At 41.6% G+C, this 288,358-nt stretch overlaps 1 protein-coding gene and 1 pseudogene across 2 annotated transcripts; both read right to left on the reverse strand.

Moving 5' to 3' along the window:
* Positions 1-11,498: 11,498 nt before the first annotated feature.
* LOC123647947 lies at positions 11,499-13,112 on the reverse strand (annotated as a pseudogene). Its single transcript, XR_006738442.1, has one exon. The product of XR_006738442.1 is annotated as an uncharacterized LOC123647947 (transcript).
* Positions 13,113-13,716: 604 nt separating this feature from the next.
* SEMA6A (semaphorin 6A) lies at positions 13,717-135,024 on the reverse strand. The gene is made up of 20 exons (XM_045565606.1): positions 134,396-135,024; positions 72,474-72,611; positions 70,145-70,262; positions 65,862-65,922; positions 64,794-64,856; positions 63,961-64,062; positions 58,550-58,640; positions 55,345-55,464; positions 54,566-54,654; positions 53,497-53,714; positions 49,435-49,566; positions 47,146-47,301; positions 45,525-45,701; positions 45,013-45,153; positions 44,841-44,921; positions 42,561-42,619; positions 40,100-40,120; positions 39,909-39,959; positions 34,604-34,768; positions 13,717-15,786 (listed from the first exon to the last, which is right to left on the reverse strand). Exons 2-20 carry the CDS (start codon positions 72,571-72,573, stop codon positions 14,588-14,590), a joined length of 3,144 nt encoding a protein of 1,047 aa, XP_045421562.1. The 5' UTR covers positions 72,574-72,611; positions 134,396-135,024; the 3' UTR covers positions 13,717-14,587.
* Positions 135,025-288,358: the final 153,334 nt, after the last annotated feature.

Here is a 288,358-nt window from a genome sequence, read left to right on the forward strand (position 1 = left end):
CTTCCTGGGCAACCCCTCACAAGTGTCCCATCTAAAAAGGTGGTTATTAAATGTGCTTCAGTGACCCTAAAGACCCTCACACCAATGCTCTTCCTCAAAGATCCCAAACCAGAAACAATGGTATTGTTTTCAGCTTGAAGAGGTTTCCTCCCAGAATGTCCTATTTGCCCAGACTCCATGGGCGTGAAGAGCTGGGGGAAGTCCACCGTCGGCACCTGTCCTCTCAGCCAGCTGCCTTCTCCTCGGGAGGAGGGTGAGGAATTATGTGTGAGGCTTTAGCCCCTTCCCACACTCACCCACCCACAAAAAGGCCCCAAACTTCTTTAAAACAACATTTTGCTTTTCATCCCAAATTTTGGAGTAAGTGAAACTTGAAGCTTTGATGCCTTATTTATTTTAAAATCAAGTTTAACTCCTTCCCACACAGCCCAGATGTTCCTTTATTTTTCCTATTTTGATTTCCTCTTGACATGAGTAATGAATGATGGAACTTAGGGCCTGTAGAGATGTCACTGCAAATAACATCAGGCTCTTAAAACGTTCCTGACCCACAGATTCCCCCAACACTTCACCCCGAGCATCTCTGCCCCCTCTAGACCCTGGTGGTCTTGCCTCTGAACTTGGGAAAGGTGCAAGCCGGCTAATTTGGGGACCGTTCTGTCAGCTCACATATGCCAGCACATCACAGAGACATGAAGAGCCAAAATATAAAGAAAGCTAAAATAAATGATATTTAAAGATGTTGAAACAGATTAATTTAGATGTGGCTTGGAAAAGAGTGGGCTGGATTATTTTTTTTTCATAATTTCTTTGTTAAGCTTTGGGGATTTTTTTTTTAATGGTAGAGAGAGCAAAATGTTCAAATTCTATTTCTTTAATTTCTTATTTCAAATTGCTCCAGAGGGTAATGAAGGCTCAACTTGGCTCAAATATTTTTCCTTTGTGTAGAGTGGGCACTCAATTAACAAACAAGAGGACATTCGGGCTGCCGGGTACGAGAGCTTGTTCAACTTTCTAGGTTTCCACTGCAGGGAGAGGGGGAGGCAGATATTAAACACTGTTCAAAAAAAAAAATTAAATAAGTAAAGAGGAGCCCTGGTCCTTGAACTACCTCTAAGAGATATCGTATTACATTTTTTTTCAGTGTTTCCTAGGAAACCAGCTCAGGGTAAAAATGTATTCTTTGTCTTCTGCTCTTTGCAAAATTGTTTGAACCATCATATCTCATAAAAGGTTGCTTCACAGGCAATTTGAACAGCATTAAAAAAAAGCTTAATCTGCAGTTTGCTGCACGAATGAAGGCGATACACCTTTATCAGAGGTTGAATGCTTCAGATTATATTTGCTGAAAATGGATAAGATTGTGCCATTATTTCTGAAGCATCTGTGAAATCAAATCTTGTTGTCTTTTTCCCCTCCAAATCATGAGTCTTTTCCCCCTACACACTCAAGTTGCATTAAAAAAAAGTCTCCTAAAATAGTTTTAAGAGATTCTTATCAGCACTTACACAGCAGAGCATTAATAAGAGAGAAATAAACCTCTCTCTCTCTCTCTCTCTCTCTCTCCATCTTTCTCTCTCGGTCAAGGTCTGTTTGCATGTGCTTAGTCGCCAGAGCTGATGTGTTTGTGTGTCCCCATCCCCATCACCCAGCTTACAATCCTCCGATGCTCACTTTGCTATCTTGGGTCATCTCTGATTTATATTCCACTAGCATTGCATGTTCAGTTGTTATTGTGCTTTTGCAAAAATGACTGAGATTCTTGAATGTGTGCTGTGGTGTGGTTTTGGAGAAGGTCAAGGGTTTAGGGCATTGAAAGTTTTTTGTTTTGTTTTACACACTTGAAATTTCAGCTACTAACTTTATCTCATACATTTTAACTTTAGAAAACAGGACCAGCACCTCGGCAGTATTGACGTGGGTGTGCACATGTGGAATATCTGTGCGCCCGGCTGCACCTTGTCACTGTGCACTGTTGGAAGAATGTTGCTAAGGGATCAGTCTGACTCCCATCCCCTGTGTCATTAATCACTCAGGCTACTACAGTGTCGGCTGTCTCTTGGTTTCTGATAGGCACTCCTATCCCACCTCATCTAATAAGACAAGATGATTAAAAGTACTGGCTATGGGGTCACTCAAATCACCAATTACTAGCTTGGTGAGTATGGCAAAGTTCTTTAATTTCTTTGTGCTTCAGTTGCCTTATCTGTCAAAGGGAATAACAAAGGGTATCTACCTGGTAGGATTTTTGTGAGGATTAAATAAGCTAATGCCCCAGAAACACAGCCCAGTGCCTAACACCTGGCGAGTGTGTAATTTATGATACAACTATTATGACAACTATGGCAACCACTAGCAGTAATTTGGTGTCTGTGGCACATGGAGACTCAACTCTTACTATGTTATGTCTGATAATGATAACTCCATTTAACAAATAATGTATTGTACCCTTCAACTTACCAGGCTCACTGTAGACTATGGGCTTATAGAGGTGAAAAAGATACAGTTCCTGCCCTTGATATGCTTACAGTTTAATGCAGAAGCAAAGCTTTCCAGTGCATTTTGGTAGGTACCAGAAAACTGTATGCACAGGGTGCTCTGGGAGGGAAGAGAAGAGCACATCACTGCCTGGGAGCTCAGGGAAGTCTTGGTGGAGGCGGGATGTCTAAACCAGGTGTTGATGTAGCATGTGCAGTGGTTAATTACTATGTTTATTACTATTAATATATATAATATGTTATATATATTCACCTGTGCAATAAGATTTATATGTTCTCATGTGTACAGAGTGTGGCCAACTGCTAATTTCCTGCAAATTTATTCTCCCTTATTGTTCAAAATTTTAAAAAATTGTTTAAATATTTAATTGAAAAATAAAGATTGAATATAATCAAGGTGTATAATGTAATGATTTGATAGACATATACATGTGTAATGGCTGCCACAATCAAATTAATTAACATACCATCACCACCCATGGTATACCTTAAATCCCCAGAACTTGTTCATCCTGTAACTGAAAGTTTATAGCCTTGGACCAACATCTCCCCATTTCCCACCCTCTCAGCCTCTGGCTACTGACCATTCTGCCCTCTACTTTTATGAGCTCAACTTTTTTAGATTCCACATACAGTGAGATCATGCAGTTGTGTCTGGCTCATTTCGATTGGCATCATCTCCCCCAGGTTCATCCATGTTGCAAGTGACAGGATTTTCTTCTTTTTTATGGCCAGATAATATTCCATTGTATACATGTACCACGATTTCTTTATCCATTCATCCATTACTGGCCACTTGGGTTATTTCCCAATCTTGGCTATCATGAATAATGCTGCAATGAACATGGGGGGGGGTGCAGATAAATTGTCATCAAACTGATTTCATTTCATTTGAATATATACCTAGAAGTAGGATTTCTGGATCATATGGTAGTTGTATTTTTAATTTTTTGAGGAACCTCAATACTGTTTTCCAAAATGGCTGTACCAATTTACAATCCCAGCAACAGTGTACAAGGGTTCCTTTTTCCACACCCTCACCAACACTTGTTATCTCTTGTCTTTTTCATAATAGCCACCCTAACAGGTGTGGGGTGATACCTCATTGTGGTTTTGACTTGCATTTCTCTGATGATTAGTGGTGTTTAGCACCATTTCATATACATGTTGCCCATCTGTATGTCTTCCTTGAAAATGCCTATTCAGGTCCTTTGCCCATATTTTAAACAGGTTATTTGGTTTTTTGTGTTTTTTTTTTTTTTCTATTGAGTTTTGTGAATTTCCTGTATATTTGGATATTAAACACTTATCAGATATATAGTTGCAAATATTTTCCCCCATTCCATAGGCTGCCTTTTCATTCTGTTGATTGCTTCCTTTGCTGTGCAAAAGTCTATTAGTTTGTTGTGGTCCCACTTGCCTATTTTTGCTTTTGTTGCCTTAGCTTTTAGTGTCCTATCAGAAAAATCATTGCTCCTCATTGCCAATTGAGGAGCTTTTTCCCTACATTTTCTTCTGGGAGTGTTACAGTTTCAGACCTTATATTTACATCTTTAATCTCCCTCCTTTTTAAAAATAATACAGACTCCTGAGTTTAAGCGGAGCACAAGTCCTTGAAGTCTGCATTTTTCCGGTCTTGCTGCTCACTGCAGCCCTGGGTTATGTTTCTGCCTGTGGGATGTGAGCTAGCATTCTGTGCAACCTCGAAGATTAGCCCTCAAAAGTGACAGGGCATGCTTTTGCACACACTCCCTCTTTTGTCCTTCCTACTGACTAAGACATTGGCACAATTAGAAGAGCTTCTTGAATCTGATGATGGAAGCCAGGCACTAAAGATGAAAGAGCCATCCCGCCGATTTTGGACCATGTGCTTCTGGGTTGTGGCATGAGAACGAAATTAATTTCTTTTTTTTCCGCCTCCATGTTCTCAGGTTAGTTTTTTCAGAAGTTAAGTCAATACCTTAATAGAGTATAGTCTCGTGCAATGAATGAGGAATCGGAACACCTGCTTTTTGCCCCTAGATCTACCACAAATGAGCAGTGCAATTTTGAGCAACCTCTCATGTCTTGATTTATTCTTCTCCAAGAGGAGGGTGTTGAACTAGATCTTTCAGCACCATGAGATGTATAATCACATATTTGGTATAATGGTTTCCAGTTGAAACAAAGTAGAGCATTTCCCTTGAAAGGAATGTCACGAACTCTTGGGACAGGAAATAGGGATAGGCTTGGGAATGAGTAAGTGACACTCCTACCCAGGCCATCTGCAGCTAAGAATGCAAACACTGGGCCCGGATGGGACAGCACTGCAGATGTGCTTGGGGAAAATGGATGTGAATGTATCAGCTCAAAAAGCATGTCGCCAAGCATATAGGCACGCCAAGGCCACCATGTATCATGTACTAGTGTCCACGAGTATAAGACTCACGGATGGAAGGCAGCGAGTGAGTTCACATTGTGTTCCCTGCAGTGCACGTGGGCCTCATTCTTGAGGCCAGAAAGTCCTGCCCGGAGGCAAGAGTTGGGGCCAAGGAGTCAGGAAGAGCAGGTGGCAGGGGAGGCAGAACCCGGTGAGGACACGACCAGTTCTCCCCAGACCACCTGTCTAGGAGTGGGCAAGGAGGACAGCAGTACCATGTCTGGAGTCCCCCCAGGTCTCAGTGTGGGCATCAGGTGGCTGAGATGGCCTCACCTGTGAAAAGGAGCCAGAATTCTGTCAGGACAAGCAGGGCTTTTGTTTAACCAGGTCCATCTGTCTGCTTTTGTTGACAGATAAGGAATATTTAGGGAAGAGAAAAAAGAGATATTTTTGTTATCAGCAGGATGGAGACTCAAAATCATTTAATTTAAAGATTTAGAGGGCTGGGTTCTCATTTTGTACACCGTGTTGGACAAGAAGGATGTAGTGGGGTATCATGTTTTGCAAGCACCAGTGAAACATTCACCTTTTGAAAACATTTGACTTTTACACAGTCCTATGAGGTAGACAGGACAAGCATCATTAAGTCCATTTTGCAGATGGGGAAAATGAGCTGCCAAGAGTTTGAATGACGGCCCCGAATGGTGACCCACAAATGGTGGGGCCAGCGCAGACCACAGACTCACAATGTGATGCTCGTCCTTCTAAGCTGCTCTGCCTCGTGAGAAGGGAAAACTCCAAGCTGATGAATTAGGAATAACTGTTCCAAAGAGCCTTTAGGGGCTGGCCTTTTTGGCGCTGGTCTTGCCTCACCTTGTCCTCACAACACCAACCCCCAGAGCCAAGCTCTGTCCCTGAGCCCGGATCTGTCTGCTGCTCTGGCCAGGTAATTAGAGAGGATCATTTTGGGTCACTCTTTCCTGCAGACTAAACACTCCCTTTGGTTTCTCGATTAGAAAGCCCGACAGATTGAGTGACAAGGAAAAGTTTTTGATCTTGCTATTGCAGTTACCTAATTAAAATGAGATGCAGATGCTCCAACACCTAGTAATTTTCACCTCACTTACTTTGGCTCCAATTACAGCCCTTCCCTACTGACTTACACTGTTTAAATTACAAAGTCAGAAGGAAATATGACTATTTACCTGTTTCTATTCATACATATAAGTCTAACACATTATCTTTTCTCCCCAAGCATGAAATGTGATCACAGGCCTCCTCTTCACCTTGGAGACAGAGGGGAATAAATCTTTGGTTCTTAAATAAAATTAAACACCAATAAGAATTCAAATCAGCCAACACCTACGTCAACCTTTAACAGATAATTTTGCTCATACACACACACACACACACACACATACACAGAGAGAGAGACAATCTTGGCCCCAGGAAAAGAGGACAAAGGTCTTCAGAACCACTATAGCATTTGGAATCCACACCTAGGAATATATAACTTCCCTCCAAAGTTAACCGGCTAAGGACTCTGACCCTTTAGATCAGGGAAAGTTAATTGTTTCCAAAGTTGTTACCTTTATTGAGTACGTAATTAAGCAAATAGCATTCGTTGCAAGGCAGTTGGAATTACAGACATATTTTATACCAGAGCTACTACAGTTGAGTGCAACCAAGCCTTTCTATTTACTAAGAAACACATTTGTACACTGAGAAAAGGCCTTGTGGACCAGGAACAGGGCCTCAGTTGTTTTCAAACAAACCAAAACCCCAGCAACAACCAAACACAAAGAGAACAGTGGGGTTCTAAGGAGAACACCCATTTTCTTCTCCCTCTGAGTGGACTCTGTTTGAGGTCCTCTGCCACAGGGGCGAGTGGAGGACGCTGGCTTCTGCAGAGTGCCACGTTGGAGCCCCGCCTGGGGACTGGCCAGGCCACGCTGCCCCCAGGGCAGGAGGGAGGCGGGTGCCCACTCAACAGAAGATGGCAGTGCCCTCCCACACCACATGCATTCTCAGCACATTAGCTCCAGGAGGGTGACTCTGTGGCAGTGGCAACATGGAACATGTGGCCGTGACGTGGAGGAGGAGGACCTGCCCCTAGGTGGGGGTGATCTCTGTCTTGTCTCCTGCTGGAAGATTTTTCTAGGCACTCAACCAAATCATCCAACCAGGGGTGAAGTCAGATTGTTCAATTGGTACTCATAGTGCCGATGAGGCCTTGGGGCTGACATGAAAGGCAACAGTGGCTATTTCCCACTGCCTCTTGCTTTCACACTGACTTTACCTGTATCTCCTGTGAAGAGAAGGCCGGGCGAATTCTTCACCCTTCTAGGTCTAGGATGTTTCTTCTTCCCTGCTCCCAATTCATCCCGGGTTCTTGCAAGCTTCTTAAATTTCTTTTGTGATCTCTGTGGCTTGAGCAGGATGAAGCAGCTGCAAAAGCTGAGCCTTTCATCCTTTCTTTCCACGGAGGCAGTCTGTGTCACCGCCCCTGAAGTGGCAGGGTGCTCCTCAAGAAGGGAGGTCACAGAATTTGGCTTCAGATCCCTCTTTTCCTGCTTTGTTGACAGTCCCTAATAACCCCGCTGGCATCAGGGGTCTGCAGACGCAGGAAGGAAGAGATGTGTTCTTTAATGATGGAAAAATATCAGAGCACAATGCCCTCAAAATAGAACGTGTGCACCTCGCCTTTATTTTGGGGACTTTATTGTTGTAGCCATCTCTCCTGGGAAATGCTGTAGGAGGCTCTTCCCCTTCAGTGAAGCGGAGTAATTGTGTAACCCGAGGTGTCCCCAAGAGAGCTCAGGGGATGATGTCAACATGCAGGTTTTTGAAACATGACTACATTTTTATGTCGATCGGTGCTCAATAGATCCCTTCTCTCCAAACTCTAATTTCTGTAAAATGGGGCTAATTACATACGTGCTGCCCACCTCCCTAGGCTCTTATGAGGCTCCAGCAACATAATGGACGAGATTACATCTGCCAATTGTGAAATGCTACAAGTGCAAAATGCCATTATTATTGACAATTGGAAGCCTCACCCCTCTCTGAGGGGTACCATTTCACTTTTCATTTTTAATTAAATAAACTTTAGTCATATTATTGAGATTCACACTTTTGCATTGACATGGGACTAGATGGGCACAATGTTCAGTACTCACACCGGAGAACTGATGCTAAGTTTGGTGAGTCGCCCCTGACCACGTGGTAAGGGCAGCTGTTGTGATACACAGGAAGAAAGAGAGTGATCGGCTCCCCGACTGGTTTTTCATCCTCTCTCTCATCCTAGGAAACTCCTGGGAATCCTGCTTGAGTTTCTCTTGTGTTGGCGTCCTGGCATTTGATATTTTGTCCAATGTCACCCTCATCTGTTTTTTTTTTTCCTTTTTGCTGAAAACTGTCAATGAAAAATGCTTCTGATTTCATGGTTACCTACTTTTCCCCTTCATTAGCTTTCCCTTACTGGGACCATTACTGCAGCCCTTTAGCAGAACTGATGCCTTGCTCTGGAAATGATGCTAATGATTCTCAAGAGAGTCTTCTATCTGAAGGTGATTAGGACGAATAAAAAAGTTGTTAGCCACCCAGCCAGCTGTAAGGGACCCGTGTCGTGTCCAGGTTCCTCTGCAAACATTCTGGTTCCCATGTCTGAAACTGTAGGTGATGGCAGCTCACTTCCGACCAAGGAGTGCTTAGGTGGAGCCCTTATTTTACCAGGAAAAGGGATGAAGCCTTCCCAAAGAGGCCACTCTCGGCAGGCATGGGTTCTGACCTCTGTGACATTTTTGGCTATAGGCCTTAAGAGGAAAAAGCTCCATGATAGCATTTGTGTGTGCACATGTGTGCGTGGATGTGTTTGCAGAGGGGGATGGGAAACCCCTCCCCTTGCCACTCAGCTGCCCTTCTTGATTTGCTCAAATTTCATTTCCATTTACTAGAGGGACAGACATCTGCACATTTTCCTGCCCAGCCGTATTTAATGCACATCGGTTCAGCCCTAACCCTCTGTTGAGGTCAACCGCCCCCTACCTCCAAGCATCCCAGGGGGCTTAGAGCTAAGGATACACAATACTCTAAATGGAATATTGAAGATCCCCATCTGTCTGGCAGTACCAATCAATAAATGTGAGCCCTTCCTTCCCACTTCTGTAGAAGAGACACGTCACCACCTGGTTTTAAGACAAGTGTGAGATGTGGGTTTCTAAGAGTTACTGAGTCTAAGCACCCAGCTGTCACTGTGCCCAGCCAGGAAAGGGATTATGCCCTTAATCATGTTATTTTGTTACTAAAGGCTTCTTTTAAATTCCTCTCCCCCCTTTCCCTCAAGCAAAATGTACCACTGTCTGAAACTGGAGATGCCTTTCTGACACTTCCACTTGCTGAAGGACTTTGGTTGAAAGAGCTTTTGTTCAGGTAGCAAAACTTAGGCACTCTGGTTCTGGGGCGTCTTGTTTGACTTCTGCCAAATCACAAGGCTGAACAATGAGGCCAGTTTGTGTTTGTCAGACATAGCACTTAGGGAAAACAGGTTCAAGGTGTCAGCTCTGGCCCCATGAAACACCTGGCCTGGTGGCTGTATCGGGACAGCTAGTCCTTAGGGACAACAGTCTAAAAACACTCTGCAGAAACCTCCAGCCTTGTAACAATCAAGCCAAGCAAGCAAACAAACAAACATAACAATTAAAAATATGTGTTGTCTTAGGCAATTTTTGTGTCTGAGCAGGGCCATCCCTGGGGCCCCAGGTGCAATACTGGCCACACCTGTGCAGCCTCTGTCACCTCTTCACCAGACCAGAACAAAGCTGACTGCATCAAAAGCCACCAGACTCAGTATCAGGTTGCACTGCAGGGACTGTTTGCTTCAAACTGATGGGATCCAAGATTCCGTCTACTTGCTCATCTGGGCTCAAATGCAGGAATTTGGGGTGCCCGGCTGGGGAAGGGTGGGTGTGTATGAATGAGGGGCTTCCTGTGAGAAAGGACTGAGGGAGAGGGAGATGCTGTCTGGGTCGGGGGTCTTGAGTCTTTCTAGCTAGTATTGTTCTAATGATCTGAATGAATGGGGGTAAGAGCCAGCGGATTTGTCTTCAGAATGACTGCTCTGGCACTAGCTTTGGGTCACGAGCAAATCCCTTCACTCAGTGGACCTCAGTTCGCCCCATTTTTTAAAATGAAAGGGTCAGACTAGCTGTTGGCCATACTCTCCGTTCTACAAGACATTTGGGTACACTTGGGCAGGGCAAACCTGTCAATCACGTAAGATGGAGGCTCTTCTGTCTGGCAAAAGAGGGGCCAATCCTAGAGCTGATTTCAACTGTGCCCTAAAGAATCTTAAACTGGATGTGAGACTTTCACTTGTGTTGCTCCTACCGACTTGGCACCATTTGCCCTGCTTCCTGACAGGCCTGCAGCCTCTCCCTGGACCAATCCAGTTCCCAGGTTGCTGCCAGGTAGCTTTCTAAAGCACAAACACTTGCATCTGTTGCTTCATACACTCCGAAGCAAGGGAGCACTCCACTGCCTGTCACCAAAATCCCAGCACATGGGGACCAGGTCCCTCCATGTCTGTCTCCACCCCCTTTCCCACGCTTGCCCTGCCAGGCTCTCACAGGCCCTGCCCAAGGCATGCTGAGCCTTTTGTTTCCCAAACAGCACATTTGGTGCCTCTGCAGAAATTGTCCCCTCTGCCTGGGCTAATTGTCCATAGAACTCATTCTAAAAGAACCAGCTCAAACATTGCCTTTGACCCTAACCCCTGGGAAGCTTCCTCAGGACTTTGCTTCCACCTCTGAATGGAAGCAGGAACAACACTGGTTAACTTTGTGCCTAACAGTGCCTGGCACAATTGGAAATGACTTATCAAAGGTAACTGGGCTAGGCCAAGAAACCACTATGGGTGTGAACTGAGGCCTCAGCCTTCAGCTTCCCACACTCAAACTGACCTAAAACATTAAAAAATTTATTTCAGAAGGTCAAAAGTAAAATAGCATAGCTGAGCACTTATTTAAATAACTTTTTAAAAAATACCCCAGAGGTGAAAACCTGATCTAGGCATTTCATAGTGCTATTCTGCAAAACAAAAATCAAGTGCTGCATCCCAATATGCCTCCAGTCATGTCCCTGGGTTACAGGAGATAAATGCTAACAAGGAGAAAAATCCCGCACCCTCCACCTGATTAATATGTAAAAAGGCTAAAGTCACATCTGTGCAAGGATCTATTTTTAGTGGACCCTACATACTAAAATCCTAGCCTTGATCTCTTAAACTATCAAGCCTACCATAAATGTTTGATGATGAACAAGCCCATAAAAAGAAAATGCATAAAATGAGTAGAGGGAGCCAATTCGTGCTCTGCCTTTTAATTACCGGTGGCTTCTGCTACAATCCCGCTCCGGGCTGGGTGCAAGCAGAGAAAGACACCAATAATTTGGGCGGGGGTGGCAGGGTGTGGATATTGCAAACAAATACATCTAACTGCATAGTTATCTATGCTTTGGAAACCAGAGAGAGATGGAGGAAGGAGAGAATCATGACCCAGAATGGTCAGGGGGAAGGCTCGGAGGAGAGCAGCTAAAAAAAGGAAAAATTAAGAGGTAAATAAAAGCATTCAGGACACAAAAGATAATGTAACAGTCTGGTTTTATTACTTTTAAGTAATAAAGAGCCTTTTCCTTGCTGTTTTTCTTTTCTTTTCTTTTCTTTCTTTTTTTTCCTTTTTTAAAACATACATTAAGTCGTGAATCAGATGTTAGGGGATGTGGAAATGGAAGAGAATTGGTGACATCACAATATTTTTACAACTTTACAACAAATATAAATCTGAGTTTGTTGCATCTACCAGTGTCTAGCAAGGGTGGAAAGCAAAGGCACACTCAGGTTTATGGACCCTCCCCCCACACACAGTGGGGACAATAAAAGGGGGGATACTTCAATGCAGAAGACCAGCTCAATACAGTGAGCATTTTGGGGTTGACACCGCAGGTGATGGGTCGTGGGACGTACAGATGTGGGACGTAAGTTTTGACGCAGGTCTTCTCAACACAGCAGAGGTGACGGTGCCCACCAACGCGGGACAAAACACGTGGTCCTGCGGACGGCGGGTGCTGCACCGGCAATACTCTTGGGGGTCAGCACTGGGGAGAGGCGAACAGGGTGACATGTACCCACCATCTTCCCGACTTCTGCATTTCTCAAGAAAATTCAAGAAGGAAAACAATATCTCCGTTTCTAGAAAAGAGCTCAGGGTTTCACGGGACAGAGTTCATAGGGAGTGAACATTGATTCCACTAAAACAAAAAAACAAAACAAAAATGTAACAAGAACAAAAACCTACCCTAAACAATAGCAAAACTGCAATGGGCTTTTGGGAGAAAGGGCAGGGCACGCACCCTCAACTATACACCTAGGTCTCCAAGGAACCACTCTGATTATGGAGATACCACTGTTTCACTTCCAACTCAAAACTGTCCTTGTCAGTCTTTTTTTAATTTTTTTTTTTAAAGACAAAACTAAACCCAGAAGATCAAACTGGAAATAAAAAGAGACAAAGAGACCACCAAATATACTGTTTAACTGTTTAAAGAAAAAACAACCAACAACAGCAATTCTCACGGTTTATAGTATGTTGACAATTCTTTTGTTCTTGATAGAGTAAACAAAAGTCCCTTCTTCTGTGTGCTTGAGCAAATGAAAACCAGGGGGAGAAAAACACACACCACCCTCTCGCACCCCCTACAAACAATAACAACAAAAGGGTAAAGAAATTAAAAAAATAAAAATAAAAAATCTTTTGCCCCAGTCAACAGTTTTTGCAGCATCCATTGTGGTTGGCCTTGTACTTGGAGTTACTCATTAATCACAGCAGGGACCGGCCTGCCTGCATCTATTTCCGTGTCATTTTTCTGTGTACACCGCACGTGTGCTGAGCACACGGCTTGGAGACTCCTCCCGGGGCCTGCCCAACCACACACAGCGTGTTCTCCAGCCAGTGGGCACAGCAGAATGAGGACTGGGACCTTCGCCCCTTTCCTGCCGGCTAATGAGGGTATCACCATATTGAAATGATCTAAGGGAAGCGGGGACTCTGGAGGAAGAAAGGGGATTTGCCACCCACAACACTGGGGTCCATGCTTAGCAGCACAGCCGAAGGGTGGTTCGAGTTGGCACGACTAGAAGGCAGCGTGAATTGGAGGGTGTGGGGCCACCCAACTTTCCCAGGCTGCGGCACTACCGTCATCACCGCTGCATTCTTCTTCCATCTGCTGGACTCCAATCTTCCGGAGGGCTAGAGTGGGGGTGGGGGAAGGGAGGGTTAAATAAATATCTGCATTTATTTCAAAAGGGGGGAAAGTTGATCATAACGACAGTTTACAAGTGTACACAACTCAAGGTGTAAGGCACAAATTTACATGTGGAAAACAGGCTATTCACAGATGTAACCCCACGAAAAACCCGTGTGATCAAACCATTAATTTATGCAAGGTAGCAGCCAGCGTATTAATTAGTTCACACCGTTTGTGGATTTTGTTTGCTGTCTCACATGCAAGGTGAAATGAGATGGCGAATCACAAGCTGGTGCCTTCACAGAAAGTGGAAACCACGAACAAAGCCGTGTTGGCACCCACGGGACACAATGTGCCATTCTAAAAACTTCTCTCTTGGTTGCTTTAGAAGTTAGGATCTGGAAGGACTTTTAAAGTAATTAATTTTTTGCATGTTATAGGCCAGAGAGCTGACCAGCAAATTAACTGGTAGATTTAAATAAATATTCCCCTCTTAATGTTTTCCTTTAGCTACAGACCAAACAGTCCAAACACAAAGCTCAGAATTCCAGCTCCAACTTATTTACTCAGTGAATTTATTGTAAAAATAAAGAAACTCAATTATTCCAGTTAATGGGTTTCACGTTAAATAGTTTAACTTTCGATGGGCTTTCAGAAGAGCTGTTCAGAGGATGACATGTGGAAGAGTCCTTTCCTTAAGGAAAAAAGGGGTGAACAATAAATAAAGAGTTACTTGCGTTAACGGTCACGTTATTTCATTAAAAGAGAGGAGGAGCAGAAATCTATGACATAGTTGCCCAACACGGCCTTTGTCTGCTGCTATAACAGAAAGCTGTAACACTGGTGGGCATTTCACAGTATCTGCGCATAGTAAACTTCTGCCATGGTTAAAAGTCTGAGTTAGAATTATCAATGAATTCTTTTTTTTGTCTTTTTTAATTTTCATGACTTTTAAACATGTGTCTGTGTTTTGCAGTTTGGAGCACTAGCCCAGTTTGGCAACGCCCCATGCAGTCATGGACAAAATGTTGCAGTTGCTGTTGACCTCTGTATGTGTGTGTTGTGTGTTTTGTGTGTGTGTGTGTGTGTGTGTGTGTGTGTGTGAATGGGGGCATGGAGTGGGTATGTGCTTTTGGCTCATGTTTGTGATGATAACAGAAGTCTTTTGTGGGTCCGACCTGTTGTGGGGTGTGGGGGAGAGTGAAGGAAGAGGATGGAGGTGAGTCCCCGCGGTTGCAAACCTTCACCAAACCGTATGGCCCAATTGTCGTGAGTACCCCCATGTCCCAGAGGGGAGGACCCGGCGTCCTCAACTCTGCCGCGGGCCATCCTGGTCTGGTGGGTACTCGAGGCAGTTGAGAACCGTGCCGAGCTGAGCGGGCACCTCGCCTTGCCTGCTGGTTCGACACCTGACCCCCTCCCCCTGGGATTATGTACACGCATCGTTAGGCTTCATGGATGTGGAAAGGGGAGCAAAGGAAGGTTTGGGGGGCACGTCCGGCTTTAGGGAGGGCGTACGCTTCAGCCCCGACCTGGTCAGTGAGTTGTAGGCGTTGAGGCTGGGCTGCCTCGAGACAGTCACGGCCTGGCCGGACGGCTGGGAGCTGTGCACCTGGATGGAGTCCACCCTCTGCGGGGCGGGGGGCGGGTTGTCCCCCCTGCCAAAGCTCTGGTTTCTGGAGAGGTGAGAGGAATTGGAGGAGTTAGTATTGTTTCTTTTGAGAGTGGTGGCCTGGTGGCTTCTCGTGAGCGAGTTCGTGGGGTAGCTCCTTTTATAGTCAACCCCGTAGGAGGAGGAGTGGTGCATTTCCAGCCGTTTGCTCAGGCCATTCTGAGACAGGGAGGCTCCCGGAGGGCCCAGGGAGGCCTCCCGCTGTGGGACTTTGGGGGGCAGGCTGTCCAGGTTCTCCACAAGGTTCACCCCGTGGTTGGGACTCTTGCTGCTGAGATGCTCCTTGATGGTCTTATATTCCAGGGTGGCGGCCTGGTCCTCCAGCGCCATCTGGGCCACCTCGCTCATTTTGGGCTGGTCCACGTACTCATGCTGGTAGCCCTGCTGCGTGATGGGAAGGACCACCACGCTGGGGATGTGGCTGGGGGAGGCCCGGAGGGGCAGGTCCGTGGGGATCACAGGGGAGCCCATGGGGGGCATGTCCTTGGTGCAGGCATTGATGAGGTTCTGGTTCCGCTCCCATTCGCGGCTGCCTCGGTTGGGCTTCCGCTTCTGCTGCAGCGTCGGGGTGGACTCGGGCGTGGGCAAGGCCGTGAGGTCCAGATGGTGCTGGTCGGCCTTGATGAGCATCTTGGCCGTGTTGCCGGGAGTGGTGAGCTTGCCGTTGTGCATGAGCGGTGTGAGGATGGCCTCCGGCTTGGGGTCTTTGGACTGGGGGTCCCCAAAGAGGCCACTGAGCTTGGTGACGCTGCTCATGGAGCCCCGGCGCGAGTGCGTGAGCTCCTTGTCCTTGCGCTGCACCACGGCCACGTCTTTGCGCCGGTGATCGCAGACGCAGTATACGATGATGCCCGAGAAGACGGCCCCCATGACAAAAGCCAGGATGACCGCAATGGCCAACAGGGTGACGGGAACGAGCTGGTCGTGGCCTTTGAGGTAACTTTCCCGAATCACTCCTGCAACAGACATTGCAGAGGGCGTTAAGGAACGAAAGCACACCACAAGGCTTATTTTTGTTTGGCATTCACCCTGTTAATTAATAACAGTAATAAGTGACAATAGCACCTCTGCACAACTTGTCTTCAAGGCTCAGCTTGTCAAACATTAACTAATTAATCCTCCACACACACCCCCTTTGAAGTATGCAAATAGACTCATTTGCTGCCTTGTCTTCTGAAAAAGTGCTTTTCACTCTCCCCAGCAGATACTCTCTCTACTCTGCTTCACTCCGTGGAATATGGCAGGATTTGGCTTTCAAAAGTCATTTATCTCACTTTCCCTCTTCGTCCTTTTCAATCCCCCCCTCACAGAACTGGGATAACCAAGGTATTTTGAGTCTGGAGGAAGAGGCAACAATTTTATGCGCGTTAAGTGAACAAATCACACAACACTCCAGGCTTCCAGCCGGGGTCTTTTCTGAAGACCTGTTGTTGGGCACCAGGGCCTCTGTCTGGAGAAAAGTATGTTTGCATTTCAAGCAACTAGAGGGAAGACAGTGTGTGTCATTTCATTTACAGTGAAAGAAAACAGCTAAAATTCACAGATTAGAAATGTTTACGCTGATTTTGCATCACTTCACCAAAAAAACCCACAAAAAACAAAAAAGCAAACAACAGAAAACACCCAAACAAACTCATGCACACTCAATTTCAGGTAAATCTGTTGACTATTTGAATGAAGCTCTCTCCTTACGGGAACTGAAAGAATATTTAGAAACAAGACTATTTGGGGCCATGTAGCGGGTTTGAGAAATGTCAAGTCCCATTATTATGCCTAGAGTTTGTTGTCACAGTGAGACTCTTCAGCGGAGCTAATCTCTTCAATTTAATAAAAATTATGTGACTACACCCGTCCATAATCTTACACTACATTAACCAAGATGCTGTTTCTGAAGAAAGTTGCTCTCCCTGTTCCTGCTTAATCAGCCACCAAGCTGAGCGGCTCTAATCAGATGCAAACGCTGAAGCTTTTATTTTTTAATACCAAGTGAGAATACACATCACAAGTGTCAGATCTTAAGTGCTTGATGCAGTAGCTAAAAAATAAAATCTCAAATACCTCAATTCCTGCCTCTGGAGACTGAAAGAACAGGAATACATTAGAGCACTGCATGGGCTGAGGAAATGTAAACATTGTTCCTATTATGGAAACCATAGCAAGACAGAAAATGTACCTTCTCTGGTCTCCGGAGACACATTTTTCATCTACTAAATCAACTCTTTCTGGAATATGTTTAATGTATTTTACTGGCAGGTATCAGTGGCACAGAATTAGAATGAAATGAAATAAAAATCTCTACCCCTTCCCAAACCCACAACATGCAACCCTTAAACTTCTGTTGAAATGGTTTTTATGTCACAGCCGAGACCTTGAAGAAATGCAGCTTTGTCATGGGGGTTTTTCTGCTAAAATGTTTTGATTACTGAAGTGATGGTTTTAAAACCCAGCAACCTTAGCCTGAAGAGCACATTCTCTCTTTTCTTTCTAAACAGTTCTCCTCCCTCAATTGTGACATCATAGTTAGTTGCTGTGGAAATGATTGTCTTGTGACAAAGGATTGTGACTTCAGGTGGGAATAACAGAGGCAGCAAATATTGCTCAAGAAACAAAAGATTCTGTGATTAAACAAAGACACTTGGTAATGAAGGGCAGTCGAGGCAATTCACCCTAAGGAAAGAGTGTGCAAGATGGTCAGAGTGATTCCAAATATGACATTTTAAAAATATTTCCAGATTTATCTTCATGGGCTTTGAAGGAGTTGAAACTAGAAGCAAAAAAACAGGAGGGAAATTTGGCTATAGCTCATACATTTTATGTGTAGTGCTCCCCAAAACGGTGGGGTGTCTTGCATTCAAATATGTCTTACTACCTCTTCACCAAGGAAATGTGCTAATGAAAATTTCTTCCTTAAATTTGCACTTCCTTGTTGTCATGCTAAAATAGCAACTGATTTTCTCCAATTTTGATTGTGTGTGGGGGTTCTACTGAATATCGTTTTTAAGTGCCTACACACAATCGCACAAAAAATGTACACCTGTGAATAAAATGGGTTTAATTTCCCTCATTGACTTGGTGATTTCGGTTGGAGTCTAACATAGGCTAGATCCCTCTGATGGGGGTGTTGGTAATATTTTCATGGCAATGAGTAGTTCACGGAGCCCTGCCAGGCAACCATATTTAGGGGGACTGTGTCTTCCCAGTAAATGTGTAGTTACAGTAGGAAGCTATCAACAGTCGGCTTTGGCATCCAATTTAGATTGCCCTCTCAGTTGAAAGAGTAAAGCGAGAGTAATTCATTTACTTCATTGGGAAAACTGCAAAATTTTCACGTTTATTCATTGCTTCTTAACTTTACTTTTAGCTCCCAAATATCATTCTTCTTTCACGTCTGAAGGACTGTGGCTATCTTAGACTCAGGGAAACCACCTGCTCTTTCACTGGGAAAAATTCTTTTCTTAGTGGGTGATATTTGGGTTCAGGTTTTTGGTTGTTAACAAGTCAAGCAGGATCTGACCTTTGAGGGAAATGGTGTCTCTGGCAGATTCCCCTCCATCTCCTTTTGTTATGTAAATAGTGCCCTTAAAAATATTTCTGCATCTCTTTATCTTTTAGACATCCGTGGGGACGGAGGGGGCTTCCCTCATCTGCTTGTGTAAATTCTGAAGCATCCAAAGTTAGAAACATATCAGAGGTTAAGTTGAAGAAGATAAGAAGGTAAAAGTTATTTTTGTAAATGCCTTCAAAACGTAAAGCTTTCTGCTTACATCATGAAAAAAGGCAAAGGCACACTGGCAGAGGCGATCCAATCAACTTTGTGGCCTGGCCATTGTGAAGGACCGAACACACCTGACTTGCCAGAGAGGCCCCATGCAAGCAACTAGAGAAGACCTCAAAGAAGCCCGCATTTTCTGGTTGGTGACTTAACATCTCTGGGCCTCAGTGTTTTCACCTGTAACGTGGGGCTAACCAAAGCCAAACAAAATAAGGAATAGGAAAGAACTTAAATGCTATAGTTTGTTAGACAAATCTAAAGGACAGAGAAGTGGTGGGTTACTGGCTCACAGAGGGCTTCTGAGTGACAGTCACGGCTGCTCCACTGGATTCCACGTGATCTCCCAGGGGAGAGAGGAGACCTGTGCTTCCAGCTCCAACCCTTGTGCTGCTAAAGAGGTGAGATGAGATGTTGAAGCAACATAGGGAATATATATTTTTATTTCAGGACTGCCTGCTGGTCCTGAATTTTGAAATCATTCAAACAACAAAAGTGGGAAATGTTGAGCAAAACACCAATTATAGTTAGATTCCCAGTGGAGTAATAATCCTACAGTCAGCTCCTTGAGGGCAGGTACCTTATTTTATTTGCATTTATAACCCTTGCCATCCCCAGGGCTCTTAGCTGGGTGATTGTATAAATGATCGTTGAATGAATGGGTCTTCAATACATTGTAGAGACATTTCTAAAAATGAACTTCTAAACTTGCTGGGTCATCCCTGGAGTGACCATCAACTTGCTTTTGAAGTCACAGAAATAAATTATATCTCCAGTCGTACAAAGATTTTTAATAGTAGCATCCATCAAAGAAAGGAAACGAAATCTATAAAGGTGCTCAGTATCTGTTCAAAAAATAAGTGAAACTATTTCAAAAATGAAAAGAAATTGGTTCTGGGATAATTCCAAATGAGCCAACGAAGGTAAATTGGTTATCCGCAAAAACTGAGTGCTGCAGTGGAAGTGAATAATTAGAAGCAAATGCATCTCTGTAAAGGGCAAAGGGCTGCGGGCTGGAGCCCAGATGAGCATCCACCGCTTCAGATGCTGCGTGGAAGCCCCAGGCAAGGGGAAGGGCTTTGTGCGGTGGTATATTCCCCTCCCCAGGTGTCTCCTCACTGCAGGCCGAACAATCAGAGTTGGCTTCTCCACCCTGAGGTCTTAAAAGTCCTTCCTCTACCAACTCCTGGGTCTTCCGCTCTCACCAAATGAAAACGGGGCATTAGTAATGCAAACAGTATCTGAAAAAATCCTTTGCATTGATTCATTAACCACCAGTTATTTCTCACTAGTCATGAGGTGCTAAATGGTTATTCTTTCCACTTTCCTATTGCAGGAAGCAAGGCACACAATGGCTTTGAGATTTCTCTGAAATCATGCCTTAAATTGGCAGAACTGAGAAAGAATAGGGTCTCCACTGGTTTTTTTTTTTCCCCTGAGGTGCGAGAGTTTTCAGATGCTGGAGGGAGGCCTCAGAGAGGCAGTCTGAAGCTTTTTAGAGGCCAAAGCAATGAAAAGATTATGAAAGACCCTGCCCCCTAGACCCTGCAACATGTGATTCAAAATAAAAGCAACTGTAAACTGTAAAAAAAACAGGAGGTTCAATAGCGTTCTGACTTTTCCTATGATGACCATGTTAATACATTCTGAAATGTCAAACACCAAGTTCATTATTTAAAAATATGGTTTCTAGTAGCCCTGCTCATGAGTACTAGTCTGTACAGGGAGCCAGCACCAGGCTCTGGGACAATTTGCTTTAAAAACGATGCTTTCCCCTAACAGGGTGATTCTCTTAGTGTCTTTATTATCACTCTCCTGGTATAACAATTTTTTTGGCTCCAAGCATCGTGGCTGCCTTCAGCAAACACTAGTGAGCACACTAAAGCACTGTGCCAGGTGTGGAGGGGACAGAGGTGCACGAGGCATAAAGCAGTATGGGAGAAGGCAGGTGCTCGCACACAACTCCATCCAAAGTGCGGGTGTGTCATGAGACATATCACTTCTACTTCAACAGTGGGCAAAAGCTTTACATAGGAGATGGTATTTGAGTTAGGCCTTAAGGATGCACAAGCTTTCAGCTGGAGTGGGGAGAGCAATGAGAACCAAGGCTTGGAGGGAAGGAAAGTGAAGTCTGTATTCGGTAATGGCAAACGGTCTAATTCTTTTCTAGTCACTTAGGCTACAGGCACAAGCCACCCTGCTGCACTTTCACTTGCTTCTGGGCTTTCGTACAGGCTGTTCCCTCTACCTGGAATACTCTTGCCCAGTTTCCCACTCATCAGATCCTATCTTTAGGTCTCAGTTTAAAGAGGGACACCTTCCACAAGTCCTCAAACCAGGTGAGCTCCTCCTTCCACAGGTGTCCCCAGAGCTCTTGGCTTCCTCTATCCTAAAATCATCACTGGGATGATTCTTGCTATACGTCTGTTTTTCTCACCTAGACTGTGCTAGGAGGGAGGAATTCACCACTGAATCCCCAGGCATAAAGGTGCTCAGTGTGTATCTATTAAATAAATAGTAAATGAACACAGGAATGAATGAGTAAAGGAAAAGTAAGGGTTAGAGCTAGAAACACCATTTGGAAGCAGGCTGTGAACAGCCTTGAATGACTGAAAAAGATGTTCAGAAGACCTGTCAGTTTTGGAAGGAAAGTTCTTGGTTAATTTACCCGTAATTGCAAGGGTCTTCTCGCCTGAGAAAGCTTGACTTTCAGCTTTCTCTGCTCCACATTGAATCCACTACTGAAAAACTAAGGGTTTCAAAGAGTCAATATCTTTGCATCAAAAGCACAGCTGGTCTACCTGCATCTATTATTACTGTTTTTAAAATTAAAACTCTCAGTCTTCAAGTATGCTTATATCCCGCGCCTTATACATGTAGCTGGGAGATGTTATCTATCCTATCAAAGTAACAAAATATGAAGCAAAACAGGCACACACAAATCCATAAAATCAATTGCAGCTATTAAGCTAAATAGCAAAGAAGAGCCCTGCCCGCCCCCACCCTAATTATCGCTCCGAGTGTGCAAGACCCAGGCAGCCGCCAGCTCCAAATGGTTAAGTGTGCACTTTCCCCTCTCACCCCGCTCACTGGACTGCCTGTTTCTGGGCTGCTGTGATATGATGGATGTGTCTGTCTCCATAGTGAAGTGATTAATAGGCATCTGTGTAAAGCGAACCGAGTGACCACAAAGACAACAAAGCCACTCTGTGTATTAGAGAAACGTGCAAAGGCAAAAAGGAGGATGGATATTTCCTCCATCGCTGAGCCAGAGAGAGCTCGTGTTGGGTCTGGGAGGTAAGAAGGATGGCAACACACCAAGAAAGGCCCCAGAGTAGGATCCCCTAAAAATAGACTCTTGATTCTGCTTTATAGTAAGATAAGCCTGCAATTTCCTTGAAATCCTCATAACAACTTGAGTGAATGAAATCTAACAACCTGATTTTTCTCGTTTGAACATCTTATTGCAACAAAATGCCAGCCGGGCTCACGGTCCTGCGAGGCAACGTGAATGAATGCACCGACCACGGGTCAGGCATCTCCCCTGCTAACCACATAGCGCTGCCACAATCCCTATAAAGAAGAGAAGACAACAACTAGGGAAAAACCCCAACTGGAGACAATTTATCCTCAGAGCCACACCCCAGCCAATCGAGATGACCACACCGAACGCGAAATGGGAAAACTCCGTGGTTATCTCAGCAGGAAGCAGCCTTCTTCTTGTCTCTCGGCCTAATGGGAACCAGACGGCTTAGGAATAAACCAACGCGCCAGCAGCCATGGCAATGGGCTCAGAGTCTATAACTCAAACTTTCCTTTTCCTTTAATTTTTTTTTCCTGGCAGGCTGAAGATTAGATGCTGGGAGGGCCATGGTTTTTAAGATGTATAAAGTTAAGACTGACCATGCCAAAGTAGAGGCAGCTTCTTGGCCTGGCTGTTTAATATCCTCTGTTCGGAAGCTATTTTAAAACTCTCACATATTGAAATAATGCTTACTGTGGTTGACTGAAGGTGAACCCACTTCCAGTTCTGTCACCTTTGAAGCGATGCATTTTTTTTTGTTGGGATGTCATCATAGGAACAAAAGGGAGCATGAACATGAAACTCAATTGCATTTTTTTTAGAGAAGAAACATCTTCATTTTTCCCTCTGTGCCAGTGTGAGTGCTCAGTTCACTGTCCTTCCGCTGCTCCGCTGCTTTAGACTTGGCACTGCCAACGGGAGCGCTACACCCCGAGCGCGGATTGACGTCTAGACTAAGAGTTAAGATAAGATAATTTATAAAAGCCATGCCCTGGAATGTTGGTCTGTGGTTTCACGTGTTAGAACTCTTACCGTGCCTGTAAAGGTAACGATTATTTTAGATGGGTAAAGATTTAACAGAATTTGCAAGGTGTATTTTCCTGCCTTTTGAGGTTTTCTTTCTAAATAAGTCTGGAAACCCAACATGTAAGTGATTTCTGAAACCAGACAAAGCATTTCCATTTTCCACTTCCTGGTCCCATCTTCTTCCTTTGCTCCCTCACAAGGCATCAAAGCTATAGAATGAGGAAATGGATCTCCTTATAAAATAGTGAAATTTGGGTGATCCTTTGTTTGGATTATTTGGAGTGCTTTGATTTTTCTCTACAAAGCAAAGATAAAACAAATATGAGGAAACAGGTCTGTTTTAATACTCATAAAATTGCCAACTTAAACTTGCTAGAAATATCATTCTTGGGATCTGGATTGCAGATGAGGCTGGATGTTATTAGTTAAGAACATAAACTTTGAGGTCATAAAGACCTGGGTTTGAGTCTTGGTTCTACAGATATTTTAATAACTAGCCATGTGACTTTGGGCACATTACTCAATCTCTCTAAGCCCCAGTAGTGTTGGCTATAAGACGAGCATTGTTGGAAGGATTAAATAAGTTAAATAAACAAATGTACGTATTAATAAAACAGGACACATGTTAATGCTCAATTAATAATGTTAAGAGCAGTGCTTCTAGAATTTCTGACAAGTTGCCTGCCTTATACGGGATCCAAGATAGTCTATTTTTAAGGCAACGTTTTGGTAGGGTACAATTGTGTTACCTAAGAGAAGAAAAATAAGGATTAAAAAATACAACAAAATCGTGGCCAGCGAGCTTAAATGAGACAGCCCATCAGCAACTGGAAAGTGTCGTAAATCAGTGCTACTCAGCATTGGCATCACCTGCAACTTGTTAGAAACACAAATCCTCAGGACCTACCCTGAACTTCCGCATCAGAATATCTGGGTTGGGCCCAGAAACTTGTGTTTTAACAAGGCCTCCAGATCATTCTTATGTTCTCTAAAGCTTGAGAAGCACTCTCCTGAATGACATGAATAATATTCCAGAGAACTCATCTAGGCATTTAGCTTTAAAAGGCCAACCTCAGACACCACTGAAGCAAGGTACTACCAGACTTTCAAGATGATCTGTAATGATAAATAATTGGGCAAAGTCTTCCTTAATGTTCAAAGTATGTTCTCTTTAGTAGGTCTCATGTGTAATTTCTTCGCCACAGTTACCATACTCTGACAAAGAATGCAAATTTTATTTTATTGGAAACACAATCAAATCACCAACACTTTCCTTTGGTACCTGACAGACGTGTGAAAAATGGCCTAAAATATTGTGCTACTACTCTGGAATAGAATCAACCCGATTTGCTAGCACCAAGCCTGCTGGTGAAATGCTTGTGGTCTCTTTATTTTCCCTGGCATGAAGACATGGAGGGTAATTTTTGATGCTACCCATCTCTGTGACAGTGGCCATCAGGTAGCTGTTGGTATCAGAGAGCAGATATGCCCTAGATGGGGTCAGCCCAGTCATGATTGGGTCCCAAGAGCAGAAGAAGCAGAATGTTCAGTGCAGCTCCCCACTGGGTAGAGTAGCTTCCTTTAAAGGCCTGCATCTAATATCACCTTGAAATCGACTCCTTAAACTCAACTCACAGCCATCAAGCAACATTTGAGAATGGTTCAGGGGATGCCAAAATCTTTTTCTCCTACCTCTGCATGACTAGACAAGAGAAAAGAAACTTAGGAAGGCTCTTTTCCTTTATATTCCTGGATTGAAAGGAGGGACCTGAGCTCATGTTTCATTCCTCAAATTAAGGTCCTGCTTTATAATAATAAAAATGCCTAGCACAACAGTGCACTCCACAGAGCTCTGCGCTTGCAGATCTGCTGAGTTGAACTGAATCTGCAAATCCGTAGAATTACATAAGACATTTTAAGTTACATTAAATTTCTGCTGTGTGCTTTTAAATCATGGAGCACACGACCCATCAGCACTTAGGGTATATTTATTACCTTAACAAATACCAGATGATTGTGTCCAGTGTTATCTATTATTTATGAATAACAAGAGGCTGTAAGACTAGAAATGACATGCTTTAATATGTCCAAAAGGTTAGGCATAATGCAGTTTGCTGCCCTATAAATTTCTTGACACCATTTTCTCTCCTAATAAAGCATTGTCAGTGGTTGACGATACCGAACTTCCATTATTTCTATACAGGTCATAATGACTGCCTCTGAGTTCAGTGAAGAAAATGTCATCGCAGATATATGTGTTTGAAAAGGAATGCATCCCTTTAAAAAATATGAAATTTAAAAATAATTGGAGTGGAAAAATTTTTATTACCCGATTAAAAATGAATCTCTTTACAAAGATAGTTCCCAGGCCACAGGCTTATAAGAGCTTAAGAAATATTAATTAAAGATGACAAACCTTCACAGTGCCTGTAATTGGCTTTTTGACACTGATTACCATCAGTGCACCCAGTGTATTTGAATATACCCAACTACATTTCACTTGCTTACTTCAGCGCCTTTCCAAGATTTAAGGTGCTAAGAGATTTACAGAAGATGAGGTTCATGCGGTTCCTGTCAGTCCTCAGAGCAGCCCATACACTTTGCAGGAGTTTACCTCTTACTCACACAGCTCACATCTCCCTGGGACGAGCAAGTGAATGCGGCGGCTTCTCCCTTCCCTCTATATGGCAATGGCAATGGCATGCATTACGCATCCTGGGACAGCCCTGCAGCATTTGAGGCCATTCTCATGTGTAATGTCAAAAAAGGAGACGCTATCCCCAGGAAATTACCTGGTTTCCATTGTTTTGCTCTCTGTAGACCAGTTTGTCTATGGAGCAGTGAGGTTTGGAAAGAAAAACTACTAACAAGCCTTTTTTTTTTTTTTTTTAACTTCATGAAAAAAAAGGCTATCGGAAAAAAAATCTGAGACAAAGCAGATACTATTTTCCCATTATTGCACATGATCCAAACTACAAATCGACTCTTCACAATGTTATTGTTAGGACAAAACAAAATCTAGATGAACACAGTGCAGTTGAACCAATTAAAGAGCAAATTTTTAACTGCTCCAGATGTTCTGTTAATAAGATCACGCCTAACCTAGTCCCTGTAGTCCTTGAAAGTTCCATTAAGCTGTCAGAAAACTTTGTCATTGTGTGTGTTTTTGTACAAAAGATGGGGAAAAAAAGAGACTGAAAGAAAAGGGTGGGGGTGAAATGTCATGTCAAGGATGATGTGGCTTGAAAAGTGGCTACAGAGTAAAGGTAAGAAGCACCTCTAGAAGGTGAACTGATTTTTTTAATACTCTAAGGTTTAAGTTGCTGTTTTAAAAGCAAAAGTTCAAGTCTCTATAATCATAATTTAAGTCCTTCATTTTTTGAGAAGACAGATGTTAGGTGAAAGAAAAAAGAGGTTTAGTGGGTATCTCTAGAAAAGAAAATTCAAATATTGGTGTGCAAATTTAGACAGGCAGGGAGATGAAACAGCTTTCTACATGGCTGACATTTAACTTTTTTTTTCTCTTCTACCCTTTCCACAATAATCTCATCAAGACCTTAGATAAATTCAGCAAGTTGTCAAGAGGATACGAAATTAATTAGATCAAATCTACATCTATGCCTGCACTGCTGAAAGGACAATTGCAGCCTTCCACACGGCTGCTCGGTCCCCACCCCTCGTCCCCACGGGCACACATGGAAACGTCCCCATCTTCCACAGGAGAGCCCAGCACCTGACCTGCTGGCAGGTCATTTTCCTCAGCCCCTCAAAGAAAAGTCAGAGACCGCAAATGGATTCCTTTTCTGGTAGGTGACAAAGAGATATTAACATAGTAAAAATAAACAGTGGCATCCTGGATTATAGTATTTCTGTCTCCTACCCAGCTTGATTTCAAAATCTGTCCTGGATGCAAAGTCTGTCATATGCCATGCACCCCCGTGTTTTAACTAAAGTGACAGAGAAGCCCCAAGTTTAGAGCTCAGCTTGCCTGGGCTTTACCCAGGATAGAGGTCTTTGTTTGGGAAGGAGCATCGTCCAGGAAAATGCCAGTGACGTGTAGTGACAGTTGCTTTAGATCCAAAGCTGATGCAAAAATCCATTTCCCAAATGTTTTGTGTCTATGTAATTAATACCCTAGTATGATAAAATGGTCAACTTACTATACATCTATCACCTATCAATCTCTCTGTCTTCATCTTTCCTTCCCTTGCACCCTCCTCTGCTCTTTCTTCCCACCACCGACCTTCCCATCCTCCACTGCCTGCAGCTAGAACCAAACTCTCTAGCACCTCATTCAGCCTCCAGACCACCGTTTGGACCGCGATTCCCATCCTGGCCCTGCATATGGTTCCCCCCCACCCTCAGCTCCCTGCCTCATTCTCATCACACTCTGTACTTCCACAGCTTGGTGTCTCAGTCAGGCAAGCTTGGAATGTCCTTCTTCCTCTTTCTGCCCCCTGAAATCCAACTTTTCCTTCAAGACTTTGCAAGACTTTTTCCTAACCCCTCCTCCCCCAGAATTAGCTGTCCCTCCCTTTATGCTCCCTCGACACGCCGCCCATCCCTCTTTCCTTGACTTCTCTTACTCTCAACTTCACCCTGCCCTGCCGGTTAGAGAGGAGATCTCTGTGCGTATCTCCTGCTAAACCGTAAGCTGCTTGAGCCAGGTTACGTTGAATTCAAACCAGTATCTGCTGTAACACTCGGCATAGGGTTTACACACAGCACATGTTTGCTGAATGTCTGTTGAACATATGAAGACGGAAACCAAGCAAAGCCTGCTGTTTTGCCTTTCTGTGAGACTAGGGGTATTATTATCATTATTAAACTATGATTTTCTAGTGCTTTCTGGATTCCAGTTCTTCCCCTCCAAAGCCATGAAAATGAGAAATTAAAAAAAAAAAAAGAAAGAAAAGGGCAGCCATATAATTTAAGAAGGAAAAAAAAAATATATATATATATGATTTCTGAGCCTTCCTCACTTAAAAGTGACATTTGAAAGCCTGCTGAGTAATCTTTTCAATTACTCTGTTCCATATTACAAACACATATATATCTTTCAGTGATCATTCTCTGAAATTAAGTATGATTATAAGGATATTTCTCACAGAATAAGATTTTTACTTAATTTCCTCTAATATGAGTTATTCTAGATTTCCAAGAGTTAAAGGGCAAAAGTAATCTAGAGACTAGGTCATATATACTAACTAATAAGTTATTGGCGACCTCTTCAATAGGATTGTCAGGTAGCAAAAAATATACAGGACTCCCAGAACTTCAGATAAACAATATGTTTCAGTTAAAAGTATGTCCTGGGCAATATTTGGGATATAATTACACACTAAAAATTATTCAGTTTCATCTCAATATTTAAACTATTAGTCAGGTTTATCTGCAATTCAAATTTAACTGGGAATCCTGTATTTTGCCTAGCAACCCTACTCTTCCATCCCAAACAATGTGCTTCTAATGACTTCCACAAACATTTTTCAGGCCCACTCTAAACTTTTGGAGATTAAAATAGTTTAACAGAGAGTAATAAAAGTGATACTAAATCTTTATGGGGCAGGTATAGCACAATTTACAAATACATAAAATACTAATGGACTAAATTTTAAGAACTGCATTTTATTTCACATAATCAACAACAGCAGCTTATATACCGCACTTCTCGTGCACTTTGAGGGATAGCTTTCCTTTAAACCTCAAAAAACAGAAATAAATGAATGTTTCTACCTGGTGCAGTTAATTTTTGATTGTTAAATGCCAGTGAGTGTTCCTTGTCCCGCCCCTAGCAGTACGCTCCACGAGACAGAACCCCTTTCTCCAAAGTTTCTTTGAAGACTGCCTTGCTCTACCATCACATTGAAAAATGTTGATGATAACTGCAGGTTTTACTAATGAAAGCAATGCAAATTAGTACGAGCTTATTTTTTTAAAAAATAAAGCTCAGTCTATTAAAAAAAAATCCTAACTTTGCCAACATTCCCACAAAAATTGTAAAGATGCATCCTATACCAAACACCTCTCATTCTCCTCGCCTTCTCTGTCAAGTGATATATTACCGCTATAATATTGGCACTGAAGGGAAGGACTAAAGAAAAGGGACTGGGAAGCTGTTTCAGAGTGCCACGTCCTTGATATGTTCAGCCAGGTTGTCTTCAGGCGTCTGATATCTTTTCCTAAAGTCTGCTGTGCATGGTTTCGTCTGTTCATGAAGACAGTGGTGGTCATAAAGGTTTTTTGGTGTGCTTTCATGTCTATGTGTGCTCCATCTGCCTGGTGGTTTGATGTTTCTTGGACAGGAACTATGTCTATCTCTAATATAGGCTCTAACTCCTTACTGGCAACCAAATTGCACTGCAGAACCAGTAATAAATTCTGCTTGAGACACCTCAGAAATTTTTTTATTTTTTATGGTAATGTTACCAAAGAAATGGCAGAGAAAATTCATCCCAAGTTTAGAAGTCAGGAAGAAAGAAGACGCCTATCTTTCTTCCTTTATCACTGTCATCAGGAATAATTTTCTCTGTCCATAAAATCCCTCACACATGACTTGATAGAAGCCAAAAAATTACCTTCCACATTGGGAGAACCGGAATGCTTTAAAATTTCAAATTTGCTAGACATTAAGCATTTGGAGAGTGTTAAAACACAAGAGTAAGCAGGGGTAGGATCTATTACTAACCACACTCACCTAATATGGGATTTCTCAGTCTGTTAATAAAGAAAGCCTGGCTCTGTGGTGTGGGACTCAGTGTAAGTAAAGTTTGAATGGGAGTAAGGGGGAAGAAAGATCAGGCCAGGGGAACATTTCGTAGCGTAGGAGCCCTTACAGATGTCAGACAAGGAGATGAGAAGTGGAAGTGCTGAAGGTAAACTTTCCCTAGGCTGCAATTTGGGTTATAACGAACTGCAGTCTACACTGGGGTGCTCACTGCTGGTGTGGAGAAAAATCTTGCCAGATGCTTAACAAGCCTAGGATGGCTAATTCCTTTTCAGTATAAATCCATTTTACTTTAAATTCCTACTTATCCAAACTTCCCATCCCCAATCACAAAGCTCAGTAGTTGGAAAAGAAATCAGAAGAGAGATCACATAATTGCAACATTCAAGAGTGATGCTTGCATTCACTTGGTCTTGCAGCGCCCAGCCAACAGAGGGTACAGTAGGTATTGAATCTTGTTTTCCAAGGGTGAGAAGCAATGTTCTTGCTAATGGTTTAATCCTCCCTAGACTTCTTCAATTGCTTCAGGCCAGAGTTACCTAAATTTTAGTCATCCAACTACTAATACTACAATTTTAGTCATGTCAATGAGTCTCACTCACATTATGTACTTAGTATTTTAATATCCCCAATACCTCCTGCATTATTTTTTACTTACTGTATTATTTAAATTACCTTAAAATGTATTTCAAATGGGAACTTTATATTGTTATCATAAATAGAAAAAAAGCACCACTTTTCATAGATAGAAGGTAACCATGAAAATAAAATTAACTTAAAGCAAAACAATGTTAATTCCAGCTAAATCCAGCTGCAAGGCAAACCCCAGTCTAAAGCCTGTTCTCTCTATGGCAAAAAGGGATATGGTAGCAAGTTTAGGGAGCTGTCGATGACAAAGTACCAAACTGAGACTTTTCCCTTGACATAATCAAAAAGACTGAAAGAGCAATAAAAAGGGCATAAATTTCCACCACATGACTCAATATTCTTGAAGGCCACCCTGTCCCTGAGTCAACCTAAATCATCCCAGGTAAAGTACGACTCAGCCCACTTGGAGACAGTACTGCTGAAAGCTGCCGTGCGTTTAAGGAATAAATAATTGAGTGTAACGAGGGTTACTGATAAACTCTGTGATTCATAAAATTCCACTCAGAGAGTTACGCAGCGCAGACAATGCTCATCACCCTTTATAGACCTTATCAATCTTACTGGAATGTTATTTTCCAAACTAAAAATTGCTTACACAAATAACTTCTATATTGATTAAAATATATTCAACATTTACTATACATTTTAAATTATTCATTTAATTTCTAATTTAAATTGTTTCTACATCTTTTTCATGTCTGTAACGAGCATATTTTATAATGTGATAATATCTCACTTTAAAGATTTTCCAAAAGATATAAGTGTACTATAGTTCTGGCTTTTCCAATCAAATGGGAACATCTCTCTATGTATTTATTATTTCATCTATTCTCTGAGAGCTCATAAGAACTCTGTAAAATAAAGTGTGAAGTCAGAGATTTTTCTTTTGTTCAGGATTTATTCTTGTGTCCCAATGGCAGTGGTCAGTGTTTACGTTTTATATTTGTGCTACACAGCCCTCTGGGCAGCTCTGTACATTCATCTTATACTTTTCTTGGAAATCAGGTTTTAAAGTATTGTTACTTTGGGTAAGAGGCATAAGAGTGGCTATTTGTTCTTGGTGTAATTGTTTAACCTAAAAAAGAAAGCTTTTATTTCTTCTGCTGTGGGAAGGGGTGGTGGGGAACAAGCCAGATCTAAAAATAAACTTGATTTTCTCTCCTATTTCTATGTAACTGGAGTCCCTTTGTAACTACCCATTACCACCTCAATAGTTATACGATGAATGAATAATATATATTTTTAAATGTGGCAAAACCAAGAAAGAAGTAGTCAGGGCTGCATCTCATTTATCAACTTGGCGATTAAAGGGCTGGCTCTAGAGGCTCCAGACATCTAGGGACCCAGAGATAAAACAGAGCAGTTGGCTGTGTTTTCACTAATGAATCTAGGGCTTGAAAGATATCAGGCAATTTTCAAGAAAAGCAGCAAGGACAAGAGACATTAGACAAGGCCAGTAGGGTAATGAAGGGCAAGGCCGGTTACTGAGAGAGAAAATGACTTCGTTTTCTATGGTAATGCTTCCGCGCGTCTCGCAGGTCTCTCCTCACGCTTAGTTAGTGTGACCACGCGCACACACAGCGTCGGAAGGCTGCTCGCGGCGTAGAAGGAAAGGGCCTTGGAACATCCCACACAGGGGCAGAGGGCTTGGGTCTGTTATTGTGAAAGGGGGAGGCTAAGAACAATGGCAGCAGAAGGGGGTTAGACTGCAAGGTGAGGAACGGTGTTTTGACAGGATGTGAGGGACGCACAGGATTAAATCAAGACGAAAGACATAGCAAGGAAAAGAAAGAAAAAGGCAGCCAACATACTCTGGAAATGCGGAATTGTTTGGAGGGGGACGTGGACAGAGAACAGGACCAGGGCACTGCGGCCGGCATATCTGCAGGGTGGAGCTGTGGGTTTGTTCTGATCGTTGGCCTCTGTTTCAGGGGCCGAAATAAAAAGGACATTGGACACTTGACTCCTCCTCAGCCAGCCGGTCAGCGGACACATTTTCTGCTTAGCGGGGAAACGGGAGGTATTTTAGAAACAATTCCAGAGTATATTTAGCTCCTAAAGCTGGGGCACACAAATGTCACATTCCCATGAGACAATCGACCCGGTGAAAAGAGCACCATCCAGAGGCCCCCGGAAAGCCCGTGAGACTCTTGCACCCCGGAGGTGCTGCGCACACGGATGTGACATCATGAAGGCACCAACGTCAGGGAATGGAAAGCAGCGAGGGCATCACAGATTGGTTCAAGTTAAAGGACGTCATAAAGAGTCAGAAAAGGAACAAGACTTTTCCAACGGAGTAACGCCATCACCAAGTCAGCACACAGCGCGTGGCGAAACGAAACGAAAGCTTAAAACAAATCATGAACATTAAACAGAAAAATAATTCAGAGCAAAATGGAAATTAAAATCATAAAAACCATGATAAAAGAAACATTCAGCTACATCTTTTTTAAAAAAAAATTTCCGCACAACAACTCATTGGCATTGCCCCATCAAACACACAACCAGCTGTCAAAAATCAAACTCGAATTTGACAGGACAAGGCAAGGAGCTCATAGCACAAGAACAGTGATCATGTTAAACACCCATGCAATCACCTCTGCCACCATTGTTTGACAATATGTAGACTGCTTCCAGCTTTGCCAATATTCCTAATAAGCCCCAAGAGAGTGAACAATGCCGAATTTTAAAATGATGTGTCAAAGTGTTAATTGGACTCTTGGAGAACCTCCATTCCTTGGGGGAGTGAACGATGGGAGAAAATTCACACTACCCCTCTCTAAGTGAAGCGAAGAGAAAATGACTGCAACCAACAGCTAGATACGCGGTTGGCACATTTGAATGCTTTACTGGAAAGGCTGTTTGTTTTTTCAGAAAATCGCAATGGGCAAAAACAAAGTGGTTTCTACTAAGTTGTCTCTTCCTGAGAACACAGCCAAGACTAACACATCTGAGGTCTGGAGCCACACATAACAAATAATGGCACATGCTGGGGCTTGCGAGCAGCCGGGAGGGTTTCTCCCGTAGCTGGTGCTTTCTCGGGAGAGTAAGAGCAGGGACCCCTCGAGCTGAAAGAGGCTGATGAGACAACACTCTTTTTTTTTTTTTTTAAAGATTTTGGGCAGGGCATATTAATAAGAGGAAGTCTACAGAAGAATAATAAAACCAGTGGAGGGGACATGCTCAAGAACAAGATCAAAGGGGCTGCATCTTTACATTTCGGCTTGGCAAGGAGAGCAGCAGAACGCATGGCACTCTCAGGAACGGGAAGCAAAAAAGAGGATGAAAATTTAGCAGGCGCGTCTGCCCAGAAAACATTCCGTAACAGTAAAGACGGAAATATGTATGCAGAGCAGTCTGGGGGAGGGCTCGACAGACACCCTCTTCCAAGGGTCGCGGGGGCGGCTCTGCCCTCCAAACGCAAACCCCCGCTTGGATGAAACCCTTGAAAACATATAGAAGTAAACAATTCTGAATGGGGGGAAACAGCTCAGCAACATAACTGGGCTTTTCAGTCTCTGATTTACAAGACTGTTTTTTGGACAAGTAAAGGCCTCTTTGGTTGCAGCTGCAACTAAAGTAGGATGTGTTACCAGAAGCAGCAAATGGCGAGAAAAGAGATGACATTTCCTGTCTGTAGTTAAGCAAAGAAAGCAAAGGAGAATTTAGGACAGTTCACAGTAGAGTCCCTTTCATTTCGTGTGGCTTCCTTTCCATTTTAAATGCATAGCAATTCTGTTTGATTAAATAACATATTTTTGTTTTAGCTGTTGTCCTCTAAGGGCAGTTACAGTACATCTGAGGACCACAGCTCTATTCAAATTCAGCACCATGCGAAAGTGAGAGATGCTACCAGCCAGAAAAGACTTTGCCTTGCAATTTCTCAATTCACCGATTAACGGGGCCTTTACTTCAATTGCATTCACTTGCCAAAGCCCAAACTGCATTCCGTCACATTATGGTGGGAAAAGAGGGTCCAAGAAATCACAGAATGAGACTAAGAAGGGTTTAAAGGGATCTCAGGAGCCAGCGTCCACTTTGGCCAAGCCACACCTCTTTTGGGTAGAGGAAGCTCAGAGGATGTGTTATTTGTTTTGTGTGGTTTCTCCTTGGTCAGGGAGTAATTTAGGATGAAGCCTCGAACAGAGGATTGGGTTGCAGTCTTTTTTGAGCAGCTTTCAATCATTGTGCATTGGAGGTTCCTTAAATGCCGCTAGGATTCAGCTGGAAGCAGTTACACAGTCCTCCCTGCTTTTCCCTCCCTCTCCCCCAGAGGAAGAGGCATTTCCAAGGCCTTACCCTTCTTGTCTTGGTGATTATGGGAAGACACTGCCCCCAAAGGGTCTGTGCTGTCAGGTGAATCGAGCAGATGCTTCCAGTCCAGCATTCCTCCCCTAGACTCATACCCCTCTTGAGCCGCCGAATCTGACGCAGTGGTGCTGGGCAAGAGGGAACTGGAGTGCCCTGTTTTCATCACAAATACAGTTAGGGAAAACATCACCAGAGAGACCCACATTCCCTTTGCTCAGAGGCCAGGAGGTGGGACGCCCAAGCTGGCTGTAGGACTGAGAGGGGATCACTCTAGAAATAACAAGGCTTAGTGGTGGTGCTGGTGGGGTGGGGTGTACTCAGCATAAGGCCCCTTGAACTTGTAGTTAGGGCATGAGGGGCCAAATCCTGTCTCTGCCACTTTGCTGGGGGGTCCTTGGGGAATCACTTAACCTCTCTCTGTGCACACAGTGGGGGTAAAGACAGACAGCTCCCAGTGTTGGGAGGATAAATGCGCAGTGATCTAGCACAGTCTCCGACACATAGCAGGTGCTCCAAAAACACTAGTGTTCTTCTTTGATATGCTGGTGGTAACACTAAACACAGAAAGGGTCCACTCCAGGGATCCCCCTTGGGGCAAATTTATGGTAGTGGAAGAATCTTGCCCCCTTGCAAACAAGTCAGTTGCCCTGAGCTCTTGCCATGAAGGTGCCATGGTGTGACTAGTCTTCAGTTTGAACCCAGCTCCATGGGCATTCCTCTTTCTGGGAGTAGTTATTGCATTCAAAAGGGACCGATTTCCACTGCCTTTTTATTGGAATGGAGGTCTCAACTGCTACATGTTATTATGGCTGTGCCTTTTGTGTCTTATTCCAATAAAATTAGTTTCAGTTTTTGAGGCCCTTACTGACTAAAATGATTCAAATTAGAAAAGGATAGATTTGTGAGATCCAGAGTAGCTACCATAGGATAAGTCCAGAAAAATGGCTAGGCTGAGAGTTAGGGCAGAAACGCTAGATGTTTCCTGTGAATTCATCCGTAAGCTCTCCCTCCATCATTCCACAAGGTTAAATACAGATTGTATCAGGTGCTTTGATCTAAGCTGTCAAAATGATTTAAAGAAGCACTACTACCTTTTCTCTCTAGTAGAAATAAAATATAACCTTTCTGTGATTTTCAAGTGACATCTTTGGCTTATTAAACCATCTTACCTATAGCAACCTCTTGAACAATTTAAAAAAAAACATCAGGGCAACTACTGTGCATGTGTAATTGGTGCCTTTGGTAGAAAGTAGGACAAGTTCACAGGAACTGCAGCCTCAGGGTGTGATCACCATGTATGTGATAAAGAAAATACTGGCCACTAGAAAGAGAGATTATAATGATAAATACACTGTATTCTTCTTTTTTCACAATTATCGTTGGAAGTTGGATTCCCCCCGGAGACTTTAATATTTCAAATTATAGGTAAAAAAATGTGTATATATATATTCATATATATATATGATGGCTATTTATCTTCTTACAATTTTGCTGAGCAGAAAAAAGTAAGCCAAGGTATAGTCACTAAGGTATAGTGACTTCTGTGGAACCCCCACACTTAAATGCCACATGCAGCTTCAGTAACATTTAAGAGGTCCCTTTCTGTATGGAACTTGTTCGGCTCCCACACAGTTTCAAACATCCGCTTTGTTGAAAATAGTCTGCCTCATATCCAACTGCTAAAAGCATGCTCATTTAAAATTCAAGGAATGCTTGATTCTAGATTTTTTGTTTTTACATTTCTGGGTTTCACATTTCATCTCATAATACAGATAAGAGAACAGGGGCAGGAAAATCAGCCTGAGAAATGGAAATACAGAATTTCTTTTATTTCCTTCCGGCTTAACACTGAGATTTAAAACATAACCTCTATTTTCCACTTCTCAATTCATGATTGCTCTGATAAAATATACGGTCAGCCTAAGAGAAAATTTAGTACCCAGCATAAGCAAACAATTAGAAATAGGTTTGTAGGAAGTTAGAAAGAGAGGAAGAATAAAAACTACTTCCTCTTCAAGTAGCAAGATTTCTTTTACCTGAATTGATATGCATTTTGAGCACTTTCAATTTAACTGTATTCAAGGGGCAATTTTATGGTAATGCCATAAGTATGGTTTAGGGAGAACATTTCTTAATACGGTAATCTAGGGGAAATACATGCCTAAGGGACACATTCTCTGTAGAAAGATTTCCTGGCCCATATGCTGCAAATACATGGAAAACTCATTGGTAATGGAAAGCTATGGCTATGAGAGGAAATTAATGTGGACCAGATGGTAGTTAGGTAGGAAAATGTTTTACACAAATGTGAGAAATCAGTCTCTTCTTCCTATCACTCAAGTGTTAGTCTAATACCCACTACATCTCCATTTTTGATATGTAAATCTAGAGAAACCATGCATCTTATTTACTCGAAAGAAAAAAATGAGCAGCATGAGGTTTGTAATCTTTTAAACTTATGCTTGAGGATAGGGAACATGTGCCAGTGGCGAATTAAACAGTCAGAGAAAGCACTACCTGATTCTCAAAAATTTTAGAACCACCACGTAAAAGCACTGTTAAGCAGCAGTCCTCAGTTTGAAATCAAAGATGTGTTATTATTACCTCTCCAGGCTTAAAAAAATGTTATAAGGAAACCACTTATATTATTTCGTATAATCTGATTTTAGAGGCTATATTATTTTAATGCATTCCCTAAACACTTTGCAACCAAAATAGAGCTACAAATATAGGCAATCATTTGTGGATATGGTATTACAGGTTGATAAATTTGGAACCTATAATATTGCCTTGTCAGTCCAATAAGAAAGGTCACATTTTAATCAATGGAGTTTACACTATATTATTCTTATAAAATACAAAGAAATAGATATATTTTAAAAGTTAACTTCAATGCATCAAGTCGTTTCTCTATATCTACAAGTCATTGTGATTCCAGAGATTAGAGCTCCTTCAAACTACTCTAACCTGTTTACAATGATTGTAGCCAATTAGACACAAAACAGAGACAATAAATCAATACAAGAAAGGAAGAGTGGAGGAAAATAATCAGGGCCCAATTCACTAAAAGGGGTTCTTGCACATGTAACTGGTGTTGCACAGAGCTTTTGCCAAGTGGAAAGTTTGCATGGTTTGTGGAAATGATCCCTTTTCCTAAGCTGGACAAGTTCTGGTTTTGTGGTTCTGCACAGAGCACAGGACATGCAAAGCACACAGCTAGAAACAATGCAGGTGCACTTTGGACTTCCGGGTTGGCTTCCTTGTCTACATCCATGCTCATATGAATAGCAATTTGGTTCTTCTTCTGATGCTACAAATACAGCACCTAGTCCAGTGCCTGGGACATACTAGGCACTCAACAAGTATTTGCTGAATGAATGAGTGAATTCTATTCTGGGTTTACTAATTCCCAAATAAGCATCCCTTGCAATAGTTTGTGGGAAAAAAAGTCTCCTATCTTTTTTTAGGTACCGTCTGGACCAGCCCTCATTTTGATGGTCACTTAATCGTCTAACCATTTCACATCAAATAGATTTAGTCTGCAGTAGATCATCAGCTGAAAGGAAAATTCCAACTCTTCTCAGTGGTTTCTTCATCACAGAGCTGAGAACAAGAGGGCATCATCCTTTAAAGTGTTAATAGAGAAGAATTAATAAGTACCTCTCTTTTTGTAAAGGGAATAAGAGAGATCCATAGCTTGGGGACTGATTTTTGTTCATAAAAGCATCCCATGGTTTAATTATTCTATCAAATTACCTAGGAGTTAAAATTGGTCTTAGAATGATTGATGAATGCTGGGGAGGTTGCTGGTCCAATTAGTTTCAAGATCTGAGTTTCTCAATATCTGATAAATATTATCCAATTATAGAAAATGATTGCAAAGTATGATATTGGAAAAGAGCAGATGCTAAGTGGGTTTTCTTTCTGAAGGCAGGCTAAGCAAGATGACATTTGCCTCCTGAGCAATTTTTCTTCCAGTCTTTGCTACACTTTTGAAGCACAGCAAAATGTGGTGTTCAATATTCTGGTTTGAATCATAGATGAGAGAACATTAAAAGTGGATGAATTCTGTTGGCCCATCTACTGGGCGTGGAGCGGCGGTCAGGAGAAGCCAGGCACTGCTTTCCATGTCTGCACAGCTCCAGTTTATAAGGCAGTTTTTAAGACTTTCAAAGAGGGTTTTTGTTTATGCTAATTAGACACAGGCAGTGAGAGGTTTACATAGAGCTACTAAGCACATTTGCCGCCATCCTGAACTATTTCTTTGCATCACAAATCTGCATTGTTTGCTTTCCCTTCCTCTTCCTTTCCTTTCTTTTCCTTTTTCCTTTGCTTTCTCCCCTCCTATATTACCTGCCTCTATATGTAAACACTATCCTGGAACTGTTACTTTGTTACATATCTTAAACACACAAACTATAAAATGGCTTTGTGTCAATGAAACTTCCAGCTCCCAATATAATGCAGTATAATGCAGGGGCTTAAATTTGCCATCTCACAGTTGTTTTTCACATTTTATTCCAAAAAACACACAAATAGTTTACCCTAATAAATATTTGAGGGTACTTTGAGAAATGTAAATGGAGTGGCTACATTTCAACTTCTCATACAAAGAGTTCAGAATATTCTGTTTATCGGCTTGGTAGTTTTGTTTAGTACGGTGCTTGTGTATTTCATACCAAGAACAACGGGATAAATCCTGTTTGCACATCATTTCCACTGCATTACTCTTCCTTGGATACGTTCTGAAGAAATCCCACTGAAAATACATCTAAATATTCCTATTCTTTGTGAGCTTAAAATTTCAATGGCCAATATCATGCTATATTGGAAAGTTTTGCCTAAAAAGAAGCTGATGCCTGCACCCTGTATAGATTTCCCCCTGCAGAGGGCACTGTCTTGAGAGCCAACATTTTGGGGGATGGTTCCCTGTATCAGCTGAAGAGCTATAGTCTATTAGTTATAAGCACCATTCTTTTATCTTGGATATACTTATGTCCAAGGGCAATTTCTTTTCCCTCAAGAACTCATTAAATGTATTCACCGAATTCCCTAAGGTTGGCATATTTCATGTTATGTGGTGGATTAAAAATTTAGGACTCAGTCTCCCACATGAATTGCCTCACGTAGGCAGAGTGATTTCTGAAGCATACTAAAATTGTAAAATAATTTTAGTGAATTGGGACCCTGAAGTAACAAAGAATCTGGTCCATGATGTTTAGTAAATGAAAACTATAAGCTGCCACAGGATGAATGACTTAAAGAATTAAAAAAAAAAAATCCATAAACTGACCATACACAGTGTTGTAAGACATTTCATAATCTGGTAGAGGAGTTGAAATGTCTATAAAAAAATAATGAGGATAAAAAATTAATTAAAAAGAAACCTAAGGTTTGAAAATACTCAAGAGGATTAATCGTGAAATAGGATTTCTCAGATAGGTTTCCACCAATATTAAATTATGAGAGTAATATCTTCCTTACCATTCAGTGCCACAAAGGAATCTGAAAGACAAAAGGGAGGCGAAAGTTACTTAATGTTTTACTCTCCGCTTACTGTGACTTGCATAAAAAGCGGGAATGAGCTAATACAGAACTATGCCGACACATATGATCCTCAATACTAAGTAAGTGCTTTTTAATTCCTGCCTGTAATGTAAGATGCTTTATGCTTGGTCCGATTTCACACCTCCACATCTCTTCTACCAAGTGAGTTTCCTCCAGGTCACTGCCTTTGCCAGGAGGCAGAGAAAAAGCAAGAGTTAGCAGAAAAAATGGTAACTGTGATTCTATGTGATTTGGAGAGTTCAAGCCCTACTTTATACAGAGGGACAAGCCTGTGGATAAAATAAGTGGTATGTGGACCACAATTACAAAAAAAGCACTTTTCTTTATATTCTGTCTCATTTCATCCGCACAACCACGCTGTGAGAAACTGTCTAGTATCACAATGTTCTGAACTCATCAGGGGTTTTGGTTTGGAAATCAAAACAAGAACAAAAAACCAAACTCACAGACATATTAGGCAATATATCTTAGGTGTGTGTGCTCTGTGTCTGGGGCAGATCCCTGATTTATTCAGCTGGTCACAAGGGCTCTAACACTGGCTTTTTGTGATTTCCTCAATTCTCCTTAAAATCCGGTTAAAGAGTTATCATGCCCCAATTACCGAAATCCTCTCTGAATACCTATGTGTGAGTAGGTCTGTTTAATAGAAGTAGTTCATGCTCCAGCAGGAGTAGGGGGTGAGGAGAGGCCATCGGAAAGGCAGGCAGGCAGAGGGGTCGCCTGACCTCTTGCATGTAGGAACACCCTAAGTGCCCAGAAGGAGTGGGGTTAAAGGTCGGGGGCACGCTAGAAAACACGCAGGCAGGTCTAGGGCCTTGACTGCTGCGATTACCCTGGCAATAAAGAGTAAATCACTGGCTGGGGCCCTGAGATCTCACCCTATGCTAACTACAGAGGCTTCCTTAGGTCTCTCTGCCTGAGATCACAGGTACGGGTGCAAGCCTATCAGGATCGTGGACACCTTTATAGAGGCAGTAACAAGCATCTTCACATTTTTACATAAATTTCCCTATTCAATCCAAATCTGCATTTTTCTACAGACGCCCATACCACCAGATCATAGAAATATGATGAAAATGATTCCTTAAAGTCAGCTAATTAAGTGCACACACACGCACACACACCCTAAAACCTGTTTCCCTGAAAATGAAGCTATAAGGCACCAAGACGATGCCGGCCCACTGATCAAACGTTAAACTGTTTCACTGATGCAGATGAACGCACGCGCGCACACACACGTAACATAGATCTTTTGGTGATGATGCTGTCCCCTATGCTTATTTCTTAACTCATTAATTTTGCATGTGAAGACATAGTAAGAATTTTTTGCCAACATATAATATTTGTAAATGAAAAAAACATGGCATAGAATTTGGAGATAAGGCTGCCTATAGTCCTCTTTATGTGATAATATCTAATCTCTAAAAAAAATACAGTAGGAAGCTGAATGACACTGTAGAGTTTGAAATTTCAGTATTCATAGCTGAAAGATTTAGTGTTATACCCATGATTTTCATTATAGAATCAAATATCAAAAGTAATACAGTTTCACTCCCTTAGGAGCTATTATTTGGTGCCATTGTGAATGCAAGCTTTTTGACATTCAGCATATGTATCATTTAAAATAACACAAACTAAACGTGTTTTCTGAGAGTATGGTATTATTCCTTAAATCAGCATTAATAAAGAATTTTTCAGGGGAATATTGATATTAACCAGGTCACAGGACAACGGGGCAGAATTTTGGCCAGGATCCTTTATATAAGGTTCTGACTGAAATGTTATCAGTTAATAGCATTTGAAATGAACCCTGAGATTTGCATAGTGAGTCAATTCCTACAAAAAAGCTATTTGGAATCGCCTTGTACTTATGGTTATTTCTGAAATTTTTTTCTATCACAAGTGGTAATAGACATAAATCTAATTTAAAAAAATAATTACTTTTGTTAGTCGATATGTTCAAGAAGAATAAAACAGTCCCACTCAATTAAAAAGCTAGAGTACAATGATCAGTCTTTTTATTATTTGGCTAAAAATGACAGTGTAATAGCACATTTTAAAAAACAACAAAACTGTCATTTTATAATGGAAATGCTGATATAACTTACTGCTTTGCTATAATTGATATTCTCTAGAGTGAATCTGTTCCCCAGCATTAGAATAATGAAATAGGTGCCAGCATTTGTAGTGACAACACTGACCACACTGGCTTTAGAACACACTGCTTGCTTTATTTGATATTTAGAAGATGATTTCTGCTATTTATGCACGCTTCAGTGTCAGCTGCACTCAGTTCCACATGTGGGGTGATGTTTCTAGGCCATTGGATGAAAGCATCTTTGCCCAGAGATAAAAATGGATAAAAGGCTGTACTTACTGTGACAGTCCCCCAGACCATCTGTATTGCCGCGCTCTATGTCCTGCTCAAAAGTCAGTCTTTAAAAACAGAAGGAAAAAGAGAGACAGAAACAAATGCAATAATGTAAGTCATTATTCAGGAATGAGTCTTAAGTTTCACTAAAGAGAGTAACACAGTTTGATAAACTGAGTGGCAGGTGCAAAAAGAAATAGATAACAACTTGAAAATTTGTCTCTGAAGTTTGCACTGGTTTGAGTCTCCAAAGAGAAGCCATGGTTTAAGTAGCTAATTCAGACATTATTCAAAGATTTAACTGGTTTGTGGATTATTTATATCTTTCTTTTACTCTGATTCCCCGACCACTTCTTAAACATTTTTAAAAGTTTGGATGTCAAAATACACTCCTCATGTAAACAATATAGAAGTCTTAAAAAGAAGTCTTTTCCTCTCCATTTTCTTTTTCATTCCTGTTCTTGCCCTTCTAGACCTATATTTCTTTGCTTAGCAAAAACTTGTATAAATAAAGTGTTCAAAGGTCCAAATGGCCAGTGGATATGTGGGACCCATCTGGGATCAGACCCGGGGGGGGGGCATTTTGCTGAGACCACTTGGATATTTTATGCACTCCCCCGCGACCCCAGTCATCAGAGCATTGCTCTCACTCCCTACCACCTGCTCATGTTTTGTACAAGTTTGCTAGGTCACCACTGTGCTGTACATACCATTAACAAAACCAACTTTAATAGTATCTATTTTGATTTTTAAAATAAGCACACTAAAATCATCCAAAGGAGTATTATCCTTCTTTGGGGGAACTTTATGCTTATCTCCATCATATAATTGAAACTCCTGTTTTGCAACTGCCTTCAGAGTTTATTTATGAACCATATAGGAAAACTATTTTGAAAGTCACATCTTGACCTAGTAATCCACCATGTTGGGTTTCACATATCCTCTTCTGCATTAAAAAATCATATTTATCCTCAAAGAATAAAGATTTCTAGTGGTAATGAGAGTCAGTATTCATCATGCTCTGAAGCCTACTCTCCAATGGGCAATGCCAGCATCATTGAAATATATATGCAAGCCAGTGTTCTGATGATGACTTAAAATAATTTTTTAAAAATTCAGTCTTACTACCTCTGGTCACATGTTGAATATAGAAAGGAGACAGGTCATTTCTTAGCTAATCTCACTGTGCTCTGCAATCCTTTCTCCTCTACCTCAAGGCTTACCATGAAAAGATATAAAGCTCTAACATGAGAGTATGTCAATATTGCTACTTGTAAAGCTGTTCTAATAATATATAGTGAGTCAACCGTCTGCAGCAGTCAAATTTCCGGGTCAGATTTTACAGTTAGCATTAGCTCTGTTTATGAGAATACTTGCCCTCAAATTAGGCAGGTGGCAGCCATCAGATATGCCCTTCTGTCTGTGTAGCTATTCTAAAATAGGAAAGGACTCTCAGAGTAATACGAAGATGGCTCTAGTCCCCCTCTGGATGTGGGGAGATTGACTAAACGGCTGTGATGAAGGAAAGACCTGTGCTGCCACATGGCACCTTTCTTGAGTTGCCATAACCTATCAAAGACAGGCATTGAATATTTTTCCAAACGTTACTTTGGATTTCACATCCACTGAAGTTCAAACATAAAAAGAAATCTCTTAGCCTATGCCATCTAAGCACTGAAAGCCAGGGTAACAATTTTAAACACCAAAATCACAGGCATGGTAGACTGGCTGGTGACTCTCTAGCTGATCTGTTGGAGACCTGCCAAGAATTGATTGACTGCCTAACGAGTTATAGGGTCAACTATTTGCCAGCTCAGGAGAAAGGTTTATTGGATGTATACACCATGCTTGCAGCACAAATGCACTGCTTAACAAATGCTCCGCAATTTCTTCTCTGCCCTGAACGGTCAATTAGAAGAGCCAGTTTTGCTATGGCTGGACAAACCGCTCACTAATCTAATTGGTATCCGACTGCTCCTTTTCTCTGCTTTTCTCCTACTGTGATGATCAAGGCAGGCACCTTCTTGTCCCTCTCTTCAGGGAATACTTTAATCCCATGGTGTTTCCTTTCTCTGTGTTTTTAATCAGTCTGAGGATGATTAGTCAATTGGAAATCTGTCACATGTGATGCTGTGAGGTTCTAGGAAACGGGAAAGGGAAGGAGAAGGGCCGACAGTCCCGTTGCTGGGGTGTGTGTGGTGGTGTGTGCAGCGCAGAGAATCGTACGTCCAGAATGCACAGCAGCCAGAGGCCACTTTCTCCTTTCCCACACTTGGGGCTCCTCACCTGCTGCTGGGTGACAGATGGGCACAGGCACCGGCTTCCTTCACCCACCCGCAGTATGGGTCTCTGGAGGCGATGCAGGTTCTGCAGGAAGAGATGACCATGAGCTACCTAGGCCTCCTTTCTAACACGGCAAACTTTCTACCAGCAATTGTCAAGGAGGCGAAGTACATACTTTTTACACTTCCCGTGTCGTTCGCACCGGCCGAGGGGCACCCTTATCACACAGGTAGAGAACGCGACATACAGGGAGCTGCTGGCTCTGTCCAGCTGCATGCCCACGATCCTCTTGTCTTCCACTCCATCGTAGCTGCATCTAATTTTGCGGCAGAATAATATTATTAATCGACTCTCTTGGGTCAGTTCTCTTTTTCCTGCCACCATCCCTACATCCCACTTCCCAGGCCACAAAGTGATCTCTTAATCTGATCTAAACGAAGGTGAAACAGATCCTCACGCACAGGCACACACGCAAACACATAAACACGCACGTGTGTGTATCTATAGAAACACACACATTATTGGCAAGCAGAAAATGCTTTTTATCTGTTAAAAAATTTTTACAAACAGCATTAAAAGCCATCTAAAAATGCATAAGACCTAAGTCTGCCATGATTTTGTCTGAACGAAAGGGATCCTAATAGCATAACAAATAATTACTGAGAAAGGATCAAACATTCCACTCACTTTTCGGGGTTGTAAACGCTCATCTCCTCCAGGAAAAGGCTGTCATTTAGAAAACCACTGTTTCCTATCCTGGCCAAGAACTTCAAGATGATTCCCTTCTCTGATCCCAGAAAAACCACAGTGTGATTCTGATATGGCCCAGCAGTGGTGTCCACTGCAATTTTGGTCAGGCGGTATCTAAAATGACAGCATCACATTTTTTATTTCTTTGTTGGTCTATCATTAAAGTGTCCCCTTTTCCACTTCAAACACTTATGCCATAGCTTTCTAGTAATAACCTCAAGAAAAATATATGCATATAAATAACGTTCTCAAGGGGTTCTGGTCCTCTATTTCCATATGCAGAGCATTAGTGTGGCTCCAAAGGGAAGGAAGGAGGGGTGTGTGTGTGTGTGTGTGTGTGTGTGTGTGTGTGTGTGTATAGGCCAAGTTCCAATAATAAATAGATAGCTGTAACCATCTGAAACCACTCAGCAATGATTTCTTCCATGAGCAACAAAGGGAGACTGATATATTCCGTAAAGAGGTAAAAAAAATAAGTGAACTCACTTAACATTTCATTTAATATTGAAAAAAAAAGCAATGACTACCATTTTTCCATATTCTTCCTCTAAGGTACAATGCTTTCATCAACAACATGTGAGATTGGAAAGCTTTCTGATTATATGTAGAGAGGCTGAGAGAGTTCTGAAGGATGGGGGGGTGGAGTGCTAATGGCACTACTAGTAAATATAAGGACATGCCAGCCAAATAATACCCATTCAATGCCAAAGGTGAAGGCCATGGCTAAGATAAGTCCTACCGGGCGTCCTCTTTCTGACATCCCTCCGTCTTTCAACATTCTGTGGATACCTATTTGTCCTAAGCACCATAGCTGGAACCAGCTGAAATCTTCCTGAAAGTTATATACCCTGGTTTCCATTTTATGGGCAAGAGCTATCACAGTACTTTAATATCTTTCATTAAAGTCACAGTATAAAAATGGTGATAAAGTTAATAAACATTTTGTTTGATGACTGCCACAATTGGATGGTACTTGAAAAAACCTGTTGAATTGTTTGGAAATAAGTTTTAAATAAATACAAAAAAGAGTATTCAATGTTATCATAGATCTCTGATCAGCTATCCCTTCTCTGTTGGCCACCACTTCAGATAACCAATAGTGAGGTATTACATGAATCTTCATGCTGGCAAATGTGATGTCTGTGCTCTGCTTCACAGCTAACAATCCAGGGATCATGCTCGGGTGGCATCTGCAGCATGTTTTGCAATCACATCCAACCAAACAGGTATCCACATCCATTTGATGGTTCTCTTTCACCGCTCCTCTATTTTTGCACAGATTGGATTAATATACTAATCCAGAAGGAGATATATTTCTTTCCTTTAATTGCTGGCATGTGTCCAACTAGCCTGAAAACACTGGAACATTTCTCACTGGGAATGTGGCTATGGGGGTTTTGTGGCATCCACCCAACTGGCCAACATTTCATAGCTGAATCAATGCCCAGGATAGCAGAAGATGTTTGTGGCATTTCAAAGCATGATCCACTGATACGTTCTACAAGCACAAGATGAAGTGATGGAACTCCATTTAGGACGTGGTGTGCTTGACACCCACCTGACCATCGTCCTCAGGAACCATGGCCTGTTGAAGATGGAAGGCACTGCCTCATCCATGAGTGGGTGCGTCTTGATGAAGTTCAGGGTATCATCAGGAAACTCATTGGAGGTTGCATATTTTTCTAAGGTGGATGAGCCAGCACAGCAACCCGGCCTAAAATGAAACAAAGGGTGGGAGGAGGGAGCTTATTTTGTGCCTTATGGCGAATTCTTTGAATGAACTGCTTCTCTAAGCACTTGGCATGAAGGAGAATGTGCTGCAGGCTGAGAAGAGGAAGTTGAACAATGCAGAATGCCACCACATACAATATGCTGAGATTTCCTCTGAGCCACCTCCTCACTGCATAGAGGAGCCTCAGCCAGTGCAGTTCGGCTCAGCTGGGGGCAGTTGGCTTCCTCTAAGAAGCAAAAATAAATGCCAGTAAACAGTGAGGGAGCTTGAAACAACTGAGTGAGTGTGGTTTGCACACATCTCAGGGACAGCCCTAGTTATTCAGAAACTCTGCTAGAGGTTCTTGACGTATTTTGCTCTACAGAGGGAAGTAGAAAACAAAGACATTCCAAAAACATACCAGCAAGATTCAATGCAGCCATCTCTCATTATCTGGGGCTCGCTCCAAGAACATTTGGGTTTTGTTTTTTATTGTTGTTTATAGTTTTGTTTGATTTTGGCATATATGAAAAGCCAATTATACTGAAAGTTCTCTCCTGAAAGGTCATTTTCTTATAACTGAACAATGATGGTGAAAATTCGCTACTACAAGAAATTCTATAGTTTCAGGGGTCAAGAGACATCCCAGCAAAATCAGATCAGGGAAACACTGAAGCCAATCCTGTCCAGACACCCAGTTTGCCCAGTGGTGCAGGAGAGGAGACTGGACCCTCACAACACCAGCATGAGTCACCCCTATGTGGACACTGTTTCAAGGAACTGTCCCAGCCAGCCCCACGACAGCATCCTGATTCTGCAAGAGGGACAAGGCAAGTACGTGGAAGGATGTGGGTAAACCCACTGCCAAGGACGGGTAGAAAATCACTCACGGTGCGTGTGCTAGTGATGGCTGAGTGACACCATCTTTACACACCAACGAGAGAGTATTACACTAGAACTTTCTGAAACCTGATCCCTCAGGCTTAACTCCTGTTCCTGCTTATCTAGAATGTAGTTAACAATCCCAGGGAATGACTTGGAGAATCTATCTGAGGTTGCTGAGGTGTGCTTTTTGCACCTAATCTGCTCTCCATAAGCAACAGAGTATGAGCATGCCAGATAATTCAGGTGATGAAGGTGGATGAACCACATGAGTTTCTCCCAAGTGCACTTGGCTAGGTATTTTGTGGGGAGGACTGGAGGTTGGGGAAGAGAGTTGGAAAACAAAAAACTTAATACGACATTGGGCTTCCTTCTGGAGGCTCAGAACTCCAGCAGAGAAAGGCAGACATACCAGAAAGTTTCTACAGAACACAGACTGCAAATGCTTTGAGGAGGTGTGAGTGTGTACCACACAGAGGGGGCACACACTCACACCTCATGAGTTCCATCTGGTCCCGGTTGGAAAAAATGAATTAGCCGGCTTAGTGTGCGAATTGAAGAAGATTACGTAGGACCAAAAAGTCTCTGGATTGTCTCTGGACCACAGGTTCCCCGAGAGAGCAATTCTAGGGCATGATTTGGTGGGCAGGTATAATGTACTGCTTCTGGACCCAAAACAGACCAGCACCTGGCAGATCAGAGATATTCTAATGATCCATTGTTTCCAATGGATTCTTGCTCTTGGTCTGGAATCTGAACTCAGCTCTGATCCAGTTGAGTCACAAAATCCAGGGAATATCATTTATATTGAACATTTGATTAGAGTTTAAAGGCACAGGTCTCCATAAAATGAAGGGATGAGGGAAGGAGTAGTGGAAATGATATTCCTAGCTATGTGAACTTGTACTACATACTTCTGGGCCTCAGTTTCCTCACCTATAGACCAATGGGCCCCGTTGGATCAGATGGTTCCTATCATACATTGAATAAATCACATGTAGAGAGGTTAAGCAAAAGACTAGAGAATCACTACCTTGAGTATACTAAAAGGTAACTCTGGGTTTGGTTAATGGGATGAAGGCAAATGATCTTATAGGCCTTTATATTGTTCTGACATCTGTGTCTGCTTGGCTAGCACTGATATGCAGTTTATAGGATGTTCACTGCCAGAGGAGCGAGCAACACTTTCTAAAAGTTTAAAATAGTCATATGTGTGTGTGTGTGTGTGTGTGTGTATAATGTGTTTGCACGTACCTGGGTTTAGGAACTCGTTCATCAGGGACTGGTGTCCAGGTGGAATCGGGAGACTTCTGTTCCTTGAATCGCCCAGTAAAAACATTGGCAATATCAAGCATGTCATAGGCACAGACTGCAGACCCAGGGATGCTATAAAATGACATTTCATAAAAAGTGTTACTCATGCAATGGTTATGTATGCAGTTTGGAAAACATACTCCAAATAAACTTTCCTATTGCAGGCAGTTGAAATTTAACGCATTAGCTGCCATGTGAGTTGTATTTAGCTCACGCTAGTTTTGAGCCTAGGGCATCGTGAAGCACATGTAACTCAAACATCTCTTTACCTTGGGAGCTGTGAAAACTATTTTTCAAGTTGCATATAACTCAACACAAAAACAATAAAAAATAACAAATTTTTCATTAAATTATAAAAGATTGTGTTTTCGAAGTTTTTATTCTATTTTCATAATAAAACACCATGGCCCCAAGTAAAAAAATTTTTTTTCTAGTGTGGCAGTCAATGGGTTTCAAACCCTGAACATTACAAATGTAAGGGATCTTAGTGCAAAAAGAGAATGTTTCTGTCAATCATATTTGCATCAATGGCCTTAAACAATAGGCAAACTAGTTACAGCAAACTCACAGAGAGAAAAATGTCTACATTGCCTTTTGAACTGTTTTTATTTATAAAGAAAGAATTGTTGAGCTGGTGATAAAAGTTTCATGAATTTCTTAATATTAATTGTCAATAACCCAAAGACAAATCTCTGGAGAACATTCTGCATTTTTAATATTGGTAAAAATTTGAAACAAATGTGCCCCCAACTGTCCACAAATTGCTTCTCTGAATTTAGTTCTTCACGCCAAGGACTGAGGGTGTGAGAATGTGTGTGTGGGAAACCCATACACATTTTATATTAGTCTCTGTACATTAAAATTTTTACTTCCTAATTACTTGCATAAGACTAAACAATTTAAGTCTTTAAAACATCAGCACTTTGCAAATAAAGTGCTCTATAAAATGCTAAATAATAATAATGACATTAGTCTCCACCTATAATTATATCCTTGCCTGGAACTCTTGGAAAGACTCAGGCATTATTTTTTTTCATCAATGGTGGGAAGAAATGAATTATTCATTCATCTGGGTACACAGTTTACGTTTGAACCCACATTTGTTTTTGACAATGGTGTCTCCTTGATTTTGATCAAATAAATTGTAGGCACCAGCTGGCCAAGAGCTTTAATCAGGCTTTGAGGTAGTGGGCCATTACACAGCAGGAGACACGGGGACCAGGCAGTGTGGGGACATCTGTGGGCAGTGAGAGTGATTTAGTTCTGATTTTGCAAATGTTGAGAGGATATGGAAATCACTTCGTAAATGATTGGGAGAATTTTATGCCATCTTTAATGTCATAACACAATTACTGAAGGATTACTAATAAAGCAAGAAATAGGGAGAGGATTAGAGAGCTTATTTAATACAAGGTGGCTGGATAAATTTTAAAGTGTATATATGGATATATTGTTCACAGAATTGAATATATAAGACAGCAATCCTCATTTATTTTGGAATTTCAGAACCTGAGCATTATTTATTTAATTTTGTAGGATTCTCTTCACATCTTCCTCTCCTAAAAGTAACAGGCTTACATACAGTATTTGCCTTATACATTAAAAAAAATACGATAAATACTGCCTGAAGTATTTTATGATGCACCTTGCAATAACTAAAGATACCCTAGGGTTTTCTAATTTTCCCAAGGTTAGAATCACTTGTAAAATCCTTTCTTCTTCCTTCCCTACTTTTCTTCCTACCTCTTTCCCTTCTTGTCATCTTCCCTTCATTCCTTTCTTCCCACCTTCTGTTCATTCAACATATATTTATGGAATCCCTAACCTAAAGCAGCCAACACTCCATAAATAACGCAGAGTCCTGCCTGCCTTCAGCTGGCTCACAGTTCGGTGTGGAAGGAAGTATAATAATAATAGCAACAACAATAATGACAAATGGACAATGTGGTAAGAGCAGCATATAAAAGAAATATGCACAAGGTCCTACGGGAGGTGACTGCAGCTGAGACTTGGCGCATCCACAAGGTTTCAATGGGCAGATGCTAGCTGATCAGGCGGATCCCGCAGAGAGCAACCCATGAGCAAAGCACGGCGCACGCAAGAAGCAGATCTTAGCTCTGGTGTGCCTGTGTTACAGGCTGCGTGGCAGAGGACGGGAGGGAGAAACGCGAGGGGGCTTGAATGCCACGCCTGGAAGCCTGGGCTTTTTACTCACAGCAAAGAGAGGCCCCTAAAGGATTTGAAATAATCTGACATGACCATGTTTCCCTGTATAAGGGATAGAGTGGCGAGGGATGAACTCAGGAGTAAAAACCAGAGAGGGACTATAATTTATAGATGAAAATGCGTATGCATACTTTTCAACTGTGACGTTAGATTACCGTTTTCTGAGTTTACCAAACAAATACGGTTTCTGAAACTACAAAAGCATGTACCAGGTGAGTATTTCTCAGAAGCCATTTGAGAAAATACTTTAAATGGAGTATCTGTAATATGCAGGAATCTACTATGTATTATAACCACAAAGTAACCCACACCCTTATAAAAAGAAAACAAAAAAGTAAAAAACTAGAAATGCACTCTTAAATTCCACGAACCCCACACGCCAAGACAGTATACTTTTTCAAAATCCTAGATAGATGGATTCTGATGTATGAACAATCAAGGCCTGAATTTTTTAATGTATTTTCTATCCTCAAGTCTCAAAATCCCCGTAGATGGTTAAAGCTTACTCAAGTCTTGCTGGAATATGGGGTCATATTTTTGTATATTTTCAGTGGGGGACTCTTGTGTCTTGCCTTCTCTGTAACTGATTTCATCTTGCAGCTTGCTCTGTTCTGGGCTCTTCCCAATCCCTGTGTATTTCTTTCCAGATGCTAATCACCAATCTCATTATTGTTGTTCCTGTCGTCTGGGCACTCAAGTTCTTACAAGTCTTTGTAAAAAGCATAGTCCAAAGCAAGACAGTATCTTCCCACAGGAAGATATTCTTTAAAGAACATCCAAAATTCCACATAGAAAGGAGAGCAGAGTACATGAATTTAGATTTCATGACCATGCCCAGAGTTAAGGTTGTTTTCACACAACAGTGCTGGGACTCTGAAATCTTGTTGGCTTAACAGAGAATTGAGCGCTAAGGAGGGATGCTAATGCTTATCTTCCTTCAATTCTTTACTCTCCACACATTTTCACTACTCTAGGAACAATTATTACTGTGTCATTTAATTGCTTAAAGTCTTAGCTTTAACTAAATACAAAAACAGGAACCAATAGGCTGACATTCAGCATTGCTAGGTACCATATTTGATGACTTATATATCCTCACTAGAGCCCTCCAAAGTCAGACAATGGTGCTGTGGTTGGGATCTGGGCTGTGGCCCAGCTTGTTGAGTGAGGTCTCCCATGGGTGATTTCTCTGGACAGGATAGTAACCAGAGTCCCTTAGGTGAGATGCATGATAGACTCATCTGAATCCTAAATTCTACCCTGAGGCATTTTAATAAATTTCCAGTGTTTTTACTTCAAAAGGTGCTGATCTAGTCATGGAAATACTGAAAGTCAATACTGTAGAATGTCAGATGACCTAGAAGAGACAGGAGAAACATTCTTAAGTGCCAAAGCTGCCTCTTCCATCTACTGACTGCATGGACCAGGCAGTGTAATATTTTGAGCTCAGTTTTCTCAAGTGGAAAAAAGGAACAATATTATCTAGAGTTTAGGATTGCTGGAGAGATTTAGAAATAACACATGAATAGTGTTTATATGCTGGGCATATAAACAGAAGATATTGTTGTAATTTATCTAATTACTTTCCCTAAAACCCTAGTCTAACAGTGCTTATAAATTACTATTAATTTGTTGATGAAAAGTAATTGTCAAGTGCTTCTTAGCTACAAACAGTTTAAAAGCAGTCAGTTGTGAATGTTGTGTATTAGAAGAGAGCCCCTTGGGAGAAGGAAGCCGGGAAGAACTGATGAGGCCAACACAGCCAGCCATGGTTACCTATTATAAGGTGTGGAAAAGGTTGCCAGGACAACATCACGGCCATTAATACGAATCACATCTGTAACTGCCTGGAGTATGTTGAAGTAAAAGTGGGAGTCTCCGGGAACGGAGCAGTTCAGGCGCGCCTTCAGGAAAGATGTCCACTGCTTCTCCAGGACTCTCTGAGACCCTCCCATGTCGTTCTTACAAACCTGAGCCACCCTTGGGAAAACTACCTGCAGAGGAAAAACACATGGGGAAGACGAAATGCAGTCATTTTGGGAGGAGATCTTGCTAGAATTTGCATTTCCTTGAAAATAGAGACAAAACAACAAGGTGTTTAATTTAATACTCTTTCTAAAATCAGTAGCAAAAAAAAAAAAGAGGAAAACTCAGCATTGGAACAGCATGTTTTAAAAGATAAGGCTGTGGCATTTAATACAGAGCCATAAATCCTTCAGGGGATCAGCTCCCAGCCACATAAACTCATTTCCATACAGACTGCTTAGCTTTTTATTTCCTCAAACAAAAGCACACTTTGTATGCATCATCTCTGCCATTCTCCCTAGCTGCCTCTGGGCCCTGAATCTGTGCAAGCCGCCCCAGCATTTTATTCTGCCCTCCAACCTAGGGACCTGCATCTACTCTCTGGTCAAAATAACTGACATCCCCTAAGGGTTCTATTGCTTTTTGCAATAAAGACAAAAATCAGGACTCAGTGTACTTAAAGATACTGGTTATTTACTCTCTCTGTGGAGCAATTCAATTAAAAAGAAAAACTGGCATATACCTGTAAACCACATCTCAATATACTTGAGACCCAGTATGAAATCAACCAAACATCTGTCAGTTAAATTTTCAATTGAAATACCTGAGAGGTTTCCTGTAATTTGTTACTGTTCTGAAAAAGCACATAGGACTTAGCACAGTGTTTCATGTCTGCCAATCTTGGGCTGCATCTTCTTAAAATGATGACCTTGTAATTTGATTTATGGTTCTCATTTCAAGGTCATTCATAACAACACTGGTCCAAAAGTGGGTTTCTTAAAATGTTACAAAGGGAGCCAGGGACACCCCCTCCTCCTACCTTTCCCATGGTGTTGTACTCCACTGCTATTTCCCTGAAGAAGAAGTAGATATAGTCTCCATAATCCACCGCTTGGACAAAGTATGGTTCTGCAAACAAATGGACACTTTAATTGAGAACATGTCACAGGGAGTTAAAAGAATTTCAGTCAAGTGTAACCAAAGACATGTTATTAATTAAAAGTGTAGGGCCATTAGACATTTGGTTAACACTAACCATTTCTAATGACTTCACACATGCAAGTGCTGGTGATTTCAGAAGGCATTCGAGCTTACAGATTGTATCTTTCAGAAGCTTTGCAATCAACAATAAAGAATAAATGAGTTTTGCATATCTCTGTCATTTTACTTTCCACAATGGCCTGCTCATATTACAGAGAGGATTTTGTACACATTGCCTGGTCACCCTGACTCATGCAGGGTTGTGAATAGCTTTTTTTGCTCTTCCCCACCACCTCCAATCCCCTGTCCCCGTCCATGCATGAATTGTTCTGTTCTTGTCATGTGGGATACTGAAATGAGAGTTTGAGGCAGGGAAGGATGAATGGAATGTATTCTATTGTTGGTGGCACTGGTAATTTTCTTAATACTCCAGAAACTCTGGGGAAGGGAGAAAGGGAGGTAAATAAATCAGTTGAGGCAAAAGATGCAATTTACATGGTTCCGTCTGTCAGAAGCCATTACAAAAATGAAGCTACAGTCTGGTCCATCCAGACTCGAAATCTCCCACAAGATATGTACTCCCTCCCCACTCCTTTCTTCTTTTAATTGTTTGTTCACCTTTTAACCATTTTGAATCGTGCTTGACAGTCCGCAGGGTGGGGCTGTCTCCCAGGCTCCGGTAAATGACTGCGTCGATGGCAAGGAAGTCAGTCACCGTGGCTGAGTACAGTTTACCATCTTGGAAGAAAAAGAAAAGAGGTGCACAGAGTGGGAGCTAGACAGTATGGGTGGAGGAATAATAAAGACATCCCCCAGATTGCTTTCCTACATCAGGCAAATGAGACAGGACAATTGGGAAAAATCCAAGAGTCGATGGGAAAACACTTGGCCCACATTCTTAACCATTTTAAATTGGGATCATGAGAGATGAAACATTTTTCATTTTTAAATTGCATGGCAATTTTTTAAAGCAGCAGCAGCTCAGGGAACAGAGTAAATGAAAAATGTTGTTTGCTTCACTTGATTAGCTGGACCTTGACTGAAATCTCAAGGCCAAAGACCCTCAGACACTGCCACTGCCACCACACCGTGGCAAAGTGGATTAGGAGGGAGTCCAGGGAAAGACAGACACTGATTGTATCATAAGACATTTCAAGTACGTGCACAAGTAAATGAGGCCTCAGCCTGAGCAGGAAATGGGAACCAAAAGGAAAGGGTTCATAAGCAAAAATGGGCTGACTAAATTACCATTAATACTTATATCCTGGAGTCACACCTCTGTTATGAAAGCTCACTAAACCCTGACAGTGTGGCTTCAGTAGCAGATATTTGCATCAGTATTTCCAAAGTCACAAACTGAAAACATTCTGATATATAAGATGCCAAAGCAAAGAAGAAAGGAGAAGGGGTGATGCTGAGTTCAAACTGGCCTTTCTTTAAGAATTCATGCTTTTGGGGAGATATGCTTGAGGGTACACCCCAGGCAAAAGAGAAAGAAGTGAAGATTAGTCCTAGAAACTTTTGATTCTTTCCTGGGTTTGCAAACACTCTGGCAACAACAAATAATGAGATGGGATGTTTTAGAATAGCAAAATCTATGTAGATTAAATGGAAATAATAATTATATCCAAAATAAAAAATTACTTCCTTAATTCATTTGTAGTGGATTACATATCTTCACTAATTGTTAGTCAAAGTGACTTATATATAATGTAGTACTGTTTAAGCTCTTTCATGTATAGGATAAGCATAATGGTCTTTTTAAACGAAAGCTTTTCCCAACATATCTAAGCAAAGATCTTGATGTCTACTTTTGGTCTTAAAATAAGTGAAATTTTCCCAAGTTCAGGTTAGAGCTGTCTTGATACCTGCATTATTAACAGCTATATATATCAATAGTGTTGACTGCAGTTTGGTAGATTTGAACTGCAGACAGTGAACCTTTCCATTAACAAAAAATATTGTCTACAAATCACAACTTTTCTTATGGAACATAAGACCTAGATCATAAAGATATTCTTTCTCTATTTATGACTATAGGGTATATATTCTATATTCCTATAGCCCCAAGTCATGCAGATCTACTACCTGGGCAGTGGAGGGAGTAGGTGGGAGTGATGGGTATTCCTCCTAACTGCTGTCCAGGACTCTTTTTGTTTTATGTGCATTTCAACAGTGGGTATCTCACCAGAATTTTTACTTGTAAAACAAAACATTTTCCTGTCACTCTTGGTTATGACACCATTCATTTGCAAGGTGGATCTTCTATTAATAAGGGCTGAGCTGAATTTTTAGAGATTTCAAACATTTCAATGAAAAACTATTCAAATATACCCCTAGGGGTGGGGGTAGTCATAGTACTATCTCATGTGTCTTGCTCCAGCTCCTGGAAGCTTAGCAGCCTTCATAAATACTCTGCCCATTCTCCCTTTTCTGCCTCAGGCTACAACAAGTCCTCTTCTTAGTTCACAGCTAAATTTAAATTCTCCCCTGCAGCTCACATCCTCCAGATCCCAAATAATGCAGGTTCCAAGTTTCAGAGACGTGTTTCAGCAGCAGTCATGCACTTGGGGACGTGCTCGGGCACTCTTGCCACTGGCCTTGCTCCTGCCCATGTTTACAAATAGGTCTACAGGACTGTGTTCTTGACAATGCTGCTTCCCAGTAACACCGTGCTCTCACTTAGGGGGAGAACTCAGCAACCTTTCCTTCTTAATTCTACAGTCTGTCACCACAGATTCAGGCCCACAAATGGGTGACACTGAGGAAGAGGCTCAAGGAGCCAGAAACTAACCTTATTTCATAATCAAAGCCCTAAAGTCCCTCATCCAGCTAGGATGTGCCCGTTTTTAGCTGCTGTGATGGAAATTATAGCTAACTGCTTTATTACATGCTTTGACAATCACTATTATACCAACACTTCTCTCTATACCCACCGCCACACACACAGCTGGCAATGGATTCCTAAATAAATTCCTAATTAAAGCACACAAACTCATACACAAAAATCCCACTAAATCTGAAAATACTGGCCTATTTGCTATTTCTTTATATCCTTTGCAGTGGAAGGAAAGGTTGAGGTTGGGGAGTATGGTCAACCCAACAATCAGCATCAGCCCTCAGCCACCTCCATCACTTGGTCAGAGACAGGCGTGGCGCGGTATAACCTAATCAGGTCAGTGATAGTTGAGAAGATGTTTGTTGGCTGCTTATGGGTATGTGGCCTCACTGTTCTAAGGGAGCTTCCAGAAGCTTCCTTTTGTTTCATTCTCTTTCCCTTCTATATGTGGACAAGCCATGTAGCCCTGATTGGGGCTGACAGCCATCCTCTGCAAGAACAGCCAGTCTCATGATGAAGTCAATGCAGAGCAGGGAAATGAAAAGTAGCTGCATTCTGGATAATATTGTGGAGTTGCTGAATCAAACCAACCCCATAGTCTACCCTACCTTAAACAATACATGCATATTGGTGGGTTTTTTTTAAACTTAAATTTTATTTTTCTTTTTCCACATTGGTGGTTTGAGGTGGGATTTTCTATTATTTGAGCCCAAACATGTCCTAATTGATACAGCGCATGTTGGGTGCTATGCTGTTATCCTTTTCTGAAGACATAAAATCATGGGTGAGTGTGGCAAAGTCTTCTCTTGAGAAGCAAAAGTACAATTTTCATACCGATTTCAAATGGAAAAGGCATTCTTAATTACAGCATTCACCAGAGAATCAAAGTACAACCATGACTCCGTGAATCCTCCAGAGCAGATTCCCAGCGACAGGCAGAAACACGCAAAAGCAAATGCAATGAGAAGAAATCAGGTCGTTTACCTGCAAACAGTGCGACGTTGGCATGTTTGGCGTCATAAGGGCATCTGGCCATTCCACTAAATTCATCCCCAAAAGGTTCCAAAGTATCCATCTAAATGAAATAGTAGAACTTAATTACAAACAAAACCAAAAGTAGTAAAGCAACTGATATTTAAAAACACTTATGTGCTAAGTAAATCATATGCATGCTGGCAAACCATCTCATAAATACTTTCTGAGATAAATCGATAGGTTTCAGATGAAGAAACTGAGGCCTGGAGAGATTAAGTCACTTGACCAAGGCTCTATAGCTGCAAGAGTCTGAAATCCAGTCATGTCTGCTTGATTCTTAACCATTACAATAAATAGATTCTCATATCCTTATGGAATGATCTAGAAATAAGCATTCTAACCCAAGGAGTTTCTGAGGCAATCACTGAGAAAACCTACCCTCCTCCAAGCCCAATAATCTGTTCAGTCACGAATGCTACAGAGAAAACTCAGTTTCTGGTTTTGTTTTGCCTGAGGAGTGCTGCCTTTGTGGACTAAATCCCGGTAGGAGACACTGGAATTTTTCCTCCGGTTAGTTGGTAGACTGGTGCGGCATCGGCAGAGGTGCAAAAACATGGTTGCAGGCAGAGCTCAGGTGGCCTTTTGCACCCACTTCAGAGTCATGGAATGGCAGCTCTAGAAGTAATTTTAGAAACATGGCGCGGTTTCAGATCCTGTAGATGGGACCAGAGGCCCACAAGCCGAGGGGCTCACACTGGTCAAAAGCAGTGAGGGGACAGCTGTTATCTGACTTCCATCTCCCAGTGCCCAGTCAAGGTCTTGTTCTTTTATGCTAGAGGTTATCACTGGCCTGCTAGTCAGTTTTGTTTGGCCATTTTAGCATGTTAAAAAAAGAAAGAAAGAAAGAAAAAGAAAAGAAAAGAAAAGAAACTGAGCCCAAAGTTTTAAAAAAGGAAGATTTCACAGGAAAACCTTGATTTGTTGCTCCTTTTGAACAAGTGGGAAAGTCAACTCTGGCCCTTTTTAACCGAGTTGCAACAGCCAGCCATAGCCCATCCCTGCCACGTTCTGCGGACGAGCATGTGGTCTCCAGCACTGAGGCCCCTTCACCCTCAGAATGTGTCTTCATCCTGCTTGTTGAACTCTCTAAGTTACCTGCCTGGCCCCTTAGGCATCATGGGTGTGGCAAAGCCTTGCCAGCTATTTGCCAAACTCCATTTCCCTTTCCTCCAGATGGCACTAAATGACATTTCCCATCCTCCTTTGCAGTTGGGAGTGGGCATGTGACTGAGCTCTGGCCAGTGGAATGTGAGTTTAAGGACATGTGCCGCCTCTAGGTCTTGCCCCTCAGAACCTCTCAGGGTCCCCCACTCTGGCTCCCTTTCCACATTCTCCCCCAATACAAAGGATTGCAAGACCTGGGAGATGGCAGAGGTAGGAGCAGCACGGCGCCTGGCCTTCTGATGGCCTTGTGGAACAGACTTCTCTCACTGCCCCACACTTGACTGTAAGGTGAGCAGGAAATAAACCTCTTTGTTCGGCTAAAACAGTGGTTCCTGCTTTATACCATGTGGTCTCCTTCCTTATGCCATGGGATCTTCCTTGCATGCAAAATCTTAGCATCACCAAGTCCATAGGATGATCTCCATATCATTAGTGTTTTTATATTCGTCCGTGGTTCATCCTCTTTACAGTTTTAGGGTATTTTGTTTATCATCTTGGAGTCGTATGGTTTGAGCACAGATTTGAAAAGTGAGGGAAGACAAACCCAGGGCAGCACTGGTGCTGAGGAAGGACCCATGGGCAGGCCGTTAGCAGTAAATGCAGGTGCCCTAAATCAAGGTGCTTGGGTCACGGCCCAGGAGGAACTGAGCAACTGTACGGTCTCCAATGAACTGTGCCTTTTGCCCTAAACCCTTTGAAACCATTCCAGGGATATGACAGGCCTTTTCTATCTGTAAGCACTTGAGATGGGCCCTGTTGAAGCCATCCTAGTTTTTTTAAACTGTAGTTGTGCATCACATACAATAGTTGTGCTATAAATATATACTTTTAGGGGAAAGATGGCCAAATCAGACATTCTTTAATGCAATGTACTCTTCCTCCCAGAACATTTTTTATGAAAATCTTTTTCAGATATTTTACCCAACAAGAGCTTTCTGTTGAACTGTGACAGACCGTGCAGTTTGTGGGTCTGGCAAGTGTTCAAAAGCGATGCTTAGCACACAACGATGCAACGGAAATGCCCTTATCCCAAGCAGTTCACGCTCTAATCCTGGCAAGCAGGGAAACAATAGACAAGGAGGATCTGGTTTTTAAAATGTACCTACTCCTAAAAAAGTGGCCACAGCTATTGCTAGTCAAAGGGAGAAAGCAGTGAAGAATTCATGTATTGTTTTGTGACTTTGGGAAAGTCCAGAGACAAAACAATGCCATGATGACACCTTCTTTCCATGAAGTAGGAACTCATCTTTATAGAAGTCATCATATCTCAGACTTAACAGCAGCCCCTGGGAAACTAAATCACCATAGAGTACAGACAATTATAGGAAGAACTGGCCTGGGTTTTGCAGAAGTTCAAAAGAATGGGAGGGAAGGAAAAGGTATGGAGTGTGGTTTTAGATTTATAGTGAGTAGCCCTCAAAATTCTTCCCCAGATAATCTTATTTGGGGCTATAATCTTTCTAACACGTTCTGCTTACTTCCATTATAAAAATTATATAGATGAGGACGTGGTGCAGAGGCAGAGACTGAAAATTTGTCACTGTCCGGCTTCACATTACTTCATCAACTTGACGCTTGTGTGCTATGATAAGGCTTGGGGTTTTCAGTGGAAGACTGGTCATTGTTTTTGCTTTGAACCTGACCTGTTGATAAAAAGCACTTAAGAGAGAAGCTGTCATTCTCCCTGCAGGCAAATACATTACATCCCAGGTCATCAGCAATGTCACACAGTGCCCTGAGTCTAAACGAACACTTTTCTAAGCAAAGCCAAGGGTTCTTATTAGCATTCAGAGTGCTAGGCATACAGACAGGGACTGAATATGAACAATATCCCATCTGTAGCTTCCGAGAGGCCTGGGCTCCTGCAACATGTCTCAGCAGATGTGGCTAGAACAAGCTAGAGGTGATGGCATCACCAGAGGTGCGGCATCGTGGGAAATGGAACATGTACAGAAGAATGTGCTAGAACACTCATAGCCTGTGTATCACAGTGCCAAGAAAACCTGTAATTTGTCGTAAAAGATAGCTTTCCAGCTAGGAAATTCCTTGGGATTTGTTAGAAGCATCGATCTTAATGAGTCCTAAACAATGACAAACAGGGATGGAATATTAAGTGGCAGAATCAAAGTTGAAGCTTCAGCTACATGCTGTCACTGGCTGGGATAAATGTTGGGTTGGACTGGCTGCCTCGGTCATAAACTGATGGATCTTGTCTTTACTTAAAAACTTGATGTTTTGTTTAGGATAGATTTTTGTACTCATTTTAATTTTTAAAAATAATGCATTAGAAATGTAATTTATCTTAATTACTGAAGTTTTTGGTGCCCCCTTATATTGTGTGCCTGAGCTGAGTGCCTCACTTGCCTTGCCTTAATCCTGGCCCTGCGGGAGCCCATTTCTAAGCATAACATGGAAGATGAGCACAAGGGTAAAACAGACTCTGCCTTCAATATCTACACCAGGAAAAGGCAGGGGGTCTTTTCTGGTGAGCCCCTGGTTCTGATTCCAACCCATCGTGGCTTTTCTCATTCTCCACACTCCTGAGATTTCATTTATGATGATGAAACTCAAGTGTATATTTCTCCCCACATCTCTGGCTAAATCAAGGCTTACCCATCCGTCTTCTTGCTGGGTATCTTTATTCACGGCCCACAGGCATTGCCATCCACAGCGCCGGGCATGCTCAGGATGTGCAGAACGGAGTGCCACCCCACCCCGCCCTCACTGTTCTTAATTTCCTGTCTACAGTGGTGGCAGCCCCATATCCACCCGCCAGGAGACAGCCTAGCAGTCATTCTTGACTCCTCTCTCTCTCTTTATCCTACACTTGTTATCAACTATTAAATCTTACTGTTTTCTGTCACTTAAGTACTTCCTGAATCTATTCTCTCTATTCCCTTCATCCCTGGGGCCACCTACCTCTCTAGCCTCTTTCTGTCAACCCTTGTCACTTCACAGCCCAGCAATTCAGAACCAAATGAAGTTTCTCAAGCTCAAGGGGCCATTTCTTACTCCATGCCTTTGTTCATGCTGTTCCCCCTACCTGGCATGCCCTTCCTCCTTCATATGGTTAACTTCGCCTTGTCCTCTAAGACGGAGGTTAGGCATTACTGCATTCACGATTTATTTCACAAAAGCACCTGTTTGTGAGGCACTGTGTTAGGTTCTGGACAATCACAGATGTGATTCCTGCCCTCGTAGAACCTCTGTTTCTCACAGTGGGGGTATTTGGGTTCCAGGAAGGAGAAAAACTGGTAGGAAAGTTCAAAGAGAGGGGGATATTTACCTTTTTCCTGAAGCTTTCCCTGACTCCTCATCTGAAGCTACAGTAAGAAATTTTGTGTTGTGCTTCCATAATACTCGGCATGATGTCACCATGGCAGTGACCCCATGGATCTGTAGTTTTCTTCTTGCCTGCTGCCCCCAGGTGGGGGCCTCCTTTCTGTCTCTATGACCTCAATGCCTGGCCATGATAGAAACTCTGCACGTGTTTGCTGAGCGACAGGCTGGCAGGGAGATGTACAAGGAAAGCGAACAGATGTGGAGCCAGGACCTTAGATCATGGCCACCTCTGCTTCCACAGCTGGGGAGCTCCCGGCTTCTCCAGCAGGACCTCTATTAGCTGCATCAGAACAAACTGGATTTACTAACTCGTTGAAACGGTCTTTTTACCCTTGCATAAAGGCCAAGGTAAGGCAGACCATGGTCAAGCAAGCTGAGTACTAATGGAATTAAATTCCTCTGTTCTTGAAAAAGCTCACCTAGAGGAAAGTCTATGAGTTCAAACAGCATGCTTTTGAGGAACCTTTCAGAATAGGAGTCACTCACCATATAAGTGTGCTTTTGTGCTCAGAGTGGAGATAGTGGGGCAGGAGGGAGAAAGGGAGAGAGAGAGAGAGGAAATCCACGTGGTATACATGGTAAGTATGTCAGTCTTCTGAACAATACAGAATAGGGTCTCACACAAGCTAACTTTGCTGGGTAGCTCTTTAAAGATGTGTCAATCAACCCTGAACAAACAGGAAGCTTAGAAGCCTGCTCAGGATCACTCATGTGCAGCAATACATTAAGTCGAACAAGTGAGAGGAACCCAGGTAGTGTTGAATTACCCCTCTTAGGTTGCTGAAGATACAGTCACAGTGAATTATGAAATACCTCCTCGCCGTCTGGTTCCAACAGACAAATAGCATTTTTACCTTATAGTTTCTGCAGGAAGGGTTGAAGGCATTAGTTCCACAGACAAACAACATATCATCGTTTTTCTTTAGAAGAACTTTAATAAAGTTGTGACACTCATCCTGAAAAAATAATTCAAACTGTTTTGTATCGAGTCCATGCAATACAGAAACCCATTCTTCACTGTATACCACGATCTGCCCACAGTAAGGGTAAAATGAAGGCTTAGGAGTTTCCCTGTTAAAAATTCAAGTTCTTCCTGATGTTCACCAAAAGTCGAGGTCGACAGCAACAACTGTCGCCTCAACAGTAAATAAAAACATGGCACAGAATGCACGAGCATGCTTTTATTTTATGTTACAAAAGGAAGGCAAGCCTGGAAGTGCCAACCTCCTATCATATTAATTTTAATGCCAGATGCTCCAGGGTTCCCTAATGTACAAAGCTTCTGGTTGAAGTGTGTTTTTCTGTTGTTCTATGACCAACGGCACAAACCCTGGATGTCTGTGGCAGCCTTTTATGAGCTCTTGCACAGACTCCCTGCGGGCCTGGGACTGCGAGGTGGGCTCTCTGGGAGTGCACTCAGGAGGCTCTGGGCGGCCAGCTGTGTGTCCATAATCCCCAGTGGGCCTAAGTACTTCATGATGCAGTCCTAGCAGCTGTCGTAATGTTTCATCACATTAAAAGCAAACTATTTTTGCAAATTAAAGCCTTCAATAAGTTGATGGAAAAAGCAATTACTGGGGGAAAAGGGAATAGCATGATCCATTTCTACATCCCAGTCTACAGCGGGAGATAACAGTCAAAAACTTAACCCAAAGTGGCAGCTGCAAGAGAAATGAAAATTGCCTACCTTATGTTTTCCCTTCATTCTGCATGTGTCTACATCGGCCTGTCTAGATTTCCATGTCAGTTTCTGCAGGGATCAAGAAAGAAATCAATTAGAGCCCAGAGCTTGTTGCATTTGATTTTAGAAGTAAGAGTTCCCTTGGGGAGACTAGAATCTGAACATATATTTATTGAAAGCTTTCCGCACCCTTTCTCCACGATTAATTCACCATAACAACAAAAGATTAGAGATGGGAAACATTCATTTAATTTTGAACTCCTATCTATTCATTAAACCACAAAATAGTTGTCTTCTCTTTGAGATAAAGATGAAGGAGCAAGGAAAGAAGAATAAACAACAGTGTGGAAATTTTACATAAAATATCCAAATTAACATGCTAAATTACATTCATTTTGATAAAGTACATGTCCTTGCCCTTTCCTTTCAGTTGATAAATCAGTTTTTATAAAGAAGGCTTTTTCTTTAAAATATGGAAGTCATTTTCTTAAACATAAAGGGGACATTCACATTAGGTAGACAAAGATTTAATTCAGGTTATGCTCCTTCACATAAATTAATGAACTGAGGGGATCTTCTACTTCTAGGGCACAGATTTTATTAACTAAAATATCCCCATGTGGAGTTACCAGCAAAGCTTAGGTTATATTTTATGTCTGTCCGAAATGGACAATGATCAAATTCTTGAACCACGACAGCCAAATCAAACTTAATATTGCAAGACATGGAAATATAGCATGCGAATATTTATGGAATATGTTTGTGGAATAAAATTTTACTTGTAAAAACTGATATTTTCCTGGATAAAAGTGACAATATTTTATTAAAGGAGTTTAGAAATTAGCTAAAACTCCAAAATGCATATGCACACACATATTTGATGGGTAAAATACGAAGAAAAGAACATGCATTAAAACCTAAACTACCCTCTAATTAGGTTTTTAAGAAATGTGTGCTGGCATTTCCAAATTATTCTTAGTCACATCATCTCATCCATGCATTTAAAATACATACTCTCTTCAAGAACTATCCTAAGGTCCTTCATTTTAGAAAGATGGTTTTGAAACAACTTACTTTGCTACAATAAATTTCTTCTGTGTGTGATGTGTCTATATCAACAGTATAAATATGGTCCCTATAAACAAAGAAAAATTAATACAAGGTCAAACATAAGAGTCAAGACAGTTCATTTTCTGCTGAACGAGTTATACCTCATTCAGGCCAGAGAAGCCCATACCCATATTTTTAAAAACAAGACATCCATATATAAGAAAAAGAAAAGACCTCAGCCTTTAACAGATGCCTCTGGATCCCACTTAGCACCTTCTGATAAATCATGGCATCGTGCAGGTAAGGGACACCTTTCATGAAAGCTTTCCTGTAGCCACTGCTCTCTGATACCAGAACTACAGCATCTGCATATTCATAGCTCAGGAGGGAGGACTCTGGAAGTTAAATTGGCCCAAAGACTGGAACACAGATGGGTTCTCACGCTCTTTCAGTGTCGTCAAATCCATGTACCAAATACTTGGTATTCAACATGCCACATTTGTTCATCCAGGGGGCTAACAAAAAACTAATCTCCATCTCTCCTTAGAAAACATAGTTTCAGTCGTAGCTTTGATGATTTGATCGACAAGATGGAAGATGATAAAGGTGAAATTATTTCCAGAAGCCATGATTTTCTTCACAAGATGAGGGTCGATTAAAGTCTAAAACGTACTTGAGCTAAAGTTTACATTTCTTGCTTCTGTTCACCTTCCTGTTTTGCTGAGAATTTAGTTTGTCATTATGATTTGCTGCCAATCTCCCCTTGGAAGGGGAGAAACAGAATCGGCAGCTCAGGTGTGGGGCTATATTTAAACATCCCCTTCTGTGCGAGCTGAGCACAAGGGTGTTTTTGTCTGGAATTCAGAAGAAAGAAAAGAACTACACTCAATGGAGGAGATGGGGGGCTAGGGAGGGAAAGCAAAACAGCTCATTTTCCCTTGAAATAACATTGACTTTTTCTAAAATACAGGAAGTCCTGGGGTTGGAAAATTACCCACAGCTTTAAACCAGGACCTCCAGTCTCCCATGCAGACTTTCAAGCCCCCTTATTACTTAAAAGAAAGGGGAAGGGGGAGAAGAAGGAAAGAAAGCAAGAAGAAAAGAAAGAAAGGAATTATTTGTAGGATTCACTTCACTATATATATACATTTATACATATATATTTTTTTTTCGGTTCTTGGGAAATCTGTTTGCTACTGCTTTTAGGGAAAGTGCAACAGAAAAAAAAAAGAAAGAAAAATAAAAACAGGCTCTCTCACGTGAAAATAAAAGGAGGGGGCAGGGCAGTTGGCTGACAAAATTCCCTTGCCTGCTATTGAACTGTGAGTGAGTGAGAGTGTGTGTGTGTGTGTGTGTGTGTGTGTGTGTGTGTGTGTGTGTGTGGTAAGGGGGAGAATGGAGAGCCTGTGAGTGAGTGAGAGTGTGTGTGTGTGTGTGTGTGTGTGTGTGTGTGTGTGTGTGTGTGGTAAGGGGGAGAATGGAGAGCCTGTTCTGTAAATTGCTGAATTGGGAAGTTTCTTCAAACTTCAGTATGCTGCCAGAATTGCCCTGTCCTTTAATTTCAAGGCAGTTTTACTGCATTTGTTGATTACTTGTTTGACTTTATTGGTGGTGCTGTGGTCAGGCTCGTGACTGGAATGGGATTGCCTATTACCCTGGTATCGGGTTTGAGACGACTCTAGGCTTTTCCTTGCCCTGCCTACCCTCAAAACTTAAGTAGGAGCTGAATGTATGAATTGTAAATTAACAGCTGATTAATATGCGCTGGCAACTCCTCAGAAAGCTCTCAGATTGCCCCCTTTTGGCATGGCCTCTTTATGTTAATTAGCAGTTTAGAGATTAGAAAAGAAGAGGAATTTACAAAGTGGATAATAATAAAGCAGAATTGAAAGGGGTTCTTGCCACCAAGCCTCACTCAGTCCCTGGGTTCTGGATGGGACTTGGCTTGAGACTGCTGACACCAATTGTCTGGAAGAACTGGGAAGCCTTTTAAAAATAGACTTCTGTGAATGAAATCTCCTTTTGGACCATGACAATCTTTTCCAGTATCCAAAAGATCACATGGCCCCAGCAAACAGAAATGGTGCTTTATGGTAAAGCACAGACTAGGGTCAGGAGTGTGCATCCCACACTTCACACACTGTTCTTCCTGAATTAAGTTATTTGAGCATAAACCAACTTAATCCTGGGACTTCCTCTTCCCCCTCCAATGAGCACCACTGAATTGTGTTGCCATGGCTTGAGCCTCGGGGAAGGATTTAACTTTAAATCGTGTTACTTGCTGCCTAGGAACCTGGATCTCTCAGAGTAATGTTGGGAAGTGTGAAATTAAAAGGGAGGAGTGGCCCTAAATATGGTGGTCACAGAACTCTTTCAGGAATTTTTCTAAAGGTGCGTATGGAAGGGAAGTGGCTGAGTATGGAGTGAAAACCAACCTGTCAACATGTTGCAAACTTGACCTTTAATGAAAGATGAATCTATTATTGTTTTTAAAAAATTAAATGTGTTTCTTCTTTTTCTCCTATTTCTTTCTCCTTTCTTTCCTTGAGGTGGGGAGTTAGACTAAAACTGTCTTGGTTTTGACAAGCTGGAATAATGGTCACTTTTAAGTCTGCACAGGACCTTGCTCCTAAGACTCCTCTTGCCCTGGACCTGAAGTCCACACCCCGCGAAATCATCGGGTACAAGGGCAGTCTGTTATGTCATTTCCCCCCAGAGACTCAATTGCAAAGTGAACAATTCCCAAGAGATTCTTGAGTTGAACCATTTCTCACAGATCCAATGTTTAATCATTTGTTTTGATCAGCCCTTAGGTAACTGGGTGCAAATGTAATCCAGCTCTGCTACTTTTAGGAAATTAAAAATGATATTTAAGAGATATTCTCATATTCTTCCAGGGAGGTGACCACTGAGCACCTCATTGTGATGCTTAATAATGAATACCCACAATGACTGTGCTTTTGGGCAACAGCTATTGGAAAGTTATTACCAGGACAAACAGTACCACCTCCACTCCTTAGCAGGCAGCATAGTCCAGGGAGTGAGAGTGTGGCCCCTAGAGCAAGACCATCCTGGTTCACATCCTGCCTCTGTCATTCTGGCCTAATCACTTTACCCCTGTGTCCCTTGGATTCCCCCTCTAAGACATGGGAATAATAGTAGCTCCTTCTCATAGGGTTGTTTCCAGGATTGAATTAAATAACATTCATAAAGAACTTACAACTGTATTTGTTAATTGTATGTGCACAACATACCAGTTGCATGTGCTATGTAAGTATTTTAAGTGTTTTGATGTTGCTCCCTGTGAGCAAACACAGGGTACTCTCAGGATGCTTTGCCAATGGTTTTTTTACTTTATGCTGCAAGGCTTGTCACCTTAGAATACCTAAGTGCTTTAAAAGATTCAAACACTATTGTTACACATAGATTCTTTCCTTATGCTCATAGCCAGATGCAAACATGATCTTCATTTCTTCTTCCCAGTGGGGAGTGATCAAGCAGTCCAGACCCAGGAAAGATGGTAGCAGAGCACCATAGGCCAGTTCTCCCTCTCACTGTTCATTTGTTCATTCGTGGTCATTCTGAGTGAGCTACACACCTCCAAACGGGAGCTCATATATTGTTGGCATACCAAGGGACTTCATTACGGTAATCAAATCCAACATATCATTTGGCAAAGGACATTTATGGCCAAGAAGGTGTGGTCTAGCTACATTAATGGCAGAATTAGAACAAAAGCCTAAATCCATGTGATCCATATTTAAGCAGTATTCTCACCATGACATTCAGCCTTAAGAAAGTGATCTGTCTAAATAACATTTCCTCAATGGATGAGTATTTTTTACTACAGCCAAATAAAAAATCTTCTAAAATATATATATTATGTTTTCTTTGATTGCCATTGCCATTCTTTCAAAGCAATGACATATACTGTTAATGATTTATATCCTCGCTGCAAAAATAACAAACAGGTTTAATATACACGCTTCTACATGCACACTATATAATACACATTTACACATTCAACTTAATTTAACAAACAAGTATGAAGGAGCAGAGCACTGTAGTGGCTGCATATATTTGAATATAAGCTCCAAAATGTGCAATTATTTTCATCTAAATCCCATAAAGCTAAACAGACACAGACAATCTTGAAAGAATGATTGCTCGACAAGTTCAAGTTGCCTTTAACTTAAAGAACATCCGGTTTGGGAGCCTCAGGATCTTAGAAATGCTGCACAGCTGGTAAATTTAGGACCTTGGGCCTCGGACACTCCAAAGGCAGCAGCAAGGAAAAGGCCACGCACCTAGCAGCAATGTACAGGGTTCTGTTCATGATCATAATCATCTGGATGTCCAGTTTGTGCCTCTGTGTGGTGTTCCGTCCTGGCTTGTGGCCCACAAACACCGGATACTGTTTTGTATCTGTGAAAAGAGAACACGGGGCAAGAGGGGGAAATGCAAATCAAACCAAGCACTGAGAAGACGGGGCGGGGTGGGAGTGGGCCACAAAACACAGCGCGCTGAAGTCAGACCCTGCCTCCATTTCCCATCTCCCAGCGAGTCTGTGATTTTAGGAAACGCTGTGATAGAAGAGTGCTCTTTAAGGACGATCACGTTACAGTTAAGCCTGGACTTCTATTCCTAAGTGTCACAAGCTCTGACTTGCTCCTCTTTCTGGGGTTTAAACTTGCTAGTGAACCCTTTGCAGGAAGGTGCTCTTTTCTTCCACAGTTTTCTTTTCATCTTCTGCAGAGTGCTAAGCCTGAGGGGGCAGTCTGCCAAAGATCTTGTCTCGGGACAAAACTATTTCAAAGCAGCTTCCCATCAATCACCACAAAGGCAATGTGGTCTGGAGGAGAGAGCCCTGGTCCAGGAGCCAGAAGAAAAATACAGTCTCCACAGGCGTCCAGTTGGAATAATCTACTATTGAAGGCGGCCCTGCTAGGTTGGTTGGCATTCTAGGAACTGTGGGAAGTTCACTCTTGAGTTAAGCAATTGGCTACTTTCACAGAAATGTGGGCTTTGACAGGACAGGGTCAAACGGAGTGTAGCCAGTCAGGTGATCTGGAATTTTCCCTGAATTGGAGAGTAGTCAATGGACATATTTCTCCTTTCCTACAGTTCTCTTTGGCTGAGAGTAGGGAATTTGCAATGAGAACTGACCTTTAGAAATACCTACATCTCAACATCTCTCTGCCTCTACACCTACAATATCCAGAACACTGGCGATGCTCCAAAGAAACTTAGAAGGGAAGACAGATGAGTCACATTTAAAAGGCACTTGTTTTCCGGGGAGGGGTGGGATTGTAAATAACGACTAGAAAACCATTCACAGATTTATGCTTAGACCTCTACACTTTAAACCCTTGTAGTATCTGAGCATTACTCACGGTGTGTATTTCATTCACAAGCCTCAGTGTATTTTACTAACAAGCAAGCTTCTTATAAGATGATCTTGTGCATTTCCTCCCACTGCTCTGAAATTTCATACACTCACTGATCAAGGAGGTTGTTATAATAAAGCAATTGATATGTCCCTACTATCATGGATTTGAGTGACAACTGAGGTATGATTTTCACCCATACCTCTGGGCTGGGGCCCCTTCTGTACTGAGACACAAAAGATGAAAACTTATCTCAAAGGGAGATAAATAAATGTGTATTAAGCTTTGGTACCTTGAGTTGAATGAACTCTGTCATATCAGGAGTGATGTGATCTTGAACTACACAACTTGGTCTTAATCATGTCCTTTGACCTCTTGTTCTCTAACTGTTTTATGTGTCAGTCTGGCCACTTCACCTTCATGTAAAATTACCCGTTTTCAACCCTGAGAGTCCAGCTGAAAGCTGGGTGTTGACGGAGCTCATGAGTACCTATATTCATGCTGGACACGTTTGTGTGTTTCATTCAGGTTTTTTCTCTTGGTGACGGGGATAATTACTGGGAAAATAGTTATTTGGGGGAAAAATGCTCTCTTACACCTTAATTGTGATAAAATACTTAGTCTTTTGAAGGGCAGGGAAAAAGGTTGTAAATTGGATGTTCCATCCAGTACATAGGTAGGAGGACTTTCCTCTTTTGAGGAGACAACTGAATTCCTAATCATGTTAGCGTCTACTCCTAACAATGCAGCAGAGACCAAAAGAAAGTTATAAATGGTGAAAACAGGTTCTCTGCAAATTCAAAATCACTCTCTTCTCAAGTCTAGCAATGATATAACTTCTAAAAAATATTAATTTTTTTCTCTAAAGCAGTCATGTTTTTGGTTCATATCTTGTAACAATGCCAATATTAATTACACATGACGATGTGTAATGCTGGTGATACACACATGATAGTGACATCTCCCACACAGCTGGTTTTAAGGCATGAACACAATGGCCTCCACGTAGTAATGGAAAGTGCATCAGGGTTATCGAGGGATGTTTCCAATCCTCACCCACATGTCCCCACAACAACATTTGACAGAGTACGTAACAGTCATCCCACCAACTGACTAGACCTGCATGATCTCCCTTTGCAATCTACATAGTCTAGTTTTCTATCTAATCTTGAATTTTTATTTTTTGCTAGGCTGATTCAGGCTAAAATGTCCGAAAAGGGAGAAAGTGAGTGAGACTGAGGCTACTTACAGTTGCCATGCGAAATACTGATTGGCTCAGAATCTTCTGGGAAGCCAGCCCCAGCACAGTGTAGCAGTGTGAAATATAGCAGCAAGGCTTCTGACCTCATAGTAGTTCAGCGGGGGGACTTTATTTTTCTACTTCACCCTGCCAAAGAGCAAAGAAGGGATTTTTATTTTTTTTGCAAGTCAGCTTTATTCAATTCCATAAAATGAAATGGCCTTGAAGATAAATTCAAGAGAAAAAGGCTTCCTTCCACATCTTCTCCATTGTAAATTCACTGACTGTTGTGTTTTACATAAGGCATCTGTATCCATTACCCACTGCCCTCTCCCTCCCCAGGCATCTGAGCCCCCCTGCAAAGTTTCTCCCAAACCCGGGACACAGAGTTCCTTTGTCCTGAACCATCTTTGGGCAATTACAGGTGGCTATTTCACAATTATGAAACTCCACATTCCAAAAACTGTGACAACTGAGAAGCATTTTTGTTTTCTTTCTTTGCTAAATATTTTTCTTTTTCGCAGCAGGTTTACAGAGATCAAAGACTGCCACCCACCAGACGTGTTTTGTTTGGCCAGCCCAGAATCTTTCAGAAAATTGAAGTAGTTGCCAATACTGAAAAATTAGGAGATTTCTGATAATAGTCTAGATTTTCAGTTTCTTTATAAAAATCAGAATGTTTCATACTGACCTAAATGATGGCTTCCCTCAGGCACCGTGCTCTTACCCTCAACATACTCCAACCCACACAGAGGTGCACACTCACACACACACACACACTCACACACACACACACACACACACGTCTATAACTGGCCCCTTCACTCATCTCCATTATCAACTTGACTCTTTGGTTGACATTTTCTCCCCTGGTTTATGTAATTCTACAGTGACCTTAGACATAAACAAAACCACACAATCTATGTTTAAAAAGAAATAAGTGGATCCCTTCAGAGTCTGGAGAATACTATAAGAAGAATCTGAAACCACATCCTGAAACGGTATTGTTGATTAAAAAATCTCAAATACTACCTTGCTGTGAAACATTAGTGAATCAAAATGCCAGATAAACTGTTCTACCCATCTGTATTTTCTTGAAGATGCTCTTTATGTGTAGAAAAATTCTAAGTCTTGGAAACAAAAACAATCCCATGAGGGGCTGCTAGGTACAGTGAAGAAAAGACTCATAATACAGTAAATATCACATAATTCTCTGGTATATTTCAAATAAGCGTTGATCTATCAGGGAAATTAATGTAAAATGGAGATATCTTTTCATCTTTTCAGAGTAGTAAACTCTTTGAAGTAGCCTGGCAAAGATTATCTTTTTTGCACAAAGCTATTTTACAGTAGTCCATCAATCATTTAAGATTTGTGTGTAGAAATGTCAAACTCTGTAACCTAGATCTCTTTGCAAGTTAATTTGGCAAACAGACTGCTAACTTATGCTTTTTGGAACACCATTTAATATTAGATACCTATGTCTCTTTTCTTCATGCCAAAAAAAGCATTAAAAAGTCCCAAGTGTTGCATCGTAACTTATAATTTCACAGACACAGCTGGGTCTTAATCATTCCTGCGATTGAAAAGTGCACATTAATTAATTTGCTTTATCGTGAAAATCAAAGAGGGAGAGAGGTTGAAAAAAAAGCATAAACAATTCCATATCTCCATCTCTGATGTGGAGATTAAAATTAAACTTTAAATGATTACTTGTTCACAGGGGTGATCCATTACCAAGGGCCATAAACATGTATTTATAGACAGGTTAAAAGCAACAGTCTATTCACTCATTTATTTGCCAGTTTTTCCTATTCTGGAGAATCCCAACCCAAAGGAAAGAAGCACTGAGGTGTCCTTATTTGTTTCTCATAGCTCCTGTTCAGGATAACACTAAGGGAGAGAAATCAATAACAAAAGTAAGAAACATGAACAAGACACCAATCAGCTGTTACATTTTAGATGAGAAAGTATATGGGGAAGAGGAAGAACCAGCAACGTTTACCAAGGGCTCAAGAGTGGTATTATAGAAATATACAGAAGCATATTGCCTCGAGAGCTTGCAGCATGTAATGGAAATAAAAAGGAGACTCAAAAGGCTGATTCTCGTTCCTTTAGAAATCTTTGGAAATACACATATGTCTTTAAGGATTAGTTTTGCTTGACATGGCAAACGAGTCTCTATCCTTCCATAGTTGCATTCATCTTTGTGCAAATGTCCTACAAGTTCACAAGACAAAGTCCTGCCACTTTATTATATCCCCCAATTTTAATTCTTTCCATCTAAAGAATGCATGGGTCAGATGCAAAGTTCTCAACCCCAGAAGCTGGCAAGAAGAGCAATGTGTGCAGAAGAAATCCGTTATGTAAGTTAATGACTTCTTTTATAATAATTCTTACAGCCAGAATCATAGCTGAGATATGCCATTTAAGTATCTCCAGGTTTACAGTAGGGCTGTCTGCCAGGAAACATAGCTGTTTTATGTGTCTTTCTATCATCATATCATCAGGTAGTTAACATGTACATCATATGGGTGAAAGGGTTCTGGCAGTACTGGTTCACCTTGGCCAGTCCACAAGAACACTTTAACATTTTCTTCAGCTGAGCTTTCCATATATTATTCCCATCCTACTTAACTTTGGGTCCCAACCCTTGTCAATATGTAGACAATACACTTTCTTGTTGAAACGATTACTTTATGGAGGGATCCCAATTCAGTAGCATTGTCATTTCCCATCCTACAGAGCATGGGCTTGGGTTTCCCTCCTATGATCACTGCAATGCAGATTGGTACCAGCCCAGAAGAATAAACAAGAACTTCTGCTGGGTTTAACCATCTTGAGCAGCTGGGCTGCTGCAATTTAAGAGGTGGTTTAAGTAATTTTCAAAACTTTGAAAAGTGCTACCCACATATAGCGTATTTATAGGTATCTGCAAACATGAGTTGATTTCCCTGTCTGTGACTGTGCTTCTATGGGCTAAATACGACCTGAGACTAAAATAGCTATTCAGAAAATTAGCTAAGGGAAGACTGTCAATATGAGGATTCTAAATAAAACATTTACTTCACAAGTAAGCTTATTATACCTAAATTTTCCATCTAATTGTCTCAGTGTTCTTCTATCCTTAGCTTGAAGAGAAATAGCCTCTGTAAAATATACCATCACTATAAAGTTATAATCCTAGACTACTCCAACCCACAACATTAATGGAAAACCTTAATAACATTCTTAATTTTAACAGGCATCTGCTTGGTGAATTTATTAGGTCTATTTAGGTTCATCTAAAATTAATTTGTGTTGATGTTCTACATACTCTGAGCTCAAACAAAAATTCTTTTTATATTAATTTTCCCCTATAGTTTTTAAGATCAAATTGAATTCAAGAGCTGAGACGTACAGATAGTATTGTGACTGTTGGCTGCCATGAGCCAAATGAACTGTGCAGAATGCCAACCGGGCCAGGAAAGTGGGCTTCAGGTATTCCAGATTGAGGACCAAACAAAAGACACTAAAGGGAGGACTGTCTGAAAATCCTGTGAATGTAATCATGCTGATAATTGCTTTTTAAAATAATAAAATCTTTTCAATAACTGGAGCTTTCATCCACACACACTCCCACCTCCCATGCCCTCATCAGACAGCAAGCAGGTCATTGTATCAGCAAAGCACGAAGCAAAGGGGATGTCTGAGGGACGGGAAATGGTTACGGCGTCAGAGAACGAGGTCACCAATGGCCACATCTTACTTCTAATCAATGAGGTTAATTTCATACGAGCCACAAGGACTGAGAAGTCATGACAAGCCTATCCAGCCAAGTATCACTCAACTATGCCCCCAAATTCTCCCCTTGAAAATTCTATGGGAGCTCAAAAACTGGTAGTATTTGGCCAAAGCTGACTCACAGAGAAGAAAAAAATTGAATCAGAAACATTTAGGACAAAAAAAAATAGGAGATTTAACATACAAATCCAGATTTCTAGCTTCTTAAAAAAAATCAGAGATCTGGCTTTGCTGGCCCATGTTGCAACATGGCACAGCTCTGGAGCTGAGCAGTGGCTGCACAAAATAGAGCAGCTGGCTCTCCCACTGGGGAGCATTCCCACCACTTCCTATTGTCCTAGGAGGGCTTCCTTACCATTAGCCTCACTGTCTGACCCCTGAAGGCTCCGAGGACAACCTCTCTGACACCTAGGTAAAGGACATCACCATTGCTGCATGAGGGATTCTGCTCCTTGATACCATCATCTGTAAGTTGCTGAGTGTCAGCCTTAGCAAGTGGACCTCAGGAGCCCCACTCCCTAGACACATAGATGGATGGACATTCTTCTTTTAAGGACCCATTTGGGCTACTCCATGCACTGTCTACCTGTCCCGCTGCAACAAACAATACATCAATGCATGGTGCATCAATGCATCAACTGCATGGAGGACCCGGTTGTACAGATGCAACTTGTGTCTGATTTGGTATACATGGCAGTATTTTCCAGAATGCTGGCATCAAATGAACATTTGAATAATGAGTGGTAATGAGGTGAAAAATAATATATCTGGGAACTTGCAAATACAAAATGTTCTCAATAATAACTCTAAGAGTGGTCTTGAAATAAAGAGGAAATGATGGTAGTGGCACTTTTTTTCCCCATGATAAAAGTCATTTACTACCATGTCTCAGTAATTCTTTTAAGAAAGCACATTTTCTCTTGACATCATAGGAAGTTTTAAAGGTAATCAATAGTTCACACTGTCATTAATAGAAGCGAGGGCATGCTAAGGCCAAGGAAATCAGTCAGTCTCTCTGGCTCCCAGTTTTCTTACCTGTAAAATGAAAGAATATGAAATGTAATGATCTATAACATTTTTCTGGCCTCTGAAATGGTACTATTCTAGGTGATTCTGCCCCAGTGAAGAAGGGTGTGTGTGTGAGAGAGACAGGGATGGTGATTAGGAGGGACAGTAAAAGGAGTGACCCCGAGCCAGGCCACTCCATTGTAACACATTTCAAGGCCAGCGACACCATCTCCAGGGACGGGGTAGGGGCGGGAGGAGGAACACGATGGCAGGGTAAGTCACTGGACCTCCACACGCCTTCCTTCTTGGCCCTAAAAGGCACTGGGGAATAGAGTCAGGCTCTGCTTGTTGTGTCAGGCACTCTGCGATGATGACAGAGGGCAGGCAGAAAAAGTTCTATGCAAGGGATCTTTCCAAAACAAACAAGGGAACGTGGCTCATTTTTTTCCTACACTCTTTCCTGGTTGCCCCTAAACAGCATGTCGTTTGGAAACTCTAGGGATAATCAGTGTGGTATTGTAGGTGGCAAACATTGGGATGGAACAAACTCTCTTCATTGTAGCTCTCAGTGGATGGCAGTGGGCACAGCATGAAAAAGTTGTGGAAAGTTCACCAAGCTAGAGCACAGAAATCCTAGCACGCTATACTGCCCGGTCTCAACTTTAGGACAAAGTTCAAGTTCGATAAGCCGTTCTAACTTGACCAAAGAGAACACTGCTGTTACCGTGTAATCAGATTCAGAGTTTAGTTGGGTTTTACATTAAGTCTAATATTTTCATTTTTATTGATCTAGCATTTTGACCTCATCATCTTTGTCTTTACAGTGAGACTGCCTCTAAAAATCTGAATTAAAATTGGTTTAAACGCTCCTACATGAACTCTAACTATTGCTAACAATACAAGAGAGCAGAAAGAGCAGAGGGTGAAATCTGAGCTTTGAAACCTTGTATCCCCCTCACCAGCTTGGACCTTTGGCAAGATGCTTAAGCTCTCTAAGCCTGTTTCCTCGTCTTTAGATGGGTAAAATATGTCTCAGAGACTGACTGTGCCAAGTGCTCAATACATTTTTGTTTATTCTTCAGTTAAGACACTAAAAATTGCCTTTTCATGGTTTTGCTTAAACTTCCTTAAGAAATCCTCAGGCAAGCTCTGGATTAGCCCCTGATGTTCTACTGCTTGGATGGGAAGAGAAGTCTCCTTCCCTCTCTCTCACCCTCTCTCCAGGACACTGAGCTTCTTATCTCTGCAGGTGGGCACCTGGGAGAGGTGGGAGAGTCTGCCTGAGGAATCACACTCACATTGTGTTACTTTTTAAAAAAGTAAATTATGGCACCCACACTAGCACAAAGGAAAATGAGGATGTAGAGAAGGAAGAAAGGATGGGGTGGAAGCGGAGGTTTATTGGGTACCTTCTGTGTACAAGGTACATATGTACACTATTTTATTTAAACATCACAGCAACCCAGAGACAGGCCTTATTATCTCCACTGTACACACAAGGAAACTGAGATCCAGGGAGGTTAAGTAACGTGTCTTGGCAACACAGTAAATACAGTTGTCTCTTGGTATCTGTAGGTGATTGGTTCCAGGACCTCCCATGCCTACCAAAATCTGAGGATGCTCAAGTCTCTGATATAAAATGGTGTAGTATTTGCATATAACCAATGCACATTCTCCTATATACTTTAAATCATCTCTAGATTACTTATAATACGTAATACAATGTGAATACTATGTAAATCATTGTTTTACTATATTGTTTAGTGAAGAATGACAAGAAATAAAGGTCTGTACATGTTTGGTACAGACACAATTTTCTTTCCAACATTTTTGATCAGCAATTGGCTAAATCCACTGATGTGGAAGCCATGGATATGGAGGCCGACTGCATTTGCAACACAGTGGTCAAAGGTAAAGCCAGGACTCACACCTGGGTCCGTGTGATGTCAAAGTTTATGTTCTTCTCAGGACATCAAAGAAAGGGGAACAGAAGGGAGGCTGGAAGGAAAATGATGCTGGCATAAATGGAACTGCACTTAGGACCATAGTTGAATATAGGTTGATGCATCTATGCTTAGGTGGACAGAGTGTCTCACAGTCCCTAATGCCTTCAGTGATAAAAATCGTTAAAAGGATCACACAGTTGTTCCCAAATATGTAGCCATACAAAAGCTCATTCCACTTTATTGCCCTGTGTTTGCAGGCTTAAGGTTGTACAAAGAGGCAAATTCTCAACCAGTGTTAGAGAAGTGGGAAAGCTGAAAGTCCAGCTTGCCAAATGCCAGGGACCTGTCTCCCAGAGATTAGGAATGCTGACTATTCTTGAACCAAAGGAAAACTTAAAGAACTAATGAGGGTTTAAATAGCAGGTGTCCTTCACTGACCTGGGCAGCCCGTTTTAAGGACTGTACCATTAAGAGGGTGCTGCTGTCCACAGGATGCAGAGCTGGGTCAAAGAAGACTTCCCAAATGGACTTAGAGACAACTGGGGCCATTGATCCTGCTTGAAACCACTCTACCCAGTCTTCAGGAACCATGAGGCCCACCTGTTCAGTCATATTTGCATTAAGCTATAAGGTTCACGCGAATGAGAAAAATAGCTCTAGCTTCTTAATAAAGCATCTGGTCTTTCTTTCCTCCTCCTCTCAGCCATTAACAAAGACATAAAAGCACCCATTTCGGAGGAAAAGGAAATGCCACAGACTTAACTTCAACACATTTTGGAGAATAATGATGGCATTCAATGGAGGATAATAATAAATATCGACTGTGTATAATAGATGTTCCATTTTAGATCTGAAACCACTGTCACCAAGGCACAGAAAAATAGTTGTAAATTCAGAAGTACTCCTAGAAAAAAAAAATTCTTTTTGAAAAAGAAAAGTTGGTTATGAGCCTGTTAGCTTTTGAGGAGAGAAGGCAAGTTTTGTCTTTCAGACGATTCTTCGTCATGATAGTTTTCTTTCTAACTCCTCACCCCCACTCCAAACACACAGCTCTGAGCCAATGCATTTAATGCACTTTGCTTAGATGTTTCAGATACAGTCTAAAGGCTCATTGGGACTCTATTGCTATAGTCATGACCTTAGCAGGCTTGAAAATATTGTAAACTATCTTGATCTAAAAAAAAAGCCTGCAGCGATCTCAACTAGGTTTACCCATGGCATGCCCCAGCTTTTTGCCATCTCCCTCTTTTTACACTTTTCATAATATTGCTGAATTCAAACATCTGCTCCAGATGCAGAAACAAATACCCTCTTTATTTTACTGTTAGGAAAACTAAGGCCCCCAAAAGTGAGGTCACTTGCCAAATACTAGGCAGCTCAAAAGTGACACACACAGCTGAGCAGCAGTTGAGGACTCCTGACTCCTCCCACCAAGCTCTCTCCCGACACTACGCTGCTTTCAGAAAGGACGCCAAAACTCATTCCTTTCTCCCTGGCTTGCTGCCTGATGTTCATTACTTCCATTGCCTGATTTCCATTTTAGCGATTCCCTGCTTTCAACTGGGAGGCTCTGAGCTAAGATGTTGCTACAGACAGACAGAAATGCCTCCATGCACCCTTCCCCGGGACCTCACTGTTCATTGGATGGACCTGGTAGCTCCTGCCCATTTTCCAAAATAGAACACGTACACAATAAATTTTCAAAAACAAATTAAAATTCTGTTGGAAAGAATCTACCTGGAGCGTGAAGGTATGGCAGAGGTCTGTGAGGTGGGTGATCAGCTAAGTCTTCTGTTTGGAGAAAGCCTTGGAAGGCTGCATGCTCGTTCATTGTGGAGGGGGCAGGTAGGTGCTAAGACATTTCGGGTAGAAGAAGGGCCAGGTCAAGACAGCAGAGTGTTAAAATGGACAACTCCATGCTGGTTGGATTTTTGGACACACAAATTAAACCTATTTCACTCTTTGCTTAAGGAATTTCAAACATTTGTCTAAAGTAATGGATGGATTTTATAATTTAACCCAAAGTTCAGTTTAAAGTATTGTAACTGAGAATAAAGATTGTGTCTGATCACCTCTTTCTTCTCAGAATATGACAGAAGAAGAAGGGCGGGAAGAAGGTCTAAAACAGCAGCTCAGAATACGGGTGTGTGTTTGTTCAAGGTGTTGGGTATATAGGTTATGTTCGCATTACTCTAATTTTTTGTGCATTTGTAATTTCATTAAAACTAAAGCAAAGGGCAAAAAGTAATGTGCCTAAATGCAAGGCTCTTTTTCCTAGTCTTTAGAAAGATATTTGCAGAGTGACTTTAAAGGAACGAACTAGAGATTTCTTAGTGACTGGAGCTTTCCATAAACCTTTGTCAAAATCCTGAGTAGATTTAAACTAATATAAAGCAATAGCTGCCCTTTGATAGGACGACTCTCCCTAATAATTTCTCCACTGCTTCCTCTCAGTGTAGTTAATGAAAACAGAATCTCCCAGCCACAGCTCTAACCTTTCCTATCCTCACTCCGCCTGGGATTGCTCAGGCTTAGGCAGCTGCAGGGATGTTCTTTCCCCAGTCTTGGAGCTGAAGTCAACTTCAAACATGGCTCGTAGAGAAAGAAAAAACAACCTGCAGTTCTCTCCTTTAAGCTCTGAATAACAGCCCCAAATAACAGTGACACCAGTAATCACAGATGCTTTAAATTTTGACCAAATCCTACACATCCTTATTGTTTTCTTGTTGTTTGTAAACGTCTTGTTAAAACAGCCTCAAGATCAAGAATAGGGTGAAAAACATTTCCTTGAACTAAAATGCTGGAGTCAGGTCCTCTGGCGCTGGCTACATATGTCATCTTTCATTGCATTCCTTGTCTCTTTCAATGAGCTCTGAAGCCCAGCACCCTGAAAGCCAAAAATAGAGTTTCTATTTGATTACAAGCTTCTGATTATACAAAAAGAGGCATGATATCATTTCAGGCATTGTTCCATAACAAAGCATGGTGTTGCTGACTGCTGTCTATCATCAGTAAAGTATCTACACACACAGTGGATGTGGTCTATGTGTGTTCAGACACATCCAGAATAGAAATGATACGGAAGCATTACTTCTGGAATCTCTACAATTTTTCCCACATTCTTTAGGAAATTCATTTCATGTATCCAAAAGAAAAAAAAAATGTCTGTTTTACATCCCAGTGAATGGAGTGAAATTGCATACCCATGAATCTGAACCTATTATTAAATTTGGTAGATTTTGCCAAGTTTTTCTGAAATTAATGATACCTTTATTGGCTTTGTTCATGTTCTTAACATAAAAAGTGACTCATTAGCCTGGCTTGATTTACTTAGCAAAATAACTTAGGTGTTTTCCAAAGGCTGTTTATCATTTGAATTGTGGTAGAGAGAGGATCATTCACTAGTTGCCCCTTCCCAAATCAGAGTCACATCCAGGGCTACCACCTCCTAAAATGTTCATCTGATTGTAATGTGAAACTCTACCTTCAAAATTAATAACTATTCCCAAACACCCTGAAAATATGCTTCCTTAAGGCCAATGAAAGTAAGTTCCAGGAAATTAGGGGTTTGTTTGAATATCTCTACCACTTAATGACTTGATTCTTTACACAGGTGACCAAGGGTCACTGCACAGAAACAGAGCTGTTCATTGGGAAGTGATTGAGCATACTGAGGTGGTCAGCATCTGGAGAAACCATTGTGGTGCTGGTTGTTTTGAAGTCTGCCCTGATGCTCCTTAAGTTTAAGGAAAAATAAAATTTGCAGTTCCTTGTTTCTCTAGATCTGGATGAGGCAAGCTCGTTTTGGAAATACATAATTCCTTATTTGCAATTACAAACCAAACCAAACCAAAACAAAAAAACCCTTAAAACAAAAATTTTTTCTACTCATTTGGTAATAAAACTTGACTTGAACTGGCATGAGACCAGTTATAGTCTTTATTTATCCCTCTTAAGATGAATATTTACATATTTCACTGGGAAAAATATTAATGGAATTGATTACTAGGTATTGCCCCACACCCCACTATGGTATGTGTTCCATGTTAACTTTTCTAAAATCAGAAAAATTTTAAATTCTGAAACACATCTGTTTCAAGGGTTTCAAAAAAAGAAACTGTGGAACTATATATGCCTTTGTTCCTGAAGAGATTAAAAACAGGATAAAAAGTAGTGGAGAAAGGAGATCCGTTAGTGTGGAATCCCAAATCCCAGTTTTGCTAAAATCAGGAGCTCTCTAATTATCCCACAGGGTGTTGTGAAATTCTCATAGAATTAAAAACATTTAATCTGATTTCATTTATTTTTTTAAATGCATGTCATATTACACTTGCAAGAATAATTCAGAGATTAGGAATTGCTGACTATGTTACTTATTTTTAATTTTTTATGTTCTGTGCTTACAGACAGTTTTCCAGGCTGCTCTTCATACAAGGGACCAACAAGAACAGGCTTCCACAAAATAAGTGAGGCTCACAAAACAGATATAGTCTTGGTAGGAGGTCTCAAAGCTCCTTACAAGTGAGCAAGGGCATCCAGCAATAGCAGAAGTGACTACCTCTCCGGATGGACCCCTCAACCCCTCTGCCCGAGTGAGCTTCATTTTCCCTCCCATTTGACGGCCAACTACAAGGGGTTCAGCACTCCTTCCTCTGTCTATACTGAATGGGCAGATGTCACAGGCCTCCTTGTGCAGTTGACAGTGCTTTTTCCAAAGGATGCCCATAATGTCGGCAGCCTATAATCTCCCTCTCCCCACGGAAGAACGCTGGTAATGGCCCTTTCCAATCCTGTCATCAGAGACGACTGTCAGCTGGTACTATCTGCCCTCTGCTTTTTTGCAGATACCCGCCGTTAATTTTCAAACACCTGCAACTTTCTTTTGATGACTAATACCAGAAGTTTAGGGTCAAATTAATAAAATGGAGTTGGATTTCCAGAGTATTTGGGGAGGATAACTGTCATCTTGAACAACAGGTAGGGGTGGTAGAGGGGGAATATGTACTCTGTTCCCTCCTCTCTGAGGTGCCCCTCCACTCACTGCCCCTCTCGTTTGCTTCTCCCAAAGTGGACATTGGGCATCAGGCACAACACTAATCAATTTTAACTCTGAGATACAATGGAGGTAAATGGTTAATATCAGATAACCTGGAGGCTAGGTTAATTACCGTCATCCAAATTATCTGGAGGGAAGGGAGCACATAGATATCACCAATTACTCCTGCATTAAAAAAAAAAATCACAATTCTCATAATTAATAGCACAGCAGACAATCACTATAATTACAATCTCTGCTAGAGAGACCAGAATCAGGAGGAAAAATGAAATTATCCAGTAAGCTTGGGTATGACAAGCAGAAAACAAATAAAGTGCTGTGAAGGTCAGACAACAGAGACAAGTCAGAGAGAAGGTGAGTGTGAGTGAGACACGCACCCAGCTCAGCAGATGTGCCCAGGGGTATCACCCGAGCACAGCTCGAGGATCCCTGCACGCATGCGCTCCCCTTTCTTTGGGAGGAAATAGAGGCCTGGGAAACGGATATGGTTCTGAAAACTACTTATGCCCCGGTTCCTGGGAAGCACAGAGGTCTACCTGGACCATCCAGGCTTTCACAGATGAGGATCTGACGGTCTGAGCAGTGAGAAGGAAGAGACACAGGTATGGAACACATGGACAGGGTATAATGCATGAGCTTCTTTCCAAAAAGGAGATTCCCCAGGTTCACTTTGAATAACTAAAAGACTAAAGCAGAATAATTTTCTTCTCAAATAGCAATATTTTTCCTGTTCAGTTAACATAGTCTTCATCTCTCCAAAGAGAAAAAAAAAAAAGTCATTCTAAAGTGTTATGCAAGAATAGGCAGACGCGTTCTTCACATATCTATTTAATCAGCTCCTTCCAGCAGCACTAAGGCATGAAAGAAAGGCTGAGTGTCCTCCAGAATTTTCGATGAGGAGAGAGCAAAATGCTCTATGGAGCTTGGGTGAGATCCCCAAACTGGAAAGGAAATGAGGCAAGCAAGCCTTCTCCATGCCCACACAAAGGGTGCATCTGAAGAGAGGTCTTCTCAATCATTTTTCCATTTTTTAAGGTAATTTTATTCCAAAGGAATATTGCTTTTGTACATCATAGATTATGTTTTTAGTGTCTTGGGGTTAGTTGTAAGCGAGAACATGAGATGTGAGAAAATACCATACAAGTGTGCAGGTGTTGAGAGAGGATGTTATTTTCAATGTTCAACAAAACACAGAAAGTGCCTTTGTCAGTGGTTCCCCTTTACTCATTCAGTCACCCACTCAGTCTCTCTAGAGTGGCTGAATTTCTAGGATGTACAAGCCAGGCACTGTGCCAGGACAGTGAGGATACCGAGGGCATTGGCTCGACTACAGACTCTGCCCTTAAGGAGTCTCCAGACACTATGAAAGATAGTCCACGGGCAGCTATAACAATGTAGAAAATATACATAAACACACACATAACACATACACACATATACATAAAATACTATAGGAATTCAGAGGACTGAGAGATAATATTCAGACATAGATTCTTCTTCCAAAGCACATGGCAAATCTGTCTGCTTCCCTACATTCTACCTACAATCATCTTAATCTAACCCAGCCTTAGCTCCTGCCTGGATTACTGCAATAGCCATCTAATTAGTCTTCCTACTTCCTCTTAGCCTTCCTTCAATTTTATCTCCACACAGCAACTGATGGTCTTTTAAAAACATACAGCATACTATGTCCTCCCCTACATAAAACCCTCCAGTGGTTTCTTACTGTGTTAACAACAAAATTAAAACCCCCTCTCCTGAGTGCAAAAGGTGCCACGCACCTCCCTGACCCCCTCATGTTCCATTTCACAACTTCCCACACTGTTCCAACCCCTCTGCCTTGCTTTTTTCAAACGCACAAGCTCTCATTCCTGCCTTATGTACTTGCTGCTGCCTCGGCGTGGAATGATCTTTCTCACTCCAGTCTTCATATATAACGAGCTCATTTTTGTCATTCAAGATTCAGCTAAAATGTCATTTTCTCAGACAGGCCTTCCCTGACCTCCCAAAAGAGCCCAACGCTTTTTTTTTTTTTTTGTCAATCACTGTATTCTAAATTTCTGCAATGGATTTGTTCCTAGATGATATTTTCACATTTATATTCTCATTTGTTTCTGCCTGTCCCTCTCCGCCACTAGAATCTAAGCTCCACGTGGGTAAATTTGTCTTGTTAATCACTGTATCCTCACATGCTAGAACAAAGCCTAGTGCATAGTAAATGCATAACAAATATTCAGTAAATGATGAACAAATGTTACTCCAAGAAAGAGCACCAGGACAATTTCTTAAAAATTAGTGTTAAGGAAAAGAGGAGATGCAAAGGGCAGAGACAGGTATTTTCAGATATCTGAAGAGAAACCGGGAAGATAGTTGTGAGGGCAGAACTAAGATCCATGGGTAGAAACTATAAGGAGATGATTTGTGCTCAGAATAAGGAGTAACTGCCTTGCAGTCCCTATAACACAAACATGGCCAGGCCTCCCTAAGGGGACAGGAAGGCTGGACGAGTGCTAGGGCGGAAGGAATATTGTCCAGGGATTCAGACATAGGACGTGGGGCTAGACTAGACAATGTTTAGCGTCCCAGTGGAGAGACTGGCTGCCTATGATTCTTGGATGCTCTGATAAGTCCTTCCTCTCACATACTAAGGAAGCACTGATTAAAGCAGGAAGCCACAGATGGTCCGGCAAAATCCTGCTGTGGACTCAAACTCTTATTGGCAGCTGCTCATAGAGCTCTGTTGATGAAATAATGTGCCTGGAAAGAAAAGACCAAAGAAAGTCCTCAGGCTTTGGCCAAGCCTCCCTCATTCAGGCTCCTAACTTGATCAGACTGTAGGGGCTGTGGGTCTATTGCTGAGAAACACTTGCAAGGAGAGGGATGGTAATAATCTAATGAATGTCATGGGCAATAGTCAGAGGTCTTTTGGGGTGGGGACATACAGCAGCCATACAGACCCACCTCTTTTCATTCTGCAAAGCCCAGAGGTCTTGAAGTAGAGAACACAAGGTTAAGCTCTGGCTGTGTGGCCTTCCTGAGAATGTCAACTGCTGGCTTGTTACTAAGGCTCAACTGCCAATGACAAACAGACCCCAAGAGATGACTTAACTCTACTCTTGTCTCAAATCCCTTCCCAGTGACTCATAACTTTCTTCTGACACCAGAACAGCTGGGCCAGCCAGCTGGAGAGGAGACATACAGATGTAGCTGGCTGGAGCTGGAGGGGACAGTAGGGCTCTCATCTGTGCAATCAGCCTGGAACCCCTCAGTGGGCTACAGAGTGTGGGTGTTTGCCCCTCTGCAGACAAGACGTGAGTGGGGGTATGGGCCCTGTCGTGACCGTCTCTCGGCCCTGAACATGTACGTGTTTAGAACAGAGAGCCCTGCAGCTCTTCTTCATCTGCAACTTGGGGAAGTTTTACTTCTTTGGGGAATATTAGATCCTTGAGCCAGTCCATCTGGAGAAGGTATGAGAGATAGTACTCTGGCCAGAACATACCACCCACCCAGATTTCTGGGCTTAAAAGAGATCTCAAATTAGAGAATGTGTGAAAAGCTGAGAAGTTAAGTGGGGAGGGGCGAGAAAGAGATCATCTTTGTTTCTGAGAAAATAATTTAAAACAAAGGCTTATTGCTCTTCTGGTAATATAAAGTTAGACTAGCTGATTATTCACTAGAAAAAAATATAAAATATATATGTGCAAAATCCTCATTAGAAATGGCTTGTTTAAGCAACATCATGTACCATGAAGAAACTTGTTAAATATTTGTTGATTTTGATTCAAATAACTTTGAGTATTTTTAAATATCAGTGCATGGAGTGCTACCGTGGTTGTAAAGGGGCTATTTTTGTTAATGAAAATTGAAACACAAGCCGAGATTGATTGATTTTTTAAAAAGTGTTGTAAATATTTCAGTTCCAATATATAAACAACTGGTAACACTGTCTCTGAGGGAGGAGGACCAGGGGTTAGATGTGGGTAAGAAACTCAATCCTTGTGTTGTACTCTTTTCTTGAAATTTCTTCTTGCGCATGTGTTTCTTTTTTAGAACAAAACAAAACTAGTTATTATTTTCAAAACTCTTTGTCTCCAGAGGCAAATCTGGAACTTTGGCCTACTGATACCTGCCAATTCCCACAATTTTTCCCAGGAGCCTGACTTTTCCCAGTATGTTCAGCCAATGGTAATGTTCTGGAATACAGGATGGGGGTGAGGGAAGTTTAGCGTCATTTCAGCGTCAGTGGCGATAACTCCAGTTTCTCTGTGACGCAGATGGACATATATGGCAGCTGGCAGTTTGCGTGACACTGTAGACCCGCCTGCGTGCCACATGAGTGGCCTGATTGATTAGCTTTCAAATAAAAATGCAGCAAACCTCAGAAAGATGGGGCACCATGAGTCAGATACAAAGGATCAGATGAGCTCAAAGCAAACGGCCCTCATATTTTTTATTTTATTTTCTATAAATGAGATTCCGGTACTGCATATGGGAACGTTTGGGGTTTGTTTTGTTTTGTTTTGTTTTTTCCCTTTTCTGTCTGCACGTTCATTTCTGGGCAGGTGGCCTAGCCCGTGTTCTCTGGCTTCACTGCCCTTTCTTCCTGTTCACCTCCCACCGCAAAGGAAGATCGAATGCTGCTTCTAAAGCAGCCCCAGAGGATGTCTGGTACCTTAGAAGCTGAACAAATGTCCTGCTTTGGGATGGTCATCTTAGACTATCCCAGAATGGCTGCTCCCAGAGAAGACAGGAGATTGACTAAACGAGAGAGAAAAAAAGGCTGCATCAGAAGAGTGGAGAGGGCAGGGTGGAGAGGTACCTGCTGCGTGGGGATGCAGCCAGTGAAAGCATCCTTCTTCCTAAGCCAGCACCCCTTCTGGGAGGCAAGCTACAGGTGGCTGCCTCCTCTTTTCTCTTTTCACTCAGTTATCCAATAAACCCTGAGCTAAGTGCTAAGAAAGGAGAAAGGCTTGCTTCTTCCCTCCTTGGTTCTTCTTCTCAGAGTTGAGTCTGTTTCAACCATGTTGAGGTTGCTTTGCTCACTTGGTGGGGCATATTAAGGTCCTTCTCTTGAGGTTTAGGGTTTTTCACTGGGGTGGAAGACAGCAGTTTCTGATTCCAAATTCAATTCCAATTCAAACCTTAGAGGCAAGTGGTGCCCATAGGAGGGAGCATGCATGTTCCTTGTCCTCACTCCACCAGTACATGCTGCTCTGCCCATAACCAAATGCAAAACTGTATGTAACACTGTGAGTATAAGCCAGTGGTTTCCAAACTTGCCTGCACATGGGAACTGCCTGGAGAGCTGCAAAAATTGCAGATGCCTGTGTCCCACACCCAGAGATTGTGACTTAATTGGCCTCGGGGGTATGACCAGGGCTCTAAAAATTTTAGTAGATCCCTAGGTGATTCTAGTGAGCATACAAGTTTGGGAACCGCTGATACAAATAAAAGTGGCATCCAAATTACAACCCTAATCCCTGCCATTTCAATGCCTTCAGCCATAGCCAGGGATAATTAATCATAATTCAAAAACCTGTACTTGTGCCAGTTGCATTTGAGTAGCTTTAAAAATATTTTAAGTTTATTTCGTGCCCACCTATCCTCATGCCAAGCCACTTGCAAAATATAATTTAATCCACTAAAAATTACAGGGAGCTATGCAGAAACTTCTTTTCCAGCACTGGGCTTGCAAAGTATTTCTAATGTAAACACAGACAATAGGTATGTTCTCTTTTATGACAGGGTTGAAATAAAGCAGACCTCATTAACCCACCCAGATGCTGTGGAGGAGAGGCCATGTGAACACTGCGTGTGCAAGCCTATCTCCCAGCCTTATCAAAACTGCTTTTTTCTTCAGCTGTGCCCTGGTAACCTGGGAAATATAAATTTTGATTACTGATTGCTGCATTGTTAGTAGCTGACTATATATCATCAGTAGCTGGTCACCAGTGTCAGCCCAGACTTAATTATCTCAGCTGAAGGGAAAGTAACCCCATGAAAGGACTGTTTTCCAATTAAAGCAGCATAGAATATGTGATTTGTCTCTCTGATGATAGCCAATTCATACCCCTTTCCACGTTATTTGTATTGTCTTCTTTCCCTCATTACAAGCTCAGAGTTGTGAATCTTGGGCTCCCTAGCAAGAAACACATAAATATCAAGAGGGCAGCTGTCAGACCTTTAAAAAAAATCATGAACAGGCACCACCAAAAACATAACAGTAATTACAGAGTTTCCACTAGCAAATGCTACAGTTAGGGTTAAAGACATCTTTCAGCAGAACCATTTATTTTCACAGATTCCTAACCTATAGGATGTGTGTATGATTACATGGGTATGCACATACACAATACATACACAATTTTTTTGAAGTTACTCTTCAGGGGTTAGAGGTTAGATGCTCTATGCTTTGTCTCAGCTATTGTTTCAATGACAAGGACGTTTTTCTACTAGTGCAAGAAAAAATATTTTGGGTAGAGACCTAGGCAATACCATCTTGCTTATCTTGTTTGTTTTTTCTGCTGTTAGTTTCCTACATATTCCAACTGAATGTCTGCCCACTTGGCCTATGTAGCCAATTCTTTATCCAGGGAGCAGGCCCAAAAGTTTATCTTCTCTGTGACTAACTCGACCCTGATCACTTTGTAGATACAAGCTTTGAAGTCTGAGTTGTTTAAGAAAATAATTCTTGAGCACCTGCTAGATGCTAGGCATGTTCTAGGCACTGAGGATTCCTCAGTGAACAGAAGAGGGCTCTGCTTTCGTGGAGCTCATGTTCTAGTGGGTTTCCACACCATTCCTTCCATTAGTGGCCATGCGGCCTGGGTTAGTTATTTAATTTCAGGTTTCTTGGCTCTAACATGGGATAATGATGCTTTCCCTTCATACAGTTGTTCTTAGGATGAAAAGGCCCTGGTCCATAAGGAGTTATATAATTAATGTAGGCTTCCATTTGCTTAACAGTCCCCTTCATGCTTGGGGTTGGCATCTGGAAATCCTATATACTGTCACTTGTATTCTAAAAACACTTCCTCAATTGTAGTTTCGATTTTTCCCTGTCCCCAAAACTTCCCACCACAGCCTTCTGTGTCTTACATTGGAGTTGCCCATTTTGTTTGCCATTCTGAGAAGATGGTAACTGCAATTTGGTGCCTAACCAAAGTTTCATGAAAATTTAAATTATCCCTTTGAGGGAGGAGGGTTGTATTTTTTAGTACCATGCCAACATAGTATAAAAAGGAGGACTAGCCATAGTCATTGGTGTTAAGTCATTTCTACGTGGCTCTTAGCTCTCTTCTTAGCTACGTTACCAACCCCTTAGGGTGGGGGAGGCTTTTATTTCTATTTGTTTTCAGCAATTTAAACTGAGCATTTATTGTCTACAGTAATGAGCAAAAAACTGTCTTAGACACTGTGGCCAGCACAAAGATGAGGGCTGGCTGAAGGACAAGAACTTGGGAAGGAAGCAACACTTAAGAACCTCTCTGGCATCTTCTCACCTTGCAGGCAGGTGAGCTGCCCAGCCCTGGCATCTTGGCTTTCCTGCCTGCTGTTCAACATTGAGAATATACACCGGGATTTCAGTGAACTGCCCCTAACGACGAGGTTTTGAGAATTTCTGAATTCAAGTGAACTGGGTGGGTGACTGAGGGGTTTGGAGGGATGGCTCTTTTGCTTTCTTTTCTTCCCTCCTTTCTGTCTTCTGTATCTTGCACTATGCTTCCTTTGGCTAGGGTTTTGGTTTTTTTTCCCTCAATGATTTCTCTGTTGACATCCCCTCCCCATTCTCTTGTCTGTCTTGTGAATTTCTATCCTTCCCTTAAGACACTCTTCAAACATCACGTCTTCTGTGAAGTCTCCTCTGATTCCCACTGACAATTAATCGCTAATGTCTCTCTTCTTTCTTCCATGGTACCTGGGAGAGCTCTATCATAGCAATCAAATTGACATTCGTTGTTTACTAATCCGTCCACACCACTAGACAGTGAACCTGGCAAGGGCTAATGAATGTTTGATGGGTAAATAAATGGATCAATAAATGAATAATCTAATACACAATCCCTGTCCTCAGAGGATTTACAATTTATGGGAGAGACAGATATGTCGATAACAAACCGCAAAATAAAGTACCAATACACATATACTATAAGAAAGAAAAATGCTATACATTTTAAGTTTTAATTTTTCCAGAAAGGCTTAGATTTACTTACTTAGCTCATTTTATAATGGATTCGTGCCCTTGAAGCAGTTACTATAGATTCCACCAGACTTTCTTTTTTAAAGGCCTTACTGCTGGCTGGACTCAGAAACCTATTCCGTTTACAGGCCCTGGTAACAAACATCAGACTGACACACAGCATTTGCCTTTCTACTTGCCAATACAGACTCCTGAAATATACATGAAATATAAGATGCTGGTGTTCTTACAGTAACACTGCACCTCCACATTCTATGAAATCCCTGACCTAGTTACACTGTTGAGAGCATAGCTTAAGTGCATATAATGCCCAGCACAAGGAAGAAATTGTTATCTTGAGAAAAGTAAATTTTGCATTCCCTAAGTTCTGCATTGTTAAATCTGTGACCTTAATATCACATTAGAGTAGATATTTTATTCAATTATATGAACAATGAAATAAGAACTGAGAAAGATGTAGCTGGACCAGAATCCCCCAAGTGTGAAAAGATGATATTTATTTTATATACTCCTGACAATAAAGTTTAAACCGTTACTTAGGTTCCAGCAAAATATCAATTCAAACAGAGGCTAATTCTTCACAATCATACTTAACATTAAACATTTTTTATCTGAACTTTCAAAAAAAAGCAATTGAACATTTCCGCCCTAAAAAATGGATAGAGATGGATTTTCCAAAATGTTGGATAAAGAAAATTAAACATGACCAAAGACAAGTATTACCAAATTAAACAAATGGATTTGGGGCTTGCTAAATAAAATAAAATAAACTACTTCTAATGCTTCAATACAAGGAAATACACAAGGTTTTTCTACATGTAGGGAAGTATTTCTCACTTCAGAAAGTGATCTTTTATACCCAATAGGCCATGAAAAGGTGAAAGTATAAATGAGGTTGAGGAGGAAATTCTTATCCATCTTCCTCCTGAGAGCTGACCTCCATGTGCTAGGAGAAAGAGATAGGGCATATGTACTTTTAACCTCAATTCTATACAAATGTTTTTTTAGCACATTCTTTCTAGTTCAACAATTGTTTTATTTTTTTCCCTGTCAAACCAGTTGGTTCTAATGAGTCTAATTATTAGCCTTAGTTTGTCAGAGTTAGCAGCATGACGTGACAGTCAGTAATAACTTTCAGTTAAAAGTCAACCCTGTGATGTACAAAACCTTAGATAAGATTAAATTTTAACCTACAAAACAGCTTTCAACTAATCTACCAGGTAGAAGTCCAACTCAGGTGTCATTATTTTAATAAACACTCAAGGCTAAAAGCACAAAGCAAATGCTTATTAAAAGAGGAACAAAGATGCATCTTAGAGAACCAAACAAAAGAGGGGAAACAATACAGGTTTTTCTTTAATTAACAACTTCTTGAAGGATATAAGTTGCAGATACAATTTCCTTTGGGTCATATCATTTAAGTGAATCTAGTTGTAAAGTAATTTACAACTCTCCAGGAACACTAGAGGTTAAACACCTAATCAGCAAATGGGCAGCCCTTTCTTCTGCTTCCTTTTCCCTTCTTCATTTCCTTAACAATTGCCATGATGATAATCTGAAGCTATTAACATAGCATGGGATTTGCTTCTCATTTCCCAACTTCATCCGTTGAAACCAAAGGTGAGTAACAGGGCTCAGTAAACTTCCAGCCATGCTTCTTGCTTACAAATACAATATGGATTTCTGGAAGTGCCCAATTAAAGGGAAGTGTGACCATACAGACCCCAGTACCTTATGGACCAGTGCCCCTTGCCCAACCCCAGTTTCATCTGCCTTTACAGTATCAAGCTGATACTGCAGAAGCAGTTGATTATCAGGAGAGCCAGCTCAGGTAAATTAACTTAATGAAACAGATGACTTTGTATATATTGAAACTGGCCAGGCTCAAATATCCACTCAGCTAATGAGCCTGAGATGGGACGCTGGCAGAGGTGTCACCATTCTGCCACTAAGAGCCTTTCTGCAGCCCTGCATCCTACCTTTCCATCCCAGCACCAGGCAGAAGCTTACAGGCTCCAAGCTTCCAAAATGCAAACAGCAGCAGTTGCCTATCTAAGTTGTGATTGATGGCACACAAAAATACATGGCTACTTCATAGATATTCCAGCCCTCAACAAATTAAGGATCTAAACCTTTGTGCTAGACAGATAGCCGGTGTACCGTGGGGGACTGCTTCGGCTCTATAATTACATCCAGACTGGTAATCATCCCTTGTACCGCTGTGAATGGCCGTACCCAGGGACTTTAATTTCACTGTCCCCCTCCACCAGATAATGCCTGATCCTGTGTCACTTTGACTGTGAAACACACTGAAGGAGACAAATGAGTTTTTCTCTGACTATGTTAAATTAACTAATGGATTCTAGTTGGGAAACGGGCATAATAATAAGCCAAGGCTCTGCCAGTTCTGGGTGGACATTTAGACAGTCTCTAAGGGTGTTATTAACCTCAGGCATGAAAACAAAACAACAACGAAAACAAAACAACAACAAAAACAAAAATGAATCTGGCCAGTGTGAATAAAGAGTTTGTTTAGTGTGAATGTCGGTTAACCAAATATTTTATATTTTAAATAGCTATTTAAGTATCTTGAGACACAGCTATAAGAGAGCTATTGTACTGCTAGAGGTGGAGAAGGGTAGGAAGGAAGGAAGAACAGCCAGAGGTTGGTTAACAGATGCAGAAGTCCAGCTAGACAGGAGGAATAAGTCCTAGTGTTCTGTAGCACTATACGGTGACTGTAATTAACAACAATCACATATTTTCAAACAGCTAGAAGAGCAGAGTTTGAATGTTCCTAACACAAAGAAATGATAAATGTTTGAGGTAATGGATATGCTAATTATCCTGATTTGATCATTACACATTGCATAATGTATCAAAATGTCACACTATCCCCCATAAATATGCATAATTATGCATCAGTTAAAAATAATAATGAAAGAAAAAAGAATTTAAAGAGATTGGCTAAGATCACACAGTTAGATAGTGTCAGAGGGAGCATTAAAACTCAGGTCTCAACAGCTCCAAAATCCCAAGTAATTTCACAAATCCACCCTCTTCCAAAAAAAATTAAAAGCCACTGTATGATCTAAAACTAGGCATTAAGTAAACAATTTTATAATTAACATTTCCTCCTTTTCTTTGAGAGCTGTGTTTTGTCTTCCCCAGTAGAAGGTGGCTACAATTCAATATGGCTGCAGATACACCCATTTGAACTAAATGTTGTAAATCTTATGTATCTTGAAAATACCACAATTTATATTGCTTTCATTCTAATATAAAAGGCATTATTATTGCTTCCAGAAATTAATAAAAGACATTACAATCTGTACATAGGGTAACTGTATAAATTCCAATGCTGTAGCTACATAGACACTCCCTGTTACAAATGGTCTTAATTTTTAATATGTATTTTTCTTTTAGTCCATTAAAATATTATGGATTTCATTTTCATGCAGCTGAAAAGATAAATGTCCTTTCCCATGTTCCCATCAGAAGTCTGTGTGCTCTGGGAAGTTAAAAAATTATAACTCAGCTGTTTCCATACTGTATTAAGATTGAAATTTGGCATCCCAGATGTGAATTTGTTTCCAAAAGGAAACAGAATCTGGTAAGGTTTTTTTTTTTTTTTTAAACACGAAAAAATATGTTAGAAGCTTAACTTATTTTGTAAGAAGACTGGGTTTCTGGGTGTTTTAAAAATAAAATTGCATACAATTTTATTTAAAATCCTTTGGACTTCTGAAGAGTAAAAACCCATATTTGCCTTAAAGTTTTGCCTTTAAAAATATGCTGCTGAAAACGCAGAAGTTGTATAACCTTTCTTAATCAGTGACCAAAAGTACATGCATACCTTTATTTTAGGTGGCATATTTTCAGAAGAGCTTTCTCTGCCAGAAGGAATTTATTTTTTGCAGACTAATATTTTATTGTGTGTTTACCATGTGTTGGACTCAGATCTAGCTCTTGATGTGTAATGACTCATTTAATCCTCACGACACCTTGAGATACATGCTATTATCATCCCCATTTTACAGACGAGGAGACTTCCCAAGGTTGCACACTGACCGGTAAGTAAGTCAGGGAACAGGGATTTGAATCCTGGGTGAGCTGGCTCTGAAGCGCACATTCCTAACTACCATGTGTCCTGCCCCTCTAATCATAGTCATTTCCCTAATCTTACATTCACTAAACGTTTATTAAGTGCCAGCTAGTCTACGTGCAGGGCATTCATTGTACTACAGGCTGGAGGATGAGGATGGGGAGGATTCGGAGCAGAGACAACTGTGAACAAAGTTTAATAAAACACAATCCCTACCACAATTTTGTAGACCAGATGGACATGACTCAATGACTACAATACGGAGTACAAAATGTTGCCCTTTTCTGGTTGGTTCTTCCAGTTTGGGGAACTGTGGGGCCTAAAGCTTAGTGTCCCTGAGGCACTTGGGTCCCTCTGGGTGCTGTAACCTGCATGTCCAGACCCAACAGACCTGTAAAAAGGCCCTTTTGTTCGAATGGAGACATTTCCAAGGGCCACCTTACTAAAACCACCCAAAATCTAGAGATAAAGGTCCTTGCGTGTGTCCCTGTGTTATTTTTCTTTGTTATTTTTCTCTCAAACTCCAGTGGACGTCAATAACAATGCCTTTGCATGTGGTTGCTCTGAAAGGGCTGGCTCTTAGCATTTTGTCACACATAGGCCAATTGTTAAAGTATCATTAGCAGGGATCCAGACAGAGATGACAGGTATAAACAGCTTATAATTTACAAAGTGCAGGATCGGGTTTCTCCACACCCTCTGCCAACAGCTCACAAACACATCTTATCTTGGCCCTGCATAGACACTGTTCAGGTTCTTACAGGATCATTTTACAGTAAATCCTAGAAAGCACCTGTTTGGTCAAGTTTTGGCCTTTTGAGATCTTTTACTGTTAATTCAAACAATGTAAAGCTGTGGGTTAATTTCTAAGTTAACATTTCAAAATGTCTTTCACAAATAAATAGTGCCCCGGAATTCCCTGAATGGGCTGTCTTTCTACTCTGTGTTGTACATTTCCTTCTTTGTTTTTCCTTTTTGCCCCCCACCAGCGGTGCATTTGAGACGGCAGGTTCAGAATGGGTAGCTGTGTGCGCAGATGTGGGATTTCTTACGCCTTTTCAGTCAGGCCTACTTAGCGGCCTTCTGCATTTTCCAATGCTGACATGTTTCAGTAAAGCTTTGACTAACTGGAATACTTGGGGGAAGGGGTTTCTGGTTGAATGATTTCCTGGTTTAATGGAAAGTTATTTAGAAAGCGCTTGTTACTGAAAATCTTTCCAAAATACATCAGCACACTTTTCTCTGGAGTGAGGTGGCACTGCTGGAGGAAAATCGTACAGTACATAGCTGGTCCGAAGGGCTGCGAAGAAAAGCTAGCAAAGCTGCTAGCTGCTCATCAGTCCTTTCTCTTGCTGGAAAGCAGTTCCCCTCGAGTTTCCTGAGACAGCTAGTATTCCAAACACTACTACCCTCTTCAAAACCTCTTTCTTGCTAGGAAGAGGCCTGGCTTTTTAACAGGGGACAAAACTAAGGCCCTGAGCCATCAGCCCTCACCTTTCCTTCCTCACACCTCCAGGCTTTGCTCCCTCCAGCCTCTACCTGCCTTGTCCGGGTCCATCTGAGGCTGCCCCTCCTTCACCTGTGCTCAGGAGTCATCCTTTTTCTGGTAGTTTCATTCTCTCCCAGTTCACTGACACCCCGTAAACATGCCTGCCTCCCTACTCCAAACACACCGTTCGTTCCATCGTTCCTTCCCTGGAAGGCCAGGTCCTTTCCTTCATTGCCAGACGCCTTGCAAGGGAGGTACAACCTACATTTACTTCCAACCTCCCATCCACACTAAAGCTATGTTTCCCCCCTCCTGTAACTTCACCAAAGCTCCTCCTGAAAAGGCCACCAAAGACTCACTACCAATCCGATGGCTTTATCTCAGCAAGACTTACTGATTCTTCCTAACTTTAGCTAGAACTCCTTCCCTTCTCTCCATCTTTGCTGCCAGCAATTTGCTTTGCTGAACTTCACACATGAGCAGCATAATCGGGCTGTGCCACGTCCTTCCATGTTTTCCCCGGGATTAGAACAACACCTGCCCGACGTGCCCACAGCCCCGATGCCCAGCTCCTGAGAGGCTGGCCCTCCTTCACCAATTCCAGCCAAACTCTCTTTTGAGTCCTCAGATACCCCAGAGCTCCTTCTGATCTGAGGTTTTCTCACCTGTTGCCCCCTCTAGCTAATGAGGTCTTCCCCCTCCCTTCCCCTGGCTGGCTTCTCTACCTCAGGTCTTAGCTCAAATGTTACCTCCTTGGAGACAGCTTCTCTGACCAGCCCCTCTGTGTGGGTTCCTGGCACCCTGTCCTCACCACACCACTCTTTTTAATACACCCTGTGCTCTCCCCTCTAGAGACCACAAGTTGTAATGGCACATGCCCGCGTACGCTTACTGGGTTAATTACCTTCTGCCCCCACTAGGCTGTGACCCCGTGAGTCTTTGGATCACGTCCTTGTTGTTCACCACTGGACACTCAGTGCTTAGGCCAGTAGCGGGCACAACGTTATTGAATGAATGAATGAACAAAGTCTTTATACTTTCACTACAGAAGGCCTTTCTAGAAGAACTAAAGACATATGACCAGAGAAAAACTCAATAAAGAACAACTGAAGAAATTCAAATTTTAGGCTTTCTGGCATTTGCAATGCCAGAAAGGGTGCTTACTCATCCTTGCATATATGCAAGTCAGGCCACTCAGCCTGGAGGAGAAAAGCATTTAGCATAATAGAAATATACATCCTTTTATAGGAAACGCACAGCCATTGTGCAGTGACGAGGGTGGCCCGAAGGAAGGAAGGAGGGCAGCCCGGAGACAGGCCTGCTGCTAGCTCGGTGAGAGGAGTACACAGCACAAGAGCCTGGAAGGAGAAGGAAGGCAGGCGATGGCGGGGCGCAGTGGGAGGGGAGGGGGGTATATTTTACCCAGACAAGGAGGCTAAAGTTAGACCAACTAATAAGGTCATTGACCTGGTGGGGAAACAGGGAAGCTGGGGAGGAAGTGGGAGGCAGAACTACAAGTCCCACACACACAAACACAAAGTTGGCCTTGCAGCTCGTTAGGGCAAGAGGACAGAGGGATTTGGGTGGAGAGAAACAGAAACAGCAGTGCTGAGCACGGTGCACGGTGGCATGAGGTGGTTGAAAGCACGTACAAGGAAGCAGCAGAAGTTTTCCATAGGGGCGTGATCTTTGGATTGTGAATGATTAGAAACTGTCATCAAGGTGACAGTGCAGTTATCCCAACTTTGTGTCAGAACTACAGGGCAATTGCGTTGATAATGGTCAAAGATTAGACAGGAATGTGAACTTCAGGGAAGTCGAGGCTTGGACTTGAGGGCAATAATGAGTAACGACCCATCAGCTGAGGTTCAAGGGAGCCTTAAAGCATCGCCACTTATACTGATGTCCTGCTCATTGCGGGAGGTCCCGACACACCCTGAGAAACAGGGCTGAGGCTGGGCTGAGGGGAAAGCCAGAAATACGCAGCACCTTTGAACACATGTCCGGCTCTTACACAGGTCACGTTGTAACTGCAGCAGCGCAGCCTCTGCTGAAGACACTCCTCTGAAGGACTTTGTAGAACAGATTACCAATTTTTCAACAACCCAGATTTCCATATACTAATAAGACTGCTTAGAGCAGGTGTCTTCTATGTCATTCTAAAGCAAGAAGATATGCTACTCATTTTGCATAGCCTTTTATTAATAGTTTTTAGGCACTTTAAAAAAACACTAAAAAAAAAATTAAATGCCAACTCCCAAATAACTCAATCAACTCCATCCTATGTACCCAAAAGAAAATGATTTCGGATAAAGATGCCCACCTGGCTTTTAGTTCACCCAGCTCTGTCTACCCACAGGAACATAATAAATTTTTTTTTTGTTAGCGTAGGAAAGTGCTCTAGAATCATCAGTTATGAAAACAGATGTTAGGCATGGTGGTGAAGCAGCAGCCAGTGCCAGAAAATCTGCCTTTATCCACACCCTCCAGCCCCCTCCCCACTCCTGTCCCCTGTTGGAAGTGGATTAGTCCTTTGGTATTATTTTAAGAGTGATTGGAATTTAATTTTAGTTAGGAAGAGCTGAGTCCATTGTTTACTTACAAACAAACAAAAGAATCCTCTCCCAAGCACTAGGATTCCTGCTTGGCTGGTTTTAAATAGATGAGGCTGACCAGATATTTACCATCAGCGTGGTGAAGAAAGAAACATTGTCCTAGGGAGGCAGAGTCATGGGAACCCAGGCTGCACAGTGATGTATTGCTAACTGTGAGAGGACTATGACCAATCAAAGTCTCACTGTACATTTCACGGAGGTGGGACCAAAACAGGAAAAAAAGATTCCCTAAGTGCCAGCATGTTGGGAAGACATCATTGCAATAAAATTGTGAAACCAACGCTGGCAGGCAAACAACAAAAACAACAACAGCTACAAACTGCAATATGCTTATCAAGGTTTGACCAAGGAAAAAAGGCCCCCAATCTTCCATAGAAGACCCTGGCAACAATCCCAGGTCTTGCAACTCCTGAATAGCTCTATGTGCTGTGCTTCCTTCAGGTACTGCATTGTCCGCGGCGAGATGTTCTCAGCAGTCAAGAAACAGCTGCACAATGCAAGCAGCCTCTGAATGGTCCAAAAGCTTTTTATTCAGGCCTCGTGTGATTTTAAAAAAAAAAACAAAACTGGTGTTCTTTTATGCTTTACAAAGGCAGCACTTTGCTGGCTCCAAGTTCAAGACTCACGGGCTATTAGGAGAGGCAAGATGGACAATATATTAGCATGTGTGAAAAAAAGAATAGGTGTTCTTTAGAATCAGGTCCATAGTAAGAGCAGCCCGGTATTTAGAACACCTGCCTAGCCAGAAGCAGCTCCAACAACAGTTAGAAGGTAAGTAAGCATTCACAGCAACCACACACACACACACAGACCCATTCACAGGAAAAGTATAGCATGTATTCACAATAAATATTAATACATTTCTTGAGAGTAAGGGGGTAACAGAAAACAGAATCACAGAAAAGTCACAGCTGGGAAGGACCTGAGGACATCTAATCCTGTCCCTCGGTCTGCAAAGAAGCAGCCTGTTCTAGAGGAGTTAAGTGACTTACCCAAAGACACATGGCTACTTCGTCAATAAACACGTTCTTAACTTGCCTTAGGGAGGATGTGCTGGTACTTCCACACTGCTGTGCATGTGAAACAGTGTTTGGGGGTCCATGGAGATCAGACCATGGATTTTGGCCTTGAACCCCAAGTACTGTCATTTTTTAAGTTTGCTACCTAGGGGAAAATTCCTTCACTCTTCAGAATCTCAACTGACTTAACTTAAAAATGGGGATAAGTGTAACTTGGGTTACTAATCAGAGTCTGGGGATAATGAATTCCTCTCAGTCCCATGTTCCCAGCGCTCCTCCAGCACTGTCATTCTACATATGTTCTCAAGACAGTTCTGTGCAGAGGAACAGAATTTCAGTTAGTGTTGTTAGCTGTGTTTTTGCTTCCAACTGAAGTCTGAAATATTTTCATCTGGTATCTTAAAGTCATTATGTATCTGTTAGAATATACTTAATAGCTGCTTTCCATGTACTTATATTAATTATACAAATAATACATGATGACCTTCTTATGGAAAAATTAATACATAAATAAAATAAACATCATGACAGACAAAGCTGAAGTCCTGTGTGACCACACACCCTTCACCCTACAATACTACAGCTTACCCCATAACAGGGCACTCCATTGCTATGCTGTTTCCTACATAGATTTTAGAGTTTCCTTTTCATTCTTTGCCTTTGTTTGTTTATTTAATTAATATCTGTTTTGTTGTTGTTAATACATTCTTAGACTTGGCCATATCTTTCATTGGAATTCATTCACAGCAACTAAGAAAATATTTCCCACTGTGTGTTCTACAATCAAGCAAATTTCTCTTCATCATATATAAGGTACAATTTTAAACATCTATATACTATCTCACGTGCTACAACCCAATACCCCCACTTCTGGAAGTTCCAACAAATACCACTGCTTCCTTTACCACTGGACAACTTTTCACAATGGGGTTTTGGCTGTGATGATCTGGGCAAGCATCATGCTATGGTTCTGCCTCCTAAAGCTGGGGCAATGCTGGGTTGCTTTTGTAATAGTTTTTATTTCTGTTTTGTTTCTGTATAATAATTTTCCTCCTGAAATGTATGTCACATATTCCTAATCCTAAAGTTGCTAAAGATCTGCAGATAATTATTGAGTATGTACATAATCTGACATGCTATGAAAGCATTTCTCCTGTTTTGCAATCTGAGAACAAAACAAATCATTGATAGTCATGCCTTGTAAGAATCGTCTTGTCCCTGCAGCTGTACTGGGTGGGTGGTGTGCAGAGCTTCCATCCCCGCTCCTTAGGTTATACTTAGGGAAGTGGACCCCAGGACTCGAGCATGGTTAACTTGTATGCTTCATTGCAATACATTTTAATAATTCATCTAATGTTGACATGTGTGGCCTTTCTTTAATTTGTATGTGATTAATCTCCCTCAAATCACACAAAAATACATAAAATAACTGATGGATTTCCTATAACAACTTGATTCTCACCACTGAAATGGAAATGATGTTAACCATTATAGTATCTGTCAGAATCTTTGAAGTCTAGATACTTTACATTTAGTTATTATTTTACTTCTGGCTTGGACTTTTTACAAAATCTTTTGGTTTCTATATAAAATTTTAACTATTTAAGTCATCAGTCTTGTCAGTTGTTCTTCCCAATGTGTCTTAAACTCACAGCAGATATAGAATGCATTATATTGCTTTGTCTGGTTAATTTTTAGTTTGTCGAGGAAGCGTTCTTGAGAATTTTCTACTCCCACTGTGTTTTCTGTTAGTCCTTTCCATTACAAGGTCATTTCATCTTATTCATTTTCTTGTGGTAAACTATATAAGTTTTATAAAACACCTTAATTTCTTGGTTACATAAAAGATCCATCTTTATATGCTCAATCTGATAGTTTCTCCAGAAAATGAGATAGGATTTAAATACTCATTATTTTCAGGGTATGCAGTTATTGTAACATTAAGAGAGAGATAGAGATATTCATATCTCTATCTATATATACCACAATTGGGGAAAGTATCCATTACCATGCTTTTGATCCAAAATCATTTCAAATACCATTTTTAAAGTAGGTGAATAAAAAATGATTACAGTACATGCAGGCCAAACCGGACTCTGCCGTCAATGCAGACAGCACAGAGGCTGTTTTCTGCCCCATGCCTGTGTGCTGTCTCTACCAAGGTGGAGGTCTCCATGCCTGGATAAACTCCTGCTCAGGTGTTCACAAAAGATCCCCTAATTTCTGGCTACAGCTCGTTTGAGGTTAGTCCTGAAGGGCCTGGCCCCTGTCATACTCTGAGACCTAGAAGAAACGAACTCCCGCATCACGCCCACATGTCACTCCAATCTCTGTCAGAACCATGATATGGCAAGATAAGGGGATGGGCATGAAGTTGGCGAACGAAGGGGTGGGGGACGTAGAGTTTTGCACTAAACTAAGTTTCCCTGTTTGCTTATAATCAGGCATCCCTCGTATTTCATACAGACTGATGTTGTGTGTATGCATGTGTTAGACACCTAATGTCAAGAGCGAGAGAGACAGAAAAAAACTTGGCCCAAACTATCATTTTCACTGCAGTGTCTTCCTTGGCAGTTTATTCTCATCTGACTGGCACCAACACCAGCCAACAACTTCTACTTCGGATCAGCATCTTTTGGCACTTAGATGGCAGTATATTTCTACATGGCTGAAGGCAGACAGGAAAAAGTCTTGTGTAAATAACATTTTCCATTAGCAACACTGAACTCATGTCAAATCTCTCGATCCATCCCAAGACAATAGAATTCACAATCATGATAATATTAAGATGACAACATAAATGACTTACAGGGGAGATTGTTCTGCCCCACTTGATACTATTTGTAACAAACTACTGAAGTCAGATGTGGATGTGGATCATGTCTTTCTCAGGCTGCAAATGCTTGATAACATTCATGTGGATCAGCTGTGATGGGTGGTGAGGGTGGAGGGTGAACACAAAAACAGCTGAATCACATGCCCGCCTAGCCACATGGAATGCTAATTGGTGACGATCAATGTGTCCAGTATATTCTAAATATTCCAAATCTGGTAGATTCAAATTAACACCACAGGTCTTTATCTAAACCTATCGTGTTAGTTTTCAGAAGCTGGGGGGTGGAGGGTAGGAGTCACCAAAATTGCTATTATTTATTTTTTAATGCTTACTAGCATACAGTAACATTCAAAAGCAATATTCTGAAAGGCAGCAACCACACCAACATGAGGCAACAAAGGGTTTATGGCTGTGCAGGCCTCTATGCTAAAAGGCCACCCACACAAGTTCATCCTGTCAGTACTGAGTTTGCACTATTGTCATTACAAGTTCCAATGCTAATTCATAGTTACAGAGAACTTGGTAGCATCTTACACTTGAATGGAATGGGTATGTAAGGCAGAAAAACACCCTTAAGTTCTTCAAGATGCCTTTTTATCCAGTTAAGAAGTCTCATGTGCACAACATGTGTCTTATCTTGGTAAATGCATTGGTAGTTGCCCATTTTCTTCTCCGTGTTTTCTGGGGATTCTGTCCCTGCTGCTGGGAGGGTAGCCTGGAGAACCATCAGAGACTGATGTATCGCCTCTTCATGTGAGATACAGTAATTGGTGTGGAATTTTTTTAAGACTTTGGATGGGGAGTCTGAGATAATCATTTCTTATATCCTCTACAGCTGTAACCTGCTAACCAGATTGTGGGTCAGTCTAGGAACCACGCGCTGACGTCTGCTACCATAACTGACCAATGTTCTGGTGTTTATGTAAGTCGGAAATCTGGATACTTCTGTGGGAAATAAAGTGTCTTGTAAAGGACACTCAGCATTACCTTTTACCTCTTCAATGCTCTATTGTGCTTTATTTCTTCCCACGAGACTCCTTCCCAACCTTTTACATCCATATGTCATTTTTAATAATCTTTCTTAAAGGACCCTGATGGTCCCTTTACCTTTCATTAACAGGGTCCAGAGAACATTAGTGTTCTCCTCTCTCGTTTACTTTTCACTGCAGAGAATTTAAAAGCAATATGGGTTCACACATCCACTGCATCCAGCGCAAAGCAACAAAACAAAACAGTCACACATCATGTTCTACTAGGACTCCAAGAGAATTTTTTTTTTTTTTAAGGTAAAGTTTGGCCATTTGCAGAGAGCAGATCAGGGCAAAATCTGTGGGGTTTACCATCATTTTAAACTCTGAGGAAGGCTTGTTCCCGTGGTGTGAGGGAGAAACAGGAAGTGCCCGGCAGGGTGGCACAATGAGTGAGGAAGTGAGGGCAGCACCGCTCTGTGCAGGGCTGCTTTGTTCGCCCCTCGGGTCCCCACTTCCCTGCGACCCTTCCCTGCGCTGGCCACCACTTCCTGTAATTCCAGAGGCTGCTGCTTCAGCACCACTTGAACCCTTTCTCTGACTATTTATACATTTATTTATTTAGTCTTTTTGGAGATAGTATCATCGTTTTCCACTTGTAACACTGAAATTACATGACTGCAGGTATATCTGAATACTCACAAAGCCCCAATAGCATATCACAAAGTTCACTCTTTTTTTCCCCCTAAGCTCAGAAAACACTAGCTTTTCTCTTTCTCTTTAAATTTCATCTTTCAGCTGCTATGGAAGGGAGGATTGATTTTTCTGTGTTGTGACTGTAACTGGATTCCTTTAAGACATACAAGAGCTACCTTTCTATTTCATGACTAACTAAATTTTACTTAACGTTTTTAGAAAACTCTCACAAGGCCCCTTGGTCCAGGAAAACCCCCTTCCCTATTCCCTCTTACATAGCATGTGAGCAAAATGACCCAGTTCAGAAAAGCTTCTCTCAAACTCAAAACCTCTCTATTCTTACCTTTTCTGAGATATTATTTTTGAATACTGCAGACAAGTCTTAACCCTTTGTTTTTTTCTTGTTTTAGTTTCTGCTAAAAATGTCTTTTTCCTTTTAACATAATCCTCATTACTCTTGAAACATCACTGGCTACATGGAAATACTTGCTAAGGTAAAAACAAGACTCATCTTTAACATTTAGACTTGTTACCTTTTAAAATAAGCCCAAGAATTTCATTTTTTAATACATGGAATGGTCAAGACTGATTAACCCCCGGTGACTATTTAATCTTCTCCAAAGGTATATAATCTGACTAGTTTCATGACCCTCAAGGGCTGTTTAACAAAGATTAGTAGCAGAAACACCATTCCCACATGCTGACATGAGTTTGTGCTGGCAGAAGAAAAAGAACAGTAAGTGGGACAATATGATAAGGCAGGCAGATGTGTTTGAATAATGTGGTCAAGCCTCAGGGCTCCTGACCAAGTCTCCCATGTGGTTAAATTCATGCCCAAACTAGCCCTTTCACTTTTACAGCAGACTTCGCAGATTCTCTCTTCTCCTTTACTTCTCTATTAACTTCTTTAATCTTCTGGGCAATTCTTAAAATACATTTGAAGAGTCCTTGATTACATGGCAGTCAATGTTCTCTGATGCATTTCTTGTGCAGATTAAATGCACCCTGGTAAAGATAAGGAAAGAAAAAGAATTCTCTTTGGCCTCTGATGTTTCCAAGAGCCCGGGTACTGGAAAAGCTAGGAATAGACTTCAGTCCTTCTTTTAACAATATATTTACACTCCTGGTTTATTACTGTCTCAAGGAAGTTGAAGGCACTCCTTCCAACGTCTGTTACTGTGGGAGGCCCTTCCTTGTCAAAGTTAGTTGCTGGGATCACTGAGGAATTTCCTTCCTAATCCTCTTTCCCAAGGCTAGAGTCTGGCACATGGAAGCAGGGTCCACGGCTTGGATGCAGTTTACAGCTGCCTTGTGTACTTCTCAGGAGAGGTTTCCCATGACTCTGAGAATGAATTCTGTCTGCCAACAGGACTGAGATCGTTATAGCAAAAAGTTGCTAGGACAAAGACAGATTTGTAATTACTGTGATATCACCATTTCTAGTCAATGTTTCTCTAGCTCGGTATTTATTGCCTTTAGACTTTGGCATAAAAGGTGAGGTGGCAGAGGATTTATCTGCAGCCTCAACCCCCACTGTTACAGGCAGCTACGTAAGGGGAAAGCGGCCTATCCACACACCACCTAATGGGCTTGGTTGCTCTGGAAAATGGCAGCCCCGAGTGGGAAAGGGGAGACAAGCCCCAATCTAGTCTTTTCATGTAGGGTTGGAGATGCCATTCAGGTGGGGTGACGACTTGCTCTGAAGAGGGGCATCTGTTTATCCTGCCACCTTCATGGCCCTATCCAGTTCTGCTGTCCGTCATCCCTCTGCAGGGGTAATGGCAGAAATCCTCATTTGCCCTTTAGAATCGAGGGAACACAGTCCTGAGCTACCTCGTGGGGCTAAGATTATTTTTAAAGGACTGTAAAGCATTTTGAAAGCCAGAAGCTTTAACAAAATAATAAATCATTTCAATAATAAGAATATACTGGAAACCAAAGGCAGAATCTTGTTTTATAGGAGTTAAAAGCCTAAAACCTGGTGATAACCATAATCTTAAAGGCCACTGAGATCAGGATCAGTCTGCATATCACCCAGCCTTCTTACCTCTGCTCCATGTGCCCACGTGGCCTTGGGCTATCAGGTAAATGTCGGGCTCTCTGTGATGCAAAGGCACAAGCTTGTCATGGTCCAGGTAATTACCTCCCTGAGACAGTCTAATTGCTTTACATCTTGAAAGATAAACTACCATGAAACATCTGCACATGCCTATAATGTAGTTCACTCACTAACTAAAAATAGTCTGCTCCTTCTTTTCCTCTGATAACCCCACATTTGTACCCCACACTCTGTGTCCTCACACCTTGTGTCCATGTGTCCTTTCGACCAATGCCTCTGAGACATTACTGTATATGCCGATCACCGGAAGATCTTGTTAAAGTGCAGATTGATACCCAGGCAGTCTGGCATGGGGCCTGAGCATCTGCATTTCTAGTGAGCTCTCAGGTGATGTTGATATTGCTGGTCCAGGTGCAAGGCTTTAGATCACGTGTCAACCCAACCATAGGGATGTAACTAGGTAATTACTGGGAGCTCTCCTGGAGCTAGCAGACCATTGCCTGTTACACAGATCCTCATCCTAATCCCTATCCCATGAACGTAACAGCACGAGGGGGAATTACAGAGCTTGCAAAACTCGGATCCTGCGAATATACTGAGCCCACCCATTTTCCCTGATTCCATCTCCTCCCACTTTAACCATTCCCACCTCTTTTTATTGCTCATTATCGCTAGTCTGAGCAAACACAAGCTTCAGCCTGATAAGCAATCAACTGACTTTTCCATAAATACAGACTCTCATGAAAAACAAAAAGGAAAAGGAACAGAATGGAAAGGTGTTATATATTCAATTTATTTTAGGTTCCAAAACCTATTTTTTTCCTTAGGCTTGTTACCTGATTTCCATTAAGTCATCTTGTTTGCTCTTTGCCTTTGAATCAGTTTTTCCTGCTACTCTAAAAAGACTTTTAGAGGATTTTTAAAAAATCTGTTAGCCTTAAAAAAAAAAAAATCTATCCTTTTTATTCTAGTGACATTAAAGAAATGGTAGGCAATACTATGGGTACATGTACGAAGTGTCCCAAAAAGGTATGGCATAGATGTTGCTAAAAAATCTCATATTCAATTTTATGGAAGTATTTGTTTTGATCCTTTTCTTCCAGGTCACCCTAATTGGATTGCTAGCCAAGGCATGTACTAAGCCCTTTGAATGTATTCATACTACATTTGTATGTTTATTTTTCAATATTCAAACATATGAAATTAACTCCTAAGAATCTGAAATACCAGCAAATTTGAGGTATATATGGTAAAAAATTTTTTTGCACATTATTAAGGTGAAAAAGGCAATATTTTAAAAGCATTCATCACTTTTCTCTCACTACTTCACTGCTTGATTAATATTCTCACAAGTAATATCCTGATTAAGAAAAGGCCTTTGTTTTATCTATTAAGGAACCCTCTACAACAGAAGCTTTTATTTCATAACAGTATTACTAACGAGCAAGCATTAAGACTGGCTAATAATGTCTTTGGATTCAAACCAGGGGAGAAAATCCAATGATGTAAACTGCTATACATCTGATACTTAATAAAAGAAGCCGAATGATCCCCTGAGTCAACACCTGTGAATGTAAAGCATTCTGCAAATAAGGAGGGAACATGATCAGCACTATTAATTAAGGTATATTACACTCAGAACCTTGCAATATGTAAGCTACTCTTTGAGAGAAGCTAAAGTGCTTTTAGGGGCTGCAAATTAATGCCATCTCCAAAAGTGCTGAATCTCATCCCTGGATGCACCTTCTGTGCTGGGGTACTCTGGCCCCATGGCTACCATGGTTACTGGGTAAGACCGTCTACACTATCACTTACATTCACACCTGCAAAAAGGGATGTCTGACAGCCCTGGACTTAATTGTTCAGTTTGGGGTTGATGGTCTTGAATTGATTCCAAAGCTCTATGGGTATTAACACAGCCGGGCACTGCAGAACAGCCAGGGCCGGTTAGAATGCCTTCATCCTCCTTGACAGCTTTCTTTTCTTGACTTGAGATTTGATTTATGGACCTTAATTCTTGCTTCCACGGAAGACTGGCAGGCTCCTGATACTGTACATTGAGCTGCCATGTCCAAGCTGGCTGAACAATGGTTCTCAAGGCTTATGGTGCATTTCAGTGAATATCACATTTCTCGTCATAGTGGAGCAGAAAACTTGCTTTGGGGTGGTATACAGATGGAATTTCCAAGCTCCTGTGATTTTGGAGGGTCATTAAGGGCTGCTAACTCATCTCAGGGCTTTTGGTAGCTAGAAATTAAAAAACAGGCCTCCAGGTATTTGTGTTACATTCAAAGCTTTTTTCAATTATAGTATATGGTAAATATAATGTTGCATACCATGGGAAAAATTATTGTTGTTCTTAAATAATACATTTTTCATTGATATAGCTTCTTCAGCTGAAGAGTTTTAAGGTCTGTTTCCAGAAATCCCTTTGCCAATGGAAAAATTGAGGCCAAGAAACAATTGCACACAGATTAAACCAAGTCAATGGAAGAGATAAGAAGACACCCTTATTCTGTCTGCCTGGATGGCTTCAACTCACCTTAAAACAGTATTGCTCTGCACAATTCCATTCTGCAAACCATAATGGATAGCCAAAAGGGTTTTATCATTATCCAAAAACATTTTAACCTCTATGCTTAAATGAATACTACCTTGGAAACTAAAGGAATAATGGGACAGGGTTGGCCTTCTCTGGTGGCAATTTCTCCTTCTAGAAAGAAGTGTACAATAAGGGAAGCATGATCTTGTAGACACAGTACCCTAAACCACTAATTTAAAGGTTCTCGGTGCTAACTGATGGAAAGACCAAATAAGCCCTTTTCAGGCTCTCTGATGAATCAACTAAAACTAAAAATAAAAATCATTATAAGCAACAAAATGGACCTCATAAATCATCTCTTCAATGTCTCTAAAAACTAGAAGGAAAAAAAAAATCACATACTAAATTCCCTTAATATAGCCAAGGACTTACTAAAAGGGTACTTTAAAAGCCTTTATAAGCCTCTACCATTTGAGGGACTGAATCCAGAAACAAAAATTTCTCTTGGAGTCTGAGAGGCTAGCTTTAATAATGAAATAAATTCCCTGTTCTGCACCCTCCCATAGCATATGGAGAGCTCAGATATGAGAACAGAAGCGCTGAAGCCTGGAGAGATCAGACGCAGGGGGGTCTTGCTCATCCTTATCTTCTGGAGAAGACCATACTACTATAAAACCCTCATGACATCTGGAAGGCCAGGAAGCGGGTGGGAAGCCAGTATGGAGATAGCTCCAGCCGGAGCCCCCAGCAACACACGGCTGCCCATCCTTCAACTCGGAGCGTAGGGAGGGTAATTTCCTTTTCACCTCTGCCAACATTTCCCAGAGAAACAAAATATAAACAGAGGTTGGAAACTGGAGACATGAAATAAAAATGACTTTATTCATAATAAGTGGGAAATTATACTCTTCTCTTCTAATGAGGCATAAATATCCAATTATTGTTAACAGAATGTGCCACGTGAGTATTTTTCTGGTAACGACAGGAATGCAGTACACCATTTATGCAAAATTCACAAGAGAGTTTTCCCCCGTATCACTTATACTATGTACAAACTATAACACTTTTCAGAGCATTTAATGCTGTACAGGAAATAATCAGAATGCTCAGCGAATGCTGATGCACCACCACAAACACCTCTCTCACAAAGGCAAATGCTACCTGTGCGGTTGGTCACCGCACTCATTCAGTTCAATCACCTGTGAGCCAGGTAAATACTGGTTCCATTGCTCATGGGCCTTCTAAATGAGCATCTTAGGATCATGCTGAAGCCAGTGATAGATACTAAACTTGTACAAACAGAAAACGAGGAACTACATCCCTTTAAGTTTGGGTAGAAAGGAGTTGATGATTAAAGAGTTAATTTTTTTAAAGGTACTTTATTAATCACAGTCATTGTCATTTTAAAGTATAAATGTTATACATACTTGCCAATTATTTTAGGTCATTAATTTCTGTAAGATTTCCTTTTATGACTACTTCTAAACCTCTTTGGTTTTTATTCTAAGAGCAAAAGAAACATATCTACTGAAGGTTAGTCACAAATTTCACACTGTCAGCAATGTCTGGATTATTTTAAGAAAGAAGAGATTACCCAGAGAATGATCCTCTTTGAGGTTATCTGACACCGTTACTCCACCTTTTAATTCTTGAACTTGAAACCAGGTCTGTGAAATAATACTCCGAAAGTACTAACGTTAACAATATCTAATGATACAGAGAACCCCATGGCAGGCTCTGTGGGCTGGAGCCTTTGCCTTTAACTGGCTTTACTGAACCACTGCAAAGGCAAAGACGATGATTTTCCCAGAAATGTTGATCTAATATTCCTCTCCAATGACTATCTGTTGAAAGACCTGTCAGCATTTGCCTGGTGGACATCTCTGTGCCCTGTACTCTGAGGACCTGCCACAGTTTCCAGGTGGTCTGCATCTAACAGTAATAATGGTGCCTTAGGTTTACCTGGGCCTTTCGTTTAACCATTGCTTCATAAAAACACATAGAACAGCATTTGGTCTGCATCAAAACCTTGAGAGAAAAGCTTAGCTCTATAATCATCTCATGCATAAGGAACATTATTCTCAGAGTAATCAATTAAATCAGAGGCTCCCAAAATTGACTACCATCACAACCATCTGAGGGAAATCGACTCCTATAGGCTCTTAGGCTTCAACCATGGAGATTTTGATTAGGTAGGTCTTTGGCAACGCAGTCTCCCGAGTATCCTCATGCTGAAAATTCTCTCACCCTTAAGGATAGGAATCCAACATTGTCATAAGAAGTCTTGGGTTAGCTCCATTTTCAAACATTAGCATCCATTAGCACATCAAGTGACATTGCACACAAGATGATGAGGGTTTAGTCTCTGTTCTTGGGGGCCTCAAAGATGAGTGGCTTTATGGAATTCATAAAGTATCACTTAGATGTACAGGCTATGACCAAAGAGAACATGGGGGAAAGAATTCGAAGGGGAAAGGTAGAGGAAGGGAGTGACATGTGGTGGCTTTGAGGGTAGGGAAGGTGTCAAAATGGACAAGGTAGGCAACAGAGGCCAAATTTGCCCATATAACAGTTAAAGTGTAGAATCAATCTTGCATGATATTTTCTAGCTTACAAGCACGCGCACACACGCACACATTCTCTTGGCAGCTCATCCTTCCTTAGCATGTTTAAATGAGCAGAAGATTGAGGGGGATGTAAACATAGGAAAGACTTATCTAGTGCTTACAATGTAATACGCACTTAAACAATTTATACATATTGACTAGTTTAATCCTCACAGTAACCCTATGAGGCAGATGCTATTACTATTCCATTTTACAGAAGAGGAAACTGAGGCACCGGGAAGTTAAGGAGTTTGCTTGATGCCACATAGCTGGTGAAATCTGGATTTGAACCCAGGCACTGGCTACTCTGCAGGTAACCAATGACAAGCCACTTCTCTTCTCTCGTGCACGTAGTTTCATTTGCTGAAGTCATTTTCCTCCCACTCACCCCTAAGTTTTGACCTGATTATGAAATTCAGGTATCCCAGATGCTGTAATCACAACAAGATTTCTCTTCCTGTTTCCTGTTTGCAATTAAACACAGACATGCTACAACAACAACAACATCAATAATCCCACTAAAGAATTAGTGTGTCTGGACTGACAACTTAAAGTATCAGGAGCCGTCAGCTTTCTGACAGCGAGGGGAAAGCTGTAAAACATATCTGCCTGATGTTTGCCACAAGGATTCTCCTGAGAGTCAGTCACAGCATCTTGTCTGTAGATTCTGACTGCAGTTTGCTACATTAACCCGGAGAAATGGTGACAACAAAAAACATAAGCATGCCAATCACTACCCACCAAATGTCACTGACACCAGTCAAAGAATCACTGATTAACCTGGAGAGCACTGCAAGGTGAGCCATGGGCTTTGTTCCTGCCTTTTAAAATATCCCAGAATGTGCGACATAACAGTGTCTATGGCCTAAGGCTTCCTCTGATGTTCACATTGCTTTTGAATTATTTTTAGCTAAGTAGCCCAGGGAATACGAAGGTGAGACACCCGCCATCTTAGGCAGAGCATCGGGTTGCGTCCTCTCTACCAGGAGGAAAGTTCAAAACCGTTTTAAATTGGTGGCGGGACAGCTGTGGGAAGGTTTATTTACACTTCCAATTACTTACACTTACACTTACTTACAGGAAGTGTTACTAATGGAACAATTTTACAAGTCCAATAGAAAATTATTTCATAAGTGGTGCCAAATGTTGCCAGATGTGACAAAAATGAATACATTTTCATTTAACCATTGCCAAAATACACTGGAAAGTTTTTTTTAAAAGTCAAATTTTATATGGATTGGGTATAGGGATAAATTAGTAATGATGGAGAGATCCTGTCTCAGGAGAAAAACATCTCCCTGCACAGAAAAGAGCCCAGTAGGAGTTGGCCATGCACTAAGCAGCCTTCATTCATTCCCCGGAATCCTCGCAGGTCACCAAAGGACACTTTCCCATTTGGAAAACAGCAAACTGTTTTGAAAACTACAGAGGAAAAATGAGCACATATAGCACATTTGCGTAGTGCCTTATATAACTTTGTATCAGACCTATTTTTTTGTGACTATGTTTGGAAACGTTTATTAATATATTCACTCAAAACACAAATTCCTCATTCACTCCTAAGCATTTGAAAATCCACCCAGTTTAATCTTAGCCGAATTTCTCATAAACCTCAATGTAACCACTGTAGTGAAAGCACCTCTGAACTCCAAGTTCAGTCCCTCAAAGGGATTAAATCTTAAACACACCATCTCGACCACTGCTTTGGCTGATCAGCTTGGTGTCATTAGCGTCTATTTAATATGGCAGCTGATGCCTTGAGGTCCCTTGCAAACGGGGAGAGCGGAGCCTTGGAGAGAAGTGAATTATAATTGCCTGCTGCAGGACTGCGTGGCGCTGCCTGTGACAGCAGCAAAGGGGGAAACTAGGAAGGCATTAGAGAAGGTCTGTTGTACTGATGAAGTGGAATTCCTAGAACACACTGTGCTATAAAATGAGATTTGGCTCCACGGTGCTGGGAGCAAACAATGGACTCAATAGTACCCAGCCTTGGTTGCTGGGCATATTCTAGCTCCTTTAGTCAGAGCAGCCTTTCTTTCAAGGGAGCAGGAGCCATGCTAGAGAATGGGAAAGCGGGGGTGGATTCCTGGTCCAGAGAAATCTTGGGAGTGAGACGTTAGGGGGAAAAAAAATCAATGGACTTTCAACCATGATAAGGCAGCTTCTCACACTGAATCTAACAGAGCCCCAATCAAGTCTGTCATTTTTAGGGGGGCGGTAAATAACCATAGAAACGTCTGGTAAAATGTGTTCAGCCTTAGGTAGGTTCATATGGATCGTGCTTTGGAAAGATCTGGGGTGGAGAGTGGATCTTTCTTAGAGCTTTAGCCCTGCAAAGGGAGGGGGAAAAGAAGCCTAGTGGGTGGTGATGGGAAGAAGGCCGCAGAGAGCCCTATGGGGGGGAAGGGGTGTCTCTCTATTCTTTGTCTGTTTATGGTCTGAGTCCATAAAGAAAGCAATGAACAATAACATCGGTAAAAGTATCTTAAATCACATATTATAAAACCAACCACACTCTGCCTTAGAAAGAATTATTATTTGTCAGTCCATAGATGGGTAACAGATTCCATTAGTAATAAGCCATAAGTTAGAGTTTTTGTTCCCAACTTGCAAAATTAACAGGAAAAAGAAAAAAGGGGGAGAATTCCTACCCAAAAAGTGCCCCAGGCACTAAAAAGACAATTTAACTGTTGAAATCAAGGACAGTTAATTGTATCTTGTACAAGTAGGAGCAAGCCCATGGATTAATAATTATTTATGGGTCATTGTCAAACCAGTTTGCCCCTAAGATACCCGCTTTCAACAACTTCAGTGTTTAAAAACTCCATTTTAACAAAAATATTTTCACAAGACTATCTTGCAGCTATTACAAATCAGCTATAAGTAAAGGTATGAAATGAAATACACACATTCACATGGAGGGCTTGGAGGGGTTCCCATGAAAATAATATGTGGTAATTTTTATAAGATATTTATTCAAAAAATACTGCCTAGACACCAAGTTTGTGGAGGAAATTCTGCATTTTAAAACTTGCCTTGGTGAGAAGTGGGCAGTAAACTCCAAATGATCACTCATTTGCCCACTTTCTCTACAAGTGTCAATTAAGTACACACATACACACATACTTACATATGAAACAAACATTAAATAAAATGCCTTTTCAGGGGTTTTATGTCAAGAAGCTGTGGAACCAAAAGCCCTGACTACAGAGAAAGCTCAGTTTCCCAACAGGGCCGCCCCCTAAGCCAGGAGAGGCAGGCCTGGGCATTGGGCTGGTCACCAGCAGACCCAGCCCATTCCTGGCCTTATTTGTTGAGATTGATAGGAGAGTGCCAATTAGCGCCTATCTTGAGGAAGGATTTTTGTGTCGTGAACATCTGTCCACTAGCATCTGGCCAGGGCCCAAGTCCATTTCATGAGAAACACCAAACAGCTGTCAGATGGTCCTGACTTTGGGTGAATACCAAATGAACACAATTCTCACTGCCACCGGGAAGGAGGGGCCCCAGCTCCTATTATCTAAGCCGGAGACACCCAGTCTCCAAGCTCTCGCTTGTTTGTTAGCACATTCCCTAACCCCAAACGAACAACTTCCTTATTTTTTGAATTAGGCTTTGCTCATTTGAGTAAATAATTAGGATGCATAAAGATAAAATTAACTCTTGTTTGCTTGAGAGCTAATGATCAGTTTGGCCTTTGTTTTTCTTTTTCAATCACCCAACTTCTCTTCTGTCTCCTCATTACACCTCGCTAAAATAGGGGTGAAAGGAGGGTCAGAATAGGAATTTATTTTCCAATCCACTCACTTTGCTGTTTAGGGGTTCAGCTATTGTTTTTTTGTGAAAAATAAGTGTTTAAAGCCAATGCCTCAATCTGACTGTTCAGTTTATTGCCATAAGTACTTAATGACACATGTAACAAAGTTTTATTCTGCAAAGTAAACTTGTTTGTGTCTATACATAGGTTTTGAGTCAAATATTAAATTAACAGAGGGCCCTCTTTGTTAGTGAAAATTAGTGAGCATCGTGATTCCAAATATAACATCACCTACAATCTGAACACTGCATTCAGAAAGCCCACCCAGTGAGGAAACCCTCCATATTATGTCCACAGAGTTCCTGCAGCCTCTGTTCCCACAGTACAGGAAGGCTGCAGCTCAGGACATGTGGCATGAACGTGATAAACACAGGCTCCCTACTGAACACTGCGCCCAACAAAGGCAAATAAAGACTATAGCAAAACGCAGTCACCTCAGCTCTCATGCCTTGTTTAATATTTCGTAAATATCCAATAGGATCTAATTTAGCTCCTTGTACATGGTAGCCATATACTCAATATATTCCAAATAAAATGAAATAATGATTATTCAGTTATTTTAAATCATGCCCTGAAACACAAAAGAACATAGAGAAAGAGACAGAAGAAGACAGAAAGACTCATCTGAACACTCTTGTCCTCTCATCATCTTGTCTTTTCAGTTTTAACTTACATGTAAAGAGCCCATACCCTACTGGTGACACAAAACATGGAATTTAGCTAATTCTATTAGGAGGGCTTGAAGTCAAATAATAATAGCTAATTTTTATTGAGTGCTTACCATAGTAAGTGAGACATCATCCCAGTACATATTGTCTCATTTAATCATCAGAATCACTTTATGAGGTGGCACTGTTAGTATTTCCCTTTTACAGATGAGGAAGACGAGGCCTAGAGACATTAGGTAGCATTCCTAAGGTCTCATAGCCAATAGAGTGGCAACCTCCAGACTCCTACTTTGAATGACCCCATCATGACACCGGTCTAATGAAAAGAAGCTGACTCCCAGGTGTCATTTTGACATTCAGCTTCATTTTGTGTGTGTCTGGCACTAACATGGTCTTAGTAGTTCTTCCTGATCTTAGTCTCAAAACTTTGGGAAATCATCATCATCATCATCAGTAACGAATGTCAGTCACTCTGCTGCTGTGAGATGGATGTACTTAGAACATTGTAACCTTACCTTCATAACCCACTGAGAATGCCAACATTACACTTGCAAAAAATAGCTACTGAGGCTGAAATTTCTCTCCCCACTTACTGCAGACTCTGGAGTACCATAACTCCTTCATCCAAGAAAAAGCAGAGCTACGGTCAGAAAAATACTTAACTCCACAGTTCAGGCTGCAGGGTGTGCTTTCTCTTCTTAATATCTTCAGAGAATAATCTTTAAAGTGCCTGAATATACTCTTCTAAGAAAGAGGTTTTGAATAGGAAAATGGGTCGAAGTATGAGAACTTTTCTTGGAGGGTTAATTATACCATCAATTTTTAGGCTGTCTGGTCAAACATCTCCCACCCAATGGTGGTTGAAATGCTTTTCTTGATACATGTAATTTTTTATTTACACTTATTAAAGAAGTTCTTTAAGACTTATTTAGGTACAGCTTATATTATCATATATAGCTCTTGTGCACATGTAAAATAGAAAATATAAGTAAAGTTAATTAGTTACGGTAGTCCTAAAACTTCTTATTTGCTGTTGGACTTCGTATTCAGTTTGGCTTCAGTTCAGTGCATGTTTTTCCACACAATGTTGTCTTCTGTGCCATTAAGAGCATTGGTGATGGGCACATTTTAATTTGTTCAAAATTGTTCAAACCATGTACTTCTTAACTGTATTCAGGGGCAGTGTCCAGCTAGGCTGGGCTAGCTGCTGACTAGATGGTAGCATTGTATTTTCTCCTTTCGTGAGATCTAAACAAAAGTGGTTGTGCTGAGATTCAGTAACACTAGAGGGCAGCCAACAAGTAAAGTTAGAATCTATGTGATAATTTGACATACACTTGATGAGTAATCTATAATTCAGCTTCTCAGCATGAGGATAACCAACTCAAACATGGTGTCCCAAAATTTTAAAAAATCATATTATTACTTAGTGTTTAATTCTAATGTGCCTTTAAAATAAGGCATCAAAGCAAACAGTTTCATAGAGGTTCTCTAGAACCTTTCTAGAAACTCGTTTAATTTGTTAAAGACCCCTGAAAATCCTTGATGTTTTTAATCCTGTTCTGTTTTACTTTTGTTATTCAATTTCTTTTTAAAATAAAAAATAAGAATAAAACTTTCATGTTACAAGTTTTAGTTAGAAACCTCAGAAAGAAAAATGCGATGTGAAGGGTAAGTAAAGAATACGCATCTTTGTAGGATTCTTTTTTATGGTATAATATTTGTTATTTTAATCTAGTAGAGGCATGGGAGGATTCTTCTGGACAACTGCACTATATCAATACTTATCTAAAGGTTGATACCATAAAATGAAATTTGTGATACCTCAATCACCTGGGGAATGAAGATTTATTTCTTCCTGAATAAAATATTATCTAACACCACATGTTCCCTTCCACTACATAAGCAGTGTGTTCAATTTTAGTGCAATGCAGGAAATACAAAGAACTGGCTGTCTGATTAACACTTTACTAAATAAACAACACAATGTAGGTGTTATTTGTGTTTTGTGAATTACATCATCTGTAACATTTCAGTTGCACAAGGCACTTTAGGAGATAAACATTCATATAAATATGCCCAACATGGGGCTGGGGGAGGGGGGAGAGCACATGCATATCTAATTTCAGAATTTAAAAACTTTCATGAAGTAAAATTGTTTGGAATGAATAAAACAGGAACCAGGTGGCTCCATATATGCCCTGATGCTCACATGAGCTGATCATTTAGCCCTTGGTCTCCCTGCGGTTTTTATCGCTGCACTGGATGGGCTTCAGTCTTCTTCATATTATGGATGGACCTTCCTGATGTTGGAGAAAGTGGTCCCAGCTGCCAGATCAAATGTGACAGTTTAAACATCCTCGGTTTGAAAACCTTTACTACTCTTTTTACAGGGCTGGTGGTGAGCACAGTCGGACCAGGTCCAAGGCTTTGGTGTTTGGCCTGTTATGTGTCACTTAAATACAGCTTATGACAGCTGTTAATTAAACAGTTTGTCTATAAACCTGGGTTCTTATCCTGGCCAATGCCACCACTATCCACCCAGCTCCCCAGTGTGACACCTTGGAACCCTTTTTCACTCCTTCCACTCCCTTACCCCACACATCCAACTGGTCCCACGTCCTGTCAGCTGTACCTTGCCAACATACCCAGAATCTGTTTCCTTTTTCCACTCACAGTGCGAACAGATTTATATTTCTAAAACACGCATCTGGTGACATCATCTTCTTGCTGAAAAGCTCCAGTCACCTGCAGCACTGTGTCCCCTCTTTAGCTGGGCGGAGCTGCTCACAATACCCTCTCTGTTTTCGGGGCTCCCCACATGACCTGGTCCCTGTGCTCCAGTCACCAGGATGACCCCCTGCTGCCCGGGGCCAAGTCCTCCATTCCCGGCCTCTGGGCCTTTGCTCCTGCCTTTCCCTTCACAAGGGCCCCTCCCTGCCTCCCGCCCTGGCCTCCCTCCTACTGAGACCTCCCGGATTCCTCAGGTGCAACTCCAATGCTTCCTACTTCACCCAGCCCTGCCTGACCTCCCAGCCCTACAGAGCCACTTCTCCCAGCCTTCTTGGCATCCTCACCGCTCTGCAGAGAGCAGTCCGACCTTACACTCCCATCACTTTTCATGTCTCTACCTTCTCTAAAATACGAGCCCATGTCCGGCCTACAGTAGGTACACAGCTAATCTGTAAATTCTGAGCTAGTTCATTGTTGTCTCTGCAGTATCTAGAACTTTTCCTTGCCTACAGTAGGTGCTAATATATATCCGTTGGATTAAACTAAACTGCTGCTTTCGCTCGACCCAGTAGCCTGAACCTTGTCAGAAGGAAGGTTAACTTATGTTGTGCCACAGGGTCTACTGTATTCCTGCTAAAAACGTGTTTCTGTTTTATAGGTGTAGGTTGCAAGCCACGGGAGACTATTCCTGACAGAATATCTGGTTCAACTTTCTGTCTCTCCAGTTCTATCCTGCACCAGGGTCAAAACTGTCACCAGAATATAACTATTTATTTTAATCCCTACCATAAAATAGGACTGGAACCCCAAATAAAAACACCCTCCATTTGTCAACTGATGTCCTTTCAGATGATTTTGACTCAAGACTCTAAGAACCTCCAGAGACAATGTCTCCCCGCACAAACAGTATTCCACCGAGAAGCAGGAATTCAGGTCCAGATTGCCCTAAAGCCTCATGCAGAGTCCTTAGAAAGATACTTGCAAACTTGTTCTGTGTCCTTGTTCAATCCGCATAACAGGAATAAGGGGAGAACATCTCTGGTTGAAAGACTGTAATCGTTTAAAAGATGTTTCAGGTATTGAGTAAACAACACCGTGACAGAGAGAAGTACAAAACTCAGATTCAGAAGGCTGGAGACCTTGTCCCAGGCCCTTGCCTAACCAGAGGTGAGTTCTTAGCAAAGTATTTCGCCTCTCTGAACCTCAGTTATTTCATCTTTAAATTGGGCATAATAATACCTGCCCTGCCTAACCCACAGTATTGTAATAAGATTAAATCAGGCAATGTTTATAAATGAACTTTGAAAAAAATGTAAACACTATATGAATACTGTGGGTGTTGGCTATGGTCAGTAAGCCTGATTTCTAATTCTGATGAGGGAATCAGCAAGACTGTCTAGGGAAAGGAATCTGCTGCCTCCGCAGAAGAGCCCAGTCAGAACACTTCCCTGCTGGGAGCCCCAGTCTATTCTCTCCCCAACAAGGTGTCACCCAGGAAGGTGTGTTGAGCACTTCAAACACGGGCAATGAGAAACAATGAAAGATGCAAATACATCATGATTACTTTTCACAGAACAAAGGAGTTAAGACTAGGTATGGTTGACAACATGCAAGAAAATGCATTGTCTTAGTCCTACATTTAAAACCCTTTCAAGTTCTGCTCAGAATAATTTGCATTTCAATAACAATGTGATAATGTCAAGTTATTCACAACATTTCAAAGCCTTCTCTTGTACACCTGGCATGTTGGAGGATCTGTTGGAGAGCTGGATGGGGCTGTTTTCTAACAGCAAAGGCAATTATGTCGTGTTTTTTATTCTTGGGAACGGGCAATAGTAACAGGTCTTGTGTTCTGGACATGACAAAATATGAAACCGAAAGCTCCACCCTCCGAGATATCCCTGGAGAATTCATTAATCAGCATATTCAACATGTTTTACTTCCCCTCATCACAAAAGAAAGGAAACACCTTGTAGATAAAAGCTGACTTTTTAATAGAAAACTTTTCCCTGTACTCTGAACATCTCTTTAAAAGAGAAAAGCATCCATCTGTTACCTTTTCTCTTGGCTACATATGAAACTACTCTGCTCTTTCTACTTTTGACACCTCTTCGCTGGGCAAAATGTGGGATCATGCCACAGGGCAGACTTTATTTCTATAAAAAATAAAACCATACTGCATGCAGTGGGACAAGCACTGAAAATTACTTTAGATAATCACTACCCTAGAACACAGTACAGCAAATATTACAAATCAATTTAATTTCAGTAATTTTTCATTAAGATGGCTACAGATCGGTAAGTCCAATTGTAGAACTAAGTATTTATAATTCATAAGCACAAATTATGCTAAACTAGATGGGTTACATGCTATTAGGGTTTCGTATAAGCTACAAAATAATTGTTCACACAGAAATTTAATTTATAAGTTGGCATTAATATATTATATCTAACTTTTATTAGACTCTCTAGTTACAAGTTGAATGTAAATAGCTCATTAACATCAGCTTCTTGATATCTGTTCTAAAACTTATGACAAAGCAAAAAGTAACCAAAAGTAAGGCCCAATTTTCTCCAGTGTCTGCAATATTCCCTGGTTGTTATGTTTAGCACTTTGTAAAGGGTACTACTCTTGGGCAAAGGAAACACTCCTGGGTCCATCGCCTCTAGCATGTGGTATGCTTTTATTTGAAAGAATTGGGGAACCACTCAAAGTTCCATTCAATCTTTGGGAGGAATGGCCTTGAATCAAGCTAGAAGCCAGTATATATCAGCAATTTTGATAGGTAAATTCTTTTACAATTAAAAATGCTTCCGTTAAAGATTCAACTACTCTGTCCACATCACTGATAAATTTCAGTGGTACTCCAAGTGATTGTTTCATTCTTTATATGATCATTCTGAAAATGATGCAGGATCACATTTTCCATTATTATAAGAACCTAGTGTGGTTTGCATGGCAAGACGATGGAAGCACATTCTTGTCTTTGCTGTTTGAAATGTTCCACCTAAATACTGCCTCCAAGGCATTGATGCCTTGTGCTTCTAAGGCACAAAAGAAAATCTGTAATCAGAAATCATTAATTAAGGTTAATTAAAGTCCATATTGTATTTGACTGGCAACCACACAAAAAGTACTGCTTACTTTTCTTGAGGGTACATGTGCAATATTGTCTAATAGGACAGCCAAGAGTCCAAGAGTAATCACAATCTTGTTATCACTTGGAGAGGAGGGAGGGCAGACTGAATTCACCAAAATTCTTCTTTTAACAAAAAAAGCTTTGATCTTAGTCCCACTGTTCTCCTCCACTCCATGTCTTTTTGTTTGTTTAAGCAGCTAACTTAGGAGAATACTCTAAAACAGGCAGGACCTATTTTCTTAGCCTGCCAAATAATCAGGGGCCCATAATATGGAATGTACAAATGCACGTTTTCCTTGCTTCTTGGAGCTCCGTGAGGGGAGGCAGAGAAAGGCTGGGGGATAATTGAAGCCTATGGGTAAGCCAGACCACATGATCAAAAACTGCTGTGACACTTGAAAGTGTTTCTCCACAAGGAATTCCGGTGCCCAGAAGCCTGGTGAAGCCAGTAGCAATTAAGGCCATGTTATCCTTTTAATTTACTTCACATTATTGGCCTCTAAAATCAATCATTTAGTGTGGTTGGATAAGGGAGGGGTCAACATAATAGGCACGTGCATTAAAAATGTTTGTTGATCTTACGCAAAAATTTTGGCAGGCTAGATCTGGGGAAATTTAAAACGGCTGCTTTGAAGCTCACCCTGAAATAAAAACTAGTCATTTTCTAGGAAAAAAAAAAAAGTGACTAATTTTCTAGATTAGTCCCACCATTTGTAATAAATTCAAAGTTTCTTCTTCTAAATCAGCCTGGATTTTCACTTGATGCTTTGCAGGTCTTGAATTCAGCACTGTGTGCTTCAAGTGTAAGATTATTTTATGTTTTAATCTACAAAGGAATCAAGTTGCTTGGCTTAGACTTGTAGGAGTCCTTGAAAGTCCACTTGAGAAATGGGAACTAAAACATTGAGGAGTGTACCAGTATCTGTTACACAAGGCCAAATTTGCCTAACAAAAGCAAGCTGTGTCCTACATCACATACAAGGCACATAAATCACCAGAGTGTGCGTCTCTCCCTCTTGCAGCAATTTACTCCCCAAATCTTTTCTTGACTGAGTCATACAATATATACACAACTGGAGAGCATTTTCTAATCAACCCTGAAGTCACAAACCTAAAAAAAAAAATAGCGAAATATTAAAATTATTTTAAAAATGAAAAACATTCATATACTCAAGAGCGGACAAAGCAGTAGACTTATGGTCCAAAATGTGTTATCTTTTTTATTTTTGCAAAATACAGTAAAATGGTCTCAGTAATGAGTGTCAAACCTAAAAAATAAAGGTTAAACCTGAAGTAAAGCTCTAAATGTTTCCATTGCCAAAATAAAACATGATACAAAACACTCATGATGTCATTATATTTATTTAGCAATCTGCACAGCCAAAACCGAATTATGAAGCTGAAATTTTGAGCAAAGTCATGAATGCCCTCATTTACCTCCACATTTATGAATAGCCTTAATGAAGAGTTCGCACCCCTTTGCTTTCTTGTGGAAAGATGAAAGTGACATCAGCCCCCGGACTGTAATTTTTTTTACCAGCAAGACTGAGCAAGAGGCAAATCCTGGAGTAAATATCAGCTGGATGTGCACATAACGAGGTCCAGGGAGACACTCTCAGAAGTTGCCTCTTTTAATCCAACACTGAATTACAGGAGAAGCGGTTTTCAGTTTTTCAGAGCACAACTGCCAAAATAACTGCAAGGCTTGCAAGCCCTAGTATAATTCTCAAACCTTTCCCAAGACACCCCAACACTATCTGAGGCACTGAAACTATGGCAACCGAATAAGAAAGCAGCCTCCATGATTAATAGATGAAGATCCCAGCGACAGTGTCTAGCTAGGGCCATCATTCATGATGCAAGAAGAATTAGCATGGAATCCATCTCAAAAACCATTAACAAGTATTCTTCTTATAAAAATCAACTCAGCTGCCATTCTGCTACAGATACTGGAGTTTAGAATGCTGTAAACAATTTGGTTTCTATTTATCGCTCACTATGCAGGGATGAGAGTGTTCTTAGTAACTCAGATGCTCATGTTTTTAGAATAGTGAAAGGCTTTAAGAGAAAGGTTTTCCACCTGGGTATCTGAGGCCTAAGAACAAATGGATTCAAAAACCAAAATGTGTGAATGAAGCCATGTGGCTCTCTGGGGTGGAAAGGAGGAGGGACGGTTGTTAGATTGTTCTGAGTGTTTTTTGTGGAATGTAATTTTTCATAAAGCATTCCATTTTCAGGAAGGGCACATTTTCCATTCACCAGCTCAATCAGTATTCTCTCAGTTTCCTCGTGCAAGGACAGTAGGAGTCTGGGGGAGGGGCGGGGAAGTGCTGGAGTCACTGCAATATTAATGAAAAGATTGAATACTCTCCTTAAGAAAAGAATCGGAAATAGGAAAAAGAAGAATGGATCCATCATGGAGAGCTTGTCTATAATGCTTTCAAATAACATTAAGCCATAATTAATATATTCTTTATTTCTTCCCAGTCCCTAAAATGTTTATTTTCCATGTTTGGAAAACATTTGGCATGATTTCATTGTATTTAATGCCAGATCCTGTCCTGTTCTATAAATGCTTCAAATCAAATCATGGCCAAAGGCTGGTCTTAGAGACGTGGGAGGGCACAAGGGCTAAGAGACGGGTAAGCAGCACAAATTTTAGAGATTCTTCTGCTAAATTTTTTTAGTTGGCATGGATTCTTTGAGTTCTGTTTTTTACAGATGGCAATTATAGGTTAGTTGGAAATCACTAGAAAGCACCCAGGAATATTAAAGGAATGCTTTGTGTCTAAAGGCTGTATGTGGAAATAGCTATCACTAACAATACTTTCAAAGCAGTAGTCACCACACTGGCTGCTGGAAGGATCCAGCCCTTCTGTCTTTGGAGCATGTTCATTGCTGATTACTTCACTCTCTATACGTCCCCTTTCCATTTAAAGAATTTGAGAATTTTTTTGTCCAAGATGAAAATAACTGTAATTCTAAGCCATGGGGGGATTTCTAGAAGACACAATGGCAGCAGGAGTCCAGGGAATTGTGGTGATGATATCAATTTATTTCCTCTTCTGTTGTGCCTTTTAGAAGTCAGATTTTTCTCACTAATAAGAACTTGTATGACTATCATTTGAATCAAATTTCAGGTTTTGTAGCAGTGTATCTGTCAGTAGAGTAAGTGCTGTCTCTACTGGCGTCAGCCAACTATTTTGTACCTTTTGTGGGGAAGGTAGTAGTTTGCTTTTGCTGAGATTCACGCTCTCCCAAATTGACTTCAAGCTTGGCCAGGGAAGAGTGACCAGGCAGGCACACGGCCACCATGAAGACCCTCTTGCAGAAGTCCTAGCCCCAGGCTCCTGGAGGAGTCCAATCGGTAGTCCATGTCTCTCCTATGACAGGTGTGGTCCTTGGGAATCCAACTCATCCCTAAACAGTCATTATGGGCTGCTTTCAGATTCCAAAAGTGGGTGTAGATTGTGCATTTTATTTTTAAAATGTTAATAAGTGATAGCTATCATTTTCTTCAAACAACCATCCTTTGGGGTCTCTTATTTGATGTAAGGCCCAGCACTGCTTGTTATTGTTTTATTTGTATAGTGGTTTTTTTCTTCCATGTCTTGGGTGTGATATTTCAACTTCCAAAATTAGGAAAAGAATCATTACGTCTGTCCCCCTGTAAGTGACTTGCTCACATGCTTCTCAGTTTAGAACCCGTGACATTATGGCCAGCTTATGGTGTGAACGTTCATTTCTAGTCCAATGGTTGTTTTCCTTACATTATCTCTTTACGTTACAGATTTGTAGCTATTTCCTTTTGGTATTCTCCTCCCACAAAAACAGTGCGCTTTTAAAAAATCCATTCCCAGGGCATTTTCCACGGCTACAGTCACCCAAATAACAATAACACCTTATATTGAGTAAGAGGTTGTTGCTTGCTCAGGCATTGTGTTGTGCATTTTACAGATGTTGTCACATTTACTCTTCTCCACGACCATAACATTACCATACTAGCATTTTACAAATGGAAACTGAAGCAAAGAAGTTAAGGAACTAGCTCAAAGTCACACTATTAGTAAATGGCAAAAAAAAAAAAAAAAAAAAGATACAAATCCAAGTGTGTTGTCTGCCAAAAAAACATGACCTCAGTCAGCATTGCCTCTAGAGCTGCCCACTACGTTACCTCTGACAGCTCCTCCACATTTATAAACTTCACACCACAAAATATAATGAATTTGCCCTTGTTACAGCAAAGATAGAAACTTTCTTTCCTGCTACTCCTGGTTCACCCTGACATGTTTGTTCTACATTAATGGTTACTTTGATGTGAACTATTTCAGAACTTAACTGAGCAAAAACAATTCTCTTACTTTTTAAATAATTCTTGGCAGAGTGCCACTGTATGACCTTGCCCGACTTAATGGTCATATTGAAAGCAATCTTTACTTGATGTGGTTGGCATTCTGATTAATAAAGTTGCTATCCATGCTATATGCGGATTGTGCGTTTTCAATGAATTTGAAGATATTATTTAGTTTCATAATGTGATTTACACTAAAACTACATCAACAGAGAATAACCTTTTTTTTTTAATGATTAGAAGACAATTAAGTAGGGTCTCTGTTTCATCCAGGGTCTGCGGTGGGAGGGAAGAAATTAGCATCAAACTTTCCAAATTTCCAGAGTATATGTTATATTTTACCAAATATATCCATACTGATGATTTCATATTATTCTCCCAGAAAATCCTATAAGGTAGGAAAAATATGTTTACTATTCACCATTTCATTTAACATAATGAAGCCTCAGAAGTTAAATGATTTGTCCAAGGCAGGAACAGTCTAGAACCCAAGTCTTCCAACTGCAAGTGCAGGATCTTCAACAACAGTTACATCGTACTGATATAAGGCAGAAGCATGGATTAACAGGCATACTATATATTCTCCAGATAGAAAGTTGAATTTTTAAAACTACTATTAACAAACTCCACAAAAGCAAGAACACTCTGTGGCCAGTGATTAGAATGCAGAACAAAGGAGGCCAGGGTCAAAAGCTCAATCCTCATAAATGCTGGCTGTCTTCTTAGTCTGTTTCTTGGCAAGTTGAATTTACCTAACTGAGACTCCCTCCAGCCACAACCAGGTGTCTCACAGATGTGTGTTCTTGGCCACAGAAGAAGACGGGGTTAGACTGTGGGAATGAACAGGCTTCAATCCATCACCAAGACTGGGAAAACAACACACAGTGAATGTTCCACTAATGGTGCATGACGCATATCATCTGTGTACACGGAAGACAGTACACACACATTCACGCATGTGAAGTATCTCATTTGATAAGAACACCATATAGAGAAACAAGGGCAAACAAAAGAGATAAAATAAAGACTAGTTGTTTGCAAAAAGATTCACTGTTCATTTCTTCAACAAACATTTGTTATGGAGGGCCTATGGTGTGCCAGGCACAGTTTTAGGTGCTGGAAATACAGCAGTGAATAAGACATAGAAATGCCTATCCTCATGGCATTATATTCTAGTGGAAGACAGACAATCAACAAGGACAACACATAGTTTGTCAGACTGTTGCAAGCGCTAAGGGGAAAATGAAGCCTGCCAAGGGGTGGGGAGTCCTAGGGAGGACAGGGTGAAGGAAATAAGAGGATAAAAGGCTTTGCAAGAAAGTGACATCTGTGCAGAAACTAGAAGAATATGAGGAGCAAATCATGCAGCAATCTGGGGAAAGAAGCACCCCAAACCCTGAAAGAGCAAGTGCAAAGTCCCTGCAAAGGATCCCCAAAATACACCATGCCTGGTACATTCAAGGAAGGTCACGGAGCAGTAGAGGTCAGAGAGGTGGGGGCCTGAGTGCAGATCATGTGGGGCTGCAGAGGCCACAGGCAGGACTTTGGTTTTTACTGGAACAAGATAGGAAAATATCTGAGCAGAGAAATTATCTTATCTGGCTCAGTTTCTTTTTGTTTTTGTTTTTTTTTTAAAAAAAAAAACCAGAACATTGCTGTTTTACTTGCTGTGTTGCGAAAAGACTGTAGGGGGCCAAGAGCAGAAGCAGGGAGACTGGTGGGGAGGCTGGCAGGAAAACCCCTGCAGGAGAGGGCAGTGGCTTGGCCAGTGTGCGGGCCACAGAGGTGGAAGACCTGGGGGAAGCCTGCAAGTGCTCCGGTGGAGCCAACAGCATTGCAGTCGCAGTGAATGTGGGTGTGAGAGAGAAGAGTCAGGGAGAACCAGGTTTGGGGGCCAAACAACACAAGGAATGGAATCGTGAAAAGCAGATTTGGGGGAGAAGGATCCAGAATGAGGTTTTCTGAACAAAAGTTTGAGATGCCAGTAGGCATTGGTTATTTGCAAGGTCCAGGAGAAAGTTCTGGGCTGAAGAGGTTATTTGGAAATCATCAGTGTATTATAGTTTTATATGATACTCTTCATTCGTGTAATTAGAATTATTCTAATAAGAAAGATTGGCAAGAGCTCATCTGTTTCACAAAGACACACTTGTGTAGAGACAGACTGTATGTAATAGTCCCATACTGAGAAGTTCTCCTGCAGGCCTTCTCCCCTTGAGGTTTGTGTGGTATGACATCTTATTTGCCCATTTCAAAGGGATTAAATGCCTCCCTCTTTTCTCTACCTTACCATATCCCCAAGAGGCAACCATGTGGTTGCCAGCAGAGAATAGTTCAGTTGCTCTTGTAGCACATTTTAAGGCAGAAGAGAAAAGCCTTCACTGTGGAATAGAAATATCTCAGAGACAACTTGGCTCCAGGGCACCCCAAGAGAGTGGGGGCACTGAATGGGAAGGCCCACCAGATGGCTTCAAGGCTTTGGCCTCCTCTGGCATGCACAAATGTGTCTGCCATAACACACAGTGCCCACTAAATATGTCAAGAACCCCCACTCTGGGAGAAGGGTAGTCAACTGTCTAAACCTTAAAGAAGGGTGTGGGGAGGGGCCATGCAGAGATAGGCTTTCCTAGGCTTTACTCTGTGCAAATGGCAGATGCCTAATTAAAGCATTTGCAATTAGTTTGGCTTGTTCTGTGATTCCTTCCTGCAAACAAATAAGATGGGGAGACTATATCAGTTCTTGGCAATCTAGTTCTAAAAAAACTTTTTGTCCTATCATCACTCTTTTGTCCTGCTCTGAAAAGAGCTGAACTACTATGTACATAGAGTAAACTATCTGACTTACCTCCTCGTTCAAAACAGTATTTTTGCTTCCATTCACATGAGAGCGCAATTGCCTATCTCCTTTTAAAGCATGAGTATTTATTTTGAATTTAATACAAGATTTTAATTTGGATGTCTTATTTTTATTCAATGAAGATAACAGTCTTCCTACTTCCTTGCTACCCTGATTTAAAAAGCACTAGACTTCACTAGTGCAATGTTACCGCCTACTCAAAATGCAAATGCTGTATGTTTTAAATGACTGAAAAAGCATTTACTAAACTTTGAAAGAACTTGAGGCGTGTGTGTTTGTGTGTAAATAAAGTCTTGCCCTTATTGCCACTTTGTAATAACCACTTGCTTGAAGGCATAGATTCCCACCCCCTCCTCCCCAGGAAAAATAAACAGGTCCACTACAAGTGGAGAAATGTGAACCATGTGTAACTATTTCTTTCGTTCATTCATTCAACATTTACTTGAGTGTTCTATACAGGTTCTTATAAATTTTTAACCTATTCAAGCTTAGGTGTTTTAACCAATAAGTGCATTCTGCAGATGGCTCCCGAGATACGATTTTGAGTATCTGCTTAACATTTGCATATGTGGATTATATGAATTATTGAGAATGTGGCACATCTCCAAAGGGTGATAACTAAAACCTAACACATGGGAAAGATTGTCACCCCACTAACACTGTAAATAAGAAACATAAAGTAGAATGCTTCTTTACATCAAGTTGAAAAAAAGACTCCTAACACAAAAGTGAGGTTTTAAATTTGATCATTCTTTTCTGCTTTAGACTAGTTTGCAGAGTTCCTCATTCAAGAATGTCCTGAAACCAAAGTAATAACTGGGAGTGGGGGTTACTCAAGATTCAAATAAAAGTTACCATATAAACAAGCATGGGTAAACCAAATTCAAATAGCTAGTGCAATTATTTTTTTAATAGATAGTTTAGGTTAATAGGTGGAGACACGGTTCTGCCACTGTATTTAAGGTTAGGTTAATAATTAACTTTGGTGCCTGGAGTAGTTTAATCAAAGCTTACTGTAAATCATAAAACTGCTCCGTGCAGACTAAACACGGTATTAAAAAGTCATACAAAATGCTTGCAATCTTGACCTCTGGTAGCCATTTGGGTAAGGTGTAAAAAGTGTAGAGTATTTTCATTCCCAATCGAACACAGGCATCTTTGCTCTAGGGGGAAAAATCTAAATAAAGCATTAATGTATCCAGAACCACAAATCTTTCCCTGCCATCACAGTAGCAGACCATGGACTTTATGCTCAAGATGTGTGTCTATCAGGGGACAGATAATTAGCAGGATTATCCCAGAAAGACTTAAAAACCAGCGCTGGGGGGCATTAAATAGCTTTTCTGAAACCTGCTGGCAAAACACTGCAACTGGGTTAAAGGGCTTTTCACATATGAGGCAAAGAAAGTTGTGAGTACAAGTGAGATAATATGTTCTTCTGTGTGTGTGTGTGTGTGTGTGTGTGTGTGTGTGTCCGCCTGCGCCTGTGTTTTAAACATTTCACGGATCGCAACTCGATTTCCACTAGGCATAAAAAAGGAGCGATCCCACTGTGGCTGTGCCTGGCCACCACACTCCCACAGCAGTCACCTTTCTTTCAAAGACCGACGCGGAATGGCCGGCAGGGCTGACCACTGCGATGCAGGCCCGGAGGCCGCCCCTGGAAGCGCTTGCACTGGCTGCGAAGACAGCGGCTCCAGTCTCGCGTTCCTCCCGCAGCCGCGCACACCTGGTTCTGCTTCGCTCCTCCCTGGACATCCGGTAGCTGAAACACTGCGCGCAAGGTGCAGAAGGCTCAGGATGCTGCACTTGGAGCTGGTTACTCGCAAACGAGCGAGTCCCCGCCAGTGTCCACACGCACCCTGCGACAGCCTCTGATCATAGTGGCCGCACCTGCATTCAGAGTCCGGCTTCAACATCCCCCAAGCCCCATCCATCTCTTCCCCGACTGGTCCAGTGAGTGCCGCTGGGCAGGAGGCGCCACTCTCCAATGGGCCGGCACCTAGTCCTGGCTGCATCCCGGGCTGTCCCCATGATTTCCTCCGGGTCCAATTTCCCACAGACCGCCCTTGCTGAGCCCCAATCCTGCCGTGTCTGCTGCCCCTAGCTTTCAGAGAAACTTTCCAGAAGCGCCTGGTTCGGTGACCCCCGTGCTCTAAAGGGGGCGGAGGCGCTGGGCAGAGGGGCGGCGAGGGAGCGGGAAAGGCAGCGGAACCCTGTTTCCTTTCCCGACACCCACAAGTGCAGGACGGCTTCCTGGCTCCCCCTGCGCCTCTCGGCTCGTGCGAGAAAGGAGGAGACCTCAGGATCCTGCTTTGCACCGTCTCCCCTAGTGAGGAACTGAGAAAAACGCGCAGAATTGGGAGAAGAGACATTTCCCACCCCAACAGGGTCAGGCAGGACGGGTGGCGAATGCCTGACTTGCTCCCAGGTGACCTGCCTCTGTGGCAGCGCTCTAGGACACAGAGAGGAGTCGGGACAGAGCCCTCGTCCGAGTGGCAAACCCAGGGCCAGCTCTAGCCAGGTCTCCCCACCCTTCCCCCTCCTGGGACACCTCCTGTCCAGAGAGGGACCAAGCAGACCTCGGAGGAGGACGCAGCGTACGCCAGTCCCACCGTGCAGGGCTCGGTGCTTGAAGGGGGCGCAGCTGCGACGGGCTGCGTCCTCGCCGCTCGGGCTGGGAGCTGTGACGGGGGACAGAACCCAGGGCGGGGGTGCCGCGCCACACCGAGAGGCCGCTCCTGGGCACTTATTCGAGCAAACAAAGCCCGGAACCTCTGGTGCCAGCGGCCACAGGAGCCAGGATCTCACCAAGAGGCAGGGCGCGCGGGTGCCCAGGGCCATTACAAGTTTCCCGCACTCCACGGAGCCCAGCCCAGACCCCGCGCTGACAACAAAAGATTGCCTTGGCTTTCACACCATCTCCACGCAACTCCTTCTCCCGACCCAGAATCCAAACCTGGCGCTGGACGAAAACAGCGCAGTTCCACCCATCGCCCTACAGCCCTCGAGGGCAGAACCCTACCCCCGCCTCGGACACCCGGACAGGGAGCTTCCGAGAATCCCACCCTCTCGGGCCCGCTCTACTCCCTGCTGGCCCGAGAGTGAGGATGAGCCTGGGGTCCGGCACACACACACACCCCGGGTCGGGCAGTCATCCGCGCCGTCGCGGTCCGGGGCGGCGCCGGGCGTGTGCGCGACGCGGGTGGGGAAGCTCTCGACGCGGAGCCGGGCGGTCTCTGGGGCGCAGGGGGAACAGCGGGCAGGGCTCAGTGCTGCTCCCCCAGGACCCGGCCACGCTCGGGAGACAGAGACACGAGACAAAATAAAACACAGACATCACAAAGCCCATAGCACGCGCTGGCCGCGGCCCCCGGACCCCAGGCTGGAGCCCCGCTGCCCAGGAGGTGGGGCACGCCGGGGCGCCCGGGTCGTACCTTTTCGGTGCATCGACGGGCAGAAGGCCGGGGCTCGGAGCGGACTGGCACAGCGTGTATCCCATTTAGTAATCCATTATTGAGGGGATCCCTCTGGGCCGCGAGCTGCGCTCTCTCCTTCGCAAGCCTTTGTCATTCCTACATGTGTGCTTGTCTCTTTGGGGGCAACAGTCGCGGCGACTACTTTCTGGGATGCAAGCGCGCTGTGTTCATCTCCAATGACGGTCGGAGAGAAGCGAGGAAAAAAAGACGGCCAAACAAAAAAAAAAGAAGAAGAAGAAGCAAAAGAAGAAGAAAAAGGGAGAAAACCAACAAGGAAGAGGGGTAAAGGTTCAAAAAACTCTTCTCCAAATCCAAATTCCACTTGGATTCCACTCCGGTGAGTCCCCTTGGTGGTGTCTGCGCCGATTAACAAGTCATTTCAGGGCGGGGGGCGGGGTGGGGGCCGGGGCAGGGGTGCGCGGCTCTGGCCCCGCTCCTCGGCCGGGAGCGCGGTGCCGCGGGGGTGGTGATGCTGGCCGCTGCCGCACGCTCTTAAGCGGGCATCGCGGGCGATCGGCACCGCGGAGGAGCGCCGCTGCTGCGTCCCGAGCGCCTGGGCAGCCGAGTGCGCTGGGAGCGGAGTTGGCTGCAGCCTCACCCCGTGCCGCTCACTACTCCTCTGTCACCGGAGAGGCCGCCGCTCCCGGGCGGAGCCAAGTCCCGGACTGGATTACGCAGAGCGGACTCTCCTCCCGCAACCCCGCCTCCTTTGGCTGGCGTCTCCTCCGACCCAAAGGAGAGCTGTGGGGTGTGTGTGTGTGTGTGTGTGTGTGTGTGTGAGTGTGAGGGCGAGTGAGCGAGGCCAAGAGGGAGAACCTGCGGGGTGTGGCTGCAGGTGGAGTCTGGGACCGACTGGCCAGCGCCGCTTCCTTCCCCCACGATTCCCGGCCCCAAGACGTGGAGGCCAGGCGGGGGCGACTCGGTCAGGAGCCCAGCCCTCACCTCCCCCACCCCCACATCTGCGCTAGCTAGGGGGAAAAAAAAATCCCGGACAGCATTGCTGAGTCCTGCCAAATCAGAAAAATAAATAAAAATAGACGTAGTGCAGGAGCAAGTTACAAGAAAGGTTTTGTTCATCGATTTTCTTAAATGGAAAAGTTTGAAAGGATGGGGGTAAGTGAACGGCGAGCCTTTCTAATTCTGATTACTGTTATCAAGAGGTAGATTCCAGAAGTGGTGGACGCTGTACGTACCCAGATGAATTGGATAGAAGCTGGTGCGGTTTTAAAAATACACTTGGAAGATAAGAACACAGCTATTAGTTACGCACATATACACGTTAATAAACCATGTTAAGTAAGCAAATAAACTACAGTACAGAGAATGGTGTTATTAACGACGGCGATCTGTTTTAAAACTGTAGTTTTTTAACGTACACAGTGTATGGACTGCTCTTAGAAATAAACTTCAGAAATAAGACGCAAACAATTCCAGTGAGAACCCAGCAGCTTCACGGAAGAAGAAAATCGCAACTACTTCCAAGGCACTATTGTTATGATCACACGAAGAATAGCAGGCACCGCCTTCCTCCGCCACTTGAACTTTCAATAGCCAAGAAGTCTTGCAGTCACCGGCTTGTGCCAACTCGTCGGGCCACACCACGTTCCCCTCCCCCGGCCGCTGCGCGCGCCCCGCAAGCGACTGCGCGCTGCGGCTGCTGTCCCCCAAGTGGGCTTCGCAGATGGTGCGACCCTAGTCGCAGCCTTTAAAGAAAGTAACAGCGGGCGGCTCGGCGGTTCTCGGAGAGATATTTACTAGTCTCGGGATCGGCGGAGAAAAGCAAGTGGGGGGAGGTCTCAGTCCTACTTAGGCCGAGTGCCCTCATATTAAAAACTGTACGTGTTCCCTAATTGGTGCTAGGGCCGCTAATAAGTGCATGTTTCCTTTATGGCCGTTTTTGCATATACAGACATCTGCTAAAGATGGTTCAAGAAGAGTAAATGCATACGCGACAACACCCCTTTTTTTTTCCTTTACAAACCACCTGGAAAAGGTGGAGAGAACGGTAAGAAAAAAGTCAGCACCTCTGCTGTTCTCCAGAGGCGCCAGCAGGGGCCGCTCTCTCCACCCTTCCCGGGCGAAGGCCGCTACGGACCCGCGGTCGCGGGGGGCGCGGCCCGAGGTGCGCGCGCAGCCCCCTCGGCTCCGGGAGCCGGATCCCGGAGAGGACTGCAGGGCGGAGGGCGGGCCGCGCGCTCCTACGGCTTGGGTGGGGTCTGGCTCCTGGACGCCCCCGTGGAATCCCACGGGGTTCAGGGGAAAGGCTCTGTCGGCCAAGACGGCTGGATCCCCGGCTGCGCTATTTACACCCGGATTTCGGCTGGTGACAGCAGAGTCGGTGTGAGCCCGGTCCCCTAGCTCGCCCGTGAGCTCTGGCGCGTCCCGCTGTCCGGCCTCCGGTCCTCGTGGCGCCCGGGGCTCTCTGTCCCGCACCCCACTCCACCCGGGTCGCCTAGGCGCCGCCTTTGCTCTCCGCCGCTGATTTACATGCTAATTGTGTCTGGGAAAAGTTCTTTAATTGGCAGAATTAGGCAGAGCAAACGAATTGTTTCACAGGCTGAACCAAATTAATTCCGGGTTTAGCTCCTTCCCTTGGAGAAACAAACAATTAAGTTGTCTTGTTTGCTTTATGGATATATTGGAAATGCCCCACGTCGGGTTTCAGGATATTATTTAAAGGGAAATTATTTTCAGCATTAATACTTGCATGTTTAATTTGTAGTAATGCTGAGCTAAGAAGCAAGAGATTAAATTTACCTAATTTAAAATTATGGAATACAAGAGGAAAAGAATTTTAGTTGACTTTTGCACGGTGAGGAAATACCACCCAGACTCTTCCTGACAATTATTAGATCCTAATATGTCACCATCCAATTAGACGCCTGTCGTCCTCAGCACATTGTATTACATTTCCACCTGCCAGAAGAGAGATGCTCCAGGAGCTAGAAGATAAATCAGCTATCCTGAGGCTCCTGAAACCCTCTTGGGAGCACCTGTGGGGAGGCCAGGAGATGAAACTTCATGATGTCATTTCCCCTGTGTGGCCTCAGACTCACTCCCAGAAGCCTGCCTTAACTTTTCAGTAAAACCGTTGGCCCTCCAAAGCCTTTGAAGTGTGCACTTCACCCTTGTTTCTTCAGGGAAAGAAAGCCAATGGGAGTTAAAGAATCAGTGTTCAAAATAGAAGGAAACTTCAGCCAGTTTTGTAGTTAAGTGACATAAAGTGGAATGATTAGGCCCTGGTCTCTGGAGACCGTCTGAGACTATGTAACTTACTAGGCGGTGATCTTGGGCAAGTCACTTATCTGTGTGAAGCCCCAGTGGACTCACCTACAAATGGAATTTGTATATTCTACTCGCTTCCTGGGGATCTTGTGGATTAAATTAGATGGTGTTTGTAAATCTTGAGTGTAGGGCACACACTGCTCTGTAAAGTTTAACTAGCATCATTGTCATCCTTGTCATCCTTGTCATCCTCCACATCAATTTTGCTGTCACATTTTACAGGGTTCATAGACAGAAACACAGAGGAAAGTAGTGGCTTGATTTGTGTCAATGATTGGGTCAGGGCTGGGAGCCACTTGTAACAACTCCCCTTCAATAAATGCTTACATGACAATTTCCACTGTCCTCAAATCACCTGGAAAAGGTGTGGAGGAAGATTAAAATAGAACAAAAAGATAAACTCACCTAGGATTTATTTAGAAAGCACATCTAGCTCTTTAATCAGAATCCCTGCTTTGAGACAAAGGGGAGTCGTGAATTTAGGAGATGATGGGGCTGCTGGTGCTTACTTCTCAGTTCCCTTGTGGGCATAAGTTCCCAGGGGACAGGCAGGAAGCACAGTTTGTACATTCAGAACATTATCCTTCATGAAATTGACCTGTATCTTCAGAACCCTCCTCCAAAGGTCCCGCCACCTCTTTTCCTTAAATCAGTAGTTTTAAAATCCCTTTGCACATCAGAATTACCAAGGGAGCTCTTAAATGACACACATCCCCAGGCTCCAGAGATTCTGTTTGACCAGGTGAGACTGGGACCTGGGCATAGGTACTTTTCAAAACTCCCCAGATGATTCTAATATGCAGCCAGGGGTGAAAACCACTGTTTAGAACCCGGCTGTGTTCTAGAACGTTGCTTTTCCCCAGCCTTTTCTGGTGGGGCCCGTTTCTTCTCCTTGCCCCTTTATCCCACTGTTGGGAAGAGAGGCCTGTGTCCTCCCTGCTCCTCGTGTTGCTTTCAGGCCATTTCTCCCCTTCTCAAAAAACTCCCAGACCTTTGGCTTCTGTACTCTATGAATATGTCGGTGCTGTCATTCACAGACCTCATTTTACCCCGTTCTTCAAAGAGTTAGGGCCAGGTTTGCTGTCCTCCTATCTGTCCCACTTGCTATCGTCTCTCATGGTAGTATTAGCATCCACCTAACCACTAACCCTCTGGCTTCTAAGTTTCTTATCTTCCTCATCTACAGCCTTTTTCTACTCCCCTCTGCCACCCACTCTGGGTGTTCATGCTAGGCTTTACTATCAGAAAATGCTCCACCTTCTAAATCACTAATTTGACATCCCAGTTTCCAATCACAACTTCCTCTCATCCCAGCTTCCTTGCTCACGCACTTCCTGCATTCACTCTGATTGCTTGAAGATCTCCAGATTGTCGGTGTTGCCTCTCTGTCTCTGTCTCTCTCTCTCTGTCTCTCTCTCTCTCTCTCTCTCTCTCTCTCGATGCATCCACTCCCTCCTTTCATTCCTTCTCTATGCAGCATAGCTTCATAATAGCAATGTGCTCTCTCTCTCTCTCTCTCTCTAGTCTCTCTCTCAAATACTTTCAATTTCTTTCCTCCTCTATCTTTTGGTCAATACCTATCTGACTAAAAGTTAGTCCTGAATTGTATAAACATCAGCCTTTGCTGCTGTTGCACTGGGCAGCTCAGTCCAGCTCATTTTTCCTTTGTCCTTATGATGTGCTGAGTGTCTTCCCTAATGATGGAGGCAGTGTCTGTCCTCCAGTGTGAGACCAGTCCCTCCCCATGTCCCCAATTGTTCACACACGCTCAGAAATTCTGTCCTCTTGTTCCCAGGCCCCTCCTGCATCTCCCCATCAGGATGGAAACAAGCTTCAGTCTTTCTCATCTTAGAAGCAGCCCTCCTTGGACCCTCTGTTTCTTTCACGCTACCCCCTTCTCTCCTCTCTTCCAAAGCCAAATATCACCAGAGCTGCTTGTTACCCACCATTGCCACTTCCTCCTCTCGTCTACCCATTCCTCGGTCTGGCTTCTGTTCCCAGCACTCCTATGACACAGCTCTTGCTAAAATATTCAGTGACATCCATGACAGTAAGTCCAGGGGAAATTTTAAGGTTTTCCTTTTATTTGAATTCTCAGCAACAATGAACATGGCCACACCCTCCCTTGTGAAATGCTCTCTGCTCTTCTCCCACTTCTCTTTTCTTTTTTGAACTTTGTTTTTCTTTTGAGGAAATCAAAAGATACAAAATTTTTCAAAGAATAATATAATAAACATCCCAATTTTCATCACTCAGAATTAAGAACTGCTAATATTTTGTTGTATTTGTTTCCTGTCTTTATTTTAAGAAATAAAACATGGCGTATAGAGCTTAACTTCCTTATAATTAGCACCTCTTCCTCACTCCCATCCCCTCTTTTTCAAAGGTGACATGATTTTGAGTTTTCTGTGCATCCTTACAGTTTGTTTCTGTACTTTTGCATATGCCATATGTATCTGGAATAAATATCTAGCAATGTTTTGGGTTGATTTCCCCCCCCCAAATTAACTTAAATAATATCCTGTTCTCTCTTGTCTTCCAATTCATTCTCCAGATTGTGGCCAAAGTGATCTTTGAAAGCTGCATGTCTGATCAGATCAAGCCCATGCTTAAAACACTTCACAGGTAACCTTGGGCATTCTCAAACCTTACTATAGCCTTCAAGGCTGTGCACAGTTTTTTGGCCTACTTCTCTGGTCTCACCTCTGTCGTGCTCCCAGCACTGTCTCCCTTTCTTGCAGCAATCACTGGTGTTTTCAGTTCCCGGAAAGCTCCATATTTCTCCTTTGCAACCACAAGCCTGTCCATGGGCTTCTGCTTAGAACACTGCAACTTTTCCTTCTCCCTGTTTACCTGGCTAACTCCTACTCATCCTTCAAGTTTCAGCCTCAGTGTTCCTGCCCAAGAAAGACTTCCCTGATACTCAAAAATAGGTCACACTCTCCATTCTGTGTTCTCAAAGTACCCCGTGAATTTACTTCATAATACATATCATATATTACAGCTAGAATTAATATCTGGTGCAATTATTTGTTGAATGATTTTCTTTCCTGTTAGATCAGAAGCTTCTCAAGTCTTGAGACTACGTCTGTTTCTTTTCTGCAGCACCTAGCAAAGAGTGAGGGCTTGGTACGTAAATGAGGGGATGAGTCAGTGAGTTTCTTTTCAAGGATTCAGTAAAATAAGGAATAGATCACTGAATAGAATAGGATCATTCAAAAAGGAAAAAAAACCCACTGGAAAGATATATCCTTCTTATTTTGAATTTCCAGTTCTAAAGATTAACAAAATTTAGGCTTTCTTCCAACACAGAGTTTCCACTGTACAGTATCTAATTTGCTTTTTTGAATAAGGAAAAAAAAGATTTATCGATACAAGTGATGAGTAAATACAACAATTACAAAAACAAGATGCTTGAAGATAAGATGCTGTAAGAATATAAATATAACTCTAAAAGACCCCTGGAAGGAGATAAACCTGCAATTTGGATTCACTGGAAACAATGTAAGCGCATCTCCGAGGACCAGCTCTACCAGCAAGCTGGAGTTTGCTAACAGTGATTTACTGTCTGCCGTCCCATGAATAGCTTCACGGGTGTGCCCCCTCTGTGTGTAACAATCATTCCACTGTACCACAGTGGAGCTGTGGCTCCATTCACTTCTGATATCAAATTATTGTTTGGGAAATTAAGAGAATGGCAGATTAGAAATAAGGTAATGAATGAACAATAAACGTTAAGTAAACCAGAACTCCATTTTTCCCCCCACAAAAGCTCTTTACATTTTGTTGAAATCTTTAGTTATGTAATACAGAACAAAGACTGTTTTAGGCCTTATTTTCATCACGCTGTTCCAACATAACTTTTTAATTGTCCCTCCTACTAATATTTAGACAGAAAGATATCTACTTGGATGTGAGTTTGTTTTTAAAAAAGTAGTTACTTAAATATAATTTATACTTTTCATAACCAGATAAGCCAGTTGATTAAACAGTACTTTGGAATTTGCTACTTGGCCAAAAGAATGATGAAAATTAAAATATACTTGCTTTTGAGAGCTGCTTTCGAGGCCTTTGCTTCCAGGTAGCAGAAGGCCTGCTGACGGAGGGGATTGTTCTGGCATGTGCTTAAATATGAAATTATGCTTCAATTTGTTCCAATTCTAGTTTTTAGATGATGTGGGAAAACTCTGTACTGATATCAACTGAAAGACTTTTTCCAGGCTGTTTATTATGATGAATGTGTATTTGAGTAATTTTATAACCAGAGAAATGGAGACAACTAACTAAGGGTGTTCTGTTTGCTTTAACATTGAAACTTTAAAACAGAAGACAGCTGTTTTAAACATCTAAACTTAGGCTGGATAATTGCGGACGATGATTGTCCTTTAAAAAAATGATATGCTTGGATCTAAAGTAGGTTTTAAAATGAAGTATGAAAAAATTCATTGAATATAAAATTATCCTCTGAAAACTCCCCTATACATATAATTGTAAAATCTAAGGATGGTTTCCCAGTGTCTTCACTCAGCTTTGGATTTCGTTCCTGGGACAAGTGTCTGGTTAATCGTCCTATAAAAATACTGACAACATTTAACTTGTTAGATTTAAGAGTGTTTTCAGATATAATTTTTATGCTGAAATGAACTTCTTAAATATTACATTTTAAAATAAATAGCATATAATTTGGTACTTCCCAAAAGTTTCAGATGATTCAGTTACTGGTTACAGTGTCTAATTTGTGCATCACTAAATACAAGACAAGTGGAACAACTGATGTCAGTTTCTTTGTGAAACCCTCTTAAAAACACCTTTGTTCATAACCAAGTACTTATGAATACAAACTAGAATGTTGCATTTTAACATTTAAACATTTAAACCCACACACCTGTTTTCTTAAGAAATACTGTATTGTGTCATGAACTGTATTATTAAGACTCTTATAAAACACACACGTTGATTTCCTCATAGTTCTTTCCCTTTCTTTCCATGCCTCAAAGCAATTGAGTCATTTCCTTTCTGTAAATAGCCATTTAAAGGTTTTTCTTCTGTTGAATCAAACTTTTGGAAGTCCCCAGCCCTTGCCTCCTCCTCACTGTTACTGTTCCCTTCTATTTTTCACCCTCTGAGCAAGATTGCAGACATGGAGTTTTGAATTATTATAGCTCCATGTTTGCCTTGTTTTGCTAGATTCGCTTACTTTCCTTAGATTGCTCCCTTTTGCTCAGTTCTTCAGTCAATATATTACTTTTTTAGGTTACTTTATCTTTTTGGTAAACTAGTTAGCTATTTTTCCTACAAAACACACCAAATAAACTGCAATAAGAACATTGTATGGCAGTATTAATTCACTCACTGTGGACCAAGAATTAGCCTTGTACTCTCAGGTTCCTATCAGTGCATTACTGGATGAAGGTGACTCAAGATGCAATGAAGCTTTACTTATCTGCGTTGCTTCTCCTGATCCCATAATGTCATCCTGCCTGCTGTTCAGGCCACACAACTTCCAGTCATCTTTGACCCCTCCCCTTTTTCCATTTGTCACATTCAAGTCATCAGCAAATCCTGTTGGCCTCCCTTCTGAATGTATCTAGAATCTGCTCACTTCTCATTTCCACCATTATTGCACTGTTCCAAGCCACCATCATTTTCATTAGGGGTTTCACAGTAGCCTCCCAACTGGTCTCCCTGCCCCTGAACTTGCTTCCCTACAGTCTAGTCCCAATGAGAATGGCAGCCAGAATGACACTTTAATTCATTCATTAAAGTCATGTCACTCTTCTGCTCAAAACCATCCAATGGTTTCTTTCCCACCTCCCTCAGAGTAAAAGCCAATGCCCACACCACCTGCCCGTCCTCCAGCTCTCTGGCTCCACCTTCTCCTCTTTCTCCCTCACTCACTCTGCCCCCGGCCACCCTGCCTCCTGCCCATTCCCACCTCGGGCTCTTATTTCTCTCCCTCTTCCTGAAACATCCTTTCCTCAGATATCTGCAGGGCTCAGGCCCTCATCCCCTGCAGCCCTTGCTCAAATGTCAGTCTCTCACTCAGGCCTTCCCTAACCTCCTGTACAGAATAACAGCTTCTCATACTTCTTCCTGCTCCCCTTCCCTTATTCTATTTTTCCTCCTAGCCCTTTCTGCAGTCCGACCTTGCATATATTTACTTATTTGTATAATGTCCATCTCCTACCACTGGGTCATAAGCTCCCTCAGGGCAGATGTGGAGTCTTTCATTAGCCACCATGTCCCCAGCAATTAGAATGGCATCTGGCACATCCTATACATGCTGCAAATATTTGTTGAGTGAGTGAGTGAATAACCACACCTTATCACATGTACAAATGTCCATCACATTAGAGCCACTGGGTGCGTGTCCTATACACTAGGTAACACTTAAAGCAAAGTGAGTAGCTTTCTGTCAAGAAATGCTCCCAAACATACAGGTTTTTAAAATGCAGTTTCTTTGTCTAATGTTGCAGTAGGCAGCATGTGATACCTTTTTAAAAATCCAATTTGCTTTTGGGCAGTGCCCGGGGTCTAATGGTGAGAGTAGGATTGGGTGTGCCGAGCAAAGGAGGCTCCAAATGAGAAGTGCCTGATATGGATGAGGAGGATTTTTCTAACTTCCTGCTGGTTACTCCAGATGGTCACTCCCGAAGACCAAGAGTAATTGGAGAGCTGGCCTTACGGTACAGCTCCCGTCTAGACAGCCTCGCCAGCCAGCTAGGGCTGCTGTGACACAGGGACACACACTGCATGGCTTCAACAACAGGACTTCATTTTCTCAAGGTTCTGGAGACGAGAAGTCCAATATCAAGGTCATCTTGGCTCTGGTGAGGTCTCTCTTTCTCTTACTGCCTTACAGATCAACACCTTCTCACTATGTCCTCACACGGCTTTCCCTTGATGCGTGAGAACAGAGCGAAAAAGGAAGGGGGAGAGAGAGAGAGAGAGATCTCTGATGTTTTTTCTTACAAGGACACTAACCCCATGGAATCAAGGCCCCACCCTTATGACATCATTATCTAACCTTAATTATTTCCTTACTCCAAATACAGCCACCCTGGAGGTTAAAGCTTTCACATATGAAACTTGGTGGACACAAGCATTTAGTCCATAGCAGCGTCTGAATCCTGCGAAACCTCGTGCTCACTGTCCTCCAGGCCAGCTCACAAAAACAAGGGGCCAGCAGGGCCAATGGGCTTGAATCTCACATTCAGGAAAGTTCTCAAATGATCTGTTGTGACTTTTTTCCAAATAATGTTCACACATACCGTATACATAAAAAATATTATATGTACATAAAATATATAGGATATATATAAACATACTTAATATATACACAAAACATTATATTTTTATTTTACAAGTTAAATATTGCATAGATGCTTATAAGCCTATTATAGCACTTCTTCCATTTTTGTATAATGGAACATCTAGCCTCTCTCAATGTCAGTCCCTGCCTTCTAGATTTGGGCCCAACATCTACCATGCTGGTCATCCCCATTAATCTTGGTTATCACCCTAACATTGGCCTTTCCTGTCAGTGATTCTTTCCTGTGTTTTACTGTCCATTCAACTCTGTGCTCCTTCCCCCCGACTGGACCTCCCACCTCTCTGCTCCCTTCCAAACCTCCTTTTTATGGTCTTTTTCTCTCCGGGACTTCTCCAGAATGAACAATGCCTCTCATATCCTCAGTTTTCATGGACTAGTCTTTCCACCTCCTGGTCCACCCCCCACTATGGCAGACAAAAGGACCCTAGGCACTCTTTGGCCATTCTTGGATGATGAGGACTTCATTAGTTGTCAGGGTAGATGTAAAAACCCCAGGATGGGGTTCACGGGGAAGCCCTCACAGAAGCACAGAGATCTTGCTCTATAAAATGAGGAGCTCTGCTGAGATAGAGTTTGGTGCATAGCAGGGCAGCATGTGTCATGAAAGAGCACAGGCTGGGGACACAGAAAATTCATGTGAGCCCAGGCAATCCTGAACTTTATTGTTTTTTCCTGAGATTACATATCCAGAATCTCCTTGCAAAGTGCTGCTCACAAAAAGAACCTCAGTCAATGAACACGACAAGCATGCTCTTGAAGCTGCATGGCAGAATGCATCACTTTCCCACCAAGTGTCCCAGAGTCTTGTGGAGTAATTTAGGCCTGGAGCTGGCCTTACAGGGTGACTGTGAAAGAGCCCATGATTGAAGCTCACATTCATTCCCTTGGAATCAAACTGGGGTGTGGGGATCAGGGTGCCAGCCACAAAGACATCTCCCAACTTTCTTTGACAATGAATTTGGGACAAAGACTCTACGTTAGAAAATATACAAGAAAAAAATAGTGATGATGGAAAAGAGAAGATAAACTGAAACGTGCCAAGTTTTAAAAAGGACAAAAGTAGGAAGGCAGCATCCTTCAGGGCTGAAGTCTTCCCTGAACACTGAAAACGGTCATGTGGATACTTTTCTAAGAGCTTTGCAAGTATTAGCCCATTTAGACTTTATAATGATTCTAGTATGTGAGCATTTTCATTATCTTCATTCAGCAGTCAAGGTAAATGAGGAAAGCAGATATTACGATGACTTGGCCAAAGTTTTATGGTTGTGAAGTGGCTGAGGCAGGTGGGCACCTACCCACCTACTGCACTGCACAGTCAGGCAAGGGAAGTGTGCATGTGATATGCAGTTCCTTATTTCGGCCCTTTTCAAAAATATCTGGAAGTCCATTTTGCTTCAAAATGTGCATAATATTATGGAGAATTTTTCTCTAATGCAATTTCAACAAATTGTTTACATTTAAATGTGTGCTTATTCAACCAAAAACCAAATGATAGGAAAATCTTAATTATAATAGAGTTTTTTTATTTCAAAGTATTACAGGGGTACACATAGGTTTGGTTACGTGGATCACTTTTATAATGCTTGACTCATGGTTATAAGTGTGCCCATCACCCAGATAGTGGTGTACTATCTGTTAGGTAGGTTTTCGTCCATCCCTGCCTCATCCCCTCTTCTGATTTCTCTTAAGTTTTACTTCCCTCTAAGCACATGTGTACTCTTCAGTTAGTCCCAGTTTAATAGTGAGTACATGTAGTCTTTGTTTTTCCATTCTTTAGATACTTCACTTAGGATAATGGTCTCCAGTTCCATCCAAATTGTTGCAAAGGGCATTAATTCATCCTTCTTAATGGCTGTGTAGTATTCCATATTTTATGGAACATACCACATTTTATTAATTCAGTCATGAACTGATGAGCACTTGGGTTGATTGCACATCTTTGCAATTGTGAATTGTGATATAGTAAACATTCAAGAACAGGTGTCTTTTTGATAAAATGACTTCTTTTCCTTTGGGTAAATACCCAGCAGTGGGATTGCTAGATCAAATGGTAGGTCTACTTTTAGTTCTTTGAGGTATCTCCATACTGTTTTCCACAGAGGTTGTACTAGTTTGCAGTCCCACCAACAATGTAGCATCTCTTATTTTTGGAGTTTTTAATAAAAGCCATTCAGTGATATCTCATTGTGGTTTTAATTTTCATGTTCCTGATGATTAGTGATGTTGAACATTTTTCCATACGTTTTTTGGTCACTTGTCCATCTTCTTTTGAAAAGCTTCTGTTCATGTCTTTTGCCCACATTTTGATGGGGTTGTTTGATTAAAAAAAAAAAGAGAAAGAGAGAGAGCCCACCCTACCCTTGGAAATCCCCTGTGAATCTTCACCAGGGGGCCAAGGAGAAGTCTCCCTTTTCTACCAGCTGAAGCTTCCCCTCCCTCCTGCCCTGGGCCTGTGTGCAAATCCTCTGCACACAGTTATATGACTACCGCTTAACCTGCTCCTAAAAGCAGGCTTGAGCAGCGTTTCTCCACCAGAGTGAACTAAAGGAGGCCACAGTAGCATAGTGGTTAAAGGCAGAGGCTGTAAACCAGCCTCCTGGCTTTGCTACTTATTAACTGTGTTCTCTGGCAAGTGACTTAATGTCTTGATAACTCAGTTTCCCCACTTGTAAAATGGGGGTAATAACAGTCCCTACCTCGAAGGAACCATTACATGAGTTTATACGTATATTAAAAAATTATAGAAGAGATAAAGCAGGGGTTGATAATTTGTTTTATAGCAAAGGCGATTTGCTTTTGAGAGGGCTAGATGTTGAAGTAAGCTCTTGATTCAGGTTTAACGTTTAACCTTATTAAAATTGTACTTACAACGTCTATCTGTTGCACAAGGAATGAATGCACCCTCGGTTCTGTGCTTCCCAGTGTGTAGCCCAGTTCTTCCAAACAGTGTTGGCATGGCTGTGTACATCAGTTGATTTTTCTTCTAAGTCGCATCCAGAAACGCTGAAATACTAGTGCTTTCTCTTCTTAGGGTATGAGCTTCTAACAAAGAGTCAACTCCCTGCACTGGGACAACTGGCTATCTATTCAGAAAATGATAAAGTTAGTTTCTGCCTCACACCACTTTCAAAGATAAATTCCAAGTGGATTAAATATCTAAAAGTAAAGAAAACCAAAAACATAACATGAGAGTTAAATGAGTATATGAGAGAACACAATTATGATCTTGGGGCAGAAAAGGCTTTCTTAACACACTAAAACCAAAACCTCTAAAGGAAAAAATTAGAAATTTTGACCATTTCCAAAATAAAAACTTTCTAAGACAAAAATTTCCATAAATAAAATAAAAAGGGAGATGGCAGATTGGGAGAAATATTTGCAATCTAATTAACAGACAGGATTTGCATATAGAAAATATTAGGGAGTTATATGAATTTAATAAGACAATGATAAACAATTTAATAGGGAAAAGTGGACAAAACACATAAAGAGGCAATACTTAGGAGGAAATGCAGTCAGCCAATATATATCCCAGAAGATGTTCCACTTTGACGTCAATCAGGAAAATACAAATTTAAACAGTAAGACAATATTTTTTTATACGTATCAGATTGGCAAAGAATATTAAAGTTTGATAATATCAAATGTTGGCGAGGATGTTCAAGCAGCCTCATAAGTTACCAGTGAGAATATAAATTAGTATAGCCACCTTCGAGGATAATTTGACAGTATCTATTAAAATTCATAATGTGCATATTCTATGACCCAGCAATTCAGCTTTGAGAAACAGTCACCTTTGTACACAAAGAGGCATATATAAAGATTCTCATTGTAGAATTTTTTGTGATTAAAAAAATCATAAATGACAAATATTTGTCAGTATAGTGGTAGTTATTTAAAATAGTTAATAGAATAAAGAGAGATTAGTTAACTGGTACAAAGCCATAGTTAGATAGGAGGAATGAGTTCTGGTGTTCTATTGCATAGGATGACTACAGTTAACAAAAAGGTATTGTATATTTAAAAAATTAATAGCTAGAAGAGAGTTTTTTGAATGTTCTCATCACAAAGAAATGGTAAATGCTTAAGGTGATAGATATACTCATTATCCTGATTTGATCATTACATAATGTCTGCGTGTACTGAAACATCACATTACACCCATAAATGTGTACAATAATTATATGTTAATCATAAAAAATAGTTATTAGGATCTGGTAATTTAAAACATTATGCAGCAATTAAAAAATAATAGATACCTATTAGATACCTATATACTACTATGGAAATTCACCAAGACATATTTTACTAAAAAAGTTAAAGAAGTCTATGCACAGGAATATTTAAAAAACTGCACAGAATAAAAATAACCCCATAAATCTATGGGTACTCTTTTCCTTTTTAGAAAAAAGTTTGAATACATGCTTGTACCTTGAAATTGAGAATAGAAGGCAGAATTGGGAAAGAAGCATCTAGGTGGGGGGGAGCAGGGTATTGTTATGGACTGAATGTGTGTGTGCCCCCAAAATTCATATGTGGAAGCCCTAACCCCCTATGTGGCTGTATTAGGAGTAAGGAAATAATTAGGATTAGATAAGGTCATAAGGAATAGAGTGGGGCCCTGAACTGATGGGATTACTGTTCTTATAAGAGGAGATACCAGGGAATGATTTCTCTCTCCCTCTCTCTCATTCTCTGTCTGTCTTTGCATGCACCTAGGAAATGCCATGTGAGGACATAGAAGGCGGCTGTCTATAAGCCAGGAAAAGAGCCCTCACCAGAAACTAAACCTTGAGCTTGGGCTTTTCAGCCTCCAGAACTACGAGAAAATAAATTTCTGTTGTTTCGGCCACACAGTGTGTGATGTTTTGTTATGGCAGCCTGAGTAGATTAAGACTGGTGTCAAAGAGGACCTTAGCCTTTGCCGACACGTGTTTTAATATTTTAGAATGAGGGTGTATTTATGCATTACTTATGTGATTAAAACATTAACTTTTTAAAGGCAATTTTCTCCTCCTTCTTCTCCCATAATTGCTCTTCTCCTCTTCTTGTCTTCCCCTGAGCAACATTAATCAAGACCCGAGGAAGACATGCACATTCTGAGCCTCCCAGCTCTATTTTGCAAGAGGACCTCCTTCAGGGCAGCATCCCTGAAAATGAATCCCCTCACCACGAACCTCCGAGGGGATACCGCAGGAGGCACTTGAGGTTAGATCAATAGAGTAACAGAGTGTGATTTGGCAAGGGGATTTATGGTAAGGAGGAATCACTTTCTCTTAGCAGTAGAGGAGAAGGCTCAAGTTCTGTCATCTTCTAATAGGACATAATATGCACACAGTGTCATAAATATAATCACCTTAACATCGATGGCCAGCATTTATTGCATCCTCTGTACGTGGCAGGCGCTCCCTTACATTTTATAACCATCATCTCATCTCATCCTCTAGCAACTCCCTATGAGGAAATTGAGATAATCAATCTTAAATCATAGAATTTGCCCGTTATATTTTATTTATTTTAAAACAATATTAGACCAACATTGCCAGATATTTAAAGACAATTTCCTCATTACCCATGCACTCTAAACACAACCATGATTTCCATTTTTAGGTGTTGCTTTCTAGACTATCTATATGCTTACGTATTTCTTGTTATCATCAAAGAGTTTGTATAATTTTGTGCATATGTTTTTTCATTTATTATGCTTCTTATATAACCTTTATAATTGTCATTTCAGTGGTTACTCAATATTTCATGTGCTTGTTATATTGTAATTTACTTATCTATTCCCCTGTGGTTGACATCTAAGTAAGCCATTTTCAACTTGTTATCACAGATATTGTTGAATAAACGTTTTCACATACATGAATTTTTAAATTTCAGCTATTTTCCTAGGATAAGTTCTCAGGGGTATTACTAAGCCACATGATGCAAGCATATTTTATGACTATTGATCAAAATTGTTCAATAAATTTCCAAAGCTGTGTGCCAATTAACGATGCCACCGGCAATGCACAAATACACCCATTTCACCACAGCATTGTCAGCACCGGCTAGTATAATTTCAAGGCTTTTGCTGATGTAAAAACTTCAGAGGGAGGTTCCTGAGATCTTCTAACACTACCTGGTGAGCTGATTGAAAACTGCAGAGGTGTATAAAAGGACATGGATTATTTTTCCCAGCTCAGCATTCATCCCATTCCTTTAGGAACAGCACCTTGAGTTTCTCTTCTCTTAATCCAAGTGGTTTTGATGGGACCCCAGCCCCATCCTCAGATCTAAGAGGTGAATATGTGACCCGGCATTGTCACTGGCACCTCTCTTTCTCTCTCTCTCTCTCATACACACACAGACACACACACACACACACACAGAGAGAGAGAGAGAGAGAGAGAGAGAGAGAGGAATAGATCCAAAAGAAGAGCAGAGCCAAGAGGAAAGAGTAAGTCTTGGTGATGGTGTTTCAGTCCCTCTACCCAGCTGGGGCTGCTGCCAGACACCCTGGGCTTCAGGGCCACTGTACAGAGTTGCACCAGTGTGAAATGCAAAGGGTTTCAAGCCAAAGGGTAAATGGGGCTGAAATAAATTGTGTGCACCTGGGAGCAAGGCTGTACCTATCTAGATGAAGGGTCACGTTGTTTTGGTTTCAGTTTGGTTTACATAAAGGTTCCCATTGCTTGCCAAGCCAAATGCTCACTCAGGAGTCCCTTCTTCCACTTCTCAGAAGGTGCTATGCCGGCTGCCATAGCTTTGCAGTTGCATGAACCAATAAATCTCCCCTCTTACTTAAGTCAGTCTGAGGTTGCTTTATGTCACTTAGAACCGAACTAATCCTGATTAATACATCAGAGCAAGGGATTTTAAAAGTGGGAGAGATCTTGAAAATCTCTGAGTACCCAGTGAGTACTCTGCAGATGAAGAGGCTTGCAGAGTGTGGTAACTTGCCCAAAGTCACACCTCTATGTTACTGGCAGGCCAGCACCAAAGCCCTAGTTCCCAAGTTAGCATTCTTTGCAATGAAATATATTGCCCTTCTAATTTAGTACCTGTGATGTCATTTTATAAGCTTGAGTTTGAGAGTCTAAGACTGCAAAGATGGTTTATCTCCTCTAAGCTCCTCTGCCTGCCATATAGCTGCCAGTGTTGTCCTCTTGGCTACAGCTTTGCAACCCAACTACCTACACCTGAAAAATAAAACATAGGATGATATGATTGGATAAATTTATGTGTAAGAAGTCAACTCAGAAAGTGCCAAAACACTAATACTAATTCATGAATACCATGATTAGGAAAATTAAACATCTATACTCTGTAGCCTAAGATTTAAAGAAATTAATTTTAGATATATTTATACCTACCCCTTAGCTGTTATTAAATATTGTTTAATTTGTGTGCAGCTGTTTCCCAGGCCTAAGCAGAAAATTCACAGGACTTTGCAAACTCCCAGATAAGATCTTGAGGGGAATTAACCCTGGCCAGTGACCAACTAAATGCTCGAAGCCTTAGTGCATCCTCTGGGCACTCCCCATTTGGTTGATCGTTTCCCCCTACTTTTTTTGATATTCCTGAAGTTTATTGACCCTGGAGAATCTGTCTTCTGTTCTAAATGCCTGCTTAAGGTGCAAAAAGAGGGAACTTTCAGTTTTTTGATAAATATAATTAAAGGCTGCACAATTTCTCTGGGTTTCTGTCAAAGCCTGTTATGGTCTCTTCCCAGACTAGAAGGGAGTAATTTTCTTCTACCAGACAGCCATCTTCCAACCCAAATTTTCCCCGTAACAATATAGAATCAGATTCTCTGCTCAGTTCTATAGATGTCTTACTGTTTTGAGGCCAAGATTTTTTGACAGTGACCTTCGAGCAAATTACTTTTGGGGGAGTTGGGTCTTTTTTCTTCTGATCATTGTGAAACCCATTTGAACAGCGCCCTCAGACCGGCCCCTCCTCTCCTCTCCCTTATGGTGGAGCAGCTCTCAGGGAAAGGGTGGACGCATGTTACTGACCTCTGGCCCTGGGCTCGGATCCCATCTCCTCTGCCTCTAAGGAAGCTTCCACTACGTCTGCACCTTGGCATCATGTTTTAGTCGTGCTCAAGTCTTGCCTACCTTAAAAGAATTATTTTTTTAGTCTAAAATTCCCCTCCAGATATTGCCCTACCTTATTTTCTCCCCTTCACCACAAGTTCACTAAAGATTCGCCTGCATGCACCCTCTACTTCCTAATTTCTGCTTGCTGTTTACACTACTCTACGTAGGCCTCCTTCCCCACCTCCCCACAAAGCAGCTTTGGCTCAGGGTGTGAGTTAGGGAAACACACACACACACACACACACACACACGCACACACACGCACACACACGCAAACGGCTCATGCGGCAGACCCTCCCTGAGCACTCCCTCACAGCTTCCCCGCCGACTCCTCCTCCAGCTGGTCCCAAGTGTTGGAATTCATCTGGGATCTGTAATGGGCACCTCTCTTCACTGTCTTACTCATTTCCATGGTTTCAAAGACCATCCATATGTGATGACTACGGAAAACACATCTTCGGTCTGCAGCGCTTCTCAGAATCAGCCCCCTTTGCTCCCTTGCCTGCTTGGCACCTTCGTTTTGATGCTGCACAGATGTCATGACTCCAACAGGACTTTGCTTCTCTGCCCCACCAGACCCACATTCAGTCTTCTCCATCTCAGTTTCTAGACACCCAGGGACACTTCTTGATTCCTTTTTACCCCTCACAATTCATCTGTCAACAAATGCTGTCTGTTCTATCTCCAAAATATGTCACCCCACTCTTCTTTTCTGTCCCACTGCCACCACCCTCTGTCGAAGCTGCCGTCATTCCTCAACTGTTTTACTGCAACAGCCTCCTAACTGGTTTTCCTGAGCCTAGCCTTGCTCTTGTCTGACCCGTTGTTCATACTGCATCCAGGATGAAGATACGAGCTTCATTATATCACTCTGTTGCATAAAACTATTTAATCATTTGCCATTGACCTTGAATCCCCACCATGATCTACAAGGCTGGGATAGTCCTACAGAATGTAAGCTTCTCAAAGGCACTTATCTCTACAATATGGTCTCTATTTTACCCCTAGTGCTTCACATCATATTTAGCACATGGAAAGCATTCAATAAATATTTGTTGAAAAAAATGAATGATGAACACTTACCATACTGTGTTTGGTTATTTGTTTAATGTCTATTCTGCCAACTACACTGTAAGCTCTATGGAAAGAGAAACCATGAATTTTCTTCTACAAACCATTCTACCTAATAGCAAGACAAAGGATTTGTAATAATTATACAAGAAGTAGAAATAATGGACTGATGGTATACATGGCAATACAGTTGTATCTAAAAACATAGTGCTGATTGTAAGAGGCATGAAAGAAATTAGATGTGTAACAATGTCATTTACAAAAATAAAACATGCATGCAGAATAGCAATACATATATTGCAAAAACACAGACAAAAAGGTGTACATTAAACACATCAGAATGGCTCCTTATAAAACAGAGGGAATAGGCAAGGGGAATAAAGTAAAATAGAAAAATATCAGGCCGGGCGCGGTGGCTCACGCCTGTAATCCTAGCACTCTGGGAGACCGAGGCGGGTGGATTGCTTGAGCTCAGGAGTTCAAGACCAGCCTGAGCAAGAGCGAGACCCTGTCTCTACTGAAAATAGAAACAAATTAGCTGGCCAACTAAAATATATATATAGAAAAAATTAGCCGGGCATGGTGGTGCATGCCTGTAGTCCCAGCTACTTGGGAGGCTGAGGCAGTAGGATCGCTTAAGCCCAGGAGTTTGAGGTTGCTGTGAGCTAGGCTGACGCCACGGCACTCACTCTAGTCCGGGCAACAAAGCGAGACCCTGTCTCAAAAAAAAAAAAAAAAAGAAAAGAAAAATATCTAAAATGTTTCCAAAATATAAAAGTTTATTTAAAAAAAAAAAAACGAAAATAACTAAAGTAAGTTAGGAAAAATGTTTGTTAAATAGATGATGAATGGATCCTGTAGGTGGTATGGAAGTCCAAGGTAGGTAAGCATGAATTTTTAAGGAATAGCAAAACAGAGAACTGACTTCCTTTATAAAATTCTATTCATCAGTTGGGGATTTCCTCCGAGGTTTTGAGAATAAAGATGGAAATGGGGTTGCAATGGCCTGGTCAAGTTGTAATATGCTTAGAAAAGTGATTTCCAGATCGGATTTTGCTGATATCCAGGAAAGCTTCAGGCATACCACCAAATTCTTAAAATGAAGTTTATTTTTAACTCACTTTAATTAGGACAAGTAAATATATGTCACGTAGCACTTTTATTATAAGAGAAAAATGGATTATCACATCATATTAATGAGGTTAGGCACGCGAAGAGTAGAACTGTTGTCTTACAATCAAAACCTCAGGCTCTGTACAACATAATTTAAAGATTTTAGGCCATTTAACATTTTTTCCAAGGTCGTCATCTGATATATTCATGGCTCAGCCTAAGCATGCAGAGTCTGTACTTTTTTGTTTGAGAATCACAGGCTTGTGACTCCAGCACCTAAAGCACCAGAGGGGCAAAAGCAACATTTAAAAATTTAATCAGATGTTAGCAAACAAAGAAAAGGTAAGAAGACAAAATTGCAATAAATCTCATTATAATTAAATTTTAGTACTTTATCCAAGAAGGCCAGCCTCACAGTCATGGACACATGCACACACACACACACACACAAACACACACACACTTTGTTGTGTAGCTAAATCAGACAAATATAATTCTGAAAACATCATACAACGGCAACTTTTCTTATGAGGTTTACTACTTGGTAACTGCAGCTGTGTTGCATAATTGATCATGAAATATTTATAAATTTGGGGGATTTGATTTCCAAACTTCATCAATGAATCTCACATATCAATTTAATTGCAATCGTAAACTTGTCTTTAGCATCTGGATTACCATATCCTATGTTTCTTGATCATCTTAACAGTTCCACCATCTTCATTTCTAAATAGCGGGGTGGTAACTGGGGATCAGACTCCATTTATAAAATATGACCAATGCATTTTGCAGTGAGGAATATTTCCCTGAGTGTTTTTACTTAGTTGCAGCAACTAGTTTGTCACAGGTGGTTAGACTAAATAAAAGTAACTACCATTTTTTGAATGCTGGTGTTGTGCTGGTTGGGTTAGTTGGGGTGGTCTGTGCCGGTGCTTCTCAGACTAGACTGTACATCAGAATTACCTGGAGGGCTTGTGAAAACACAGACGGCAGAGTCCTATCTCTAGAATTTCTGAGTTAGCAGGTCTGGGTGGGGCCTGAGAATGTGCATTTCTAACCAGTTCCCAGGAGGTGCTGGTCCAGGGACCACACTCTGAGAACCGCTGGTTTATTCTGTGCTGCAGAAGGAACTAAACTCCAACATCTCAGTAGCTTAACACAGCAAAGGTATGTCTCTTGCTTTCCCAAGTCCCATGCGGGTGGGCAGCCCTCCATCTTAAAGCTATGCCATCCATATACACGACTTCAAGGCAGCTGCCGCCCAGCACGAGGGGGATGGAAGAAGCACTGAACTTCCTCCACCCACATGGGACATAGATCCCATGGGTCCCCATCCATTGACTAGGACTCATGCCGGGAGCCCCTGGGCATTCCAGGAATGCTCTTTCTGCCACTTGGATGCTTTATGTTTACACTCCTTACTCTGCACCACAAAGCTGAAAGGCAGGTGTGTATACAGGGGATTCAGACATACAGGATTTGAGGTTTGGAGCACCCACCTACCCTCACAGATGACGCAGCTACTTGGTAAGGGGCAGAGCCAGGATTTAAATCTACAGCTGTCCAACTCCAGAGCTGGTGCCCTCTCCGCTTTAGAACACTACTTTGAACATGCTGAAGTGGCTAATTCAGCTCAAGGGCTGGCATGGAGTAGGTTGCCTAAGATATGCAGCCAACATCAATAGAAAGTCAGGCTCCTGCCACAACTCCATTTCTATGTGCAGTCTGCAACCTGAGAGTCCCCCAAAGTAGAATAAAATCATTTGTGTATTTTTATAGTGCCTTATACCCACATGGTGGCTAGATATTTTGAGGAAAGGAATCCTGAAGAGACAGAAAGAAATATTTAGAGAAGAAACCACTAGCCAATGTTAGAAGAAAGGGAATCACACAAGTCACTAGAGAGTAAGTTCTCAGATGGAAATGCTGAGAAATTGCGACTGCCCAGCTCTTAGTCTAGTCTACCACTTTAAGAAGCTTCCAGCCATGTACTGTTTTACCCTCTCCCTCTATCCATGCCTTGACCTCACCACAAATGATATCTACTTTGGTTTCAAATACAAATTATAATCGAGCCAGAATACAGTGATAACTGCATGTCCAACCCCTCTCACACATGTTACCGACCAGTTCTTCAATTCTAGATATGTGCTTAGTCTTTAACACTGCTTTCATTAACCCTCAGAACTTGATGGTCAGGAGCTAATTAGTTGTGAGTCATGCAGTCTCTTTCACAGTTTTCTCCTTTCTTTTGGTTGTTTTGCTCTTTAAAAGAACATTTGAAAGAAGTTGGTATTTTAAGGAAGGTAAAGCAGACTAATCCCTTCTATCCACCTATCCATGAATGTTGGCATCTTTCTAGTAGGGCTTGTAAGAAAATTAGTGGAAAAGAGGTCTGGAAGACTAACTAACTGAAAATTTATAATATCTATTCACCAATGCTACCAATTCTATTGTTGAAATTTCATGTTGATTAATTCTACATAATTTAAATTTTTGTTTATTTCTTTGATTGAAGGTTTATAGAAATTTCTGATGTGATTCTCTTTTAGGTAGTTTGTAAAAAGCATCCTTTAAACATTTCTGGAGAAATTTAAAGATAGATCTGTTTGATGACCATAAATTTGGTGTCTTCAAGTCTATATACTGGTTAAATATGAATAAAATGTGCCCAATCTTAATATATACCATTTACTGAACAAACAATATGCCAATGTGGGGGGAGTATGAATTGGTACAACCATTTCGGAAAACATTCTGGAAATATCAAAGCTGAATTTTTACACACGCTAAAACTCAAACATTTCCACTTCTAAATAAATTGCCCTATAAAATTTCTTACACCTGTACAGAAGGAGGAGTGGCGAGAACGTTTACTACCCACCGGTGGAAACAGCAGCATTGTTGTAATAGCAAAAACAAAACAAAGTAGTTGAAGTAATTTAAATGTAAATAGGAAAAAGGATAAATAAAATATGAGCAATTGAGATGCGGAAATACTAACTACACAAGGTGAATGCACTAGACCCGTATATATTTATGCTGAGAGATCTTAAAAGAATACAATACAACCCCACAAATCGTAAGTAGAGAAAAAAAATCAAAAGAGTAAGCTGAAGGGTGTTGTTGGCTGTCTTCCACGGTGCTAGGGGTTCCCATGCCTCCCAGCCCTCCCTGTCTCCCTACTGCACCCCTCACCACACCCCCTTTTCCCTGGGTATCTCCTACTTCCTGCTTCCTTCAAAAAGCCTTCATCACTCACTACCCTTCTTCTCCCTCCCAGCACCCCAGGGCTGGGCAACACTGTCCGGTTGATCTGTGTCGCACCATATAATTATAGGCTGTTTCATTTGTGAGATTCTTAAGCAAGGTCCACGCCTTTGCTTCTGAACCCCTACTGCCCAGATTGTGCTGTAATGAGTGAATGATGCAAATTGATTTAACGCATGACACTAGGATTCATTTGAGGTGGCCAGAACAGTGACACGGTTCACAGAGATCTCAAAGAAGTTACAGATTATCCTTTTATTTCTTTGAAGGGTCATTAGTATTTTAAAGAAAATTATTGTCTTCCAAGAGCACAAAGCCTCTGAAGGCAGTTAAATAAATACATCATTACACTAGAAACAGAAACATCAGCTGAGATCCAATTTACTAATTGGATGTGTAACTCTTTTAAGGTTTATTTCTGGTACCAATTAAATCTCAACTTTTTAATTTCCTTTTTTTCTCTATTATTTTTTTATATGGGAACCATTTTTTTTTGTTTTACAAGCCTAGAGTTTAAATATTGAACTAAATTTTTCTGGGAGTTAATTTTTCTTTACAGCTTTAATCACAACTAGATTGACTTCTTTGGTTTCATAATTTGGGGAAATTTGTCAATGTATGCAATTCTTGTATGGACGGTGAACTATTGCTAATTGCCCTGTGGGCAGGACCTTTCGTTTGAGTATGTTAGTGAAAAGATAGTAACAGCATTGTCCTGAACAATTCTGAACTTATATATGGAGGACATTTTCATATGAGTCTAATCAAAAGCTTTCATGAAATATTGATGTATTTTCACTATTATCAATCAAGGTCATTGCTTCATCACAGAAATAGGTCAAATTCCACACTGTTGCTACTGCTACTGTTGCTATATCCACTGTGACTATCTACTGCTCCTTTTGCTCTGCTCTGACTACTGTACCTGTATACACACACACACATATACACACACATATATACGCACACATGCACACACACACACAACTCCACAAGCATCCAAATTATGTTACATATTCATAATTTGGATGCATCTGTATTGTTACATATTCATCCAGTCATTTATTCCAAATCCACTGAGCATACAGATGAGAAAGCAATGCAATTTTCTATAGTGATAAATGCTATCAAGAAAAAAGTCAAGCAGGGTGAGTGGGTTGAGAGTACCCTGGTGAAGACTGAGAGAGGAAGTTATTTTTTTTTTTATTTTATTTTTTTTTGAGACAGAGTCTCGCTCTGTTGCCTGGGCTAGAGTGAGTGCCGTGGCGTCAGCCTAGCTCACAGCAACCTCAAACTCCTGGGCTTAAGCGATCCTCCTGCCTCAGCCTCCCAAGTAGCTGGGACTACAGGCATGTGCCACCATGCCCAGCTAATTTTTTCTGTATATATATTTTTAGTTGTCCATATAATTTTTTTCTATTTTTAGTAGAGACGGGGTCTCGCTCTTGCTCAGGCTGGTCTCATACTCCTGACCTCCAGCGATCCACACCCCTCGGCCTCCCAGAGTGCTAGGATTACAGACATGAGCCACCGCACCCGGCCTAAGTTTCCTATTACTGCTGTAACAAATTACCATAAATTTAGTGGCTTAAAACAACCCAAATTTATTATCCTACTATTCTGGAGGTCAAAAGTCCAAAATGAGTCTCACTGTGCTAAAATCAAAATGTCGACAGGGCTACATTTTCCCTGAAGGTTGTAGGGGGGACTTTCCGTGCTTTTACAGCTTCTAGAAATTGCCCGAATTCTTTGGCTCATTGCCCTTTTCCCCATCTCCAAAGCCAGCAGCCTCGCATCTTCAAATCTCTCTCTGACTCTTACTGTCTCATGAGGACCCTTGGGATTATGCCGGGCCCAGTCCAATCATGCAGGGTAATTTTTCCATCTCGAGATTCTTAATCACACCTGCAAGGCCTCTTTTGCCATGTAAGGTAACATAGTCTCAAATTTCAAGCATTAGGACTTGGGCATCTGTCAGGACTGCTATCCTGCCTCCTACAGGGTGGTCAGGGAAGGTCTCTTTGGGGGTTTGACCTTACAGCAGAGGCCCGAGTGACCTGAGTGAGCCGTGGGAGGACCTGGTGGCAGGTTCTCCTAGGAAAGAGCAATTCTAGAAGCCCTTTGACAGGTGAGCTTGGCCCATAGGTAGAAGCAGAGAAAAGGCCTAGTGGCTGGTACGGAGGAGGTAAGGGAGGTGAGAAGGGCCAAGTCCTAGAGGAAAGGGGGCTGCATGTGTGGGCTTTGCTGGTCTCCTACAACACAATTTGGGATTTTATTCTGAGTGGGACAGGAAGCGTACTTATTACTTACTGGAAGGTTCTTGGAGGGAACAGGTAAGATCTCATATATTTCCAGAAATCGTTGAACTTGTAGAAATTCCTTTCTCAGCAGAGGTCTTAGGAGCAAACAGAACTGCTTCCCAGGCCCTTTGGTGAGTCAGTCAGTGAAGAGGGAGACACGTCCCAAACCAGACAGGAAGAGGGAGAGACGTCATGTGAGTCCTCCCCCTCCAAGGGACTGAATCCTGTTTTGGTGGGTGTGTTGGGGTGACCAGGGTGTCCGGAGAGGTGAGTGGAAAGTGACACCTTCGTAATAGATACCTCAGTAGAAGAACTGAGATGATCTTGGCTGTTTTCTTTTCTTTTTATTTTTTTTACAACGTGGGTAAAGGACAAAAAGATTCTGACAGAGTCCTGAGAGAGTGTATAATGCATAAAATAGTTTGTTATATAGAATTAATCTTAATCTAATTAAAAATCACTGTCATCCTGTTCTATCCCACAAGATATTAAGGCAAGTTAGCTCTCCAGAAATGCCTTTGTAATCTGTTTGCAATGGCACACTTTGTGATGTAATTTCACCTGCAAGTGAAATTGGTTTGGCGTGATTTTACTGTCACACAACCATATTGGTTGCTATTTTATCATCGCTACTTATACCCTTCAAGGATTTTCGTATTAAATATTTTTATGATCTTGGCTGGCATTAAAATTAAGCTGACCAATCTAGCATTGTAAGCATAATTTTTTCCGCTTTAATTAAAAAGAATTTTAGGAAAATGGTGTTTTTATAGTGATCTTTATCTGAAAGGGAAACCAAATGTTTGTATGAACATAATGCAGCTCTAGAGATCATGCAATAACTATTTTAAAATCATGGTACTTTCTCTTTTCTTTTTGAAGCTTTTTCTTTTTTAATATGAAGTCAGCAGCTTAGGACCAAAGACAATAAAATTCACAGTTTCGCAGCTGCTATCCCTGTTTACAGGATCTGGGGCTACAGCTAAACCTACAGTGTTGTTTCGAGAAGAAAAAGCCCTCCCTGGGAATGTGCAAAAGACATTCTGACAAGAGCATTAGGGACGAAATGCTGTGTTCACAGCAAGACTTCATAAAGGCAGAGCATCAATCAAGAATTTAGGGGGGCAGGGAGAGAGGATTGGATTTGTCTTGGCAAGGTCCGTGTTATTGCAGCACGAGACTGTGGCCCAGTGTGGACCATAACCATGCCTCCCAAAATAGCCCTAGTCAAGGAAAGGGTATAACTGCTATAATTGTAAATAAGTGGCCCAGAGAAGTCTGCAATATATCATAGGGATTTTACGTACAATTATAACATTGAATAGATTGTTAAAAATCAATTGAAATCATAGAAAAAATATGAAAGATAAATCAAAAGCTGTCTCTTTGTGACCTTTCCCTTGAATTCTACAGAGGACAGGGGACGGTAAATTGTACACAATGCAGGCTCCCAGTAATTGAGAAGCCATTTATGCCACTGGAGGCTTGAACACTGGCTTTTAATTAAGAATTTCAATTATTATAAAACCAATCATTTTTCTTCCTTGGACAAAAGGCATTAAAAATAAGAGGGCACTCTTAAAAAGTTTTGACAGTAAAGACTGGGCTAGAGGAAATAGTGAAAGCTAAAAATAAAGAAAGGAGGTGAGACGTAGAGGAGAAAATAGACGAAAATAGTGACAGCAAATGCACTAAATAGAAGAAACAGAACCAGGAAGCTTATCTGGGAAAGGCCACAGGGAAAGTGGTTTTTTCCCATGTTGGGATTTAGCACATGGCTAATAGTTCACTGTTCTCATTAGCTGAAATGGGCTGAATGCCAAATTGAGATGAAAAGTGAAAAATATAATCAATTATCCAGATGTTTCCAAATATATGGATTTTTGGCATCAGATAGATAAAACATCTCAATGATCAACTGAACTTTTCATTTTGCATTTCTGTATGCTGACACCATGTGACAGCCAAAGATTTCCTGGCACCTGTCCATATAAAAATCTGTTTCCAACTCTGAACCTGCTTAACATACAGCTACACTTAGGGCAGCCTCGGCATGTGTTTGCTCTGGCTCTGGTGCAGAACGATGCCACCACTATCTCTGCACAGGAGAAGAAGAATTAATGTTAGGCACATTGTCATCGCCCGTGAAAAGAGGTGACAGTGTTTTGAAAGATATTGCAAAATACTTGGAAAGAATAAGAATGCCTCTCTTTCAACAGCTTGATGCTTACTGGTGCTCAAGAATTTCAAAAATCATTTGAATTTAATTCTAATCCTTGGAAAAGATTGAAGAGCATATCCTGGAGCTAGCGAATAAACACATTAAAACAGGGTTCAGCAAACTGTTTCTGTAAAGGGCCAGATAGAAAATATTTTGGGCTTTATGGTCCATCTCATCTCTGACGCTGTCTCTCAACTCTGCTGCCGTAGCATGAACGTGGCCACAGACAATACATACATGCATGAGCATAGCTGTATGCCAATAACACTTGACTTGTGAACAATAAAATTTGCATTTAATGGGACTTGCATGTGCCACAGAATATTCTTCTTTGAATTTTTTTCCAACCATTTAAAAATATAAAAATGATTCTTAGTGTTCGGATGGTACAAAAACAGGCGGTTGGCTATGGGCTGTGGTTTGCCAAACTCTATCCTAAAACATAAGAGATTTAGATTGATAATAATAATGCAATAATAACTGTACACATTTGTTGCATGTTTAAAATGTGCCAAACACTATACTAAACACTCTACATGTTGTATAGCAATTATATCCTAAAAATAGCCCCATAAGACAGGTAGTCTTGTTTTCTTCAATATACAAAGAAAAAAAGAAAATGCAGATTTCTAGTAAGGGAGCTACTGTATACAGTCATGGGGATTGCTTCCTGCACAGGGGTGCCCAGTCAAGGAAGTGAGCAGGAGTCACAATGAGCCCTGCAGCCTCCTTAGGACGTCATCTGCCCAGAGGGGCACCTGTTTCTAATTTGTTCCGAGGGCCTAAGGGCTAGTCTTTCAAGTAACTTGTCCAAAGCCACATGGTCATTAAGTGACAGGGTTAGAATTTGAACCCAGAACTTTCAATCCAAAGACTCTGCCATGCTGCTCAAGCAATTTCCTGAATGCTTTTTGAATATATTTGATGTTCCAGAGGTAGTTTTTACACAAACCTTATTTATTTCTTTATAAATTCTCTTACTCCTGAGGACTAACAGATTCAAGTACTCTGAGGTGGCTTTGTTCCTGCAATTAGAGATGTTTGTCCTGCTTCGTGCAACAATGTGTCAAAGTGTCGCGGAAGACATTAAACAGCACCAGCACCAAACGTTACAAGAATGAAAACATTGTGAGGATGGAAACACTTGTTTTGTCTTTACTTCTGTGATTCATTCTGAACCCAGCCAAGACAACATACAAAGCTGTCCGGAAAGTCTCCAGCCATGGGATGCGCTCTCGTTATACTAACAATGGCTGCGTGCTTTCCCGACAGCCCTCGTATTTCCAAAGGGAATAAGGTGAACAGCAGCTTAAGGTAGCAAACTGAGAAACATTGCACCATTTTTGCCTGTCACTTTACTTAGAGTAAATAAACTGTCTTATGCCCAATGAGATCAGTTGATTGTGAGCTCAGCTAAATAGAATGCTAGTCATAATTTCAACTTGCCAAAATGAATTCTACTCTTCAAAACATTTTCTTACACTTATTTCCTTCCTCACCCACACCTAAGGCAGACCTTCACCCCCTTTTCTTCCTAGATTACTGAAATGGCCTCCCATACATTCTTCCTGGTTCTAGTTTCACCAGCTATCAATAATCTGTCATATCAACTTCATGTTAATCTTAGAAGACTAGTTTTGAAAATAATTTCACAGTCCACTTTGAGGCTCTCATTGGTGCCCTGTTGTTTATGGTATCCACACAGACGCCTGAGTAAGGCACTCAAGATCCTCCAAGGGTGGCCCACCTTTGTTTATCTAGTGGTCCACTGTTCCCGCAGTTCAGTCTGTCAAGTGCATCTTCTTCTCATCATCATCCTCGAGTAACTGTGCTCACGCTCCACTCTGAGTTCTTGCTCCTGCTGTCTCCTGGTTGGAGCGCCTTTCTTCCTCCCCTGCACATCCCTGTTTCCCACACTCTGCCGAGGTACCATGTCAAATTTCACCTTCTCCAGAGAGCTTCACTGGGGTCCCCAGCTCACGATGATTTCTCCTTCTGCCACACATTCTATCATTTGTTTGCTTTCTGTCTTGGTTGCTCTGAGATTTGCTTTGTCTCTGTATTTTATATAGTAGAAGATTATAAACCCATGTGGCAGGATTGCTGCTTTCTCCTGTAGCGACCACAAGTTCCACATGGCAAACTCCAGTCTGCAAGCGATGCTTTATCTTTTTGCCTTCTACATCTCAACTTGCCGTCTGATTATGATCTGCCCAGCCTGCCAGGCCTGTGGAAAAACAAGCCAACAAGCAAGACACAACTAAATTTTAGTTTGTCTTAGGATAACCTAACCTCTTCCCTGGGGCTGTGCCACAGTTCTGGCATCTTCCACAGAGCCAAGTGGTGGGAAGGCAGGAGACACTGGGTCTTCTGTTATTGCTCCAGACAGGGTAGGCCTGAGAGCTTGTCATCTCTGTCCTCAGTTTTAATGTCTTCTGCTGTTCCCACGTCATGCTGGGAGCCCAGGGATCTTTGTGAAGGCTGCTTATATTTCTGTCAATGTGCACAATGTAGCCATCCCTCTCCCCGCTGGCAGCCTTCCTAGTGGGCTGCTTAATGTGGGGCACAATTCCTCTCTGCTCTTGGGACTCGTCCCAGACCTCTGCCTCTTCCACCCTTCCCCACGCCCAGGGAACTGGGGAAGTGTGGAGGAACTTCTCTATTGCTGTTGCTTCAGGATATGAATAGAGAATCTCTTTCCCCAAGGGGTTAGGCTTTTATAAAACAAAGACACAAAAGCTTGTGGTTTGCCCTGTTTCCCACTCTTTTGTGTGCCTCTTCTGAATGAGTGGAGATCTGATCTTGTGCTGGAATGGGGGTGGGGTGGGAGAGATTTATTGGAAAGGAAGGAAAAAATAAGCAATACAGAGAAGAATAAAAATAAGTGAGTATTTAAAAATAGTAACCATCTATATACTTTCTTTGAGTTATTTCTTACAGTACCTTACACACAACATTGGTGACCACACAGAAGGGGCTTAATAAAGACTTTCTTATTTAACTCATTGAGTTCATCCTTTACATTGACGCTTTCTAGCATCAGAATTTTGAATGCATTCTTTTTGGTTTTGTTTACTTTTACAACTGGATTACGTTTAACTAACATTGTTACAGTTTTGGCAAAAAAGCATCCTCTTCCAAATAGGTGCTTTTTCACCCTGATGACGTCTCGTTTTCTCTGCAGAGGTGTGAGGAAGAAATGTAGACTCTGTTTACAAACAGAATCTTTGGCTGTCAATGACATCACCAGCTAAGTAGGCGGCAGCGAAGTCTGTACAAGTAACCGGCAGGAGAGCCCACTCTGCTTACCTAACTCCTTGGCATCATTTATTCACAGACAGTGCATACCTGGGCTCTGCCAGGCATCCCTGTGCACCTCGCTTCATCCAGAAGAGTCCTACATATTTCTGCTGGATTTCAAAGGAAGCTACAAACAAAGCGTATTCAGGGAGGTCCCAGTGTCAATAGTGGGATATCTCTACACTGGCCTTGAAGGACTCAGGCAGCAAAGCAACAGAGGGTGGTAGAGCTGGCACTAGAACCTGTGCCTTGAGTTGCAGCTCTTTGCTAGCTGTGGGACCTGGGGCACCGGCACCTCTGGTACCTCTAATTATGTCTTCAAAAAATGGGGATAAATATAATATGGTAAGATTGTTATGAAGAGTAAATGAGTGACTATGTTCTCTGCCCTGAACACTGCTGGGCACATGGTAAGCACAATACAGTATTCGCTGCTATTATCATCAGATCTTTGTTCTCTCTTTTTTGTGTGCCATTTCCTTCCTGATCACACCTCTTTACCCAAGGAAACTACTAAAAAGACCATATCTAAAATTCTTTCCAATTTACTATTCTGTTAAACATAATTGGAACTGCAAGTGACTTAGCCTGATCTGTCATTTTAGGACGCTTAGAATCATGGCCTGCTTAAAGGCATTGCTTTGAAATGGGCAACTGCTTTCTGGCTTTCGTGTTCCATCCAGGTCCTTAGGGAACTGCATGACAGTCCGTAACTGTGTCAGTTTAAGTGTGTCACATGCAAGGAATTAAAAACCCAACAAAAAACTGGCTTCAGCCAACATTAGAAGCACATGTGCTCGTCTGTATAGCTGGAAGTCTGCAGGTAGGACAGACCTCTGGACTGGTTTAATTCAGTGACTAAACCATGTCATCAAGGTTTCTTCCCGTTTTTCTGCTTTGCTGACCACAATGGCAGATTCACTCTGAGGCTGGCTTTCTCATGGGTGCTTGGAGACAGCCAGAGAGGGAGTCATTTCCCACTGTCAGAAAAGAGCAAGGATACTTCTCAGAACTTACTGAAAACTTGTCCTCCAGTGCTACTGGCCCACATATTGTGTCACCCATGGTTGAAGTGATCACTATGGCCAGAGGAGGGGATCACATGGATTGGCTTAGGCCTGAGCTGTATGCCCCAGCCTCGGTGGGAACAGGAGGCTTTCAGCCTCCTTCAAAGCACTGGGCTCGTGGGAGCTGTGGCTGCCTGGAAAAAAAAAAATACCAGGACAGTTACCCAAAGAAGGGGGAATGAAAGTTGGGAGGCCATTTCAATATCAAATGCAATAGGCCTGCCGCCTGACTAAAAGCTAGATTTTAGCATGTCTAAAAGCATTCTTCTGCTCTGCTAAAAATTTCATTTCACCTCATCATACTCAACACAGAGTTGACTGTTTTTGCTTTTGTTTGCTTATTTGTTTTGTTTTGTTTTGTATTAATAGCAAACACCACTATCTGTACATGCCCTGACCTCAGGGAATGGTAACCGGCCACAGCACTGAGTCAGAAGAATCTTCCCTTGGAAAATTCATATTGGATGTAACTACAAAGGCCTCTTCATATATTTTTAAAGTCATCCTTTATGGTGCCCTGCTTTCAAAAGAGAATTTAGCAGAATTAGACTTTAACAGCTCAAAAATATGTTTAGAGACATTCAATTTCACTTTTGAATTAATCTGATGAACTAGCAGTGGATAGTGTGTAATTGTGGAGGTGGGCAGGTGCTTCGGCCACTTGCTTACCGGCCACAGTGTGAGAATCTGCCGTCTCAGCCTTTCCCCGCACGGTCACCCTGAAGGAAGCTGTTCACCCTGGGGACGGGCTCCCGTGTGCACTTCTCAGTGCACCCCTCTTTTCCTTCCCCATTCCCTTCCACTGAAAAACACATCAGAATGCAAGTAGGTGAGAGATACATTCCTGTAGGTATGAACTTGAATCTGCTCTAATTTATAAAAAGAGAAAAGTTGTTCTCGAACATTAGTTTTTGCATTAGTCAGTTTTGGCTAGTTCTGCTGCAATAAGAAACCACTATTAATATTAGTGGCTGACCACAACAGCATTTTGTTTTTTACCTGATGTGAGCTTACAGTGGAGGGGGTGCTCTGCTACTCATGGCCATCCGGGGACCCAGCTGGCAGAGATACCATCTTGGAGTGGCTCACAGGGTCACAGGGCTGGGCAAAGGTGACATCACCAATCACAAACTCATTCGTGATGTTTTTGCCCTGGAATGACACACATCACTTTTGTTTCCATTTTATGACCAATATAAGTCACATGTGTTATGCTATGTGGGGACAGGAGCTGGGCGTGGTGGCTCACACCTATAGTCCCAGCCACTAGTGAGGCTGAAGTGGAAGGATCCCTTGAGCTCATGAGTTTGAGATGAGAATGGGCAAACTAGGGAGATCCTATCTTTTTTTTTTTTAAAAAAAAAGAGATATGTGGGGACAAGGAAAAGCAATCCTAGCATATGCTTAGAGAAGGAACATTGGAATATTTGTGAAAGCCCTAATTACCACTACAGACTTAAAAGGAGAAAATGCATTAGTAATAATGAGTTATGACATACCTCACTGCTCTGCTTGTTTAATTGTCCAATAAAAGCTCAGTTGGGCCACCCTTTAAGCTGAGCAGGGTTTTCCTGGACGAAATTCTCCATGTTAGCTACATGGAAAGAGGGAATTTTTGGATATTCTGCTGATTAACTATATATTATAAAATTCTAGTTTAGCAGAATTGAATAATGTACATATATACGCTAGTGCAGTTGTACCCAACCATTTTGGCACCAGGGACTGGTTTCATGGAAGACAGTTTCTCCATGGACCTGAGGGAGATGGTTTTGGGATGATTCAAGCGCATTACATTTGTGCAGTCAAACCTCTCTGCTAAAGATAATCTGTATTTGTAGCCACTCCCCAGCACTAGCATCACCGCCTCAGCTCCACCTCAGATCATCAGGCATTAGATTCTCATAAGGAGCCCACACCTAGATCCCTCACATGTGCAGTTTACAGTAGGGTTTGCAGCTCATATGAGAACCTAATGCTGCTGCTGACCTGCCAGGAGGCGGAGCTTATGTGGTGGTGGGAGTGATGGGGAGCAGCTGCAAATACAAATGAAGCTTTACTTGCTCACCCACCTGCCACTTACCTCCTGCTGTGTGGCCATTTCCTAACAGGCCATGGTCCAGTACCAGCCAAAATATTGCTCTGCATAAAATCAAGAAAAAGTGAGATGAAAACTCATTTTTATTTATTCATTTATTTTTGGAGACAGAGTATCGCTCTGTTGCCCGGGCTAGAGTGAGTGCCATGGCATCAGCCTAGCTCACAGCAACCTCAAACTCCTGGGCTTAAGCAATCCTACTGCCTCAGCCTGCCAAGTTGCTGGGACTACAGGCATGCACCACCATGCCCAGGTAATTTTTTCTATATATTTTTAGTTGTCCATATAATTTTTTTCTATTTTTAGTAGAGACGGGGGTCTCGCTCTTGCTCAGGCTGGTCTCGAACTCCTAACCTCAACCGATACTCCCGCCTCGGCCTCCCAGAGTGCTAGGATTACAGGCATGAGCTACCATGCCTGGCAGAAAACTTATTTTTAAAGAAAAAAAAATTCAAATAGAAATTGAATTACAGTTAGCTTTGCAGGGAGTTATCACTCTGTGGGGAAGGGGCAGGTGGGAATCTGTTGAGTGCTGGACGTGATCCACATCTGATCCGGGTGCTTGGTCTGGGCAGTGGTAGGTACAGACATTAAAATTTGTTAAGATAGATACTTAAAACCTGTGTGTATATAACTTATATCTCAATAAAAAATAATAAACTAAACTCAGTGAGCTTGATATCAGTCATGACCAAAATTCTCTGAGGCAAATCTGTGTGTCTCGAACATGATAGGCACTCAAGAAATACTTTTCTTTATTGTAGCAAAATATACATAACATAAAATTTATTAATACTATTTAAATCTTTTTAAGTATACCATTCAGTGACATTAAATACATTCACATTGTTGTACTACCAGCACCACTATCTATCTCCAGAACTTTTTCACGGTTCCAAACCAAAAAGTGTATTTTGTTGTTGATCCACCTGGTATTTTCTTTTTGCCACATAAATGAGTCAGGGAGCAATATCAGATGAAATCAAAGCACCTCTCGTATTATGCCTGTTTATGTAAGAAGTTGGTATGTGCTCTGATACGTTCCAGGTTTTTGTGAAATAAGAATTTCTGGAAGACTGCCATTTATTTCACCCAATTTTATCGACCAGGCTTTGTATGATAAATATCTTTCCGCCACCACCCCCCCCTTTCACCACTTCCTTGTTCAAACCACATTCCTTCATGTAAGAATTATTTGTGATTCTCTGAACACACCAAGACCATTTGGCCCTTGCCTGTGGACCTCCCCCTGAGATGCTGTCCCACCCTTCCATGCCTGGCAAACTCACTCAGAAAAGTTCACTGAGCACTTGCTCTGTGCCGGGTGCTGGGGGTCCATTGTGAACCTGCCTTAGTCCTGGGGTGGGGGGCACACTTGTCCTTAAAGCTCTGTGCAGACATCAGCTCATGGTGACATATGCTCTCACTGCCTTCCTTCTATGCCCCACTCTCCCCGTTGCCATCACCTGAGGCTCTTCCAGCAATTTATGCATACACTCCCCTTCAGAAATTCTCTCCCTGTTTCATGATTGTTTATATCCTTGTCTCCTCTACTTAACAGAAAGTTACTTGAAAATCGGGCTCTACTTAGTTCACCGTTGTGTCATCTGCACCTAGCATGGCCCTCGTTTAATATTCACTGGATGAATGAGTTGGGTGTCGGGTGAGGACTTGAAGGTCATAATTAAATTGCAGGTGCTACCTAAAGATCAGGGCACCTGGACATCTGTAGGTTACTGACAAGTTTAGCTAATAGTTGTGACAGATAGAGAAAATGCGGAAGTTACTCTTAAAGTCTTCTCATGACGGATTGATATTATTAATTAAACAGAGGTATGTGGGAACCGGTGGACTTTGACTCCCTCCCCTAGAAATGGGCTCCCTTTCTTATTAATTAAGTGGGACATAGGACAGTATAAATCTCCAATGCTCATTCTGTTCCTTTCATAGATACTAATGAGGACGAGCACACGAATGTGGTGGTGATGGAAATCATTTATTCAGTGGTGGGAAAAACAACACCAGGACCTGGACGCCCTGCTGACTTTGTACACAGTTTTTTAAAGATTTATATTTGCAGACTAATTAAGTAGCTGAGTGCATTAGATAAAGAGTATGTCATCGCAAAGGTTACAAGAGACTCCTCGTGTTTCTCCACTTAGCATCACAGGGGAGGGTGGAGAGTATGAGCCAATCGCTGAGCTCTCTCCTCCACACGCTAGCTACCATGTTCAAGTTTTCTGCTTCTATCAAAAACGAGTCACAGAGTGTTTAGAGAATGTTCAGAGTTGCCAGCAACTATAGAAAGACAAATTTTGATATAAGATGACACAGTTACTCTTGTCTCTTTACGCTGTGTGTATTTAACATTTAAAAATGGGGATGATAGTCTCATTAGCTAAGAGAGAAGATATTCTAAAGACATAACCTCAAATTTTATGTTATTTACTAACTTCTAAAAAGAGAAAAAAAAGGGTAAGATAAGTCCTCGAGTTACTGTTTCATCTGCAGGGAAGGATTTGAGCTCCTCCTGGAAGTGAAATACGCATTATATTCTGCAAGCCACATAACTTAGCTCTATTTGAATCCCGCCTGACCACAGTTTAAGATGGCAATACCGAAACAGGGCAATGTGAATTTCACAGTATATAGCCACCTACTATTTTCTCTTTTGAATATCAGTCCAAACAAAATTTAAAAAAAAAATTCACAGAAAAAGCATTTGTGTGTGGATGAATACGCAAAACTGACTTTTAAATTATATCATAAGGATATTGCAATGAAACAATTTTCTTACAGGAAAGCAAGTGACTTAGTACTGCATTTTTCTTCCTACCCTTCTGCTTTTGTTTATGTTATGGGCATAAAGGTGCAGGCACAATTCACAATAGGCAAGTGCCAGTGGATTGGTTAATTGGTTGAATGTGTTTGTTTTGCTTGTGGAACTGGGGGTGGGAAATTGGCAGTGTCTCGGCCAGTGTCACACAGCCACTGAGAAGCAGAGCCAAGACCAGCCCCTCGGCTGTCTGGGTCTCTGGTGGGTTGCCTCTCCACTATAGAAAGAGGCACAGTTACAAACATTTTCCCTCTTTCTTTGTTTTTTCCCCCATATGGTTTCCTCCATCTGTATCTTGATACCATATCAATTAGCAGCAATAGAACAACCTCTTTTGTTTTCATTTTTAATTTCTCTTGATGCATCCAGTTTTTTTTCACTGCTGGGCTCCCAGCTAACTCTTCCCACCCTTCTTGTCAGTACTCGGTTCCCTGGGGTCTGGGTCTATTTTCCGTATTTTCCTGGCTGAATCAAGATAGTGGGAAGAGTTGGAGTGTTTTGTCCCATTCCTTATTTGACCACAAAAGTAGAGGGAAGTGGGGTGGTGGGAAAGGAAATCTTAACTAAGGGTGAGAGACCGTTCGCTTGCTTTTATAAGAGGGGCTCTCCCATCGCACCAGCTGCTGCGTGGTACTAACTCATGACTCAGGCCACATTTCTCTCCACCGCCTTGCCCGGGGACACCCTCACCGAGGCTGGCACCTCTGCCGGAGTGAAGCAAGAGGAAGCACCGCGAGGTGAGGGGGATACGTCCAGCAAGCCTCGGGAGAAATGGAACATGTGACGGAAGAGCCGACTGTCAGGTTTTGATCGTCTCCAGTGCGGGCCCTTGGGTGAGTCATGACCACCTCGGACCTCCTTTCCTCATCTACAAAATGGGGACAAAACACCTCCCTTAAGGGGTAGATGTGAGGATTAACTAAAGTGTTTGGCACAAAGCCTGGTCTTGAGTTCTTTATTATTTTTATTAAGTGGCATCAACAGGTAGCGATAAGGAAAACCCCCATCTATTACTTAGCACAGCAGCCGCCTGAGACCCCCACCCCTCACGGAAGACCCCATCAGCATACCACTAACCTAACACCTGGTGCATCAGCATAACACTAAACCTATCGCCTGGTGCAGCAACTACCCTATTACCTGGTTCATCAACATAATACTAACCTATTACCTGACACATCAACTAACCTATTCCCTGGCGGGCATTAGTCACCTGAGACCCCTCCCCTTGGATCACCCCAACTTAATAAAAATGGGAAAAATTGGGTAGACGGGGCTCAGAATTTGGTGGCGAGACCCCTCTGAGCCCGCCGGCGAATAAACCCTGATTCTCCGACTCTCCGTGTGCCGCTCGGTTTGTCCTCGGGACCACTCGCTGTAACACTTGCTGTAACAACAGTAGGACATAATTTCTTGGGAACACTCACACACTCTCTGAACCAAGAAGCCCTGAAACAGCTCTGGCACCCACAACCCTTCCCTCCCTCTCCCGACCCCCCATATACAAGTTTTCTTTCTTGGGAATGGGAGTGGGAGAAAGAGTTCAGGCTCCTGGGAGGGTGGAGGAGGAAGACGGTGAAACCCAGATGAGACATCAGGGCCTCAGCCAAGTGATCTGTGTTCCAGCTGTTGCCGGTCCTAGGAAGGAGCTGCAGGGCCAGGCTGGACACCGAGGCAAAGCCCGGAGAGCCCCTGAGGCTGCTCCCACCGACTGTGCCCCTGCCGGCTGGAGGCTCCGAGCTGACTTCTCAGGACTCCAGCAGAGGTGGCAGAGCAGAGCCCGTGGGTAACAGAATCTCCTAATCCTGCCAGGTTGGCTCTGCCTCCCAGGTTTCTTCACCACCTGGAGTGGGGAGGGTTGTGCCTTCCTGGCACCCCCTTGTACGGGTGACATGGGCCCCTGCCTTCGCAGGCCGACACTGCCTTGGTGGCCACTCCGTGCTGCTGCCGTGCTCCACCAGATGTTCCAGCCTCCTACCTGTGAGCCTACACAAGGCTTTCATGCTCCCTAAAGTGTGTCTTCCTTCATCCTTAGACTGTAACGTGGGCCTTTCTAAAGTCGCTCTTGTGCAATTTGAAAATGTCAACACTGGCCGTTCCTGCCCCCTGTTTAGACAGGAACCGCACCCTGAAGTATAGCAGGACAGCCTCCTGCAGGCTGCAGGCCTCCGCCGACCTCAGTTGACCTGCAATCTTCTGTCTCAGAGGGACTTCACAGGAAGCCTTGTTAGGGCATGTCCACCTCGTCCTGGGCCCAGACTCCTGACCTCAAGCAAAGACTTCAAGTCTTGGTCGACCACCCAGACAGGGCCTCAGCACGGCACCTCTTGCTGTGGAAGCCACACAGGCCTTTGGTAGAAGCAGGTGGCTCCTTTGCAGTTCCTGGTGCAACGCTGTGTGCACCAGACCCATGGGCTTTACTGGAGTCTGTTGCCCTTCGCATACTCCTCCCACAGTGATGAGGGCAGAATGAGCCCGGCTGTAATACGGCGTGAAATAGATAAGAGGAGGCAGAACTTAGGGTAAAAATTCATTTTTCTTGTTGCCATATTTCTTTGCTTGTTATAGTTTCTTTGCACCCTAGAGCTCTTGTCAGCGACCCATTTTGTGAATGGAGACATTTCTGCTTTGAAGTCATAATTTATCCTGCAAGAGCTGCTAAAAGAAGCACTTTTAAACTCAGATCTGAGCGAAGGCAGGGAATTGTAAGTCACCTTCGAGCACTTGGGTAAATTGCAAAGAGTAGACTTTTTACCTCAGGGAGTTAATTTTAACTTATTGCTTTTTGCTCTGAAGATGGTTTTCTCAAACATTTTCTCCCTCTTGCTTTCCTTGCAAATTCTGACTTAGGTTGTACAAATTAGCTGTTTGTGATTTATTTACGACATTTGGTTTGCTGTGAGTGAACTTGCGACTACCTCGTCATTAACCATCTAGCCAAATAAGAGTTTTAAAGATTAGCCTATGGAAAGCCTAGGGAAACATTATATTTTTCCAACTTGCTCAAAGACAATTACAGTTACCACCAGCCATCTCTCTTCATAAGCCTGAGAGAGAGAATGTTCCAGTGAAGTCAAGGGTGTCGACCCACAACCGTATGCCTGGATGCAAATCACGCCTTTACCAATGATCAGCTCTGTGAGCTTGGACAAGTTACTTAACCTCTCTGTACCTCAACCGTGAATGGAAGTAAAGCTCATACCTTCCTCAAAGGGTTGTTGCAAATAGCAAATGAATTACAATATGCAAACATATTAGAGGGGTGCCTGGCATACAGAAGGCACCATGTAGGTACATTTTCTTCTTATTAAACTCTCTTCTGAACGTGCTTATAGCATTTAAATACTCAGAGAAGAGAGACATGTGGGTGGACCAGGAAAGCATTTATTTGTAAAAATGGGTATTTTTTTGCTTTTGTGGTCTGATTAATTATTAAATGGCTATTAGAAGCAGATCAGATTTAATGCCAAGGTGTTCATAGTTTTAGTCACTGAAGGTGTTTTGTTTTTTGGTAAATGAAGTCAGTGAATTATCTATTTAAATCTTCTGGGTCTTATGACAATACCGTTTTGAATCCCATGTTTTTAAGGTTGAAGAGAAATGTCTTCAATGTGTAAGTTTGCATAATAAAACCCATCTGGCTGAATAGGGCTATGTTATGGGGCCGGTGTCTCTCGTGTCTCCTCCTCACCACCCTTTCCCGCCTTCCCACACACTCTCAAGGGACACACGTAGCACACTTTATGCAATCCACAGAAAGGAAAAATAATAAAAACGCATCTCTGTCTCCATATGTTATTACTTTTTCTACACACTGAGTTTTCAGGGTAACTATCTTGTTGTTAAATTTGCCTATTTGCTGACAAAGCTATTCAGGGATAAACAATACCCTCTGTCATTTGATAGGCAGCCAGATTTCCCAGAGAGGATTCTTTTGGAACCCCCTAAAATGCCCCTTTGTTGCAACCCACAGATAGTCACAAGAGAGCTGTTGAACTGTGTAACTGAGTTTTATTGGGAACCCACTGGGACAGGGATAACTGCTTTCTTGCTTACATGTTCACACACACACACACACACACACATTCACGCTCATTGTCTTCTCCCCTCATTCCTTTATATTTTTTCTGGGGTTTGTTTGCAAAGAAATTTGGGACTAAATCTCTGCTGATTTGGGGCCATTTGATAATGCATTTGAACTGCCTTCCCAGGGGTTCAAATGCACTAAATCATTCTTTAATCTTTAAGTGCAAGTTCAGCAGGGCTCTATTATCATACCCATTTTATTACCAGACAGTCCAAGGAGAATTCCAGGGATTTGGCCAATCTTGGTGTAAACCAGATTAATCACCTGGCAGGCACAATTCAGCTATGTGCACTCTGGAAGCTCTTTAATAGTTTGGGAGACTTTAAAGGAAAGTTCATGAAACTTCGATTTCTGTAGGATGCGGGGAGTGTCTACCAGGGGAAGTTTTGCAAAGTCTTAACCTGGAGGCTCAGAGTTCTGTTGTTAGCAAAATTCCCTTTCTTCAGATCCCATGGCTAAGGTCAAGTCCTCCTATTCTTGCTTTCAGAGCCCGCATATACCATTCCTTTCTAATAGGTATCATGTCGTAATCTTCTATTGATTGTTATGATCACCTGAATCCACCAGGAGGGCTGGGACCCTGTGGGAGCTGGGAGAGTGTTTTACTCACCACTCTATTCCTGGCATCTAACCCAGTGCCTGGCATACAGCTGGGGCTTAATAAATAATGATTGGTTCTTAATAAAACTCAGTTACACAGTTGAGCAGCTCTCTTTGTGCATATTTCTGATGCCAGTTCTCAGTGTCCTCTGTAAAATCACTGACTCTCACCTGGGGCCAGACACGATAGGGGTGGCTGAAATTACCGCATAATCCTCTGGCAGGCAGGGAGGTATTCCAGCAATCAATAATTTAAGAAGAATTTATTAGATCTACTTCATCTACTCACTTTGTGCTCAGTCCTAAAAACTGAGGGAAATATTGAAAAGTCTAACAGTGTCTCTGCCTACAGAACTTCAAAATCTAGCAAGATGAGTCTTATACAAACATCATAATTAAATGGTAATAAAAAATAAGGATTTATTCTAGGGGCAGTAAAACTTCAAGGAATGGTGAGAGGTAGATGTGGAATGGATGTGAAAGGCTTATGCCAGCGTTGGACTTAAGCAGGAAAGATGGGTAGGACTGGGACATGCGGGGCGGAGGTGGGACTTTCTATGCGAAGGGGGAGGAGACAGAGTGAGCAGAGGTGGAGAGCACCTGACTGGACTGGAGTGGAGTGTGTGTGAGAGATCACGGTCAGATTATGGGGAACCCTGAAATGTGGTTGGTGGTCTTGGTACCACCCTCGGACCCAGCCTGGCCAGCCTGGGGCTGTGGCACCAAGGATGGCAGGGACAGTAGTTTGGGCAGTGACGGCGGAGCTCATCCTCGCACCTCCGCGTCACACGCTCTTCTTCGTTTTCCTTTCACTCCAATCAGCACTCAATTTTTTGACTTAAAAAATCTCCCATTGAGGAAGCAGCCTAATCTTTGTACAAGCCAGTGGTTCCCAAATGTGGGCGTACATCAGCCTCCCTCGGGGATCTTATTTTAATTGCTGATTCCTGAGACCCACCTCCTGCCCCACACCCAGGTTCTGATTCAGGAGAATAGGATTGGGGCCCAGGGATCCGCATTTTTGCAAAGGCCCAAGGTGGGTGTTGGATCACACTTTGTGAATATGGCCCTAAGGAGTATGTGGCCTCAGGAAGGAGCAATGAAAATCTCAGACCATGGGTAGCCAAGGAAAGTTGTGATAGAAGCAAACTGCACAGTTAGCTACTATGACCCTCATTTTTGCTGAAATTTAAATGCCACCCAGAACAATTCTTATCTTTCCCATCATCTGGGGGCTTACTCTAATTTGATGAGTAGGGTGATATGTATGATAGGTATAGAAATTATCCAGTTTCCAGAAGCCCAGGTAGTGAGAATACTAAAGCTCACCTTAATCCAAGGACATCCTAAGAGCAGCCACTTGAATTTATGCTTTGCTATCAGCTGGGCCCAGAGTAGCTCATTTTAAACTACAATTAGTAGCAAATTACAGTCAGACTGACTTTCAAAAGAGCTGGTTACATTCTGCTAGGAAACAATTTAAAGGATCAGATTGGTGCTGCCACTAAATCAAACAAGCTCATCTAGCTCCAGAGACTTGGGCCTCCCAACCCTGCAAAGTCTGCAAGTCGGCTGGGTTTTCTTTTAGCAAAAAGCTTAGCTCTGGGCTTTGGTATTCTAATCAGTGCTCATGCTAACAATGGCCCGGTCTGCTGGGGAGGGTGCTTTGAGCTCATGGGCAAAAATGCACAATGGTAAAATTGTACATTCCTTCTACACCTCCAGCTGGGAAAACTTTGTGGGACTTTGGGACTTTGGTAGCACCTGTCCTGGTTTCTCTAACCGTGGAGTGTAGGGTCTCTGCAAACTCATTGGGACCTCAGAGAGGACACAAACTCTCCCCTGTCAACTGTTGTTTCATTGAATGCATAGGGAAGAAATCCGGACCCTGCAGAGCGAAATCATGCCCCTGAGCTGCCGCAAGGTCACGCGGCTGTGAGTGTGGGAACGGGGACACCGGTGGCCGCTGTGGTCTGGGCCAGAGCTGGAATGTGCCGGTGCAGAGTGGGGTGCGGTTTTGAATGGGCCGAGTGAACTTGCTCAGAGTTAGGATTTGAGGACATTGTAAAAAGTATTTCATTTCTTATGTCACAGCTACAGGGGGGGAAAAGCCTCCATAATACTTATTTCACCAGCAATCTTTATTTTCTTTGTGTCTTCCACTCTCCTACAGTTTTGTAATGAGAGCGTGGCCATTTCACCTGGGATAAAAGCAAAGGAAAGAACCCTAATAGTGAAGGAAACACGTTTTAAGGCTAATCCTGCTCCCTTTTTTTTTTAACCTGCAAGCAAAAAAATGTTTGGGTTTATTTTATGTGCTACTGGCTGGATGGAGCACTGCACGTCCATTAGGGAATGCGCAGAGCCTGTCTTAGGAGAAATGAGTACAGTAGAGCTGCGTTGGCTCCTCTGTGCCTGAGCACGAACCCCTATAACGCCTGGGGTTAGGGAGACAAACTGCCCCACTTCTCCGAATCACCACTAAAGGCACCAAAGTTACCTTAACTCCCTTAAGAACAGATAACCCTCAACTACCCCAAGGACAATACAAGACTGGGGTAAGTATGTTGTTGAACTAATCTAAATGTGAAAGCCAACACCCTTTTAAAAAATGTAAGAAATTTTGCTTGCTTAGAATATCTATTTGGCACCAAATGGGTGGGTCTCTGGTAGTTCTCCAGGACCACCCAGTTTCTGAGTATGGCCCAGGTATCTTCCAGTCTCCACTTCAAGATAACAGCTATCCTAAAGGACATCTTGTCCATTCCAGCCAATGCCTTTCTCTTCACTCCCTCTTTCTTCGCCTCATAATAAAATCTCCTGCCCAACTGTTTCCTCATTTTACCAGTGTCAGCTGGAAAAGGAGGGCAAATTCCTAAGGACTGATTGCAGAGATGGAGGGGAGGGGTAGAGTCTGCCCATCACTCAACATGTGCTCAACATCTCTTGAGAATCTATGTTTTGAAACTGATGCTACTTCATCAGTTTCACAATCTACACTTGGGTATGTTTTCCAAAATTCCAACAGTGTGGCTTCTTCAAGGACCCTGGGCTTGGGAGCGAGCCTGGAGGAAGGTGTCTGCGTGATGGGAACCTGCTCGACCTCCACTCTGTGCCCCTCTCTCACCCTCTTCAGGGTGGCTCAACAGCAAGCGTGACAGAAACCGGAGGGAAGAAGCATCTCCAACCTCAGTGTAAAGTTGTTTCTGTATATTATTGGGTGTGTTACCTACCACTTGTTGAGTGGAGTTTATGCTGGCTAAATACTGTCTTCTTGCATCCTCTGGGATTGGGGTCTTTGAGGGAATCAGAAGGAATCCCCATGACCCCCTCTAGGGCAGCCTTCTCAGTCTTACGGGAATTCTATAAACTGGGACCCTGCCTCCTCCCATCCTGCTTTGAAGGCTGTCATTCCTTGTTCATTTACTTCTTTTCTCTTCCACATCATAGATGAGTTCAGTTTTTCCAACAAATCTTCAGAAATATACAGCCCAATCTCTGCATTTTATAGACAGGGACTCTGTGGTCTAGGCAGCTCAAGTGACTTGAAACTTGTATGCACCACCAGATGTGTACCTCACCTTGAATACTCTGACCCTTTTGTCTTGTGTGTGTGTGTGTGTGTGTGTGTGTGAGAGAGAGAGAGAGAGAGAGAGAGAGAGAGAGAGGGAGAGAGAGAGGAGAGAGTGAGACCAATATTTATTCATTCAGAGACTCATTGACTATTTTATGCAAGAGAAAGCAAGAAAGAGAAAGCACTGCCATTTATTGAGCACCTATTAGGAGCCAGTCTAGAAGCCTTTCCTATACTATCTTACTTGAGCCTATTTCAGCTCTGTGAACGAGGTGTTATTGTCCACATGTACCGCATGAGGAAATGAAGGCTCAGAGGTTAAGCAATTTGCTTACAATTGCACTTGTGGGAGGAGCTGGCTTGAGAGCTGCACCTGACTTAGCTCAGGACTGTTCCATTATACCGTGTCCCTAGAGCCCTGTGCGGAGCACCGCCTGGACCCTAGAGATAGGAGGCTGCCCGTGGGGGCTGAGGGGAAGCCTGGTGCTTGCTCAAGGGGAGTGGCCATGGGTGGCGGTCCCTGAAGGACAGCCACACAGGTGAGGGGATATTCTGCTGCTCAGCAGGGCCCTGTTCCTAAGCCACCTGCCCTACATCTCTCCTTTCCACTTTGAGGATGTTTTTTCCATCTGAAGTGACAACAGGAGGAAAAGGATCTTGCAGAGGTGTTCAGAATGACGACACTAAGTGTAATGATGCGCATGCGCTGTCCTGATTGCATAGCTGTACCAGAGACATGGGCGGGGATGTGGGGGTGGGGAGGGAACCATCTCCTCCGTCTTCCCTCTGTGGGGGGCTCCAACTCTCAGATCACCCTGCCTGCTGGGCAAACACTCAGCAAGAGGATGTGTGCCCTTGGTGGAGGAGGTGCTCTTGGGGAAGCCCTTTCATTTACTTTTTTCTGGGCATCTGTTTAGGAGCTGGTTTCCTCTCCAGGCTGCCCTCTGAGTGGAGGTGGGGAGGCGTTAACGAGGAGGGAATTTACAGTTACTGACCAGGACACAAGGCCCACTGGTTTACCTGCATTTTTTCAGAGCAAGAGAACGAAGTGCTCACTCCCTCTCTGCCCAGGGAGCTGGTGTGGACCCTCCGCACTGGTCTGCTGAGACTGTAGTTGCACCAGATAAATGTTTTCTAACGTGGGCTTCTCTGGGAGAGAAACCTCTGAACCGAAAAACCCCAAATCTAGTTAGAGCATAATTTTTTTCTGTTCTTTTTGCTTGTTCCGTGCCTTTATCCATTACATTTGCCTTTGAAGACATTGGGACTTTAAATTATTCCCACTTTTTCTTTCTCTCTAGGGATTTGACTTTAGCTCATTTTAAGATGGCAAATTGCCCATTTCTTTTTCCTCCTGTCTTTCCAAAAAGGTTTGCACACTGGTAAAGCTACTTAAATGCAGGTAATCTGGAGAAATGCTGGTGTATTCTACTCAAGCACAGATTTTGTTTTTTCTCAGAAGAGTACAAAGTGACTTTTAGGAGTTTAGAGGGTACTAAAAGTATTTTATTATTTTTCACAGGAAAACAAAACACCAAGCGAAAGTAGAAAGAGACATGAGAGTAACGTTAGATGGGGGATAGAAGTTTTGCTAGGTTCTCAGTGCTTTTAATTGTCATGAATACACATGGCCCTTTTCCACACAAAATTTGTAGAAATGCTGACTTATTACTGCCACCTTGACAAAGGTAGAAGTGTTAGGTTCTCGACGCCCATGGTCAAAGAATGACCAGACACACCAAAGTCAGGGAAGCATAAAAATGAGGTTTATCCAGGAGAGGAGGACAGGACTATAGGGCAAGAGGAAGATATAGGCTGACAGAGCATGGTACATACGCCATGGATGATGACCGGACCCACTGTTGCAGCTGGGCAGGCAAAAGGAAGGGTAAAGAGAGAAAGCCATTGGGTATGGTCTGTGTCCTGTTCTATAGTGTCCAGATAGGGACCTCCCCTGTGGTTTCAGAGGTCACCATGGAACCCCTGTGATTAGACAGTTGGGAGTCACATGACCTGAGCCTTAACTACGCATGTGGGTTCTAGGTCACTTTCCAGACTTTATGCTACCCATGCGGCTTGGCCTGTGGGCTAGGGTCCTCTGCATTCTTTTGCAGCTGGCGCGCCAAGTTCTGATTGGCAGATTCATAGGGTGTTCCCTCCTCCCCCAGGAGGAGAATCAGGGCTGGGCAGGACCAAGATGCGGGCAACAGCACCCACTTTCGTCCCTAGGAGACTGAGAATCCCTCACTGTCTACCTAACAGAAGAGCCAAGTCACTGGCATGAGTTTGATTTGCGGGATTATTATTAAAAAAAAAAAACCTGTGGAAGCATGCTCTTACCATGAACAGGACAGGCTTTTCAGTCTCTTTGATAATTCCTTCGCTGCATTCTGTTTTGGTACCGCTGGGACTGACCTACTTTGTTCCTTCATAGCGGTGTTTTGCATAGGTAATAATAAATAACAAGACGAGGAGGCTCCGATGTTTCATCCCTGAAACTCAGCAAGCCTTCTCAGCTTCAGATCCCCAGGCCAATTCATACATTTTATTTATGTATGCGTTTGTTTATATGACGTCTGGTGCCGAGACGCAGATAAAAAAATTAAAGCATAAATTCATCAGAAGGACCCAGAGTGGAGCTGGGTTAAAATTTGAACCTCTGAACTTCCCGATACCTCCTGCCACAGAAATAACGAGATCATTACTGAGTTCTACGAACAAAGGAAGCTCTCTCTTTTCTCCCCAACAACAGGCAAAAAGGCAGACTTGAGAATACTCGCACAGCTCAAAACATCACTCACGACATCCCAAACCAAAACAAAAGCAACTCGCCAAACAGCCAAACAAACGGAGGAGAAGTCAGCCTTCAGCAAACCCTGGTGAGTTGCCAAATTTGGTTTCTGGCTGTTCGCCCGCAGGGAATTACGTAATTCTCAGACAAGGGCCCTCGACTGCGAATTTCAGCCTCTCATCTTAGACTTTTACTCCTAGGAACTGGCAGCAAAAATAGGTGAGAATCTCACTTCCACTGATGCAGTGAGGCTGCTGATTTTTATTAGGTAATTTTGTTGTTAGGATAAAGTGGGGGTGATGTGGAAGAAAATACCAGGTTTATGAGATTATAGAATACATTCCACTCCTCCCTCCCCCACAAAAGAACTAAAGTACCCTTTACTGCATCCTCTAAATTATCCATGTCTCCAATTCTCTGAGGTCAATAAATGAATATGCAAAGCAGCCAGCCCTGTTTACTTCCCCCTTCTCCCGTAGTGGGGTAGCAAGCTCTGACTAAAGAACTGGGCTGATGTCATAGATATCCCAGGCATTAGCTAAGGAAAAGCACGAGTAGGAGGGACTTGAGGCTGGGAAGTTGAAGCTGGTGGCTGATATCAGAGGAAGGATTAATGAAATGACCACTGTAGACCAGATACCTTACAGATGTCTCCTCATTAATATCCACAATAACCTTATAAAGTAAATATTATTCTAATTTCACAGGTGAGAAAATGCAATCTGGGAGAGTAAAGCAGCTTGCTTGAAATCACAGAGCCGGTGCGCTGTGGCCTGGGGCCTGGACGCTCCAAAGCCTGTTCCCTACCACAGGCCAAGAACTCTGCTCCATCAAGTTCAAGGGATTTGGGTGAAAGTGCCCTGTGCCCTCATTAGCTCCTTGGGAACTGGGGTGACTGAACCTCTAAAGGTGTTTGTCTGTAGAGCCAATGCCTATGCACTCCCCAGTCTCTGTGCTGTCCTACACAGTAGCTGGTAGCCACAGTGGCTATTTACATCTAAATTAATTAAAATCAAATAAAACAAACAACTCAGTTCCTTTGTCACAGTAGCCTCATATAGAGTGCTCAGTAACCACATGTGGCCAGTGGCTGTCTTTCTGGACAGCACAAACTTCTAAAACATTTTTATTTTCACAGAGAGTTTTGTTGGACAGTACCAGAACGTTCTAGTTGCTAATGCAACCTCCCTCTATCAGGTAGTGCTTAGTCCTCCTGGGCCTGGAGAATCCAACTCATCCTGCTTATTAGAGCAGAAATGCTTAGTCCCATTCTAGGTTTCCATCAAGAGGAATTTTCCCCAAGCACATTTCTGACCTCTATCTGCCCCTTTACTCATTCTGCTCCTGGGAGGTGAAGATCCTTTCCTGATTGGTTCATTTGGGGAAAATAATCGGGAATGAGCTATTGATTGGGAACACAGTTCTACTCTTCCCCCAGGGCTCTGCCCCTGTAGTGGGCAGTGTTTGGCGGTGTCCTGGGTAACTTCTGTTTGCCTTTAAATCCACCCTCCATCCTTCTCCACCCTGCTCTGGGCTCCAGGAGGCTGGCCTGTATGATCTACGTAAATGGACTCCTTTGGCCTCTGTCAGACCCACCAAATCACAAGATTGTACAGTCCCAACAGCAATTCAGGGTAAGACGAAAGAGCTATGCAGGGACTGGGCACACGCAGAGTGAGAGGCACAAGGAAGCCACCTGAGCAGGCTGGCACAGACCCAATCGCCTGCCATTCTCCATCAGCTCACACCTATGGCTGCCCAGGGACGGGAGGCCCTGAGGACCAGCCTGATGAAGGAGGTGAAAGGCCAAACTCTGTTCACAAATGGGTTGGCTCTATCTATGGATGTGAGCTGAAAATGGCCTGCTTTGCTACTGCTCCATATGAGTACTCCTCAGTAAACTTCCGGCCGGTACATCTCTGTCTCAGAGCCTGTTGGCTGGGGATCGGACTTAAGACATGAGCTGTTCTTCACCTCAGAAAGAAAGAATGAAGGGAAATCCTCCTAAATAGGCAGAGATCTGGGGGTATACATGGTTACCCGCTTTGTGTACAAAGAGAAGTGACTCACAGTAAGAACACATGTGGGCTCCTTGTCAGTAATGAATGGCTTGTCTCCTTGATCAGGGCCTGGAAGGAGACAGATTGCAGGATTAGGGACAAGCAGATCTGGGGAAGAGGCACATGGAAGCATCTGTGAGAGGGAGCATGATGTGTGACAAGCTTTGTATTAAACATTAATGCTCAACAGAGAGCATCCACCATGGAAGAGGCACTAAACAACCAAGTAGGCAAAATGACCCAGCCAGTTGACGTCAGTCATTGGACACTCCAGTGCTGCCATGGCAGCAGAGATGGAAGCTATGCATAGGCCCAACAGCATGGGTCCCCTCTCACTAAGGCTGATCCACCACTGCTGCATGTCCAGCCTTCTAGGAACAGAGACCAATACTGAGCCACTGATTTGGCACCATCCTCTGTGGAGAACAACTAGCCAATTGGAGGCAAGTGATTACACTGGACCCTTCTCATCTGAGAACAAGCAGTCACTCAGGTTAACTGAATCAACATGCACAGGGACACCAGAGAGTTTGCCCTTTCTGCCTGAAGGCTTTTGCCAGCGTGATTCTCAAAGGGTTTGTGCTTGGTTCCCTGACACAGGCTCCCATGTAGCGTTACACCAAGTAGAGGAACCCAGTTAAAGACGAGGAGGTGTGGCAGTGGGCCCGTGACTGTGGTATGCACTGGCCTTATCACATACTGCATCACCCAGAAGTTGAGGTCTCACAGAGTGATGAAACAGCTTCTTAATAGCCACCCAGGACCCAGATTAAAGATGATAAACTGTGAGGACCGGCAGCATCCTCCAGGACACAGTATACACCCTAAACCAACAACCACGATATGGGGCCGTGTCCCCGGGAGACAGTGAATGTTAGTCTGCAAACCCAGAAGTGGAGATAGGCAAGGCCCAGCTTGTACTACTCCAAGTGACCCACCTGGGAAATCTGTGCTTCCTTTTACTGCACGTCTAGGCTGTGGGGGTGTGGAGGTCTCAGTTTCCAGGGAGAGCATTTCCACCGGGAAACTCAGCAAGGGTCCCATTAAACTTTAGGCTCCACCTGCTGACTGACCCTTGTGCCACAGTCTATAGGTGAGGGGACAGTCCTCATCCTGGCAGGAGTAAGGGACCCGGTGATCAGGAGGGTGCAGGGCTGCTGTTACTCACTGGGGTTCTCTTGGTACTCCCTCACCCCATTTTAATAATAAATGCACAAATGCAGTGGCCCTGGCCTGAGAAGGGCTCAGATCTTGCAGATGAAGGTCAAGGTGACCCCGCCAGGTAAGCCACATGGACTGGCAGAGGTGGCAGCCAAGGGGAGGGGAACCTAGAATGGGTAGGAGAGGGCAGAGGTGTCTGTGCCAGTTATCCTGAAATCAGCTGCAGCATCGGTGGCTGTCATTCACATCACTGACTTCTTGTAAGTTTACCTAGGAAAATAGGCCAGCCACAATCTTGGAGGAGCAGTTCCCAGGTTTTACTATATAAAGAAAGTGAACGCAAGTGGCCTGGGCTGAGCCCTAGTGAATGCTGCGGGTGCTGCCCAGATCCCCTGTCAGGACTGAGGAGGTCATTGTCCCAGCTGCTGAGAGTGTGGGTGACCTGGGACGCTCAGCTGAGTCCCTCTCCAGGAATTGTCCCCAGCGAAAGAGAGCCACCTCTCTCCACTCGGATCACACTGTGCTCCCCAGGGGATGCACAGTCCTATCCAGCGTGTGGTCCATGCAGTGGCATAAAGGCCCGACTTCCCCACATCCAGCAAGACATCTAGGAGGGTTCGCCCAGTTCCTGGATCCCCTGTGGGGGCGCCTGAGGCCGCTGTCTCCACCGCGTTGCAGGGCGTCCCCCCTTTGCCCGGGCGCCGTCTTTCGTTCCCCGCGGGCCTTGATCCTGGGGGTTCTGCCCGTAAACTTCCTGCCGGCCAGTCTGCCCAGAGCCTGGTGCCTGAGACACGTGCTGTTCCTCACCTCAGAGTGTCTCTCCTGCCCACACTTTAGATGCCGTCTCCTTGAATCATCCCGATTTGCGTGTGACCTCTGAATCCTGCTGCCACCGTGACCGGCAGGGGCAGGGCGTCCTCTCGGGGCTGGCGGGCGAGTCGACCCGTTCTGAGCCCGGAGTCACCAGGACTCCCTATGGGGAGGGAGACTCTGAGTCCTCCGACCCGCCAAACCGGCTTCATGGAGACATTTTGACCTCTAATTTCTTTGTTTAAATTTTTCAGAACCTGAACGGGAAGCTACTCATTGGTGGCTCCCTCAGAAACCCCAACCCTCTCCAGAGCACTTGTACCAGATTTGGGTGGAATGGCCAAGTGTCTGGCGGGTTCAAAGGTGCCCTTAGACAGGTGTGTGTGCGTGTGTGTGCGTGTGTGCGCGCTGGGGCATCTAGCAAGCTCAGCCTTCTCTTACTAGCACAGCTATTTTCACCCTAGAGGAGAGCCCTGATGGGACAGGCAGGTTGAATGTGTCTTTTTGATCCTCAGTTGTTTAACCCATTGATGTATTCTGTGTCTAAAATTGCATTCTTTTTTTATTTTTTTAAATTTTATGACATAATAAGTTACTTTTATCTCTTTGTTAAAAAATAATTAAAACATTACAGATAAGAAGAAAATCCCTTTTGCCTCCCACCCCATCCCCTCCCCAAAGGATAAAACCTTCCAGACCTTTTCTAAAGGTATCTGGCAGTATCCGTTTAAAGTTCTACATTTTCTTGGACCAGGAAATTCTATTTTTCAGAAGTTACACTTAAGAAAACCTCTTGAATGTACATAAGAAAGAGTGAACAAGGATATTTATTGCAGCATTGTTTATAATAGTGATAAAAGGTAAACAATTTGATAGAGGACTACATAAATAGTGGTATATTTTTACAATGATATTGTATGCAGTAGTAAAACCAGGGGTAATTTGTAAGTGCTAGCTTGGAAAAATCTTCAGGAAATATTGTTGAGTGAAAAAGGAGATTGCAGAATGATAAATGTGACTCTGTTTTATCAGAGCTATTGAGGAAAATGATGGCTGAATGAAAATGCCTGGGTGGGGTGAGAGGCACAGGAGTGGGGAGAGGGATGAATGCCCCTCCCTGCTCTGCCTTCTTTAGCCATTTCTTCCTATTTTGTGCTACCATTTCTGTCTCCCCTTTCATTCCACATTCTTCCCTTTCTCAATCACTGCTTTTCATGGGGAACATTGAAGCCAAATCTATATTCTAGGAACTGTTTGTGTTTACTCTCATTAACAACCAGTTGAACTCAGTCGATTAGCAACATGGTTAATCCAAACTGGTTGTTAAAGTGTCAGAATAAATGGATCCACTGCCTGTGCCCTGGCTCACGTGATCCTGTTGATGAATAATGAATTGAACAGCAATATGATGTATTATATGGAAACCTGCCTGCTTTGGCTATTATAAAAATTTAAAGATAAACCAACAATCTGACAAAGTTACAAAAAATAAAACTTTAGAGAGTATGGGTTGAATAAAAAATGAATAATGTTTGCATTTAAGAAAGTACCAGTAACATTGTACTTTGTGTTATTATTAGAGCATGCAGATTATTGGAATTGAAGAATTCTAGTCTAATAACTTCCTTTTGTATCAAAGGGAACAGTGGCTCAAGGAAATGAGGTAACAAAGCAGGACTGTAAGGCAGTTTTCTGGTGACACATTTGATAGATAATAGAGAGGGTCATTCTCTTTTCCTTTGGGAATGGTCCCATCTCTCTCTTGTATAGTAGGAGCTAAATGTGTGAATCCCCTTTTACTCATAGGTCTGTGTTTGGGGCACAATCTTTATGGGATGGATGGAAATGGCTGACACAGTGCTGAATGGGGGGTAATGGAAGGTAGGACCTGCTGTGGGCTTCTCTGGAGCCCTGTGTCATAGTTGAAAGATGACCCCAATGTTAGAGCCTCTGGGAATAAAATAATACAAGAAATGATCACAGAAAATGGTCATTTTTAGTTAGAAGAAGAAATCCAGGAGTAGGGTTACCAGATAAATACAGGACATACAGTTAAATTTGAATTTCAGATAAACAGTAAATACTTTTAAAGCATAATTATGCCCCAGATATTGCATGAGACAAACTTTGACTAAAAAATTATTCATTACTTATCTAAATTCAAATTTAATTTGTTCCCTTGTATTTTTATTTGTTAAATCTGTCAAATCTACTGGGATACATGTTGAAATATTTAACTTGAGATGTCTCATAAACTGGAGAATACATTATTCTGTATGTTTCTTTGTGTCTCTGATCCCAAAATTATAAATTATGATAAGTACTTTGAACTCCAAGGGTATTGGATATTGGATCAATTCAAGGACAAATTTTCTAAAAACTGGAATGTCCTGCAATGGAACAGATTACCTTAGTAATAGTGGATCCCTGCACCAAGGATATTACTATATCAACATTTGTAATCGCAAAAAACTGGGAGAGACATAAAAGATCACGAACAAGAGATGGCTTAAAAATAAAAATAAAAAGGACTTATCTATGCCATGTAATTCTCTACAGGATTTTCTGCTGGCCTCAGCTACTTTTATGACAGGACTGTCACTGCTGTCATAACCCGATCAACCAACTAGTTTCCCAACAGACAAACTGGTCTTCCCAACTTCTTGCGGGCACTCCTAATGCACTTTAGGATGGTTTCCTGTCTGTACATAATGGGAAGTAGATCTTTAGATAAAAAAAAATATGATCCAGCAATCCCACTACTGGGTATTTACCAAAAGGGAAAAAAAGTAGATTTTAGATAAAAAAAATTATGATCCAGCAATCCCACTACTGGGTATTTACCAAAAGGGGAAAAAAGACATTGTATAAAAAAGACACCTGCACTTGAATATTTATAGCAGCACAATTCACAATTGCAAATATGTGGAAGCAACACAAGTGCCCATCAATACATGAGTGATTAATAAAATGTGGTATATGTATACTATGGAGTGCTTCTCAGCCACAAAAAAGGTGAACTAATACCTCTTGTATTAACCTGGATGGAACTGGAGACCATTCTTCTAAGTGAAGTATCACCAGAATGGAAAAATAAACACCACATGTACTCACCACTAAATTGGAACTAATTGATCAACGCTTATGTGCACATATGGAAGTAACACTCATCAGAAATCAAGCAGGTGGGAGGGGAGAGGAGAGGATGGGTTAATTCATACCTAGTGGGTACAATGCACACTATTTGGGGGATGGGCACACTTATAACTTTGACTCAAACGGTACAAAAGCAATTTATGTAACCCAAATGTTTATACCCCTGTAATATTCTGAAATTAAAAAAAAGTAAAATAGTAGCATGCATGTTAAGTTTCCATTTGTGTAAATTTTAAAAAGCATAAACATATACGAGTAAAAGCATAACTTTTTTCTTCTGGTTAAATACCTGAAAAACTCTTAGCAATGTTTAATTTAGGGAAAGAGATCAGTTATTGAAGATGGGGAAAGAAGACTTACTATTTAAATTATATCTTTGTGGATAGATTTTAACAAACCGGCTGGATATTTCCCCATTCGGAACTCTGTAGAGGCACTCCCTGCACCAGGTGGGATGTGTGCTAGAGAAAGGCTACCTCGTACTTCTTTCAGTTTAAAGATTGTATTTATTTTAACTTTAACACTTTATGAAAAAGCCCCATGCGTTAGTTTGGGTAACACCATTGATGCTTCAGGGCAGTCTCAGTCCCCACTGCTTACTTCAAAGTTCAGACTAGAGGAAAATATCTCCCAGTGCACCATGGCCAGTCGTACACGTATTCACCAATGAGTGTCTGCAGACCACATGAGGGTCAAAATTACTCGATGGATGAGCCCAATGTCCACAAATCCACATGCAGTTCTTGGCCTAGGTTCAAGGCAGGCCCTGGCAGTTCAACAACCAGGAAACACACACCTTTTGGTTCCCCTTTTAATAAAAGCTTGAACCACATGAAATTGCTATTTCATAGGCAAAAGAAAAGGCTGAATAGCAGCAGTTGGATGTGGTTCAGCTAATACTACTTCTGGACATCTTTTTTTATTTTCTCCCTTGGTCAATTAGAGAAGCTAATCAAAGCAACCAACGTATGTATGTTTCCAGGCTTCTAAATTTGCCTTATCTTTTATATTATATGATCTATTGTCTTTGTTAGGGTTGCTATAACAAATATTGTAGACTGAATGGCTTATAAATAACAGAAATGTATTTCTCACCGTTCTAGGGGCTAGACATCTGATATGAGAGTGCCAGCATGGTAGGGTTCTGGGGAGGGCCCTCTTCTGGGCTGACTTCTCTTTGTATCTTTATATGGTGGAGAGTAGAGACAGTGAGTTAGCTTTCTGTCCTTTCCTTATGAGGCTGCTAATTCTGCTCATGAGAGCTCTACGATGATGACCTACTCACCTCCCACAGGCCCCATCTCCTAATGTCATTGCCTAGAGGGGATTAGATTTCTATGCATGAGATTTGGCAGGACATACACATTCAGTCCATAATATCTATTATTTATGATACTTATGTTAATAACAGCTAAAACTTATATAACATTTGTATATGCCAGGTGTTTTAAATGCTTTAAATCTATATATATTCATTTAAACTTTACAAAAGCCCATAAGATAGTTATGTTTATTTCATTTTGCAAATTGAGGCACATTAGACGTGTGGCATTTAAGCACCTTGCCTGGATTTGTGTAGCTGTAGGTAATGGACCCCAGGTGGCTTTCTGCTGGGAACCACGACATCACACTGCCACTCTTGGTAGGCCTGTCACTCCTCTCTTGGAACCTGACCAGCTAACTCTGTCCCTGGCAGACAAGTTGGTCTTCCTGGACTCCATGGGGCACATTTAATGTACTCCAGGGTGGTCCCCTTAAGCAGCATGGCTTTTCCAACTGCAGTCAGGCCAGTGTGTCCCCACATCCAGCTCTTCGGAATGCGGGCCCTCAGGCAGGCAGCCTGCTCCTTACTCACCCAGTGCCAACCTCACTACAGAAACTCTCACCTGATAAGAATCATCAGTTTACTCTTTTGCTGGGGCCCCGAGGGCCCGTTGCCATGGCACTGAAGCCACCCAGCTGTCTGTGTGGAGGCACCCTGATGTCGCCATCTCCACACATGTGCTCTCCACCCCCCTCCCAACCAAGAACTCACCTTTGTGTCTCTTTTATCTCCTTTTCCCTAAAACAGCGGGGCAAAGTGTGAGGCAGGCGCTCTAGGTAGGAGAGACTCTACCACTTAGCACCTAATGTTTTCTGCAATTCAGTTTCCTCACTTGTAGAAAGAGAATAATAATACCAACACCATGGGATGGTGGTGTGACTTAACCAGCTCTTGTCAGTCAAGCTTAGTGTTAACGTGGGACATGTGGTAAAGGACATGAGGAAGCTGCCCTGGGGCTGGCATGAGATTTGGACTAACAAATACAGCTCTCTCTGGCTTATAAAGCGTCCTTTTTGCAATAATCACCTCATTAAAAGGCACCTGTTAATTTTTTAAGTAAATCTTGGTGTCTGCAAGTTGGGGTGGGGAAGCCTAGACTCTACTCCTGATGTTTTCTGCAATGAGGATGGAACTTTGTTAGTTGTGACATCTTGGTGCCTACAGGAGGGTATGACATTACCTATTTGGTAAGTTTCTCATTTCTCGTAGGGCTTGTCACCTCCGATGGTCTCTTCTGTGCCATCAGAGGCAGTACCCCGTAACATAGCAGTTCAGAATTTGGGCAGGGGTGACAGTTCTAGATTATAGTTTATGTTGATGTGTTATAGTATAGGCTTTTTCTGAGCAATATATTTCTGAGCAAGATCTATTAGAATTCAATTTCCCCTTTGCTCTCACACCATGCTGTGGCATGGCTAAAAATTTCAAATGCTAATTAAACACATGAGTTGCATATATTCAGTATTTTAGTAGGCAATAGCTACCATATTAATGTGAACATTTGAGATTTGATATTTAAGATATTTGAATAATTTGATACTAGAATATTATAGGCATTCATGCTGATTTTTAAAAATGTGATGGTGTAATAGAGTTTTCATTTATTTTTGTTGACTATTTTTTTTCCTTTAGGCTATGGACTCAATTTTGGAATGGAACTAGCACAATATTCATTTTAGTGATTGAACTTCTGGCTTACTGATGAAATGAAGAAATCTGTTCCCTCAGAAACCTCACAGTTTATTTTTTAAATGAAGTAAGACAAACATACAGAAAAGACAGTATAAGTGTAACCAGAACCCAGATAAAGACAGAACAGTCTGGAACTCTTCGGAGCCAACTTCTGCCCACACCAAGTTCAACACTACCTTGATCTCACATTGGACATTAGTTTTGCTCATTTTAAAACTTCATGGAAATGCAATCATACCATATGCACTTTTTGGTGTCTGGCTTCTTTTAATGAGCACCAATATAGTTTCTTGATTCTGCAAATAATGTTGTGATGGTTTCTACATGGAGGCAGAGAAGGAAGGAAAAGGGTGGTTAAGAAAATGAGAGGGATAGTGTGTTTGTGGGTTCCATGTGTGGCTATTCTGCAAGTGATCCAGCCCATGAAAAATTTGAGGAGAATATAAATAAGTTGTATTAGCCAGTGACTACCTTAGTCCCTATTTACAGAGAAAGTAAATTAGGTTTGAATGAAAATCTTGTTGAATTGACTTGCTTTGGCTGGGCAGTGGGGGTGTGGACACATGATTGCATTGCCTGCAAACCTTAAGAGGACCCCAGGGCATTGGCCTGGGCAGATTTTACAGTCTTACCTTTGAGTCTCCTTTGTCTTAAAGTTACGGACTTATATTCCAGTCATCTGCCCAGGGGCTAAAACCAATCTCTGCTGGGACATGGCGTTTTCTTCTAGATGTTCATCATGGTAGCAGATAACGATGAAAACATAACAGCATCTTAGCTCCTTTATTACATGACCTCTTTGGAACACTAAGACTTTTAAAAACGAGGAAGTCTGTGTTTGTCACAGCACATTCATGTCACAGCCACAGGCTTAGCAATAAAGGCAGCCGTGTTTGTCCTTTAGTGCCTCCCCAGTCCTTCCACTTCCATCCCCAAGGACACACCCTGAGCATCCCTTTCAGGGGCTGGGGGCCTTCGTGGTGCTCCCAGTCAGGATGGAGGGAGAAGTGAGGTGACTTTCTCAAGCTACTGAGTGAGAGAGAGAGTTTGAATCTTGCCGTCTGATTTCCAGTTGGATGACGGTTCACCACACTTCACTGCGTGGATGAAAGGCAGTGATCATCATCCCCCCTTCCATTTTTCAGATGAGGAAATGGAGATTATGAAACTCTTCCAAGGCCCAGTGCCCTTTCTACTTCATCACTCTGTCTCTTCCCTCCTTTACCTCTTCAAATCCCAAACCAACTCCTCTGAGCTCCTGCCAACATCTCAGAATAAGTGTGTGCCTTCGCTATTTTGCTCCACTATTCTGGACTAATAATCACTGAATCTAAAGGTGAGACTTGCAGGCTAGAGAGGGACAAAAGAAGCCCTCTGATGTCACTCAAATCAGACCACGTAAGTTAGACTCTATTCCATTTCTGCATGGCTCTTGTCTTCAAAATATTTATTCATCAAAAATTATTTGTTCCGTGCATACTGTGTGGCAGGCAGTATTCTAAGGCTTGCAAGGCTTACACTCTAGCAGGGACTGATAGAGAACAAAGAGTAGATATTATAAATGATAGATGGGTACATTGGGGTTCTCCAGGGAAGCAGAACCCATAGGACAAATGATACAGAAAACAACAGAACAAAATTTGGAACAACAACAAGAAGGATTAGGAACGTTGGGGGCCAGAGGTCATTACAGGTTTAATAGAGTGTTCAGGGTGGACCTTCTGGGAAGGTAGCATCTGAATAAAGACTTGCAGGTAACAAGCCATTCAGATATTTGAAGGAAGAGTCTGCTACAAGAGGGATGAATCAAGGCAAAGGCCTTGATGTGGGAGCACGCCCAGATCCAAGTACAGCACAAGGCCAGTGAAGGAGGAGGAGAACAATCAACGGTAAAGTCAGAGAAGTAACCAGGAGTCAAATCATGTAGTGACTTGGTTGTCATTAGGACTCTGGCTTTGCCTCTGATTAACACGAGGGGCTGGGTATTGCAGGCTTTAAGCAGAAGGCAAACATGAATAACTGATATTCTAACTAATCATTTTGATTACATTGTTGAGAACAGATAGTAGGGAGCAGGAAGAGAGAAAGGAAGACCAGTTAGAAGGCAATTTCAATAACAAAGGTGAAAGATGGCGGTGGCTTGGAACAGTGGAGAGAAGTGATCATAGTGTGGACACAGGACTTCTTGATGTAATGGATATGGGATATAAGAGGAAGAGAAGTCAAGAAAGACTTCAAGCGTTTTGGTGTAAGCAACTTGAGGAATGGAGATCTACTGAGATAAGAAAGACTGCAGGAGCAATGGAACAGGGTGGACCAAGAGCTCCACGTTGGGCCTGTTAAGCATGAGGTGTCTCCAGGACATCTAACATGGAGAAGCTGAGTCTGGAGTTTGGAAGTGAGTTCTAGGTGAAGATATATTATGGAAGTTGTCTGCATATAGATCGTATTTAAAGCTACGAGAGTGAAAACTTTACAAAATTAATGGAGGGAGGCTGGGCGCTGTGGCTCACGCCTGTAATCCTAGCACTCTGGGAGGCCGAGGTGGGTGGATTGTTTGAACTCAGGAGTTCGAGACCAGCCTGAGCAAGAGCCAGACCCCGTCTCTACTAAAAATAGAAAGAAATTATCTGACCAACTAAAATATATATATAGAAAAAATTAGCTGGGCATGGTGGCACATGCCTGTAGTCCCACCTATTCGGGAGGCTGAGGAAGTAGGATCGTTTAAGCCCAGGAGTTTGAGGTTGCTGTGAGCTAGGCTGACGCCACGGCACTCACTCTAGCCTGGGCAACAGAGTGAGACACTGTCTCAAAAAAAAAAAAAAAAAAAATTATGGAGGGAGATAGAGAAAATGTTCAAGGTTGGTGCCTAGGGCTCCCCAACTTTAAGAAGGAAAAAAGAAGAGGAGGAGGAACCAGGAAAGGAGATGTAGAAGGGGTGTCAGGAGGTGGTAGGGAACTGTGTGGTGATCTGGGAATGAAATGAAGAGAGTGCACGGAGGAAAGTGTACGGAGGGGAAGGGAATGCCAACTATCTCAAATGCTGCTGATGGGTCAAGCAACCTAAGGACTGAGAATTAGAAATTAGATTTAGTACTGAGACAGACGGTCCAAGGTGACCTTGACAAGAACAGTTCTGGTGGAGTGGTGGGGGTGAAAACTTGTTTGGGATGAGCTTAAGAGGGAGTGTGAAGAGACATAGATGAAACAGTGCTTATAAACAACTCATTCAAGTGATTTTTTTTTTATTAAGGAGAGAAAACACATGGGCTGGTGGGAGAAGTACAGTCAAGAGTATTTTTTAAGGTGGGAAAGTAACAGCAGCATATTAATGTTCTTGTGGACTTGTCAGTGTAGAGGACAGAGGGGTGACCTGCTGGCGCACTGTGGTGAGGGGGAATGAGACCCAGTGTTAGAGCAGAGAGGCAGGCATCAGAAGGGGCGGGGGGCCCAGGTATGGCCATGGCGGAAGGCAGAGGGCCTGTGTGCAGAGGCTGGAAGAGGAGAGGGCAGGGGTCTCGGGGACTTTCTTTGAATTGCTTTATCCTATCAGAGAAGTAAGAAGTCACCGACTGACAATGAGGATGCAGGAGGAGATGCTGCAGGTTGAGAAGAGAGAAGGTGTGAATAGACATGCAGGAAAGTGGGACCACAAAGGGACTGGGGAAGTATAGCACGGTTGTGGGGCAGCAGTGAGGGCCTATCTGAGCTTCCTGGTCTTGGAACCCTGCTAAAATGAACCCTGTCAGCATGAGTGTGTTTCCAGGGTTTTCAGCTGCACAGGTGTCCATAAAAGGTGGAAAATTGGATCTTTTATCCTTTGGAAACTTTTAGAATGCAAAAATTTAAATATTTCAAGAATGAAAGAACCACTTTAAACAATTATGCCTGTTTGCCTTCCATTTTTTCATCTTTCTTTTTTTCCTTCCTTTCTTCCTTCTTACTTTTGTTTTTTTTCCTTCATTTTTCTTTCCTTCCTTCCTTTCTTTCTTCTTTCTTTCCTTACCCCCAAAAGCACTCGTGAGTATCTCCTAAGTGTATAATATCTGAAACTGCTTTAAAAAATTCACATTTCTTCAATCAGCTTTATTGTATATTTTTTAAGTTCCAAGAACACTGTTAGGTACTGGGGAAGATACCAAAAGAAAGAAAAAAAATAAAGAAAAAAAATCTGGAAGCTCAGAGAGGAGTGCAGTAGACTGGCAAATATAAAACATATCGATAATAATTATAAAATGGAAATTGGTGTGCATCAATTTGAAAATAGAGCATTGTGAGAATTGTGAGCATTGTGAGAAGAATAAAGAAAAAGCTCATTTCTAGTTGGAAATAAGAGATCTGGGAAGATGTGACATTGCGTTTTTCAAGGATGGTCACAGCAATATCTCCCATCCCACATGCTGTTCTGTGATGAGACATTGATACACCTCCCACGGAGAGTCGGAGTTGATATCTTCTTCTCTCGAACCTGGGTGGACCTGTGACTCATTTGTAACCGATAAAGTATGCAGTGGAAATGGCACTGCATAACTTCTGAGGCTTGGTCAGAAAAAGATTCAGGTCTCACCGTGTTTTCTGGGACGTCATGTAAAAAATCCTGAGCCCCCATGGGAGAAGTCCAGTTCTGCTGTGATTACCATGCTGTGAGGAAGCCCAGGCCACATGGAGGGGACATTTGCAGGTGCTTTGGTCTACAGCTCTAGCTGAGGTCCTAGCTGATGGCCAGCAGCAACAGCAGACGAGGGAAGGAAAGTGCCTCCATATGGTTCTAGCCCCGTCCACTGAGTCAGCCCAGTCATTAAGGGTTCTGAGCTCAGGCCCAGGACACTATGGAGCAGAGTCAAGCCTTCTCTGCTACGCACTCTTGGAAATCCTGACCATGGAATCTGTGAGCGTAGTAAAATGGTTGTTTTATGCCATTGAGTCTTGGAGTGGTTTACCAGGTAACAATAGTAGTCAGACCAGACAATTCCTTGAAAGAGGGAACATTAGCGCCATGTTAACATTTAGATGTGAGAAAAGTGGGATACTAAATAAGGGCGGGTAATTTTATTCTTAATGGTGTAGGAAACTTTTTGAATTTCCCTTTCACATTTGATAGTATGGCTGTTGGACACTCTTTTGTAGAAATATCTCTAGATGTTTCTCTGATTCAAGAACATTTACAAAGATTTTAGAATGCAGTTCTTCCTTGTGGCTGGATTCTGTGATGATACAGCACCATCACGTACCCTGTAGCACAACCTAGCTTTTGAAGAGAGTAGCTTTCATACAAAAAGTTGGCAACTTCATTAACAGAGTTACCAGTTCAATTTAGTTTTAAAGCAATTTTTTTATTATCACAACATTAATGGTTTTCTTTTCACCTTAATCTTTTAAACTTTTGTCAACTTACAAAATAAAAAAGGGAGAAATTTTAAGGTATGGTGATTATATACTTATTATGGGCTCATTTACCTGGCTAGGACTTCCTGACTTTTCTTGTACAGATAATCACATGGTTTGCTTTCCTTGATTTTCTCTTTCTGTCTACCTCCCCTCTGGCTGCACAGATCTGTCAGTGTTGCAGTGCTGCTTTTACACTTAGGGTGCTTTGTTTGCAAGTTCCTGGGGACCGTAGCCAACTCAAGGAGACAGCGGCAACACGAGGCATCAGTGGGAGTTTCTGCAGGGATGTGGAAGAGTTTGCAGAACCAAAGGAAAGATGAAGGACCAAGCCCAGGCAGGAGGACCAGAGCGGCTCCAAGAATACAGCATGCAGGAAAAGTCTCTTCCAAGTCCTGCCCTGGAGGCAAATGAGCTCCAACTGCTCTAGGGCTGCATCCGTTCTGCTCACAGCTCAAATTCCCCCAGAGTGTGACTAGGCCCAGGGAGGGTGAGTCCCTGGATGAAGCTCCGTTCGGGTCTGTTTTCAGTGGGAAGAGTTTCCCAAAGTCAAAACTGTACCTTTTACCATCAGAGGGGAAAATGGAAGTCAGGCAGCCCAAACAACAGATGTCTACTCTACCATTAGTTCCTGGCATCATCTAAACGGCCAGTAGCAGATTGGACCTTATAGGCTTTTAGTACATTCATTCCATCCAAGTGTGTCTGTTAACTAGCAATATGCCTCATTTTAAAAATCATCTTCATACGTACATTTGGAAAAGAGTTACTATTTTTTTAAAAACAGCTTTATGTTCATTGGCTCCTTCTTTACTTAAAATTTTGATGAGGTGGATAGAACCAGAATTAACATATCCTCTTCTGAGGTGACAATTGGGGGTACTGGATATTTCAGGCCCTTGCCCCAGGTCTCCCTGATGGCTTACGGCTATAAGCAAGGGTCCAGCTAAGTTTCCTTATGTAGTTTGTGCACTTCCTACTCCAGCCCACAAAAGTCTCAACGTTTGTTAGGAAGATACGTGACAGAAAGAAAAGTGCTCTGCAAAGGTAAGATTCACGTCTCGGCTTTACTACCTACAAGCCGGATGTTCTGCTTAGCTGAGCCCGCCTGGCTGGTTCCCTCCCAGGGCTGGTAAAAGAATATGATGACATAATAAATATCACAAGGCTTTATGAAGTGAAGTGTCATGTAATTATGAAGTGCTACAATTTTACTCATTCACACTGTAAATTCTGCTTATATGTGTAGCATTTAGTGACATTATCATCTACTGTTACACCGTGCGCTACTGAGCATATGAGCAGTAGTAGCGCAAGGTGTATTCCCTATGTCTGAACGTGGATGGAATCAGTAGATTCAGTACACTTCCTTCAATCTGTGTCCTTGCTACCTGTTAAGCATGCAGTAGTAAAGGTGTTCAATTTCCAGAGAATAATTAAGCCAAGGACACCATGTCCCGTCTCTGATGAAATGCAGATTTCACATTAAAATCAGATTCTTCGTTTTTAAAGGTTAAATAGAATAGCATCTAAAAAAAGAATTCCAACTGGTTAAATTTAGGCTGTTGAAAGAAAAAAGTTTAGCGTAAGATTATTCTTGGTACAGAAACATTTTCACTTGGCTGTGAATTGGATACATTTGAAAATCATTTTAAGCTCTTGCCTTCGGAATTGTGTGATCAGGGAGATCATCAAACAAATGTCAATAGTCGTGTTGGGCTCAGTAACACAGCTTCCCTCATTCTGATGAGCTATTTTATGAGAAAGAGGTTAAAGTGGTTTTCTATGTAGGAAAAGGGGTCTTCTGCTTGCAGGTACACTTGTGGTGATTGGCCAAGAAAGGCCGATGGTATTATAGGTATTGGCTTCCCTGTTCAAGCTTGGCTCACTCCAGCTCCTAGAACAGACATTTGTCTTGCTTATTTAAAACTATTAGCCATGTCTACCTTTGCCTAAGAATCTGAAGTACATATGGCAGATGTAGCCATGTCAAGAGACATGCAATTGATTGATTTCTCTGTTGCAGGTCTTATGCATAAAATTATAACAATAGATGGCATTTAATGAAGTTATACTATGCACCCAGTACTTGACCGATCACTTTACATGTTTATTTTAACCTCATGCTATAAACATAGAAATCATTGAGAAGGATAAAATGACTCACCTGACCATAAAATGTCCAGGCATTTAGCACAAATAAACTTGGCTGTCACTGGCTGAGAAAAAAAAAAAAAGGAAGAACATTATGCATCTTTCCTTGAAATGTAGAGATTTTTGTTTTCTTGCTGCTTCACCAAAGAAAGAGATCTAAACAAACAAACAAAAAAGAGGGATATTTCTTTCCCATCTTATCCTGTTGTATTATCATCTACCAGATTGAGTGAGGAGAGTAAAGACTCATGTCAGCCCCTCTAATGCCTTAAAGCCTGCATGGCCGATAGACTGAAAAGCAGAAAGGCAATCCTACAGGGGAACCGATCTCATTCCTACCCCACCCTACTCCTGCCAGCCAGAGCAGTTGGCACATGCCCCTCTGGCCAGGCTGCCCTTTCTTAAGGACTCTTTCCCTCAGCCATGTGCAAGCTTCATCACACTGTCAGCCCTGTAGGATCTTTCTGGAACTATTGAACAACTAGGTTGCCTTCTCTGCTGTGGGCCCCAGGGCTTCAGTCATGGTTCTGTTGACAGGGGAGTAGCTGAATTATAATAACACCTGTCATTCCACCTCACAGAGGGATTGTTAGTAGGAGATGACACAACGAATGTAAAAGTCCTTTGAAAAGTGTAAAAACATAAGTGAAAATAATAAAAGAACAAAGACCATTATGATTATGATGATGTCAGAGTGTTCCAGCCCGGATAGTCAGAGCTGTCAACGACAGGATAAATTCTCTCTGCAGGCTCCAGAGTTTTTACCCGAGTTTCCAGAAAATTTGCTTAAAACTAACTACTCTTAGGGAAACAGACAAATGGAAAAAGAGCAGTGAGCTCTTATTTGGGGCCAGATACTACCCCAAATTTTCTCTTACACACACATATACGTACTCACATATCCACAAGTACACAAGTCATACACATAAGAAAAGTGTAAATGTTGACAGAGGGGGAAAAGGATAATCCTGATGTAGCTGGAGCTTCTCTGCTTTTATAGACCCAGATCAGATTATCTTGTCCCCAACTCCACAGCAGGGATAGTACCATGCACCCCAAGTGTTTGCAAGATTTCTGCAATTCCCCAGGTTTCTTTATGCAAGTTCTTATGGTTTCTTACAGAAGACTTTCGCTGCACAACAGCACAAAAAAACACAGCCTCTCTGTGTTTTCAACCATCAACGTTATCCATTCATAATATGTGAGTAGCGTTTGCTGGAATGGGTAAAGGTGCTGTGGACGTGCAGGTGGGACTGAGTTTACGGGGCAGCAGTGAAGCCAGCATCAATCAGTTCAGCAGGCTGATTTGCACCAAAAGTGTCTGTTGGCCGCCCCTTTCCAGGGGACTGAGAGCCTTTCTTTCCAGGCCTGCTCTTCTCCTGTCCCTCTTCACTCTGTCGACCTCCCCACACCCCACACCTCTAACTCTGTTTAGAAGCCAAATAGCAGATTTCCTTTCCCTGTCTCAGCTGAGCGATTCTCATTACCCCCTCAATCCGTGAGTGGCGGGTGGGGTTCCCTCACTTCCACAAGGGTGTCTTTCAAAAAATGAAGCAGGCTTCCCCAGTGAATCTAGACAACAAATTGTCTTTACCTCCTTCCAAAAGTCTGAAATATTTATATATTACCTAAACCTTGTGGCCCATCTGGGCTGAACACGGATAAGAAAATCATATTCAATATTTCCTAACTATAAGTCTAAATACGGCACTTACTGAAATCTTAAGATTAGACACAATCATCGTGAAAATCTAGCTGAGCTCTAACATTCTATCTTGCTCTGTTATTCTATTGAAAAAAGGGGGGACTTATTTCTGTCAGGAAAAAAAATTGATGAACTGTCTAAAAATAATGTAAGGGGAACACCCACTATTCCTGTCCCTTCTCAAATGTCACATCACATTGATCTTGGTGAGCCAGGAAGTCACTTAGTGCATTCTTTAAAAAGCCAGACTGTCCAGGGAAAGAAGGACACCTTCTTGCGCTTCCAATCAGCCAACCCATCACTCCTTTTCTCTGTTTGTAAGTTTGTGAAGCAACTTAAAAGGCATGAGTCATGTTCTGAAAACCAAACATGCACATGCAGAGCATATAAAGTGAACCACGAAGAGAGCAGGAATTAGAGACACAATGTGGCCTTTGTGAAACATGACAACATCCCTGGGGACCAAGGTTTCTGAGTGTTGTTGAACAAAGGAGAGTAATGACAGGGTTCAGGGTTTGCCAGAGAGTGTGTCATAACAAGGCGATTTTAAGAAAAATGTGGAGTGCCTTTAATCAGGTCTATGAGGAGCTTGCTAATCGTGCCCTGTTTTTCAGTTGTTTATGTGGTGGGTGGGTTGAAATCAGAACTTAACCACTTTTTGTTATAAAAATTTATGGAGTGGTTTTTTTTTTCTTTTACAAGAAAACATTTGCAAAATATTAGTTATAAAGCTTCTAACTTTACCTTTTGTGAAAGATTAACTCTGAAACATTATGTTTACTGAAGTCACCTCTCTTAAATAGGGAACTTGAGTTTCCATGACTTTGCATGTCGCCCTGAGCAGATATCTGTGCTCCAAAGGGATCCATTGGGAATTTACTATTTATCTGGGAGTGGAGGGTATAATATTTAGGGCTGTGGATTCTGGCTGCTGGACAGCACCCTGGATGGATCCCAACTACACACAAATGTAGAAATTTTTATACTGGTTAAGCCTTTCAGTTTGCCAAGGTAGTTATTGCATTATTTCTGATAGATGTTTGTTCAATCACTGGGTGGTATGTTTGAGCCTTTGATCTCATCTCCCAAAGTTAATTGTGAAATTTTTGTATGAGCACCTGTATTCTTGAATTACAAAATGATATCATTAGGCAATTCTCATTGTCATGGATAATTGCCATCAAGAAGGGAACAGGATAGAGGACTAGAATAAAGAATGAAAGTAAACACTTACGGGGAACATTATGCTTTAGAAAAAAAAAAGGCATTGCAATGTAATAGCATAATGATTTCATTCCCACATTCATAGTGATTTAACGAAATAAACAGCATCCATAGGTTCGAAACATATGTTTACAGAGGCAGATTGAATATCAGATATTTCTATTGTAAAGTAGTGATTTTTGTGTCCAAAATGTCATTATCTTCAAAAGACATATGGTCCTTTGAGGTCTGAAAACACCGATAATTTTCTTTTAATGCTCCTTGTGTTTAGCACTTACTGTTTTATCTTGGAAGACACTTGCTATTGCCACGTAGAGGCATCGCAATAGGATTTACGTTTCAGCAGCCAGCAGTCCCCGAGACTGGTAGGAAGGCTGGGGAAGAACGAGAAGACTTCTTATTCTGGCTGTCATAGATGATGACTGGGTTTATAAAAAACTTCAGATATAATGACAGAGAGAATTCATAGCCCAATGCTTTCAAGTCAATTTCATGTTCTGCCTTTAATTGGAATCAGTCCCCTTCTCTCTTTTTCATTTGCCAAGTAACATACCTTTCCTTAATTTCTGAGGAGAAAAACCCTGCCAAAACCAGGACGAAAAAAACCATTGATTTGGAATCATGTTATAAAATAGAACTAAAAGAAAGGGGTGAACTGGCTGCCGCAGACTGAAGCAGAGCTCTCTGCAGAGTTGGCCCCACTCGTTGTATTGTTGATAGCAGAGAGAGTCAGGACAAACACAAAATTGTTCATGTAGCAGCTAATGCAATCGTAGCGTAAATACTTGCCAGAGCTGGGATGCGGGATTTCAATTAACCCACGTAGTCTTTTGTCTCACTGACATAATGTGAAATGTAGGGCCCTTTTCCACACAGGACTGGGAACCCTTCTTCCCTGTGGTTTTCAATATAATGATCAACTCATTGTATAAGGATCTGCTGGTTTCCAACCTCATCTTTGGTCCATAGCCTTCCTCTACAAGGCTTTTCGCACACTTCAGGGTCTTCACTGTTCATACCTGTACTTCTTACATTTCTTTGAGTGCACCTGAGAAATTGTTATCAAGTGAAAAAATTCAGCAGCTCCAATTTAACATTGTTCCGTCAGCGGGTCTTGAATTCCGCTTACTCCAGTCTTCATTTACTGCAACACCAGAACACAAGGCTTCAGTGGCATTTTTCCCATGAAATTCTTCATGTCTTCTGACTTAAAAAAAAAAAAGCTCTCACTTTTCCATAAAGATTTCATCCAAATTTGAAGAAGGAAATTAAAAAATTCAGATGTTATTCCAAATGGATGTTTTAAAAAAAGCCAAACTGTCAGAAATGAAGGTACTGTAGAACTGAATAAAAGAAAAACCAAAATGCTTCCAGTTTGAATAAACAAAATTCACCAGATTTTTTTCTTGGATATCAGCCTTTTCATGATTTTGAGTGCCTAGTCATTGGAAAGCTTTGCTCATTCTTCTTCTTCTTCTTCTTCTTCTTCTTTTTTTTTTTTATAGTGGTGACATATATAGATATTGCTAATTGCAATTATTCACCCTAGACAAAGACAAAAAAAAAATGAGTTTTTCCTTTTTCAGTTTCTTAGCTTGTGTGTAAAGTTGCCATTCCAGATGGGGCCCATTATGTGATGCTGTATTTCAAAGGAAACATTTCTTGAAGTTGCTGGAAAAATGTCTATTAGGGAAATAAGAGCTGCTGAAGGAAAGACACGTGTTATCTATTTCTTCAATTAGTGGCAAAATCCTGATAGTATTCCTAGAGAACTGCAGGGGCTTTAATTGAAATATTCTAATTCTTCCTCTTTCCCAACCCACCCAATGCTATTGTAAAAAGGGGGAAAAGAATCATAGAATTAAATTCTGGGTAAAAGTCATTTCTGATTTTGTAGCTCTGTGAACAGAGTTGCACTATTTTGCTTAATGCATCGTTTATTAAAAAGTTTTTCTCAGTAGGACAGCAAGCAATTATTTGAAGCAGCTGGGTTACAAGAAGGGCTGATCACATGTTATTACACGCAGAGGAATTATGGATTATGGAAAGATGAACAACATAATTATGCTCATGGAGTGTCACTTATTAATTTTTAAGGAGGGGTTTCTAACGATTTCATAAAAGCTACAAAAATCAGAGTAAATGTTGGATTTGTAAGCATCTCCAAGGTTTAAAATTGGTACCTGGATTTAATTTTGTTAAAATGTGGTAGTTTACCTGAAAGTTGTCAGTGTTTCAAGGACAATGGAATCTTTCAAGTGCTAAGACAAATCCAAAACTTAATTTAAAATTCTCATTCCATTAACTTCCATTTATCACAACTCTTGTCCTTTCTTGGGTTAGTGTAGAGATGGACTCAGACTAGGATAGCCCACGACTGGCTCGTATTTCCTATTAGTAATTATGCAAAGGTGAAAAGATGACACAATCATGGCAATTAACATCTTTTCTGGCTCCACTGTGCTGATTATTTAAGAAATACCACCTTGGAGAAGGCTGACAGTCACTCAAGTCAGGACTACCTTTGCTTTTCCAGAGTCCCTGCCCTAATCTGTTTACAATAGTTATCTGTGTTATGCTTTTCATTGTTTCTTCCGCCCTCTTCATTCTAGCTTTTTATTAGCATTATTACTAATTAAGAACCTAAAGTAGGTGTCTTTTTCAAACAGCACCAGGACAGTTTCTTTTGCCAGGTAAGTGGGTAGTATTTGCAGCAGGCAATTAAAATGTGCTTTTCCAAGTTAGAAAGAAAAAAAAAAGACTAATGATAACAATAGTAAAACAACAACAATAACAACAACAACAACAAATGAGGGTGAAAAACTGAAGCAACCTAGAAATTAAGCTACATTAGTAAGCTGTGATGTGACCTGGAAATCCTTCAACTGCAGGTAACTGAGTTGTCTGAGCAGTGGCTCTGGGGCCATCTGATATAAAATCAACAATAAATGAAGAAGGAATCATGATTCTCCCAAATTTGATATATTTTTAAATTTCCCAGCTGCTAGATAGTGATAGACCTTTAATTTTTGCTTTTGAGTATTTTTTTCCAAATGGAAATAAATTAATTTTTTTAGCCTATCAATGTAATGAATGCTCACTATTAAAAATTCCCCAAAATCCCCAGTGAAAAACTGCTAAAATTCAGTGTCTATCTTTCCAGAACTTTTTAAAAATTTTAATTTAATTTTTAACTCCCCAGTAATAATTGTACACATTTGTGGGGTACATAGTGATGTTTCAATACATACAAGATCAGATCAGAGTAATTAGCACATTCATCATCCCAAGCATTTATTATTACTTCCTGTTGGGGACATTGGATATCTTCCTTCTAGCTATTTGAAACTATACAATATATTATTGTCATCTTTAGTCATCCTATAGTGGTATAAAACACTGGATCTTCTTTCTCCTATCTAGCTATAATTTGGTATCCTTTACAAATCTCTCCTTATCCCTCCCTTCTCCCTACTCTTCCCAGCCTCTAGTGTCCTCTGTTACGCTTTTTACTTCTATGAAATCAACTTTTTCTGGCTTCCAGATATGAGTGAGAACATGCTGTGTTTAACATTCTGCTCCTGGCTTGTTTCACTTAACATAATGTCCTCCGGTGCCGTCCTTGTTGCCACAAATGACAGGATTTCATTGTTTTTTTATGGCTGAATAGTATTCCATGGTGTATATATCCTACATCTTCTTTATCCATTCATCCGTTGTTGGACACTGAGGTTGATTCCATATCTTGGCTACTGTGAATAGTGCTGCAATAAACATGGGATGCAGATGTCTCTTCTATATCATATGGATTTCCTTTCCTTTGGATAGATTCCTAGTAGTGGGATTGTCCAGCACTTTCTATGTGACACACAAGTATAAATATCAGACACAAATATATGTAAATACATTTTGCATGTAAGTACATTTTAAATAAAAACTCATTTATTCAACATTATTTATTGAGTACCTATGATGATCATGCAATAGGATAGCACAGTGAGTAGTGCTCACTCATAGTACTTGCCAGCCTACTGCAGGAAAGAGACATTCATTAAAGAATCATTAAACTGAATACAGTATCACAAATGTGGCAAATGCTATGAAGGAGTGCCACATAGTATAAGACCTTATATTTGGGGAAAGGGACATAATTGGGGATGCCAGGGAAGATTCCCCTAAGGAAGTTATAATATAATATAGATCTTGAGAAAGAGTCAGAGGGCAAATGGAACCTAGAGAAAGATGGGGGTGAGAGAAAAACAGAAACTCAGAGCAGCTGAGCTTTCCAGGTAGAGGGAGCTGCTTGAGTAAAGCCTTTGTGGGGGGAGGAAATTAAAGAAGGCTAATGTCTGAAGAATAAGTTTGTCACAGTGGAAGACAAGCCCAGAGTGGTTGGGAGCCAGACCTTATAGGGCCTTGTACAACGTGCTAGGAACTTGGTTCTCACAGTTAGGAGTAATGGAAAAGAATGATTGAGGCATGGAGGTAATACGTGTTTCATTAAGCTCAGCCTGGCTTCAGTGTGGAGGACTGACGAGGAGGGGCAAAATAGATGCAAGGGAATTAAATGGGAGGCTCTCATGGTAGAAGGGAGAGAGAGATGATCACAGCATGAACTAGGGTAGTGGTGGTGGAGGTGGAGATATAAGAACATGGTGACGAGTTGTACATACAGAGTGAGTGAGAGAGAAGAGACAAGGGAGACTCAGTTTGCATAGCTTCCTCTGGGATTACCATTAAAACCTTTTGCCATTTGACTATAGTGCTCTCTTTTTCTTATTGATTTGTAGGATCTATTTATATATTGTGGCTATTATTCCTTTTTCTGTTACATGTTCCACATGTTGGTTTTGTTTGGTCTATTTCTTATATTTTCATTTTGTTGACAGTATTTTTTTTTTACAATAAAGAGTTATGTTGGTCAATCTATTCTTTTTCTCCTAGATTTTGTCTGTTATTCTAATGCTTTTATGATAACATTTAGTTGTTTTTTTCCTCACTTGAAATCTATTTTGGGGTTTGTTATAAGATAGAGACTGACCTTCTGTTTTCTAGATGGGTAAAAAAAATTATATTCACACATTTATTAGCTGTTACTCACTAATTTGAAATAAATTCCCATACTTACACACCTACACATACAACATACATATGGCAGGTGTTCAGTACATTATTCGAGTCCTTTATTCCAGTTGACTTTCCTGTGCTAATCATGCACTATTTTAATCAGTATAGCTTTATAGTATATATTTTTAAAAATATTTTTTATTCTTGTACATTTTCTTTTTCACAGAAATCCAGAGACTCAGCTTGTCAGTTCCCATAAAAGGAACTGTTGAGATTTTACTCAAGATTGCACTGGATTTATAGATTAATTTGGAAGAATCAACATTTTTTATAAAACTGGGTCTTCCTAGCTAGAGATATGGTATGTCTCTCCATTTATCAAAGTCTTCTTTTATGTCATTCAGTAAAGTTTTATGATTTTATTCATATAAGTCTTAAGGCAAAAGTATTTTGTTTCCTTTGAGTTATCTTGCAGTTTCCTACTTCTTGACTTGAGTCAAGTGTGTATAAATAAACCCATCTTTTTAGTTGAAAAAAATTTAGGCTGATAATTGTGAGAAGTTTGCATAGAGCAGATAATTAAGATGTGTCCTTTCTATCTCTAAAAGTTCTGCTATTTGTTCCAGGCAGGAAGATTGAGGAAAGCAAGTTTTTCTTTTCTTGGAATAAATGCCTTCATGGAGAATTTCAAATCAACCTCTCCTTGCAAGTGAAGGCTTGTCTTCTCCAGTACGAGTCTTAATGTGGGCAGGGAATATATATCTATGGCTGCATATCTACAGCTTTAGAAACACACTCTATAATGATCTGGACATATTCCAGCATAATTCTTCTGCTGGTACATGTTCAAGGCCCAGCTGAAGAATCACTCATTCTTATCTTGCATGTTTACTGCTTTCTGGCCTTTCTCTTGCCTACTATCTCTTAGATTCATTGAAGGGTGGAGAGAGTCTAGCCACCAGCCCTTAAGCACTGACTGTAAAGTTCATCTTCTATGTTTTTGAGAGACATTCTCTTGCCCCCTCCTGCCTAGGTAAAGAAGGAAGTTATTAGACGTTATGGTTGATAATGCATACACACAAAAATCAAAGACTCCAAACATATGTATCTGTTTGGTGGAACCAGCATTCTTTGTTCAAACAGCTTTGTTCAAAATTTTTCTTTCAATGTCCAAGCTAAGCTTTTGTCTCGTAGCCACACGTTGATTTAAATTAGAGAGGCTTGGAATTCCCTGGCAGAGCTGCAGGAACAAAACTGGGTTTCTTCGACCTCTTTATCTCTTCTCTATTTGTCCTCAGCCCCCACCATTCTGCTTGCTTGTGAAGCTCCATCACTGATGCTCATACTGCATTTTCGAACCGAAGCCTGGGCTCTGCAATGGTGATGGCTTGCAGGTTGCTATCTCTTTCATTTGGGATTAATACTTTCCTATTATAATTGTTGTCCAGCCCCACTCTTCTGCCTGGTACTGTAATACACTGCTCTCAGTATTCTAATGGGATCCCATGAGTCTGCCATCACTAGCTTGATTTTAACAGGAAACTAGGACAATAAGAGCCTTGAGAAAGCGAATGTGAGAAATGCATGCTTCTGTCTAGGGACATTGTTGCAAAATGAGAACAACATTGTCTTCTATTGCTTGCTTCTGCCACCCCATTTTCACCAGTAAATAATTGGAGCCCTTCCCTGCACTATGGGCAAGAACAACAACAACAACCACAAAAAGAGGTCAGCCATCAGGGGCTGCACTTTGAGATGTAAATATCCCTTTTCCTTGTCAACATAGAATTGTTACCTGCTTCATTTCTTCCCATTCAATACTCAACTCTAAGCACATCCTTTCTTGGTTCAAAGAGCACACCTTGATTAATAATAATAATAATAATAATAATAATAATATATGGCATTTGAAAAGAAAAACTCAACAACCCCAGTGGCAGGTAACTATTAACCCCATGCATTAATTGCACCTAAGTGGATACACAGTATGGCTTTGTGGGGACCAGCTCCATTTAGAGGAAGACACTTCCGGTTCTTTCCAGACCAGAACTGACCAGTTATTGAGACTTTAAACAGGATATGGGGACTCCTAGGGAAGAAGAACATTCAAGAAAGAATTATAAGTTTTCACTATTCTAAAGGGAGAAAATATGGAGAATCAGAAACGATTTCTATTTAGCGGTTAGATAATGTCAGAAGTCCAGTTTCCGGCTTTCTTTGCAGAGTCCTTCTCATTCTCTTCCCCTGCGGTTACCCAGTTCTTCTTACTGACACCTCTTTTCTTCCTTCGGGTCTTTGCTGATATTGTTCCCTGCCCTCAAATGCCTTTTCTTCCCATCTCATATTGAAGGGGACAGAACATTTAGTTCTTCTAAAAATTCTATGCTTTTCTTTCACAATAATAGAGTTTTGACTTGGCACATGGTTGTCAACCAAGAAGCTTACATTTCCCAGGCCCCCTTAAAGCTAAGATTCTGGATATAAATTAGATTCCACCCATAAACGTTCTCAGAGGAGATTTAGAAGAGAGACAGGAACTCCTGTGATATGCTGGCTGTCTTCACTGGCCAGCAAGATTTGGGTTTCCTGTGCCAGCTGCTGGTCTTGTCTAGCCTCCCAGCTGTCCAGCGGCAGTCCGGAGCTGTGGTCGTCTGGTCTCTAATCTCTGATCACAGCTTCTCATGTCCATTCTCTTGCTTCCTGCTGCAGCAGGGACCTCAGACTAGACTGCCAGGGCTCTAGTCCTGACTCTGGGTTAGCAGCTCCTCTAACAGGCTAGTTCTGGCTTGTCCTGGGAGTCATTCCAACAGACTCATCTCTCACCCTTTCCAGTGATTTTGTAACCCCTCAATCCTGGTATTAAATCCATTTTGTTTAAAATACCTGGGGTAAGTTCTGGTTCCTGCACGGACCCTACAGCAAATAACATTAATTATGTTCAGCCTCACAGAATTTGAGGGCAGGGCCTTAATCACTGCCATGAATAAGACTGGCATATGGTGGCCCTCACAGGGAATGAGTGAGTTCCAGGTGCCAGGCATTATACAACACACTTTACATTTGCATTATTTCATTGACTCCTCCCAACCACCCTAGGAGGTAGGCATCACCCCACTTTATTGAGGTCCCCAACTATAAAGCGAGGGTAAAGGAGGCCAAAAACTTGCCTAAGGCTCCAGAACTAGGGAGAAAGTCCCACTCCTCCTTTAAACCTTCTCTATCACTCCAGCTGTGAGCTAAAAATCATTAGAATGTCAGAACCAAATGCCACCTACTAAGATGTAAAGATAATTTTCTTCATAATCAAATGGGGAAACTGAGGCTGAAAGAAGGAAATGACATTTCTTCGCCTCTTCATTGTAAAGTCTGCCCTCCCCAATGCTGAATTAGAATACAGGCCCTGAATGCACTGTGGAATTTTGTGCTTCTCCTCACCCCCGTATTCTACTCTCAAGAGGGGTAGATTCTATGAATTAGTCCCTTACAAGGACCACAGTGACTGGAAGATTTTATTACACTCTCTTTTAAAAACAAGTAAATAAAGGTGCCAGTGCATGTATTGTGAACATTTCAAAGGATGCCACAGGCAGGAATGGGAATGAGAGCATTCCCTGTCTCTCTGGCTCTTTCCCCTGTCTTTCTCTTTCACTCCTGGGGCTGGAGCTGCAGAAGGGCTGCAGCCTGTGAGCTCGTGAGAAGCCCGGCTCCTAGGCTGCAGGCTTCCCCATCCCTCTCACACTGCCAGGCCTGCCTGTCTTTCCAACTGGTTCCTTGTCCTTGGCACTATACTCTAGAGTAGCTTTCCCTCAATCAGAGTAGTGAGACATACAATTTGGGTTTGGGCTTTGGGTGAAACAGAGCAAGTCTCCTAAGCTGTTGGGATTCTAGGACATTTCAACCATCTGAACTTAGGGGAAGGCATTCTCCATGGGTCTAGCCTAGCTCCTCAAGAGTTTAGACTGGTGTTTGGGGTGGGAGGTAAGGAGGAAGTTAAAAAAAGATATTAGCTGACTTTGCTTTGCATTTTTTGTGCACATATCCTCAGGGCCCTTTGAGGAAAAAGACTGGAGAGGCCAAGGCAGAATGTAGATGCCATTATAGTACCATAGTACCACTTTATTATCACCCATGAGCTCCCTATGTGACCATGTTCTGAAAAGTCCGCCCGCCCCTGGCCGGGGTGAAGCCTGTCTGCTGCCAAGGCTCAGCTCAACTGTTACCACCTCTGTGAAGCTTCCTTAAACCTGGCAGGCAGAATTAATCCCTTTGTCTTTAGCAGCTTTGTTGACACAATGGAAACTACTATAGCACTTATGGCAGTGCACTGTAAGGAGCTGTTTACTTATCTGTGTTTCCCACTACATGTTGACCTCCTTAAGAAGCTTGACTGCATTTTATTTATCTCTTAAGCCTCCGTAGCTAAATAAATATTTGCTAAGTCAAATTGAATTCCCACCCCCAATTCAATGCAATACATGAGGTACAGAGACGCCATACAGAGTTCCTTGATTTTAAGGAGCCCTTGATTGTAAAATGCACCTTTGATTTACTAACCTTTGGGGAGACAGATATATTCAATGCACATGTGCACATATTACCTTAAATTGACCGATGATGCACATGGGTTCTGGAGCCCAGAATTGAAGTCCGGTTTGAACCCTTCCTGGTTCAAACTCTGTCTCTATCATTGGTCAGCTCTGTGGTCATGTGCAAGTGCCTTAACTTCTCTGTCTGTACATCAGTTTCCTCATCTGTAAAATGGAGCTGATGATAAAATCTACCTCATAGTATTGCTGTGAAGATTAAATGAGTTAGCATATGTAGAGCATTTAGATGTATCCTATTTGGAGAGTATCCTGCACACAGAAAATACTATTTAGCATTTGTTGTTATTCTCCTGATATCAGAAAAAATAAAATGTAAAATAAAAATGTACACCTCAAACTCATAAAATTGAATATTCTAAAAGCGGATTTACAGAACAATTTCCACAACACTAGGTGCCTCCAGAATTGGCTCTTTATCTGAGCGAAGGGTTATTCCTTGTTCTATCCACAAGGATCCTGCAAACTTTTCTTGCATTACCACTCTTTTTCCTTTTCATCAGTCTTATTTTCACCTGAAGGGCTGGCCCGATATCTTGTATGCCTTAACATCACCTGGCAGGGACTCTAACAAGCAGTAAGTACGCAACGAAACAGTAAACGAACAAATGAATCACCAGTGGAGCCCACACATAACACCTGGAATCAATGAATAAGGATTCAGAACTTGCAGTTACAGCCAACAAATGAACAAACAAGCCCCCGCCTTCCTGCTCCACCTCTGACAGGCACATCCTCACATTTTGGGAACAGATTTAAATGAGTGCCAGGCTGGCCATACGTTTTGTGCCCATTTCCCCTATTACTGGTCTTTTTTCCTTCTCTTATCCAAGCTGGAATTGGACACTTTTCCTCATGCTTGTCTTCATTATCGATCCCATTACATATCCAGCTCTCTGCAGGCCATCTCTCTGCCCCGAACTGCATTTTCTGACTTGAGCCCTTGGCCTGCACGTGACAACTGTTTTATCTTTTCTTTATTCAGAATTTCCAATTGACCATTTATATTTTTGGTGCTGTCTTTGTTACTATGCATCCTGCTCTGTGAAGGTACAGATGATAATTGCTTACACTGTCATCATGACGGGACTGCTTCCGGTGCTACAACTGGAAACTATTGAATAAATGCTTTTGGAGAAAATATTGACACTGGCTTGGGTGACTTTTTATATGACAGATAAAGAATGTAGACGATATGGCCAGTATAATCATTCACTCTTTTATTTATTAAAAACCTATAGAGCTTATATGACAGGTACAGTGCCAGGTGCCGACAGTCTAACCGGGGAGATAAGATTAAAAGGTATTAAAATATATCATTACTTGCAATATTGTTTGGTCCAGCATTGTAGACATTCAGCACAGGGTCCATCCTTTGGGAAGGGCCAGAGTGGTCACAGTCAGTTTTCATGAACAGAGTGGAACTTGACTGACCTGGAGGGACTGAAAGATTCAAACTAATGATGGGGAGAGAGTCGCTGGAATGGAGACTAGGAAGCTTGGCATGCTCTGCCTGGGCATTTGACGTAGACTGAGACAGGTTTCTGCAAGGGGAGTGATGTGATGGAAGCAGTGAGGACAAGGTAATCTAATCAACTCTTGTGACTAGAACAGGGAGCTAGCCTTGGGGTGGCCTGTTGGAAACCCCATTGTGAATGAGGCAGAACAGCAGCAGGGAAATGGAGAGAAGACACAGATGTGAAGACATTCAGAAAGGTAGGCAGAGCCTGGCAGATCAATCTTTTTGAGCTTTTTTTTTTTTTTTTTTTGAGACAGAGTCTCACTCTGTCACCCTGGCTAGAGTGCCGTGGTGTCAGCCTAGCTCACAGCAACCTCAAACTCCTGGGCTCAGGCAATCCTCCTGCCTCAGCCTTCTGAGTAGCTGGAACTACAGGTGAGCACCACCATGCCCAGCTAATTTTTCTATTTTAGTTGCCCAGCTACTTTCTTTCCATTTTTTTTTTTTTTTTTTGAGACAGAGTTTCACTCTGTTGCCCAGGCTAGAGTGCCATGGCATCAGCCTTGCTCACAGCAACTCTATTTTTAGTAGAGAAAGTATCTCACTCTTGCCGAGGCTGGTCTTGAACTCCTGACCTCAACTGATCCTTCCGCCTCGACCTCCCTGAGTGCTAGGATTATAGGCATGAGCCACCGCACCCGGCCCCTTTTTGAGATTTGGTTACAGTTCCAGCGTATTTTCTTGCCTATGGGAGACCTGTAGTTCTTTCCTCCACATTTCTCTACCCCGGCCCGCATCTCACCTTCCTCCTCATGAACTATTCACACAGGGTACAGCCATGCCGCAGCATGATAACCAGGGACCAAATATTCGGTCCCATCAAACACACGTTTCTGTCATTGCATGGTGTGGTGGCAGTGGTGGTGGTGGGTGTTAGTGAAGTGACAGGGAAGACTCTGTGAGGCTGGCCGGTGGCTGGGGACTCAATGAATCTTTCTTGTTCTAGCTGCCGTTGGTGTAGTGAACGACAGGTGTCCAACACCCACATCCTCTCTGCCGCTCCCTGCCTCACCTTTAGCAGGAAAATAAGAACTGGAGGACGGGAGCCAACCAATCATCAACCCCTCACCTCCAAATTCCCTTTATGTTTACCTTCACTGTATACCTTGGCGACATTGATTCTCTGGAAGACAGCTTAATGAAGCTGCTTTGGGGAGCCCTCTCAGCTTCCTCAGACACACTTAGGAACTTGAGAAACATCACGGCTTATATTTCTTCTCTTTTCTCTGAACTTTAAAGGTACTTTCAGCCTGCCATAATGGTTAGCCCTCACAGAAGCTCCTAGTATTCTCTGCTGCTGGTTCATGGCAATCAATATTCTCTCCCCAACTCAGTCCAGCACTTTTTGTGGGTCAGCCATGTCTTGTACTTCTCTTTACGCCAGCAGAGATGCTCACTAAGCAGGGTTGAAAGAAAGAATGAATAAATGAATTCCCCAGTCATGGTGATGAAATCATAAAAACAGCACAACCTTTTGATTGACTGCAATTTTTGAAGAAGTAAAAATAAACATATTCACAAGTATGAAAATAAAATTATTTGTAATACAGGTTGAGTATCCCTTATCCAAAATGGGACCAGAAGTGTCTCAGATTTGGGATTTTTTTTTTAAGATTTTTAATTATTTGCATATACATAATGAGATATCTTAGGGATGGAACCCAAGTCTAAACTCAAAATTTGTTTATGTTTTATATACATCTTATACACATGGCCTGAAGGTAATTTTAAACAATATTTTAAATAACTTTGTGCATGAAACAAAGTTTGTGTTAAGTACTTACATGTGTAATTTTCCACTTGTGGTGTCATGTCAGCACTCAAAAATTTTGGATTTTGGAACATTTCAGATTTCAGATTTTCAGATTAGCAATGCTAATCTGAGGTGAAGTGTAGCTTAATAGCTTAAGCATCCAGTGTAGTTATATAGACCTCAAGTTACAATACGTGGAGGAATGGCAAAGTTGGCATTGTGTCCTGGTCACAGAGCTGTACACTTTAAGGGTCATCTACTTAGATCTTCTCACTTTTAAACGAGTTGAGGTTTAGAAGAAAGAAGTGACTTGTCCAAGATCCCATATCTGGTGGAAGAGCCTGCAAGAGGATCAAGAAAGGCTGTCCCTCAATCTGCCCTCGGGCTACCGCACCGGGAGCCGCCTCCCTTAGGGACCCCTCCGGAAGATCAGCACGGCTGCCAGAGCCCTCAACGCCCAAACTGCTCTTGCTCCAAACTCTTTCCCAACAACTCTTCCAAAGGCTTGCCAGTTGATGAAGCAGAGAAGAAGAAGTGGTAGCAGCAGAATAAGGACTGGAAATGGAAGGAGAGGGCCAGCAAATGTGGGGTGAGGGCTCCCGGGGGACACTGGTGACGGTGGTGGGGTGGTCTGAGAACCGGGGCAGTGGAGACTCAGGTCAAGGCTCTGAGAGTTTGGAGAGCTCCTTTCTCCTGCTGGAGCAGAAAAAAGATATGTTCCCAGTGAAGCAGACAGTCCAAAGAATATCTGCAAACCTATTTTTTGGAACTGTTTGAACTGGGACATAATATAAACAGGGCATTTTCTGTCCCGAGTGTGGAGAGTCAGAGAAAATTGTCCTCAGAGAGAGAAGAAAGACGTGACCTCCCAGAGTAAAGGTGAGAAGTGAATCCTCAGAGCTGGGGCATAAAATATGAGCTCCTGCCAGCGTTTCCGTCCGAGCCTCAGTCCCATGTTCCTCCTTTTTTACTTGAACTAATGTAAACAAGTTTTTGTTCCTTGCAACCAAATAGTCCCTGGCTAATATCTGGAGTCATGAATTGTAATTCTTCACCTATCGTCCCCCCACCAACCCAAACACCTAGGTAATAATCCAAGATAATAAAGAAAAACAAAAAAACTAACAATTATGTAATATAACTAAGCACTTCTGTAAAATTCTGGCTTTATTACTCATTTGTAAGCCGGTCTATAAGTCTTACCACCATTTACAACATTATTTCTATATCAAAATGCATTTTGACTGCCCAATATCTAAGTTAATAATTTAAAAAACTTGTTTAAATTAAATTTCTGCGTGAGTGTATGTGTGTGTGTGAGAAATGACTTTGTCCATGCGTAGCATAGGTTAATGGTGTAGTGCAAAGCACAGGCTGGATTTTGGGCTCTGGTGGCTGACTCACTAGAGACTGTAGGATTCTGGGCAAATCAATTGTGCTTTTTGAGCATCAGTTTGTTTCATCATTCCTAAAATGGGTGGAAACAAAAGTACTCTCATCATGGGATTGTTGTAAGGATTAAATGACTTATTCTACATAAATCACTAGTGCTGGACACAGTAAGCCTTCCATCAATGGCAATTCCTTCCTTTTTTTTTTACCATGGTCAGGTGAGTCTACTCACTGATATTGTCCTCGCATCATGTAAGAACTTCAAACACACTAATTTTTTTATTTCTTTTTGCTAAGCTCAAAACAGATGAAAGTTGACTTTTGCATTGCTGACAACCGTCTTTCAAGGTATGTTGTCTCTTATATTATTTCAAAAAAGCCCTGGATTATTTACTGACCTTGGAAGAGAAGAGTTTTTTTTTTCTAAAAGGTAATTGGTTAATGGGAATACCAATTCAAAGAGTGACCAGTAAATAATTTCTATATTTTATTAAATGATGAGCCTAGCATGTAGGAGTAAGATCTTTAGGAAAGCAACAATGATGGCATCCTCTTAGATTCTTTTTACAGTCAGCTAGAGGGATCCTGATTTGATTTAGGTGTGATTTAATTTGTAACTGGATTAAACTTTGCACTCCATTAAAAACCAATCAGCTGACTTGCCCTGCAGGAACTTTGCTTTTATGAGCAAGACTATTTCAGAGCCCATTTTTTTTTTTCTTCTGGAAGAGTTATTTAGCCTACAGCTTTCCTGGGTTACCCTTAGTGATGTCTCCTTATCTTAATTTGAATAAGGACGTAAGTAAATTGTAGAATACTCCTTGTTGACTATGGTTTTGTACTTTGGAGTGGAGATGAATTTCTCAAAGTTTTTCATCATTTATGCTGTGAATTCTATCACTGGAGAAGCTGAGAAATACTAAGCAGAGTACAAGAGTCTGGGTTTAAGAAGAGATTAGAATGTGTTTTAATAGCAGATGTGAAATAATGATTATATAGAGTATATAGGAAGCAACAGCTGAGTGACTTAAATGGGACAAGAGAGTACACCTGATTGATTCTTCAAGTCTAAAGCCCATAACCTATCTCTTCTGTACTTATATATATATATGTATGTGTATATGTATATTGGCTTGATAAATGTGCTTTTTAATAATGTTTCCTTTTAATGAACAAACAAGTTACATTTTTTTCATGTGACTCTGCCACTGACAATTCATTTTAAGAAATCAGACCTCATAGTTTTGCAATAGTAATAATACTAACCACGGAAATAAAATGAAAAATAATGACTAGAATAATGAGGACCAAAACTTAGCACTTACTTTGTGCCGGCATGGTGCCAAGTGTGTTAATACTCATTACTTCTTAATTCTCAGAGCCACCTGATAAGATAGGTTCTATGGTTATCTCCTTTTTACCATTGCTGAAATTAGATTAAGTTATTACCCTGGGGACATATGGCCAGCACACAGTACAGAGAGGCTCAAACCCAGGTAGTTCATTCTACTGGGCAATATGTACTTTGTGTCTGATTCCACAGAAGAGTATTATTTTAGCAAAGTCAGACTGAACTTATTAGTGGTGTGGGAACTATTTAGCAGATAGGAACTTCAGAGCAATTGGAAATATCTCAGTTAGTGACAGATGTTGAGCCCAAAAGTTCTTCTAGACTGCTTGCTTCACTGGTCAAACTTAATTTTAGAAAGGTGCTGATTCACTGACACAGTTGTTTTGTATTATGGCCAGATGCTTATTCAATACTTTAGAAAGCTTTTTCTCAGTCTAATGGGAAATTAACCAGTAACTTTTGGGGAAAGCAAAAAAATGAAAGGGCCGAAGTAGGATAGAGATAATAATCTTGTTCATAAAGGAGCTGCCAATCCCTTCCCCTCTGCTGAAGGCATCCCAGGGATTGCCAGTGGCTTTGTCTTGCTTGACACAAAACTCTGTTGTTTGGCCAACTGTTGCCAAGTAACATTTTGACATTTGCATAGCCAGGAAGTGCTGGAAAATAGAGCTCCAACATTTCCCTGTATTATTTTTATAGTAATTAGGAGTAAAAATTATTTTTAGATTTCTGGCAGTAGTTATTTCTTGCAGTTCCTATTTTAACTTTGTAAATAAAATTCGATTTCCTGATTGCCTGGAATAAGAAGTTATGACATATACTAGCTCCTGGAAGACTGAGTGGATTTCTGTGTGTTTTTTTATGAGACAAATTCCAGGATGCTTGGGTAGCAATTCATTCTTCATGGAAGAGCATTTTCAGTGGGATCCTAATATGAAAAGAATTACTCACTGTTACCCATCATTACATACAAAAGTATAGTGCTTTTCTTGTTTTATTTGTTTAAAAGGTACAAAGATTTGTAGTTTATATAGAATAAGAAAAATCTCTACTTTGTTCTGGAAGATTAGTAGAATAAAAGAATCTATATATTGTTTTGGATCTAAATCTTACTGGGTGACACATCAGCTGTTGTTCTCCTTTGACATACTGAATGTATTTCATCTTAGAATCAAGCGAGATTTCATTCGGAGGATATTACAATGTGCCTATGTATTACTTCTCTTGCATTCTTAAGCATTAGGCACATTTTATTTTATCGTGTATTGTTCTTTTTCATAGGATCTCATTAAGTTTTGCCTGGGAAGAAAGAGATTGGTTAAAATTTAACCATTTGGTGTGTCTGGTGTACACTTACATTGTAATAAACACTGTGAGAGGGATTCAGGAATGAACTAGACTTAGTCTTTTCTCTCCAAAATATGGTAGCAGGAAAGTCACAAATGAGTGTCTTGCATGGGAAGGAGGAAGAAATAAAGAAAAAGGAAAGGTCATCCTAAAATACACAGTCACTTGGAAATTTACTGTGCTTCTCTTCAAAGCTTTGGGTTTGAAAGATTGACTTCTTGTCGATAGAATCAGCACCAGAGATATCAGTGAATTAGCAGCTATTGACTTCTACCTTAGGAACTTTCAGAATTGAATGTTTCATATTCTATTCCCTTGGCAGGTTAAAAAATGCTTTTGTTACTTGATGTATTGCATAAGTTAACAGTTTCTGAAAAAGCACTAATTGACTTATCAGAAACAATCTCTAAATGCACAGCAATTTCAAAGTCACATTCAAATAATTCTACTGCAAGAAATTCAGTACAATGTGACTTAAACATGCCTCTAAAATGAGGGGCTTGAGCTTGTGGTTTCCTGCAGGATTAAGACGACGCGGTGAGCTTGAAGGTGAAACAGAACAAAACCACTGATAGTTTTGTTGCACTCTACGCCATTCTTTTGGCTTCTAAGTGCACTTGTTTGTGTGTTGGTTGAACAAGGGAGGTGATTATTTCTTCAGCATGTGACCCTCTCAGTTTCAAGCATACACACAGGGCTTTTCTCATCTCTATGAGGTCATGGAGATATGCCCTCCACCTGATCGGTTACTGAAGGTTGGACTTGGTTTTGTGGGGGTGTAACAGTTGAACCTCCTCTGCTCACTTCCAAATCTGCTTATGTGGGTGCTGGTTTCAGTTCCTTCAGTGGCTGTTGGCTGAAGACTTCAGTTTCAGTTTTCCTACCACAGGGACCTCTCCAGAGGGCAGCTTGCTTCTCCCCACGACACATGATGAGAGAGAGAGAGAGAAAGAGAGAGAGAGAGAGAGAGATTGGGCAAACAAGCAAGAGAGTGCCAAGGCAGAATCCTCAGTCTTTTATATTCTAATCTCAAAACTTACATATACCATCACTTCTGCTTTTTTCTGTTGGCCACATAGACCAAACCTGATACAACGTGGGAGGAGCCTACACAGGTGTGTGGCTGCTAGGACGGGTCAGCGTGGCCATCTTGAAGACTGGCTCCTCTGGGATGCTATTCATGGTTTGGGCGACTTTCTGGTAAAACTTTCCTGTTTCTGTTGTGTCGGTAAGGGATAGAGTAGGAACAGGCTGTTTGGTTGTGTTCCCGTTCAGTCTTGTCTTTACTTATGGACATTTGAAATAATAAAACTGTTTTTATTATGCTTTCAGGCTGATGGTTTTGAACACAGGATTAAATTTGACTAAACTATGAAATAATAGCTGACGGTGCATCTCAGAGAATATGGATTTATGACTGGTTGCTGACACATGCATATCAGCAATGGGATGAGGCAGCTGTACAATGCACATACGTTTAAAAGTGGCTTCATATACCCAGAAACTTTTTGTCAGTTTTCGTATATGGGATTTAGACCGACCTAGTCTCTTTACTCTGTCAAAGCTGTTAGATTTTTTTTTTCTCTTGGGTTGTCTCTAGTTTGCTGTAATTCTGTGCAAGCACAAGTAGACAAGTAGCCTAGCTTTACTGCAAATACCTTACTTTAACTTATTTGATGGGCTTAAGCTGCTTGGGACTCCAGTGTGTGAGTGACACTTTGCAGAGCAGAAGGATGTATGTGTGATAATAGTTCCTGACACCACACCACATTCCATTAGCCACTTTCTTTTATTGATTAACATCCTTTGGAGTATGGTGTTTAGATGGCGAAAGAATCAGGGAAGTTGAGAAATACTAAAATCTAAGTAACTTGGACATTAAACAAAACCTTGTGTTTATGTAGAAGAATACTCAAGAGCCTTAAGGAACAGAAGAAGGAACGTGTTCTAGTGTAAGTAAGTCACATTGAGCTTGGTTTTCATTCCCTTAGTCTGTCTTTGAAGGCACTAGGAGACTGGCATCTTGGAGGAGCACAAATGGGTATCTGAGGTGACAGGGAGGGGATCCTAGATTTGATATCTCATATGTGAGGGTAAGTGATAATATGAGTTTAACCAAGTGTATATGAGAGATTATCACAATTTCTCCAAGGAGGTGCTCTGTCCAGCCTTTGGAGGTTGAGAGCGGTGCTGAAAAGGTACTTAGGGCATGATCTGCAACCCTGGCAGGAATTCAGCTGTCTTTCAAGGGCACTTGTCCTTCCTGTGAAGGGGGTGTTTACAGTGAAAGATCTTGCTCAGAATCCAGTGAGGGACTGGCCAGGCAGGGTTGGTCAGAGCAGAGCTGCCTGGAGGCTACACCATTATCTCTCACTGCTGATCATAGATCTCTCTCAGCCTCTGGAATCTCAGCGTCCAGAAAGTTTTACCACACCTACCCTTTACCTGCAGTCTCTGATGCTATCTGGTTGACTTCCTGGACACCACCCTGAGTCACTGGCAGGGATGAAACCAGGGATTTAGACCTCTTTAGGAAAAACAATGCACAATTACAAATATAAATCGGTACGAAAATAAATATTTATTTAAAACAAGAAAAGAAATCACAAGAAATGATACATTTTAAAAGTCTGTCAAATACCACAAACATCACAAATCCAGAAAAAAGGCCAGAATATCTTCTAGCTCCATGCTTTTAAAAAAGTTTTTTGTCTTTTATTGTCCACAAGCTTTTGGTGCTGGGCACTGTGGGACAAATTCATATCACAGTATTACTTCAGGCCTTGTACTTTCATGTTGCAACACTGGGTGATTTGGCATTGTGGGTGGTAGGACCATTACTGAAGTCATTGTTACTCTGGGATGACTAGTGATAACTGCACACTGAAGTCATGCAAACCACATAAATATATCACAGTAAACCCAAGCCAAGGGAGACCCAACTCAACTTTCCCTTAGCAGTTACTGAAAATGCACATGGCCACTCTACTCCCAATATGAGGGAAGTGTGACAGAGGCCAAGTCAGAGTGGAAACCATGGCAAGAAAAATACCTTAGTTTTAGAAGTTTCATAAAAACATATACCACAAGAATACATGCTTATTAGGACTTTTCTCTGAGTCTGCAAAGTGAGGGCCCCTGAAACTTAAGCATCATTAGCTTCACTGGAAGCCTACCTCTGATCCTTGGACTTAAAACCATTATTATGGCTGGGCATGGTGGTTCCTGCCTGTAATCCCAGTGCTTTGGGAGGGCCACAGTGGGAGAATCACTTAAGGCCAGGAGTTTTGAGGCCAGCCTGGTGGTCTCATGGTGAGACTCTGTCCCTACAAAAAAAATAGAAAGAAAGAAAGAAGGAAGGAAATAAATAAATAAATAAATAAATAAGCCAGGCTGGTGGCATGTACCTGTAGTCCCAACTACTTGGGAACTGAGGTAGGAGGATCACTTGAGCCCAGGAGTTCGAGGTTACAGTGAGCTATGATTGTGTCCTGCATTGCACTCCAGCCTAGGCAATAGAATAGGACCCTGTCTCAAAAACAAAAACAAAAACAAAACCCCATTATTCTGAGACATGTTGACCGGCCCAGACAGGCTGATCACATTTTGCCCTGACCTTAGGTATTAAACCCTTTTTGATCTGAATCAGCAACCTCATGGCTGTGAAAAGCTCAGCTATCCTTGTCTCCCTGCTCAGATGACCCAGATTCAATATACTTTTATCTATTGAATTCAGAATTTAGGTCTTGTGTTTTGAAAAACAAGATTACAGTATTGACAGAACATGGCCAGGACTGGCTGTAATATCAGTTTCTTTCTTTCTGCCTCTTCTCCAATAGATACTGAATCCTGAAAGGGGGTGGGGGATGCTAATTCCAAGCTTGCTTGTTATCACTGTACACCATGGAGATGACTTAAGTGTATTTTTATTCTCCGGAGGCAGGATTGAAACAACTGACTTCTCTCCAATGTAGACGAGAATCGAGCATGATCAGAAAGTGAAGTCATTAGCTCTCTGGACCTTGCGTAACAAAAGCATTAACCTGATGAATTTTAAAAAGCTGGCTTGACTCATCTCTGCCTCACGTCATAAACATTTTCTACCAAGTCCACGTGTATTAAGCATGCATCTTGCAGTGTAATGGATATCCCAGTTTAGATTTTAGTTTAATCCATCAAACATGTCCATAAGCATAAGGAATTTTGTGTTACAGTCACCCTGGGGAAAATTGTGCAAGAATCAGCCAGTCACAACAGGATAAGGAGAACTATGGGGACTCTGGTTTTTCAGGGTATCACATTCCTGTTTTGCTTTCCATTTTCCTAATTTCGACTAATTATCATCCTCACTAATCTAACACATAGCATAAAAGCTTAACCATTCACTTAGGTCTGCAGTTCAGATTCCCTCCTGGTTTTTATTTCAGTTTCCTCCCCCTTCCTTTTATTAATCAATTCCTTGGTGAACAAAAAATCTAATCTTTCTAGTCCAATTCTGAATTTTCACTCTGTGTTGGCAAGATTTTCTTATCTGTCCTGGTGGGAGATTTGGGCAAAAGTCAGACCTCCTGCTGTCTGGAACACCTGACTGAACTTGGAAGGTAAAAGAGGCAACATGATCAATCTAACCAGTAGGCTGGGTGATGTTTTTGTTTTCCTTTCTTCTTCTCTTCTTTCAAGCTCTTATGTGCTATGTAACCCCAAATAAAATCATGCACAACTTATGTATATGTTTAATTCAAAGGCATTCTGTGTAAAGATAAAACTGAAATTTCATCTTAAATAGATCTATTCATTCAGTGCTTTGGAGGCCAGCCAGAAATGAACTCCAAATGTGAGACTCTGCAACAGCAACTGAAAGCACATGCTCCATGTGACTCAAGCCTCTATTTTCAAATGGCCGATAGAACAAGTTTCAAATGCTCTCAAGCTGCGACTAGGCTCATATGGAGAGATAAACAGAGGCCCCAAACTGTGCACTGAATATATAAGTCATCAAAGCAATTTTAAAATCAATTCAACATTTGACAAAGAGCCAATACGGGTCCCTTGTGATGAGAGTGACATGCTCAGGCTGCTCCTATGGGTAAAACTCTGACAGCAGTGTTTTGTACATGTTGGAACCTATGACAGTCATCTCCCCTCCCCCTGGCCCCCTCCAAGGAGAACCATAACGAAGCATTACAATGGTGTATCTGTGAGATCACTAACACATGGGCGCCATTCCACTGTGAGGACGTTGATGAGATTCTGGTGATTGGGCAAAAGAGCCCAAGACCTGAGATTATGGTATGGCCTCAACCACATTTATGACAAGCAAAAGGAACAATCATTTCTGAATCTAGAGGTAATTGAAAGCGTACTTCTACTAAGGATGGGGAATTTTTTGTTGTTGTTTTTGGGGAGAGAGGACAGAGGGTGAATGGAAGTGACTGAAATACTATTATAGGTCTGTATATATTTTTTAAACTTTTACAAGAGAAAATTTAAAAAACTTGCTAAGTAGAGGCCCATTTGCCATTGATATTTTTCTTCTTTATATAAGTTCTAATTCTAAGTCTCTTTTTTTTTTTCAACTTTTTTTTTTTTTTTTTGAGACAGAGTCTCACTCTGTTGTCCGGGCTGGAGTGCCATGGCCTCAGCCTAGCTCACAGCAACCTCAAACTCCTGGGCTCAAGTGATCCTCCTGGCTCAGCCTCCCAAGTAGCTGGGACTGCAGGCATGTGCCACCATGCCCGGCTAATTTTTCTATATATTTTTTAGCTGTCCATATAATTTCTTTCTATTTTTAGTAGAGACAGGGTCTCACTCTTGCTCAGGCTGGTCTCGAACTCCTGAGTTCAAACGATCCGCCCGCCTCGGCCTCCCAGAGTGCTAGGATTATAGGCATGAGCCACCGTGCCTGGCCTCAACTTTTTAAAAAAAATTTTATTTTGCTTTTTAAGTTGACAAATAATTGTACCTATTCATGGGGTACATAATGATTTTTTTTATTTCAGCATATTATGGGGGTACAAAAGTTTAGGTTATGTATATTGCCCCCGCTCCCCCCTGAATCAGAGCTTCAAGCGTGTCCATCCCCTAGACGGCTCTAAGAAGTTCTCTTGGCTCTTCAATGTACAGAGAAGACCTGGAGTTTTTTCTTGGTACGCCAGAGGAAACAAATTTTTTTTTTGTTTGTTTGTTTTTGTTTTTTTGAGACAGCAGCTCTCTCTGTCTCCTAGGCTGGAGTGCAGTGGCACAATTATAGCTCACTGCAGCCTCAAACTCCTACTGCAGGCATGCACCACCACACCTAGATAATTAATAAAATTTTTTTTTGCAAAGACAGAGTCTCACTATGTTGCTCAGGCTGGTCTGGAGCTCCTGAACCCAAGTGATCCTTCTGCCTCAGCCTCCCAAAGTGCTGGGATTACAGGTGTGAGCCACTGCGCCCAGCCAACCACAGTGGCAATTTTGACACTAAGCTATTATCTCATTTTAATAGGCTCAAGGCCAAATTTTCTCCTTGGCCTTTATTTCCCCATTCTTTCAACCTCAGACTCATCACCTTCTTTCACACTTTGGCCACCATCTGGCACTGCCAGTATGCCAGCCTCCGTCTCTTTTTCTCCATAAAGTGCTCTAGCCATGGCAGGCTCTGTTGGTTCTGTCCTGGTCCACCACCATGTCCTGGTCCTCATGCTCCATGGAGAGACAGGTAACAGGGAAAAGCCCCATGCACTTCAGGCACACAGTAGGGACTTTGTTTGGCTCAGCTTCTCATGTTGGACCAAGTGCAGTATACACTCCTGTACCCGAATAAATAATAAATAATATCGCTAAAGATTCTGGAGCCAAGCCCAGGTGACATTGTACTGAATGAAGGTCACAAACATGGTTTGGCTGGCTCCCTGTGGAACCATTACCTGGAAAGGCAAAGGCACGGAAAACTGCTCTACTTTTTCCAAGGATATGAGGTATAGGCTGCGACAACCTCTAAGGGAAAAAAAATTTAACCCCCTGATCGGGTCATGTCAATCTCCTGTGAAATACCCAAACTCTTTTCCAGGGCCCTAAGTGAGCTACTCATTTGTCTGAGCTCATCGCCAGGCACTTTCTTCTCCTGCTCTTTGAAGTTCTAGAAGTACAAGATATCCACACTGTGCTGTTCCCTCTGCCTAGAACACTCTTCCCACACATTTTTGCCTCCTTCCTGTATCAGTTTTTAGCTTATTACCTCCTTTGTTGTTTTTTTTCACTTCTTACACCATGTTTCCCCTTTTCAATTATATCTATGTGAATTTATAGTTTTACTTTATTTGTTTACTTGATCATGTTGCTCTTCTCCTGGTAGAATGAGCTCTGCTAAGGCAGGAAGCTTATTGCCTTATTTACCACTGAATCCCCAGTATTTAAAGGAATGCCTGGTATGTGGGAGCCACTCCTTAAACAGTTGTGGAGTGAAAAATGAATGGATGATCATGGAATGACCTAACTGTAGGCCTTTCTCAAAGTGATCTTCCCACACAAGTATCCTTTTGAAAAAAAATGAGCCTCCTCTGGTATCATAAACTTGCCTACAAAATTAAGAGTTTTACTCAATTCAGCAAATGCTTCTTAAGAACCCACATGGAGGATCTATAGGTAATTGTGAGTCTATGCCTGTTTTCAGGGACTTGAAATTTTGTTGAGAGTAGTGCTACTTCTTTGGGGGCAGTTTACATAAGACAAAATGAAGTTAAAGCTAAATAGAGACTCAGAAACCTAGCATTCATTCTTCTTTCCCTCTGTTCCTGTTCAGGTTTGCCAAGTTTGAGGTCTCTACTTCCTTACTATTTTTTGAGTCTGTCCACTCATCTTTGCACCCAATGCCACATCTGCAGTTTCGTTCCAGCCTCGTAACAGAGCTCCCTGTTTGCACCCTAATCTGGCTCTCATCTCTTCTCCACACTGTTGCTGCAATGGTGTTGCTAAGCTCAAAATCTCAGCGTGTCATGTCATGGCATGTCATTCCCCTGCTTCAACCCTTTGAGGACTCCCCACTATCCTCACTACAAGGGCCATGTTCCGAAGCACAGTCTGCCAGGTCCTGCCTGCCCTGACCTTGGCCATTCTCTCCAGCTTCATCCCCACCACACCCCACCTTTCATGCTACAAAGCAGCCACAAAACTGTACATTCATTTCTCTAAATGGGCCTTGATCTCACTTGTCATGTGGCTGTTTAACAGATAAGTCCCTCGGCCCGGAGCTCCCACTCATGTTGGGACTCAGCTTTAGTGCCTGTTTTCCGTGTTATGATTCCACACCCCAGAGTCCGTTTGGTTAAACACTCACTCTCACGATCACCCCCTTTCAGAGCACGTCTGACTCTGACTGCTCTTTGTCTATTTCTCCCATTATATTGCAACCTCCTTGAGTACAGGGACAGGATCTGGTTGAAAAGAGAAAAAAAAAAGAGACAGAAAAATTATAAATGAATGATCCAATAAGGAAATACAACTAATATGCTGCAGGATTTCCAAGGAGGAGTTTATTTAAGGCATCCTGGAAAAAGGAAGTTTTATCTGGGCTTTGAAGCATGACAAAAGGCTTTCTCTAACCAGTGAGTAAGAGTAAAGCATTTGAGGTGGAGGATGGCAAGGGTCGGGCATGGCTGAAAGGATGTCAAGGACAAGGAGGCCGAGAAAACAGCTGAAAGCGCAATGCCTGAGAGCTTCAGATGCTGTGTCCTGGTGCTGAGACGTATTCCGAAGGCCACAGGGAGTCAGGATTGTTTGTGTACAAGGGTGTGATGTGCACTGATTTATGGATCAGAAAGAGCAATCTAGCAACATAGCGAAAGAAGGATTGCAGAGGTGGAGACTGGAGGTAGAAAAGCCAGCTAGAGACCATTCCAACGATCCAAGAGAGTGATGAGGAGGCCCAGGCTGAGGCAGGCATGGGTGGGACTTGGGTGGGCTGGGAGAGGAGGTGAGAGATGTCGTGGAGGGGGAACAGACAGCACTGACTGTGGGAGAAGAGGGAGGGTTGGTTGGTCAGCAAGGAGGATGGTAAGGCAGACATGCGATGGGGCTGCCAGGCCGAGTGTCCCAAACAATAGTCCACTGTCCTGGACGGTGCTCAGTGCACATCGGGAGGAGTGTGTTCCACACTGCATTGCAGTTTAAAAGGACATTTGAAAAATGTAGCAAATTCAGTGAAGGGCAAGGAAAGGGCCTGGAAACCTTGACTGAGGAGAAGTGGATAAAAGAAACCAAAGTTGTTTAGTTTGGCACACACCCCACATAAGCGAGGGAACATGTCATAGGTGCCTGCACAGATTTGAAGACTGTCCTACAGAAAAGCACTGAGACATGTTCAGAGGCAAGATTAAGGCCAAGTGTGAGGTGGAACTGAGAGCAAAAGCACGTTTTGGCTCCATATTGGGGGGATCATTCCAGCATGGAGAGCCGCAGGGTGCCTTGTCAACTAAAGAGCTCACCTGGACAAGTGGCCACGCAGAGAGTAAAAGACTGTGTTGGACCCACAGAAAAGGGCTTCTGGGGTTAGATGGGAGGTTGAACTAAGGTCCTACAACCTCAAAGATTTTATGTTTCCTTCTATCCATGTCCTAATTCTTACATCTTTTCATCGCAAACATAGTACTGAGAACAAATACTGTGACCAGGAAATCCTGATGGGGAAGAGGGAATGTATGATGAGGACAACTCTGCTGCCTGGGGGGAAGGAGTCTGGGTCATGAAGTACCCTCCGGGGCACCTGCTGCCTCTGCTCTCCTGCTCGCCTCCTCCTTTGCTTCTCCAGAGCCATGGGGCTGTGCCCTGGGCTAACATGGCCCAATGGGGCTGGCCACTCTGGTCTCTACGACCAGCCACATGGCACCAGGAAATGCTCCTACTTGCTATTAAATGCTGAATTCGTCCTTTCTTCAGTGTTTTAAGATACGGAGCAAAGCCAATTCAGTGTCTGGGTCTCTGTCTATAGGGAATCCTGTTTCCCTATGATACCATTATAGTTAGGTCATTAAATATGAAATGTTTGATTTCAAATCACAAATGTAGTTTATTATATCTTGAACAAGAAGCAGTATAATTAATCATAGTATGCACCTAAACTATTGACACAGTTTTGCCATCTTAACAGAAGCTTGTTTATGCCAGCAGCGAAGAAGCCAGGAGAGCAAGTGGCGATAAAGCCGTGAAAGGTATTTTCCACAGCTTGTTGAGAATTCAATATTTTTCCTTGCGAGAAGTGGTCCAAAGCCTGGAAGAAGTGGCAGTCAGTTGATGCAAGGTCTGGTGAACACAGTGGATGACAGGGAGTTTCTAAGTACAGATGCTGTAGTTTGAGCAGCGTTGTTTGTGAGACATGTGGTTTAGCATTGTCTTACAAGAGGATTGGCCTGTCTCTATTGACCAATATCAGCTGTTTAATCACAAGCATCCTCATGACTTCATCCAATTGGTTGCAGTAGACATCTCCTGTAATTGACTGAGCAGGTTTCATGAAGCTGTAGTGGATAATACCAGTGCTGGACCACCAAACAGACACCAATAGCTTTTTTTGATGAATATTTGGTTTTGAACTGTGTTTTGGTACTTCCTCTTTATCCAACCATTGTGCCGAATGCTTGTGATTGTCAAAAACAATGCGTTTTTCATCACACATAACAATACAGTATAGAAATGGTTCACCTTTATGTTATGACAACAAAGAAAGACAAGCTCCAAGATGATTTGTCTTCTGATGCTTGTTAAATTCATGCAGATACCCATCTATCCAGTTTCTTTACCTTGTCCATATGATTCAAGTGGTCCAATATTGTTCGACTAGTAACGTCAAACCTTGCTGCTAATTCATGCTTAGGTTGAGATGGATTCTCTTCCACTACGGCTTTCGGCTCATCATTATCCCGCTTGGTCTCAGGACGCCCACATGGCTTGTTTTCAAAATTAAATCACCAGAACGGAACTTCGCAAACCATCTATGTACTGTGCATTCATTAGCCACATCCTTCCCAAACACTTCATTGATATTTTGGGCTGTCTGCACTGTATTGGTTACTTACACAATGGAACTCCTACTTGAAAATAACACAAATTTTGACTTACCCATGGTTTTACAAAAATTGCTCTAAAAAAAGAAAGATAATCACAAACAAACCATGTGTTTGAGAGAATGAGGATGTACCTTCACAATAAAAATAAAAAGAAATGTCAAAGTGAATGTTAGAGATATCAACTGTCAAACTTAGTACTTAAGGAAATCGGACATTTCATACTTAATAACATAATATTATTATTATTATTATTTTATTTTTTTTTTTCCCATCTCCACCTTCTAACAGTAACTAATTAACTAGCCAACTAGCTCTCTCCCTCTCTGATCACAGGGCTTTGTCAGTCAATGATAAATTACAAATCTTCCTTTTCAGGGATGTAGAGCTTAAAGATTATGCCAAATTCCTTAATAACTATATCAATGATAAAGATTTTATAGTTTATGTAATTAGAGATAATATTTTCTATTGATTATTATGGCCAGCCTTCAAAACAACCCTATGAGGTGAAGAATCTGCAGCTCAGAACAGTTAAGTAAATGGCTTGAAGTCTTGCAGCTCGTCAGAGGCAGAGTTAAGGTTCTGAGGCCTGACTGCAGACGACCTTCAGTCACTGAGCTGTGCCACCTCATCTGTCTGGAAGGGGCTGGCAGACGACAGATGGCCCTCAAACTTCCGCTGTCTCTTTGGACTGAAAACTCCCCAGGGGCAAGGACTGGTCTCACTAAGAGCCTAAGAGCCACAATAATTGCATTGCTCAGTACATAGAATGAAAAAATTTAATAATATTTAATATTGTTTATATGTTGAAATGATGATATTTTAGATATATTGGGTTAAATGGTTTTAAATTTGATTTCACTTCTTTTTTTTTACTTTTAACAATGTGGTTATTAGACTAAAGATTACCTTATGTGGCCCTCATCAGCTTCTCTTGGCCAGCGCTGCTGTAGAAGTGGAGGTGGTGCTTTTTCTCTGAGGCCAACTCAAGCGTTCTATTAAGGAGCTGCAAAGAGAGGAAGGTGGAGAGAAAACCGGAAACCAAATCCTGTCAATTTTCTGAGTGACGTGAGATCCCACGTGACTGAAGCTGGCACTTCACCTTGACTTCTCGTTCTTGGTTCCTTTCATCTTCTAGAGTCTTGGAGATTTTGGGTGGTGGTTTGTTTGTTTGCTTTTGAGAAAATGTCCTCCTGGCCTCTGGCCTGCACCAGAAAGCCTGCGCTGAGGCTGGGAGCACAGTCACCTGCCTGTCCCCTGCTCCTTATTTCCATCTTGTTTCCATTTGGTACTGCCCAGGGCTGGAGAGCTATCTGGGATGCTGATGCATCGAAGGCACGAAAGCATCCCTGGAAATATCATAATGAGATGGGGACATGTATATCCACCAGAATTCCTTTCTGCATGAGAATTGTTTCATTTGAAACGTGGGAATAAGATAAAGTGCTTTGTGTGGCGGGGTGTAAGGACCCCAGTGGCCTTAAGTAGGTCCTGTGGTTACTAAATTGCCTTCAAAAGAGTGGAGATTTGGCCAATTGCAGGGCTTTTCTTCTGCTGAGTTGTCTGTGCAAGTTTGAGGCAAGAGAGGAACTGCTGCTGGGATTCTACTCCTCTCTTAATCCATCCAGCATGTGTTCCTTTGTCAATATTTTAATGAATATCGATTAGATAAAAAAAATCAAATGATTAGACTCTGGGATACTCACATATCTTAGTCTGGCTTTGGTCTACTCTGATGAAAAGCATTTTCCTTATATAAGGTGCCTGGTTTAGGTAGGATGGTGGCTGTGTCTGGTGACATCGAAAAGAATGACAGAGCCACACGTGTGCATAATGCATGTCTGTGCTTTAAGAGACCGTCTCCAGCAGGAGCCACTTCTTTAACCTAGACTATTGATTTCTAACATTTAGTACACAGACCTGTTATAGTAATGAGAAATGCTAACAAACGCATCCTCAAATGAGACTGTGAGGCTACCTCGACAATGGAAGAGATGGGGAAGGCCAAGGAAATATTTGCTTGAACTGTAATCCGCCCAGTGAATATGAAAAGAAGTAAAAAGGAAAAAGCACCTTTCATCAGTCAGCTCTCTCTACTGCACTCCTCCTCAACAACCATAAACAGGTCCTGTTCTTTTTTGTTATAGTCCAAGAGCAGCACCATCTTTAATTCCTTTCTAATGGTCCCTCCCCACTCTCCCAAAGCATGTAAGGCAGTATTCTGCGTCCAGTGGATACTGGTTAAATGAATGCAAGGTCCTGAAAGGAGACTTCTTGGCAGAGTCTGGCCGTGAGGTCCCTTTGTGACCAATCCTCATGAGTCTGGCCCCCTGGGACTGACTGAGAGGTGCTTTCTGTCTAGAAGCTGAGCATGACTTGAACAGGCCTGTGGCCATTTGCAGTTTTCAGAGCCTGAAATGGCAGCACCTGTTCCTGCACATGGTCCAGGCAGAGGCAGGCTGTCCATGCAGCTGGACCTAGTTCTTTGAGTAGTGCCTGGAAACAGTGGGAGCCACAGCAGCTCCGAGCAAACTTACGGGCCACTTGGTTCCTAAAGCAGATGGGGGTTGATGCATTGGCCGAGCTGCAGGGAGCTGTCCTGGGCTTTCCTAAGGGATATAAAAGACACAGTCACACTTCTCCCGAGGGTGCCTGGCATCAACCCAATATTCTTACGGTGACTTGTCATCTCCACACACTGTGTGGTCTGCTCTGTGGAGATGCCCATTCCCATATTCGCTACGTGGGAAGTCAGAAAAATGGCAAGAGAGGTGCGCTCCTTCCAAAAATAAAATCACTGACTAGTTCCATTCTACTGAGGTTAACAGCAGGAATTACTAGTAATGTAAATGGTCATATTAGCAAACAATTGGGACTTACTGTACATTAGGTATCATTCTGGGCAAATTTCATACCTAAGTAATTTAATCTTCATAACAATTCTCAGAAGTAAGTGGCATTATTGTTCCCATTTTATAGATGTGAAAACTGAGACACACAGAGGTTAAGTAATTTGTCTAAGATCACACATTTTATAAATAGAAGAATCTGAATTTAACCAGAGTTTGGCTCTTAATCACTGTTGCTAGTTCATGTTTCACTGTGCATTCTCTGATACATATGTTTGTCTGTTTGCTTATATTAAAGTGGGAGAATATATGAGGTAGAATTTAGCAGTCACAAGCAAATTTATCCTAGAAACCAAAAAGAGGCTCAGCCCTAGGCATGGGCATCTCTTTGCACAGAACCTGGCCACTTAGGAACGCTCCTTAGACATTTTCTGTGGAAGGCTGACCGATGTGAGGTGTGTGTACCTGTGCTGTGATGTGTGTGTGGTAGTAAATTGAGTGAACCACATTTTTATAGTTTGGTCTATCCAGCCCTGGGTATGTTGTTGCGGCCTCTGACACAGAGTCTATATAATTTCATCTAAATGCAAATTCCAAAGTTAGGATTTTGAGAAAAGAAAGGAGCCTTAAAACGTACTGAACTCAAAATCCCATAATGGTCCTACATGGACTGTGAGGGAGGCTGGGGAAGGGGGAGGGAGAGGGAAGGGTGAGAAGGAAGAGGCGATGACATGCAAAGCAAACAAAGGGCCACTGAACCAACAAGCAGCAATTCCTTATCAAGTAATCGAAAGTTTCAAAAAAAAATGTTTCTAATAGATAACAATAAATTCAGGGAGCTATTTCTTGGGTAGAAAGATTATTAAGAAAGTGTGAAATCCAAGAAAGTCATGGAAATAGTTGTGGTTTACTATTTGTGATAGTAAGCAATGCAAATCTAATTGCTTTATTTAGATTTACCATTCAGATTTGGATGTTGTGTGTCAGTGTGTGTGTGTGTGTGTGTGTGTGTGTGTGTATGGGGGGCGTTGTATGCACTTATGTAACTTAGAAAAAAACAGCTGGGAATTAGGCCAAAGGGTGAACTGAACTGAACAGACTCACAATCTCTCCTTCCTACCCTTCTATCCCCTCAAGTCCTTAGAATTAAGAGAAAAAAAAATTTTTTAATATTATATATTTGTTAAAATAAATTAAAATGGAGATCAGGTTTGAAGAACTCCTGAGCAGACAAAACCAGTTAGGCCTCATAACTGACCTCAGTCTTACTTGATTTGCAAATATAAACAAAATTTAACTTGAGCTGTTTCTTGTATTTAATAAATACCTATATTAAAGAAAAATAGAACTTAAGCTGAACCAATCAAAAACAGCCAACAAACTTATGATTATATACCTAGGGACTTACCAGCAGGATGGACCAAATAAGGCAACAGTCTAATTGTAACCAGTGGAATGTTTTCTTTGTGGTACTTCTGTGTCCGTCCTGTGAAAGCTTCCCCCTTACATTCCCTCAATGGATCCCCGGAACCATTTCTGGTTGGGAGCTGCCTGGTTGTGGCTTGCTCAAATAAACTCTTTAAAATTTTATTGTACTTCTTTATGTGTGTAAAGAGAAAGGATAGCTTTTGGCCCAGAAATTCTGAGGAACCTCTGAAAGCTGGTGTTTGGATGAGATCATACTGAAGGGGGAAATCTACAGCCCCACACAGGTGCAGGAGGAAGGGATGGAGGAGGCGATGATGGCCCAGGAGGGTCCTAAGCTGAAGGCAGCGGCTGTGGGTACCAGGAGGGACCTGGGTGGGAGTTGTGACAGCATCCTGGTGAGCGTCTCCCTTCCTTCTTCTAGGTGGTCGCTGCCCATCGGGAGGCAGGGCAGTGTTCTGGGTGGTTGGTGAAGCCCACGTGGACGATGAGCCCTGTGCCCAGGACTCCAGTTTGCTCCCTGTTTGGAAGCAGGCTGTGGTCAGAGACAGGCTGAAAGGAAATGGCCTCCAAAACAGTGACCTCACAACCCAACATCAAGATATCATACTTTAGAGAACAACAACCATCATGAAAGATAGGCATCATACAAAAATAGGAATGTGTGAAGAGACATGATTAATAAAGCAACCAAGAGGAGACTTTAGAATATGTATAATTAGCTTCTCGAGTGCTGGGAGAGAATAGTGTTTTCTACCACATCAACCTATTGTTCAAGTCGAAAGGTAAAATAGGACATTTTTAAACAACAAAAACACTTAAAAATATACAATTTGTGAATCTGAAATAATTAATAGAGAATATACTTCAGCAATATTAAAAATGAAATTAAAAGGAAGATATGAGAAATAAACAGTAGTGAACAAAAAATAAGCATAACTTATAATTGAGTATTAATTATTTAGAATATAAAATTTAGAACTGAAATCTCATATAATTTCAACATCATGGGAGCTCAGAGCATAGAGAAGAGAACAAGAGGTTATAAGTACTTATTAAAGTGAGGCTTCAATAATAAACAGAAGTTTTACATCAATTACACATATGTATAAATATATGTTAAAATTTTTAATAAAACTACTGGAATAGCAGAAACAGGAGGAATAACTACCATTCAATTAAAGGGAAAATATAGAATAAAAATAATATGTAAAACAAATATAATCAGCCCAATAAGTTTGTCAAAGGATAAAATAAGAATCAACAATAGAGCACAGTAAATATGATAGACACAAAAATGGTGACTGGGACATGTACAAAACATAAGAAATAAATGTAAATGGTTTAAATAGCCCTGCTAAAAAAATGAAGAACCACAGGTTGGAAAACTGAACATCCAGCTATATTGTTTTTATGAGAGAAATATAAAATGAAATTACTCAAGAAAGGTGAAAATATATGGATGGGCAAAGTTATTCTAAGCAAATGCTAATAACAATAATGATGATGAAAGCTATTGTAATGTATTAATACCAGACCAAATAGAATTCATGGCTAAAATTATTTAAAGGGAAATAACAATATATTTCATGTCTATATTAATAAAAGGTACAATTCAACAAGAAGCGTATTTGTCATGAGCCTTGATCTGTCATGGACCATAGTTTCAAATTAACTAAGGCAGAAATTACTAAAAATATGAGAAAATGTGCATTAACATTGTAATGGGTGAATTTATGTGCTTGCTTTAGGAACTGTTTAAGCAAAATTTAGAATAAAACTGTAGAAAATATAAATTAAAATGATCAAACTTGTGCTTGAGAGCTATCATGATTAGGAGTTAGTTATGTGGAGCTATGTACAGGATGAAAGTCACATTTTGTTTGGTAATTCCTTCCTCCTTTCCTCCCTTTCCTTCCTCCCTCCCTTCCTTCCTTCCTTCCTTCCTTCCTTCCTTCCTTCCTTCCTTCCTTCCTTCCTTCCTTCCTTCCTTCTTCCCTCCCTCCCTCCCCTCCTCCCTCCCTCCCTCCCTCTGTCCTTCCCTCCCTTCCTTTCCCCTTCTCTCCCTTTCTTCCTTTCTTTTATCTATCTAGCTATCTATATCATCTATCTATCATGTATCAATCCCTATTTTATTTATGGTAAATTATTCAAACATTACAAAGGAGAGTAGAGGGAAGAGTATCTCTCTACCCTGTGACCTCAGTCCCCGAGTTGTCTGCTCCAATTGCAACTACCATTTTCAGTTTTTGTATCATTCCAAGTAATATATACAAATACAAGTTTATACCAATGTGTACGTATTTATGTATGTATCTAGGAATATATTTCTGCTTTTTAAAAACACCTGTATATGGACATATGTATTTCTCCACGTTAATAAATATTTTTCCACAGCATCATTTTGAAGTTACAAATAGGGTTGTATTTTATGAATGTATCATTTTTGTAGCTATTGATGAGTAATGTGTCTATATAACCATTCTTAAAATATTTTGGTGATCAATTTCTAAAAGTAGATTCAAATGTGGATCAATGGAAAGGAACATTTTTAAGACTTTCGAGTATGTGTCACCAAGATGTTTTTTAGAATGTTTTTCTTGCATTTTTATTGTGAATTCAATTTAGGGTACCCAGACAATAGTGTAAGTTTATATTTAACAAGTGAGTTAAGTCATAGCTAAGAAATTTGCTAGTGATGAAGTGAGAGTTGAAGAATACTAAACCAGCTTCAAGTTGAAGGCCCAGTTGGGTTTTTTGTGTATTCAAATCTAACAGCTCAAATTTGCCATAGCCAAGAACAAGTTTTATTTGTGCATGTTTCTTGCTAGAAGATGGCTAATCTTGAGGGTAGAAAGAGGCAGGAAATGAACCAAGAACTCAGTATATGGTGGCTTCATCTAAAGTTTAGCTTTAAATGCATTCTGTAATTTCCTAATAAGATGAAGAAAGAGAAATAGTCTTCGCAGGGAGTGACAACATGACAAAGTTTTGTTTTGGACAGTTGTACAACTTTTTTTAAATGAGTAAAGCAAGAAAGCAACCATGACTTGTTGAATAACATAAAATGCCAAATTTGGGATTTGTTATGGCACTATGTCAGTGGTTCCAAAAGAATAATAATAGTCCCTTAACATATTATCAAGAAAAGGATTTCATAGAAAAATAAATTTGGAAGCATTACTTATTGTGTCAACATCTTGAAAATTCACAATTCACATTAGCATATTAATGACTCTGAGAAATTCAATTTTAAAAACTTCCTTAAATTCATTTTACTCAGCATTTTTGAGATTTATTTAACCAGTACCCTACTCCTCTTTTAAAAATATGTGACACCTCTTAAATGCCCTCAGAATTAGTGTTCTGGAGAACATGTTCTTAATAATACCGGTCTACAATATGGTGGATTCATTAAAATAATACCAAAATATTTTGTTGGTACAATTTCCTAGGTGCTATATTAAAACTATTAAATGACAAGACTGGTATTTTGGGATCTGTCATTCAGCTGAGTCATAGAAATGAATCATGCTGAATTAGATGGCTTTAACTTCTCATGTCTATGTTAACAACATTTTAATACTACATTATAATCAGCTAGTACTGTAATTACAGGAGATGTTAAAGAAGTTCCATGATTTTCTTCAGACACCTGTGGACAGATATAGACACATGATTTAGCAACACTGTTGGGTAGATTTGGCATTTCTACATCCACTCTGATCAAAGTATGTCAATATCCATTTATTTTCAAAAAGGCAAGTTGAAGCAAGTAGGATTGCTGAGAGAAGGAAAAGGAAGCCATTGTAGAATAAAGCAAAAAACAGTTTGCTGCCCCACCACTCCTACAGATCATCTATTAGTCTGACATCAGTTGTATTACCTGATCAATAATGGGTGACAGAGATCTCTTAATTCTGCCCACCAGTAATTAATAGGAACTACCTTAGTTATACATCATTTTAAAAATTATAAATAGCATAGATTAATCTTCACACACTATTTGTGTCTTACTTCAAGTTCTTCATTATGACATAAATTATTACTGTTAAAAAGATTTAAAGGAAAGCTTGTATTTTATTCTGTTAATTTTTATATCTTTATTGCTTGCTTTTGATTACAAATTTATGCATGCTGGTTATAAAGAATTCAAACAATCAGATACATCTAAAGTAAAAAGTAAATACTCCTCCCTTCTCCAACCCTACTATCCAAGGAATAATCAATATTAGCAGTTTGATGTGAATATCTTTAGATCTGGAAAAATAAACATTTATATTTTTTATTCATTTATGCATATATGCTTTTTATTTTTGCAAAAATCTTATTACGCTAATCATATGTTCTTAGAACTTGCTTTTTCACCCTTTAACAATATTTTAACACTATTCCATTTCAGTGTATATATAGATCTACATTGTTCATATTATGGCTGCTTAATAATCCAATATATGTATATATCAAAATTTATTTTACTAATTTCTAATATATGGATAATTATATGACTATATATTAATATTTTTTCTTTTCTTTACAAACAATGCAGAGTGTACATCATTTAATGGTGCAATTGAATCTTAATCAACTCTAAAGTCAACATGGAAGGCAACAATTCCTAGAAGTGAAATTAACTCATAAATTCATTAAATAACAGTACTTAGTTTAACATACATGGTACAAACCTACACAGTCATATGTATGTATGTATAATATATGCAGGAATGCACACTATATAATAAATTCATATACAATGTGTAATTTACAATGTTGTAATTATATTAAAAAGAGAATGTGTGGTTGAATTGCTTTAAGTTTGGAGATTTTATTGTAATAGGTTTTTGCATACTTATGCAAGAATTCAAGACTACATAATTTTGGAGCCAGCATGATTTTTATTAATATGCAAATTTGATCATGTCATTTCCCTGCCTAAAACTTTTCATTTGCTTTCAGCAAACTTCAGATAATATCTTGAATTTCTAACATGGCCCACATGGCTCTTCCCAATTCACCCCTGCCCATTTCTTCAGCTTCATCTTGTGACACCCTCCTCTTCTCTCTCTGGTCTTAGGCCACCCTGGTCTTTAGTATATTGGATGTGCCTTCTCATATGCTCTTCATTTTGCCTGGAAAATTCTTCTTTCCACTGATCTTTACTACTGATGTATATACTGTGTACCTCTTTTACAGTTCTCATTTCAACTACTGTTTTAACATTAGGATATTTACTATAATTTTAATTATATGTATATTTGTTGATTTATTCAACAACTATATAATATCTTCCATGAGAACATAAGCTTCCTAAAATTTTCACCACTATATCCTCAGCTCCTAGCATATAATAGGTGCTCAATAAATAGTGATAGTAATAATAAAAAAACCCTTGCATAGCACTTAACAACACTGCTCTAAGTGCTATATCTATGAACACATTTAATCCTCACTGCAGTTCTAAAAATTGGCATTACTATTATGCCCATTTTGCAGATAAGAAAAATGAAACATAGAGATGGTTAAGTGACCTGGCCAAGATGATACAGGTGGTAAGTGGCGGAGATGGGATTTGAACATAAGTAATCTGACTCTTAACCACTGCAGCAGTGTCTCAGTATTTTCGATATGAGAACTAACACACACCAGTAAAAAAACACCCCAGAACAAAAGTGCAGCAACTACCCACAATCTTTACTTTGTCCAAAGCATTATATATTAGTTTAAGATATGTTTGATCTGTTTGGGGTTATTTCTGAGATGTTTTTATCACTAATCATTACCTTCATCATGTTCAATAAATGAAACACAAATGAAGATGTTAAAAAACTCTAGTTTTATTTATTGTGGAAAAAAGTTGAGTTTAAAAAATTAAAAGGTCTAAGAAAAAGATGATTGTGTTTAGTATGACTTTGGACTGCCAAATTTCTCTCCAAAAAGGTTGTATTGATTTTCTGTTCTTCACAGTTCATGCAAGTGCCCTTTCCTCACACCCTCCCAAACATTGAATATGATTTGTCTTTTCCATTTTTGTCACTTTGATGTGTGTTTCAAACGAAGATGGCAGTCTTTGGTTAAATAAATATTGAGCCCGTCGTAAGTGCTTGGTGTCAAAGTGCTTGGTGAGTGCTTTTTGCTAAGAACTTTCTGTTTAACAATTTTTACACAAATCATCTCACGGAGCCATCATAAGATTATGTGTGATGGGGAGAGGTGTAGTTATTGGCATTGCATTTTAAAGATAAAGAAACAGAGGCTCAGAGATTTAATGGCTTTCCCAGAGTTACACACAGGTCCCTAACTCTGTTGTCCTTTCCACTTGTGTACAACATAGGAGTCACATTGAGCAATTTCAGGGTTCTACTCACCCAGCACTTACTATTTTCTTAGTTATATGTCAGGCGCAGTGTTCAATAGAATACAATGAATAGAATATTAATACTTGGTTTCTACCCTTAAGGAACATGTGCTTCAGTTATATATGCCACACTAACATTTATGACTTGGAGATAAACAGTTTAAAACAAAAATGATTAAGTAATAAACTGTGAGGCTGGACGCAGTGGCTCTGTAATCCTAGCACTCTGGGAGGCCAAGGCCAGAAGATCGCTTGAGTTCAGGAGTTTGAGACCAGCCTGAGCAAGAGCGAGACCCCATCTCTACTAAAAATAAAAAAAATTAGCCGGCCATAGTGGCACTCACCTGTAGTCCCAGCTACTCGGGAGGCTGAGGCAGGAGGATCGCTTGAGCCCAGGAGTTTGAGGTTGCTGTGAGCTAGGCTGACACCACGGCACTCTAGCCCAGGTGACAGAGCTAGACTCTGTCTAAAAAAAAAAAAAAAAAAAGTAATAAGCTGTGTAGTAGAGACTACACGTAACATATCAACAATATGTTTTGAGTGTTATATGCCGGACACTAAGTGACGTTGGAGGGAACCGAGGGTGGAGAGGTAAGAGGTATGCAATCAAGAAAGACCTAGGCAGATAGGTAGAGGTCGGTGATAGCTGCAGAGGCAAAATCTGATTAGACCTTGAAGAACGACTAGAATTTAAACAGATTGGGACGTGGCTCTTCCAAAAAGGGCCACACGATGAGAGAAGGTGGAGGGTTAAGAATGAATGTAACCTATTTCAGAGACTGACATTTTCTTTCATTGTGAAAAATGATCCCACCAATAAAATCACCTTGCTCTATCAGAAAATTTAATAGATAGCTGGAAGTAATTAATGAAACACCATGTAATCGCTATGTGGTAGAGCAATCAGGAATCATATAGCAGGATTCACTAATACGGTAATTTAAACTCATTTTCAAGGATGAGAAGAACTGAACTCTGAAGGACTTTTTGATATGATTCCACTTGGCCTCGACAACATACTGAGTGTTCTGCTACCCCAGGCATATGGTGCATATTTATAGGCTCCATGTGAGAGCTTACAGAAATTAAGCCTACAGCCCACACATTTGCCCTTAGGAAAGTAAAATAAGCAATTTGCTCTGAAGCCTCAAAGAAATTTTCTAAACCCTAACTCTGTGTGTGGAGTTATCTACTACAAACACAGAATCCTGAAAGATGAGTTCTGTAAACAGGAAAAGAGTCAACCACTCTCCTTAACAAGTTGATTGTTTTAAGAGTTGGATAAAACGCATGAAAGAGTCCACAGTTTGGAACTAGTAATCTTCAGTCTTACAGACTCATTACAGTGTGTCGTAAGAAATTTCCAGATACTTCTTTTTGACCAGCTTGGGAGGAGGTGATCCACATTTTAAAACTGCTATCTAAACTGTGGACAATTTTCTTAACCTTAAAAGTAAAATGGGGATAATAGTATGATCTACTCCACAGAATTGTGCAAATTAGAGAGCATTTAATGCATAGTGATTTCCACAATGACCACGTACACTAGACACCAACTGAAAAGACTATTGTTGCTGTTATTTTTATGTTTTGGACTGGATTAAATAAATTTGAGAAAACAAGGTAACCCCCTGGGGAAAGGGAAGGTACCTAACATTCACCAGGTGCCTATTACGTGCTCGGTGGCTTAAGTGCTTTACAGATACTCATCTTCCTTATTGGCAAAGACTGGGCCTATGTGTATTACCTATATAATCTAAAGAAGTTTTAGCAAAACAAGGAGACATCTTGTTGACATTAAATTGTGTGCACATCAATTTTTGCTATCATTTCAACCCTAATTTGAAATAACAAGATTTTGACCTAATGTTACAGGTTTGAGAGTAATAGAAAACTCTGGTCTTTTCAAATCTCCTAGGCTGGCAACAAACTGTAAGATCAAGTTGTTATTATGACCTTAGCTTGTGTAAATTTAGTCAAGTTATTTTGGAAGCCTCTAAAATTGTACTATCTAAGCAAGTCTTTGGGATGTGGCCCTTGAGAAAAAGATTAGCTTTTTGCTTGTATTCTCTGATGGCTTTCTGTGATTAGCACTTGTTGAATCACACTTACAGTATTTCTTATCGGGAAGATATAATTGAATCTCCTACATTTTTGCATCTTCAAATGTATCTCTGTAAGGCCACCTGAGAAAGCATTTTAGCAGAAACACTTGTTAATGGATTTTTCCTTATCCTAGTTTTGCTTCTAATGCAACAATAATCACATGTATTTCCAAGTGCTTTTTATCCTCAAATACAGCAGAGTTCTTTAGAAACTATATGTAATTCTGAAATCACTTGTCTCATCTCACCGTGCAGCTCTCTCTGGAGTAGGAATGGGCACAGCCGCAAGGAAAGGGACGAATAGAGAGAGGGCTCCAGGTTGAGACCAGACCCGGAGGAAGGCAGCGCTGTTTTGTGTTGGAAATGCTGACCTCTGTGGCCTTCGAGCTGAATGCAAATAAGTCCTGGTGGAATGAGCCATTCTGCTCAGGGCCATAGTTCATGCTTTGCTCTCACTCTCTTTTGTTCCACACTCCTGAGGACCCTCTTGCAATCAAAGCCAGGAGACAATTTTAGTTGCAGAGAGAGTAAAAATGGGCTGGAAAAAAAAATCAGTGGAATTAGCAGCTTTGGTGTAAAAACATAAATAGTGCTTCCTTATTTCCACTGTTTTGATGAAGGATGCATAGGCCTTTTTCCTCTCCCAATTTCCAAAACCATAAATTATTAATTTTTCCTATTTTTTAAATTTTGTAAAAATGGAATCATGTACTATGTACTATTTTATGTCAGCTTCTTTTGCTTGAAACTATATTTGAGATTCACCCAGGTTTGGGATATAGTAATATTAATGTACTTACACTGTTAACAGTATTATATTTATATACCACAATTTATTGTACACACACACACACACACACACACATTCTTTTTTTTTCACCTAAGGGTGTGTGTAAACTATGTGACATTTAGTTAAATACATAAAACAGTTTTCATGTCAATCAAAATGATAAGGTCAAATTTATGTCAGTTTTTTAAATGCAGAATATTTATATATTTACATGTATGTTGTAGAATGTCTGCAAACGTGGGTACCTTATAATGAGATTGGGCAGGGGATTCTGCCAAAAAGGGTTTTTCTTCTTAGGTTTAACTCGGTGATGGAGAAGAAAAGATATAGAAGAGTTAGGCTGTCAAAGGTAAAAATCTAATTGTACATCTGTCTTTTGTTGACTACTTCACGTAAGTTGTGTTCCATTTCTAAGTGCCTCATTTTTTTTCTATATACCTTTACCTGTACGTGCAAGCTGTGTAGGATGCCTAATATATGTTAAAAATAACAATAATACACAAAGAACAAAATAACACCTCAAGCAGCTATTTGCCTTGGGACAAATCAGTAAACAAGATACTAATTTATCACTGATAATGCTTCAAAAAACATTGAAAACTACTAACTAAATAATAACATTATTTGATTGAGAATTGGCATAGATAAAATCTACTAATTATGTCTTGATGAGTAGTCAAGCTTTATGTTTTTAGTTTAGAAACATATTTTTTTCATATTCAATGCAACTCTCTGTGGGTGTAGATTAAAGAAGCTTTATTTTATTTTCTACACTGCTAAACTGCGATTTGTAAATTCTGCCTCGTGGTTGTCCTTGCGATGTTCATTTGGATTCACTCCATGCTCATTCAGTCAGGAAAATGGATATGCTTAGCTTTGTGCAGGCTAATAAAGTGAAAATACGAACCTGCTGTATAACTATTTTGGAACAAAAGCTATAATGTGAATAAACACGTATAAAAAGTGTATAAGTCACAAGCGAACAGTTCAATGGATCATCACCGTGTGCACAGGTATGTGCAACTGCAGGTGAGGCCAGGAAGAGGAACGGTGCTAGAATCCCAGCACCTGGCTCATGCCTGCCCATCATTCCCTTTTCTGTTCCTCTTCTGATTGCCAACAACATACATTCATTTTCATTGTTTTAAAATTTTATAAAAATGGAATCATGTTTTATTTTGAGTCAGCTTCTAGGTTTTGAGAGAGCTGTGGTTATTTTGTTTACACTGCTGAATAGTATTATGATACATTATATGACTATACCATAGTTTATTTTCTTCTTCTCTTGATGGATATTTAGGTAGTTTGTAATTTTTCGTTGTTGTAAATATTGTTACTCTGAACATTTCTTGTACCTGTCTTTGGGTATACACATATCTGCATTTCTCCTGATATATAACTTGGAGTAGACTTGTTGGACCTAGAGTATGTGTAATTTTAATTTCAGTAGCTACTGCTAAGCAGTTTCCCACAGTAATTGTACCAGTTTACAACTCCACCAGCCCTGTATAGGAGTTCCCATTGTTCTCCATACACTTGTTATTGTGAGTCTTTTTAATTTTAGCCATTTTGGATGAGTAGGAGTATCTCATTACAGTTCTTATTTGTGTTTTCCCAATTACTAATTTCCCAATTTCCCAATACTAATTTCATATGTTTATGGGCCATATGGATATTGGGAATGATAAATTTTTACCTATTTATGTATCTTTTGGGTACTGAAGTCATTTTTACTGCATGGATTACTCAACTTTCCACTGCACTTTTGTCCATGCAAACATAGACACACAAAAAATTGCTCATTCTTACTTTTCTGTAGCCATCTTGCAGTGTTTGATGTAAAGAGAGCAGGAGGCACAGTGTCACTAACCTTAGGAAGTGGCTACACCACAACCCATCTTCTCAAATTGCTGTTTGCCCAGTTATTCCCTCCTCCCCTCGTGATAAGTTCTGTAAAGAAAAATAAATTTTCTGTTTATGAAGATAGAAAGTTAGAGGTGGGAGGACTATTTTAGATAGGCTTGCTAGGGAAGCCCTTTTTGAGAAGATATTATTTGAACACATATTTGAATGTAGTGAAGAAATTAACCAAGTAAAAGTGGGTTATTGTATTGGATTAGTTGGATTGTATTCTATGAAAGGATGAGATTGGAGAGTTATGATTAGGGAAGTAACATGATGAGACTTGTGTTAAGATGACTCTGGTTGCTGTGTGGAAAGAATAGATTTTAGGTGAGGAGTGTGACAGCGAGGAGACTACTAGGAAGAAAAGGCAGTGGGTGATGACAGTGGCTGGTCATGGGTATTCCTAGCACACGTGATGAAAACAGGCCAGATCCTACATATGTCCTGAAGATAAACTCCAAATACTTGCTGAGGGATGGGATGTAGGGTTTGAAGGGAACGGAGGAACCCAGCATGACTTTCATGTTTTTAGCCTGGGCAAGTGAATAACTGAGACTCCCATTTACTGACATGGAGAAAATTGGGGGAAGAGAAGTTCTGGAGTAGGAGGGTTGACTATAGAATTTGTTTTGAAAAATGTTAGGTTTGAGATACTTATTAGACTTCAAAGTGAACATTTTGAGTAAGCAGTTATACATATAAGTCTGGAGTATAGGAGAGAGTTCAGGGCTAAGGTATAAATGTGGGACTCATTTAAAATTTAATTAAAGTCACTGAATTGGATAAAAAGACTTATGGGTGAGGAAATGTAGAAAAGAGAAGGGGGTGGGGCACCTAAGGACTGGACCTTGAGACACTCTAATATTTAGATGTTCAGAGGACAAGGAAACACCAGCAAAGGGGACTAAAATATAGTGGCCTATGAAATTGGAAGAAAATAAGGAGTCTTTTCCTGAAAGTCAGATGAGCAAAATATTCTGTAAAGAAGGGAGCGGGCAGGATGAAAACTTGAGTAAAAAGAGGGCTGAAAATTGAACATAGTCTTTGGAAAGACAGAGATTAGTGGAGATATCCACAACTGTTTCCAGTGGAACAGTGAGGAGCAAATTTTTACTAGAGTAGACAGAGGAGAAAATGTGAGATAAGGAAACAGAGACTGTAAGCATAGACAATTCTGCCTTGAAGTTTCGATATAAAGGGAGGCAGAGAAATGAGATAATAGCTAGAGGGGTTCATAGGGATCTCGGCACCTTTTCTAACTGGGAGAAATTACAAAATGTTTGTATGCTGACGGAAGTTGTACAGTTGGAGAGGGAGAAAAATGATAATTCCAGGAAAGATAACGAAAGGAAACAGAATACAAGTTTTTGAGAGAAACAGAATTAAGAAAATTTGATTGACTACAATGGACACTAGCCAAAAGGAAATGATACATAAAGCTTTCACTATTTGAAATTGAGAAAATAATGTTTTTCCCCCTAGAAACACTTCCCAAAGCCTAAGTGATGCATCTTGTGTCTTCTCAATGACCCTTGTGTGAACATGTACATGAAAGTACAAACATTTATAAATTCATGACCGAGAGATTGTACACCGTGGTCTAAACATTTACTCACATTTTCCACGGCTTATTTGCACAATAGCAACTATACAACCAAAGATTTTCTAAGTAGCAGGATCATTATAACAAATATTTCATCAGATCACCCAGGGAAAGAAAGCAGTTTCAAGTAGCATTTCCATGTTATACTGACTTTGTATAAAGCAATTGTGTCACTGTCTAACTATTTCAGCAGCTTAAACAACTGTGAATTTACTAAAATTCTTTCCTAGTTGCTTTTTCAGAGACATACTGGAAGGAATTACTGTTTGTATGCACATATATGCGTTCCTTTTTTTCCTTCTCTTTACTTCTGCAATCTTGTATGTTCATGCACAGAATAGTAGATGTGCTTTCTGAGACTGTTAACTTCTTTTATCAAAATATTTCATACATTTTCTGACAAGATAGGAAAGGAATAATGTAAGTAGCGAGAGCTATTTCTCGTTCTATAAATATACAATTAATAAGTTTAATTTTGTGTAAAAATGAAGAGGAAAATATATAAAAAGCAAAATGGCTTTTCCCAGCAGTAAGTACAGCATATATGACTACATGTTCTTTTTAAAAATTACACAATGAACATCGGCTATCTGGACACACTTTTTGGATTTCTTCTTTTAAGAAAACAGTTTTGCTAAATGTTTATAATTCTTGCAATTTTCCATTTATGGCTAAACTTATTCCTTATGTGCTTGCTGTAACAAATATAGTTCCTGTACTTTGCATTTTTCAACAATAATTTGTATTGTGTTGAGCTTTCTAGGTTTTAAAGCTTTTTTAATACTTTATCTCGTTTGAGCTTTTCTATGACATGCTACTTTATACACCTCCAACTGCTACTTTATAAACCAGGCTGAGGCTTAGAGAGAGTAGGTGACTTGCCCAGCAGCTCAGCTGGGTCTGAAACCCAAGCCTTCTGACTGCCAACCTCGTGAGCTTCTCATTATGCCAAACTGCCTTTCCAGGTATGTTTGCGTCCATTTTAAGCCCATCACAATTTCTGAAAATCAGACCTGATGTTCCCCTTTGCATCTGCTAGGCTGGCTTTGGTAAGATTACCTTAAAATTTTATTTCTTCATAAACTTTGAGGAATTAAAAAATGTACTTTCCTTAATTTCAATATTAATACCCTTTTCAATAATTTGTTTAAAAATATTTATTGTATATTTAACATGAGCCAGGTATTGTTCTAGCTTCTGGATACAGCATGGGAAAACAGAGACAAGATCTTGGTTCTCAAGGAATCTGCAATCTGATTGCAGAGCTTTTTCGGTGTAGGATGTTACCAAATGTCATTTTTCTTGGGTTAGTAGGACGGACATTTTTGGAGAGCAGTCCTATTGGGGATTTGTAATACATATACCTGCGGTCATTGAGTTGACTTGGCCAATGGCTCAGGTGGAGCTCTTTTATCAATTTTCTAAAATGGCATGAAATTTCAATAATTAGAACATGGCCCCAGTGATCATCTCTGTAATTTATTTGGGTTGCCAGTTGTGAATGACATGATGGTGTTGCACTTGAAAAGCTCCAGGACCAGGTGCGGAAGGACTTTAGAGAAACCACATGAAAACCATTTCTAGTCACAGATTTTGCTAAATCAAGATGTTATGCTCACAAAATATTATCTAACAATAGGTAAATTTATTCAGTATCAAGTTTGTGGTGAATGTTTTATAAGAACCATTTCCTATAATTCATGGGGGAAGGGCATCATCATCATCATCATTCCCACTTTTAAATCGAGGAACTGAGCCTTAGAGAGAAAGTTTATATAATTTATCTGGGAAATGTCAGAGGTATAATGTGAGGATAGGATGTTCTTATTCCTTAGCTTTTGCTTTAACCACTACGCTATACTTCTTACCCTGAAAGACACTTAACATATAGTATTGTCAACTAGACGAAGGTTAGCAATGCACGGTACCTCTGATTTTCCCAAGAAACTTGGAAAGTTAAGAGAGAGCGAGCAACATCAGTGTATGGCAGAGAGTTCCCTCCTTCTTCTCTTTTTACAACTGCAGTATCTTTCTATGGCCCAGCACTTCAGGAAGTATTCCAAAAGATGGGAGAGATCCATTGAAAAATGCTGAAAACAGAAAACAAATCCATATTTTGAAATTCCAACCTGTTTATTGCAGAAGAATCTGTGATTGATATACATGCAAATGGAAAACAACTCCGTTTGTAAGTTTTTGTAATTACACATGGCTAATTTGCCTTTCTTTTTGTGATTGACTAGCTTTTACTAGTCAAATTCAACCTCTAGGATTTTTACTCCCAATGTATTAAGGGAAGGAAAAATTCTGATTTTGCCATCCCAGACTTTCCCCTTTGAAAGATTTTAAAATCTTATGAAATCTCTCTGAACTGTCTCTATGTCCCTTCACGCAGTCCCTGGATGCAAACAATGAGCACCATGCTTTTCACGTGGAAGAGTGGGAAAGGTGCTTTGGTGGATTGTGTGAGGGACTTTATCTACATAATGTCATTCATGTTTTTGGCCTTTACTATCTTCTGAACAAGGGGATAATTGGCCTTCAATGCTACATTATCTAATAAATCCCTGTAAAAGGGTGCTTTTTCATAGAAATTCAGCCATGTTTTAAAATGCATCATAAATCAAGGAGAGCAAAGCTTATTGCATTTGCAGCTCTTGAACAAAAGTTCAGTGTGATTTCTGTTTGTCAGCATCTTGTTCAAGGTGAAGTGGGCCAAAACCAAGTATGAATTTGAAGTACTTAAATAACACAATTAACCAACTTTGTTATATTTCTCTATTTAACCTCAATATACAGAAAATACATTTTTCTCTTATGCTCATAGAACATGTACAACATTTAATTATATACTTGGCCTACAGAAAGCTTGAATTTTTTTTTTTTCACTCCAAGCTAGAACACTTGTAGGACACATTCTCTGACCAAAAAACCAAAATATTGAATTTCCATGGTAAAACAAAGTAATGAAAACCCACTTCAAATTAAAAAAAAAAAAAACTTTTCCAAATGACTCTTGAATCAAGAGGAAACAAAAAACTGAGATTAAATGCTTAGCAATTAATGCAAATGAACTCTCTTCATTGAGAATTCTCCATAACATGAGTAGAGCGGCACTCAGCAAAATTCATAACTTTAAACTTTTTTCTTTTAACACAAATGAATCAAACACTTAATTTAGAAAATACTTAATCTAGGAAACTTATGAAAAAGAAAAACAAAATAAATTGCAGGTAAAAGCAAGTAATCAAGGAATTATTAAATACAATATATATACATTTTTAACTACCAAAGAAACCTACAAAAGCACTGGACTTAATCAATAAAACCAAAACTGTTTTTTTTTACAAAGATATTTCATGGATATGCTTGCCAAATATAATACCATATGCCCAGTTAAATTTCAATTTCAATTTCAATTTCAGATAAACAATAAGTAACTTTTTAGTGTAAGTATTTAGGATATTCTTATACAAAAATTATTATACATTGTTTATCTGAAATTCAAATTTAGCTGTATGTCCTATATTGTTATTTGCTAAATCTGGTAGTGCTGTTAATAGAGAAGAATAGTTTTTAAAAGTTGGAAAATTGTATATAGATGAATTTGTAAGAAAGTCAAAATTACACAAATTGCTTCAAGAGAAGATGACAGAAATAAAAACTGAGCAAAGAAATACTAAAGAAAGGAAAAAGAGTGTTAAATATCTATTATTAAAAAGGTATTAGGAATTCTGCTTTCATCTTTGTAGGAGTGACAAGGACCAGATTTAGCCTTCTACGGTAAAACAGGACAAAATATGTAGAATGGCTAATTTTAGTTATTGGACAACAGGCAGTGCACACCATGATCCCTGAGAGAAGGGAAGGGACGAAGTAATTCCTAAGACCTTCTTGACTTAATGCTTGGAGGCAATTTTCAGACATAGCCACAAGAAGAGAGGAAATCCACACAAAACCTTGATGAATTATGGAGATGTAGGTTGTAGTTTGGAGAGAGAGATGGCTGGGAATTGCAACACATACTTCCAGAAATGAAGGACCTACATAGAAACAAAAGCTCCAAAACCTATATGGGTTTCCTTGAGGACTTGCTGAGCATGTGCAGAGTGAAAACTCCGTGAAGTGGGGCAAAGAGTGACTGGGGAGTTATAAACTGAACGATTCCCACAGTACATGCAGGATGGGAGACACTTGAGCTCAACAAGAGGAGCAAAAACAATTACTAGTCTTACTTATGACTGTAGGTGCGGACATCTTAAATGGTACATTACAATTATCTAAAGAAATACCTCATGCTCAAGGGGATTTATTCTAGGAGTATAAGGATGCTTGAAACTATTTTAACAAACAGAATGTAACCAAGTGGGATTTATTCAAGAAATGCAAGGATAGTACATTAGTAAATCTATCAGTTTAGCAATTATTCTTGAAGGATGCTCAAAAACAAATAAGAAGGATGGAAAATTCCTAAATGTGAAAAACAGTATTATTAGACATAGACAACAACCATCACATTAAATAGTAAATATATTCCCATTCAATCCAGGAAACAAAGATAAGATGCTATTGTCATTTTTTTCACATTATTCTGAAGATTCTTTCTAGTTAACACAATTAGAAAACAAATAAATTGCATCTGTATTAGAAAAGACACAATTATTATTATATGAAGAAAGCATGACCACATACCTAGACAATAAAATAGATCTGAATAAAATACTATTCAAACTAATAATGCAGTTTACAAAAGTATTTTCAAGCAAGATGAATATATATAGTTTATTTATATCAGCAGCAGATAGTTATCTATTTTTAAAATCTCAATGATATCAACAACAACTTTGAAAAGTCTCAGGCTAAATGTATTAGGAAATGTACAAGCCTTAATGAAGTCAGCAATGACATTTTGCCTGAAAAGATATAGGCTTGACCACCTAATTTTTGACAAAGCAGACAAAAACATACTCTGGGGAAAAGAATCCTTATTCAATAAATGGTGCTGGGAAAACTGGATAGCCACCTGTAGAAGACTGAAACAAGACCCACACCTTTCACCTCTCACAAAAATCAAATCATGATGGATAACAGACTTAAACCTTAGGTGTGAAACTATTAGAATTCTAGAAGAAAATGTGGGAAAGACTCTTATAGACATTGGCCTAGGCAAAGAATTTATGAAGAAGATCCCAAAGGCAATCACAACAACAAAAATAAATAAATGGGACCTGATTAAATTAGAAAGCTTCTGCACAGCAAAGAAACTGTCGCGAGAGTAAACAGACAACCTACAGAATGGGAAAAAATTTTCACATGCTACACATCCAGTAAAGGACTGATAACTAGAATCTATTTAGAACTCAGGAAAATCAGCAAGAAAAAATCAAACAACCCTATCAAAAAGTGGGCAAAGGACATGAACAGAAATTTTTCAAAAGAAGACAGAAGAATGGCCCACAAACATATGAAAAAATGCTCAACATCTCTAATCATCAGGGAAATGCAAATCAAAACCACAATGAGATACCACTTAACTCCAGTGAGAATGGCCTTTATCAAGAAGTCCCATAACAATAAATGTTGGCGTGGATGCGGAGAGACAGGAACACTCATACACTGCTGGTGGGACTGCAAACTAGCACAACCTCTGTGGAAAGCAATATGGAGATACCTTAAACAGATACAAGTAGACCTACCATTTGATCCAGCAATCCCATTATTGGGCATCTACCCAAAAGAACAAAAGACATTCTATAAAAAAGACATCTGCACTCGAATGTTTATAGCAGCACAATTCACAGTTGTGAAGATGTGGAAACAACCCAAGTACCCATCAATACATGAGTGGATTAATAAAATGTGGTATATGTATACTATGGAGTGTTACTCAGCTATAAGAAATAATGGGGATATAGAATCTCTTATGTTCTCCTGGATAGAGTTGGAACCCATTCTGCTAAGTGAAGTATTCCAAGAATGGAAAACTACGCACCACATGTACTCACCATCAAATTGGTTTCACTGATCATCACCTAAGAGCACATTCAGGAATAACATTAATCGGGTGTTGGGCAGATGTGGGGCGGGCAGGGGATGGGTGTATACATACATAATGAGTGCGATGTGCACTGTCTAGGGGATGGACACTTTTGAAGCTCTGACTCGGGGGGGTTGAGGGGAGCAAGGGCAATATACGTAACCTAAACTTTTATACCCCCACAATATGCTGAAATAATAATTAAAAAATCATGAAAAAAGAAAGATATCAAAAATATGGAATTCCTCTAAAATTACCAGAAAATATTACATAAGGTCTCATTTAAATACTAATAAAATATTTTTTCACATAAAAAAAGATATAGGCTTGAATAAATATAGTAATTCAGGATATCATCTTTCTTAGATTTATATATCAATCTTCTGAAACTGACATTATAACTCTAATGTTTTGGTGAGAAGTTAGTGGAAGAAAACTTGCAGGCTGGTTGGTTTGTTTTAAGATTATCTGAAAGAGTATATGTGCAAGTTTACTCAAAAATTGTTTTGAAAGGGATTTTATTGTATAGAGACTTAATTTGTCAGATATTAAGAAATCCTATAATATAATTAAAACATTATGACATTAGCACATAATGAACAAATAAATCAACGAAACAGTAAAAAGGGTCCATTAAGATATGAGAAGAAATATTGCATTGGAAATCCATGGAGCAGGAATGTATTTTATAGTGAATGATGTTAGGACAAATAGATTTCTCTTTGAAAATAAAAAGTTAAATATCTACTTTTATCAAATACAAAAACAAATTCCATTGAATTAAAAATCTAAAGATAAAAAACAATTAAAATACTAAAGACAACACTTTATTATCTTTGGGTAACTGAGGTTTCTAAGTGTGACGTAGAACTCAGAAATCATAAGGAAAAAGGGTAGCATATGTTATTGTATAAAATTTTAAAACCCTGACATGGTAAAAAACACTTCAAACAACATTAAAGAATAAATGACAGATCAAGGGAAAACTCTATGATATCTTCTATCTATGTATCTATTACTGTATCAGTGATATGTAAAGAGATTTTACAAATCAATGAAGAAGTAAAGACAATAACCCAACAGGAAACGGCACAAAACCCATGAACAGGTGATTTGTAAAGAGTAAATTTAGATGATCAAAAAGCAAATAAGAATATTCTAAACCTTGCTAATATGGTTAAAATTTTAATTAAAAAGAGACATGATGTTCATGTTTAATGTATTATATTTATAATCATTTAATAACCAATAATACCCAGAGTTGCTGGGGATATGGGAAAATAAGAATTTTTATGCACTTTACTGCTTATAAACAATTACAACATTTTGGGAGGGAATTTGACAGTATTCATCACATTTTAAAGTATTTTTGCCATTTGATAGAAAAATATTACTTCTAGTATTTATTATATTGTAGCTTGTCTAACACGCTAGATTAGGACAAAGGCACCCAGATGCTTTGGTCACCTGCTTGTCTGGGCCTTGGATTCTACACACCCCAGAGTCAATTTACTGGTTGGCTTGCCTTCCAGTATGTGGCTTCTGCAGGTCGGATCACTACCCCATGTCCTTTTAGAGGAACCCAGCCCCACGGGGTTCTAGGAACTCCATGATTTCTAGAATATTTTGTGTTAGTAGAGTATTGTTTTCCTACTATTACTTGTATATGGATATAATTTCTCCTTCCCTCCTTGTATATGCTTTCTCAGAACAACCCCCTCTGCCTTTTTCCTCTAAAGATACTGTTTCTAACATAAAACTAAGCTCCTGGACCATGGCGTCTTCATCACTGTGTGGGAGGTCCTCTATTCATGTAAAATCCAGCTCATGAGAGATCATCATGAGACTCAAGGTAGCTGTGTCCCCTCAGTGCCTCCAGTTACTATTAAACCTCTGGTGTAATATATTCATCCATTCTAAAGTGCAGATTTTTTTTCTCCTTTTAGCATCCCTGAAATCATGACATGTCTTAAAATCAATGGCATATTATAGTTTAATTAATTGGCAGTATATTTTCTTTCTCAGTAGGACGTAAGGTAATAATAAATCTGATAACCAATGGTATTTTAGTTTTAAAAAATTCATTTGTTATACATAGTTTAATGACATTTTTAATTTTATAATAAATATTTTATATTGCTAATGAGGTATGACACATGGAACTACATCAGAGCTCTGACCATTATGGTTAATAAATATCTTTTGTTTGTTTTTGCCTCTCCTTAATGCATTATCTCATCAGTGTTTTAGGAGATTTTCCTTAGTTTGAAGGCTATTTACCGAACATAGGTATTTGCAAGTTGATAATCTCGTTTGGTATTACTCATGACCCTGATAATGCAACCAAGTTCTAGTTTCTGGACATCATTTTATTTAGCATCATTTTGTTTTCAATTGTTGATTTCTTTTTCTCTCTTTCCCCTACGCCTCCAAACTATTCTTTCCTTACTTTGGAAAGATGATATGGACTAAGATTTAGATAAAGTGTTTCTGAGAGAGGCTAGATCCAGGTTATGTCACTTGGTAGCTAACAGAGACTAGGGCAGGTTATTGCAGTGCTCTCCGCCTCAGTGTGCTCATTTGTGAGAGCCTTGTTCACCTCAGTGTTTTTGGGAAGACAGCTAAGGTAATGCACATGGATGTGCTATCTAAACGCTAAAGCAATGACATTTCTGGAGATTATTAATAGTCTCAGAGGGCACCTTCAATAATAGCTAGTTTTAACTAATTTCCTGAGCAATGACGCAAGGCGCCCCTGCATACTGAGTTAATCTAGGATGAGTTCCTTTATTTCTGCTATAGCTCATTATTGTGTTTTCTCATCCCTGATGGTACCTGCTCTAGTGTTCAGATAACCTTAACAAAAATGGAGTTATGTCAAGGTCATAGCACCAGCCTATGACAAAGTAAAGGGAAAGCACACCTATCTTGTAAGCCAAGTTACTTTATCTTCACCAGACGGCTTCCCATGCATGTAGTGTTCATTCTATGCATAATTCTAAAGTGCACATTCTGCTTCTGTAATCAGTCTGCAACCACAGGATCAAGTACAAATCACCAGCCAACGCAGGACTCTATTCACTGCAATATTCTATGAACAATGGAATTGCAAATCTGGAAGAGACTCAGAGTCAATCCCCCAGCCTTAATGAATAATCACATCTGAAGCATGTGAGACAAATTATATTTTAGGCTATTCTTAAAGACCTCCTGAGGTGATTTGCCAACCTCTCTCAGGAACACTTTCTGATATTTAGCAAATATTGCTGTTGGTAAATACTTCTTTGTACTTCAATGAAGTTTCTCATATGAGTAATGAATTTTTACTGTTGTTTTTTTCTGCCTTAGTGAGATGAAGTAACACTGACAACATGCCATCTATTTGAACTTGTAACTGACTTTAATGAAGAGCTCCCTCTTGCTTATGAGGTAACATTCAGACTTGTTAGCATGTCATAGAAGGCCCATGAGAATCCACCCCTGGCTATATTTGCAGTATCTATTCCTGACATATCCCTAAACACGCTCAGCATTTAGCTCTTTAAAGTACTTTCTGAACCCCCCAAACACCATGTTCTTTAATACATTTTATTTTTGCACATACTGTTCCCTCTACTTGGAACGTCTTCTCTCCTCATCTTTCCAAGTGACTCTTACCTTTATTTCAATATTCAGCGCAAATGTCACCTCTCTCGGGAAGACCTTCCTCAGTCTCCTAAGCAGCTGGTCACTTTCCACTCTTTTCAAACTTCCATTATTTGATTTCAGTATTTGATTATTTAGGATGGGATTACTTTTTGATTGTTTACATGTTGTTCCTCACTCTTCACTAGACTGTGAGGATTGAAGTCTGAGATGAGTTTTATTCATTTGCTCTCTGTGTACACGAATGACACAAGATAGGGGATCAATACATGAGTTGAAAGAATGAATGAATGTCACAACACCCTAGCATTCAAAGAACCAAAAGGCTTTCTTTGTCATCAGATAGGAAGAATGTGAATACAAAAACATGAAAGACCTGCCCAAAGCATCAACATGCTAAGAATCTGTAAAGTTATCTTGCATAAGTTACTACCATCAGAAATTGTTCAAGGACAATTGTAAGTATGTGTGTATTTTTGAGAGACATCATGGTGGGTTCCCATTTGCCATCCCTAATGTGAAAAAACTTTACTAAGCCGGAAAGTCAAGCATTGATGTTTTATCATCAAAGAGTGATTTTTCCATTAGCTTTTCAGTGCCCGTCAGCAGGACAGTTTGCAGAAGCATATGGATGTTGGCAACCAGTGATGTTTCAGATGCATGCCATTAAAGGCGCTCCGGCAGTCTGTCAAGGCCATTAGAAGCTCTGAAGGCCAGAGATGAAAGACTGAAGCTCTGCTTATATAATACAAAATGCACTGATATGATATCATGAGGTTTTCCTGATTTTATTAACAAATTAAAATATACCTCCCAGTAAACATATCCTAGGAAAGGTAAAGTGACTCAGAACTGGGACTGGATCTGGGATGATTTAGCCATTTCTCTTCTTACTGTGGAAGGAAATTCTTTAAATTGCCTTTTATAAGCACTGACAATTTTGTTTTCTCAACATAATCTTTTCCTCATAATATATTGATTGCTACTATGTCTAAATGGTTTGTTATTAATAATTTCTTTGTATCCTATCTGCTTTGACTTTCCTCTGATGAAGGGGTTAAGGAGTATTAAATTCATTAAGGTAAATTTCTGGTGTTGTCTTGTTGCAGTTAGTGGGGGCAAGAGGAACAACAAAGGACTTGTGCAGTTTACATACTGGAAAATCTACTCCACCCAATTGCTGTGGCTGTTGATGACATGTATGAGACATCTGTGGGATGCCGCCTCTGGGCCCATACATTAGCATTTAGGACAATGGCAGGAATTAAAATGTTGTTGGAAATAGAGAACTTTAAGAGTACCTTAATTACTACTCTAAAGAAATATTATGTTGGCTCTTTGGAATAGCTATTCTCTGTTTTTAATGAGGAAAGGAATGATGATTTCCATGCCTCTGTTGGGACTTGGATTAGCTATTAAAGGAGGAGGTGGGATATAGATCATTTTAATAATGGAGGATATAGGGTCTCATGGATGTAAATAAATAGGCATCTGCCTTTCTTTCTTTTCTTTCTCTCCTTCTTCCTTCTTTCCTTCCTCCCTTCTTCCCTCCTTCCCTCTCTCCCTTCTTAGAATTGGCTTCTGAAGGTTGAATAAAGACTTCTTCTAGCTCTCCATAACACATGTTTTTATCTTTAGGAATGTTGTTTTCATTGTTTATTTTCCATTTGGGGGTAGTATTTTTCTATCTAATTCTTTATGATGTTATTAGCAAAGTTCAATTGTTGATTCTGTGCATCAACCATGACACACTGGCTGTCATATCTGTATTTAAAAGCAGATTAAAGCCTGAGAGTTTTGGGTTTGGAGTCTTGGGTTTGCCCTGTCATATGACCTTGAGAAAGGGGCCAAAATTTTTTAAACCTTCTATTTCTGATCTATAAACACAAACGTAACAATCGTAAGTACTCCATAGTCCAACAATATGTACTCCTTAGGGTCATTGTCAGGATTTAATGAGATAATGGCACAAATAAAGAGCATATATATAGGGTTTTTTTTGTGTTTTGACCATTAGCATTGTTTTTGATTCCTAGGGCTAGAAGGCACATTGTAAATCAGACGGTATGAGACAGGGCCTGGAACACTGTGTGTATGTTGTGTATTATCTCTCTGGATAATTCTGATGTACAAACATATTGGAGAACCATTGACCTAGGGTACTTTCTTGTCTTAAAATACAGCCAGTTGTAACAAGTAAGGATTCTCATCGTAGATTTACAATCTCTTAGAGAAGCTGAGTCTGAAAATTTGCCCAGGAATTTATTCCAAATACTTCTCATTGTCACTAAGTCTTTTTTTAAATTGTCCTCCTAAATCATCCGAACTAGAGGTGAGGATGAAGCCCTTCACTGTAGCCTATGTGAAGATGGGGCCACTGGACATGGAATTCTGCTACCTGTGGATTTTGTGTGTGGTTTGGTACCTCTTTCTTAACTGCGTGGATCTCAGTTTGAGACACAGAGTATGCCCTACTGTGTATATTATCTGCATTAAAGTAAAATGAATGGACAAGCATCTTATTGAAATTTCCAGGGAAGAAGAGCCAGAAAAAGTTTCTAGAGGGAAATCACAAAATAAAATTAATTGCAGTTTACTCATTATTGCTAAGTTAGGTTCCATGAAAACATCACAGATATTCTCAGTCTTAATATGTTGTCCTGATTGATGGATGTGAGAACATATTTACGAAGTCTTTTGTAGATTCACTCATGAAGAAACTTTCCCTCACCCAGTCTTTTGTTGTGTTAGTCAGGACTGTATCAGTTGCAACTGACCAAAATTCAACTCAGACAATCATAAAAAGGGTGTGTGTGTTCTTGTAAGTCCAGGGACTAATAACGTATTGATCTGTTGTTTCATACGGTTAAAATAAGGAGATGATCAAAGTATAATTTCACCAATCACATGGTTTATTGTGATATAAAGAAACTCTTTTTTCTCCACAATGTTCAAGTGGGGGAAAATAACGAGAATAAATCTCACCGAAATACACTCAATAGATAAGGTACATTAATCACATAATGAGTTCCTATTTTGTTTAGAGTGCAATTATTAAAGTCTAGTTCCCCAATTAGGATGGAAGCAGGCCTCTGCGAATGTAAAGTCTAATCAAAGTTTGAACTGTGCGTTTCTATGAGAAGCTCTAGCGAGAGACAGTTTGACCAGCACAGCAGGGATCAGAAATGACACACAAGGTCTTCAGACACTAGCGCAGAACCTGTGTTGAGAGGCTCACAGAGAGTCGACCTGCCACAGCCCCAGCTCTCAATCTGTCAAAATCTTGGGTTTATATGCATTTTTGAGTCCTGTACTTTAGGCAAATAACTCACATATGTGGTCTAATAAAGTGTGGTGTAACATTCTCCTGGGAGGGGGGATTACACTCCTTGTTCTTATCACAGCAAAACATATGTCTCTCAGCAGCAAATTATGTTTGGAATCATTTCAAAGCTACATAACACATTTCTTTCTTCTGGCATTGCTAGATCTAGGGGTTCACATCATGTCCTTAGGACTCAATAACTTCTATATATCGCTCAGCCTTACTTTTCTCTCAGTTGGTTTCATTCTTAAGCAAGTCCTTAGCTATCCCAGCAGAAAGAACTATTATCCCAATAGTTCCAGTAATAGTCCCAGGATAGGGTCTCATCAATTGCGATTTGGATCACGTACTCATTCCTGACCTACCAACACAGCTAAGGAAGGGAATGTGGTGATTTACTAGGCCTATGTGACATGTCACTCCCTTTATGGATGGGGTCAACCGCATCCTAAAACACATAGAAATTGGAGACAGGTGATTCCCTTAAGGAATTCTGAGGGGCTGATATCAGAAGAAGAAACATGCTGAGCAGGAATAAAACAACAAATGTCCACATGTTATAAGGCCCTTAATCCCTTACCTATGAAAGTCCCCACCATGGAGATTTCAACACTGAGTCTCAGGAAGAGAAGACTAAGCTAGGACTGATTCTTTGGAGAAAACCTAGTGATTTCAGAAAGGTTTATATATGATTTTCACCAAGCCTTTTCTTGTACCAATTTATACAATTCTCATCTACTTGTTTGGCAGTGTGATGGGAAAAAGGGGCAAATTTATTAGAAGGCTTTTGTATATATTGAGTGTCATATTTAATTATTTTTTAATTATCTTAAAAAAAAAACAGAGTGAATTGAACTTACATATAATCCCATGGAGACTAGGCCACAGGAGAGAGATTTGTTTTCTGGGAGCCCCTCTGTGCCAGCGGGTCCATATTTAATAGTCTACAGATTCCATGCCAAGTCTCCCTGCTATGCAAACGTAGATGTCCTATTTATGTGTTAAACATATTTTCAAGCAAGCAGTGGTCTCTCTCTTTGTTTTCTCTACTTTTCCTAGGAATCCGCTCTTCAGAAATTAATGCAGTTCCTGGGTTTTCTAATTTATAGCATTCTGAATTTTCTGGAGTAGCCTCAATTTCATGCATTCATACCGCCTCAATCAGAGATTTGTGATATTCAATTTAAAGTGTTTTTACCATTATGCTTTGCAAATATTTATAGACAAATAAATGAACAAATCCAAAAATAATTAAACCATGATTCCTAATTTGCTTCAAAATTGTGGTCTCTGATACCCAGTGACCCATTATTTCCCAGCACTTCTTGCAGTGGTTGTGGCGGTGCAGAGAGGTGACATGCCATCCCTTTATGGTTGGAAATTATTCCAAGTTAAAAAAGAAGAAAAAGGCTGTGCACGTGATTGTCCTCCATGTGCACAGCCCTGTGCTTCATACCATGACTTAAAATACATTAAATAGGAGACATAGCTTTTCCTTGCAGGGATGTTAAGATTTAGGAAGGATGGGCAATTCATAAGAGAGAAGCAGCAGACACATCAAAGAGTAAACATATACCTTGCCTGGAAGTAAAGGTTGGTGCAATCTCTTTGCAGTATAATTTATCAATATCTATAAAAATTAAAAATGCAAAATCTGTACAAATTTAAAATAATACCAGAAAAAGACATGGAAATATTAAAACAATAATCTCCAAGTGGGGAAGATACTTCTTAGATATGATACAAAACCTTTAACAGCAGAGACAGGTAATTAGACTATACAAGAAAAATCAATATTTCTGTGTGACAAAACAAATAATAAAGTCAAAAGACAAATGGTAAGTTCGAATTTATAATCCACACGAAGAGCTAATTTCCTTAATATATAAAATCTCCTACAAATCAATAAGAATGAGAATCGCAAACCATTTTAAACATAGACAAAGGATATGAATAGTCAGATCACAGGAAAGGAAGTATAAATGGCTTTTAAACACATTAAAAGATACTTACTTACACAAAGTGAAGCTCAGATTAAAATACCGTTTAACCTGTCAGTTTGGCAAAGATCAAAAAGTTTCTTAGTACATTATGTGTATTCTAGTAAGATGAGACTATGGGGAAACAGTGACTCATATAAATTTCTGTTGGGAATGTAAATTGGCATAACTTCTGTAAAGGACAATTTGGTAATAGTTACCATATTTTAAAATACAGCTACTCTCTGACCCAGTAGTTTAATTTCTAGAAATGTATTCTCCTTTGAAATATCTGTCCTTTTGCCAAATAAAGTGTACGAGGTTTATATATTGCAGCGTTGTTTGAACTAGCAAAAAAACTGGAAATAACCTAAATATCCATCATGAAGGGACTGAGTAAATTAAAGTATGGTGCATCCCTCCACAGAATGCTGTTCAGCTGTTTAAAAGAAGGAGAACTCCTTTACATGCTGACATATCGCCATACAACCAAGATACATGATTAAATGAGAAAAAGGAAGATGCAGAACATTGCGTTTATCTGCATTTATAAAAGAGGCTGGTAACAGAGATTGTCCCAGGAATGGGAACTGAATGGCTTTCAAGGAGGAGTATTCAAGAAGCTTACTTTTTCTTAAGTATTCTTTTATAACTTTTATTGTACCATGTGAATATACTCAGTCTTCAGAAATTAATGTAATTTTCAAAATAGGCCTATGAATTCATCTAGCAATTATACTCCTAGAAATTCACCTAATAGCATAGTTCATGATAGCAAAGAACAGTCCATTAGTAGCAACTCTAAAAGAGAATCCCATATGTGGTGGTATGAAATGTTCTCAAAGACAAACTATACAACAAAAAGCAAAAGCAAGTTGCAGAAAACTATATACTATGCAACTATGAAAGCTGTAGAAAAAAATATATATGCCCTTTATATATATCACTTTTATTTATATTAAAAATTTCATGTATAGGGATCAACATCCATGTAGGTGGAAAGACACATTGGTATTTAGGGCCGGGGGCTGAGGGGTCTGGAAAGAACTAAGGCTTGCATTGCAATGTGTCCTTTTACATACCCTATGCATGTAAATTCCTGTGTCCAGATGATAATTAATCAGACAAAAAGGGAAACATGAAGACAAGGACAAACATGTCGCTTTATTGGTTTGCGAACAGCTGAGGTGACCTTCTGGATGAAGAGAACCATGCCCAGTTAAATCAGCACCGAAGGAAGAGCCAAGCTCGTAATGTGCAGAGCCGAAGTCCTAGGGATACGTTTGTGTCCTCTTGAATTCCAAAATGATCCCAGAGATAGAAAAGGCAATCAGAGATGATAGATGACTTTACATTTTGAACAATAATAGGCTTATTTTTTAAAGACATTCAGCCGATAACAATTTCCTTTTCATAGAAACTGTTGGACTTTTTATATCCTCCCATGGAATTTGGCAGACACAAAAAGGGAAATGTTGACTTTTCCATGTTGCCCATTATGCAAAATTTTGAAATATTCAGAACACAAGAGACACATGTAACAAGCACAATGACCTTAAAAACTTCTCAGGCAGATGTATCGGAGTCCATTTCACATTGCTGATGTCCTTGCCCGGTGGGCGCGCATACAGCTGGCTAAATGCCTCCTCCACAGAAGCCGGCCCAGGGATGCCCATTAGCTTTTGATTTAAAGAGAAAAGGGGAAGCGGAGAATGGAGAATGAGGCACGTTATTCAGGGGCGGGTGGCAAGCAGGAAAGGCCTGAAAAGCAAGTGCAATGATGCTTGCTGCACGAGCAATTCGCGGGGAGGTGGTCCCGCCTCTGGATGTGAAAACAAAGTTTAGGTAACCTTTACTTGCACGCCAGAAGTCATTTTATCCCTTGCTTTTGCTGCATTTTCTGTACGGGAACTGTCCAGTTCTGGAGTCCCAAAGCTGCATGAAGTGGGCACACACCTGCTCTCAACCGTTTCCTCGCGTTGTCTGCTATTTCCTGTCCAGAGTCTGTCCGCGTGTGCCTGTCTCGTCCTTAGCTGGCCACTCTCCACCTTCACTTGTTTGCTTACTGCTCGTTCCAAGCCTGAGTCTAACCGCAAGTTCCTTGACTTCTGAAGCGGACATTTGTGACCATCCTGCCCACCCTCCGTTCTTTCTTCTTCTCAGCCCCCTGGGGAGCCACCACTTCCTTGCTCAGCCCACGTGGCTGATGAGGATGGCGGTGCCTCTGGATCCAAGACCCGAGCTGGGATCGGCACCTGTGAGCACCCTGGATCCCCTCAGCCGCAGCGACTGTTTATGGGTGCACATGTGACCCAGTGAAAGTAGACCGAGGCCTGGAACTGAAGTGAGAGGTTCCGGGACACGCTCTTTCCTGCTGGACTTGAACTGGAGGGCATGCAAGCCTGAATCAGTCATGCGGCGCCACACAGGCCTGCGAGTGAAGGGCAGGCAGCCGATGGCACAGCCCGGAGATGCAGAGAAGCTGAGTCTAAGGCACTGGGTGACCCGGAACCTGCCAGACCTAAAGCTGCATCTACTCTGGACATTTTGGCTAGAAGAGTCCCCCAAACCCACTTCCCTTCTTTCCCCCATCTCTTTGGTCTCGGTTGGGTTTTCAGTTATCTGCAACAGAGAGAACCCTGACTAAAATACAGTGTCTCTGATGGTGATGATTATAGCAATGAACCTGAATAGGTCTTTACTCTTTCCAAACATTTTCCTCTATCTTAGCTAATTTGTTCTCCCAACAACTCTGTGCCATAGTCAGGAGGACAATTTATACGAATCTCCTTTTATACTTGGGAGAACTGAGGCTCATAAAGGTTACATGACTTGCTTGGGGTCATAGCTAGTAAGAAATAGAGCCAATTTTGAAACTCAGGACTCTGGATTTTGTGTTCTTTGCAGAACCTCCTACAACCGGGTACAGCACGACTTTGGGTCCTTTGGCCTCTTCTCCCTCGTGCCATGCTGAGCTGTGAGCTCAGGACCTGTCAGCCTCCTCTGGAACTGACACTTGGGACCCTGCAGACCCAGCGGGGAGAGTGTCTGGGGCCTCAGGAGTGGCAGGACAAGAAGCCTTTCACGTGAGTTAATAAAAATTAACCAGATCCTTTGTCCCCAAAGAGTGCCAGGGTAGGTAGGGCTTATTTAACAATCAGAAATAAGACACGCCTGGGCAAGGAGGGTACCAAGAAACAATGCCAGCTGAGGGAGGCTGAGGGCAAGAGATCTTCAGTGGGCACGGGAGTGACGTTGGAGGATGGTGCCTAAGGAGAAAGCATGGGCGGTGGGGTTTGCGTTTTCCTGCTGCCCCGTTCACTGTGAGCATCTCAGCAGACTGAAGCCGCAGCCTCTGGGCTTCCACTCGGCCTCCTGACCTGGCCCCTTGAGGCCCCGGCTCTCCCCTCTTCTTTCCCCACTGCCACTTACTCTCAAGAACAATGCAAATGCTAACATGCCCCTTGGTGACCAAAGAACAGCCATTTTGCTTATTACAGAAAAACAAAATTCCTGGGTGAGGTTTGAAATATTCTCTCCACATTTATCACTGTCGTGGAGGCCTGGGGACTCAAGACTTCAGACACCAACCTAATTAAAACAGCCGGATTAGAAAGTGAAAGGGAAGCAGCATTGGTAACACGTTCTGTAATTAAGGTAATTTTTTTGTTGTTGTTTTAAAGGATCACCCTTGCTGCCCGCAGACGGGAGGTGGTTCAGCGTGTCACAGGTTGCCGGGGAGTGGCAGGGTCACCAGTGAGCTCATGCTCTCCCCTCCCCTCCGGTGCCTAACCTCCACCGACCCCTCCACCACGCACGGCTTTTTCTTCTTCGGGTCTTGGCAGGTAGTTCGTCAAGCTGATCTTAATCAGATCACTGTGTAATTACAGAGGGACCGTCAGGATATTTTTGGTTGTCATCTTCTAACAGAGTGCAGATTGCGTGGTGTGTATACATAGAATTACTCTGTAATTCAAAGTAAATTGACATTTAATTTCAATTTAATTACATAGGAATTACAGACATGACAGATACATCCTAATTAGGAAGCAAAGTGTAAGAATCTGTTTATGGAATGAAAATCCATATTATGTCACATTTTAACAGAATCAAAATAATTTCTCTGAATTTTTGTACAACATGTGGAATGGTAACAGTAATAACTAAAACTGCACTTCTGGGCCATCCACGTTGTGCCACATATTATCTCATTTAACACCAGCAGTAACTCAGTGAAGCTGGTGTGATCGTTCCCATGTTACAGATCAGAAAACCGACATTTTGAGAAGTCAGTAATGTGCCCAGTGTCTCACAGTTAGGAAGTGGTCAAGTGACATTTAAATTTGGTTCCATCGGACTCAAGGCACATGCTCAGGAGCACTGTGCTGCCTCCTCACTTTCACTTCTAGGGAGGGAAGAAGAAGGTGTAGGATAAAATTCCAGACCTTGGCCTTGGCCTTTGCACGCAGGTCTTTGGAACCCTGGCCTAGAAACCTGAGTGTTTTTCCTCCCGTCCCTTCCCTGTCTTTGTCTCCCTTCCTCCCTCCCTTTCTTATTCTTTTCACTCACTTAACAAATGTTTACCCAAATTGGCAACCCCTCTGTCAGGCATTGTACTAGGTGCTGGGTGTTAAGTGCCAAGGGAAACTGACGTTCCTGTAGCCTTACAGGGTTTCCTCTGCCTGTCCTTGTCCCCTTCCATACAGGACATCTGGAGCACCTCACTCAGCAGCTGGCATGTGTAACGGACCCTGACTATTTAGCTGCACACGTGAGTATCAGGAGCTGTCAGATCCAACCACATGGGCCAGACAGGAGCAGGTGGGAAGGGGACGCCCAGAGCCCATTTGGCGGTGGCTTTACTCTCGGGATAGTTTCACCCAGACTTGGAGTTTACAGAACTTTCACTTTTCTCCTAGTGGGGTTTCCAATGGAAACACATTTTTTTGTTATTTGTTTTTGATGTCTTCTGCACACCCCCCGCCCCATTTTTGTTCTTTTATTCCTCTGATCCCTACCCTGCTGCAGAGTGAATCACAGCTCGGGCCTTCCTGCCTTGCCAAGAACCAGGCCTATCTAGCTCCGGTGACTACAGAATTTTCTTTCTAGCTAATTCACTAATTTCCTTCAACTTAACTTCCTTTTACTTCCACTCTTATCCCTCCCCCATCCCTCGTTTACTTACAATCCTTCCATGGGGATAATACTTTACAGTAGGTAAAAAGGTGTTTCCTTACAGTATCTCATTGGATCCTTAAGTACAAAGGAGACACTTTATGTCCTTCTCAAAATAGGAAGAAGTCAAGTCAATATTTTTATCATCTCCATCTTATAGACTGGGAAACCAGTAACCAGAAACAGTCAAGAAGTTCATCACCTCCCTGGGCTGTCAGTAGGAGTACTGGCTTCGGACGCAGCTCCTCTGGGGCTAACCCCAAGCACTTCTGTCTCGGGACATTAGCTGCTAGCCTTTCCCTGAGCCCTGTGCCTCTTTCTTCTTGTTCTCTCAAACTCCAGCATTTTCATAACAACGAAATGATTATTTAATTTTTTCTTTAAATTGATTTACAAAATATTTGAGTACATTTATTTTAAAAGATAACTTTGTATGACTACTCCAAATGGACAACTAGCATCACTTGGTAGGGAGAAAGTAAGCATAAATGCAAACATAACAAAAATGGGATGTCATCACTGGATCCTAGCTAGTCGCTGACACCCGTCGAACGTTCTTATCCAGAAGCCAGCTCTTTGTTGACAGTTGAACTTTGTGGGAGTGAGAGGACTGTTAAGTGTCTACTAACACCAAACAGAGACTTGCTCCTTAATGTGACAGGCAGCACTGGAAGAGAAGGGGAAGCAGAAGACAGTCTTCTCACATTGCATTCAAGAGTTTTTGATGGTCTGTATCTGACTCAAATCATCTCAAATCGCACCGTGGTAAACACTGTCCTGGCCTAACCACTCCATTTCACATATATGCGACCTTCCCCCTGCAAGGAATGCCTGGGTCACACCCTGACTTTGAGGTTCAGCAGAAAGACACTGAGCCAGGCAGAGCAGGCCCGGTGCCTGGCCAGAGTGTTTCTGGGCCCCCCCTCAGCCAGATGGGGCTAGGCAGCTTAGATATATTGCAGAAGTTTTATGGATTCATGTACCTTACAGAGAAATACACCTTATAAGAAAAAACAAAAACATAAGAAAAAGTGGTCTTCTCTTGGGTTTGGGAAACCTTGGTGAGATTTCTTACCTCTCCAGACTTAGATTTCAGCTTCCCATCAATCACACTTCCAGGGTTTAGATTTTGCTTGCTTATGGAAAATAAAAGCACCCATGCTGTGAAATAGAGCATTTTGAGAAGGACATCAAGTGTCTGCTTGAAAACACGTCTTGATGACATGTAAATGATGATGTAAATGAATCAAACCCACTGGATTAATCAAATCATTAACATATCAATCATTAACAAGAAGATTTTATTTTTAAAAAAATCAAATGAAACTGCTCCCGAAAATAGATCAGAAATTCATATATTATGTGGCCTTAAATCTTTTTTGGAGCAAAGCAGAATATAAATAAATAAACATCAATAAATAATACAATAATAAAAATTTTGTCCCTCCTTGCAATTTCAGATTTTAAAGTGAAGAGGTACGTGAGAAAAGATACTTCTGTTTGTTTGCTACACTCAATCTGAACACAACCAGAGAGTTCCACATATGTAATACACGGCCACAGTTGCAGTTCCTGGAATCCTCACAGCCTGGGCAATTGCTTTCTTAGCCTCAGGAAAATGAAATCTGGGAGGAAGCAAGTCACTTCTGAGAATACACTTACAATTCATCTTCCATCTGCAGGAGATAAAAATCAAAAAAATGTATTGCTTTACCTTTGCCTTTTCATCAGTTTAAAAAGATTGTATACAAACAACAAATCTGAACATGCGAAGGGGTTAGTTAATCAAAAAAAGATCAAAAGCAGTGAGAGACGCTCCACGTGGAACAGGGTGGCACAGGGACAGGGCTCTGTAAAGAGACAGTTTGACAGGAGGTGGTGAGGACCGAGAGAACAAGCAAGTGAGAGAGCATTTCCACAAAGGAGGAAGCCATTCACCGGGTCAGAGCTCCCTGCACTTCGGATTAGGAAAGAAACCATCATTCCGCCCTGTGCAGAGAGAGGAGAAAGGCGCCTGCTGCCAGCCCTGCCTGCTTTTGTGCAGGGCGTGGCGGGGGGAAGAGGAGCGAGGGTGCCATCCCTCCTCTTTCTGATAATGCTGAAGGCTCACACTGTGCTTGCACACTGCGCAAAGCCACAGAAGTGGGAACCCAAAAAGCTCACTGTGCTGGTTCAATTGTAAGCAAAAGTGTCAAGTTTAGTTTTATTACATCTCAGTAACCCCTGGCCCTTGGCAGCCTCCCCTCTTTAATCTTGCTCTGGGCCATGCACCATGTGCACATATACAGGGTGTCCCCAAAGTCTCCATACCAAGGAAAATTTTATAAAATTTTGTAATGAATATTTTGTAAATAAAGGTACCTTTAGCTACAATTTCCCATTTTCCCTATATATGGCTACTTTTGGGACACCCTGTATTATCTCATTTATGTGTCTATTACACATCCCCACAGATTCCCCATTCTCTCTGGATCCGAGCCTCTTGCCTCCCCTTGTTCCAACTCTCATCAGAAGATATCCACACCATGTCCTAGGCCTGTGAGCCCACACGTCAGGGCTACACTCTGAGCCGTGAGCTGTTTGCACCGTGCAGCGGGAGCCTGGGGCTTTCGGTGACCAGGGCAGCGCAGGCTCTGCCGAGAGCGCTCACGTTGAAGCAGTCGCTGACCCCAGAGCTTGCCCAGTAAAGCGCTGGGGCAGGCTCCCCTGAGCTGGGATGGCTCCCAGTTTGAAACCCTTGCCAGGTCTGATGAAGAGTCTGATAAAGGCAGTGGCATTCAGGTTTTAATGAGTGTGATTTACACGGTGTGCTACCTCTCCCCTCCAACCTACCACCCACAAAATAAAATTAAAAGGATTTGTATTCTGAAGGGAATAATAATGTGCAGAATCGTGTACCTCTAGGTCACACACAAATTATGTAAAGCAAAGCCATGGAATTGACACTCAAGCCACACTCCTATGTCCCGCACTTGCACACTGGCTCATCCTCATGGCACCTTTGCTCACAGATCCTAGAATAGTCAGCCAAAGACTCCTCCACAGCCTGGTACTTCTGGCGGTCCCTGCCGATCAATTGGAATTGGCCCAGGAGACAAAGAATAAGGTGATTCCTTTACACTCGGAGTCGGTGCTGTGTGAGGCTGGATGAGGCAGGAGCTCAGGAGTGCGCTCCACAAGTACTCAGAGGCCTTGTTAACCCTCCAGCACCCCCGGGAAAGTCCTTGGTTAAGAAATCTCTTGACCAGCACAGGGGGCCATGTTGCCAATGGCCACAGGACCTCATGGAAAATTGATTCAAATGGTAAGTGTGGTCAAAAAGGACGGATCTGGGAATATGCAAGTCTGGATTCTAGTTCTGGTTCTTCCATTTATTAGTTATGAAACCTTGGTCAAATGACTTCACTTCTCTAGACCTTAATAAATGATCTTTCTAACTCCATCACTGTGGTGGGGTCAGAAAGGATAGTAATTAGGCCCACATCACAGAGTTACATGAGGGTCAAAATGAGAAGCTGTATGTGCTATATGTGTGTCTTGGGCAAACTCAACATCACTTCACACATATACAATCATTTCCCTCTGGCCCTTCCCAGATGTAAAGTCCGATGCTATGGAAAATTAGGGAAGGCTGTTTTTGTAAATTTCTAATATCCTCCTGAATCCAGTGGAAAAAAATCAGGCCTATTGGAAAGCTGGATATCTCATTTAATGTTTTTTTTTTTTGATGCCAAAATAAAAATCTTCTTACTCCAGAATTTGATGGAAATAAAATGAAGGCTGCAAGAACATTAAATGTTTAACCTATCATTTTCTTTCTCTTGGGAAAGATTAAAAAAACCAATGCACTGTGTTCTATTGTCCTATGTCTATGCATAATTAAAGATCTCTTTTTACCATGCAAGATAATTTCAAGTTCCGTAGGAATAAATATTACCACTCCGTTGCAAGTGTGCTAAAGTCATGTTTTAATAAACTGAATTTATGCTGCCTGGTTCTTGCAAAATTAGGAATTATAAACATATGCTTTCCAGGAAAAGGAGTCATTTTCCTTGCTTTTATATAGACTAACATTTGATCGTTTCCCCAGCAAAGAGAAAAATAAAAAAAAGCCTGGCCTATATTTAGCACTGCTTCATGACCCTAAGGCCAACTGGCAGCAAAGGAAGAAAAGAGGTCTGGATGCTGGGCATGGAGGTGGCCTCAGACTGGACTCTTGAGAAAGGACTCCGGGCTCCCTGCCTTTGAGGTCTATAGACTACAACTGTTTTTCATCCTTGAGTTTGCCTTTAGGATTCCTGAATGTTTTCTGAAGTCACTTTCCTTTTTCTTTATTTTAAGCAGTTAATTCCACTAAACAGATTTTAACTTTTGGTTTCAAATCAAGAGTTTCTCTCCTCATAATTTTTGTTTATTCAGACCCAGCCTTAAGTTTTAATTACGTGTGAGTTTAGCAGTGATTATCCTTCAGAACTTCATGTGATAAGGGTGACCCTCAGAAGCCAAGCAGACAGTTAGGTCTTATCAGCACAGTCATGTTTTGAATGTGCTAAGAGCCTTCTTTCAAAGCATGGCAAACCCTTTCTAAAGGAAATTGTCACTTCCAAGTAATAATTATTCTTGATTTTCATAATTACATATCTAGATGAAAGCTGGAAACATGTCTGAACAAAGTTGTCAGTGGATAAAAAAGTGTTACTCAACAAATAAAAATTCTGTTTACAATGTGAAGTCACATTACTGTCATTGTTGGAAACTGACTGTAGTTATTGTTTGAATAAAAAACACCAGGTAAGTCACTGAGGCTGGCTTCCCGCAAAAAGGAGGTGTGTCTGAGAGGAGAGGGCATAGGCAGTTTTCCAGAACGGAGCGCTGTGCACCCAAACAATCTGCTTTCTAAGAATCTCTCCACCCAGTCCCTGAGCCCAAGGGAGTGATAAGATGTGTATGTGCATGTGTGCGTGTGTTTGTATATGTGGGCCTGTGTGTGCATGCATGTGTGGTGATTTGTGTACAGGCATGTGTAATTGTGGGCTTGCCTGTGTGGTTGTGTGCATTGTGTGAGTGTGTGTTGTGTGTGCACACGCACTTAGGTGCTTGCATCTGCATGAAGGGGCAGAGTGGACAGTGAGGGAGGGCAGCTCTCATTTCATGCCTTCTGTCAGTATGGAGCAGCTTCCACAGCTTCAAAGTTAATGACATTTGGAACAATTCTTTTTCTAAAGGATAACTCAGGGCCCAGATTCACAGAATTAGAGGGAAGGCAAAGGAAGAAAAGAGAAAATTAGTAGATTTGGTAGAAGGGAAGTTGCTATTACTATAGTCTATAAACACGAAATTGTCCCCTTAAAATGATTCTGAATTAGTGGGATACGGTCCTAAGGAAAAAAGTTTATGAAGACCCTCCTCCTCAGGGGCAAGAAAACCTCAGGGCGTAGCTGGTATTGATTGGGAAGCCATGTTTACCCATGGCCTGGGCAACACAGCTCATGCTGAGAGTTAAGACCGTAAACAGTTCTGTGTGAGACGGTCGACCCGGGCTGGGCTTCAGGATTCAGCCTTTGGAGAACTTGCACAGCTCCTGCTTTAGACCCCGCATTTGATTTCCGCAGTCTGAGGGTTGAATCCCAGCTCCATTATTTTTTCTTTTTTTTTTTTTGAGACAGAGTCTTGCTCTGTTGCTCGGGCTAGAGTGAGTGCCGTGGTGTCAGCCTAGCTCACAGCAACCTCAAACTCCTGGGCTTAAGCGATCCTCCTGCCTCAGCCTCCCGAGTAGCTGGGACTACAGGCATGTGCCACCATGCCTGGCTAATTTTTTCTATATATATATTTTTTAGTTGGCCAGATAATTTCTTTCTATTTTTAGTAGAGATGGGGTTTCACTCTTTCTCAGGCTGGTCTCGAACTCCTGACCTCGAGCGATCCACCTGCCTCGGCCTCCCAGAGGGCTAGGATTACAGGTGTGAGCCACTGTGCCCGGCCTCCCAGCTCCATTATTTACTTGCACCGAGACTTTGGGCGAGTTACTAAACTTCCCTGAACCTCAATGTCCCCATCTGTGGAACAGAGATAATGGTACTTTCCTCTCAGGCGTGCAGTGAGAAATTAAATGAGATCTATCAGGGCCCATAAAATGTCCTCTCCATTCCCTCATGGGTTTGGAGGGTGGGGCAAGGGGGCGTCTAGAGACATCAGTTGCCAGATCGTCTCAGAGAGAAGGAAAAGTTTTAGATGAAAAAAAAATTCAGCTCAGGTGTCATTCAGAGGGAACAGTGCCAGAACCTACCAGGGATTCCATGGGATGAGGTTGCGGACCAAAACAAGAAGGAGCGAGATTTTGGCAGAGATCAACCCCCGAGAAACCTGGAGCCCCAGGGAAAGGGCAGGTGGGGGTTTTGTTTCTCCTTCCCTCACACCTCTGGCTGTCAGCAGGCTCCCGAGCTGCTGGGGACCTTCTCTGCCCTCATGAGCCTAAAAGCTGCTGCCGCCAGTGAGCTGGGAGCTTCTTGGAAACAAAGCACCAGGTCGCCATATCCCTTGGGGTCACTCCCCCTCACATAAGGCCTGAGCAGAGACGGCCGGCGCCATACTGTCTCTCCACCCATTCTCTGCCTTTGTCCTCCCCAGGGAGCTTCAGCCCTTCAGTTTTTGTGTCACTGGTCCCCACACAAACATTTCCCAACTCCTGCCCAGACTGCAGTGGCCAAGGGGACCAATGGGTCCTGGGTAAACTATGTGATCCCAGAACTTGGGCATCCTGGGCGGGCTGCCTTCCTGGGAGAAGGACAAAGGGGACCAGAGTGTCAGCTCTCCTCCATTCAGACTCTTCTCTTCCTCCCCTCCCTCCTGCCCACTGCTGCTGAGTGGCACTGGTGCTCCAAGGGATGACTGAGCCAGGGCTCTCAGAAGTGGCTGCTTCCCCTCTGTTAGTGCATCCACTACATTGAGGCTTCCACAAGGAGTGGGGCTCACACTTTTCCTCTTGACGATGTGCAGGGGAACATGGGGTGCTTGGACTGTGGTGTCCCTGCCCGCAGGCCCTGCCCAGTGCTGCTCCAGCAGAGCAGGGCATACCCTCAGGTGGAGGGACTTCAAACCTGCTGGAGCACTCCATGGGCAACTTGGGGCCAGCACGCTTCTCCCTGACACTGTCAGGGATTGAACTTGGGGGACCAGGGGACAGTCCCACAGTCTGGATCCCATATCCTCAGACTCCATCAGATTCTGTCCTTCGGTGAGTGGTGTTACAAGGAATAACTAACAAGAACTAGGTTCCCTTAGATGACCTAAGGGAGGATTAGGGTCTTGAGTTATGGACATCTCTAATCTAACTAGGATCAATAAAGAACCATTTAGCCCCTGGTGCTGGCTGTGCTGTGTGTCCCTAGGTGTCTCATCCCAGCCAACACACATTTAGTCAGTGGTATGTAAAAAGGCGAATGTCAAGAAAGAAAGGACACGTGGTTCCAGGATCAGAAGGCCGCACTGGCCCTTCCACTCTTGGTTGTCACTGCCAGATTCCTGTCGGTGGAACAGTGCCTTGGGCAGCAGACATCAGCTTTCACATCGCGTGGGGGCCAGGAGCATGGCTCGTTCCTTAGCCAGCCTTGATCCGAATCCTGGCTCTGAGAGCTGCCCCCTAATTGACCTTACCAAACTGTCTCTCTGGCCTGCAGTTTCCTCATCTGTAACATTATAATAATAATGCTTACATTATACGGCTGTTTAAATAAATATCAATATGTTATATGTATGAAGTGGATGGCTAACAGCAATTAATAAATGTTGGCTATGACTATGAGAGGATGATGGTTATTGTAAAAAACTCTCTGATGCTGGACTCTGGGCATATTCTTGGTCTGCTGAATGCATTTGAAAAGATACGGAACTATGAGGCCTGGAACATTTTTGGATAATGTATCCCACAGTCCTGGAGCCAAAAATGCTCACAGCTACCCAAGCCAACAACCTTAAAAGTAATGCCTAGACCAAACTGAACAGGAAAAAATTACAGGAGGTTCTTGTTTCTTTATGGCACTCTGGCAATAACGGGTTATATTCTCTTGTGTACTCGGTGGGGGGAAAAAAAACAAAGAATGCTTTTCTATTACTTTTTTACTTCTAACCAGTCTACATCTCCAAATTCACAATCAATCAACACATCAATCAAGAATCTTACTGCCAATGAAACGGAGAACATATTTGCCTTTTTATAATCAAGCTGTACGGTCTAGTGGTTACAACTACATGTTTTGGAGCCCACCGCATCTGAGTTTGATTTGAGGCAAATTGCTTGCACTCTCGGAGAGTCCATTTCCTCATCTTTAAAATAGGGTAATGAAGGTGCCTACTTTGCAATGTGGTTGTGAGGATTACGTGATAAAATGTGCATAAATCTCTCAGAACGGGGTCTAGCATTTACTAACCATTTAGCAACAATTAGTTTCTACCCTGTCTCGAAAGTATCGCCAAGAGGGGCTCGGGAGCTGCAAGCCCACAGTGCAGAAAGGCATCAAGTGAGGTTTTGAAGAACCCGGCCAGGGCCCTCCGCTCAGAAGACCAAACCCACGCAGAGGTGTCCTCCCCAGCATGTCTTTCTCTGGGTCAGAGTCTGTCAAGCCAGGAGCAGGATCAGCTACACAATTTGCAGGGCCTGTGCAAAATGAAAAGGCAAAACTTCCCATTTAAAAAGGATTAAGGCTTTTAAGATGGCAGCAGCAATGCATCAAACCGAGTGTGGAGTCCTGCTGAGCCCTGGACCCTGCAAAACGCCTTGGTTTGCACGTCCCTGAAGCTGGCCCTGGCAAGGAGTGAGGATCAGTGCGGAGGAAGGTGGAATGGAACATCAGTTCTACCCTAAAAAAGAGTCATGTTTGAAAGCACAAAAGCCACATTCGAGTACTCCCACGCTGGAGCCCACGTCGGGACGCCCATTTCATAAACCTGCTTCTTGAGAGCTGTCTGTGTAGAGGACAGACGAGCAAGTGGTTGCTCATTTGTTTAGTTCTGTGGTTGCCAAAAATAAGGCCAGCATTTTAGGGCCACTGCGCAAGATAAAATTTACAAGCTCTTTCCAGCGGCATGCACATTACTCAGGGTTAATCTGGTTTATTAGAGGAGTAGCAAGGACGTGTGAAAGACGCCTTGGAAGGGTTCCCCGTTGCAGTCTTGACTCCTAATAAAACGGGCTGTCCCCACCAGTCCCTGGCACAACTCCCCACGATACATCAGCCCAAGGAGGCAGAGGCAGGCTCCTGGCCAGGATCTCAGCACTCACTGCCTTGGCTGTGGCTTAAGCACCGGCACTTACTCCTCTTAGGACTTCCAGGCCTTGCAGCGAATGCTAAGCCTGGGATTGAAGGGAGCAAGGGCTTTGTGGGAAAATGTGCTAGGAGAAGAGGGAGGGAAGGCTTCTGGGGTTGGGGGACTGCAGGGGGAGGCACTAGAGGGGACAGACGTTGAGAGAATGAGACTGGGCAGAGCAAGTTATTAATCAACACACCACTAAGCCTCCTTGCCAAGAACCCTCACTCACTCCGAGCTGCCAAGAGACCTGATGGAGGAGTTGCTATCTGAACTCCAAGCAAGTGTTCACTCATGCGGTTAGTTAGAACAATTAAAACAACATGCAGGTTACAGTAGAGAATAATGCATCACGTGATCCAAAGACCTTTCAAATACCAGTGATTGATGATGCATTAGCTCATTTGTGGGAGGTGCCCATATGAGGGATGGTGCTTCAGTCCTCCAAAACACGGAGTTCCCTCCTCCATCTTATCTCAAGAGCTGCACCCGGGAAGAAATATCCCTGTGCCTTGTTATGTCATCTTGACCTGAAATGAATTGACAAAGCCCAAGACAATTCATCTCCTCTTCAAACCTTTGTTGAAGCATCCAGGGGATGCAACAGTGCAGCTGAGTCAGGGAATGGTGTTCGCTAATCTAGGTGTACTGAGATCTGAAATCCAGGTGTGTGGTTCTGAGTTTACATGCCTTGGAAAAAGTTGACTGTAAATGACACCAGCTATGATAGATACTCAGGCCCCTTTGTGGAAAGGGCAGCCCACTGGTGGATGGGCAATGGATAGAGGACTGCCGGAACCCTCTTTATGCCATTACAATTTTGTTTCTGTAGAACATTCAGTGCCTTTTTAAAAATTCTTATTCCTGCCAAGAAGAAGCAGGTGAACATTTCTGAGGCTTTTGGGTTTGCAAGTTCTGGTTTGTTTCTCTGTCAATTTTTCAGAAATTAGTATCTTGAAAAATATTTTAAGATGGTTTTGCTCCAAAGATTCTTGCTCCCTTAACACAAAAATTTACGGCTGACACAGATTATATAAAATCCTTAGAACTCTTCTGAATAAAGGCACTAGAGCCCATAACAAACAGGATGAACCTACAAAAGATTTGCTTTTAAATCACTCTGTGAATCAAAGCTATTTAATAAACTCTCTGCCAAAATATTACTGGAAGAAATTTCTTTGCATTGATTTGAATATCCAAAAATTAAAGATGATTTACAGTTACATTCTAAACAATGTTTTGGTAAAATGAGAGACGACTATAAGGCAGAACAACGAACTGCATAATCTGTTAAAATACAAAAGATGATAAAGTGTATTGTTACATCAACTGTTTATCATTAGGAGCATGATGAATTGCAAAGATTATTAAATCCAAGGTTGCTGCCCAGGGCAATGGTGACGGTGACCAAACACAGGAAGGAAGTCGTGTGCGTGGGGAGGCGAGGTCAGGCACAGTGTGTGTTATGGCCTTGACGGCCAGCTCTGCTGACCTTGGGGGCGTTCGGGCCCTGGAACTGATCCTTCCCAGGGTGAGCAGGGGAGAGTCAGGCTGAAGAATATTTTATTGATGGATTTACTACAAATTTACTCAGTCTGGTAATCAGGGACATTGTGATGATTTCTGGTCTCTTCTTACTATAAACAGTGCTAAAATGAATAACCCCGTATTACGCCTTTGCCCACATTTTTGGATTTATAAATCCTTACAAGATCCAAATTCTTGTCGAGTCAATATGTACGTGTGTTTAAAACTGCCAATTTGCCTTCCAAAGAGGTTGTACCGATTTATACACCTGCCAGAATTTTATGAGAATATCTATTACTTCACACACATGCCAACACAGCACGCTAGTCAACTTTTGGATCTTCCTTCATCTGTTAGGTGAAAATGACATCTCAGGCTAGTTTCATTTGCATTTATTTTCTTGTAAGTAAGGTTGAATGGGTAGGTGAACAGGCCATTTCATAATTTGTCTTTCTGTAAATTCAACTTGTATTCTTTGTTTCATTTTTTTGGTTGCTGGTCTTTTTCTTATTAATTTTCAAGTGTTCTTTAAGCATTAATGAAATTATCCATTTGTCTATCATACGTGCTGCAATAACTTAATTGCTCACTTGTTACCTGTGTTATGGTACTAGTTCCTTATTTTGCAATGGAGGCCTTGTACGTTTTTATGCAGTAACCTTTCCAGTCACGTCTAATGGGCTTATTTTCCAGAACGCTGTGAGGATGCTGTGGGTAATGCCCCTCTTGCAGTGCTCGGTGCACCTTCCTGGCCTTAGCACCTTTTTCTCAGCACAGTGTTTTCCACGACCGCCTGGACGGGCGTCACCGTGTCTGCCACTTCATACCTCAGCCGTGGCTGCTGTGAGCTGGGTTCTCCAAGAAGCAGGCTCCGGGGCAGCGCTGTACGTGTAGGTGCTGGGTGATCTCTTGGTAACAGCACCGAGAGAGGAAAGCAGGGAAGGAGGCCCCAGTTGATCCCACAGAGAGATGTCTCAACTTGAGCAGAGGTAGAAGGGGCTTGGACCCCACACAGATCTGTTCTTGAATGAGGGCTGCCCCTGGGAGCAGAGGCACCGTTAGGCATGGTGGCTCCAAGAGGGGCCAGGCTATGAGATGCCAGCCAGCAGCACTCCCAGCAACGGGAAAGCAACCCTTGGTTCCAAAGGAAAGGACCTGGTGGCACACCCAGCACCCGCCACCACCTCCTTTGGCTGCCCCTCTTAACTTAGATCCAGTTCCGTGATCCCTTAGGCCTCAGGGCTTTGCCAACTTAGTCTCCCTTCAGTTTCAGGTGGTTTATATCCATTTTAGTGGCATAGAGGAGGGGCCAGTCACATAGCCGTTTGGCCTGAGAATTTTTTCCTCCCTTCTCCCCCTGGGTCTTTATGAGTCTTTGACACCTTGCACAGAAACGTACTATAAAAAGTGTCCCTGCTTGCAAATAAAGTGAACCAGACACAGTAATTAAAGAAATGAAGATAGCTGGAAATTTAGGGCTTTTAGGAGATTTTGGCTTATGTGTTTCAGCAGTGACAGGAGAAACAGGATTGCATTTAATTAGCCCCAAGTCCCAGGCGACCTTCACTTTTCCGTGCCTGTTACCCACCGAACACCATCGCAGCGCTGAGCTGGAAGCGCCTTTCTGGACGGTTTGATAGGCATTGCAAATCCTCTCGGAGGACCCTTTTCAGAACCCACAATAGCGTGCCTAGCAAAACATCCCCACATGTTCATAGTACCACTTCCTTTTTAGGGCTGCTGGCTCTTACTGGAATCAGGTTTTCCTGGTGCTTGTTTTGGCTCCCGGCCATCAGCTGCTCCCGTGCCTGGAACAGGGCATACAGTGAAGACTGGAGTTTGCAGCAGATGCCGCTGGTGCCCTGGCCAGACCTCCCCTCCACCTCCACCCTGCGGGCCCTGCTCTGCAGGCTGCCAGGGCTTTGCTCAGCCCTCACTCAGTAACTGCGGGTACATACCCCAGCTTCCTTGCCCTGAGGTGGGGCGCCGCTGAGGCTTGCTCTGTGCCATTCCCTGGAAGATGGAGTCGCAGTTGCCCACGGTAACAACCTGCTCATTAACACACTGTGTTCTGGCCTCCTTCCTTTCCCCATCTCACTCCTCTACTCCATGACTGCTATTTCCTGGGATCACTTCCCAATTCAACTATCAGCGCTCAATCCTTATCTGCCAGAAGCAGACAAGCAGCAAGATGTTAGAGTTGCCAGGCAAAGGTTCCATCTGGGAAATCATGTTCACAAGTGGGTGTCCTGCCTTCTCCCCCATCTTGTCCATCCACAGTAAGAACAAACAACCAACCCCAAACAAGCAAACAAGAACAACAATTAAAAAACTAGCAACATCTGTTATGTTGTCCACGGAGGACTTGTGCTAATTGTCTGAATCGGTCTATGCAAATGTATTAGTTTTTACATAGCTGGCTTCAAAACTACTTTCCAGGCAGAATTCCAGCCACCCTTCCTACTGATTCTTAACTTGCAGTTTGCATAATCTTCCCGATTCTTGACATTACACCCAGCACATTGTCAGTTTATACCTACTGGGATTGAAAGGAAGGGAGGTCTTTCGTGAGGAGTCCAGAATTACTTCCATCTACCCACAGCCTGGTTCTGATGAACCACATCAAATTTTGAATGTGCAATTATTTTCTCTATGTCCATATCAATACTCCGAGCTGATAAAGATTAAAAGGGGAAAACAGAGCTTGAGAGTTTTACAACTCCTTCTGGAGTTGCAATGTGTGTTCCTATCTGTCTGTTTGATTGGAAATTTAAATCATCTCACATTTCAGGCAATTGGTAGCCTCATAAGATACGGAATCTGACAGTTTATGGCTCAATCTGTGTCTTGCTGTCTTTAAAGGAAAGGTAGTAAAAATTGAAATTAAGGAAAATAGATAAATGCCAAAGTCCTGGGATGGTGCATTTTATAATGATCACATCTGCTGCAAAGCGCCTGAAAAATGGCTCTGGAAAGCTGCCGGTGCTGCAGAGCAGCTCACGCAGCGAAGAGGGGCAGGACAGGACAGGACATGCGCCAGGAGCTTTTCACACCAGAGTGTAACCTTGCGTTGATGAGCGGACTGTTCCTTTCTCTCTTTTGTTTTTGTGGCAGCTGTTCTGCGACTTTCAAAGCACGTGAGATTCCCATCCGTCCATGCCCTCCCCCTGGGGTTGCCCTGTCAGAGCTCAGGCAGGAAAAAGGAAATGGACAATGGACGGGGACAGCAGCCGGCAGAGCCGGTGCGTGTGCTGTGGGAGAGAGGTGGGGAGAAGGTGTGGAACCAGCAGCTGCAGCTCCGACGTTTGTGGTTACCATTCTCTTTGATATCGGATCCTTGCTTGGTAGGTCAGGAGGATGAACCAACAATCCAAGATTTAATTATATGATTTGACATGATAATGAGAAGGATGAGAAAGTATTAATTAATAATAAAATAATTGTTAAACTAATTATGTGCCAGGGACTGTGATGAGTGCTTTATGCAGAATATTTCATTCGATTCTAACCACCCTCGGAGGGAGGTATTGTTAGCAGTAGCCTTCCCATTTTAAAAATGAGGAAATCAAGGTTTAGAATGAACATAGACTTGCTCAAATGGAATCGAGGTGACTGGGCTTCATCTGCAGTGTTCTGACTTGAGTTAGAGCTGTGTCCACGCCAGCACCACTCTTCCCCAATCCAGGGAGCAAATGGAAAGCTAAGCCTCCCCCTTCCTCCTCCCTGAGTGTGCCTCTTCCACCCCCAAGACTCCTGGCCTCCTCTCATCCACTCCCACCTGCCTAGCTTGCTGTCAAATCCTGTCTGCTCTTTAAGCTGTAAATAGCTCACAATGCTTGACGAGGGTGTTGCATTTTCACCGGGACCACATACTAAAGCCAATGAACTCTAAGGGCCGCCTCCTGGTGTTAGGGGAGGATTGTGTGTTGGGGGAAGGTGTGTGGTGGGAAGGCCAGGCCTTGTATTAGTTTGAGTTCCTCCATGAGCCAACTCTCAGTCAAGAATTTATTTGGAAGGTAAAGAAGACAGGAAAGGGGAGGCAGCTGCTAAAACTTGTGGTGTCAAGAAGTTACCTCTGTGGGCTACCACTGGAGTTTCATTCCCACTGAGGAAACCTGGTAGACATCTGTTGTTATGGGAGAACGCACATGTCAGAATTATCCTGTTCAAGGGGCAAGGACACTTGCATATTTATTCTCTGCTCCCCTGGTCATGGCTGAGCACTGCTGGGTTGGAGAGAGTTCCTTCCCTGCAGCTCCCGGCCTGCCACACAGGCAGCAGGCAGGCTCCCACCGCTGGAGGAAGCCTCAGACTGACAAATGTAGGTGCTGGCACTGTGAAATCAGGCCGGAAGTTACTGGTGTGGAAAGGGCAAGCGGATATGGGCAGGCACTGGGCTGCTGCTTCACCTGCTACGAGCTCCTTGGAGACCTTGAAACCACAGGCCCTGACGTTGGGAGTTTCATCCTGAATGGGCATCTCACTTAGCTTCCAGACACATCATCACACTTTGTCCTTCTAGACCCAGGTAGTTAAAAAAACAAAAGGTGACATTGGATCCAACTGGGCACTGTGCAGTGTATGTGTGTGTGTGTGTGTGTGTGTGTGTGTGTGTGTGTGTGGTTATATAACTGTCTTCTAAACATCAGAGGAAATAATGAAAAATGATACCAGTTATGTGTGGGTTAAGTATTTTCTATAGCTTCCCTTTTCTTCTTAAGAGGCTTTGATTTAAGGGCCACAAGATCCTATTATTGCCTCTAAGTCTTTGTATAATACAGTTGAAATTGTCTACTGCTCTGCACGACAGTAACCAATTCTAGGTCCTTTACTTTTTAATGCACACATTTATTTAAGAGACAGTAGTACAGGGTCTTTGTGTGTTATTCTATATGACTATTTTAAATGATAGTTACAGCACTTTTTTAATCTACTTATTTTAATGATCCCTTTGTGAGATGAATGGGTAGCAAGCATTCTGAACATGGAAAACTTTGCAGCCTCTATATGCAATCAAAATGATTTTTTTTAAAGAAGCAGAATAACTAATTCATTCACTAAACAGCTGTTTTGGAAAGAATAGGTATAAGTATTTGGCTGAATTTAAATGCTACCCTTTTCTGCAAATTATTTGTGTGTATATGTGAGTGTGAGTCCAAATAGATATTAGCCATTATTGTCCATTAACAAAAAATAGCCATTAAGATAGTTTCTAAATAGTATATATGTATTTGATGTTTGTGGGGATTTGGGGGAGATTCATCTCCCCTGCATCCATCTCTGTTTTATTTTGTGGAATGTCCCCAATGTGTGTGGGCATTTGTAGCCTGGTCTTCCTTCCTCACCTCCTAAAAGCCAGGGAAGTTGCATGACCTTGGCTGGAGCAATCAGAAGCTCCAAGTAGGACTTCCCAGCTTGAGCCAGCAATGCAAAGAGAAATCTGTGGTGCACATTCTCTGTGGGAGCCCCGGGCTAGGGGCGAAGCAGGGTTTACAGTGATGACAGTCACAGCAGTAGTGTTCAGCCATGACAGCACTCTGGAAGATTTTGTTCCCTGTTCTGTGGCTTTGGAGTTACCTCTATATATTCATTCAAAAACCATTGAGAGACTGCTCTGAGTCAGTCATTATTTGAGATGGTGGAGTTATACAAGTCAGCAAAACTGATATAGTCCCTGGGATCATTCCTAAAAATAACTAAAAATTCCTTTCCCAGCATCTAGGGCCTTGCAAAGTGGCATTAAAGGTCCTTCCAACAGGAGGAAGAATCTATTTTTTTACGCCTTGGATCTAGGTTGGCTAATGGAACTGTCACAAATGTGACTCACTCAGACACTTGAATGGTACTTGTGCACTGTAACCCTGCTGTGCTTGGAACCCTGAGCACCCTATGAACAAGTCCGAATTAGCTGGCTGGAGGAGAAGAGGTCACATGGAAAAGGACAAAGTCAGCCAGCCACGAGTCAGCCTGCTTTCTGCTGACCTGGTCGATAAATGCAGATGTGTGAGAAAACTTCAGTCAAGACCAACCAACTCTGCCCCAGACCAGAGGGACCGCTCAGCTGAGCCCAGCTCAAATTGCCAAACTGTAGAATTATGAACTAAATAAAGGGTTGCTGTTTTCAGACAATAGGTTTTGGGATGGTTCATTACTGGTGAAAACTGTTATAAAGATTTAAGAAGAGAAAGACAATAGAGCAATCAGGGAAGACTTTTCTGAGAAACATATTTAATATGTGAATAAAGTGAGGAACCAAACCTGTGCATGCCCAGCAGAACAGCTATTTCAGAAAGAGGAGACTGTAAAATGCAAATGCTTTGAGGCAGAAGCATGCTTAGTGCATTCAGGGGAGAACGTGAAGGCCAGTTGTGAATTGAGAAAGGGAAAGGGGGTGGGAAATGAAGTGTGAGAGGAAGCCAGGGGCAAACAATCACTGCAGAAGGTGGAACAATGAATGCATGTTTTCAGAATGAAAAGATGTGCTGCGACACATTGGGTACCTGAGGACCACCTGTGCTTGGCCAGACCAAAGGGAGAAAATCACCCAGGAAGACGAGAGGAGCAGGCCCAGACATCTGGAGGGATGTGAAAGTGGTATAAGGAGGGGACGGGAGGCAATAAAATGATTGAGAAAATACAAAATATATATGATATACAAAATATAATGGGCAAAAAAGTTTATTTCTATACCACTAGCTCTTTGCTCTCCATGTACAAATAATCAACTTTGTGGAATTTTGCTTCTACGAAACTTTAAAATCACATACTAACTGTTCCTTGCTGACATACCTTTCCTTCTCACCTCTTATGTAGGGATTGGTGCATAACTAGGGACATTATTTTTAATTTTAGACCAGGCATAAAGTAATTATGAAGATAAATCTGTTGCATAAAAGAATCAATCCTTTTACTCATTCCAAAGTCAAATTGAATTTTTTTTAATCCAAGTCATTGCACTCTAGGAGAGATTATACTGAGTTTTCTGCATTGCTTTCAAGTTGAAAATTATAAACAGGAAAAATTAGTACAGTATACACAATAGTGAGTTCACATATGGCAGAAGTTCAGTTCTGCATGGTTAGCCTCATTCATCAAAGGACACTTCAAGCATGAATCCAGACACCATATAGTTTTGTGACAGTAATTTACTGAAGAATATACTAGCATGCTAAAAGGGTTTATCCACCTTGACCATTTGTCATTAGTATGAGACATTCAGCACCAAGTAGCATGTGAGGGCCAGGGGCTGTGTACAAAGTGCTTTCTGAGGGAGTGTGCCAAGGGTTGGATTTGGAGATGTGTGTCCAGGCACAGTGGCAAGGCAGAAAAGATGCAGAGTAGTTACCTGAAATTAAACGTGAGAGCCACAAGATGGAGGCTCCCTGAAAAATCCAAAATGGGGAAACAAACAGTGGGTCCAAGGTAGTTTGAGGTTAATGGGGGGTCAGTAAATAGGTCCCTCTGTGATCTTCACTTGGTGCCTAGGCAGATAAGATCTAAAGAAGGAGCCAGTGGGGCTAGAGGGCACCAGGGATGGTTTTCCTGGGAAGAAAATGTAAATGTGAGTGTAGGTGAGCTAGGGTCTATACTACGGCCTGAGGATAATTCAATGAGAAGAGCTAGTGCAGACAGTGAGCAGGGACCATCCAGCCTCACTGTCCTCAATGGAGAGCGGGTTTGGGACAGCTTCTGGCAGAGTGGCTAGCTGTGGACTCATTGTGACTGTGCCCCAGATGGTTTCCTGCTGTGGTCATGTATGTGGCTTCAGCTGGCCAAGGCTCTAGACACAGTGCTAAACAATAGAACTTTCAAGGACAATGGAAATGTTCTGCATCTGTACTGTCCATGAGGGGAGCCACATGAGGCTACTGAGTGAGTACATGAAATGTGGCTAATGGGACTGAAGAGCTGAATTTTAATTAAAATTTGAATTTGAGTAGCCACTTGTAGTTAGTGGCTACCAGCCTATTGACAAGTACCATTCTAGAACATTTGCTTTTAGGGTCTCTGGCCCTAATCTGGTGCTGGGGATGTTCTGGAGGTCAGAGCCTCCATGAAGGCAGAGACTTCATCTGTTTCATTGTAAAACCTAGAGCAAAGCCTGGCACAGGGCAGG

This window comes from Lemur catta, chromosome 12 (genome assembly GCF_020740605.2).
Source record: "Lemur catta isolate mLemCat1 chromosome 12, mLemCat1.pri, whole genome shotgun sequence".
NCBI classification, from domain to species: Eukaryota; Metazoa; Chordata; class Mammalia; order Primates; family Lemuridae; genus Lemur; species Lemur catta.

Bases quoted from the DNA above. Each gene is read 5' to 3' on its own strand.
- SEMA6A (XM_045565606.1), bottom strand. From the start codon at position 72,573: ATGAGGTCAGAAGCCTTGCTGCTATATTTCACACTGCTACACTGTGCT. The intron at 53,715-54,565 runs GTAGGAGGAGGG...TTTCCTCTGCAG, and splicing joins AGTACAACACCATGGGAAAG to GTAGTTTTCCCAAGGGTGGC. The intron at 49,567-53,496 runs GTAACCATGGCT...GTCATTTTATAG, and splicing joins TTTTCCACACCTTATAATAG to CATCCCTGGGTCTGCAGTCT.